This window comes from Mauremys mutica, chromosome 13, assembly GCF_020497125.1.
Source record: "Mauremys mutica isolate MM-2020 ecotype Southern chromosome 13, ASM2049712v1, whole genome shotgun sequence".
Taxonomy (NCBI): Eukaryota; Metazoa; Chordata; order Testudines; family Geoemydidae; genus Mauremys; species Mauremys mutica.
Genome location: NC_059084.1, coordinates 5,972,488 through 6,220,985, shown reverse-complemented (window position 1 = coordinate 6,220,985; position 248,498 = coordinate 5,972,488). Strand labels below are relative to the sequence as shown.

Genomic DNA, 248,498 nt, shown 5'->3' with positions numbered 1-248,498 from the left:
ATGCACCAATTAATGCAGTCTAACACAATGAAACACATTTTATTCCAGCTGAAATGAATATGCCCACAGAAAATACCAAATTACCTCGCCTGAAAAGCTCTGGATTTAAGGAGCTTTTGCTGTATTTATATTTGCAGGAAATGTTTGAAGGTTTGTTTTATTTTTTATGGATGCAGCGGGAACATTCTTTAGAACATGAATAAAGAAGTCTCATGCTGCACTTTTGGGTCAGGCACCCTGGCATCAGAATGTAAAAATGCTACTTCAAAAACAACAGGAACAAGTTGGTATTATGCTGGTTTGAGTTAAATTCTTTGCTATCAGCTAGGAACAGTGTGGAAAAGGCTGGACTGCAGCTGTGTCTGCAAGAACCTCGCCTCTGTGTAATTTATTTCAGTTTCCTACTTTCTTTGTGTCAGCTCTTGGTTTTGAAAACTCCATGGGCGCAAATATTTTCAAACAAAATTATAACACAAAGGACCCATCCTGGAGAAATGGCAAAACATAGCAGGACTGAAATAATAAATAGCTTGCCACAGAAAGGATTCTTCTCCTACAGTTTTATTTTAATAAACTGAGACAGGACAGAAAGGCAACTGAGCGTCAATCAGACCTTTTTATGCATCAGAAAATCATATTGAATCTCCAGAGGCTATTAAGAAGGGTAAAAAGAAACATGAGGGCGAGTATTTCTTGAGGGGAGATAGTTACACTTCCAGACCCTAATCCTGAAAACTCTTCCTGACTCAGGTAGTCCTCACTTTCACATAATTAGTCCAATTACCTACTACCTGAGACTTCAGTTTAGGAAGACACATAACGTTAAGCATGGGAGTATCTCACTGATGTCTCTGGGACTATTCACATGTTGAAAGTCAGACACATGCTTGCGTCTTGCTGAATTGGGTTCCGAGTATGTAGGGTATGATAAGGGTATGTAGGATTGGGCCTGGGCGACTTATTTATTCTAAGGACCAGCTCCTGCTCCCACTGTAGTCAATAGAAAAGCCCTTGTTGAGTTCAAAGGGGCCAGATCAGGTCTTTAGAAAGGCCCTTTAAAACCACCCAAGAATGAAGTATGTTTTAACTTCTCCGTGTCCAGGGTCTTCAGCTCCCAAAGATGACCCCTCTCCTGAACTCCTGCCTGGCAAAAAGTTCAGTGGGATTTCAGGAGGGGTGTCAATAGGATTTTTTTTCCTGATTGAGGAGTTAATGATGCAGCTTGAAGGATTCTTAATAGGAATATTGATTTCCTAAGGTCATGTGTCTTTTGAATTGTGAACTGGGTCATCCCTTTCCATAGTACAGCCACTTCAGGAGCCTAAGGCAGAAGAAAATCAAATAGGGAGCCCTGCGTGGAGTTCCTCCCTGATTGTTTGATCAGGGACCATGACTCTGAGCCCCTGGCTGTTGACCTCCTCAGGCTTGCTTCTCTGGCAACAGCTGTCTCAGGGACTTCCCTGCACCCTTTAAAGGGGGATCCCTTGTGCAAAGAGGGTGGCACAGACCAATTGAGAAAGCCCAGACTGTACTTCCATCCAGGGGAGCTCCATGGGTCTGGAAAGGGGATGTATGTGACCCCAACCCCACACGGAGATGCTCATTTCTCCCAAATCCCTGCACAGATCATAACCTTACGCAGAGCCCTCTGCAGGGTCCTAGGAAATGAGGGATGATCGTATAAAGGCAATTGAACTCTGTCCCCTTCCAAACAGTAGGGTTGAGATCCTCCTTTGGAGGGTCTGTCTATAAACCTAGGTTCTCCTGTGCCCTCTCACCCTTCACCATAATAATCGAGCTCCTAGGATTCCTTCCACATACAGATCTTGGAGGCACAATTGGCCCCGTGGTAGCATCTTTCTTGCCAAATAAATGTACACACATTTCTTGATAGAAAGTTGCTATCATCCCCGGCTGACAGGACCTAACCTACACAGGACCTAACCTGCTAAAATCATCACACAGAACCCATCCTAGATCAGGCCTTGTTACATCAAGCACATCTTCCTAGAAATATGTCATCATGGTTTCCCCACGCAGGGCTAACAAGACCTCCTTTGCAACAAATAATAAAGAGAAGAAGGAGCTGCCTCTCCTGTAGTGTATTTACTCCTTCTGTTATAGGAGTAAATACACTATATTTTTTGTGTATTTACTCCTATAAATACACCCTTTGTTTTCTCCCCTGATCAAGAGAGTTTTTAGTCATTATCATCCAGGACATCTCCAATCCACACCCATTTTTTGTTTTGATGCAATCTTCCCTTTTGATGTATTGTTATCCCCTGAATGCTGTATCTATTGTTTCATTGTAACTCCATTTTTCATGGCCTGATGTGTGCATGACTCTAGAAAGTGTGCTTGTTTGAGTTCATTTTCAGCAGTCGAATAAAAGGTATTGCTAATCCCTTTTTTTCCCCCTTTATTACTTATCTCAGGAAGCTGTATTTAGTGTGTCTGGAAATGATGCTATGCCCAGACTTTCCTGAAACTCTATAAATCTGACAAAGATGAGCCCAATTCAACAATCATGCCATGCCCAGATCTCTTATTGAAGCCAGTAGGAGGAATATTACCTGCTCAAGGACTTCAGGACCAGATAAAAAGGTAAGAGATATCAAGGGAGGGTGTGTCTTAGAATCCATATTTGCTGCAAAGGTCAGGAGTCCTCTTACTTCTTCATTATTTAATTGTTTTTGGTAATCTATCATTGCCATTGGAGCGGCAATTAAGGAGCAATTGTACAGGGTTGTTTCTGGATTGAATGCCATCAGAAGCCAAAAGAGACCCTGAGGCAAAGCCATCCATGGTGGGGACTCTGTTGGGAAAGTTTGCAGTGGCTCACATCTTACCACCTCCTCTGTGCCAGAGGGATCACAGGCAGCACTGGACAGCCAGAGGCGTGACACATCCCCACTGTAGCCTCAGCAGATTGGGCTCTTCTGGCAGACCTTCCATTGGAACCAAAATCTGCTCACCTTTCCTCTGCAGCCTAATGAATACATCTCAGAAAAGAGAAGCCACAGTCAGAGCAGGGCTCAATGTTTCATGCTGTTTCTTTTCATATCTAATGACTAGACCCACTTAAAACAACACAAATTACATTTGTGCTTTGACATCATCTCCTAACAACCCTGCGTAATCTGTGAAATTTGCCATAACCAGTGCATGAAATCTGTCATTTTCCCTCTGATTCCTGGGAAGCCTTGGACATTGTGGGGATGCTGCCGACAGTGCTACTTTGCATTTCCATAGCTTCTTCCATCCACAAACTGCTGAATGCTTCCCTAATATTAATCTCCGGAGCCTCACAGCATCCCTGTGAGGAAGGGAAGTGTGAGGACCCTCATTTCACACAGGAGGAAACTAGCCCAGAGAGATTTAGGGCCCACATTTTCCAACGTGGACTCAGATTTTGGACACCTGAATGTTTCGATGCCCAACTATATATACCAGAGGTCTGATGATCAGAGCTGCCGAACATCCCCAGCTTTTGTTGACTTCAGCCGGAGCCATAGCTGCACAGCGCCTCTGAAAATCATGCCCAAGGTCTGAAATCCCAGTTCCATTGACACTGATGAGCATTTTGCCATCAGCTTCATTGACACTAGGATTTCACCCTCAATATCTTTTGAAAACCCAGGCCCAAAGTCACACAAGGAGTCTGGACAGATCTGGAAATATAAATCCCAGGAAACCAGATCTTCGTTCTGTGCTGTAGCCACAAGATTATCCTTCACCATCCCTTTGATGAGCCTTCCTTCATACCGTGAAACTGGAGTTTGCTAAAATTCCTTTTATCAGAATGATACCCACTAGCGCAGCTACCACTGAGGTTCTCGTTCCAAAGCTTTCTTCCCAGGGGTCTCTATCTCAGTCAAACTGTTCCAGTCCGGGCTATCACTTGGCATGCAAGATCTCAGCTCGGAAGCAGGGCTTTCTGGATATGTGGCTTTTTGGCTGTGTCCTGGACTGACTGCCCAGAGTTCAGCCCAGCTGGAGCAAACACTGTTAGTCTCCATAACCTATTTAGGACCTGATTGTGCAAGACTGAATGACACTTTCTCTACTAGAGATGGTCCCACCAGATTGGTGTTAAGTGTGTCACAATTGGGATTAAGATGGCACAGCCACTCCCCATGCCCTCTCTCTTCTGTGAGCAAAGGACTTTTTTCTAGTGACGTTATAGGCCCCCTTCCTGCAAAGAGCTTCATGTGGGTGCACAGGTCCATCCATGCCGAACTCCTTGCAGGATCACCAGTTTTCTCTTTTATAAATGTCATTTCAATATCTTTTGGAAATAGCTGAATCTATTTATAAGTTACCGAAGGACTAAAGATACTAAAAACCGAAGCAGTGAAAATTTCCTGGTTGCATACACTTTTTTCTTTATTCTTTTTATTCTCATAAGCTAAAATGGCCCTTGTTTTGTTTTCTTCCCCCCATTTTTCATGTTCTTTGGACCTGGTGCTGCAAAGTGCTTAGTGCCCTCAACTCTTGCTGAAGTCAGTGGGAGCTGAAGATGCCCAGCACTAGGCAGGAAGCACTGAGTACTTTGCAAGATCATAACCTAACACTGGAAATCAATGAAAGGTGGTAGCCCAGCAGACTGGCATGGTGGGGCGCGTGAGCTTGCTACCTATGGAAACACAGCATTTCAGGTAATTGAGTGAAGAGAGAAGTTCAGCAGCACGTGGTGAACTTCTTTATATAATGGATTTTCTCACACCTTTTGCATCAAACATATTGCTGTGGCTACAGTGAAACCTAGGTAGGGAAATCATGGTTTTCACAGAGCTTCTCCTCACCTATGAGACAACAGAATTCTCATTCTGCTTTAATTTCTCCCTATCCCCCTTCTCGCTCCCTATACCCTTCCCAATCATCTTGCTGTACTCCCATATCTGAGCTCACTATAAGTGGGATATGCTGCCTAGCCCAGATCCTTGGTTATGGCTAGAGAGTGCACAATGCCACTCAAGAAGGGTGGTGAGGGATGGAGCACAAATGTGGCTTTAATCATCTTTGCACTCCCTCCTTCTTGAGCAGCTGTACACAGGTCCAATTTCCTTAAATAAGTTAGAGCAACCTGAAGGCTGCTCTAACTTGCTTCAAATGCAAATAGCCACAGGGGCTGATACAGGCACCAGGGATTGCCAGGATGCAAGGAGTCCCAGCCACACTGTCTTTCCATTGGCCATGCCCCCTACAATATCAGCCATGTGGGCTCTTTGCCATTGTAGGATCCTCTTACATGTCAGCCAGGCATGCCTGGATTAGGTCCAGTGTTCATGGGCAGTGCAGTGCAAATCAATTGTACCACAGGGGAGAATCTGGGCCTATATGTGTAAAGAAATATCTAATGAATGACAAGGCTTATGTCTCTATGATTCTCCTCCCCTCTTTTTCTGCGAAGAATTAAAAATAACCTGTGTGTGTGTGAGAGAGAGAGAGAGAGAGAGAGAGAGAGAGTATAAAATGACTAATTTATGTCTCTTAGAAAAACAGCCAATGCATAGCACTTTTGATAAGGTCACACTGCAATTCTATGAAGGATTTGAGCATTCAGGGTGATGGCACAGGTATGGATCTGCAGATTAAAGGCTCCATAAATCCACATTGACACTATCGATGTTAATGTCTCTCAAAGAGCTCTTGCAGCCTGTTGTGTAAAAGATTGGTATGGGGTGTAAAAGTGATAACCATGCTGGTCCAGTAGACCAAGGATTAAAAACAAAACATGCAGAATACATCGCAGAGCCATGGCCTATACAGTTTTATTGGATTAATTTAAAAATAAAAGTACTGAGCTTTCAAGAATCACCAGACATGGGTCAGCAGAGCCAGGCAGAGAAGATGTGTAGTGACAAAGTGTAGGTTCAGCCCTAAAAACTAAATTCAGGAATAGAGAGATTCTGAAGGGAAAGATGTCAAAAAATTTCAGGAAGAGGTAATGGCTGGTTTGGACTGGACTATGGTCCGGGAAGTTGTGCCATTGGCTTCCGGGGGATGAAGATTCCACTCTAATACTTAGCATTTCTCCAGCACATTTTATCTGAGGACCTAAAACTTCTTTACAAATACTAATTAGTGAAGATTCACAATCCATCTCTGGTATTGCATATGACTCCATCACCATAGTATCTGAGCACCCCAATCGTTAGTGTAGTTCTCCTCACAAAACCCTGGAAGGTAGGAAGCAGTAGTTCCCCTATTTTACAGATGAAGAACTGGAATACGGAGAGACTAAGGCCCAGATCCTCAAAGATTTTTAGGCTGCTAACTTCCATTGATTTTAATCAAAGTTAGGAGCCTAAATGCCTTTGAGAATCAGGGCCTCAATGACTTACCAAGGTTGCCAAGAAAGATTGCAGTGGAACAGGGCATGGATCCCAGTTCTCCTGAGCCCTAGACTAGCATTCTAACCACTGGATGATCCTTCCTCTCCACTCCTCATAAAACCCCCAAGTGGCAGGTGAGTTAATTATTAATTTACTGATGAGTAAATGGAGGAATGGATGAGTTAGGTGATTTGCCAAGCTCCAGAGTATATCAGGGCTATCTACTGCCCTCTATCTGCACCTCCAGCACCCAGAACTATCCAAGCATGAAACGAGGGTAGAGTGGCAGCCTGAATTCAGAATTTCCTGGATTTTGTCAGTTTAAGTGACCGCATTCATGTTAGTTTAATATTTATACCACAGATCATAATTCTATTTGAACAGTGGTATTGAAGACCTCCATTATCCAATTATTTAATTTCCTAATTCATGTAATTTATATCCTGGAGGCTGAGAACTTTAAGTGACTCACTGGAATGCTTTTGGATGTGCATCTTAACACAGGGTTTTATCGACTCACAGATTTGCATTCCAACATTCCACTAAAAACACTACAGGTGCCTTCAAAGGCATGGCCTTGGGCGGGTATAAGGGAGTGCCAAGGGAGGGATTAATTCAGGCAAGAAAGCAAGCTGTCCCAGCTGACATCTGAACATCTCAGCTCATGCAATACGAGAAGCTGGCATGACTGCAGATACATTTCCAGCTGCAATTTCACTAGACAGTGTGACCAAGTGGTAATTCAGTGCAGCTGCCAAGTTCCATGGAGTATTGATACTAAATGACTGTTCCAGGGTTCACGGAACAGTTGCATTTCTCAAATGATGTGAAAAGATCTCGGGCCAAAAGTCTGAGAGAGTTCTCTAATTCTGAGCAGTCCTCTAGGGCCACTCTTTTTTTGTGGGAGGTTCCCCTTTTTGTTTTATTTTTTTTCTACCTGCAAAATGTTATGGATTTTTCTGTTCCATTTCAACAAACCGTGTGTGATATGGTGGAGAAAAGATCAAGGAAAATTTCCTTTTACAATGTATATTGAAGGGGCATCTGAAGAAGTCAGTAAAACAGTGTATGCAATTATGTGTAGAGTGAGGAGTACGTATCTCATGGCTCATGCGCATAGTGTGAAATGTCCAGGAAATGTACAATCATGAACCACACTGTGCAAACACACACAAATATACACACAATTTTCTAGAGTGTCTTGTACTAATATTTTCCTTTTGAATACTCTCTACAGTTAAACAACAAGCCGTGACAGTCACTGCATATTATGGTAAATTAAGAAGCATCAGGCGGTGTCCTAGGCGCCAGACTGTAGGAGCAGTGTATTTTTTGACAGGCGTTTATTTCTGAGTGATTGACTGCTCCTGAAATGTGCCAGATTGACAAGCACTGGACACTGGACTCTAAATATCCCAAAGCAGGTTCACTATAGGCAGCAGCAGTGCAAACATCCCTCTCCATTTCCCACCAGAAGGGTTCAACCCAGCAGGAGCAACCACTGTTAGTCTCCATAACCCATTTAGGACCTGGTTTTGCAATGTGTTCAGTGTCTTCAAGGCTCAAGTGCTGAGCAGGATCAGCCCTTGGCCATTCTGATGACTTTGACTGGCATTGACATAAATTGTGATGTGTCTTGGTGAGTGACTTTAAGCCTTCAAGAAGTGCAAAAGTCTCATGACTTTCCTAGAGTGCCTTATTGCTATGAAATGGATAATAAAAGTTCTTAGCAGCTCTGGTTGATGTTATCATCACTTATGCACTTACTGGCTATTATAGACAAAATTATCAGAAGACTCCAACTGTGTGTAATAATAGCTACCTGTTACATAAAAGCTCATAGTTGATTTATGTGAACATGTGATTTCTAATTTTGTAATACTAGAAGTGTGACTCTATCTTGCCTAAAGCTGAGAACTTTCACACTTAACTCATGTCTGAAATTGGAAAATATGCATGGCCTAACTTTCAGACCAAGAGACTATCCAAGTGATAATCCCTCCTAAAATTTCTGCTGATACTGTAAGAAGGTGTCACTGGAGAAAGATAATGGTCTGGATGTCCTAATAACTTGAACAGTAGGATAAACGCAAGCATTAAAAGATAACAATCCTGGCTTGTGTTGTGAATGGAGACAGGAATATGACTAGCCAGGATAGTGAGCCTGAGTCATCAATGAATTTCCTGAAACTATTCAAACAGGTGTTCAAGAAGAGATTGATTATTCTTCTAGCCCCTGTATACACTAGGTAAAACAGAACATGTAATTCCCCACTGGTGGTAGCAATGTGGAATCTGTAATGTAGATAGGGTTCATGTGTTTTAAATGCCAGAGCCTTGTCTACACTACAGCTTCTGCTGTTATCACTGGTAGGCTGTACTAGTCGATAGTTACGGCTCCAGATTTTGCAAGTGTGGATACAACTCTAGGTAGTGATTTTCAACAACCTGGCAGCATCTCTAAGCAAGTATTTGAGACTAGAGGGAGTGAGAAGGCAAGCTAAATAGTACAATCAGAGAGAAGGAGTTATTCTATTAAAGGCAAGTGAGATTTCTACTGTAACTTCAGTAACAACATTCTTTGTAATTTAATTATCTTGCGATACAAAGTCTGTAAGGCACTGTGCATATATATGGCACTATATGCAAACATTAAATAATATAATAATAATTAATAGATCTACTGAGGCTTCTTCATATGGAAGATAACATTTAACATATTTTATCTCTGTTATTTTCTCTCATGTAATATAATTAACATTAAAAGCCTAAGGTCCCATTCCTGCAAAGACTTACACGCATGAGTAATCCCAGTGAAATAATTGGGATCACTGAAGTGTATAAAGTTAACCATGTTATTAAGTCTTTGTAGGATCAGGGCCAAAAGTGCTTACTATCATTAGCTGTAGCATTAAGTGCCAATAACAAACTCAGCACTGTTCAACACACAGACAAAAACACTCTAATTAATGTATTTATTTTGGGACAAGTCACCGTGTAATGCTTTCTAAGGGAAAATGGTGCCTTCTTCCCAGAAACAGGCCAGTCTGGCGTAAATGACCAGGTAGTTACCGCTCATGGTGTAGGAAAGGGACTAAGGTTTTATTTCTAAGAAATCTTATTAAGAAATCATAGGGTGCAGAGAAGAGCAAAGAGCTCCAGGTCTCATCACATTTCCTACCAGTAGCACTTGGAGGCTATTGAAGACATACAGGGTGCTTAAAAAGTGCGAAGTTTTGTTATTATGATTTTATTATTATTGCTACATAAGTTATAATTAATGACAATGCAGAACTTGAATGCCAAGGGAAATTAAAGAGAGAAAAGTCCCATCAAAACTAGTATGAAAAATCTTCCAAAGGAGTGCATTTTCCTTGTATCTCCTTCAGTCTTACAGTTTGTTCCTACATTTTACTGTATTTGAAATTAGGCGTGATGATAAAATACTATGGCTAACAGTGTTTCATATTGGTAGTCCAACTAGTAGCAAGTGAACTAAGGAAAGGGGGGAAGATATAATTTAGGACATTTTTTCGGAATCCGACGTTAATATTTTAAACGTTTTCGTACTACCACACTACAGATATCTGTCTCCATTTCAGAGATGACAATGGGGTTATGTACCTGTCCCAGATTCCAGGAACAGAGCAATTAAGACTTGCTAGAGAACTGCATTGATTCATTTGTATGCTGTGTAAGAGAGACTTTGCTGGCTTTGTCTCATTCCCACTGAATGAATGGGCCTGATCCTGTAACTCTCACTTACGCAAGTACTTACTCCTACTTCTGATTTATCTTGTTAGTGAAGACTTCTCTCATACTAGGAAGGGTTGCAATATTGTTACCATAGTGCAAATGTAAGAATACAGAGCTATTTATTGTTTAATGCAATTCATAAACCGTATCTTTGTGAAAGAGCAGGGAATGCATTAACATGATCCAGGTTATTAGTGGCAATTTTGATCCAGCCAGCCAGGGCTGCCTCTGGAAGATTCTGCAGCCCAGACAGTGCGTGAATGTTCATGTTTGGTAAATTAACCAAGAATAGAGACAGTGTTAATATCGCAGTTCTGCATCATTCATGACATATGAAAAATGTTGCACAACAGTGCTCCCTCGAGGCTGCAAGCATAAAGTATTGAATATGCAACACAAGCCCTGACAGACACACTGCAGAATCAATGCTGATACCAATCACTGGGCCCTATACCAATCACAGAAATAGTATGATGAATACTCTAATTAGATTTTCATATAGTGCCTATATAATAGGAACCTCAGTTCACATTAGTTCATGTTACCATAAAATGGTACTTATTAGAAGAGGCCACTTTGTCCTTCACTGGAAGAGCAAATTGTACAGGTGGACTTTACTTTATATTTCATTGCACACCTCCAATGTACACATATTCGGGGTCCATGATCTTCTCATTGATGTAAGGGAGGGGTTATGCATGTAGCCACTATTAATAATAATGAGAGTTATTCTTGTTAATCTCCCATATAACCATGGCAGGACAATAGACGGCTTATTAAGTAAGTATCAAGGCTGGAACAGGCATTGCACTGAAAATGACTAGCATATTGTCTCTGTGGGTTTCAAAGGTCAATGTTAAAGGGCAGCTCTGCAGGGTCTAAAGTCACCGATTAAACAGAAATTAGTGATTGTGTAAATGTGCACTCAACGTTTGGCTCCGACCATTACAAATCAATGCCAGCCGGTTTTATCGTATCCTCAGCCAGGTCATCACCTTGAGAGAGGATGTTGTGGAAATCACCTTCACAGTTCAAGTAAAATAAGTGTTGTAGCTTCGGACTATTCCCTGCTGGACCAAACTCCCCAGGGGCCTGACCCTGCTGGGCCCGTGATCCGGCACCATTCAGCCTGGATAAGAGTCTCTGCTCCAGTGAGCTCTGTCCTGTGTCTCCCTGTCCCTCTCGGGGTGTCTCTGTCCCTGTGTCGCTCTGTCTGTCTGCGTCTTTCCCCCTCCTTTGTCTGGGTGCCCCGCCCGCCTCTGCCTGTCTCCCTCTGGGCTCCGCCCACTCCCCGGCGCTCGCGGGCCGGGCCCGAGGGGGTTAAGCTTCCCCCTTTCCCAGCATGCTTTGCAAAGCTGCAACGTAGCCGGGGCCGGCGGCGGCGGCGGCTGCGCGGTGAGGAGCCGGGGAGAGCGAAAGCCGGGGCTGCCCGCTGCCGCAGGAGGTACAGAGCCGGCGCCGGGACCCCCGGCCCCGGGAGGGGCGGCCGAGCTCCAGCCGGGGGACCCCGGGCTCCCCTCAGCCGCCCCTTCCCCCCGGCCGCCCGGCCCTTCCTCTCCCCGCGCCCGGGCGCCTTGGCCCGGGCCCCCTTTCAACCCGATCCCGCCCCCCCGGGCCCTGGTCTGCCGCCCCCTCCCCCCCGGTCCCGCCCCCCCGGGCCCTGGTCTGCCGCCCCCTCCTCCCCGGTCCCGGCCCCCCTCGGTCCTGGCCTACCTCCCCCCCCGACCCCCTTAGCCGCCCCCCCCCTCGGCCTTGGCCTACCGCCCTCCCCCCATCACCCCCGTTCTCCCCCCCCGGCCCTGGCCTACCTCCCGACCCCCGTAGCTGGTCCCCCTCAGCCCCCCCCCCCATCGTTTTCAGCCCTTCTCCCCCGTCCAGGAGGGTTCTGCGGGAAGTTCTCTGTAGCGCCCCCCCCCCCCGCCCCCGGGATCCGGGGAGCCAGAGGCAAGCCCTGGGCTTGAGGTCCTGCCCCGGGTGTGTCTAGCTGCGCCTGTGACAGCGCCTTGCCAGCCAGTGTTAGTTACCGCTGCTGGGTAGTGTCCCTTGGCCGGGCCAGGCCTTGCAGATGGTAGCCCCCTTCCATCCATCCGTGCAGAGCGGGCCCCAGATCGGCCACACTCTGGGTAGAGTGCAGCCTGTCCCCAGTGGTGGTCATGGCTTGTTCTTGTGCTTTAAAGGCAGAAAGGAAAAATCGTGTTGCTTAAAAAAAAATACTGCTTTAAATGAGACTCTGTCCACTGTATCTGTTTTTAAGAGCACCACTCTTCTCTGTCTCTCTCTCTCGCCCTCCCCCCCCTCCCCCCCCCAATAAATCTTCTAGAGAGGAGAAGCCTCCATCCTCATTAGGAATCTGGCCATGTTCTGAAATAGTCTTCAAGAAATGAGCCTGGATCTGAGTATCTTGATTTACAGGCTTCACTGGGATGTGGATTAAAAATCTCTTCCACCTTCTCATCTTGACCTTAGTTTCAGGTAAGATGGTTGTGCTGGTCAGTGTGGAAAAGCATCTAACTTGAAAAAATGGCTTGAGAATGTTTGTCCAACAATTAAACCATTTTAAAAAGTTATGCCCTGCAGACTGATACCACCATCTTACCTAAGAGATCTTTAATCCCGATGAAGTCTGTAAACTAAGATATCTGGAACCTATCCCGTTTGCTTTTTATATACCGTAGTATCAGAGTTTCAGCCCTGTGACTAGGCCACCATGTCAGAGTTTCAAAGTCCTGCTGTAGCTGTTTTAAATATTGATCATCATAATTGTACTTTTAAATAAGCTACTGCTACTAGCATTTCATTTATTTGCTTTTAGGAAAACAAAAGGATGATTAATAGATGGTTTGGGTAAATAAGACAATAAGCATGATTCTTCAGTGCTGAGGCAGTCAGCATGGGTGACATCCTGGTTTGTGGAATCAATCATTGCTGTAGGAAATGCACAGAGTACATTTTTACTCTCCAGTGTGGAAGCAGATGACTTGAATATTCAAGACCAGGAAACAAAACATTCCAGGGTACTTAATATACTGATCCATTGAAAACCTGTTCTGCTGTAGAATGTTCGCTGGCACATGTAGTCTAAAATTTCATAGTTAATTTGTATGTGTGTTTGTCTGAATTATGTATTTATGGTAAACTCTCTTTCCCATTCAATATTTAATCTTCTTTTCCTCCATAATATTGGAGGGAATACTTTAGAGTTACATTCCTCAAAGAAAACTTATTTCCACAAGATAAATGTTACTTTTCTTTATAATTTGTTTTCTGCCTTTTCTGTATTTATAATTTGTAGAAAATCAGGAAAACAGTGTTTAGGGTACTGAAGAATAGAGGCAGTAGTGATTAGGTGATTGCACTGAGGTTCAGTAATTCAGTTATACTGTAATTTAAAGTGTTCTGGGTCCACAGTGCAGGTTCAAGGAGCACAACTTCCAAACAAAATTACAAATTCTAATTGTTCTTGCCAGTTCCTCAACTGAATTCCAGAAGATGACCAATATCTGTAAATGTGTGTGTAAAACTGTGAACTCTTAGTGTATTACTGTGGTTGTGGCTTAACTCAGAGACTACAGCAGAACCCTGTTTATCTAATCTAATTGGGACCCGGGGCCAGATAAGATAATCAAAAATCCGGATAAACCGGAGAATGGGAAAGTGCAATGATGCAACGCCATCTAGCAGCTACAAGAGATATTGCCCCCTTCTGGACCTCTGTGCTCTGGTTGTCCATACAAAGAGTTGGATAATGGAGGGTTGGATAAACAGGGTTCTACTGTATTTCTAGGTTGACTTTAATGACTAGGTGATGCTTGGAACAGATTAAGCCATAATTGAATCATATTCACATAGAAAATAAACATTGGGGGGACTAGATGACTTGGGATTTCGAGGATTACTAGTAAAGAATACTGGAGAGAGAGACAGTCTGAGCACAAAACTGGGAGCCAGGGACTTCTGAATTCTAATCCTGGTTCAATAAGTCTCTCGTTAGCACTGGGTAATTCACTTAACCTCTCTCTGCCTCCCTTTCCCTGCCTGTACTGCATTTTGCCAGCTAGGTGGAGCAGTGTGGGGAGGGGGAGAGCAGCTTTGCAGCCTGACTTCAGTTTTTCAACCTCCCCCATCAAGTAGTGCTGATAAGCACCATTGGTGGGGGCGGTAGGGATAGGAGAGCAGAAGCAAAGTGTGTTGAGCAGGGCAGTCAGATCTCTCCTTCCTTAACCAGTGCAAGTCTAGGCCAAAAGACTTGCTTCAGACTCTTCCTCCTCAACCAGACCCACAGTGCATCTTGGCCAGAGGAGGAGCCTAACTTCTGGAGTGGGGCACCTGTTTAGATCTCTGGCCAATAAAGCTAGAAGGTTTTCTGATTGGAGCAGACAGCCGCCATCTCTTTTCCCCACTATTCTGAATGAAAACCTGCTCTAGCATTTCTAGATGAGGGAGAAGTAATGATATGGGACATTCAAAGGAGGGCAGGCAAATAACACCAGAGAGAGACTGCATCACATATCTATGCATGATTCTGCAAATTTGGAAAAAAAAAAAAAGTAAGTTTAAAAGTGGAGGGAGAGTTGAAAGAGAATAGACGAAAATTATGTAACTAAATATATTCCCCACCCTCATTATCTATCAACAAATTACCACTGTTAATTAGATTAATATCTTAAATTCAGAAATGAAACACTTAAAACATTTTAATCTCTTCTTCAGACTAGACAGGGACTGTGTGTGTGTAATGGAAGGAGGGAGATTTCCCCCCTTCCCACCAATGAGAAAAGAGAAAATGAAGACCTGTACATCAGATCCATGGAAGCTTTGCTGCAGTTTCTGACTAGATTATGATCAAAATATATATCAGTGTATTTCCTTCTTCAATGGATGTGAGCAAGGTATATAAGGGAAGCTTTAGTTTCAGAATCCCATTGAAGAAATAGTGCAGTTAATCAGAAAAAAAGATTAGTTATCGTTCTTTTTTCATTGTACAAGACATAAAAGCTGTTTCTGTTCTGATTAATGAACCAACAACAAAAATCCAATCCATTTAAATTTGAAATAGGGCTGCTGAAATATTATACTTCATCAAGCATTAATTACAATGTAACCTAATATAACACTCTTATATTTTTAAATAGAAAAGCTTGTAGAGTTGGTAATCTTTCTTGGCTCAGTAAAGAACTAATGATGATCTGATTAATGATTAAAAAAAGGACAAATGCTAGATGAGTGTAAGTTTAAAAACAAGATTGTCCTCGAAATGGCATGAAAATAAACACTGCTGTACAAACATTACATCCTTTACTGCATTTTTTCAATGGCCATGAATTAAAAGGACTGCCTAATACAGATTGAAATCCTGCAAAGATAAAAATAATCTCTTCTTTCAACAGCAATAACGTGTAGCTGCAATTTTGTATTTATTTTTTCATGAATTACACTGAAATAGCTGGTGTTTGGATACCAGCCCTTGGCCTTGCACAGCTTCGCTGTACCACTGCATATTAGTGCTATAATTCACAGGAAAGGTGGTCCAGCTTAGTGTTTACTGTAAACCTGTATGGCAGTGATGACACACATTAAAGATTTAAGGGATTTTTTTTACAGTGGGAAAAACACAATGTAAAGCTTGGAAATCGGTGTGACTTTCTCCAGTTGTGGACATGTCTATGTTTTGGAACGGCACTTAGCACTTACATAGTTGTTGACACTTTAAAGTGTTGTGAATAGTAACTCCCTCAGTAAGTTGGTGAATTGAGTGAATAGTATTCTTCTCATTTTACAGAAGAAGAGAAAAGGCTTTAGCTATTCGCTTAAAGGCACACACTGAGTGAGAGTAAAAAACTTAATTAGAGCTGCCTCAGGCCTATGCGTAGTCCACTAAACCACACTTCTCAAAAACAGTAATATGGAAGTGTCAGAGATAGCTGAGGCAATCCCTTTTCCTTTTCAGAGACCTTCACATTTGAAAATAAGTCTTTCGATTTTTTTTTAATACGTTCAGACATTGACTCATTCTTTTCTGCTTTTTTCCTAATCCCTCTTGTATTCTGAATGTAGTGCTCTGCATTGCTCCTAGGTCAGCCTGATATTTCTATGTCTATTTCTTAGTGAATTTTGGACGTTCAAATGACATTTTTGGTAGGGAAAAGGTTTGGGTGTGGAGGACAAGGAAAAAGAGGTGGTAGTGTTTAAAGTACAGCAAAATAAATACCCTACAACCCTATTTGTTATAAGCTTTGAATAATTTCCTCTTATCTAAATTGTAATGTTATATTTCACCCTACATTCTAAGCAACTAAATTCTATATATGTTGCAATCTCATTTACGAGAATGTGTTTAATGTCTGTCAGTGCTTCAGATAAGTGCACTACATATAAATCCAAGTTCCTTGCTGAATGTATATCCTAAAATCTGTAGTTTAACTTCGCTTCATGCACTTTAGCAGCTGTTACTTTTCATGCCACTTGCAAATTGTCAAGTCTATAGTACAGTATTGCAGACCTGATCAGAGCTTAGTGTATTTCACATAAAAACTTACAATAGTCAGGATGTATTTCTTAAAAATCTAATTTTTAAAGGGAAACTGTCAACCTTTTTCAAAATTATTTGTCATAAAAAGCAAGTTTCTTATAGAGCACCCTTTAAACAGCATGTACAGAATTTTTAAATTTACATTTTATAAGAGTTTCTGCTCCTTTGCTAGGACACTGGTTAGGGTTTATAAGGGTCTTTAAGCAGGGGGAGTGGGTGGGTTTGAGAGCAACATCATCAAAAGTGTTTTGGGTTGCCTCTACTGCTGCCCACTACATTTTTATGTGTATGCCTGCATGCCTACCTATTACTGTGTACCTCTCCAGGTTTTGGATCTGCTGCTGTTAACCATGTTCTTGTAGAGCTATGGAAGAGCAGGTACCTGAGCCCCCTGCAGCTCTTCATTAGTGATATCTCATTGATGCATTAAACAGCAACTGTAACTCACTGCAAAGTGCCAAATGCACACAGTAAACTGAAAAATACTGTTTTCCTTTACTCTGTTATATTAATCATAAATGTTTCTTGTAACAAGGAACAAATACACAATTGACTGTGCCTCTTCAAAAATTTTAGATTGTAAACTCTTTGCATCTTGTACAAGTGTTGAGTATTTGATCAGCACTTAATATGTAATTTGTTTTAAAGTCTTTAAAATTTTTTCCCCCTATTATAGAAACATGGCAAGTCCAAGAACAAGGAAAGTTCTTAAAGAAATCAGAGTGCAAGATGAGAACAATGTAAGAAGGTCTATATATATTTATATATATTGTTTGAAGCATTTAACTAAGCAGCAACAAATACTTTTCAGCCCATTTCAGACAACTGAATTTGTTCTCTGGAGATATTTTATTAATGGTATTAGCATAGCCAATAAATTTTAAGGTACAGATGTGGATATGTATATACTTCCATTAAATTGTATTCCAATAAGACTGATAAACTGTCAGTTATTGGGCATAACTCCGTTGAGTGGTTCTAGAGATTCAGTAAACCACTGGTGGTTTGTCAGCCAAACCCTCAGAGAATTTTGTTTTGGGACATTGTTGTATATTTTAAGAATAGGAACTTTCTATTTAAAGCACTTTATGTTTATACTCTAATAATACAAACAAAATAATCTTGTCAGTGTGCTACCATATTTATGGTAATCTGCCTTTGAAGTCCTCCTATACACCCTAGGGATTTGTAATGATATTTGAAACTCTCAATCAGTTGCCCTCACATGACCTGATGACAAACTGTATTTAGAATCCCTGCTATAAAAGAACAGAAGCTGCCCAGTACACAAGTATGTTTATTTTTTTTAAAATGCCTACCTGGATTGGCGCTAGAACCATGCTAGTTGCAATTATGTTTGACTGGCTGTCAGATGGTCAGATCACAGAACTGAATTGATGTTCCTAACTTTTTCTCCATGACACAGAACTAATTCCACTTAAGTTATTCTTTACCTGTTGGATTGTTTTCTCCCCCTCAAAACAATCTTACAAAAGCATAAATTTTGATTGTGTACGTTTTGTTCTTTATGGACATGTGAAACAAAGTTATTTCATAATATATTTATATGGTGCCCTGAGGGTAGTGTTTAATTCAGTCTTTCTAGAGACAGAAACATCAGTTTAGCTTCTATTTCTATAGTGTGAGTCAGTTAACATGAATGGTTCTGCCTATAAAACATTAAACCCTCAAGGCTCTTTCTAAATGACTACGTAATGGAACTTATGTACACGAGGAAGAAGTCTTTAAACACTAACGACTCCTAATTCTGAATTTATTTGCTGCAAGTAGCTTTTTTATGATTTTCTGTGTCTGTACTTTGAAAGTTTTACCCAGAGCAAATGATGACGGAGAGTTATGGACGATATTTTTTTTCTTATAGGTCTGTTTTGAGTGTGGTGCGTTTAACCCTCAATGGGTGAGCGTGACCTATGGAATCTGGATCTGTCTGGAATGCTCAGGAAAACACAGAGGCTTGGGAGTTCACCTCAGGTCAGTCTTGGGAACAAACACAGACCAGATGTTTTACAATTTTTTTTTCAGGGGAAAAACATGGAAGTCATTGCAAGGAGTATTTTTTTTTTGGATATAGCTATGGAGATGCAAGTTTGCCATGCTTCAGCAGAACAGCAAATCTAGAATTTTGCAAATCAGAATATAACGTATTGCTAATCCACTGTGAAATCTAGAAACCAAAAATGAGTTAGTGGTGTAAGTACACACATGATTAAGTTAGGTTACCTCAGTATGTTACCTCGCCATGAATCAAATGTAATGTTATGGAGAAATTTAGGAGACCTCTAGTCCTATCAGTTGTTCATGTTGTGTCCTATTTTAAATTTTGTCTATTCTTGTAGGCTAAAGAACTCTAGTGGTACCAGGTATTTTTAAAATTGAACTAAGACAATTGTAATGCTATAAATGTACCCAGTGCATTATAGAACATAGAATGTATGTTGTTTATAGAGGTTCCTGTCGAGTACACAGTGTTTTATATTCTTCTAAAATGAGCCAATGAGCAAACAACCTCTCCCCCTTCCAACACATACACATGTGTATGGTCCTGGGTCTAAATCTAACAGAGAGAGGCAGAATATGGAACAATTATTCAGATAAGGGAGAGAGGAGAATTCAGGAATGCAAACGCTAATACCAGGGGGACACTTAGAAGTGGTTTTTAAAGGATGATTTGAAGGTGAGTAGGGGGTCGAGAGTGTTCAGTGAATAAGAAGTGGAAATTATTCCAATTGCTACATGAAAGAAGGAATGAAGCACGGAGACGAAAAAGAGATGTGAGGAGGGTAAGGACCAAGAGAGGATAGGAGGAAATGAGCATAGAGATGTAGATGGAGCAAAGTTTTACGGTCTTGGTGAGGAGATCTCCTTGACCTTTTCTTTGATGGAATATTTAAGCATTAACAATAGGGGCCTATTTGTTTTTCATGTGGAATAATGAGCAGCAGCACTAATTTATGTCCCAAAGCAAAGCTGAGGGACACTAATCCCAGTCATAAATGCCCTTGGATGTGGTTATTTTAGATATAGGACAGATGACTTGTTGAGTACCTGAAGTTCATTCTAAGTGCAGTCCTGAGAGATGAGTGGTACTAAAGAGTAGCAGACTGTTTGTTTGGAAAATGTAGGGAAAATATTTTCTGTTAAGTGATTTTGATAGGCAATTCAGAATTTGGGTTGGGATATCTACATTTTGTTTCATTTGCACAGACTGTCCCATTTAAGTGGAACTCGCTGTTTTTTTTTTCAACAGCGAAAACTCATAAGGCTTTTTTGCTATAGTGCTTTTCCTCCCTGCAGGGTAGGAAGCAATCTCAGTAAAAGTGCAGCTGGTAGCAGTGGCATTTCTAAAGGCTTAATTTTTGGTATAGCTGCCAATGAGGTGTGTTAATTTTGTTTTATGGTATATTATAATAACAGGATTCTAGCAATAAATAAAAAGTGAGGTGTTTCCTCTCTAATTCTGATTTCCAGCTTTGTGCGCTCTGTCACTATGGACAAGTGGAAGGACATTGAGTTGGAGAAGATGAAGGCTGGTGGTAATGGCAAATTTCGAGAATTTCTGGAATCTCAGGAGGATTATGATCCCTGCTGGTCAATGCAGGAGAAATACAACAGCAAAGCTGCAGCTCTCTTTAGAGATAAGGTAAACACAGATGAATAATAACTTGTGCATCCTTAATACTTCCCATTTGAAAATCTCAAAGCACTTGACAAACACTTATTAAATCTTGCAACCTCTTTGTAAAAACTTGTTGCAGTTCCTGAGAGAGGATAAGACTTGCTGTTCTGTAATCTACAAAAAGCTTATTCTCTAGAAATTTTCATTAATGTCCTTGTTTTTTGTTTGGCCATGGTCGCCAGATTATCAATGGTGTAATTTGTTGTAGCACAGTTGAAAGTAATGGATCTATGCCAGTTTACACCAGCTGAGAGTCAGCTTATTATTGCCTCAGACAATCTTATTCTATAGGGCCCAATTAATTGCCAGCACTTCTTTTTTGGTGGATGCAAAATGGCAGATTACTCTGCCAAGAGCAAGTGAGACCATAAAGAGCAGCGAAATCCATGCCTGCACTGGAAACGTCATTCCAAAAGGAGGCTTTGTGCAATTTCTCAAAATAAAACCCCTCAAAATTCAAATACGCACCTGGAAATTGCAGAGACTTGAACACACAGGGGTTGTGCATTTATGCTGGCCTGCACTACTAAGTTGAGAAGCTGCATTCTACATGGCTGGAGCTCTTACACAGTTTTGAAATTGGTTTGCCAAAAGAGGTGTAGTTGTGCCACTTATGAATTGCTAGTCTGGGACACTCTGCAGCTAGAAGAGGGAACATCTCAATAGCTTAACGTTGCATAGTTTCTCATACTGTAGTTCTTAGATCTTTACTATTTGGGGGAGTTGGGATGGACAGGTCTCTAGCAGGACAGGGAAGAAGAGGGTAAATTGGACCAGTTTGGAAGCTAAGGTGAAGAGAATACGAGGGAGAACTTTGGAGGAAACAGCTGACGGAAAGTCTAGGCAAAATTATAGGAAAATCTCTGAATGGACAAAGCCCTGATTTGGCTGCCTCTCCAGCTGCTCTCATTGGCTGGTTGGTTCCTCCCAGCAGTTTTTTCCCAAGACCATCTGAGGAGGAGTCACCACCTGAATGCTGCTCTTCCCCACAATGAAGGAGGTCTTCCTTGCACAGCCCTGGAGCTTGGAGGAGGAGCAGCATCAGCTAAACAACCATTTTACTCTCTGTCCCATGCAGTAATCCCTACTTTGCCTGCTTCTGCAGCTGCTCCAACTGACTGTTGACACTCTGTTGAAGGTTATTTCTACATTTTCATTTTACTTGAAAATTAGGACCTTACCATCTTCACACTTTCTCCCCCTCTTTAGGTGGCTACTTTAGCTGAGGGCAAGGAATGGTCTCTTGAAACTTCTCCTGCCAGAAACTGGACTCCACCTCAGCCCAAGACGGCCCTGTTTTCAGCTCATCGGTATGTATTCTAGTTATCCAATTCTCATACAGTTTGATCTCGCTATCAAGCATGACAGTTGAATGTCACTGTTCTTATTCTGCTGACAGACTATTTGTCTCCACTGGCAGCACTCTTTGCTAGATCCCTATTGGGGGGAGGGATAGCTCAGTGGTTTGAGCATTGGCCTGCTAAACCCAGGGTTGTGAGTTCAATCCTTGAGGGGGCCACTTAGGGATCTGGGGCAAAAATCAGTACTTGGTCCTGCTAGTGAAGGCAGGGGGCTGGACTTGATGATCTTTCAAGGTCCCTTCCGGTTCCAGGAGATAGGATATCTCCATTCAATTTTTTTTTTTTTAAAAGATAGAAATACTTTCATTTCCATAATCGGGTTAATTTTTTTTTTTTACCCTCCTATTTCTTTGGAAGCTGTGTCTGAGAAAACACATGACAAAGACATTTTGTAATTGAGGAACTATTATCTGCCTCAGATTTGTTTTCCTAGATATTTACCATTTTACTACTATTAGCATGTTTTAGCTTCAGTCTCCCAGATTAAAATGTCAATGTCCAGCCACAGCTCAGCAGCTAGTTTAATGAAGTTGCTCTTCTCTGATTTTTGGATAGGAAGTGATGGCATGTTAGTTTGACAGCAGTGTTATCTAAACTTTCTTCAGTGTGGACCACTTCTTAATACAGATTGTAATTGTACTAGCTACAGTCCCTCCCATTTGTGCTTGCATCATTTCCCAATGGGCTACTACAGTATTTCCTTATATTCAGAATAGGAAAGCCTTTAGTGTATTTAGCTGTCCAGAATACAGCAAATATTGCCTATTTTTGCTTTTTCCTTCTGTCCTGTTCTTTTGCTTTCCTTTCTTCCCTGAATATACTTTACTGTGGCTGCATGAACCATCTCCCCTCTCAGTCATGGTCAAACACCTGGTCCCCTCTTCCACCTTCACCCCAACAGCCCTCTCCCTTTCATGGCTGCCAGCTGTATTCTAGCTGGTGGTTCCAGTCCCTGAAGGTATCTGTGTTTCTCTTACTCTGATGTTTCTGGATCCCTGGTAGAAGCATAGCTTGCTTTCAGGTGCTTCTGGTTCTTCTTGGCAATAAAGAGTCAGGTTTACCTGTACAAGGAACTAGAAACAAGGAGAACCAGCAACTTGTGATTGGCAAGTTCTACAATAACCACTAAGTGCTAGCAAACTTAAAGTGGTCTAAACACCATTGTTTGTGGACTTGTTTACAGCTTTCTTTCTCCATGAGTTAAAAGAGACTCAGATGCTCTCGCCTGATGGATGTAAAATTCTGATCTGTCTTCGGCACAAGCTTCTGTGATGAGCAAAGTCATTTGTTTCTTTATGCTTCATGTAGTTTAACGTCCTAAAAATCTTTCATTTGAGTAGATCTGCTGGACCATCCCAGAATGCAGCTGGTTCTTCCGACAAAGCGTTTGAAGACTGGTTAAACGATGATTTCAGCTCCTATCAAGGGTAAAGTTATTTGACTTGCAAGTAATGTTTATTAGACTAGACACTTCTGTATCAACCATTGTGTGTCATGGCCCTTCAGAATACCCTACACTAGGGCCTTATTATTTTCCTGTCAGTTTACATATGGCTCTGTTAATCCATTGGGCCATACCAGACTCTGGTCACTTCCTCACTGGGTGTAAAATAAGTGATAATACATGACAAAGGATTGGGTATAAAAGCATTAAAAAGGGCCTTTTCTTTCCTATGTATCAAGGAAAGGTTTGATGTGCAGTGAAGCTGAGGCTTGTGAGTCAAATATAGACAGTAGCTTTATCACCATGGTGGCCTCCTGATCTATGAAGCTTTCAGGTTCAATTGCCTAGAGCAGAGCATGTGAAACTCAGGTATTTAATAACGCTACCACTAGGTTCTTCAGTTAATGCAGTGATATGCAAAAAGAGACCACAGTTCTGAAGTAACTAACTGATCTATTATACCACAGGAGAAGATTTACTGAGATGATAAAATCTGCAAGGAGGTTTTCTTGTCTACAGTGCACATTCACTTGCTTTACATAATTGTGCAGTGGTGTTCTTGCATGTTACAAACAAGCTGCAAAAGTAGAGCTGAGTGAGGGAGTCAAGCACACAGTTTACCTGCACTGCTGATGCAAATTCTACCAGTCCTTTACTTCCAGGTGTATGAGAATCTTTAAAACAAAGAAACAAAAATTTATATTTTTGGTCTGATAGTTTTAATGAAATGCATAATAATTACAATTGTTTTCTGTTGGGGTGTGATTTAGTGGCCAAGAGAATCGTTATGTGGGATTTGGGAACACAGTCAACCCTCCGAAAAAAGATGATGACTTCCTCAACAATGCCATGTCTTCGCTATACTCGGTAAGGAGATTCTTTCTCTGAGCTTTCTGTGACTGTTAGCAGTATGTTCCTGGATTTGTAGCCCAGATTATGAAAATATGAATAGAGAGAAAATTAATAGCTGTAACTGGGAAATATGCAATGCATGTGCATCTGAGGAACATTGTTTATTTCTGTGGTTGACACTTACGTGTCTTCTCAAAGCAATCGGATCAAAAGTCTGGACCCCGCCAACACATTAAGCCTAAAATGCTGGTCAAAAAGACAGGTGGAGGCAGTCCTAACAGGATTCCAAACATGAACTTCTTAACACTAAAAGAATTGACCACTCTACTATTGGCAAGGAATGTGCAACTACAAGTAGCAAACTGTTTACCAGGGCCAAGAGATGTCCTAGTGATGGGCAATGGGAGTATAAATAGACAGTTTGGTGATACCTGATGTAAGGAAAAATGTGGGGAGATTTGGATTTTCCTTTAGGGATTGCTCATATTTGTAAGAGTATATAGTATCCTTATTTCCTTTCCCTCCAACACTCTCTTGTTGTCAGTCTCCACTCAGCCACAGAAGTCAAATACCATTGCAAATGGTTATTTACAGCATTAGGAACATGCAAAAGTCAGTTTGCTCATACCTTATTTGTATTTCATGGAACTCCTAGATGGGTTATGTCTTTAAGTGAAACTAACAAACCTCCTTGCCCTGTCCCCTGTGGCTGCTTTTTTGTGCTCCTAGTTTCTTCTCTGTGACCTGATGATCCCATCAGAGATAATTCTAGCAGGTCTGGAAGGCTTCCTTGGGTCTGCAGCTCTCATATTTGACACATGCCTAGGTGTTTTGCTTCTTAGAGTTTATTGTATGGTGTATGCAAGATTTCATTACAGCACCATGACCTAGTGTAGAGGCATTCAGACTTACTTTTCCATTCATCTGTACATCATCCTTCAAATACAGTTTTGTACCTTTCAGATATGGGGAAGGAATAGGGTAGAAATTCCATATGGCACAGAACCCTAAAGAAGGATGGGGGTCATGGGAAAAGGTGTTCACAGATGGGTGAAAAAATGTTTAGTATTCATATTGCATATCAGATTCTATAAATGGCACAATTCACAAGCACCTGTCTTACGTACTTCTCAGGTTTTTTTTATGGTAAAATACTGCCGTATCATCTAAATTAGTGGTTCTCAACCAGGGGTACGCATACCCCTGGGGGTACACAGAGGACTTCCAGGGGATATATCAACGCATCTAGATATTTGCCTAGTTTTACACCAAGCTACATAAAAAGCACTAGTGAAGTCAGTACAAACTAAAATTTTATACAGACACTGACTTGTTTATACTGCTCTATATACTGAAATGTCAGTACACTATTTATATTTCAATGGATTTATAATTATGTGGTAAAAATGAGAGTCAGCAATTTTTCAGTAATAGTGAGCTGTGACACTTTTGTATTTTTATGTCTGATTTTGTAAGCAAGGCGTTTTTAAGTGAGGTGAAACTTGTGGGTGCGCAAGACAAATCAGACTCCTGAAAGAGTACAGTAGTCTGGAAAGGTTGAGAGCCACTGATCTAAATCTTTGTCAGACATTATTCAAATGTGATCTGATTGAAACTAGTGACTAAAATGCCCTCTTGCGACTAAACCCATGAATTGCAGCTTAAACATAAACACCTTTTGTAAAGTGGTTGAAGTTTTTCATTTGCATGAATTCTCATCTGATTGAGGAAAACAATATTCCTTATAATATATGAGAGGAATAAACCTAAAAAAATCAAATACACGTGTAAGGCTTCCCCCCCCTCCCCCGTTATTATTCATCAGATGGCTAATTTGCTGTATAGTTGATGCTGATTAGGCTGAGATCAGTTTAGGTTGTCTGTTGTCCTGTGAGCCTACTTTTAACATCAGAATTACAAGAAATATCATCTTGCCATTTGCACATCAGCATCATCACTGTCATTCCATTTATCAGCATGAAACAAAGCAAGATGAGACTACTAATGAAGGGATCTCACTGGAGTCTTTAAAGGGACTGTTGAGTATAGAGCCTACACCTTCTTTTATGGACTAGCTAAATTCATTGGAAAGCTTGATGAGCAAAGCACCCTGACCTTTTCTGGTGGTATTTTCAGCTTTTCTGCAGAGATGCTCACAAGTGTCTGTGCTTCAGAAGTGACATACCAACTATATGGGGCAGTTATAGGGGTGTATCTGATCCATACAGCTGCTGTTAAGCAGTACTGAAGTAGTGCAGCTCCATAGCTTAACAGATTTACTTGCAGGTGACCTGCAGAGGAAAAAAAAATCTGTCAGTGTTCTTTCCTTGTTTCTTTATAATGTGTATAAAGAAGTCCTGAAAAGTATGCTAAAGTTTTTTTTTCTGTTTGTTTTTGTTTTACGTTAGAAATTCAGATCTTGTTGTCTTGTTTTTATTGAAAGATTCCACATGACTGGGTAACTAATACTATTATATCACAACTATCAAGGAACTGCAAACTGAACAATTGAGAGAGGAAGAAAGTTTTAATGAGAATTTTTAAAACTGTTTCCTTTGTAGCTCCTTATTAAATGCCTGACAAAAAAACTGTGAGGAAAAAATCTTTATTATAGATTCCACACTCTATTACTAAGGGCTGAGAAAACTACTGATTGAGTTTCCTGAACTTGATGGAGGTCTCCAGGAAAAAAACAGGCAAAACAAGGCTTTATATTCCTGATATTTATAAGGCCAAAAAAACAACCAGAAGTTGTTTTAGGCTTTCTTATAAACAAGAAACAAATCAATAATGGATCTGCGTCTGCTGCTTATGAGCCCCTTAATCCTTTTTGTTTTGTTTTATGTTGTTTGAATCCACTGGCTCTTGGCTCCCTTTTCAGCTTCTTCCAGGCTTATACCTAAGTTTCACTCTGCCCCTTGCCCTTTCCCCCAGATCTTAACTCTCTCAAAACACAAACTAGTCTTGATGTGTCCTGTACTTATTCAGGCTCTACAACGTTTTGTCTTCTCTTGCTATCGTGAAAATATTTGCATTTAGAGAGAAACAAAAGCTTTGTGAAGTTTGTTTCTCCATTAGACTAACCCATGTTCAGGATTGTTCATGTTACAGTCATAATAATTAGAATTTGTAGTATAGGAATGCACAAGAAAACAAGGAAAATTCACCGCAGTATTTTTTTACAGTTCAATGGAACTTCGCCACAAGGAAATCTGTCTCAATTAGTGGGCATCTCTTATGGCTACAGGACAGGATGTGCCACAGAATATATTGACTGTTTCACTATTACATGTTAAATTAAGCTTCCTTCTCCTCCTTTTATTTTATTTTTTTAAAGGGATGGAGCAGTTTTACAACTGGAGCGAGCAAGTTTGCCTCAGCAGCTAAAGAGGGTGTAAGTAAACAAGAAGCTATTTCAGTCTTATTGTTGCCGTGGTATAAGGATTCTGTTAGCTTGATTTGGCATCTTGACAGGGATTTATCTTGAAATAAATAATAAATGCTCCATATTGTAAGCTGAACCTCCGACTTCTATGTATATCATTTAAAAAAATGGAAATGTTTATGTACTAAGTATAAGCAAAGCTGTGCATGGTCTTTGGTACAGGTTTTATATGCAGATTTATATGCACAGTACATAAGAAGCTACGCAGTTTTTTTAGTTCAGTTTTTAAAAACTACACTTGTTACTGCATCTACATTTACAATGAAAGGGAACATTACGGAGGCATAATCCATGTTCGCAAGTGTGCTTATGTTCCATTCCTTTCTCTTTTGAGCTCTAGCATACCTTTTCCCAGATGTTTGCATGCTGTTCTTTTGAACAGAATCTAAAAAGCTATATTCTACTGTAATTTTATTTTGCAGTGACGGGCTTGTGTTTTGTTCGTCTTTCAGAATTATGGTGATGAGCAGTATACCTTTTATTTTTATATATATATATATATATATATATATATATATATATATATATATATATATATATATATAGTATTGCAGATACTGAAATTTAAAGCAGATAGAATGAAGTAGAACAAGGAAGAGTTATTAGAGTTTGAGGACTGACAGACCAGTGGTTGAGAGCTAAAAATATCTTCAGGCATTTGATCCGTCCTTGGGCGTCTCTGCCGCCTTTGGTGTGCATAATTTTCACTAATGGTAATGATTAAATCATGAGCTGTGATCCCTTTGACCTTGCACTCAACAGCCTGAATCAAAGGGTAGGAGTCCTTGTTGTCCCACGCCATATCAAATACCAGCCATGTGACCACCACCTTATAAACATGTTCCACCCTTGTCTCCCCTTTCCCACCACTACAAGATGAAAGGGCCTAAAACCCGTCCTCACCCTCTCCCCACCATCTCATGGGATCTCCATCTTCCAGCAGAGTTTCTCAGCTTTCAGCCACATTAAGTTGGCCACTGAAGGGGAAATAGCTGCCGGAGGTAGGTGCCTGACTAAGAGCCTCTAGAATCAAGCTGCCAAAGCCTTATACATCCAAACTTTCAGACATCCCGCCACAGAATTAAATGTAATTTACTATCTAGTGCCAACTACTCTTGACAAACCACCCCACGCCACAGTTTGTGCCCTTCTCATCTGCTTTAGACCTCCCATTCCTATGGATTCATGAGAATTTCATATTTTGGACCTTGCTCCTACTTCCTGTATTTTCCACATATTTATTTTTGGATATGCATACACAGCTTTGGTGAGGCATTTCTGTAAATAATTGGAGCGCTGCACATAGATATCAAGAGAAGAATAATTAACATTTATTTACCATTCTTTGTTTTAAAGGGGTTTTGTTTTCTGGGGCAATGGTGTGGATTAGTGCTGAGTCAAGTTAGTGTTCTGCAGAAATTTCGCACTGAGCTGTACATTGTCGATTTGGTCAGTTGCTTTGTGTTTGTTTTTTAGTTCAGTAGATTTACACTGAGCTATAAAGTCAGACTGATTTACTTAGCACATTAGGGAAAGATGGCAGTGAAGTGTCTAGAATTCTGAGTTAAAAGGTAAAGGTAGTAATTGGAGATATACCAATCTCCTAGAACTGGAAGGGACCTTGAAAGGTCATCAAGTCCAGCCCCCTGCCTTCACTAGCAGGACCAATTTTTGCCCCAGATCCCTAAGTGGCCCCCTCAAGGATTGAACTCACAACCCTGGGTTTAGCAGGCCAATGCTCAAACCACTGAGCTATCCCTCCCCGCTTGTGAGAGTCGAGTCGAGTTTCTGGCAATACTAGGCTACTGTGTTTCCCGTGTCTTTATGCCCCCTTTTGGCAAATGGTTTTATATCTATGTCTTAGGGATTATATAAGTAGCTATCGACTTACAATTAGAGCTAGTCAATATTTCAACATTTTAAAATAAAAAATGAGGGGAGAAACTTTTTTGTGAAAATGATTTTAAAAAAAACAAACCAGTTTTTGTTTGCTTCTCTAGACAGTGGATACCTTCATAGAAGGATAGAAGGAGTGTACTTTCTTTAAAGTTGAACATGTTCTAACAAATAGAGTGTGAAATCCTGGACGCTATTGAAGTCAATATCAAAGTTCTCACTGGTTTCAGCTGGGACCAGGATTTTACTCACCATGTTTGTTTGTTAGGGAGAAAAAATCAATTTGATCTAAACAAACGATTTTTTTTTCCGTTTTACAGGCTACCAAATTTGGATCTCAAGCAACTCAAAAGGTGATTAAAACAAGTAGCTCTGTGTCATTTACAGTAATCGGGATTATTAGGAATCCCTACCAATTCTCTGTATATCAGTAGTACAAGATGTCTTGGATCTGGTCCTTATGAAACCATGGTGTGTATCCTCACTGCTGCATATTTGCATCTGTATAATTATACACTAGGATATTGTCTCTTAAAAACTACATATTAGGTTTTACTCCCACAGGGATTGTGACATTTTTACAGTACACATAAATAATGGGTGTAGTTATTTGCTATTGAAATTAAACAGTTTAATGAATGAATGGTTTGATGCCATACAATATTGTTATGATTGTGTTTTTGAGAAACTTAAGGATTGTTTCTCCTTAAAATATATGCTTCTAATTTTTGTGTGTGATCTGTAAGTAGGTGTTTTAATAGAATGCATGTGCTCATTCCATTGCATGAATTGAAAATAACAGCACATTGAATTAAGATGCTTGTGTTTAAACAGGCAACAATTTCAAATATACACATTTCGTTTTTATACTGGGATTAAAGCGAGGACAATCAGACCTGAGTTGCCTACAGCTCTGACATAAACATGGTCTGTTTTTGTAGAACATTTTTGAAAATCCCAAGCAGGGAAGCAAAAATCTGGCTTTACTCCTTGAATTACCCAAGGAATGTGATTTAATTAAGTGCCAAAATCTAAATGTTATGTTTTGGGTTGGAAGGGGATTATCTATAGTACATGAAAGAGTCTTGCTCTTGAACTGTGATTCATGTGTGTACAGCATTAGCCTGAGCTACATGGGACATTGTTCAAAACAGGGTTGAAAAATGCATGGGAAGGCTTGATGGTCAGCAGGGAGTTACAGGTGCTAGTATGTCACTATCTCTCATCATAGGCTAACGTTATGTGTTTTTTGAAGGATTAACAAAGAAAACGTCACTCAGAAGTACTTCAGCTTGAACCCTAGCTAAAAGCCATAAGATATTTATTGCTTGGCTTGAATGAGAAGAGTTTAGTGTTATGGAGGTCTTCCTCTACATATAATTTTCCATTTTGAAACCTATTCTTTATATACTGTTACATTTAGTGGGAGTGTACATCTTTATAATATAGAGAACTAAATGTAGAAGCTCATCAGATCTACTGACAAGCACTTTAGCAGATTGTTCTTCTTCAGCCATGTTAATGATAGCTCAAATTTGTTAATTAACAACCTGATCTTTTGCTTTATAGCACACATTTAGAATCTGGCTGACTCTGAACTGTGGCGGCCATGTATTTTGTAATTAAGTTTAGCCACTGGACATTAAACAGATTTCTGCTCATTATTTCTCTTGTCAGTAGAGCCTGGAATTGGAAAAGGATCATGCTACGTAACTTGCCTGAAAAATGCTTCAATTTTTTTGCTAAAAGCTGCTTCTTCTACCTTCCTTGCTCTCTTTCTCTTGTGCTGTCTGGGTAAAGTTTTGGGGCTACAAGCAGCAGCCAGAGCCGGTAAAGCACTCACATATATTCACGTGCATGGGCGCTTTTTGTCACTGTTTGTGCTGAATATGTGTGTTTGCTCTTGCGCTGTCTTCTTTTTATTTCCTCTTTTTAAGTCAGTCTTTTTTTTTTAATAGTGTCGTGTGCATCATTCTGTAATGTCTCTTCAAGCCTATTTAAAATAGGTTAAATTAGTAAAAAAGAGCCAGTTCTGCCCTCTGGTATGTTAGAGAACATTCTGTACTGCAAGCCATGCTACTTGCAAATGTTAATCGTGTCAGTTTTTCCTTCTTCATGTGGAATTCAGGAATAATGTATATACAGAATAGCTTTGGAGTGTCATTTGAAGCCAGACTTTTGTAAGAAAGCCCCACAGAAGGAATATAGTGTTTGTTGTACTGGATCACAGCATGGGTCTATCAAGTTTGATATCCTGTCTTTCACAGTGGCCAATACCCAATGTTTCAAAAGAAGACAAAACCATGTCACCCACTGCCCCTTTCTCTATCCAGCTGCAAAATTGTGCAGTCCTGTTACTGTACAAAAGGGTCCTCCCTGATATCTGCTGTGATCCATTGCTCCCTTAAGCATCATATTTGATATTCTTTGATCACTAACTGTAGTTAATTATACCTTTTAATGACAATAAATTGGACAATGTCTGAGTTAATAGGCATAAAATAGGCTGATTCTAATTCTGTGGGGATTTTTGTGTTTTGGGTTTTTTGCAAATACTTGTTTATAAAGAGAATAAATGGCAGCAGCTTAGCACATAAGCAGCTCTTCAAGAACTAATCAGTGTAGTGTACTTGTCACCCAATGGTTGGTTAAAGATTGTTTTATTATGGACTGTGAGAAAAGGAATAATTTTAACAGTTATGAAAAACTCCAAGTGACTCTGTCCTTTTAACATTGTCCTGCCAAACTCATTTGTGACTTCCTCACTCTTACAGTATGGATTTGTATGCTGTAAACGTCCTCTCTAAAGTACAGCAGCCTTATGCTTCTATCCTAGATATAATTACAGTTTTCCTCCTAGAATGTCTGCACATCTCAGCGGAGAGAGAAGCTTAAGCTATAAAATAGTTTAATCATCCTTTCACATGGGTATGACTTGGTGTATTGCCTAGAAACAGGGAATTGGTTATTAATAGATGACATTGCCTGCGTCACAGGAAGAGAGTATTTCATTGTGAAAGAATTAATATGAAAAGGCTTGTGTCTGCTGATTAATCCCATTAACAAGAACATGTAAAGAAGGGTACAGTTCTCAGAGTTTTTCAAAATATTTGCTAAAGCTCATGGCTTAGCAAGAGGCCTGCCTTCTGGGCTGTTGCTGGTTGAAAGGTTGTGCCAGTTCAAGGACAGACCTTTCTTGGGCTGTGGGAACTTTCAGCAGCCTTTATTGCCTTTTTATCTGTGTTTTCTTTTTCTTGTAGCACTTTCTCTATAGTGTTGCATTGTGTGTGCTTTTAGCTCACTATGTTGCTTGTATGAGGCAAAGCTTAAGGCTTTTCTGTCCTATGTTCTTTGAGTCTTCTGCAGGCTAGTTTCTTGGCAGTGAATGTTGGCTGTATTTTATGAAGGAAAATATAACTGACTTTACTTTTGTTTTGCTTTTAAATAGGCATCAGAGTTAGGTCAGAGTTTAAATGAAAATGTTCTCAAACCTGCACAGGAAAAGGTAACTTTGGAAACGAGTAAATTTACTTAGAGTATTTTTGCATTACCTAGGAAGTCATTCTGTTTTTTACTGCCACAAGTAGTTAGTTAGTTGACAGCATGCTCAGTTATTTTACATATCCTGGCCCAATAGCAGAGGGAAAATGCCAAATAATTCAATATTAATATCACCAAAGAAATGTTCAAGTGGCAAAATTGTCCTTGTTTTGATGGGCTTCATGTCCAAATCAATCCTGAGAGATCCTCATTTTCTCTTGCTGGTTCTCTGTCCCATGAGATGCCCTGTTACAGCCATCTTCCTTCATGGGATGGAAGAGTGGCTGGGACTCCATTCAGAGTCCCTCATGGCACCTCTTAATTGGCTAGAGAGGTCAGTGATAAGCAAATATTTTGATTAGTAATATTACCTTAGTGAGTGTTTAATTTCATAGTAGTCACACTTCTGACTGCTGGTACTGTTCCCTTTCAAATAAGCATCTTGAAGACATATCAGAGCATCCACAGCTACATAAGGATTCATATATTCTAATCAGTAATGTGGTTTCTAACTGATTGCAGACAGTTTTTAAAAGAAATATGATCTTTTTTTTTTTAGCTCCTTGTTTTAATCAGTTAATCTCAAGGATTATCTGTATTCATAAAACAAAATATACTCGACCTTTATCCTATTCAGTCATTTTACAAGGAAAAGAGTAACTGTTAGTGTCACTTCTGAAATTATTGCTATATTGTTTACTGGAATTTAGAATACAGTTTTAAAGGATCAAAAGCAGGAGGAAAAGCCCGTCTCCTCACATATATAGTTATTTACACTTTAGCTTTAGATACATGGATGAATGCTATGTGTGCTTTCCAGGTAATCCAGCTGGCAAAAAAAGAAAGCTAAGCAGCCATTCTGAGTGAGTGGTGCTGGCTAATTTTACCTATTTTAATCAGTCCCATAATGTGTCAAATATTGTCTTCCCTGTTAATGTGTAACAAAGTTTTTATATTTTTTCCCCAGGTGATGTGCATTTAATTTAGCCTATATGTCTACAGATTTTAGATCAGTCCCAAAATTTGTATAATTAGGCCTTCATGTATGAGAATGTGGTGATCTACTTACCTATAAATCTTTTCCTAAACATACTTATTTTTACTGTTGAGGTAAATACATTATTTTTTGTTTCATGGGGAACATAGTACCAGCACTAGATTCATGTCAGATTTGGAAAAAATAAGCCTGTCACCCAAGTAAATCAGTCCTCTTGTATCACATACTCATTACATTGTCTTTTTTTATATGGAGTTTTCCACTCTCTGTGATCCTGAATCATTTCCAGAATAGAATCTTTTTACAGAAATGAATCATCTTATCAAGATTTTCGTTTTGATAGAGATGGTAAATTCTGTATAGATGCAAATAGGGTAATTTATAATACAAAGTATATTGCAACCAGTACATTTTCTTAGGGTGCTTTTCCTGTAGCTCACTTCCATGTGTTGGAAGACTACTGTAGTGAAGGATGTTGCACGCTAGCTAAGGTAAATAATGGCAAACTGCCCTTGGGCGATGCTTTGTTAGTTTATTCTAAATAAAATTATCTTCTAGATATTCTAGATCTTCTACATAATTGACAGCAAGCAGTGACAGTCTGGCCCATGTGTAACTATATTAGGTCACTTGTACACTTTTGTATTGGGATGATTGTTTTATGCCAACTGAGAAACTAAATTCCAGTGTGCTCCAAATGACCAGGAGGCAAGGATAGCAAGGCTTTTGTAAGGTTTCCAGTAGAATTGTTGAAATAATGTATCTTCTTGTAACCCATTCTTATAGGTACCTTGTTTTCAGTCTCTCCAGAATACCATTTTATGCAGTAAAACACATTCTTTATAAATGGCCATGCAGTAAGTTTTTTATCTGTGTGGGGTGTTTTTTCCCACCGCCACTCTTCCCCCAGTTCTCAAGTTTCCTGTAATAGTGCCAATCCAAAGCCCAAATAAGTCAATGGAAAGAGTCCCACTAACTGTAAAGAGCTGAGGATCAGCCCATTAGTAGCAGCAGACTTCATATTTTATTTTCTTAACCTCATTGTCTATTGAGTCAAATATACTTTAGCTTGTTTTTAACTTTTGTCCTTAGCTGTTATCACAAGCTGTCCTGTTTTAAGCTGTAGACACCATTTTGTTTCATAACTAACTACGCACATTTTGATCCATCTAGGTGAAAGAGGGAAAAATGCTTGATGAGTTCTCCATGGGGGTATCTCATCTGGCCACCAAGGTACGAAGGGGCCTGCCTACCCATTAGGAGGCCAAATACTAAGCCAGTCTCCATATTCTTTTATGTGCACAGATTACACAAACACAAGTAATAAGTGTCTTATAAAACAAAATCCCTAAGATGTGTTAGTTTCTGCCTTTTGCTATTTATCTGTACTCAATACAAGTAATCTGAGAAAGGGATATTTTAAACACAAGATTGCTTATACCATTGACATAATAAAATAGCTTGATACACAGACAAATTGTGAGTTTAAATAGCTACAAGTACATTAACCAGATCTTAGTAGCATCTGAATGATGCTTACACTGACAGCGAAATGTAGACATGTAATAGAATCAGTGACCCAAATGTTTGACAGTAAATGTGTGCTAAAGAATATGGAGACAGCTTAAATACAATATGTACACTTATTAACCTTATTAATGTGTGTACCTTTTTCCCATTATGCTGACATTGCTTGGTAACGTGGTAAGTGCTCCCTACTACTGCTAGTTTCAGGACACTTGCAACATTTTATAACACGCAATTTCAGTAATTTGCACAGCATTGCCTAGTGCTTTTGATGTCCTAACTGTTGTGGGCAGTTCAAGTCAGTATTGGAAGTCATAGTGCCAGGAGTTTTTCCTGTTTGAAAGGATGGGAATGATGGAATACTTCAACAAAAAAGTGAATTAATGTCTTGTCCATTTTGCTCAAAGCCTGGCAATTTGCCCCATCAAACATAGAGCTCCAACTGGTGTATTTGGATCTCAGAATAGTGCTCATTATTGATGCCATTTCATGGGTTGTGCTTTATGATCTGAGCATAACAGAAGGAAAATGTGTTTTGGAATTCCTCCAACAGTAACATTCAAGAAATTAACTTTTGGCCTGTCCACGTGAGCACTAAAATTAAATTGCTTTTGGAAACCGTTGGTGAAACCACTTAAGTATATTTACACTATTGCTGTCTGAATAAAGTCAGACCCTTCAGCATATCCGGAACTTAGTTAAACATTGTTGGTTTTGGATTAACTCTGGATTTACATCAGGGTAATTGAGATCAGAATGTGGCTCCTAGTTTGTGGTAATTTGATGAATCACATTCAGAATTACTTAGCATGCAAGCACTGTTCTATAGCTATATTTGGTTTAAAACGTGCTTAGCATGGACACAAGCCTTGTTAAACAGTATTATATTTCATAATGGTTTAAAAGTTCTAGACAGGGCTTCCTAATCTAAAGATATCAAGTTAGGTCTGTTCCAGTATTTTCTCGCTTGTGAAGATCTTTATGTAGCTCTAGTCATGTACCTAGTTTCTTATACCTGTTTGTTAATGTATGTTACATTACAGTGAAACAGATTGGCGAGTGTATGGCTAGCTCCCCAACTAATGACCAGAATGGCTATAGATGCATGCAAAACTGGTGCTTCACCACTTATCTGGGGGCACACCATTTATGCACAAAAGTGGGCATACCAAGTTGGAGTCTGGGGCTAAAACCACAGGGTCTGAGTCTGTCGCCCAGTACTTTATGCTGCCATTCACACTAGTGCAAAGTGGATGGAAAATATTACCATTCTGAACTGGTGATGTTTGTCATTTTCACAATGACATCACAAAATCCAGCACAATGGAGAATCAGGTGACCCTTCCTGCTCCGAGCAATCCCAACATTTTCATCAGAAAATTTGAAGGTAAAAGTCAGAAGCTGTCACTACCAACAATCAGTGGAAAAAAATAAGCCCTGGTTGTCTGTCCAATTTTTGTTGTAAATTGCTCACTTGTTAAGCACTGTCCAGTCAATGTTTCTTTCATGGACCTTGCAAAATCATAATGAACGCTTAATAGCCTAGACATAACAATGACTTGCTATGATGATGACAAAAGAAGAGCCTATTTTAATTGCCATACTGGCCTCCCGAGTGGGTGAGTCGAACTTTGTGAGGCTGCTTTAAATAGGTCTTCATATGCACAAGGGTGTGTTCTGTGGTGGTGCATTATGGATTTTGGGTAGCAGTCTTTATTAGAACAAATGTGTGAGCTCAGTCCAAATATGCGGCAATTCATTAAGTGTGAAATAACCTTGTTCTTTTTTTCCAGGTTCAGGGGGTTGGCAGTAAGGGATGGCGGGACGTCACCACTTTCTTTTCCAGCAAATCAGATGATCTTTCTGAAAGGTACTATCTTTTTTTTGTTTTGTTTTTGTTTTTTTCTTCTCTCTAAAAGACATGGATTCATAAAGTATGTCAAGATGTACCCTGTGTTTTCCCTATAATATAAAAGTAGCAGGGAAAACTCTTCCTCAGCAATACTAGTGTCTTTAATTTTAGTAGGAAGAAACATTTTTCTTTCATCAAATCTTCACTAGTTTTCAAAAGTAATAAATACCATTTAATATAATAAACAGGTAATACGCGGCACACAAATACGATTTAATTTAGCTGGTCATCAGCCCTGGGTATTGCATTGAGACCAAAATAGCTCTGAATGTAACTTTTTTTTAATTCATACCAATTCAGATGGAATACATCATCTTTTATATTTTCAAGGTGATTACCCAAACCAGCAAAATCTGGAAATTAAAACCCAAGGCAGACTAAGTTTTAAATATATTCATTCAAGATCTTCTGCCTTACTCATCTCTGTCATCTCCAAATTGCTCTGAGCAAAGGATACTGGCACTTTTGTTTTGTTTGTTCTTGTTGGTTAATGTCTCAGCTCTAAATTTAAATGCAGAAATACCATTTTTTCCCTGCAGAAATACCTAATTTATAAGCTGATGACAGACAAGCTTAGTAGGAGCTGGGGGTGAAGGTTTACGCTTAAGCAGATTTATTAATTCAATAATGTGAGATGAGTGGTACAAAAGCTGATATTTTCCCCCACCTCTGTTCTTTTTGCTTTAAAGACCACCTGAGGGAGACAGCTATCAGAACAGTGGAGGAGAGGGCTACCAGAACAATGCTGTAGATCAAAGCTTCTGGGAAACCTTTGGCAACTCAGACCCACCCAAGGCTCATAAATCCCCAAGCAGTGACAGTTGGACCTACGTGGACAATTCCACAGAGAAGAAGAGCTCTGATAGCTGGGACGTCTGGGGTTCGGGGACGGTCTCCAACAACAAGAACAGTAACAGCGACAGCTGGGAAAACTGGGAGACCAACTGGGAAAATGCTGGAGGGGAGAGCAAGACCAAAAAATCCCCCAAGAAAATGACAAAAGTGTCTTCAGCAGCTGATGATGGGTGGGATAACCAGAACTGGTAGGCCTCTGTAACCCTGCTTCGCATGGCGAAGGAAGGAGTCCATGCTCTCTGATGAGAGAAGTTTCACACACAACTGGATTAACATGGTTGTCCTTGTCGACCTGTTACCTTGTGCTTCCCCTTCATTCTCCTTTCTTCTGTTCCAGTTTAGAAAAACAAATAGTGTCTCAGTCTCATCATGACCATATGAAGATATGGCTCTCCCATCGTAAAGGGTAGTAATAGATATATTCTCCTCACCATAGCGCTATTGGAGCTGGGTATGCTAACTTCTTAAAATGAGAACTCAGAGGAACAAATCAGTGCAAGCATGTTTTCATGGCACAATATTGCATGCGTAGTTTCTTAGGATTGCCCCTCCAGTATTCCTAACTTCTAATGAAGTTCTAGAGAACATCTGGGGTGGGGTGATGCAGGGAAAGGAGGGGATATATCTTCAACAGATAGCCAGCAATTGAGCATGTGAACTGCAGTTGAATAAGTACCAGTTTAAATGCCTCTCTCTACTGCTGGGACTGCATTAAATCTGGCAGTTAAAAATAGCCGTTAAGACACTTTTTATTGAAGCTGTATTTTTAAACTTTGCAAGGTTTGAGAACTTTTTTTAAACCTTTTTTTTTCTTATAGAGAGAATTCCTAGATGAGGGGGGGAAAAAACTACTAGAGCTAGATGATGAGTAGTATGTAATTCACCATTTTGTCAGCCTGACCATATAGGAGTGTTGAGAATGGCACCACTTCTTGCCCTTTGATTTAGGGATATACACAGTGCAGATTTTGTGCAGGTGTATCATGCAGAGTTATAGTATTTTTCCCTTTTAACTATTAAGAAGTGTCTTCCTCTCTTTAGCTTTCTTCCTTCCAGATTCCTAATTTCACCTGCTAGGTTTCATTTTAACAGAAACATTTCTTCCCTTCTGCTTGATCCTTTATCAGCATGTGTTGAGCACAACAGCAATGAAACTTTGGGAAAATCTAGCGACAGTAAAACAAAATTGGAGAAGAGAGGGGATAATAAAACATTGTTAAAGATAGAGACAAGCTAATTTTGATGAATAGAACTCTGGATTTAACAGTGAAACTTAAATTCAGCACATTGATTAATCTTCTCTTCAATTTGTCAAATAGAAACAATTCTATAATTGTTTAAACCACCTTTTCCTCCACAATTTCCCTAATACCTTTTTTAAAAAAAAAACAATTCAAAGACACTCTAGTCAGGTCTGAGCTTTGATTATTTTTTTATCTTCTTTTCATGATTTATAAACCCATAATCTTTGAATATGGAAAACTAAAATAGAGGAATTCAGATATTTCCTTTAACGAAGGTGTCTTATGTTAAGTATCTGTCTGCTGTGGATGGGGTGTAGATCTATTTTTTTATTGTTACTGTGGTGTAATGTCATAAATATACAATATAAGTGAATATTGTAGTTAGAAGTCACTTGAAAACTTCAAATCATGGTGCCATTGGATAATACTTCAGATATCAGTGTGGAATTCTGTACCGTGGATGATATTTGTGAACCTTTTGAGAGTAAGAATATCTTTGTATTGACAAGCTGACCAAATGATAGCTGATGCTGATCGTTTGATAAGTTTTCTGTCTCAGCTATTGCTCAGTTTCTGTTCTTCACCATGGAGAAGGTTCAAATTTAACCAGTGGATATTGACCATAAATTAACTGTCTTCAGCAGCCAGAAAAAAAGAAAAGAATAATGAATTACCCAAAAGTATTAACGGATTCTTGATTTATAGTCTTAGTAGTAACCTCTGTATTTATATTGTGGAGAAATTTTGATCTTGCAGGATTGTTTATTGTATTTCTATCACTATAGTCTTTCTGATTATCAGCTGAATATTTTTCTGATCTGTTTTATCCCCTCTTCCATGCTGCTTCCCCCATCCTTTATCTCAATGGCTTTCTCTTGTTTTAGTACCCTTTCAGTAACCTTTTGGTGATATGTTGAGACCCACACCTAACCAGAGTACTTCACGCAATGCTAGTAATTATCCAGAGTTTACTTGTGCCAGACTAATGCAAGGCTTTGTGTGTCACACTAAGGAATCCTAGTTGCCGAATGACCCTTTTTAAAATGACAGCAGCACTGCAAGATCTAAGACGCTGATGCTACTTGTAGCGGCACCATTTTCAAGAACATTTACAGCCAGAATCCATATGAGTGATTTTACTGGAATTTCTGCTCTTCTGTTTGAGGTCTTGTTGTCATGGCTTGACTGCATGTTAAACATGTAACAGTTCTTGTATTTTATGCATACATTTCTGTTACTTGCTCTTCCTTTCACTTGTCTACTGCCCAGTTTGAAACTAATGCATGTACTTTGAAGGCCATGCTGTGTAATTTGTATGTGAAGTGGTATTGCCCAGTCCTTGACTAGCAATTATCTTTTGTGAAGTGTTGCAGTAGTCGTGACAGCAAAATGCACCTGATTAGCTGGGTTGCCTGACTTCTGAAGTTGTTTGTCTAAAATGATGTGAAGCTGATTCAGCTTCCTGTGTTCTATTTTATTACTGTCTTTTTTCACCAGCTTCCTGAAATAGCTTTCTGTAATAGGTTGAGCGATCTATTTAAAAATAATTTGATGTGCATATACTATTGTCCCTATTCTCCCCACTTTTGTGGTTTGCATAATAGGGAATTGTTTACATCACACTTGCAGCTAAGATTGGCTCAACATAGTTTTTAGGTCTATACTTGAACATAGTGAAAATCAGAGCCCTGACTGAGTAGAACTTCGTAACAGTGGTGTTCTTCCAGTCCAGGAGTCAGTGAAGGAATAGCTTCCTCCTTTGCACTGTTGTGGGGAGTCTTAACGCACCCTTACGCTTCCAGAGTGATATTGTAGGGTGCTTAAAAAGTAGCACTGTAATGGAAGATATGGATGGAACAGTAAAACTGGGCCTGTTGCTCAATCCAAGTGCATGCATTTCCCATTCATTTTTGATTCAGCGGTGCTAAAATGAATTTTTTGCTCATCAGAATCCAGATGGTGTAGCATGTCTTTGAGTAGAGGTGAGAGGAGGGTGAAACTAGGGCATTTCCTTTGGCCAATATTTGTTCTCTTTGGTTTTAGTTTATTAGCGGCCATTTGAAAGCTGTTCAGTCAGGGGAGGGCAGTATCAAAGCCCAGTTCTCAGTGGAAATGTTTTCTTATCCTAAAAAACACCCTCACAGCTGGCACCGTTGTATTCTTGAGACGTACCAATAACTGAATGGTGGCGCCTCAGCTGCGTAGATGTGGCCCAGATCTGAGTTTGACACACATTCCCAGGGCATGCAAGCATGTAGTGCCACAGTATGCTGTGCTTGTTTTGTGGATGAGCAGGACTTCTGTTTTCAGAACTGTCTTGCACCTTTCAGTAGCATGAATTTTTTTTTTTTAAATGAAGGGGAAATGGACACTAGGGAAATGGTGATTGGGGAAGTTTTCTATTTGATAGTGCATCTCCCAGGTTAGCCTTTCCAGTGTTTCAGTCTCCATTTCATTTAAACTGATGGATCTCATCAATGGCATATTTACAGCACAGAACTTCTAGGGCGTTCAAACTCAGTGCTGTATGCAAAGGAGCAAAACATCTTAGTTCTTGAGTGTTCCCAAACCAGAAACTGGATCTTTTGCTTCTAGCATTTAGGATTTTGAAATGTTGCTTTCATTTTGTCTTGAAGCCTGTCACTGGTTACTAAATTTCAAGAAATCTTTGGCCAACTCTCCTTAATTCTTGATCTGTACGATAATGCTGCTGCTTTTTTCCCCGCTCCAAACATTGTAACATTCCACAGGTAAATAATGTATTTCAGTGTAATAATCTGTGCAATAATTTAACAAGTGTGAGTGAAACCTCCTTTGTATTCTGATCCAGGAAATAAGATTTAAAGATGCAGTGCCCCTTCTTGAGGTCAAAATAGCAATCAGCAAATGTATGTCAGTATCCCTGTTGCCTTTGTAAGTGATCTAATTTTAAAATCCCTGCCCAAGGAAGGCTTGTGCAATCTAGAACTGAAATAAAATTAAAGTGGAATCTAATGCCCATTACTAGAGTGTTGGATTGTAATGGCCTACAATGACCTCTTCTGGAGCCATTTTTGTGCCAGCAGAAGTTTGGTAAATGTGTGTGGGGGGGTACTGTATCTTTAATTTTCCTTGTGTTATGTGACGTTAACAGGAATGGCAATTTCAGTGAACAATATTCCTTGTTCTATGGAGTGGTACTGGACTTGAGCTTCAGTGTCCTCTTTTACAAGAGCATTACAATAAAGCAAAGAGAAATGGAATAGAGCGGTGTCAATCTCCTGAAGGGACTACACTTAATTTTAAAAGCCTAGGAAATAGCATCCCCTCTGTATGGGCCTCTGTTTTTGTCTTCAGTACAGTGAAACCTGATTTAAATGATCACTTAAGGGATATACAAAATAGGTTGCTTAATAGAGGTGGTCTTGCTAACAGAAGTGAAGTGGATTGTTACTCATTGGGGTAATCTAAAGATAGGATAGCACCCTAAGAAGGATGGTATCTTTTACTACAGTATCAATATGAAAATGGCTGGTGCGAAGGAACAGCATAGTGGCATACCTCATCCCTCACATGGAATCCTAGGGCAGCTAAATGGTGTCATTCATGCCCTTGTGTAGTTGGGATCACACACATTCTTGACTGGAGGTTAGTGACTGTGACATGAGCTCACTTGGGCAGTGGCTGGGTTTAAAGGTGGTGAAGAAGGGAGGAAATGAGGGGGGGGTCAAGGGGGAGGGGAGCGTTTATCATATAAAGATTCATGTTTAACCCTGAATTTGATGAAAGACCCTCCAACACTAAATCCTCTTTTTTTTTTTAAGTTTATTTGTTTTAGGAACAGTTTTGGACAACATTTCACATGTGGTCTCAGTCCTTTATTTAAAGGTGAGCTATTAAGTAGACATGAACAGTGAGTTAAGCACAGTTTTATGTGCTCAGCGATGTCACTAACCAGGCTGCAGGAGCATCTGCCATAGAAATAACATAGAACGTTCGCTTCTATGAAATCCGCTATTTGGTTAATGCAAGATTTCAGAGAACCGTGGATGTGATGAATTCCTGAACTGGGTTTGATTTTATACATTATGTGAATCTTGCCTCTTCAAGAGAGTTCATAAATGATCTGAGACTGACCCTTAAAAATTTACAGATCTTTAACTGTTACCTCTTTTTGATCGGTCAGGACTGAATCCTTCTTGCCTTGTTCACACAAGTAGTTTTATTGATCTAGGGGGGGTGTCTACACGAGAGAAGCGAACTTGGTAATTGAACTTGTGCTAGACCTAGTATCACCTGTGCACTGGGTCCATTTGACTCAGGCCATTTGATTTAAGGTTTGTCCCCCGTCGCCACTTGAGTACTGCTACACAGTTGCCTACCAAATTACATTAGTGTAGACAAGGCCTTAGCTAGGATTACTCTGAGTAAAGTGAGCGGGGAATCTATTTGACCATCAGCCTTGAAGGCCAATCACTCAGCAGCCATACAAAAGCACCATGGAAAGGCTTAACAGGCTGCACCATGTATTTGGACTGTCAAAGCAGCTTACACACACACAGCAAGAGCTGAGCAGGGAGCACCATTCACAACAGAGGTGGATTGAATAGCACCACCTAGTGGTTCACCACCCATTTGATTTTAAGGATTTCAAAAGAATCTACTGTTTGTGCATTCTGAGGCTTCCGACATTAGGCAGTTGGGCATGCTGAATAAATGGCAGATTGCCTGGGATAGTGTGACTGCAATCTGAGAGAATGCCACAAGCCATTGATTGTACATTTGGGGTTCTTTGCTCACATGCTATAACTGCATTAATGATACTTTATTAAAATGAGCCTTGGCCTCTGAGAGGTGCTTGCCAGTGATCCATGAGCTGGCTGGCCTCCATTGCTTTTCCCAAACTGCACAGGCTAAGTAGTACACAGATACCAGAGTGCTTAGGGCAGTGTAAGAACCTAGACAGGATTAAGTGGGCTTGTCTTTGAAGCAAGTCTGCTGGGATGTAGCCATAATGGGAGGACTTGTTAAAAACCCAGAGAAGCAAATAAATGGGGTTTGATCAGTTTCTGTTTGGAGGGAGTAAAATTCAAAGCTTAGCTACGATTATCATTGATGCTTTCAAACCTTTAAAAGCGGTAACTTGCAAGGAGCTCCAGAGACGCTTGCTTATCTGATGTGGTGCCACCTGTCCGGTGTCTAATGGGCCATCTCAGCATAATGGTACCGGTACCTCATCAAGACATCAGAGCCGTGGGAAAGGAAACATTCTCTTCTAAGCAGTTTGCTGATATGGAGTCTAAGAAAAATGCACCTTGTATTTTTTTGGGATCCTCCCCTCTGGGCTCTGAATTTCACTAAGACCATGCCAGAGCGGGCTGGCATATAAACTAACTGAAAAACCAGTGTGCATGAAGTGAAAATCAAAGAGCGCCTGTGCTAGACTCCACTTGGAGACTTGAAGTGTGGTGAGCTATTGGGAAGTGATGGACTGATTCTCCCAGACTGGTGATTACCGAGTGAGGTTGTGCTGTATCTTGCTGAGCTTCCTATTCCCTGCTCAGGCAGCAAACAATGCTATCAGCCTTCCACAGTTTGTAAATCTACCTTTGTCTTTCCCTTCAAGCTCTGCCGAGCAGAAGAGGTTCTGAGGCTGTTGTATCGCACAATAGATAAGTCACCTTCTGCCAAGAAATGCAGAATGGCTTAGGCTTGTCTTTGTGAAATGTATTCTGCCCACATCTGATTTCAAGTGTTAATGGCTAATGTTTGTAATTCTCCATCATATTGCTCAGGTTTTTGCTTTACTGCCCTATATCCTGAAGGCCAGATGTTTTAAAGAAATGTTCAAACCTGCAATTTATGTCCCACTGTCTGTCTATCTCAGTTGTACCCGGAACAAGGAAGTCCTGGTTAAGGTCAGGCTCAGAATCAGTTCTTCACTCTCCTAGAAACCTTCCAGCATTTGTGACTGCATATAAAAACTCCGATAGTTCTAAAGTGAGTGGCTGCTACTTAAAACTAATGTGTATCTTTACAATACACATTTTTATTGACATTAGCAATTAGTCATCACACTGATACTACAAACGTGTAATAAACTGTATTGAACTCACAGTTCTAGTCCTGGGTGGGATTTTCATAAGCACTCCTCATTAACCTAATTCTGTTCCTATTGAAGTCAATGAGTTTGACCAGTGGTTTCAGCGGGAGCAGAGTTAGGCTAGCGCCCACATGAATAATATATCTTAATACTCTAACTTGTCTGTGATATCTCATACATGCATCATTGTCCAGCTCTGCTTACGGCAGGGCTAGATAACATGGTGGTTAAAATACAGTTGGTTACATGGGGCCTTGTCTACCCTAGCACTGTAACTATCCAGTGCTACCACTGCTGGGGAAGAACTGACTATAAAGGGAGGAACTTTTTTTGGCAAAAAACCCAGCATAAATAAAGCCACAAACACCAAATTGCAATGCATGATACCAGTGACAGTGCAAACGAACATCCTCCGTGAACATGGGAGTACGAAAATGACTTGAAAGAGGACGAAGAATCTTGAAAGTAAAAACTCCCCATTGTTGTGCATTCATCTAATCTGTAGTCTCTGGCTACCTTTCCTTTCATCACACTGCAGACCCTATTGTTTGTACTGTAGTAGCACCTAGAGGTTGAAATCAAGAGGCCCTGCTGTGTTGAGCTTCTATAAACCTGTAAATAAAACTTGGGAGCTCCGACTCTAGGATAATGACGAGGTGAGGTCCTTATGCGTGATCAACGCAGTACCAATTTTCTTCATGGCCGCCAGAGGGGGTTATTTTACTACCTGTTGCAATTAAACCCAGTTTAAAGGCAGTAGAAACTAGAAATTAGAGACAATGCTAGCAGCCTTGTTCATCTCCTTGCTCCCCCATCTTCCCACCACACCCTCTGTTCCTCGCCCCTTTTCTCTGCGTCCGACTTTTACCCTAAGGTTACGCTTGGACTTTGTGATGTTGTTGCTTCTGTAGCAGACGCAGCGAGTGGCCATGCCTGTGATTTCTGGGACTTCCGTTCCTCTCGCTGAGCTGCTGCATCTTACTGGATGAAGCCACTTTAAAGTGCTGGGTTTAGTCTGATTCCATCCAGTAGAGTTAACCCTCATCTCGTCAACCTGGTCCTCAGCCTTTAGACTAACACAAACTCTTAATGCGAAGGTAGTGGGGGTCAGAAAGAGAGGAGGGTGGTGTTCCTAGGGCTTGTATTGTTTCTTAGCAACACCCAATGCCTGATCCAGTGCCGTTAATCAGAGGCTCTGTTCATGGCTGCTCCAGCAGCTGCTCACAGAGCAAATGTTTTAAAGTAGGTCTGTCTAGGATCGCACGGAACACAGCAGAAGGAGCAGTTTCTGGCAAGTTAAGTGCAATGTTAATTATAACATAATTAGTGCGTTCTCACTGCACTGTGGAAGAGTGGGGGTCGAGTACAGAAGCTGAGGGATTATTCGTTATGCATCTAAAGTTTGTGAGGCCTTCCATCCCCTGGGGTTCCAGAATCAGCTACTGCCCGTTTATGAAATATTCCAATGATTGAGAGGCAGACTAAGCTATTAGATAGAGCACAGGACTGGGAATCAGCAGCCTTGAATTGTTTTCCTGACTCTACGATTCACCTGCTATGAGACCTTGGACAAATCACTTGACCTCTCTGGGTCTCTTTCCCCTGCAACCCTTTGGCCTATTCAGCTTTTCTGAGCAACGACCGTCTGTGTGCTTGTACGGTGCCTCGCATAACAGAGCCCTGATCTTGGGCTGCCAGGCACAACTGTAATACACATAATATATAATACTCGAGGAGCCTGTGGTTTTCTCCCCATCCTTCCATTTATGCCATGATTGTCTATCTCTGCATATGCAGCATGTTTCATCATAATCATAGATGGGGCAATCTTCCTCTTCTGCAGTTAGCCCCTTTCCTGTAGAAGCCGTATAACTAATCTGCGCCATACGCGCTGCAGGGAGATTGTATATTTCCAAAGAGGGATGGGAGAAACTGCCCAGGGGTTATATGGTGCTCTGTGGGAGCAATGGGTTTTTTATCTCTCATTAGGGAAGCAGGAGTGGAGTGTGCTGCAGAGATAGCATGCTCAGGCCTGTGGGTGAGGGGGCCTTTCATCCTTCTTCGCTCAGTGATCTCTCTATCATCTGTCCCTCTTATGCCTGGGTCAAGCCAAGTCATTTTCATAAACACCAAATTCACTCTCTAGTGTTACACGCTGAAGGATGAGACTTCGCTTTCTTAGAGAACTTTATTATCCCTTGAGTTCTGACCTTTCTTAAGCAGCTTTCTACAGGCTCCGTCTTCCCTGCGCTGGACTTACAGGCAGGATTCATAAAACAAATACGTGCATTTGCTTATCAAGTACCCTGCCCCCCCCCTTTTTTTTAAAGGGGCAGTTCCCATTTCCTACTAAACAAATATTTTAAAATTGCTAGGAAATACATAAGTCTGCAATGTAAAACCATTGCTACAACAACCTTTATTCCAGGGTCCTCCGACTGGCAAATATGGACATTTTTAAAATAAAAGGTAACCTTGTTATGCTAGATTCCACACTGCTTTTCTCATCCACACCCTTTTCTGTTTTTGCTGGACTAGCAGTAGGGAATGCAATGTGTTTCCTTGGCATAGCTCACTAAGCATGACTTAAAAGGAGGTGATAAGAGCACAGAGCAAAGTGGTATTGAAATCCAGTTAGAGGTGTGACAGGTAATTCTGATAGTGACATGATAGGGGTAGGAGCACTTCCTGTCACTCTGGAGTGTCTCCATAGGGAACCAGATCCATTTAGACTGACATGACACTACAGCCTTGATTAGGACTGAGGACTGTTGGAGGGAGGGAGAAGGCTTGGAATAACCTTCCCCCACCCCCCACACACACCAAGAATGGTGAGGAAAAGGGGAACGAAGAAGACATCGCTCTTAGATGGTTTCTCTTACACAAGTTTGTTGATTTTCAGTGTTGCACAGTCTCATGATTCTTATCACAAGTCTCGTAATATTTGCTTTGTTTCAAGCTCTAGCTTCTGGAGTCTTGTGATGAGAGAATCTCAACTTTCATTTGAAAAAATAAGTAAATTTCTAGCCCTAATGTTTCTGGAGGAAAACACTTGAAAACATGTCCCCTAAAGACTCAAAACCCAGAAAGCAAATAAAAGCCCCCTCTCCCTACAAATCTATCTTTTTTGTAAATTGTTCTTATGATTTCAAGGGGCTTGATTCATTATACTTATGCTCAGAGTTGCTCATTTGGAAAAAACAGTATATAGTGAGCTAGTTTCCTCTGGTTATACTGGTGTTGCACCATTGACCTCAGTAGGGTCCCATATCTATGGTATTTTCTGGAATGAAAGGTAGAACGATCAAGGATGTGAATGTTCCAGTCTTAGATTTGTAACTGGTTAATGAGAAGTTGTTGAATAGCATGTTCATTTTCTGCCAGCACTATGCAATAACACTCCCTAGCATTGGATACATCTGCCGCTCTGTCTCTATAGGCTCCCAAGATGGAAACAAAGGGTGGACCAAATTCTCTAGAGCATTAGGGCACTTTTAGAACACTTCCCCAGTGCAAAGCTGTCCTAAATCTGGCTTAGCTGGCCACAGGAGCGTTCCCTCGGGCAAGGAGTGTTCTTAAGAGGAGTGGCTCTGGGGTTGGAACACAAAGCCACCTTTGCACCCCTCAGCTGCAGGGAGCAGTCCTCCAACCTTGCTGAGGATTTTGCCCTCTGATGCGTACTACCCTCCATCTTTTGTTTGTTGTTTTGCAGTTGCAAAGCAAAAAGCAGTGAGCTAACCTGCAACCGGCCCCAGCGGGCTCGTAGCTACGTAGCAAAGTATAAACCTGAACAGGGGCAGACTCACTCTCTTACATGCTTGTTGGAAACACAGTCCCTAAAATCAGTTTACAGCCAATATTAGCTGTAGAATTAGTAGAATCCCTAAGTTTTTGCTGATTTGAACAAATATCAGTGAAAAAATGAGAGACACATGGAGGTTAAATCCATTAATGGCTATTAGCCAGGATGGGTAAGGAATGGTGTCCCGAGCTTTTGGTCTGACCCAGTACGGCCGTTCTTATGAGGATGAGGTATCTTTTATTGGACCAACTTCTGTCTCTTTCACCAACAGACATCATCTTTTATTGGACTTATCTCACCTATCTTGTGTCTAGTAGCCTGGGACCCACCCGGCTGCAACAACAGTAATGAACAATCATTTCTGGCATCAGGCAAGTGCCATTGCATGTACTAGCTGGGAGCATGGAAATAATTGAATACCCGGGGTACGTCTACACTACCCGCCAGATTGGGGGTGAGGGGATTGATTCATCGCATGTAGTGTAGACGCGATAAATCGATCCCCGATCGCTCTCCCATCAACTGCTGAACTCCAGCAGTGTGAGAGACGGAAGCAAAGTTGATGGGGGAGCCGCGGCCGTTGATCCAGCACCGCAAGGATGCGAAGTAAATTTGGACAAATAATAATCCAAACTTTGCCGTCATTGACAAGGATGACTTTGACGGTCTGCAGCATCCTCTGCATTGTGTATGAAGCGCCGTCACACAAAATGCGTAGCAAACCTTTTTTTCCATTTTGATGACTCACACATTTATCATTTCTAAACAAGCTCATCCAATTCCCTTGTGTCCCCCTCATCCCCACTCAAAAATAGAACAGGGGGTGCTGGAAGCTTCTGCTTGATGTAACACCTTTCAGAATAGTGAGCTACAAAATAAGACATCCAGTTTTACCCATGGGCTCCTCTGTCTCTTCTGTATTTCTAATGAGTTGATTTGGTTACTAATCCTCTGAAATGGAAAATTTCAGATATGCTAAATCCTCTGGAGAGGACACTTAGATGCAATGACTCTGCGCTGGTGTATGCATATTCATCATATCCAAGGACTGCACAATGATAAGTTGTATAGTATGTTTCATCTGATAGCTAATTAAGCATCTGAGTGTGAGGGGGGGAGGTGTATACCTAGGGATCATGTTACTCATCCCTAAAATGCAGCTAGCTCTGGAGTGGAGCTTAACAGCTGCTAAGCAGTGCCTTCCACAGTATGCAACACTTCAGAGTGTGGACTAAAGATGATGGTGCAACTGCAGTGGGCTTCCTTGAGGTAAAAAGAATGCAGTTCTGTGTCTTTAGGGCACAATTGCTTATGGTGTTAACACCCTTATTTTGATGAAAAAGGTGATGGGCTCCAATGGGCTATATTTTGCAGAAGGCCAGGTGGGCACGTAACAATGTGTGTACCTCACTGGGCAGACAGTTACTGTGACTGCACATGCAGATTGGGGATTTGTTTGTGCAGATCAGGCAGGCAACTGCACCTGGGACTAAACTTCTGACTTTGTTGGTAGCTTGGTCCTTAATGGCCAAAAGTGTGAGGAACTCAGCTTTACTCCTCGTCAGAAAGCTAGCACTCCCCAAAGCAGAAGATAGTGGCTCTTACTAGGGTCATCTTGAGAGCGGGAGTGGTTAGGACACCTGCATTGGGTGTAGCAGCGCCTCCAACAGGCAGCTTAGGGTGAGCTTCCCAGGCATCAGGGCACCCTTGTGCTGAGCTGCTGTGTAATGGTGCCCCCTTTGGTCCCTGCAGGAACTGATTGGTGAGTATCAGTAATGCCGTGTTTTCTGTGGGTTAAGTGAATGTTAATGTTTGGTTTAGATGCATGTGGCACTTTACACAAGGCTATTTGGGGATGCAATAAACCTTTCCTCTTGTATAATCTTTTTTAAATCGGTTGGCAAGTGTTGCAGTACCTTAACTGGTTACCATGGCAGCAAAACATTCTCTCTCTGCCTTAAAGCTCTGCTCTAAATATTTTCCATCTTTAATTTGTTTGTTCTGGAAGAAGTTCAAAATCTAATGGGTAAAATATCAGCAATACCCCAATGGCATAAACTCTGGAGGGAAGAATAATGCACCTCCGAGGAAAAGCAAGTGGGAGCGTAGGGCTGCTCTACGCTACCACACTAGGAGGGCATGGTTACAATATGGATCATCGCTGTATTGTAAATGAGAGCAAACTGTGTCAGGGTGTAACTGGTTACAGGGTGATGGGGACTGTAACGTCTAACCGTGGGGTGAGCAGGTCCCCTGGCTTGGCTAGCATTGTGATGGTGTGCACAGGCTTAGGCCATGCTTGTGAGTGCCTGAGGTCAGAACCATAAAGCCAGCTGCCCTGTGGTTTCCACTGGCAGCAGCAGTGCTGGGTGCACTTTGGTCGCGGGGAGTCAATTAGCTGTCAGTAATTGTTTAGCGACATAAAAACCGAAGCCACTGGGTAGGGCCAATGATCTGGCACAGGATGATGGAGCCGGATCAGATGACCATAAAATGGAAGTCACTGGACAATGAGAGCTGGCCCTCCTGATGAGCTTTGTCTTTAGGCTGAGCACAAGGACAGGTGAGTTTAATGTAATGAGGCACTAGCTAGATCTGAGCTGTCCCAAGCTGTCAGCACCCAATGTTCTGTTAACCAGAGCTGCAGCTCCAGTCGTTTAACAGTAAACCCAGTCCTTCCCTGAGTCCCTCACCAGCCCTAAACACACACAGGTGACTTGAAACCTCATGCTATTGCCAGCAACAACGGAAGTGCAAAGATGCCCCTGCTAAAGGTGTGCTAAGGCACTGGTGGGGGGTTTCTGCTTTTCTCAGAACCTGCCCAAGTGTACAAGGAGAGTCGGTGTGTCCCTGGGTCTAGGATGCAGCATGGTCACTGGGACACAGGTTAGACCAGGATGGGGTGTGTGTGTGTGTAAAAATATAAATATATAAAGGGCCTTTCTGATGCAAACAAACCATCATTGCTCTTATTTGCCTGGCCAGACTGCACCCACTGTTTGACTTGGACAGGAGCAGTGTAACCACTCTAGATTTATTCAGCCAACTGGATACACTTCTACTGCTCCTGCGTGAGCATAAAGGAAATCCTCATGTCCTATTGGTCAGACAAAGAGCAGCATAGGACCCGGTTGTGTAGTAAAAGGTTTCATTTACCTTGAGGCTACTGTCCCTTCTTCCATGGCTCCCTGACTGCAGGGTAGGAGAATCCCCACCATCTCCTTGGTTGCTCCCTCTGCTCAGTGTAGCTAAGGGAAAGTAGCTTTAGGTGAACCGGCCAGGAGCAGATGAACTAAATTTAAATTCTGCCCAGCCCCTGTGTGCTGCTGGGCCAGGCTCCTGAGGCTCCAAAAGCCGTAGTCAACCAAGGGAGAACTTCTCTGGTGCAAGTGTGATGGACACCAGCCTGGCTGATGCGCCAAGCACGGAGCTAGGCATGTCTAGAGTTGGCAGCATGATTCCCTTCAGCTTGAGCTAAATCCCAAACCTCTATAATGGGTGGGTGGGTGGAGGGGGCTTTAGCAGACCCATATCCTCTGTGGCTTGGGTAGAGAAGGGGACCAATATCACACAGTGAGCGGAGAATTGCAGAGATACGGTGTAGGAAGGCCACAGGCTGCCTTGGTTCAGGCGTTGTGCTGGGCGAAGGAGAGGGATCCCATCCTGCATGTAGTCCTGGGGATTCTCAGCGGCTGTGGGCACAGAGCAGCCCAGGGCTGGTTGGTGGGTGGGGATAGAAAACCATGTAAATGAGCAGTTCTGTTTCATGCCAGGAGCCCCAGAGGGGTTAGCCCAGACTAAGGAGGGCCAAAAGGTGGAAAAAAGCCGCCTTGTAGGGTCTGCATGGGCTGTGGCTGCGTGTACAGCACCGGCTGACGCTGGATGAAAGTTGCAGTTACACAGCCACTGCAAGGCCAGCCCAGCCTAAAGGGGGGATCAGAGAAGCTGTGCGTGCTGGCCCCACCGCTCCCATTGGCTGGGAATCATGGCCAATAGGAGCTGTGGGGGCGGTGCCTGCGGGCTCAGGCAGCGCGCAGAGCCCCCTGATCCCTCCACCTACGGGCCGCTGGGACATGCTAGCTGCTGCCAGGAGCGGCGCAGAGCCGGGGCAAGCAGGGGGCCTGCCTGAGCCTCACTGTGCCGCCGACTGGGGGCCACCTAAGGTAAGTACTGCCCAGCAGGAGCCTGTACCCCAACTCCTGCCCCAGGTCAGAACCCCCTCGTGCACCCAAACTCCATCCCAGAGCTTGTGTCCTGCTCCCCAACCCCCTGCTCCAGCCCTGAGCCCCCTCCCAGAGCCCGCACCCCGTCCTGCACCCCAACCTTCTACCCCAGCTCTGAGTCCCCTCCTGCACCCAAACTCCATCCCAGGGCTTGTGTCCTGTGTCCCAACCCCCTGCTCCGGCCCTGAGCCCCCTCCCAGAGCCTGCACCCCAACCTTCTACCCCAGCCCTGAGCCCCCTCCTGCACCCAAACTCCATCCCAGGGCTTGTGGCCTGCACCCCAACCCTCTGCTCCAGCCCTGAGCCCCCTCCCAGAGCCCGCACCCCACAGCCCGTCCTGCACCTCCACCTTCTACCCCAGCTCTGAGCCCCCTCCTGCACCCAAAGTCCCTTCCAGAGCCCGACTCCTGCCCCCACCTGCACTCCAACCCCCTACCCCAGCCCTGAGCTCCCTCTTTCACTCCAAACCCCTGGCCCCAGCCCAGTGAAAGTGAGTGAGGGTGGGGGAGAGCGAGCTAGGGAGGGAGGGCGGGCAGGGGAAGGGTGTTCGGTTTTGTGAAATTAGAAAATTGGAAACTCACCTCTGCAGATCAGGGCACAAGTGCTCACCTCACTCTCAAAGGTCTGAATCCATCCCTGGGGTAGTTCCATTAGAATCAAGGACACAAAATCCCCAGTGGGTTTGCACTGTCTTCAGTCTCTCAACTGCCTCTATGGACTGGATGAAGCCATTGGTTGTTAAGCAATTGGGTATTCAAGAGAATAAAGGAGCATGGTGGTGGTATCCTCCTCACGTTCTGCTAATGTTTTAGGCTACTGGAAAAAGAAAACAACCTGTTTATTGCAATGTTAATTTTAAATAAATGAGTGGACTCTCTGGGCGATAAAGAGAGTAAGTTCTGATGGCTCTGGTGGATTCTCGTTCTCTTTGAACCTCTCAGCATGCATACAATGCATTGTGGTCATAAAACTGGATTATTGAGATACACAATTGGCTGTGTGATACGACAGCAAAACTGGGCTGCTTAGTGCGGGTAGTCAGTTGTAACAAAGGGAGAGGAGAATTATTTCAATAGAACTGTGTTGAAGCCACACTTGGAATGCTGCATTCCTGGGCACCTCAGTATCAGAAGGGAGATGTTTGGTTTAGAACCACTACCACAACTGATGGGCTAGGGGGATTAATATGCGGGGAAAGGTTAACATAAACAGGGATAATAGCATGACTTGCTAAAGCTGGTGGGGGAATGTGACAACTATCTACAGATGTCTGAAGAGTGTGAATGCCAAGCAAGAGGCAGCATTAACAGGTGGCATGAGGAGCTGAGCAGAAATTATGCAAAATAAATGAATCTAGGATAAAATATACCCCTGGGGTAACTCTACTCAAACTAGTATAGTTATACCAAGGCTTAATTTGGCCTGATATCACCCAGGAATCTCCTGAGCAGGAGATCTGGGAACAGTCTCCAAAGGAAAGTGGTGGAAACTGCAGGGCTGAGGACATCGTAAATTAGGCTCCACAGAAAACCAGAGAAGAGTTTGATGGGAACAAGCCCAAGGGGCTCAACTAGGGCCCAGATCTTCAAAGGTATTTAGGCACTCAGCTCCCATTGAAATCAATGGCAGTTAGGTGCCTAAGCACCTTGAGCATCTGGGCCTAGAGGCTCCAATAGGACTTTTCTCTTTCTAACTTCATGGGTCTTATGACCTCGTCATGTATGATCGACCATCCCTGCTGGCTATCCCACTCCTGAAGCCGCCATACTTTGCTTGCTTGGTCTGTCATCAAGAAATCAATGAAATATATAAATACATGTGTTTATTATTTATTAATAAATCAATAGCTTGTGTTTATGAATGACTGGGAAGTTCTTTTTTGGCTCATCTCAATAATTTAAGAACCCCCACAGAAAGCTATCAAAGACAGCATAAACCAATTGGCCGTGCCCAGGGGTGAATGGACTACAGCTGCTTAGCCTGGCCTCACCTGAGGAGCTTTCACTAAGCTCAGTTCTTGCAGTGAAGAACTGAATTGAAGTTAGCAGTAAGGTGACCGTCTATCTTGATAAATAGTGGGACCTAGTCTAGGATAGCAAGAATGGCTCCTTTGGTCAGATTTCCTCCCTTCCTCCTGGTGACGTTCTTCTAGAAATCGAATGTAATCATGATTTTGAGATCTGGCACATGAGGGAGATGGACCTGGCGGTGGTCTGGTCCAGAACTATCATACAAATGTGATGGGCCTAAGCCGCAAACTTCAATCTGTAGCGGAACAGCGCAAGGGGTGAGGTTGAGTTTAATGACCGAGTTCAGACAGATGGCTTTATTCTCCGTCAAAGAAGAACATTCAATCATCCACGTCACAGAGCTAGTGCTCTGGTGGGGATATTAGCTACCCAGGTCCTGTATGGTGAACTGCTGCCTAAGCTGATCTAATTAAATCTGGCATCTGGTTCATTACTACTTCAGCTTTATTAGGCTTCTAATTGAAGCAAAAAAAGTCTCCCTAGCTGATGTGTGGCTCACTCCCTGTTCTATCCTCCCCACATTTTCTTTTGCAAGATTTTTTTTTCTCTGTATCAGTCTCTTGGTTTTTGCTTGTTTCTGCCAGCCAATATTTTTCACTCCTGATTGAGATGAAGGGAATATAAAATTGCATGTATATCCAATGTCAACAACCGCTTTAATTAACTACTTCCTGGTGGTTGTTCTGCTGACCTCTGCAGAGTGAATAGCATTGCTTCTGTGTCTGTCCAAACCTTGGGAAAAGATGTTGGTAAGGATGGGAAAGGCCAGCAGCAGCTGAGGTGGTGTCCCTCCCTGGGAGCAGATGTTAAAGGGCAAAAACAGGTGTCACAGCATAGGCAAATAAAATGGCATGGGCAGTGACAGACCTTTGTGGGTTTACTTTTCATGCCAATTAGACCACAATCTAACACATGCTTAACTTTAGTAGGACTTCTCATGTGCACAATATTAAGCACGAGTGTTGTGTCTTTGCAAGATCAGTGCCTCAGTTACTAGTTACTAAGACCTGCAAAGAAGGAGATCACCCAATTTAGTATTTGAAGGGGCAAAGTTACTGCAGTTCTTTGTTATAAATGCAAGTGGTGCCTGTTTGCACTCCGGGGATTTGATTCTAGACTAGTGACCGATTTTTAGGCTACTGAGCTGCATTCCGAACTACATAGTTCTAGCTAAGATAGGAGGAGGATTGCATTTGCTAAAGTAGATATAGGACCAAGTCAAGGGGTCGCACCTGGTTATCTCAAGGCTTACTTTGGCCCCGATATGGATTTAGTAGAAGTCATTGAAAGAGAAATTACTGCAGTCTGTTAATTTTTTCATCTTTGTTACTTGTAATAGAATAATAGGAAATCAATGAGTTCCACAGCCTGAGACATCTTACCTGCCAAATTATAACTCGAAAGCTCCCTATTGATTTGAGAGCTGTGTTAGGGTTAGGAGTGAGGAACAATAATGGATTTTTGGACACAAGGTCTATGTTTAGATCTTCTATGACCATCTCTATGTAACCTGATCTTATTGACACATGGTTCTGTCATTTCTGGCTATATCCCTATACACCTTCCAGTAAAAATACAAACTGCTGAATCAACAATGAAACCACATGGTTACCATAAAATCCTGTGCTCAGTGGTCTGTGAGGTGGCTACTGCTCTGTCATTTCAGTGGTTCAGAGTTCAGGTCCTTCACTCCCAGGCTGCCTGGCACTGGAATCACTAGGGGAGACCAGATTTCCAGTGACCAGGTCAAAGAAGCACCTCAGGTTCCCTTGTAACTTACCAGAGGAATGGCACTGACAAGTTCCAGGGGGGATGTTTTGATCTAAGAACTGGAGTAGGTTGGGGTAGACATTGCTGGCTGGAGACTCTCTCTCTACTGGAGTCATGTGGCAGATCAGCCTCCCGGCTACAGACAAAACCCCTGTTATGGGAGGTGCAAGATGTACATAGAGCCAGGAGCACACAGTTACAAAGGCAGAGATGCCGTGTCAGGCTGCCTCTGACCACAGCAGTCAGTGACACCGCATGCTGACTTCTAAGCCTATCCCCAAATTACTGCAGTGCCTCAGAAATCACTGTGACAATCTAAATAGACCCAGCCCTCCTGGATGTGGGGGTTAGAGGTTAGTGAAATATAGGGCCTTTAATGATATATTTTCATGCCGAAGGATCCCCAACGTGCTTCATAAATTGTAAATACAGCACAGAAATGCAGCAACCTCTGGTGCCCAGCATGCCAGTGAGGGAGGCTCAGGTGGGGGAGAGGAAATATTGGCCAAAGACACAAGGATAAATCACGAGATCTTTCATATCCCTAGAGAACAACTGGGCCTCCCCCAGAGCAGACAGATCTCATCCTCTTTACTTCAGGAGAAAAAAAATTCAAAGACGAAAAACAAGTGGGAACTGAGCAGTTCCAAACGCTGTGTCAACAGTCCTTCACTTTCTGCAGTGCGCCTCCGGCTTGGGGCACATGTGGCTTGGCATAGTCTGAATTTGCTGGAGACCTTTGCAATACCTACAGCAGGTGTAATAGAGAATGGGCCAAGCATGTGGTCTCTGAGGGTTGTCTGGACTGAAATCCTGGAGAAATTCCAGCTCAGGTAGACTTACCTGAAGTAGTTTGAATCTAGCTAGTTCGGGTCCCAGAGCAGTGTTTCATCAGGGCCAGCTCACGCTGAAGGGCACGCTGCCACGGTTTCATTGTTCCAGGACCGGAGCTAGATTAAAGCTAGCTTGGGAACGTCTACTCGAGCTGTAGTTGCACCCCAGGGCTGCAGTATAGACAGGCCCAGAGCATCTTTGGCCTCGTCTTCAGTAGGAAAAAAGGGGGTGTTCTTGCCTCATGTTAGCTCATGTGAGGTAAAATCACAGGCTGTTGTAGGTTTAACATGAGTGAGCAGGTCGTGGTAAACTCTAGACTGCCACTGGAGTCTTGGCTTCCACCTCAGGCACCCTGCCTTGACTTCACTAGGATTGTACCTCATGTTCGTTACCAAGCGCGAGCTACCATGAGATAAGAACACACCTTGTTCCCAGGTCCAGGGGCACCCCGCAGGCAGATCTTTCCCTGTCCTGTTTGGGTGACTTGCCTGTGTGTGTTAATACACAGCTCCAGGCTTTGCCCCACTAAGCCTTTGGAAAGCAGCTTCAGTATTTCATGTGAGAGTCAACTGACTTCATCCCCCGCCGCCGGCAGAGTGCAAAGGCCCTGCTGGCATGTGGAGGTGTTAGAGTTCACATTCCTTTTTAATTCTCAGGCTGGGGCCTCTAATTGTTGTGGTGTGTATGCTGGGCACAAAGTACCCACTGCATGGTGCCAAGTCCCTGGGGCCTGAGGGCTTGTTCTGGCAGGGGAAGCCTGTGTGTGTATGTAAGGGCCTTCCACCACTCCTGTGCGGCCCCTACAGAGTGCAGGTCCCTGTGGCTTTCAGGAGATGCTTCTCTGGAGGCCTACAGGTGGGTGACTCCACCCTGAGTCTCTGCTCTAGCAGTGGTGAGGATCCCCCTGGGCACCAACCCTGGTCAAAGGAGACCCCGTCTATCCCAAGGTGTTTAGTTGCTGTTGTCGCTAACCCCAAACTGCTTAACCCCGTGAATTACCCTTGTGCAGGGCCCACCTCTGATTTTGCTCAGCTTGTTCCAGCTCCTTAATGAGCAGTTTCCCCCTGATTTCAGGGGAGAGAGACACTCCAGAGCCTATTGAAAACCACACCTTCTTCCTCAACCTGAGAGTTGTTTATTAAAGCAGCAGCAGGCCAAGGTCAGCAACAGTGCTAGGGCTCTGAGCCTCCTGGAGCAGCCAGCTGGCTTTCCCCAGGTACAGCACAAGAGTTCTTTCATCCCAAGGCAGTTTGCAGGGGGAAAGGGAGGAACCCAAAGTAAGGATCAGATTGCAGCAGGCTCCACCTTCAAATGACATGCTCCAGGAGAAAAACATTAGGTGCCTGCACCTACCTGTTACACAACCAGGATTGAGCATAGTTAAGGGGGAGAGGGGAGGAAATTATCCTTTGGAAACAGCCCCCTGAGTGCTCCTGAATTTCCTGCCTCCCATCTTCTCCCCCCGGAGAGGCTGCAAACAGCCTATACCAGGTGCCTTAGCTCTGCTGAGGAGGAGTGGAGCTGGGCAGTGCTAATCAGTTGACTCTGGCAGTCACACACACTGTAAACAGAAAGGCAGGAAAGTAACTGGGACGTCAGCTGTAGCTGTCAAAGAGCTCCCTGAATGGTCCTCTGGAGCTGGGAGGCAGCTGTTTGCACACACATGCTAAGCTCTTTCCACCTCTGATGTGTGCCTGAGCCAGGATGGAGAGTATTAGCAACAGCCTGAAGAATAAAGCAACCGAGAGACATCACAGGGCCGAGGTGATGATTGCAGGAGAGCAGCTGAGGTACGGGGAGCTCAGCTGGGGGTGGGGGGGAAGGAGGGAGCTTTTGCTGTCACTCAACTCTGACCTGCTGTGCCTATGTAAATGAGTGGTTGTAAATATTAATCAGGTGGCGAATGCAGTTTGCAGGGGGGTTGGGAGGGAGAAGAGAGAAACAAGGATGGAAAGAAGCTGCAAAAAGAGGCTACAAGAGCTATTAGTGGGCTTGTGGCTACAAACTGTCTAGCGTGTGTCCCCATCCCCCAGCTCTTGTGGGTTCACAGTTCTAGGTCTGTGCAGAGCTCTTCTTCCTTCTGGGGTTTCCAAGTGACCAAGATCTGTCTCTTCTAAGGTATTTCCTGACTTGTCTTTTATAAAAATCAGTTTCTTTTTCGTAATCATGCTGGATTTTTAGCATGGGCTGTTACTGTCCTCTCCTTCCAAACTTCCTAAGTGAAGGGAAAAACTTCCCTCATTCAATAAAACAACCAGTCCCTGGGACATGGGCACCTGGGAAGGAAACGGACTTCAGCTTCCTCTTCAGTGTTTAGTGGTTGTTTGCTTTTCAAACGTTAGCCCTTGTTTTGCTCAGTACTCCTTGGAGAGAAGGACACCTTGTCAACCTTGGAGTCTGAGTTGTGACATTGAGCCGCTGACACAAGGGCTCTGGTCTCCCGTACATGTTTCTAGCTGATCATTTTAGTTGCTGCGTCTCTGATCTGGGCTGGATCAGTTTCAGTGAGTTTTGAGAGTGGCACTTTTGAAATTTTTACCCAAAGTTCCATTTTCAAAAATGAGTTAGGTGGCAAAGTGCCCAAGTCTCTTCTGAAAACAGGGTGTAGGCGTCACCCTGCAAAGAGTAACTGGGCTGGGGAGAGCCAGGGTGAGACCTTCTGCTGGTGGGCTGGTTTCTGGTGTTCGGGATCTGAGCCACAGCTGCAGAGCACAAAGTTGCTCATGGTTACAAGGCGGGGTGGCAGAACCCCTTACTGGTCTGTGTGGTCTCCAAAACATCACCATAGGCTCCTCAGTCGCATTACCCACTGTGTTGAACTGCTCCAGTTCTGACACCACATTCAGTCACATGCAGGGTTATTTATTGTTATATCTTCTTCAGTGTATCTCAGGGGTTCTCAAACTGGGGGTCGGGACCCCTCATGGTCACGAGGTTATTACATGGGGGGGGTCATAAGCTGTCAGCCTCCACCCCAAACTCTGCTTTGCCTCCAGCATTTATAATGGTGTTAAATATATAAACAAGTGTTTTTAATTTATTGGGGGGGTCTCACTCAGAGGCTTGCTCTGTGAAAGGGGTCACCAGTACAAAAGTTTGAGAACCACTGATGTATCTGATAAAACTCTTTAGGAATGAGCCAATGCTTTCCTTCCCTGCCTGCAAATGAAGGGGATAATCACTTCACAGGCACCTGTATTGGTTTGTTTTTAAATGGAAAAATTCCTGCTCATCTCTCTCCCTCCAGGAGCACAGGCTGTTTATTAAGCTCCAAGATTTGTATTTGGGAGGAGAATAGAGAGCTTGCTCTCCTTAAGCAACGTGAAACATCCAGAACGCATGTCACTAGCTAATTTTAGGATCTGTTAGTTGGGTCAGGAGGGGAGGCACCCTACTCCAGTGGGTCCTTGGAGTGTCAGCCTTATCCTTGTTATTTATTTGTATTATGCTATAAGACCCTATAATGACCAGCATGGCATCAGGTCTCATTGTGCCAGACACTAGACCCTCAATAACAAACAAACAAAAAAGACAGTGTGTGCCCCAAAGAGCTTGCAATCAAAGTATATGAAGAAAGACAATGAGGGTCAACCACTTCTCCTGGTTATTGTACGTCTCACACACCTTGTCGCTAGATACCACCTTCTTAGCCCTGGGAGTTGCCAAGAACTCTCTGTAGCTGGAAGAATTGCTGTTTGATGGCCCCTTCCCTGCCTAAACCAAAGCTTGCTGCCTTTGAAATACTTTGAGTTCAAGCGGTGAGGGACCAAGTCATGGGAACTGAACCCAGGTCTGATGTAGTGGGAAGCGAAACAACAGGTGGACTTTTTGCTGAATTGCATCATTTAAATTGCTCACCACAGAAATGTGACCTTTAAGGAATGGCCTATCCCCTGGGCAGTGCAGGATTGTTCTCGACAGGATATTTTTCTAGCGCTTTGCCCAGCCTTGTTGTAAACATCCCAAGTAATGGGATGTTTTAAACATGCACCATGTCCTGTGCCACTTGAGAGTCAAAAACATTGGGCTCAAATATTATGGGAGGGACTAAAATCATCATTCTGGGCATCAAACTTGCAATCGTATCTGTGCAGGTAGAAGGGGGCATCTGCCTGGATCTACTTGCAAGATCAGTATCTAATTTACTCTGGGAATTCAGTTTGGTGGCATCTGGGTCCTCTACAGGGATGTTCATGATATGCGGCCATGGATTTACTGCAGCTCGTGACTAACCTCCCACAAGCAGAGCTCCTACTCTGTTATGCTGAATGGTCCGTCAGATCTTTCTAGCTCTTAGCAGCAAGGAAGAGAACTTGGGTCAAATGTGTGACAGCCCGTACCACCAAGCCACCCATCTTGTACCACTCTTTGCTCAGTAAGCTCCCTCACTGTTGCCAGCCCGAATGTGCTCAGGGAAGGAAGCCTTTAGAATAGAAAGGATGCCAAGAAATCTAGAGCTTTGCTGGTGTGAGTGGGTCCCGAGGAGCTCTTTAGGGTATGCTCATTGCAGCATCAGCTCATCCTGAACAGGGTTTGTCTGGGTTGGCTTGGTGTGCGTGAGGTGAGCGTGACTGATGGCAGCTGTTTCTGTGAGGGGAATAATGCATGAGAGGAATTGGGCTGGAGAGCATGTGGGATGGAACATGTATAGAACAAAGCCACCAGGCGCTGGTGTGAGAGTGAAAGGGAAAGAGCTATGTGGGGGAGCTGAGAGAGATTAGTTTATACTAGGTGACATTTTCAGCTGCTGTTTGGGATGCAGACATTACATCAGGATGGAGACGGTGAGCCCTGCTCCCAGCTGGGGAGCGATGGAGACCAGGCTTCGTTGCACCTTTGACCTGCTCTTTGCAACAGGCTTGAGTTTCTTGTTGCCTGGATAACAGCAAATGGATTTAATACAGTTCAGGAGCTGTGACCTGTCAAATTTACTGTACCCCAGGGGTGGCCAACCTGTGGCTCCGGAGCCACATGCGGCTCTTCAGAAGTTAATATGTGGCTCCTTGTATAGGCACCGACTCCAGGTCTGGAGCTATAGGCGCCAACTTTCCAAGGTGCCGGGGGGGGCTCACTGCTCAACCCCTGGCTCTGCCACAGGCCCTGCCCCCACTCCATCCCTTCCCACCCCCTTCCCTGAGCCTGCCGTGCCCTCGCTCCTCCCCCCCACCCAGACCCTCCTGTAGGCCACGAAACAGCTGATCAGGAGGTGCGGGGAGGGAGGGGGAGGCGCTGATCAGCGGGTTTGCCGGTAGGTGGGAGTCATTCGGAGCAGGGGTGGGGGGGAGCTGATGGGGGCTGCTGACATATTACTGTGGCTCATTGGCAATTTACATTGGTAAATTCTGGCTCTTTCTCCGGCTCAGGTTGGCCCCCCCTGCTCTACCCTATTGCGTCTATGGACAAATGGAACTGACTGCAGATAACAAGATTCCAAAGCGTGCTCAGTGCTCGTGTCGGTGGGAGGGAAGGTGCTGCGGGTGTGGGATACAATCAGGGGCTAATACTCTTTCTGCTGCAGTCTTGGTTTTGGGATGCTCTTGAAGAATCCAGAAGCTACTTCTCTTTTTTTTCTCCTTCCCTTTCATGGAGAGCCCCGGCTGGCTGCTTCCCTGCTTTGTGCAGCATGGCAGAAAAGAAGGGGACAGGAGCGGGGAGCAGGGCCGGTGCAACCCATTAGGCGACCTAGGTGGTTGCCTAGGGTGCTAACATTTGGCGGGCGCCGACCACGGCGGCTGGATGACCGGCTGCCCTGGTCGTCAGCGGTATTTCAGGGGCGGGATCTTCCACCGCCTCTGTCTGGGGCGCCATTTTGGGGGCGGGACCTTCTGCCGCCTACGGCTCCTGAGGGGGAGAGTGAGAGAGACTGTGTCTGACTGGTGAGTGAAGAGTCCTCCTTTTGGGGTGAGGAGGGAGAGAGACTCCACTGTGGATCAGCTGACTTCCCCCCCTTTTTTTCTTACTCCCCCCACCCTGCCAGCAGCTGGTCTGTAATAGTCCAGTTGAGACCAGAAGTGAGCAAAAATCAAAGCGCGCAATGCTGAGGTATGTGAATCTGGCTTAGCATTTTGTACCCAGGGGCCAACCGTGAGTTCCAAACTTGGCTTGTGTGTCGCACTCTTCATTACAAGCCACTTAGCCTTCCAACCCTCTGTTAGGCAGGTGGCTATGGATGGGGAAACTGAGGCAGAAAGACTGAGTGACTTGCCTGAGGCCATAGCAGAGGGAACTGGAGCAGAGCTCTGTATTCTGCTCTCCCACTGAACTCCAGTTACTCCTCCATAAATGGTGGAAGAGACTACTGTACTTTTAAGAATGAGCTGGGGTCTGACTGGCTGATGTTTTTTCTTCTGTGAACCTTGGTAACTAAATAAGATTCATCAGTCCTATTCTATTTTTATATACACGCCCCCTCTCTCTTGCCTCCATATGCCCCTGCCCTAGTTCTGGGTTTGGCTGTGCAAATCTTTGCTCTGCCTTCAGGATTGTTTGGCTTCTGACAAGTTCACAATTACTCTCAGTTTGGATTGGCTGTTGAGATGAGCCTGTTTGGTATCAAAACAGCTTTCCCAGCCAGAAATAGCTGCTTGAGAGAGAGAGAAACAAACTCCACCAGGACTCCGGCTTTTTTCTAGTCCTCTGTGCTCCCCTGTGCTGTGGAACAAGGTGTAAAAAGTGGAGTGGCCCTCAGACCAGCAGAAGGAGGCAGTCAGAGTGGTGTGGTCCCCTTCTAATATGTTCCTGGTACTTAGCTGGCAGTTCTTAGTGATCTCCTTCTTCTTGACTAAGTGGAGTCCTGTGTCTGATTAGTAACTCGGCTGCATGTTTTACAAGGCTGGGTTTATTTTACATCCCTTGCGTCTCTTCTCATTCTTCCTTTGTATATGTGCATGCAAATTCCATTGACTTATTGGGCATTATGTGTATATATCAGAGAGCAAAAATCAGCTTACGAGTGCTTTATAGAAGAGGCCAGTTAACCATGTCTACACTGCCACTTATGTCAGCAAAACGTATGTCGCTCAGGGTGTGAAAAAACACACCCCTGAGCGACCTAAGTTTTGGCAGCATAAGGAGTAGTGTGCATTGTGCTATGTTGGTGGGAGAAGCTTCTCCTGCCAAATAGCTACTGCCGCTGTTTTTATTTTGGTGGTTTTATTCTGTCGATGGGAGAGTTCTCTCCCGTCGGCGTAGAGCAGCTACAGGAGTGATCTTACAGTGGCACAGCTGCACTGGTTCAGCTGTGCGCTATAAGCTCGCTAGTGTAGACATGGCTTTAGTCATTACCAACTGTATGCAGCAAATAGCTTGTCTACGCATGGAGTTATCCTGGAAAATGCTTTCAATTCACACCCTACGTTAACCCAAATTAACTTTCCTGTGTAGACAAGCCCTTCTCTATTATATACTTGGGATGGACTGAGCGCTCGTGGACTAAAAAGCTGTTCATGGATTTACTTCTTGGTAAACAAAGAGGGTACGAAGTGAAGATTCACTCCCACGAAGAACAAAGCCACAATGCAAATGATTGCACAGACTGGCCAAGATTTTCAAAAGAGAATAAGGATTTATTTGGGTGCTGAACTTGACACCTTAAACAAAGTGTTGGGCACTTCCAAAAATAAGGCCCATTTAAGGTGTTTATTTGGGCATGCCAACATGGAGGTACCAAAAATCGCTAGTCCCTGTTGAAAGTTGCAGCCCTTCAAGGGGCATGGTGAATTCACCATCACTTGAAAGCTTTCAATCAAGCTTGGATGTCTTTTTCTAGAAGATACACTGTACTTCAATCACAAATTTATTGGTGGTTTTTTTTTTGCAGGAATCACTAGGTGAAATTCTCTGGTCCGTGTTATGCAGGAGGTTGGACTAGATGATCACGATGGTCCCATCTGGCCATGAAAATCAGAGTATTGGGGTTTCCTTACTACAGAAAGTGTAGGACTGGAACGCAGGCCTGATCTTGCCTGGATTTCTTCTTGAAACTCAGCCCTCACTCTCCCGTGCCTAAATTAAAAGTAGGAGGGGGTGTCACTTAAGCAGAGCTAACCTGGCTGGTCCAATTATGTAACCCTCTCCCCTCCCCTCAAGAATGTACTCATGTTCACGCACACTGGGAGTACAGCACAATTTGTTTTTGTTGCTTTATGGCTCAAAGCTGTATCTCCAGAAACCAGTTTCTATATGTGCTGCTGTGGCTGCCCTCCCCTTCTACTGAGCATGTGAGGGTATTTGACTAGAAGGACTGCAGTGGAAAGGAAATCACTTTGCACAAGAATCTTGTCCCTTTTTTTCACGGCCACTCTTCTGCATTTAATTGCTGTGGGAGTGTGAACTAGAGCTAACTACTACATGAGTGACCCGCTCTGGAGTTTTACTAAACATTTCGACCTCATCTGGAATACTGTGTGCAGTTCTGGTCTCCCATGTTTAAGAAGGATGAATTAAAACTGGAACAGGTTCAGAGACGAGCTACTAGGATGATCCGAGGAATGGAAAACCTGTCTTGTGAAAGGAGGCTCAAAGAGCTTGGCTTGTTTAGCCTAACCAAAAGAAGATTGAGGGGGGATATGATTGCTCTTTATTAATATATCAGAGGGATTAATATTGGGGAGGGAGAGGAATTATTTAAGCTTAGTACCAATGTGGACACAAGAACAAATGGATATAAACTGGACACTAGGAAGTTTAGACTTGAAATTAGATGAAGGTTTCTAACCATTAGAGGAGTGAAATTCTGGAACAGCCTTCCAAGGGGAGTAGTGGGGGCAAAAGACATATCTGGCTTTAAGACTAAGCTTGATAAGTTTTTATGGAGGGGATGGTATGATGAGAGAGCCTAATTTTGGCAATTAATTTTAGCAATTGATCTTTGATTATCAGCAGGTCAGTATGCCCAGTGGTCTGTGATGGGATGTTTGATGGGGTGGGATCTGAGTTACTACAGGGAATTCTTTCCTGGGTGCTGGCTGGTGAGTCTTGCCCACATGCTCAGGGTTTAACTGATCGCCATATTTGGGGTCGGGAAGGAATTTTTCTCCAGGGCAGATTGGCAGAGGCCCTGGAGGTTTTTTGCCTTCCTCTGCAGCATGGGGCACGGGTCACTTGCTGGAGGATTCTCTGCAGCTTGAGGTCTTCAAACCACAATTTGAGGACTTCAATAACTCTGACATAGGTTAGGGGTTTGTTATAGAAGTGGGTGGGTGAGATTCTGTGGCCTGCATTGTGCAGGAGGTCAGACTAGATGATCATAATGGTCCCTTCTGACCTTAAAGTCTATGAGTCTATTTCAAATGCCAATTTTTTGCTCTAAAATAGAGAATTTGCTTCTATGCTGGAGTCTGACTTGGGGAGGTTCACTGGTTTGTGGATCCACATTTTGTTCTCCTCTGAAAGTAATGATCAACAGGGGAGTTGCCCAGATTGATCCTCTTAGAAGAGGATTTCTCTCTAGTTCAATATAAGACATGGTTGTAAGCTGAGAATGAGAACAACAGAGCATTTATACCAGTCCTCAGTGACTGGGAACTCTGCTTTGAAAGATTGACTGCGTCATGGGAGCCTCACTCCAACAGTCAAGGGCAGAACGTGGCCTATGGTCTGTAAAGCCTTTTTGGATGGAAGACGCTACGTAAACGTAAGATATTCTAGCAGTTCAGTTTATATTAAGGCTATGTCTTACAGCAAAAACAAAGGGTATTTTTATTGAGAGAACTGACACAAGATAGTTATCTCAATGTAAAACCCTAGTGGAGACAAGACAAGTAGTCTTTATCTCCATGTAGCTAGTCAAGGTAAACACTGGGTGAGTGGTACAGGGTTAACCTTGACTAGCTACATGAAGGTAAGATTTACCAGAGCCTTGTCGCCACATAGAGTTCATACATTTCTAGGTCAGAAGGGACATGTGGATGTAAAATATGCCCTTTTTAAAAAAATAATGAAGACAAAGCCTGTGATTCAGCTGCAAGACCAGGTGAATACCATTCCCCCTGCAACCAAGCAGGTGCTCAACTCAGCATAGTCTGGCATTATTAATCTCTCACTGGGACTGGAAGTGACCCAATGCAAGAACCGCAAAAACCTTTTGGTGTAGCATGTAAACTATAGGGTTGAAGAGTACATTTGGAAGGAGAGAACCTATCATGGTTGTAACATTTTTGGAGTTATTTAGGGAATCAGTACAAATTTCAGTTTCATTAGAGATGTCCAGTAGGTTATTTTAAATGAGTTGAGAAGTATTAGTCCAGTTCCTAGTGGACAGTCTCCCCAGAAACCACAGCGATAAAGGTTATAGTTGTTTAGTAGTTATCAGCAGGTTCAGATGATGACCTACATCTTCAAAAGCAACTGGTGATATTTAGACGCCTCAATTTTTGAGGAGCCCATCTGGAAACACGGTTAGGGGCCCAACTTTCTGAAAATTAGGTCCTTTCAAGTTGGGCACCCAAATATTAAGGTTTTTCCAAATTACTAGTCAGTCTTGAAAACTTTGAGCTATATGGACATGAAGATGAAATACAACATTATACATGTTTTCTCCAGACATTCTTTGAATAGAGCTCGTTACAATTGATGGTTCAACAACTTTATTTTCCCATCAATGAATGGCCTTTCTTTAGATTGAAAACTTCTATGGAAAATGTCCTTGTTCAAACTTTTTCCAGATTTTCTATGAAAAAACTAAAAACCTTCAAATCTTTTTTTTTTAACGTGCAAGTTTCTATGCAAATCTTGAGCAAAAGAACTGAGGCTTGTTCATTTCTTTCGAAAATGTTCACAGACTATATATAGTGTTTTCTGAGCCACTCTAGCTGTGAGGCGCACTAGAAGAAGTGTGTGGAGAAGCTGGAACGGCCATTGCCCGTACTGAATCTGTCGATGGAGGACTTCTCTAGGGCTCTGATCCTGCAATCAAATGTGTAGGCATGGACTCTTGTGCATGCATGGAGTCCCAGTTACCAACCCTATTGCATTACTGGGGTATTGTTCTGTCAATCCAAAACCTTTGAGCACTAAATTCATTAAAAGGGGTGAAAAATTAAGAGTACAGAAAGAAAACCAGCATCAAAAGAAAGCTGGATTCAAGTATCGGAGCCTCTCTCATCAGGAGAGGATAATTGAGAACTGTCTGAGCCCCAAACCTATGACAATGGAATATCTGTTCTGTGTTTAAAGAATTATCATATTTTAGTGAGCTCTTGTATGTTAAACAAAACAAAAATACCCATGAATATACTTACAGAACACTTGACGTCCACCCCCGCTCTCCCTCCTTAAAGTGCTGTGGATTTGCTTTGAACAAGGTCACAGGGCATGAATAATGGTGTCCTTCTAGTGACCTTGACAAAGAAACATCATGATTGCCCAACCAACCCATCCAAAACAAACGCACAGGCAGCGACAGCCAAAAAGGAAAGTGTTTCATAACTGTTGACTTTTGTGTTCTAGCAGCCAGTTTCTCCTTGTATTATTCTGGGGGCTTTTGTTTGTGTTTTTGGCAGAACATGAATGGTTTGGGGCATGTTGAAGAAAAAGTCTAAATGTCATATTACACACCCTTATTTAGCAATCTTTATCTGGAAGCAAGATAACGATAAGTCAATCTCAGTTTCAGCTATTTTTGCTTTTCTCAAGATTAATATATTTACTCTTCATGGATGTGTCAAATGATTTCTTCAAAGGGCCTGTGGTATATCCTCAGTGTTAGCTCTTTCCATACAAAAAGAGCAAAATGTGTATAATCTCTTTTTTAGACTAAGGAAAACAACAAAAAGAACAAAAGTAATGTGTACATGAGAGCATGTGTGTGTCTTCTGTTACATGCTGCAGTAATTCTGAGAGCAGTATGGTGGACTTGATAGAAATTAATAGGTACAGCACACTGAAAACATAGGTAATCGCTGTTTCAGAGCGACATACGATACAGCATAGTTACAGCCTTAGTAATTATACATGAGAGATGGGTCTGAGGCTCAGTGTTCAAACTCAATGCTGAATTCCCCCAAAGTTTGGAGTGTTGACTTCTGGGGTTGTAGTTAGAGCTGGTCAAAATTTTTGAACCAAATTACTTAGTCAAAAATGCTTTTAAAATTGTGACACTGTTAACTCTTCAATTTGTTTGATCTAAATTGAATATCTTTTATAGATATACCATTATTCAAATGTTTTATTTACCAGAAACTGGAGGGATTGTTTTAAACAATATTTGTATCACAGTTTTTGCAGAATTCTAAAAAGTGAAAAATGAATACTGCAAAACCAGAAACAGTTTTTCCAACTAATTTCAGTTTGGAGTCATCCTTGTGTGGCTTTGTGTTCTACAGGTTTTCATACACAAGGCAACATATAAGGGTTATACAGACTTCTTCAGAGTCATGCTAACAATAGAGTATTCTTGGTTTCACTCTTATCTATAAGAAACATTCCTATAAAGTAGTAGTTCTCTTGTTGTGTTCTAAGGAGATAACATGTTGGGGGATGTCTGTCTACCTCTTTATGGAGCGGGTGGGCTGGGCAGGGGGGCTTTAAAATTGGCATCCAATGCTGATAGCATTTTGACAAGATGCTTCCCCCTGACCCCTCCAAAACCCTACAATAAAAGGCAATTCTCAATGTTGCATGGCAGATTATTCTCTTGAGAGAAAATTTGGGACTTAAAATGTTTGCTCTCTTCTTGCTTGGACAAAACTTCCAAGTGAAAATGGAATAAAAAGCTGAACAAGAACATACGGTTTTGGTCCTTGTTGGCTGGTCATCGGAAAGCAGGATAACTCAGTCCATACAATACAGGTCTGAACTCTACCTGAACTTCTTGCTTGGGAAATCCCTTGGGTTACTGGACTGCTTTCCTTGCCTCTGTGGTGCGCTAGGGGGCCCTGTGCATGCTCACAGAATTAAAAAAAAAAAAAGCAGGGTTTGTGGGCCCTCCTATAGTGGTACTAACTCTGGGGATGCTTCTAATGTAAGGCTGAGCAAACTAGTTTGGAAAAAGAACCATCACAAAGCTTTCCTTGGTCCTCAAGCAGAACACATCCTCTCAGCATGGCAAGGCTCCCTCCTTGCACTGTCTCCTTTTCTCTGGTGCCTTTGCTGATCCAGTGGTGGGTCTTAGACAGCGGTGGGCCCCAGATGCTTCTGAAGTCCAGGTTTGCCTTACACAGAGACTCCAGTTTTCATGTTGAATTTGGTGGCATCAGGTCAGAGCTTTTGGGATTCAGGCTGAGGCTTTGTTTTGTGGGGAGTATGAAGTTGGGCAAGTTATTGGTTGTGGAACTGGAAAGTACCTAACACTCAGGGCTTGTCTGTACTTATCGGGGGATCCACGAGTGGTGATCGATGCATCGGCGGTCGATTTAGCGGGTCTAGTGAAGACCCGCTAAATCGACTGGAGATTGCTCTCCCGTCAACTCCTGTACTCCACAGGATCGAGAAGAGTAGGGGCAGTCAACGGGAGAGCATCTCCCATTGACATAGCGTAGTGTGGACCCCGCGGTAAGTAGATCTAAGCTACATCGATTTGAGTTACGCTATTCATGTAACTCTTATATAGCTTAGATCGAATTTCCCCTGTAGTATAGACAAGGCCTCAAACCAGCATCCATTGCATTCACTGTGGATTGGGCCCTTTCATGAGGTGGAGAAAACTGGAGAGGCCTACAGGAAAGTCCAAAGGCAGGGAGGAGTAGCTAATGGAGGAGCAACCCTGGAAAGCTCTCGAGCCTGAGAGTTTCACTAAGTTTTCAATTTTCTGACCTTGTTGATCTTAACACCTGCTATTGCTGAGCTACATGAGCAGCTGACAGACGTGGCATAGACACAGAACTAGAGTTTTTACCAGACCTTCCCTCTGATAACTATGGGCCAAATTATTGAATGCAGCCACCTAAAGAGCATCACAACTTCTGCACGTTCACGTTGGTTACATTCACAAATCCCACTCTGGGGCCAACATATGCTGCACTGACTCTGGCAAATCAGATGATTGTGCATGCACAGCAGCATTTACAGGTGCAATTTTTGCTGGCTAGACACAAGTCCCTTAATATGCAAAATGCCAAGAGGGCAGACAGGTCTCCATTCCCATTCTTAATTGGCAGTCTTAACTGCAGTCATCAATTATTAAACCCTCCTTTGTCCAATAATTCACGATCTGCAGACTTTTGAGGTTCTATTGTTCCCTTAATCCTTTAACATAAATACTGTATGGATCTGGGAGGTTCCAGGGCATAGTATGTGGTGATGTGGGAATTGTTTGTGTGCTTCTTACAATTTGTTAGACAAAGCATTGCCTTGTATAGAACATGATCTATGGGACACCTAATAGAATTTATATAAAGTTCTGTTGTGGGCAGGGGAAAAACTCACCTGAAGGCATTAAACAAAGAAATGCTCCGTGATTTATGTCCTTGCAGAATATATTGGCCCTGGGCAAGAGTGTCGTATAATGAATGTTTTGAAACTATAAACATCTTGGTGTTAAACAAATGATATTATCAGACAGCTCCTGTTCAGGTAGGATTCATGCCCTGTGCATTTTCCAGCGTTAACATTTTGGGAACAGTAATGACTGAGGCAGAATGCTTGCCAAGTTTGATACCTTTGGTTTTGTCCTTGCCACTTGGTTTTGGCTTGAATACAAGATCTGTTTGATTGGTGACCCTGTTCAGCTGTGAAGGTCATTACAAAATTCAAAGCCTTAATCATATGAATAACCCTTAGTCACGCAAATATTTCCACTGAAGTAACAAACTCATTGTGACGTTCAGGTTTTGCAGGGATGGGGCCCCAGGAGTTGTATATGTCCCAGTTGTATCCCCCCATCTCCCTGACTATCTAAGCCAGACTAGATCGGACACTGTCTGTTCTAAAAGATATTCATTATTTTCTTTCAATTTTTTTAAACCAGACTCTTTGTTGATGGAAATATCTCACACAGAATCTAACTTTCTAATATTGGTATCCCATGCATATAAGACGTTCATTCCAGGCTGGACACGCTGGTAAAGGTGTGCTGTTTAAGTTTTTTGTGTAGGAATTTATAACTGCCTGAAGTGATTTGCCAAATACTTGTCAAATACATACAACAAAACCAAGTGTTGCTTTTTGACATTCTCATCCCAACCCACCGTGACCTGCTACTGTTTGATGCTTTAGTGCTGAATACTATAGCTGACCTCTAGGACTTGCTTTCCTGGTGCTGACGAGCAGAGCTAACGACAGACTGGGGCAAGCACGAGTGATAGTTTTCTTCTTCCTTTTCTTCACAAACCTCACTCAGCTGCCGTGTATTTTCTAAATAATGTTAAAATAACCCGCAGAATGCTGTTCAGGACTAAGACTAGTGTGGATGATGGTAAAATTTACCAATGTGTGATGGTGATGGGGAATAACCAACCTCTAAATTTTGGAGCAGTTATGGTCGGTCATCAATGAAATCGTTCCCCTGTGTTTTAAGACAGAAAAAAATAGCATCTGGTTAATGTCTCCTCTTACATTGCAAACCTACGAGCATATTTGTTTACTGTGAAGTATTCGGGAAAGATCAGCTGATTTTAGGCAAAATAAGAACTAGTTGAAACCAAATCCAGGGTGAATGGATTTTTGAGGGTCACAACTTTCACTTCACTTTTCCCTCTGTGTTCTGGTCAGGACCATCAGTGGAAGGTACCAGCAAACTCACCAGACAGAAACCTTATGAGAACTAACACAACCTTGCAATTCAAAGAGGTGCAGTTAAGCATCCTGACTCCTGCCTAAACTATCATAATCTCCAAGCCTATGGTGGCACATCCATCACTGGCATGTAATCTAAAATGTCTCTGAAATTACCCATACACTTCATAGTGTTCTCTCATCCTAGGCTTCGACTTCATGATGGAAAGCTCATTAAGGACAGGCGCCACCACCTTCGAACGTACCCCAACTGCTTTGTTGCAAAGGAGCTTACAGACTGGCTGATTGACCACAAGGAAGCACCAGACCGAGAGACGGGTATCCGCCTAATGCAGAAGCTAATGGACCATTACATCATCCATCATGGTTTGTAAACTCTAGTTACCCTTTAACTTGCCCAAGAGAGAAAATTCACAGAGTCTGGACTAGTCATTTCCCTGTCTGTGCCCCCTTATCAGACCAACTTACCTATTTAGGATCCACTTCTGCAACCCTTTCTCATGCGAGTACTTCCGCTGAAGCCAATGAGATGACCCCCCCAGAGTTTGAGATGTGCAGAACTGGGCTCCTGTTTAATAGCACCATTTCTCAGGTTGCACGATGCTCCCAGTCTCTTGCACTGCAGCCACTCCAGAAGAGAGACTGTGGCTGCACAAGAATGAAATAACCCTCGGAGGTGTGTCTCATGGGAAAAGGTGGAACAATAATGCAACTGGTTCTAGCTCAATCTCCCTGTCCTGGACACTACTCTGCTGTTCAGCAGCTGCCGAAATACTGTGGTGTAGATTTTTATGGAATTGAATCCCAGCAATATGGTTGTAATGTGCAAATTCTCAAATGGCTGAAACTTCATGGTAGAAGAAATAAAAAAAAGTAGTAACACTCATTTTTACTGCACCAGCCTAGTGTCCCTTGACTTTCCAGCTCATGTCTGGGGCGGGGACAGCGGTAGTGCAGCTTGCATGCCAGCAAGCGCTACACCGTGATCGGATCGTGGCATCCCAAGGGCCAACACAAACATGCAGGGAAGCCTCTCTTGGGAATGAAAAATGTACAGTGCCCTTTTCAAAGCCTGTCTTTGGACTCCGCTCAGAGTAAAGACTCACTTGGCAACCAGCTCCAAGTGGGTCCTGACCAATTGCTCCTCCTATTCTGGCTCTTAATTTTTTTTTTTAACTTGCAACAGCTCTACTTTATTTTTATACAAACACTGGGCTGGGCCATGATACCTGGGGAAGGCATGGTCTAGAGAACTGAGTATTGGAGCAAGAGAGAGGAATTCCTGAGGTTTAATCCTCACTCTGATGCAGACTCACTCTGCCTTCCTTGGTTAAGTCTCTGCCTCTTTATCTTCATCTGAAAAATGGGCATAATAATAATACTTTAATTCTTGGGGGCAGAGATTTGAATTAAAGCCCCAGTTTCACACGTGTATAAGTGCTTGCAGGATTAGGGTCTAATTTCTTAGGCTCCAGTTCTGGGAGTTATAGAATCTTTTTTGTATATTCTCTCCTCATGACTGGTAGCTTTTATGAGCCAGGTTTAAACATGGCTGTCGCTATCTCCGTTCTAGCACAGTTAACCTGGTTGGCCTTAATAGATTTATTTCCTTTTCTTTTCGAGAGAACTGGACTGGCCCTGCCATGCTGTCCACCACTGGGGCTGGGGACTGGTTTTCAGATGGTTCTTAGGCAAATCCTTGTCTTCCCTGGCGAAGGAAATAGTTCTAGAACTCTTCTGGTAACTGCTAGATTGTGACTGTAGTAAAAACAACTAGCTTTGATGTAGGGCTTTACATCAGTCAGTCCTGACATGCTTTACAGAGGAGGTCAGAATCACTAGCCTTATATTACATATAGGGAAACTGAGGCACAGAGGGATGCGATGTGCCCACGGTCACCCAGCATCAGAGTTGGGAATAGAACGCAGGTATCCTGAGTCCCAGGCCAGTGCACTGTTCACTCAGCCACACTACTTCCTATGCTGCAGCTAGGGTGAGGCTGTTTGTTGCTTGTGTTGACTGAGGTGCAAGAGAGAGGTTCATTTAGGGTGAAACTCAACCCTGCATAGAGAATTAGTACAAGACAGATGCACTTCATAAGACCTGTCTGAGGGTTTGTGGTGAGACTTTCATGGTGCATAAGCAAGCCCTGGGCTGGCTCTTCACATGGGGATGGATTTCACCCTGGGTGCGTGGGCATGAAAGATGTTTGTGGGTGCTTGCTGGTAGTGCGAAGAGTCGCTGTCTCACATTTAACTTTCAAGTTACTAGACATAAGCCTGGGCCAAAATCCCACATCAGCTCAACCCCACTTCCCTGAAACTTGGGGATGTTTGGAACCAGATCCCAATGTGCCGATGTTCCTGCTTTGGTGATCTGGTGGGAGACAATCCTCTGGATTAAAAACATCTAGTTCTTTAACACGCAGTTGAAAACTCCCAGGATGTTATCAAGAAACTAAAAATCCTCTTCCCGGAGATAAAATCTCATGAGGGTTAATAACAAACTGCACCCTGCTTCCCAAAACTAAAGCCTCGGCACCTCTGGCAAAGCGGCATCTGCACGTGCTCCCATTGCAGGGTTATCTACTAAGCCTGTCCCCAACGCCATCCTGCCAGTGCTAGATGAAAATCCCAGCTCCATTTAGAGAAGGGAATGCAATCAGCTTGGTTTGTGAGGGGAGGAGAGGGGACGGGGAGATGGGCAAGACAGCTCAGTTTATTTTTTAGCGGCTAATAAAAGTGAGCTTCCTCTCTCCCTCCCTGGGACAACGAAAGGCCAGAAGGGCCCATGCAGTCCTCTTGCGTAATGCCGAATTTCACCCATTGATTCATGCATCAAGCCCAATAACTGGCAGTTGAACTGGAGCGTGTTATCCAGACCCTCGGTCGTGACTGGTAGAATCCAAGTGTGGAGAATCTACCACGTCCGTTGGTCTTAAAGCCAAACCCTAGTTGTACGCACCCTTGTGACTGAGTGTGGAATATGCATCCACATTTTGCAGCTATCTGCTGGTTTTTATAATGGGCCAAGCCAAAACCCAATAGTTGAATCAGACCCAAGCTTTGGGGCATCTGAGGTCCTCATGCTTGATGCTAGAACCATCTTTACGGAGAGACTCAAACTACTCTCTCTGCGCGTATTTAAACGAGTAGTCCTCTCTCTTTAATAGCACACAGAATGTAGGTTTTGCTGCCAGATCTCTTGCCTTCATTGAAGTCTTTCTGCACTGCTGCTTAACTTTGCAGGATGTAACATCTGTCCTTAGTGTCCAGTGCACGGACCCAAGCCGTATAACCGCAGAGCACTTGAGGGAATGGAAAACGCCTCTGTGATTGACCAGCCGAGTGAACTTGGTTGAGTGATGCGCACGCTCTGCGATACACTTAGCAAAGGCGAAATCTGCAACGGAGAGCAAATGGTCGGGGGAGGAGCAAGGGCAACTTGTGCTGAATGAGCCTGAATGTTCAGCTTTTAGCCGACGGTTTGGCAGAATATACTTCAGGCCTGTTTCCCCTGCAGGAGCCGCACAAGGCTGGCTTGTGTATGTCACACAGAGCCTGATGCTGGCTGAAACCAAAATAAACACAGACTCCTAGGGTGCCGCCTTCTGGCAGTCTGGGACAGCGTGTACAAGCAAAGCCTTGGGCTGTGGTGAGGGGAGCTCCAGGGTCTGTGGGGCAGAGGGTACGTGAGGCAGTGGATTGCCTGATTCTTTCTCTGAGCATCCTCCTCTCTAGTCTGGTTGTCAGCCACAAGGAGGGAAAGGAATCTAAAAAGATGATTTTTCAAGAGCTGTGTCCAGTGTGTCCTCCAAATAATTCAGTGTTTTCTCGTCTTGCGGGGGAGGTGACGGCTAGTTTGGCCTGAACACTCTCCCGACCCCTCTTCCTCTAGTCTTCACTTCACACTCAGCCTTTTCTGAGGCTTGTAGAAGTTGTGGTGACTCACTCCAGCTTGTTTGCTCACCTTTCTTGGTTCTTGTCAGAAGCAAAAGACCCCAAATTTCTCTCTCTCTGTATGAGGTTGCTTGTGGCATATTTCTGGGTTGACTAGATATTATGTGAGACCTATTCATGGGTTGCTATTTGTTCCTTCCGCACACACCACCCAGAGGTGAGCATCCACCCTCTGAACAAGGGACACCACTCTCTCTTTCAGGCATGCAGGACTTTAACCTCTGGTTTTGGAAGGAGGGTTGTAAAATGACCATGCAGATTTCCTCTTGGCTGAAAAATTACAAAAATGTGTCTGTAAGTTGAGGGTTAGTCTGGAACATTTTTCCCCACAGAAAGTTTTAGGTGAAATGCCAAAAAAACAAAAATGTGCCCCATTTGTTTTCATCAACATTTTACATTTTCTGCTAACATTTTTCAGTGAAGAAACAAAATCTTAAAGGAAATACATTTCTTTTTGTGGAAAAACCTATTGCCAAAACCTGCAATTTCCCTCCAAACGATCAAGAAAGAACATGTTTGACTTAGCTGAGGGTGCAGTATACCGTGTGTATGCACAGGTAGAGTGGGTGTAGTTAATGTCTGTGGAAAAATGTACCTGTCCTGTGTTCTTGTCCAGCTCTGCCCCAGAAGTAGCTGCATGTTAGTGATCTTTTGACTATAGCTAACACCTTTTGGGCCCTTCAGAATGGAAGACCGTCTGGAAATGTAGATTCTTTACAGAAATGACAATCAAAGGTGAATTTAAATGGCTGTTGCTTGTAACACCTGGGCACCTAGTGCAAAGTGGCAAACCCGTTGTGCTAAATGCTGGACAGGCCAATGACTGGGGGAAGGATAGCTCAGTGGTTTGAGCATTGGCTTGCTAAACCCAGGGTTGTGAGTTCAATCCTTGAGGAGACTACTTAGGATCTGGGGCAAAAATTTGGTCCTGCTAGTGAAGGCAGGGGGCTGGACTCGATGATCTTTCAAGGTCCCTTCCAGTTCTAGGAGATTGGTATATCTCCAATTATTACTATTACTAACTTAGTCTTTCAGACTTGTTAAGAAGAGTTTCTCACCCTCTGACATCTGGAGTGACTGGGAAGATCCAAATGGGGGAGGGTATAAAATGAAGGCTGAAAATCCCGATTTTAGGGGCCAAATTTCCAAGAAGAGCCTTCGTCCATCGCTCTTGAGGTTAGCGGGGGAAGGGAGATGGGATAATATGTCATTGTTCTCCATGGGCGCTCCTGCGCTCTGGTGAAGAATCTGCCCACTTCATTTAGGTGCCTAAACAGGAGCCGAGCTCTCTTGAAAACCTGCCCCTAGATCCTTAACACCACGAGCGGTGGTAACACTGGAGTTTGCATTTACGCTCTCCTTATCGGAGCTGAGGCGGTGGAAGGCAGGTGCAGCTTTCGTTAACTTCAACCCCTCCTTGGTGATGGAGTTTAGAAACAACCCCCTTGATCACTGCAACGCAAACATTCTATCTGTTGTCATCGGCTGCCTGATGAGAGATTAATGCCTTGTACGTTAAGCTGCCATGAATAAAAATACGCTCTATTGCTGCGCTTTATCACAGCAGCATTAAGTAGCAGCAATTAGTTCAGGGTTAACCATTAACACTTAAATCTGATTATTTTCCATCTTTCCAGCTTATTTTTTTTTCACCGCCAGGTTGACAGTTTCAAAGAAACCCATTATTTGATTAAAGCCTTTGGAATGCTGGGCAGGAGCAAAGCTTTTGGTCACCAAAGACGTCATCCTTCCACGTTTCTGTTAATCACCTGGTTAATGCACGAGGCTGACTTTTTTTTATTTCCTGATTTGCAATCATTTCTTGTTCTTAGTCCTCTAGTAAGAGGGCGCTCTGGCTAGTTAAAATCCATCCCTCCTCCCCTCACCGAGTCCCAACATCCTTGAGAGAGGCAAGAGTAATACCACGAAATGCACTTCCTGGGCTATTGCTTACTTGTGAGATATGATCTAACTAGGGACTAGAACATACACTGGACCCAGGATTGGAAATTGGGTATTATCCCCCAGGCCTTCAAGCTGCAAAAGTGCGTCTTCTTTCCATGGGCTCCAGCCTGTAAGGCGCTGAGCATATGAACTTCCATTGATCCCTCTCCTTCCCATGAAACTGATCGTAACACCATGGGAACCACTAACACCGCTAGTCAAAAAATGGGCACAACACCCTTAATTTCTAAAACAGCTGTGTGCTCGGATAGTCCTCCTCCTGCCTGACACATCTTGTGTTTGTGGCGTTGCAGTTTGTCACCATGAAGGCAATTCAGGGAGCACGTTTTTTAAGTTAACCATAATACTTGGCACTCGAGCCAGTCAGCCAAAGGCAGGCAGAGTTCTACAAAACATTCCTAAGGAAATGAACATTTTGGTTTTTACTCCAAACTTTCTGTGAAATTTTGATATGAAACTTCGAAAGGCGACTTTTTATAATCTCTGATTAATTCTTCCTCCCCTGCCTCCTCACTCCCAAATTCAATAGGGAAAAAGATCTCCTTCCTCTTTGCGGGGAGAGGGGGATGTTTTTGTGTTTCTTAGGTTTTTTTATTAATAGGTTATTTCTTCACACTAAAACAAAACTTTTTTTACAACAGGGAAAAACCTTTTTGACACAAACAACCCCTCCCAAACTTTTGACCTGCTCGACTTACCACTTAGTGCAAGCTGACCATGGATCTCAAAGCACTTTCCCTAAATGGGTATATCCCTATTTTACATGTAGGGGAAACTGAGGAATAGAGGTGCTGTGACTTATTCAAGTTCAAACAGTAAGTCAGTGGGAGAGCTGAACTCCGATCTTGCAGGTCCTTGGAATGGTTGTCTATCTCTGTGACCCTATTGTCTTTCAGTGGCATCTGACATATCTGCACATTACCGTCTGCACACACCTACCAGCCGGGCATGTGCAAATGAGGAATGCACAAATACCCAAGGTGTGGTGCAAATGAGGTGTGGCCCCTTAAATTAGGTAGCTGTATTTGCATACACCTAACTTTAAAGATCTGATGTCAGACCTGATGGATTGCCAGTGAATGAATTGGGCAGAGTGGATGCAGATTGATTGTGTGGAAAAATCTCTTTTATAGTTGCATTTAGATATCAAAGCATCTGCAATAGAGGAAGAGAAATGTAAATATTCTGAGGCAATTTAATGAGTTTTTGGCTGTTACATCTCCCCCAACCCCCACCCTCTCCAAGCTTCCCTAAATGTGGCAGTGGCTTTTTAACGCACCAGACTAGGAGAGGGTTGCATTTCTTTTTTTAAGCTTATAGGTGAACTGCAACATTTAGAACTTAAAAAAAAATTTCTGCCTCTTCCATTCAGTCGTCTGAGAGCTCTAAATGTAGCTTATCAGGATCAGAACTTCCTTCACTTCCTTCAAGCAAAGTTTGGTGCATGTGGCTGGCTTCCTGCCCCAAACATGGGTGTGCAGCTATTGTGCATGGAACCCTGGTTGGTGTGTGAATGCCCATCTGCCCTGGTGCATGCAGGAATGGTTTCTATACAGCTCGTTGTAGTAATCATAAAGTTGGAGGTCTGGAAACTGGGCCCACGGTGTGCTGCCTGTAACTCCTAAATGACTGAAAGCTGGCTTTGTGCTCAGGCTGGAGTTCTGAGCTCAGCTCTAGTGTATGCATTATGGGGTAGTATTTAAACCTGCAGTCCTGATGTTGTCGGCTTTGATTTTCTCTCCAGTTTGTGATGAACACTCGGACTACAAGGATGCCAAGTTGCTCTACCGTTTCCGCAAGGACGACGGGACCTTTCCTCTCAACAAGGATGTAAAGGTGTTCCTGAGGGGGCAGAGCCTTTATGAGACGTACGTGAGTCCTTCCCTGAAAGATCTATCACCGCGCAGTCTGCTGGCTGCCTTCGCAGCTGTAGCTCCAGAGCCAGGGAGCTGAACCATTGCCAATGTTTCTCTTGCTCCATAGCATCAACTGGTAGCTCCAGCTCTGACTCCTTGCTGCCTTTCTCACTCCAGGAAAGCAGCAGGACCATCTGAACTGGAGTTCAGAGATGGTTGTGAACTGGAATGCAGGACTGGAACTCTTTGCTGCTCTGGGTGGAGTTCACATTCAGATCCAGATCTGGACTTCTCGACTTGGAGCCATTGATTGTGAATACAGGATTCTGGCTTATGGCTAAAGTGCTACCCTAGGATCTGGGAGGTCTGGGTTTGAGGTCCTGCTTTGCCACAGACTTCCTGTGTGACCTTGGGCAAATCAGTTAGACTCTCTCTGCATCACTTCCCCCCGTACAAGGGGATAACCACACTGCCCTGCCTCACAGGGGTGTTGTGAGAATAACTGCATTAAAGATTGTGAGATGCTAAGATACTGTGGTAATGTGGGTGACCAGACAGCAAGTGTGAACAATTGGGATGGGGGTGGGGGGTAATAGGAGCCTATATAAGAAAAAGACCCAAAAATCAGGACTATCCCTATAGAATCGGGACATCTGGTCACCCTAATGGTAATGTGGGTGCTCCGATAAGTAGCTTAGATTCCATGGACGGCTTCCTTACATTGAGCGGGTTGGGAGTGGGGGTGGGGGGAGACACAGAAACACACACACAAAGATGGGTTCTCTCTGTGTGTCGAGATTTCGCTAATTACTCCTCCAGGTCAAAAACCTGGTCTGACTGGGGAAATTGCCTGGCGAATCTGGATCTCTGCATTCCAGTTAGCCTCTTAATAGGACTGGAAGGCAGAACACAAGTAGCTGGTCAGCGCTGCTCCCCTCTTTGTGCGTGTGGGGAAGCAGAGCTCTGGTAAGGTGGGAATGATTAAAAGGGGATGGGTGTTTCTGGGCTGTTAGATCCCGATGGCCCAGCCAATGCACCAACAGGGGGATCACACAGGGAGTCTGTGACAAAGCTGGGAACTGATTCCAAATCTCCTGAGTCCCTATCACACGTTTTAACCACAGCGCTCCCCCTTCTCGCCGTTATTATCAATTATCCAGTATGTTCTAGTGGTCCCAGCATCGGGCCGGGACCCTGGCGTTCCAGACGCTGAGCCTGCCTACTCGTTCATGCTGACCTTACGCCAATCACTTAATCTCTGTGCTTTTATTTTTCTCCCATCTATTAAATGGGAATGGAAATGGAAAATACCGACCTTGCAGGGGCTGTCTTATATGATCAATGCTTTTACAGTGCTTCAAAAAGTATAAAAAAGCTGTATGCAGGCTAACTATTGTGCCTGAAATGAAACCCTGCACAGGCTTGGTTTGGAATCGAGGAGCTAAATTCCAGAAATTGTGTATAATCTCATCGCACTAATGATTCTCTGCTGAGCAAAACACTGGCTTTACCAGCAGGGCTCCTCACCATCCTTCCTGCATTGGACTTGGATGCTGTTGCTGGCATCTCCCATCATGTGAAGCATTCCTTGGCTTCTTGGTAGAGCAGAGTGGAAAATGTTAGTAGTTTGTCTCGGAAAACTTTGAAAAATTGTAACTTTTTTTCCAAATTTCCATGTTTGGTTTTTTTTTAATGCATTTTGCAAAACAACCATAAAGTTTTTGGATTTTGAAAACCTAACACCCCCCCCACCTTTTTGGCTTCTTGGTCCCCACCCCACCCCACCCCTTTTCTAGTGGAAAAATTTGGAGGCAGGGGCAGAGGGGAGAAATAAACAGATTTTATTTTTGTCATTAAAAAAAAATCACAACTGACACCAATTCTCATTTAGGGAGGGAAGCTATTTTCTATCTCAGTGACTGTTTGGTGTGTTTTTGCAGCATCCTATAGTTCTAAATCTCGGAAATGGTCTCTTCCTAGAATCAGATCCAGTCCTGTTTAAACTCGTTTCAGCCACAAAGGGTATGTCAGTGCTCCAGCGGTGCAGTACGGCACTGCAACTCTGCTGCTGTAGCGCCGTCATGTAGCGGTTTCCTGCGTCGACGGAAGCGGTTTTTCCATGGATGTAGTGAATCCATCTCGCCGAGGGGCTGCAGCTAGGTTGATGGAAGAATTCTCCTGTCAAACTTGCCACGTTTACACCAGGGATTAGGTGGCCCTAACTCCGGTGCGCCGGACACTTAGCAATGTAGCTAGGCTGATCTAATTTTTAAGTGTCGGCCAGGCCCAGGAGTGGCGGAAGCACCCTGAAAGTGTGTGTATGTGTGGGGGGGGGGAGCGCACAGGCACCTGAACTGTGGTCCCACCCCCCCAAAAGCCCACCCCCACGCTGTCCCTTCCTGCGAGGCACCACTACGGTACTGCCTCTTCCCCGCCCAAGATCCTGCCCCCGCTCGCTCCTCTCTGCCCCCTCCTCCCCTTGTCACTCATCTTTACAGCCGGAAAAAAGTGGAAGGGCCATGGTTCCCCTGGGGCCTCCTGTTCCGGTGCCCCCTGGCCAGGCCTACATCACTTCTGTACCTCGTTGTTTCAAGCACTCGCTCATCTTAATGCTCTACTGCGGCGAAGCACCTAGCACTCAGGTTCTCAGACTGCAGTTAAAGTGAGAGCCCACCCCTGGGCAAACTTGTGCAGAACTCAGCATGTGCTGTCTGTCCTCTGTTGGGCCCATGTTCTGATTTCAATCTGTCAGAAATTAGCAGATTAAGGCTATACTTCTGTTGGGCTTTTTGCTAAACAAAATAGCATAAGGCCTGGTCTATGCTAGAAAAATCCACACCCCTGAGTGGTGTAGTGAAGCCAATCTAACCCACTGTAGACAGCATGAGGTGGACGGAGGATTCTTCCATGGACCTAGCTACCGCCTCTCTGGGAGGTGATTTGCCTATGCTGACAGGAGAACCCCCCCTTTGGGCGTATCTACATTGAAGTGCTATAGTGGCACAGCTGTAGCATTTCAATTGTAGACAAGCCCTAAGAAATGCCTTCTGAAGGTGTCCAGCTGTTTGCATACGTGGGGTTAGGGCACCCTCTTGTGGACACATCCGTTTTAAACTTCTGGAATTCAGGAAGCCGCGGGTTTAACTGCATTTAAGCTGTGCCCTTTTAGCAGTTTAGATTTTCAGGGGGTTACAGGAACCTTTTGTTACTTTTTGGCTCTCATGCTCTGTCTTGGTTTGAGTTGACCTTGAATTGGCTGTGCTGAAACCACCCTCTTTTGCCTGGATTTGATTCAAATCCACGTGAAAGGAGCATGTTTTGCATGGGTTCACCTGAAACAAGTAAAACTCCCACGCTGCCTTTCTAACTTGGCTTTGGGCCCTGTTACAATTACCTGCACAGCTCATTACAGCTCATCTTTTCGGAATTAGCTGGTGTTTTCCATTGTGCATTAAACTATTGAGTGACTCACCTGTCTCCTCAGCTGTGTTTTGAATGAGATTTAGAATTTAGGTTCTGATCATGTGGGTTAAACATCTCATTTCAAAGTGCTTTTTCTCACCATACTTGTCTTAAGCAATGGGGCTTTTGCCATTTCCCTGGGGAGCCCAATGGCTATCTCTACATGAGAAAGCTGCACTCATTTTAAATAAAGGAGCGGTTTTAAACTGATGTGGTTAAGCCACCACAATAGGCTGTGTAGATATTTATTTCGTCTTAGCTTAAACTGATTCCTGGATTGTCTACATAAGGGTTTGAACTGGCTTAATTCAGTTTAAAATTAATTAGTTAAACCAGTGCAGATTCCTTGGGCAAAGAAAGTACTCATTGGACGCTTACCCTACTGTTCAGCCTACAATGTTCCTTTTCTTCATTTTGTCTGGCCACACTTAGCTGTTCCCCCTAAGCAGTTCTCCTTTCATGGTGTCCACACCTTCAAAATCCTTAGGTAATTATTACCCCTCCATCACTGTGTAGCCAAGCTAGGCTTTGTTCTTTGGTCCTTCCTCGTATGGCAGCACTTCCCGCCCCTGTAGCCTTATAAGCCAGATCTCAGTGAGGAGTGAGTGTTTATTTATGGTGGAATTGTAAGTAGAAGCTTGGACAGACTCCTCTGTTTACCTCTCATGTCTCCATGCTGGGTGACAGTCTTTCTTTCCTTGAGGACTTCTCTTTTTCTCACCCATTCTAGCATGCCCACCTCCTTTAAACCCCAATCAAATCCATGAAACATCCTAGACAGTCTTTGTGGTTCTTACTGGCTTTGATGTTACCATGAGATTCATCTTCTGGGTCCTCCACATACAGCATTCTGACATGGGAACAACGTCATTCCAAAAACTACCCTGAGCTAATGGCTCGAGAGGGGAAACGTCTGACACTTGGAGTTACATAATCAAGCATATTATGGCGTAGTAACATGTATTGGGTCCCCGCACTGTTTATTTTCTCTCTGCTCATGACAGGTGGGACAACCAATGCTTCAGTTCCTGCCAAGCGTCTTGTGTAGTTATAGGGCTAAAGAAAAGATCGCTCTTCTCGGTCCATCCCGCTCCTTACCCCTTGGCATGTCTCTTCTCTGTGCCAGGCTGATCAATGTAGAAGACTCCATACTGAAGGCGAGAGAGGAGAATTCTGTGAAGTACCAGAGGACATTCCTGGGCTGTGAAATGATTGACTGGCTCATCCAGGAAGGGGAGACAGCAAACAGAAAGGAAGCTGTGGAGCTGGGCCAAGCACTGTTGGAACATGGGATCGTTCAGCATGGTAAGCCGGAGTTCCTGGGGATGGGGAAGGAAGGTGAAGGAAGGGGCTAGCTATCATTGCTTTGCTTGGAACAACCCCCCATTTATAACAAGTAACAAATGCTGGTCATGTGCCGAGTGCTAGTTTCTACTCGGAGATAGCAATGGGTCCATTTAGTTCTATTTTTGGAATAGGGGACCGCTGGGGCCTGGGCAGACTGGTGTCACCCTTGAACGTTTGAGACGGAATCTGAGTCACTTTCTGGCATCTCTTCAAAGTGTTATTCCCAAGCCACAGAAGTGGGATTCACATCTGGATTTCGAGACACTTGAAGGCGGCTTGTGCACACGCTCTGCGAGATCAGAGCGGAGATTCCTCGCCGACATTAGAAATGAAGAAATAAGGCAGTAGAAGTGGAGGGGCTCGTTCAATATCTGGCCCACTTCTAAGGCCATATATTTCGGAGGGCTCCCCTACATGGCGAGTTACTGTGGAGCGGGTGGAAATGCGGCACCCCAGCTTGCAGAGACAAGCTCTGCATTTGCTTGTTCAGCGAGACAATGGCTCTGACAGTGCTGCCTCCATTCCTCTGGGAAAGGGGGTTAACTCTTTCACTGCTGATCGGTTTAGCAAAAACCTCTAGCTGCTCTGGGGCTGTAATCAGCACTGATAGAGCAGCACCACTTCTCTCCCTCCTCCTCCTCCTCCTTAAACCAACGGGGGGAAAAATCTCATTCTTGCCAATGAGGAAATGCCTCATTGGTTATCAACGTAACGTCCTGTCAGTTATTTCTGTACCACCAATAAACCCAGCACTAGCTTGTAATAACCCCAGCCTGACTGGACTGTGGGATTTTCACTGGAATGTTTTTTGCTTGACATTATCAACCTTACTTTGGTGTGCTCCTGCAATGCAAGGCATTGTGGGAGGTGTAGTCCCACACTCTGCCATGCCTGGCTGTTGGAGAGGCGGGGGGTTGGGAGGAGAAGGGATGAGGCTGCATCCCATGGCTGGGTTTGATAATGGAATAGCTTCCTCCCCCACCAGACCCTGGTGATACTGAAAAGGGGAATTAGAACACACCCTGTCTTGAAAATCCTGAGCATTAAAAAAAATCCTGAATCAGGCTCCCTAAAAGCCCGAGGCTTTAAAAATAATGATTGTTGGGCTCCTTCTATTTGCCTTCTGGTTTCTGAGCTTTAGGTTTGGTTTTTAGCTTTTATGGGGTCGTGTTTTCAAGCTTTTCTCTGCAACCTGAGGGTTAGAAGTTCACATTTTGTTTTTTAATGAAAGCTGAGAGTCTCCCCTCCTCACATGACTCCAGAAGTTGGGGATTTAAGAAAAGAAAAACACCAAATACTGTGACACTCACTAGAACTGGTAACACTGCAAATGGTGCGTTGGTAACACTGCAGCAGCTCTTCTCCTCCAGCCCTGCTGCTGAATGGCAAAGATGTAGCTCCCCTTTGCTATGAGACCCCTGACAGCCGCTCTACCCTTTCCTGTTCTCTTCCCAGTCTCCAGCAAGCACCACTTCTTTGACAGTAACCTGCTCTACCAGTTCCGGATCAACTTCCGCCGGAGGCGACGGCTCACGGAGCTGCTCAACGAGAACTCGCCCCGGGCTTTGTCGGAGAGCCCTGACAGCCCCTTCTGCCTCCGCAAGCTCAACCCGGAGCAAGGCAACTCCAGCTTCCTCTCGGGTAATCAGGGATGCTGGGGCAGGGGTGGGGTTGGAGGGGGTGCTGCTTATACTGAGATTGTGTAAGGAGCAGGTAGCATTGCTGCTGGTTTTGAATGCCCCTCCTAAGGAACTGGTGTCGGGCAATGTCCTGGGACTGGCAGCTGCCAGCTCCTTGCTCTGTTCCCCATGTTCTCCCCTCATACCCCCAGGAAAACAACTCAAGCCTCTCTGCTCCTTGGCTTTCCCCTTCCCAATAGAACAGCTAAAGGCTTCTCTGTGAATAACCACTTGTTTCCCAGATCATCAGTGCACCCTCCTGAGTAGTGCAGGCCCCGAACAGCACCTGGGGGGGGCTGCTGTTAAAGCACCTCTGATCCAGCAATCTCCTGTGCACATCCTCAGATTTAAAGGACCTGACAGGCCTCCTACCCATAGCAGAAGAGAATCTTGCACTGCTTCCAGTTCAGCTTTTAAATTAAAAAAAAAAATCTGGGCTCCTATGGCTTGGGGTTGATGTCAGCTATGCTGAGTTGCAGCAGTCAAGTGAGAAGCAGGAAACAAGGAGAGCAACATGAGAAGCAGGAAAATGGATCTAAATCCAGGGGATGACACCTGGCTGGTATCCAAGCTCCTGCTGTCACCTCTGCCAGCATCCTGCAGGGATTGGTTCTTGGCCCCATGCTATTTAACATTTTGACAAGTGACCTGAAAGGACACGGAAAATCATTGCCGATGAAGTTTGCAGATGACACATGAAGTGAGGGAGCTCTACATTATGAAGAGGACCAGTGACGGATTCAGAGAGATCTGGATTGCTTGGAAAACTGGGTTCAAGCAAACAATATGCACTTTAATATGGCTAAATGTATGTATCTAGGACCAAAAAATGTCGGCCGTACTTACAGGATGGGGACTCTATCCTGGGAAGCAGTGACTCTGAAAAAGATTTGGGGTTCATGGTAGTGGACAACCAGCTGAACACGTGCTCCCTCGTAGTGTGACACTATGGCCAAAACTGCTAATGCAATCCTGGGATGTCTATAGAGGGGAATCTCAAGTAAAAGCAGAGATTCTCTTACTCTTTACCTCTGTATCTGGCATTGGTGCGACCACTGCTGGAATATTGTGTCCAGTTCTGGTGCCCTCAACTCAAGAAGGATGTTGATAGGTTGTAGAGTGTTCTGAAAAGAGCCACGAGAATGAGTAAAGGATTAGAAAACATGCTTGTAGTGATAGACTCAAGGAGCTCAATCTATTTAGCTTAAAGAGAAGGTTAAGGGGTGACGATCACAGTCCGTAAGTGTCAACGTGGGGAACAAATATTTAATAATGGGCTCTCCAATCTAGCCGAGAAAGGTATAACACGATCCAATGGCTGGAAGTTGCATGTAGACAAATTCAGACCGGAAATAAGACGTAATGGTGGGAGTAATTAACCGCTGGAATAAATGACCAAGGGTTTGTGGTGGATTCTCCGACACTGACAATTTTAAAATGAAGATTGGATGGTTTTCTGAAATATGTATACGAGGGATTGTTGTGGGGCAGTTCTCTCGCCTGTGTTATCCAGGAGGCCAGTGTGGATGATCACAGTGGTTCCTTCTGGCTTTGGAATCTATGGGCCCTCACATCCACAGGCCTTGCTAGGTAAAGACTAGTGAAGGGAGATCCTCTGAAGGTTTACAGTTTCCTAAATCATTCAGCCCTCCTGAGTCTGCAAAAGTGGGCTGGGTATTTTGTAAGGACTGAGGGCAGGTGGACGTGTGTGCATTGAGTGGGAGGAGAACCGCTTCTCTGACTGACAAACCTGGGCTGAAAAAGCAGGCCAAACTCTAGCCAAACCAGTCTGCTCGCCCCTAGCCAAGATCTGGGAGGAGTTGTATCTGTGTCTTTCAGTCCAGCCCAACAAGGAGATCAAAATAGTGTCAGCAGTTCGGAGGAGCAGCGTCACCTCTCTTGCCGGAAGTTCCAACCCCTATTTCACTCCTACGCCCAGCCTGGGATTCCTGCCAGCAGCTGAATGCAACCCCAAATCAGGTGAGGTTTCACATTTCAGTGTCACTTACCTAACGCTCAGAAGGGCTGAAGAGATGACATTAGACTTGAGACTAGTGATAAGAAGGCTAATTTCAACAGGCCTAAAAGGAAAGGGCAGCATTGCATGAACAATGCTAAGGAAGTTCACCTTGCATGCGGTAGCTCAATTCCAGTTCTAGTGCAGGGGGCAGATGGCAGTGTGATCTTGGCTTGGCAAAGGGATTGGCACCAGAAAGGCCTTAGCTTTGCTATTCCATAATTAAGGTTGAAGCTGGCTTCTTGCCGTAAGCCACATTTTTATACACCGCCTCTCATTGCAATGAAACCATTTTTTTCTGGCAATGTTGTATGTCTCCTCTCCTCTCAGGGCAGAACTTTTCTGTTCAGAAACAAACATGATTATACCAGAAAGGTTTTAAAGTTATGGTCCCTTGAGCATATTTACTTGTACTCCACTTTGGAGAACAGTTTTCTGAGGCGGGCCGTCTTTTTGAAGGGGTTCGTTACATCTCCAAAACAGCATGCTTAGAAGCTGCAGCTTTCTGGTGCTGTTTTGGTCTTTCTAAGGAGAAGGGCCCTCTAATGCTGGGCTCTGTAAATATGTGTGTACGTTAGAGCACATTGCAACATGTTTAATTTCTACACACTTCTTTTTAAGAAAACAAATTGTTTTGTGTTGATCAAAATATTTCAGGTTCTCCTTGGAAAACAGAATCTTAATTTCCATTTTCAAAAACTTTAAACTTTTTTTTTTCTTGTTTTAAACTGCCCTCCCCCACTTTTGTGTTGTGGGAAGTAGAGGGACGTTTCAGTGGAAACTTTCCCTGCCAGTTCTGATACTTGTATAGAAGTGATACAGATAAGGAAGATGTCTTTGAATTTGTCCCAGACCTGCTCTGTTCCCGTAGAATGCTTTTTTGCACAGAAAAGCTTTCGATGGTTTGTGCATCCATTCTCCAGGCTGGTACTTCCCAGTCTTCCTTGTTATGCATTATATCGTATTTAACCTTTGCACACGTGATTATAATCGGATCTGTCACCTTTGGCTCTAGTGCTAAAGAGGCCTATCACCAATGAGGAGCTCCTGTCCCCTGGGGCTCCATACATCAAGAAAACACTAACCGTAAGTGACCAGTCAGAACGCTGTAACATTTGCAGTAACGCTAAACCCTCTCTGGCTGCTTTGTTAGCTTTCTAGGTGCTGTTGTTTTTCACTCTTGTGTGTTTTAACCGTGACTGAATCTCACGTCATCAGGACCTTTTTTCGTTGCTCAACTCACATGAGATTTGTGAGCTGGTGCCTTGGGATATTCTTATGTTTTGAATGGGCAGTGACTGTCTCCGGGTTGCTGCTGCTTGGTGATGTTTTGTATATGTGTCAGGGTGGAGAAAAGAGAAAAGTCCTTTTAAGGAGAAACCTCCATTGCATTCCATCTAAGCTTATACAACGGCAGCCTTGCTTGTCAAAGGCACTAAGACATTCATTTCCCTTTCCTGTCACAGGTTGATTGCCTTTCCATGCCACTCTGTGTGCACCTGGTTCCTGTGATCTACTTACAGATAGCTGAAGGCATCTCTAAGTTTATTAAGATACTCTGTGGGTTCAAAAGGGAATAGGAAACCATTCTGAACTCTAGGAATGTTTAGGTGTCGAGCTCCTGGTTATGCAACTTAGGAAATCATAGTTGTTGGGGTTTTTTTTAATTATTATTTGTATTACTTTGGAATCTAGTGGCTTCAACAGATCAAAGCCCCATTGTGCAAGGCACTGTATGTGCACAGAGTGAGAGACAGTCCCTGCCATGAAGATCTATCTATCTTTTTTCCCCTCTAAATGATGAATTGCATACATCTCCCACTCTTCCTTCTTCGCTCCCTTGCAGAGGAATTGAATAGAATGCATCTCCAGTCCATGAGCCAGATCCTTCAGTCCAGCTCCACTGGACACTGAGAGATTCACTTTATACCGGGGGAATCTCCAAGTAGCCAGTTCCAAATGTTTTATGGCCCACTTGCCCCACCAGAATGGCACAAGGGGGCTGGAGGAGAGCAGTGGATCTGGCCTAAAATGAGTGCAAAAAATAATGGACTTCTTGTTTGGCCTCTTTCTGAGTGCCGTGTTTAAGGACATGCCATCAGTTCTCAGTACCAGCCTTGCTCTGACTTTCAACTCTGTCAAGCCGGGCCTTTCAGCTGCTTTTGCACGGCTCACTTCCGCTCCTTAGCTGTGCTGCTGCTGTTGCTGTTTTGTAACATGTGATGCCCTTTGAGGGTTCCTTTGTATGTGTTGACCATTACAGCATGCTTCTCAGACAAGCTGGGATTGGGGGGGTGAAAGTGGGGAAAGAGGATGTTTTTGTTCAGCGTGTGACTTCCCTTGCCAGCAAAAGTGCAAGCGTCGTGCATGGTGCAGCAGTGTCTCTTGGTATATTCTTTGCATGTGACTTGCTTAAAAATCTTGCATTGTCTATGCGTGATCCTTGTACTCTTGACAGCATAGGAATACTAGTTAGAAAGTAACTTTGGAGACAATCTCAGTTAAACCTTGTGGTTTTGAGTCTCATTTGGTGTATGCCCCAGAAATATATTGTTGCTCCTCTGATGATTAACAGAAGATGTCAGGGGTCCTAGCAGGTTGGTTTCCTGTTAGAGAGGGAATCAGCAACACAGATCCTGGATATAGTCTTACTGTAACTTGTTTTATTTACACTATATACATTTGTCCTTGAACACAAGTGGTCACAAATGGCATGCAGGCTACAGTAAGCTGCATGGAACTTGGAGAGAGGAACACAGGTTGCATGAGGGAAGAGTCTGGAGGAGGCACGAGGAAGCCAGTCTGTGTGCACGTGGTTGGAATGCTAGCTGCAGCATCCCTGTAAATAGTTCTCCTAATGAAGTGCCAGAGGAGTTTTAGAACCTAGAGCACTTTCTAGCATGTCACACATTAAACACAAGAGGAGAACTCTTTCAGGGAGAATGACTCTAGCCCGGCAATTAAGGCACTCAGCTGGGAGATAGCAGATGTGGATTTAAATCCCTACTCTGAATCAGGCAGAGAGAAGATTTAAGTCCTCTCCTACCTACCAATGAGTGCCTTCATCACCAGGTTCAAGAGTTATTCTTTCTCTTTGGTTCAATGAATATTTAAGTATTTATACTCAGTGGAACAGCTTCAAGAGGAGAGACTGGAGCAACCCACCACAGAACAACCTGTGGCCTTGTGGTTAGGATGCTCACTTGGGAGGGAGAATACTGGGTTCAAGATCTGCTGCAGAATGGGGATTCAAACCTGGGTCTTCTACATCCCAGTCAAGTGCCCTAAGCAGAGACGTGTGCACATGTTTTCTGAAGCTGGCTGGCCCACTCTAGAGTTTATCTCACTGTAGAGTATGTGGGGCATTCGCTAGTGGCAGTGATAACGGGGCAAGGCTAAATGCTGACCACTTCAGTTCAGCAGAACTCCTTTGCGTGGTCATCTACATGCAGGCAAGACAATTTTTGTGAGGCCCTTACAGTCCCTCTGTTCTGCTTGTAGATTGTGGGGGATGCTGTGGGCTGGGGGTTTGTGGTCCGTGGAGGGAGACCCTGCCATATCCAGGCTGTGGACCCAGGAGGACCTGCTGCTGCAGCAGGCATGAAGGTACTGTATAATCTGTTTCTTCCTGGTGTAGCATGTGATATCACTTGTATGCTGATCAAATGTGTTGGGCCAAATTCATCCCCGGCATTAATCCACTGACTGCAGGGCGAGTGAATTCAGTCATCACTCAGTACTAGGTTTCAAAGCTGTAGGAGTCCCTGGGACGCTTGGAGTGAGGATTGCAAAGCATGCGCCTCCTTGCCAGCAATGGGACCTCTGTGTGTTAAGGTGGCCGGGGCCTGTCTCTTTTCAAGGGCTTATGAAGACCCAGCTGTGGCTGTTGCTGCTCTGATCTAAACCTCGGAGTGCGGGGAGAGCCAGTGTAGAGGGAAACATTGCATGGCCCATTACATTCCATTACCTCTACAGACCGGTGTCAACAAATACCTGTGTCACATACTACTCTGTGGGAGCTTGACACTGACTCTGGGCTTGTAGGTCGCCTGATGAGTTTATTTCGGAGAAGAATTTTGAATGCTGTGGCTATTGTGCTCTGTTCAGGAGAGACCTAGAACAACACACCAGAGATGCTGCAAGACACAATTGTGCTTTGTCACTGCCGTGTGAGGGAGGTTTGCACAGTGCCTGCCCTTGGCTGGATCTGCCTCTAGTCAATGTTGTCATCCTCGGTTTCATCAGCATCTTTTTTGTAATGATTCTCCCCATATGTGGCTTGACAACAGGGCTCAAACCCAGGACCTTCAGCACTGCAGCACAGACCTCTACTACTTCAACTAAAGGAGTAACTCATTAGCTGGTAGCATTAATAGGCTGTTATCCTCTAGCACACCAGCTGCTGAGAGAGATGTGACACACACACTGCCAGCGTGTTAGGTATTCACTAGAAAACGACCTGTTCTTTCCCTTCTGTAACTGGGATTTCAACATTGATCTTTGTCCTCAGTCAGGATGAAAAGTCAAAATATTGACACCATCCACGGGATGGGAAGTTCAGAAAAATTTCTACTTGGAAATGTTTTTGTTGTTATGGCTTGGTTTTACACAGAAACCCACCTGAGCTTCATGAGATTTGTATTCAGATGCCTCATGCCCTGGTTCTCTGCTATGAGCCAGTCTCCCCGGATGGACTACAACTCCCATGATGCATTGTGATCGTTCAACTGGGGAGGGGGGAATTGTGGTACATCATGGAGGATTGATTTAGTCCAGTCTAGAACCCAGCCCTCAGATAAGGATGGGGGCATGAGATGCCTGAACTAAAACTCGCATGAGGCATTGCAGCAACTCAGACAGACACAAGCTAATGTTGAATTGACCCAAACCAAAACATTTTGATTCAGGTTAAGAAATCAGAATGTTTAGATTTGGGTCAACCTGAAAATTGTTTCAGTTTTCTTGACGAAAATTTTTCAATTTTGTCAAAAAATATTCAGCTTTTTCCTGTGGGACTTTGATTTTGTGGAGACGTTTTCTGTCAATAAAACAAAACAAAAAACAAATATCCAAAAAAAACTTTTCAGTTGAAAATTCCCAATCAGCTCTAATTGTTAATATACTGCATATAAATTATTTAATGCAGAGAAAGAGCAGCACACTGCTTTGAAACACCCAGTGTTAAAGCTCCTGGGGTAATGTGTGTTCTGTCTTACTAAAAAGAAAGTTGTACGTGGAATTCTTTTTCTTTGCATGTGAAAGCTGCAGAATGACTCTGCAGTGATAAAGCATTCCCTTTGGGAACAGAGAGAAGAGTTTGCCTTCATTCATCTTGTAATTGCTCTGCTGATTCCAGCTTGTATGCAATGAGCTGAGCTTCTGAAAACCATTTTAGACCAGCAAACCAAGAATAAATGGGCTTTGTGCTCTGGTTGAAGATCAATTTCTAAGAGTAAAGGAAAGAGGAAATTCATAAATCCCCCAGCAGTCGAGGAGCAATTTTTGTACAGGTCTTGTTTATCCTTCAAGTCACTTGCTGGGATATTTGAAGTAATAAGATTCTTCAGAGACAGAAACAGTTAGACTTGCTCATATGCTTCAGGCAGGATTGGAAGGGAACAGGTGCAAGTGAATTTGTTCCATTTGCTCAAGAGCTCATTTCATCTGACCCTTTCCTCTATTCTCATTATTTTAAAAAAATAGCAAATATTAAGTCTCACTGTCAGCTTTTTACATGTACGTCACCTGCTCATAAAGGGGGCTTTGCATTCACCATTTGCTCCCAATATAAATCCCTTGGGTTACCATTAAGAATCCAGTGACTATTAGTGCAATTTATAAAGTGTATAAAATGCTTTCTGGTTGTAGGATTTGGTAAGCGATAGCGTCATCACAAAGTCTCACTCTTGTGATTGCACTGTAACTGCACCTGCTCAGATCACTGTAAAACATTCCTCTCTCTCCACTGCAGGTGTGTCAGTTTGTTTTCTCTGTGAACGGAATGTACGTTCTGCATTTGGACTATCCGACCATCAGCAGCCTCATAATGACGGGACCACGAACGCTTGTTCTGGAGGTCATGGAAGCCGTTGAATAAGTGAAGAATCCTCTCCTCATCACTGTTCCAAGAGGCGGGATGCTTCAGCTACTAAAGGATGGAGTGATCAGTTACATGAGTCTGCTAAAATTAGGGGACGGACCAAACCTGGTCTCTCATTCTAAGAGACTAGGCCTGAAATGTAGCCTGACATTTTGACTTGTCTTAAGTAATTGGAATCTCATGGGGCAGGTCTCTTGGGCTCAGACAGGACTGAGGTATTTGTGGCTCAGTGCCTAATCCTGAGAGATGATGAGCACCCACAGCTCCTTTTAGAGTCAATGGAAGTGCTTGGCCACGCTCAGGATTGGGTCCTTAGCGCACATGGTCCTTTCACCTACAAGGACCTGAGGTCAAGTCGCAAGTTAAGTAAGAATTTAACTGAGTTTGTTTGATCTCCAGGAACCGGTAAGTGATGAGAAGCTTGTTGGTTTTGTTTAAAAAACCTACCATTCCGTGTGATGACCCTGAGCAGAATATCTGAGCTCAGGAGACTGCCCAGCACGCAGAGTCAGCTAAAAACGCCTTATCTGAAAGCTGTACACACTCCAGATGATGCAGTACATGGCGCTGGTGACCACATCAAGAAATAAAGGAAAGAATGCCCCAGTGAGTTACGTTTCCTTATAAACAGGAAAGAGACCCCTTTTCCAGATGGAAGTTGACATACTCAAGGGAAATAACTTTTATTTTTGAAGCATCTAAGAGGTTTCCAACATTTAATTTTTTGAAAATGTCTTTTTAAACTATATTTTTAAAACTACTGTAGCTGAAAGTGTCTTTTTTAAATAAAATCTGTTTAGATGCTGATTTGTCAGTGTTTTCATATTTGATTAGATAGTTCCTCTTCCATCACTTTCTTCAGTGCACAACATGCCTCCCTCTAATGGTGTAATGTCTCATAAAACTGATATCTGATGAAGCCCACGAAAGCTTATGCTCAAATAAATTTTAGTCCCTAAGGTGCCACAAATACTCCTGTTCCTTTCTTTTAAGGGTGATGCAAATCCTAGTGGAGATTATATATGCACAGCCCACTATGGAGTGAATTAGATGCAGCATATTATTAATCATAACGAGAAACTGGTCTTCAGTTGACTGTGCATCGTGCTGACAATTTGTCCCTAGGATTGCTTGAAGTGAAGAGAAATTAGTGATGTGTTAAAACTCTGTTCCAGGTTCCAGGGTCAATCAGTGGCAGGGCATTTGTGCCAGAGAAATCTGATTCTAAGCATTAGGGATGGAAACCTGGCTTTATAGAAGTCAATGGAATTTTTGCAATTTATTTCGTTGAGGACAAGATTTCACCCTGTTGGATTGAGAGTCACTTACTCAGCAGCTAGGTCCAACGAATATTTATTAAGGCAAAACACTCAGAGTGGTGATCAGTTACTCACAAGTGGGAAGCTTATCAGGATGATCTCTTCACAGTCAATGATACAATATAGCTTCAACCTCCCTTTGTTACACAAACTTCTTTATAACTTTTTTGTTATCTTATACATATGTATTAGTCTCTCATTTCCACATTAAATCTCTTCCTCTGTCAGTAGAGGTTTAGTGGGAGTTCAAACCGGTCTTTTCTAGCTTATTAGTTACTTTATCTTTTCTTGTCCTCTCATACATGATTGCTTAGCAATTTCTTACATGTGCACAACACTCAACAGGATTACTCTGCAGTTTCTTACACATACACTCTTCTACTTATGCTTACGCTGTTAAATGTTATCAGGACCGACTTGTCAAATCTACAACAGGCTTCTGTCAGTCCTAAATATGCCTTCGCTCGCAACACTTGTGAGTTAATTCATCACTGGAGCTGGCTGGGAAATGGAATTTCTGTCCTGGGGGGGTTGGGGGGAGGGAAAATTTCTTGGACTCTTTTCATCCTGGAATGGTACAAAAAAGCCAAAAACTCAGTTTTGTTTTTTTCCAGACCTGAAATTCTGCAATATTTTATTTTGGGAACACTGAAAGATTCCTGCTGCATCTCTGACATGAAATATGCCCAGTCAGCTAGCCAGGCAACTAGAGAGTCCAAAAAGCTTGTCTATCAGTCAGGTGGGCAGCCCAGTAACTCATGTCATTTGGGGCCTAAATTGGAGCTGACCTTCTGAAAATCTGAGCCTGGTTGTAGATGCTGAGGACTTGTAAAAATCTGTTCCCAAGTGTGCATCATAAATGGACATGGCTGTAGAAATGGCTGCTCTGTGGTTTTACTGCGGCCCCTTGCAGTGCCTCTGCTGTTGATGAAAGACAACTATTCATTCCCCTATCACTGGTGCAGCTAGCATAGGGATTTGTTGTGATACTGCTCAGCAAATCACTGTAATATCGGACAGCAAGATACTGTAGTGGAGGATACACAGAGGTCCTCGCAGGCACTACTGGGAAACTGGGCAGTCTTTCAATCCATTTATCAAGATGCTGGCAGTTCCCATTTCCAGCTAGGTGAAATAAACCGCATGCAAAGAGAGCTGATTGGTACCCAGAGCATCTTAACAGATACACTCGTTTAAACTCCAGTTTGACTTGGATGCATAAGTAGTGTGTCAACTCTAGGATCTACTCCAAATTGTAGGGTTCTCTCTAAGTGTAGGAAAGGCCAGTAAAGGTCCATGTTGTCAGGTTCCCATGCAGTGATCTCAAGGCAGGTAGAGAGGGATACCATACCAGCCTTTCTTTGGATCCAGAACTGAGCTCAGAGGCCCAAAACCTAGGAATGAAGTTTTGATCTGGATCAAGATTTTTTCCCAATGTTCAGATGAGGGTGGGGCACAGTGTTCCATTTCATGCATACTTTTAATTTTAGGATAAACAGTAGCAACTATAGGTAGCTCTTAAAATCCATGGGAGTTCCGAGAAAAGTAAATTGCTTTAGTTAAAGGGAGAAGTGAGTGGATTAGAGTGAAGGAATTATGAAACACACTTTGTTTTCTTTTGTTAAGTTTGAAGCTGTTTGTTTCAGTTTTTGCATGAACTGTATTATATTATAATAATTTGTGTAATAGTAAAAGTATGAAATAAAGCACTTTTATGTATTTTTTCATATTTCTGAAATGAAACTTTTCAGAAATTTCATTGTGTGGAAAACTTTTGCCTTTTCATTCTGATTCAGGATGAAAGAAAATTCCAAAATGTTGGAATTTCCCATGCAATGGAAATTCCAGCTTTTTCACCAGCTCTAATTGTGCCACACTAGGATAATCTAATTGTGCCACTGTTAATCACTGGAGATCTCTTCTACAATCTAGTCTAAAATTATGCCGCAGTAAGGATGTCACTGTCATCTGATGTATTCTGGGCAGTGGGTCCAAACTCTAGACCTTTCATTGAACCTTGACAGTGCTGCTGGTGGGAGAAGAGGATTCTTTCAGAATAATCTCCAGTTGCGAACCTGACTCTCTAACTTTGGCGATAGGTCAGCTACAAAAGCTGACAGTATTTCACTAACACTACTGTTTTCACGGGATTTTGGCTGAGAACAGTGTAAATCTTGCACGCGCTGCTAATGTTGTGAAACTTCCACAATTTGTGGCCAGAATTTGACCCAGCAGTTAATAAGTAGCCTCAAACTCTGCTCCCACGATTTGGGTCCCAGGCTTGCAAAACTTACAGGTGTGCTTAACTTCGCTCAAGGACATGCAGGATTAGGGCCTCTGAAACGTTCAGGCAACTTAATCAGATGTGGAAATGTCCAGCTTGAAGCAATCTCTAATTCTGAGTTAGTAAAATGCAAGGGAATTCCATTTTGCCTTCCTTGCTGCACTCCAAAGAAATTCATAGATCTCCTCCTTGCTGGATGGTCAGTATTTGAGCCCTCCCAATATGCTTAACAAACTCAAGCATGGTTTGCAGAAAAATAAAATAATCTATTTTACAAACCAGGTTTGATCAGCCATATGTAGCAGTCCAAATCTGAAGTGTTGTTCTGTGCTTGGTGCGTAAAGAGGGTGGGGAGAAATCAATAGTGCGTCCTCTCTCTCTTTTCCTCTCTCTCTGTCAGCAGTCGAGAAATCTTTCAACTATTCTGAGAGGCGGGCGAAGTGCTGGCTTCCTTTGTCAGGGATCAAGAATGTAGTCGGATTCTTTGCACCTCCCCAGCCAACTTCAGGGAAAACAAATTGAAAAGCAAAGGTTTGTGACAGATCCTTGTTGGTTTTGAAGCTGTTTCGATTTCTCTGTGCTAGGCTACAGGGGGCTGTATGGTTTTGTAGAGTGTGCTTTTTTGCCTATAATCTTTCCTTTCTCTTGACAGAATAAAGAACTCTTATAGACTTGAAAACTTTGTGAAAGTCCCAGCTAGTGCACTGACCTAGCCAAAGTTTGATGGTTTTGTACAGCTCTCAATTCCATAGCGACAGCAGGTCCTGAAAGCTTAGAACTTTGGTCTCTTTAAGGTGAAGTAACTTTTAGACTCATGTTATCCTGTGATGAAGTCTAAATTCCCCCAGAACTGACAGGAATGTCTTTCTTATAATCATTTGATGCTCTGTAGATAGTGAATGATTCCATTAGAGAGTTTTGATCTTGAGTGAATTTTTTGTGGCACACAACCTGAGGGAATTTCTTATGAGTGAAGTAGTTAGAAGGGTTTCTTAGCTCACAGCTGAAGGTTTGATGATAATCCTGGTTGTCTGGATTGTGTTTCCCTAGCTGTTTCTGTGTTTATACGCTTGTACCAAACTGGTACTAAGCTTATCTATGGTTTGGGGAATTTTCATGCTGTAAGAGAACCTAGTACCTTAGTATTCCTTTGAGGTTTTTCTCTCCTAATCTTTCTGCAGCTTCCAAGTCCCTTTGGAATCCTATTAACAGCATCTTTAAATTCTCTTCAATTTACCTGTTGAACATGGTGAAGGTAAATACAGGAGCGAAATCAAAGGTGCTATGTGCCTTGCAGGGGGCGTGAGAAAATATTGGTTTAGAGGAGTCCTGTCCCTTTGCTCGTTTTATACAGCACAACATGCAGCCCCGACTACATAATCAAAAGTGTGGCAGGTGCTGGAAAAGCATCCCACACAGTGTTTTGGTGTCCGTAACAAGGCATTTTTCACCCCAAACCCCACACTTTTTTGAAAAATTCCCAACCAGCTGTCGCACCTTTTCATGGGTGTTTTTTTTTCAAGTCTGATTTTTAGAAATGTTCAAGTCCTGAGATAGCAAGTCACCCCATGATGCTAAGCAGGTATCTCTTCCTGGGATTTGGAGCAGGTGACTGACTCTGGAAGGTGTTTGGGAAGCTTAGAACTAACTGAGTTTACCAGCTCCAGGTGTGTCAATTTCTGAAGGGAAATTCCACTCGGTCAAGGATGCTGGCTTCACCTGTTATCTTCTCCCATCAGTATCTTTGTGGTTTTTCTCATGCAGCCTCCTGTGAATGGAAAATCCTCTCTGAGCTAGGCCGTAACACTGCACCTCAGCAGACCTGCTTGAAAAAAATGCCAATTTTGTAGAAAACCTAATTTTCTTTGGTTGAAAATAAAATTTTTGAAAAACTTCTATTGCAAACTTGGAAAATGTCATCCGGTGCTAACTTTCAAATCCCACTTCAAATTGCACTTGATACTGATGGGAAATTGCAAATTGACAATGGCTAGGGGAGAAGGTTGCTAATATAAATGAATTCAGTGTTTTTAATGATCAGGAACCAGCTAAGCCAGACAATGTAAATGCATGCTCTTCTTGCTGGCTCTTTTTGCTGCTAGCTTCATCCCTTCCTACTGTTGATGTTAGCTTGTTGCATCGTTTTAAATTAGACCATCTATGATTATGTGGCAGGGACAATTTCCTGATGCATTTGTGCAGTACCCAGAACTCTGAGCCTGATTGGAGCTTTTGAGTGCTACTCCTATATTATAATAATGACAATGTTATTATTATTAGACCCACTTTGAAAGGTGGCAAATTCCACCTCCTCAGGAAATCCTAGTGACTGGGAAATAGGTATCATGTGCTCTATGTAATGTCCATGAATTTCTTCCCTGAGAAAAATAATGGGAGAAAGGAATCCACAGGCCTGAGGCTCTGTGCTGTCAGAAGGGATGATGTCATATTGGTCCTGTCAGTATCTTGCACCTCACCTCTGCATGGCTGAATGCTTGCACCATTAATGGCAGAAATAAACAGGTGGAACAACATGGGAGGCGGTTTTCTGTTCAGCAGTTAACCCTTAGGGTCTGAAATCTCACTCACCTGCTGTTGGGGGAGGGATAACACTGCCTGACTTTCATCCACACTTTCCAGCTGTGGATCTCAAAACATTTTACCCAGAAGCTCAGTATTGTTGTGTTCACTTTACAGGTGGGGAAACTGAGGCACAGAGGTGACGTGACCTACCCAAGGTAACCCAGCAGGCCTGTAGCAGAACCCAGGTCTCCTGAGTCCTAGTCTAGTGCTCTATGCACTAAGCCATAAGGATGCAGGTGTAGTTCTTACCCTTGGGTAATTTTCTGAGTCAACACTTGATAAACACGATAAATATACACCTCTACCCTGACATAACCCTGTCCTCGAGAGACAAAAAATCTTACTGCGTTATAGGTGAAACCGCGTTATATCGAACTTGCTTTGATCCACCGGAGCACACAGCCCCGCCCGCACAGAGCGCTGCTTCACAGCATTATATCAGGTCGTGTTATATCAGGGTAGAGGTGTATTACTCTCCCCACTGAAGCTTAAAGGTGCAATCTTCTGTCTGAATCAGAATATTGTAATGGGTTTGATCTAACACCCATTAATGTAAATGGGATTTTTTATATTGAAAGGCATTATATAAGAGCCCGGTGTTATTAATCACTTTGCTTTCTTTCTTTAATGGACTTTGGATCCAGCTTAATCTTTGCTGAAGTGGAGAAACCCATGTACAATTCAATATTATTCCTCCAGATGGCATCCTCTTTGCCTCTGATCTTCCTAGCAGAGCTATGGGAAAGATTGCTGGCATAATAAATAAAGAACAGTTAAAAAAATTAATATTCCTAATTTTAATTCAGGGCCTTTTTGGCAAGTCCCGAATTGTTGGCTTTGCATCAGGCATTCATAAAAAGGTGGGCTTTGCATTTTTTTGATATGAAGGTTGATCCTTACCTCAACATAATTTCAAAATGTGGATATTTTTCCATGAAAATATCTATATAAAATGGAAATGAGAAGCAAGATGCTGAAGCTTTCAGATTTTCAACGGCAAATTGCAATTGTTTCACACAGCCACGTGCCTTGCAATGAACACAGTCACTGCAGGGGTGTAAGTTAACTACCATATGTTGCGACTTGCATGTTTTTCCATTGCAGCATTTTACAGTTCCTGGAGTAAAAGTGTAGGAAATTCTGGCTGACCTACCATTTTTTCCTTTTAACTAATGAGGAGCTGACACAATTGGTGGGAAACAGAAACACCCATTGCTTCATGTTCTCTGTGTGTATATATATATCTTCCTACTGTATTTTCCACAACATGCATCCGATGAAGTGGGCTGTAGCCCGTAAAAGCTTATGCTCAAATAAATTTGTTAGTCTCTAAGGTGCCACAAGTACTCCTGTTCTTTTTGCAGAAATTTTCCAGAAGACACTTTATAACTGTCCATCATCTTGTACTAAATCAAAATTTTGCTGTAGAGTGAATGATAGAACTAGTGTATACAACCTGTCTAAGTCAAAAGTAATAAGACTGAACAGTGTGGCTGTAGAAGTGGCAGGGGCTGATTATATGTTGGACTATGTGAAATGAGGCCAATAGAATAAAGTTCAAACATAGGGACCATGAGACATTGGGCCTGGAGTTCCATCACTTGAATTGGTTTTGCCCTGTTGGACCTGATTCCCAGCCTGTTGAAGTTGATGGGAGTGCTTCCATCGACCTCAGGGAGCTTTGGAGTGGGGTCCTCTGTCCTGATTCACACCAGAGTCAGAGAGGAGAATCAGACTCTTGGTTCATAAACAATACGCTCACTTACACTGCTGTAGATTCAGAGCCGCTCTTTAGAACACCACATCGAATTTCCCCCCTTGGTGTATAGTTGGAACAGTTTGTCCAGGGATACCTCAGGTTCTTGCAAATCTCTTTATGTTGTGTGAACGAGCAACGAGCCAAGGCCATTATGTCTCATGACTGTGGCAATGGAAGAGGGGCTTGTCACTACCTGATGAGAGCAGTGGAAATGGACTGGGTAAATAACCCACCGAATGTTTCCATAAGAGAAAAATCCCTCTTTTCTGCATGAAGATGAATTCCTCTGATGTTAGAGAAGGGCCAGAAGTAGGAACCCCAGATCCATAGTTTGAACCCCTATCCCAAATTCCAGGGCTGTCTAGCTTCAGGGCATTATAAGGAAGGGACCAGTCAGAAAATCCAGGTTTGGATTCATCAGGTTTGGATCTAGGGGTTTGGCTCAGACCTTTCACTTCAGATGTCCAGTTTAGAGTTCAGATTGACAACTGTTTGCCCAACACGTCAGACCATTATCAAGGTGAATTAAGGACTCGCTCTCAAGATTGGCAGGCCCAAAGTTGGCATCTCCCCAGCTCTTTTAAATAAAACAAACAAACCACACACCCCTTGCCCTGTATTTTAGCCAGATGAATGTAATACCTTCAGAGAGAAATTGACTGGTGGTGTGGAGGGCCAGTGTTCGGATCTCCCTTGCTGTTACACCTGGTGGTAAAAAAGTGTTTTGTTTTTCATGAAAAGCTGAGAGGGAAACTGGAAAAAAAAATCATTTTCACTTAAATATCTTGTGGATTTTCTCAGGTTTTCATTGAAAAACTGAAAACAATAATTGTTCATTGCCTGAAGCTCTGCAAAACATTGAGGAAAATTGGAAATTTTGTCAAAAAGCCTTTGTGTGTTGGTGGTTTTAATTTTCTTTTTCAAAACAAGTTTCGATGCAAAGTTTAACAGGTTCTACCGGCTGAATAGGAACTGTGTGGGGTACTGCAAGGCACCCTGCACCAGCCCTACGGGATATGGCTGCACTGCAGCTGGGAGCTGGCTCAGAAGCCAGCACCAAAGGCTTAGTGGAGGCCACTGCGGGACCATGGATCTGGGTTTATGCAGGTCTAGTGGCCTCCACTCTTGTGCAGCTGGCCTAGAGGAGCTGCAGTGGCTATTCCAGCTTAGCCAGTAGCAGTGTCATTGAGACAGCCCAAGAATCAAAAAGTTTGTTTTTCTATAGGACCTACGTAAATGACAATTGGTTTTACTTTAATATTTCTTAGGAATAAAACGGGGGGTTTAAAATGTTTAAAAATGGTTAACTGGTAATGAGATCTGGATTTTATCCCCCAGAGGCCTGTAACATTTTGAAGGCCCTATCCTGCAAGGTACTGAGTGCCCTTAACTCCCATTGAACAAGGAAAGCAAAGGATCAGGGTCTTAGACAGTGCAAATATATGGCCTAAAGCACGGTTATAATTGTCCTTTGATTGCACTTCACCTTTCCTTTGTGTTGCCCAGAGAACCTGACAAGCTCATGATCTCCTGCTGCCTTCCCTGGGCAGCCATGCCTCACGCTGTTGCCTTTCTAGCTAATGAGAGCTTTGGCGCGAGAGAGAGGAAACGAATTGCTTTAAAAACCCACAAAACACCTTCTGGGGGGTGGGGTGGGAGAAGAGCGGAATCAAAGGAAAGTCCTCGCTGGCACCGGGGCAGAAAGTGATACGTAAAGAGACGCTTGCTGTCAGGCACTGATTCTTCGGAAAGCTGCAGGAGCCGGGATGAGATTGCCTGGCAGTGCAGGAAGGCAGATGGAGGCAGGCAAACTGCCCACCGAGTTAGTCCTGCAGTGACATGACTGAAACTGATGGCCTCCTGCGGGAGGAGCTGCTTTGCTCTACCTTTGTCATCCAGCTTGTGAAGCAGGAGGCGTTGCGGAGAAAGGGCTGATTGCACTGTGTAGGAATTGGGTACCAAGCGCTATACATTTCGCTCTGCAGCCAGCCTCTCCCATACTGCTGGTGTTTTGATGCAGGCGAAACGGGCTGAGTGAAGTTTCCCAACGCAGCCCTGGCGAGTGGGAGCGAATAGTCTGTGTGTATCAGTGTTAGCAGGTGTGCAGGTTCCCCATGATGTTCTGAGGCTGGAGCAGCAGAGGGATTCAGCATTTGTGAAACTATACGCTGCTTTTATAGCAACTTCTGGCTTTTTGCATTGCTGGTTTCCTAAGCCCCCAAAGCACGATAATTGCTCATTCAGCAGCGGCAGAGGCAGGCAGCACCCAGAGCCGATCCCAGGTCTTGAGTTTGTGGAGCAGGCATCTCTGAACTACGAACCGTAAAGCACTCAAGGATCTGCCAACAGTAGGGAAAGACTCCCACTGACTGGGTTTTGGCTCCTAAGCCACCGTACGGGCGCAGGAGTTTGCACTGCAGGTCTGTCTGCATGACGAATGGTGTAGGATTGAAGCCCTGGGTCCATGCAGACCTGGATGTGGATCTGAATTTTGTCGCTGTCAATGTTTTAGTTGTACAAGGTTCTCAATCCCATTCCCAGAGTTTTGCTTTGAGTTTAGGGTTTGAACATGCCTTGAACCAGGCAACACCTTCAACTTTGAATCCAAATATTCCTCCTCTTTTCAACCCTGCTCAGGAGACAAGTCAAAACAAAAAACTATCCATATGTGTCCCTGGTGTAACATCAGTGAAGTTAGGCCAAGAATTAACTTGGCCTTCATCTCTGGACTGCTGGCGCTACAAGCGCAATCAGGTGTGTGATTATAAAGCTGCGTCCCTTCTGCTCCATCCTCACAACAATCGCAATGTCAAACAGTCTGTGCTTTGAAGAGTGTTCATTGAATAATGCTTCTCTTGTGGGCATTAAGTGTGGACTTTCCCTCCCCTTATATGTATTCCAGAAACCCGAGAGAGGTGCTGGGTTATTCTGATGTAGCTGTGTTTTGACTTTTGCTGTGATGATTGGGAAAAAATATATATTTTTTTATTTTCAAAAACCCAGGCAATTCTGAATTCAAAATTGCCAATTTTGCTGATGATACTTACACTGCAGCAGACTAGAACTGCTTTTCCACACCTGTGTGGGCTTCACAGTGCTGAGCAAAGATAAAAAAAATGTTGTTTAAATCAAGAAGATGTAAAGAAACACAGGGCCAGCGTCTGCTCTGTTAGCTGTGTTGAAAATAGTGATGGTCCTGGAGGCTGAATGGCTCATCGTAGATGGCATCAGTGTAAACGTCATTACATTGCCCGTCAGTGAACCCCTCAGTCCAGTCTTAGGGTGACCACTGCTAGGCGTGAGAGGGGAGCATTCACTCTTCTGCCTGTTTATCAACAAGGGAGCCAAATTAGTCCATGCAGTAAGTGCGGTTTTGTTTGTTATGTGGTTAGACATAAAGTGCCTTTTCCTCTCCATATAGGACCAGGACGTCATGCTGAGTCACAGGTCCTTCTTGTTTGCCTGCATCACCTTGGCAAGTCATGTCATAGGACACGCGAATGGTCAAGGTAAGCGGGGCTCTCTGATCACTTTTAAAATAGGCATTGGATACAATAATTACGGGAGTGGCTGTCACCTGAGCTAAGCTAACAGATCTAGTTGGTCAGCTTCATCACATTTCTTGGTTTGTTTGTAACCCGATAACTTTGGAACACTGCACCTGATCTGTGTGTGTGTGTGTGTTGGGAAGGGTTTCAATCTGGTGTTCAGTTTTGATCCTTTATACAGAGAGACCCAAATGATGGAATTTGGAACCGGGGTCAAATCCAATTCAAGCCATTTCTGTTTTGGATACCTGGAAGTACCGACCCAGAATCTGAAAATGTAGCCCCAGAAAGACATCATTTGATATGAGAGGCCCCACATCTGAAAGGCAGACACAGTGATGGGCAGGGTTGAAAGGGAATGTTCTTTGTCTGTTCACACTGGAGAAGGTAACCCTGTCCTAACCCCCTGCAGGACTTTGGTTTTGTTTTCAGAATAGGACTAAAACTGGTATAAGCTGTCAGCAGCCAAAACGCTGACTGCGTCCAAATTACACTGGCAGTTTGCAAGGTTTCCTCGTCAGTGCAGAATCCTGTCATTTCCATGCCAGCTAAATTGCTCTTTATCCATAAGTGAGTGTCTGATTCCCAGAGCTCCCCCTGGTTTCCTGCAAACTAAGGTCAGCATTACAAACAATGTCAAGGAGGTGTCTTGCTTTGTGGCATCTCACATCTCTCCGTGCCAGGGAGAGAGGGAGAGATGCTTCAGTTCCTAAATATAGTCCAGTAAGTCCCTTATATAAGCACTTAACAAAGGCTCCCACACAGAGACTTATTATGATTTTGCATCTTCGACCTTGCACCGCCTCTGGCTATGCAATCCCAGCATCTCCTGCCTTCCGGGGACAGGCACTAAATGGCTAAGGGTCTGCATTGTCTGAAGGCACCTGAGTGCCAGATGGATTCAAGTGATGTACCCAGGTGTCCCACTTCAGAGTCAGGCTGGTTCCCAAGATGCAGCCATTAATAAAGGACCCTTCATCTTTTCAACGCTATTGGGTTGTTAAGGCCTGAGCTGTCGCAGCATCACAAGAAAGGTTAGCGGAACAAGTCTGAACACAACTGGGATAACTACGCACAGAGCACACGTGCTCCTAACGTGGATCTCCATGCCACCTGGTTGGCTGGCGGTAGTGCTTCCTTAATTCTCTGGGCTGACATTGCTGTAGTGCTGGGTAGATGATCAGGCGGGTAACTGGAGGAAGGTGATTCATGTGGTGACGGGGGAGTTTTAAAGTGCAGTTATGGCCAGAAAAGTGGTTTTAAAAAATTACGGATCCACTTCCTTTGCTGATGAAAATAATCGCTTCTGCTGGTAGCACTGGAGAGCCAATCCAGCTCCCGGAGAGAGAGAATTCTATTCTGTAGAATGGCTCATGAAGTTCCTGTAGCATAATTATTACTTGGGATTGAGGAATGAGCAGGGAAAAGCTTACGTTGACTTTTAGCAGCTGAGGCTGGGTTTGCAGGCCTGGTGGTTATGCAAATCCTCTTCTTTATTTTTATTTGTAAATTGAACAGTTTTGAAGAAGAAAACACAGAGAGAGAAAGATGAAACCAATTTTCCACCAAATAGGAGTCCAGGGCAAACTAAGAGTAAATATACCTCAGAGAAAACAGGCAATGTTATCCAACATAACAGAAGATTTAAGTTGAGGACTGGGATCATAGCTGTATAGCGGATCAAATGGAAGCATGCTGGACAGACCTATCTAAAGAGTCAGAAGAGAGGTCATGAGTTAGCTTGATTGCCTTCATCTTTATTTTGGTCAAACGTCCCTGTCGTCTCTGACTGACTCTATTAATATTTATGCTCCTGGACATAAGCAATAAAGGTTTAGGGAGGCTGATGTTCAAGGCAATGAGTGTGATATTCTAGTAGCTCTTATCAGTGACTGGGAGACATAAACCCAACTCCTAGAAAGACCTGCTAAGCCTATGGAATCCTGCATCGATATTCAGTGCCCCAGTTCAGTTCTGGTTTTCCTTCTTTCTTTGTGTCAGATCAATACAGGGCAGCCTTAGACAGATCACACCTAACATAGCATTGGTCAGGTCACCTCTGCCCTCATTTATAGTGAAACTTACATAACAGCTGGTGGATTACACTGGTGTTACCTACAGTCCAAGTTCTGGTCCCTGCATAATTGCCAGAGTAAACAAGTTGCATGTAGGAAAATGACACAGGCTAGGTCTACCTTGCAGCTGGGGGCAAGCCTCCCAGCCCATGTGGATAGATCTGTGTTACAGGGCTCATGCTAAAAATAGCTGTGTTAGACCAGTGGTGCCATGTTAAAAAGGAGTGAGTACATTAACTCTTTTGGTGTTCCACGCAGGGCAGCGGCAGGGTGGACACTCAGGTGGAGAGGTGCCCTTAGTTTGAATTGGGTTTCAGCTAGAATGGCATCGGGGGTGAAAAGCAGAAGTGGCGTGAAAATGCGTTTGTGGTGCTTGTTTTCACACGCCGAGTGATCACACGCCGCCAGCATTTGCTTATCACGGGAGAGCAGGGGTGAGTAAACGCTGTATTCCCCAAGTGAGACGTGACGGGCGTTTACCTGTAACTACACTATTGGGGTGGATGTTGTGGCTTGGGCCGCAGCCTTGGCTCTCAAGCCCAGGGGGTCAGGTGGGCTTGAGATCCTGAGCTGCAGCTCACATCGTGATGTCCCCTGTGCTGTTTGTAGCAAGCTAGGTCGAGCCCTGTGAGCATGAGTCTGGTTACCTGGGCGGGGAGGCTCACTTCCAGCTGTAGAATAGACACACCCACCAGGGCCAATGCTAGTCCATTGCCGGGTCTAAGCAGAAATATTTTGAGGGGTCCCCACACAACACATACTCATAATTAATAGGTTGCCCCCTTGAGCTGCTCGGAGCCCTAAGCAATTGCTTAGTCTGCTTGTGCCTAGAGCCAGCTCTGATACCCACAATGCTCTGTTATGAAGTCACCTTCTAGGGATTTAGGTGACAGTGGGATTAGACCACTGGATCTAAGTAGTGGCATCCCACTCTTGAACCTGTCCTCCTGTCCCCTCTCCACAAGGCTGTGGGAGACTGCCGTGAACTGTGCTCTGTGACATGCAGGGAGCATGAAGGTCTCCTGGGTAGCCTCTTTGCACCTGGCCCCTTTCAGCAGCAGGTCCATGTGTTCAGAACCTTCTGGGTACGTGGTTAGTTCTTGGGTGTCTTGGAAGGCGGCAGTCTGTCTGGATTTGAAAGAACATATATCCATGCTGTGTACCTGACAATCCTCCAAGGCTTCCATTTAGAGCCTGGCTATAACTCCACGTCATTTGGAGAGCAGGGTTACAATATCAAAGAGTGCATGTAGAACCCAAGGCAGACAGACAGTGGGGCTTTCAGGGAGCTGGAACTCATTTGCATCCAGGATATAACAGCTCTATAGAGAGTCTTGTCCTTCTCATATTCATCTGCGGGCATTCTGGCCTTTTAAACTTTTGGGATCCTAGAGTTAGGGCTGAAAAGCTGGATGGCACATGTCCATCAGAAGACAGCTCCCTGTTTCATCGCACTATGAATCCATCATTGTTCCATTCTCTTTCCCCATTTCTGTTTAGATTTGACTCTGGGTCTGGTCCTTCCAACACTCTCTGCCCCTGCTCTTTAAAAGACAGGGTGCGGGGGAAGGAACAAAGACTTTTTTAATTTCCTCTATTTTGTTTTTGCCTGGGTGGTATGTGAATCTGAGCCTTGTTTTCCCAAAATAGTTGTCTGCTAGTTGAGATGTTTTCGGGAAATGCCTGGATCAAAAGGTTAAGGTGCAGATGTTGGGCTGAAACAAGTAGGCCCTCATTGCCTAAACCATTGCTAGCTGCTGCTTTGTGTTTTGGGTTGTGACTACCCAGTAAAAGATGACAGAAGGCATTTGAGTGGAAGACGTTTTCGATCCGAGTGGGCACTCAGGATAGTGCCATTCAATGGGAGGTTTTTCCCTACAAGCACAGTTGGTCAGTTCTGAACATTGAACCTCTGTGTGTTTATAAGTTTGCTGTCATTAAACACAAAGTAGGGGAGGGAAAAGGGTTCCTAATGGTTTCCAAGGAATAGTCAAACTCCTCGACTTTGATGATTTGTCCAGGCTGTGTTTTGCTCCTCAATAATGTTGTTCATTGTTGACTTTTATCTTTTAGGGCCTACATTTTTTTAGGGGGTCTCTCTGTCTTTGCACATTTCACAAACGCAGATGTGTATATGTATTTGCAAAACAGTGAATGGTCACTGCAACTGCTAATTCTATGCACAATTCAGTATTTGTGCATTCGCTTACCAGTTTTCCATGTGCAAATGCTGCCTTTTAAACTGTGCACCTGCAACTGCATTCCTAATTTTTGCATTACGTTACAACAATTGCATGTGCAACTCTGGTAATCGTGTATGCAAATAACCATAATTGGCCATTTGCATTCTTAGTTACCACTTTGCCTTTGCAATCATGGTGATTACAAATGAAATGAGCAATTGTTTCCACATTTTTGCTGCACGTTTTTGAAAATGCAGTCAGAGGACACACTCCCTTGTTGAATTTCATGAGTGCAACGAGGGAAACTTACTGAAAAGGTTGCTTTTACTTTGTTTGTGATATTCAGGTGGAGGGACAATCCTGGTTTACACCCTGCATCCAATCAAGTAGAGATATTTTGTAGCTATATTTCAGCTAAGAGTCATCATCATTTAAAAGAGTAACGCGAGTTTAAGGATCTAGTTGGAAGATAGGGAATCTCTCTGAAATGGAGATTTAAAGGGAATGGGTGTCAGGAATCAGGGCCTGCATCAGAGTCAGGCTGTGGCAACTTAACGAGCATGGCTGCCGTGTAATAGGCTGCCTGATTGGCTATGCTAGTGGGAAGAGTCAGCAGACCAGCACTTAAGCTCAGTAGCAGCAAGCAGCAGTTTAGTGGCTGCTCAAAGCATTTGTCTGTGGCTGAAATAGCTCCCGCACCTCCTTGTTCCCATCTGGAACCCAGCCCCACCCCTGCCTGGCCTCACTCCGGGTAACCTAGTTCTAATTCTCGGCCCTGATTCTTGGCCTCTGACTTTGGCTGTGACCAGTGGCTCTGGCTCTGGGCTCCGCTCCTGTTAACCAGTAGGCCTGACTCCTGCTCCAACCACTAGGCATGACTGCCCACATCCCAATCATGAGACTGTTAGCATGTGCCCAACATATTATAAGTCTTGCTTCTTTCTCCCTGCCTGCAGTTAATTTTCCTCTGCATCTGCTGATTGTTTGCTGCCTCCCTGCCGCAGCAGGAGGTTTTGGGGCTGGTACAAGCTGGAGCCTGCTGCCTTCAGAATTATAGTCCTGTCAAGGGTTGTTACTTACCCTTGATCAGGTTGTGTATTTTTTAACATCTGGCCTCGGAACTGCCTGGGAAACTCTCTCTGCAGAATTGCGAAACATAGAATCTCTGGGATTGTTGTACTCCTTGGCAGCTCACGTCTTACGGGCGCGTCATTTGATACCTTTCGCCTTGTTGATATCATCCTGTTTGATGCAGTCCTAATTCCGGGATGTTTGGTGGTATGCTACAGAGAAGCCTGCACCTTGAGCCGGGGTGTAAGTCGCAGCTTGAGGAGACACACCCACGCTAGCTCTGATCGCGCTATCTGCCTTGAGTAGAATCTCACCCGAGACGCTAGGTGCACGCTCAGGGCCATTAACCAGGGTGGTGGGCGGGGCTATGCTCCTTGCTCAAAGTGTAGATGTTACACTATGGTGTTGCAGGCCAGCTGGCGCAAAAGCCCTGGATCCACTTTGGTCTCCATTGCCTTTATGATCTAGCAGGTACTCAGATGCCCATGCGACTGTCCTTGCCCTCCTTGTCTCTTGTGCTGCTCTGCTTATCAGTAACCAAGAATGGAAGGTGTCTTGCTCAGTAAATTGCTGGTTATGGTAAACTCCTTAAAGCCATGGCTGGTCTGAGCCATGACAACAGACGGATTCTCCGTTAGATGAGAGGAAGGAAAACCTTCTCCTCCAAAATCGTGGGGACTGACGGATCCATCTGAAAAGCAGACAGATGGCGAGTATGTGTGGACTGTGGACTGCTTGCCATAGGTGCCTCTGGACCTAACACAAGTGATGTTTCTGCTTTTCCTCCAGGGCCAAACCGGTTGAAACTAACCGTCCTCTCGGAAGACAGGCTACAGATGAAATGGAAAGAAACAGAAGGGAACACCAATGGGTATAAGGTTCAAGTGAAGCCCATGGCAGGTACGTCCTGCTGGGATCTGGATTTGACTCTGCAAGGGATACAGGTTGCAGGAGCCGCCTGAGCCCAACTTTCAGCTAGCACACATCTAGGGGCAGGAGGATGTGGGTTTGACTGTCAATAATCTCACTGTTAGCGCTGCCGTCCTGCGCTGCCGAATGGGGTGAGGCCGCTGCTGCTTTCTGTGATGGTCTGAATACACTTCATCCATTAGTGATACTAGAACCTCCTTGTGCCCTTCACAACCTCCTCCCAGGGCTGCTGAAGCAGCAGCATCTCTGGCTGGGATTTTCAAAGCAACCTAAAGAAGACAGGCACCAACTTCCACTCAAAGCTCAGGAAAGTTAAGCTCCTAACTCCCTTAGGCACCACTGGGAATCTCGTACTTTAAGGGTACTGCTTTCTCAGCAGGGTCTTCAAAGCTCCATGGGGTATCTGTGTTTTATCTTGTGCTTGCAGGTGGGGGAACTTCTGACCTACTTTCTGTCCACATTTACAGTCTGTGCATTTCACCAGGGGATGGTTTAGAGCAGGCGTAGGCAGCCTATGGCATGGGTGCCAAAGGCGGCACACGAGCTGCTTTTCAGTGGCACTCACACTGCCCGGGTCCTGGCCACCCATCCGGGGGGCTCTGCATTTTAATTTAATTTTAAATGAAGCTTCTTAAACATTTTAAAAACCTTATTTACTTTACATACAACACTAGTTTAGTTATATATTATAGACTTATAGAAAGAGACCTTCTAAAAACGTTAAAATGTATGACTGGCACGCGAAACCTTAAATTAGAGTGAATAAATGAAGACTCGGCGCAGCACTTCTGACAGGTTGCCGACCCCTGGTTTAGAGCATCGTTTGCACACAGTCCCTTGGCTTGTCCACGCAGGCTGATTTCCTGGAATGCTTTGTGTTTCTAGATAGTCATGTCAAAGCAACGGGGGAGCAGCTCTTTACCAGTGTCCTACATACTAATTCCAGTTCCTGAGGCCTTGAATCAGCTTCTGCATATAAATACAGTCCCTGAGTGACTGGCAAGATTTAGTGTCCTGCGCCAGAAGATCCCCAGAACCCCTTGAAATGACAGCACAAACATACATTACGTACTGATTTTGTCCTCCCTGGAAAGGGGAGGTGCCCACTTTCACACCACCTTGTCTGCTGACAAGGCCATGCCTGGTGCCTTACATTTTTGTATTATTTTGATTTGCAGGGCACTTCTCTCTGCAGCCCTGAAGGTTTTACAGGAATTAGATCCACTAAAATAATAGTGAAATCCCACACAAGGCCACACACAGCTCAAATTCAGACTCTAAACTCCCTCCTCCAATAGAAAAAAAAATCCATCTAATTCTGCTGCCCCTTTTGGTAGGGGTTTTGCAGAGGGAGTTTGTAGAATTCCCAGGCTCCAGAAGACTAAGCTGGGGAGCAGATTTCAAAGTTAAGGACCCTTCCTGGGCAATATCCATCCATCTACTGCTCTCTTACGCCAAGGGATTTTTGTCAAGCACCCCTGCTGATCACAGTGGTGCGGTGCTGTCCCTGGCTGTGTCACTGAAAGGCCTTGCAGCGAAGCAGAGGAGGGTAGCTATCAGCAAGCTATCAGCAAGGAATGCATGCATGCACACCGGCTGTTGGATGGGCTTTCGCCAATGCTGCTTCTAGCTCTGCAGGGACCTGTTTGCTCAGCTGGACTTGAATGTTTCTCACTTCCCCATCCCCAGTTACAACCAGGGCTGCAGTGTGCACGGGAGATTGTCAGAATTCCAGTGATCCAGGCAATTCCCTTCTCACAGACATTCACTGCTACCTGCCTAAGGCTTTCCCTAGTGCTCAGATTTAAAGAGTAATTTCTGGACCTTAAAGAAGGCATCAGTTCAGAAGCTTAGGGGTCAGAAACCTGTCAGTCATAGTAGTTTCAGACGCATGGACCTGTCAACTCAGTCACAGACTAGCAGTCCAGGGAGCAGTTGTCTCTTTCTCTCAATGTCTCCCTTCCTCTTGGTTTTGTGACCACAAACTCCACTCAATCAGCCTCACCAGAGATGTCTCATTATAGCTGAAGCGAGCATGGGTTAGTGTCAGAGCGAGGATACTCTTTCCTTTCCCCTAGGCTTATCTGAATTGCCATTGTAACTCTAGCGCCCTCGTAGCCGAGATGGAGTCTTCTCTGCAGGCAGCTCTGGCCAAGAGAGAGCGCGCGCAGGAACGCAGCAGGAAAAAATCCCTTCCACCCCAGGGGCACCTGTTCCAAACCCCCCAGAGGAAAAGTACAATGGATATAACAAAGGGAGATATTTATTTATTTACAGAGGGATGAGAGGAGAAAAACAACAAGGGGAAATATAGGGGGAGCAGTAAAACAGGGCTGCATCCAAGACAAGGCCCAGTGGGAGCACAGTCTGGAAGGGCAGACACCGAGCAATGCGTCTGCACACAGAGTTCAGGAGTCCTGAGCAGAGTTCAGGAGTCCTGAGCAAAGTTCCAGTCCAGTGGTGAGTCTTGGGGGCTCTTGGTCGTCTTCGGCGCCAGTGAACTTTCCCCAGCAAACCCCTCCGGTGCCCTCTTCTGCCGCTCTCTGCCAAGCCACAGAGCGACCCCCTCCCCACTGAACTAGCTACAGCCTCCCTCCTTATTCCCAATGCAGAGTCACTAACCCCAGTACTCACAGCCCCACCCAGCTCTGGGCAGGCGTGATCCTGGGTCCATCTCCGGCCTGTCCTTCTGGGGCGATTCCCCCCCGGCACAGGGCTCCTCCTGGCTCCTGTCCTGGGCTGTCCCCGATCAGCCGCCCTGCCCTTCCCAGGCTTCAGGCAGGTTCTCTGCTGCTTCACTTCGTGAGGGCCTGCGGGCTGCAGTCCTTCTTTCTCTCTGCAACTCCAGAGCCACCCCTCTCACTGCTCCCTCTCCCTCCTTGGGGGTCATGCTCTCTAAACCCCAAGGGGTTACACCATAGGAGATCGTTCCAGGAGCTTCAGACCTTTCATTCCCCATCGGGCAGGGGTGAGGTACGGCCGTGATCATGGTTGGGAGATGAAACCTTGCGCCAGGGCCACAATGGGAGAATGATGGGCACAGGCAGCACCGTCACCCTGTCAGATAATCAGTGGCGCCAATCAGACTTTCTGCCCACAGCAAACGTTACCACTCCCCTCCCACCCCTCATCTCCTCTCTCCCCCTTACATGCATTTGGCTGCGGCTTTGGAGAGCTAATCCATAGATGCTGTCCCCTCTGTTCTGCTGCTTCTTGCCGTGTTGGTTCAGTAGGGGCATGTCCACAGAAAGGTGGCAGCTGCCCAGAGGCAAAGGTCCAGCTGAAATATCCTGCATCACTAGCTGGCAGATTCCTCCAGCGGTTCTAACCGAGCGATATTACACTGATGGGATGCAGTTCGACAGCGTTGCAAGTTGTATGGCTCTAAGTCAAGAGGAAGAATGACTGGGTCTGCAAACTAACCCCAGGGGAAATGCCGCCTCGGAGACGAAGCCCTTAGCAATGTCACTGCTCCGCTCCCCACAGCAGCTCCTGTCTTAAACTGACAGGTGGTGGCGGCCTCAGCCTTCGGTCACCTGTGAAGCTGCCCTGTGCAACCAGCGTTTCTAAGTGCCGCCACCAAACAACTGACAGCTCCAGTAGCAACAGCGCTGCTGGCAGCTACTGCCAGACATATGACAGTAATAGAGCTGCCGTGGACTGTTTGATCTGTCAGTGCCCTGTGGCCTCCCCTTTCTATTCAACTTCTCTGTTTCTCCATCCATCCATCCATCGCTGGACAGCAGCGTCACAAGCTAGCACAGCAGTGAGCCAGCGAGATTTTACCACTGGCTCTTTTCCAGTATGTTCGATGGTTTGAAATTAAGCAAAACATTTCCCCCCATCCCTACCAATGGCATCTGTGCTTGTGTAGCTGCTAAGCATATGTCGGGAGTTTTGTGAGATCTGGTCACAGGATCTATGAAACCTAGGCCAGCCCTGCTGATAGAAGGCGTCACTTCCAGAAATGGCCTCTGTCTGGATAGAGCAACTGAATCAGCCAGAGAGAAATGGGGTTTGCTCAGATAGCTGGGGTGAAAGTGACAGAGAGAGAGGAGAGATGACCCACTGGCTAGGGTACCACCAATTGGTTCAGACGATCAAGGTTCAGTTCCCTGCTTTGCCACAGACTCCTTGTGAGACCATGGCCAAGTCACTTAGGCATAAACTTTCAAAAGTGGCACCTAGTTTTGAGTGTCCAAATTTTAGACCTAATGGTTCTGATTTCCAGAGGTGCCAGATACCAACGGCTCCCAAGGACACCAAGGACAGGGGTGGGTGCTCAGGAGAGATGGTCAGGAAATGGTTTTCTTGTACCGGGAAAATGTTTGTTTTTTTTCTTTTCCCAAAATATTTTCCGATCGTGAATCAGGAAGAACAATCGAAATCTCAAATTTTCATGAACCAAAATAAAATAAATCAGTTTGGATCAATTGATACATTTTGCTTACACAATTCTGAAACATTTTGTTTCAATTTGAACTATTTTTTATTTTATTTCATGATTTTTACTCTAATTAATTCCGATTTCAAAACGAAAAGTGACTTCCAACAGGGACACCGGAATACTTTGTTTAGAAAATATCAGACCATGACATTCTAACAATTTTTGAAACTTTTTGGGCAGAGAAATGGATCAAAACCAACTCTTTCCCACAAACAGTTTTGTTTTCAACAAACTAGTATTTTTTTGGATGGGAAATCAGCTAACTGAAAAATTCCTTCTCTGCTGTGGTGCTCGGCACCTCTGAGGAGGCCCTCCCCCAAAGTGTACAAAACTGGACACTCAAAATTAGAAGTCAGTTTAGCACATTTGGGCCTAATCTCTCTGGGCCTCATTCCCCGAGCTATAAAATGGAGATAATAGCACTGCTCGACTGGGAGCATTGCAGGGACGTGTGTATACACTAACTTTACTCAGACACTCCAGTAAAGGGGGCTGTGTAAGTACCTTGGATTGGCAGATGGGCGCTGCCTGGCCTACATTCCATTAGACGGAAGGAATTTGCAAGAGCTCAGCTGGCCAGTGTCCTGCAGTTGAGACCCCTGTCACGGCTCGGAAGGCTCCCACATTCTGCATCGAGCCTGTTTTCAAAGGTGTCTGTCTTGTATCTCTCCCCTCGCAAACCCCCATTCCAGGTGACCCGGAACAGGAAGTCATGCTGAAAACCAAAACGCCTAAGGCAACAGTTGGGGGACTGAGCCCCACGAAGGAATACACCCTGCAAATCTACGTGCTCAATGGCTCCCAAGAAGCCCTGTTTGCTAAAAGGAAATTTGTGAGTAAGTATGATGCACGGTATGTGCTGTCCCCGTTGGCGTGGCCTACAGTGCCTGGACAAGCAGGTTTCTTTCGAGTTAGTCCTCTAAGGGTATGTCTGTGCTGTGGATGCACCCGAGCTAGCTTTAATGGAGCAAGGAAATTGCAGCCACCCGTATTTCAGCGGGGGTTGTACAAGCCCTCCTGGAGCACTGGGTAATTACACGCAGGATTAGCCCATATTGAAGCATGTGGTGCTGCAGCGTCCCAGTCCCTGACCAGAGCTAGCTTGGGTATGTCTCCTCCAGTTGCAGTCACACCCTGTGGGGGCAGTGTCAACATCCCGTGAGTGGCGTTGGACATCGACATGGCGTGACGAGCTGTCTTTTTGTGGTGATTGTGGTTGGAGTGGTGGTAGAGGGCACAGGGAGAGCCTGAGAGCTGCAGTTCGTGGGGCCGATCTCAGTGGCACCAGGTTTACGCCGACTTCCTTTGCTTCTCCACTTTCTCCTTTGCTGCTGCTCTTGCAGTTCAGGAGCTGAAAAACGTCTCGCAGGCTAGAAATACCCGAAGGAACAGAGAGACCTCTCCAGGAAAGAGCATCACCCCTTTGAGAAATACGGCAACTGAACACATTCCAGCGGCTAAGACAATGTCACTGGCTCCGAGTGAAGCCTCAACAAAGACAGGTATGTGCAGGGTCGGTGCACAGGCCAACAGCCACAGAAAGCCAGGAGGAGGCAGGGTAGCAGATGGGGGAAGGAAGGGGAATGGGGCAGGGACTATCTTACTGTTCGGTGTTTGTACAGCTCCTAGCACAATGGAGCCCTGGTCTGTGGCTGGAGGTCCTAGATGCTACCACAGTCCAAATAATAAATGGTAATCTGGCCATCAGAAGGGAATATTTCCAAGCAACATTCCTAGCGGATGCCTTTCAGTTCTGGGTCAGGGACAGGGCTCCTCGTCTGAGAATCACAGCCCTAGTTCATAACACTTGGCACGGCCATATAGGAGTCCATGATCTAGCCCCTGTGAGCCCGCCACTGGGGGTCTGACACAGTCAAACACGCTTGTGCCCGTCTGCCATTCCATCTGGTAGAACTCAGTGGTGAGATATACACGCACTTAGCCAGTGTGTTCCACTACGTTCCGCTTGTTCCTCTGAATGGGAGGTGCATGACGTGCTAAGGAGAATGGGCGGTTTCTCTTTTGTGCTGCTGTGGAGTGCAGCAAAAGACAGACCTGAAAAGAGAAGACAGAAGGCAGCAGTATCCAAGGACTCAAGTGAAACCCTCGGAAGGAAACCAAACACCAAGTTCAGTGTGACAGAAACACCGACAATGCTGAAAACAACTCTGCGCAGCCCCACAACATCTGAGCGAGGAGATCTAGGCCAAGAAAAACACACAAAGGAAACTTTAAAGAGAGGTGAGTCTTGTTTCTAACACAACTTCTCCCCCTCCAGAATGCACCCAGGAAAGTGATTCAGCTTAAAAATATTCACCATCCTACCCAAACAGGGGCAGTTGCCTCTGAACAATCCAAGCAAAGGGAGAAGGGTATTCCCAGTAGACTTAGGTATTTTTATGGCATTTCCACATTCATGAATCTTGTCAAGAATCCGGGTGTTTGTTCAGTTTGCTATTATGTGTGGGGTCACGATTTGGAGAACTGCCAAGTATTGATGGAAATGCTCACAGCTCTGCAAAGTGTCACAGACCTTAATGCAAAAATTCCTACTGGGAAGTCCATTGACTCATTAACTGCTCTTCTCCATTCATTATTCTCTAGTGTGGAAGTTTCAGGCATCCACTCAAGAAGTAAAAACAACACCGTGTGACTTAGCTGACTTGTCATGCACTGCAAATAATGAATAGTTAATAGTCAAACTGAAAAGCCCCGCAAGCTGAAAGATTTTCATCCAAATTATTCAGCAGATCTGACTTTCCTTCTTATAATGGAGAGGAAGGATGCTCCAGTGGTTAGACAAGAACTTGGAGGACCTGGATTGAAGTCTCTGCTCTTCCACAAACTTCCTGTGTGGTCTTGGACAAGTTTAGTTTCTCTATGAAATGGAGATAATACCCCTGTGAGGTGGGACAGTGCTGTTGTGAGGATTAATGCACTAAAGGTTGTGAGGCACTCAGATACCATAGCAATAGGTGTCATGTAAGTACCTTACAGATAGATAACAGTTCCTATGATTGCAGCTCGATAGCAGAGACTTGGGAATAACTAATACATTCACAGCTATCTGGATCATACGCAAAGGATTTTCAAATGGGGGGTGGGAGGGAATGGCTTGTTTTACAAGCAGTAGCACCAATAGTGCACAGTGTGTGCATCAGCAAACTCTAGTTTCCTCCAGTCCTTTTGTCCTGTCTCCTGGGGCCTTCTCTTCCTTAGGACAAAAGGTGTATTCTTTACTTGAGGTAAAATTCTAGTGAACGCAGGCTGCTTGTTTTCACAGGAGTTACTAGGTCAAGTTAAAGGCTCCTTTTAGTCTGTGATTTGATCTGCTAAGTCGTGTGAAAAGTACCAAGCCTTGTCTTCACAAGGGTTTCACCTTGTGTTGGTTAGCTCAGATTAAGAACACACCTTTTGTCCTAATGGAGAGACAGCCTAAGTGACACTGGATTTGCTCCCTCACTCTTATCAGTGGGGAATGGCAATTGAGTGGCCAGGTCTGGGCACACATGGGGAGGAATCAATCCAGGGGATCACCAATGGAAAGCAGATTGCCCTGCGTGCCTGAGTCTGGTCCGTCCAAGGAGCCCATTGGAATCCCTGGCTGTCACATGGTAATTCTGTGCGATGCGGCAGGAATGCGTTCTGCAGCTGTGGAGCCTGTTCTCTCTTGCCCGGTACCCTCTGGTGTTCACTCAAAAAAAGTAAAACCTCCATCTGAAAAAAATCAGGGGAAAGGTGCAGCTTATCAGTGTCGTGCCTTATCTTATCCCCGCTAGCTGCAGGCATGGGCTAGGGAGGGAGGTGTACGGATATATGGTGCCAACAGTTAAGGAAGAGATTAGATTTAATATGGAGAAAGCAGCTGAATAATTGTAGCCCGTAGGGGATCTCCTGCTGGAATGGAACTAAATAATCACCTGAGATTCCATAAGATTTAGTGTGATATAAAGGAAAGAGCTGGATTAGAGCTGAATGTAATGGAGCTGACAGTTTACATACAGCGATGCTTAGGCGAGGCATATTTCCTAAAAGGTTTAACTTCTTTACCCCAAGAACATACCCCTTCACTCCTGTACACCTGTGTGCTGATGCTATAAGCAAGCTTGTTCTCAGCCAAGTGGCCAGGCAAAGGTGATGCCTTGTTGTTGATCTCTCTCTCCTTGGAAGCAAGAAAATTGGTTGTGATTCTGGCCTTGGCACATCGTTTTATCTCTTTCTGTCTCGGTTTGCCAATCTGCAAAATGGAAATAATACTTGTAAAGCTCTTTGAGATCAAAGCATTACAGAGGCACAAATGATTGTGTCTTAGACGTGTACCTGCTTGGTTGATTATTTAATGGAAAAATTCAGTTAAGGAGGAGAGAGTGGGATTCTATTCTTTCTTGCTGATCAATCATCTACATTATAATGGCACATTACTGTACATTATCTGCAGTCTTGTACAGAAAGCATAAGCTTGATTGTCCAGATGTAGGCTGAGTTTGCAGCACTGATAGGTAGTACTATCACGGACTAATGCTCTAAACTAATCACTGCAGTTTATGGGGATCACAGACTATTGGTCCATCTAACCACAAAATGTGGTCTATTGGCTCCTGGTTCTAATGAAGTTATGAAAGTTTCAGCTTTGACATTTCACAAACTTGATTCTTGCCCTTAAAGCCAAGGGGGTGTGTTTTGATTCGTGGTGCTGGGGATCTCTTGTCACAGCTCCTGCATCCTCCAACTGATCTCAATCACTTTGTCTCCTAGGTCCTCAGTTTCAATGTGACACATCGGCCACAACTGATATCGTCCTGCTGGTGGATGGGTCTTGGAGTATTGGACGCGGCAACTTCAAGCTTGTCAGGGAGTTCCTGAGCACCTTGGTTTCACCATTTAATATTGCCCGGGATAAGATAAGGATAGGTAAGAGAGCTTCTTGTCTTCAGGCCTCCAGATACAGAATCAGGATAAAAACCAGCACATCTCCTCTCCTGGGAATAAGAACAAGGAGGACTTGTGGCACCTTAGAGACTGACAAATTTATTTGGGCATAAGCTTTCGTGGGTTAGAGCCCACTTCATCGGATGTATGGAATGGAAAATACAGTAGGAAGATAAATAGATAGATAGATATGCAGAGAACATGAAAAGATGGGGGTTGCCATACCAACTCTAACGAGCAGGGGCGGCTCTATGATTTTTGCTGTCCCAAGCACGGCAGTCATGCTTCGGTGGCACGCCTGCAGGAGGTCCGCTGGTCATGCGGATTTGGCGGCATTTCTGTGGGTGATGTGCCAATCTCACGCCTTCGGCGTACCTGCCTCCGAATTGCCGCCGAAGCTGCGGGACCGGCGGACCTCCTGCAGGCACGCTGCCAAAGGCTGTCTGACTGCCACCCTCACAGTGACCGGCAGGCAGCCCTTGTGTGCCGCTTGCTGTGCTGGTGCCTGGAGCCGCCCTTGCTAATGAGACAAATCAATTAAGGTGGGCTATTATCAGCAGGAGGAAAAAAAACTTTTGTAGTGATAATCAGGATGGCCCATTTCAAACAGTTGACAAGAAGGTGTGAGTAACAGTAGGGGGGGAAATTAGCATGGGGAAATAGTTTAAAACTATAATAGCCCACCTTAATTGATTTGTCTCGTTAGTTGATATGGCAACCCCCATCTTTTCCGTGTGTGTGTGTGTGTGTGTGTGTGTGTGTTCCTACTGTATTTTCCACTCCATGCATCTGATGAAGTGGGTTTTAGGCCATGAAACCTTTTGCCCAAATAAATGTGTTAGTCTCTAAGGTGCCACAAGTTCTCCTTGTTGTTTTTGCTGATACAGACTAACACGACTACCCCTCTGAAACCTGTCTCCTGGGAATGTCTCCTACACTTGGAGAGGATGTGCTTGCTGGCCATTCTACGAGCCTGAATGATCTGCTAATGGCTCTGTTTTTCATAAAGCTGAACAAATGCATTTTTAAGCAGCGAAGCTAGACGGATAAGTGCCCTGTCATACGTGCAGTCCTTGGAAGGATACGGAGGGCATTAGGTCCCATCCAACTCTATCCTGTGTAAGTGCCCCTCCAGGTAGCTGTAGGATTTGCATTTTTGCACTTTGTTCTTGGCCAACCTCTTTCATGGGCTGCACATTGGATCCTATGCTTGTGTATTGACAGTGATTCTTGTCTGACCTCTAGTGGTTGTAACAGACAACTACAGTGTGTGCAGTGGCCCACATTTTGAGAAACACTTCAGAGGTTCAGTGCCTTGCTCAGTGGCAATACCGTGAATAAACAGTAACAACAGGCTGGGGAGGAGAAGCTGAAAGGCCACTTTAGAAAAGTTGGGCCAGTGTAACTAAAGGGAGAAAGGTGACGCAGGTACGGAGTGGGAGGTGAAAGGGAAGAGCAGAAGGGAACTGTGCAATGGAATAGGAACCTGGCGACTGCCCTAATTTTAGCTAGGATTGTGCCGGAATTTTCACACTGGGAAATAATTACAATAATCCCTAGCTCTTACATAGCGCTTCAGATCTCAAAGCACATTGCAGGGCAGTTAAGAACCATTATCCCCCTTTCAGAGGTGGAGACATAGTCGTGGAGAGGTGACTTTGCCCACAGAAGGCCAGCGGTGGAACTGGAAGTAGATCCCAGATCTGTTGCCACCGCTTTGGCGCACAATCCGGTAGCCAACGCCGCCTGTCTGTGGCAATCCTGGGATAAAGCAGCTTCCATCTTGCTGCTTAACCCCTTGGTTGCCCTCTGTTGTCTGCTGTTGCCTTCCCCAGGTTTGTCCCAGTACAGCAGTGATCCACGGACAGAGTGGAACCTGAACACCTACGTCACAAGGGAGGAGGTGTTAGAGGCGGTGAGGAACCTGCGATATAAAGGCGGCAACACTTTCACAGGTAACACAAGCTTTATCTTCAACTCTCTCGCTCTATGTCTCTGGCTGGGCTGCGCGTAGAATCCCGCTATGATCATTAGCCAATAGCTTAGCATCCTCCACATTAAGGGAGAAATATTCTGGCTGGATGTGTCTGAATTGGATACAGGACTAAAGCAGCGTTAGTTACGAGAGTACAGCGCAGTCGCTGTCCATGGGGCAGATATCTCTGACCTAAGCTATTGGTAATGAAGGAGAAGGGGCCTTTGTGTCTCTCGCATGTGCAAGTGCACCTCCCCCCCACACACGCTATGATAGCACCAATGCTCCAGCAAAAGGAAAGGCACGACTGTTACTTCTTTGACTGCATCACTACAGGAAATAATAACTGAATATGGACGTTCTAAGGCCGGGTGACACCACCCCCAGAGCAGCAGCCGCCACTGAACTAGGAACACCTGGGAACTATCTGAGCATCTGCAGTTGGGGAGGAAGGAGCAGCTCCCCCCTTCAGTCTCCCCAGATCCAACATGTGGCCTCAGCAGTACTCCCTTGGGAGACTGGTGCAGTCATGTGTAGCACTCTCAGCCTCTGTGGGTCCAGGGAGATGAAGTCCAGAGATAATCTGGGAAACTTGGACTCCTGTACAGGATCTGGTAGGATTTAAGAGCAGGATGAAGAATGAACTTCACAAAGGGAAAATCATCCTCTTACTGTAAAGATTAAAAGAAACGGTCTGGTTGATTATGGTTACTTTTGGGGGAAATCTATATATTCTACCCAAATTCATCGTGTGATTGAAACATTATGTCACCATCTTGACCACTTGGCTTATATTTTATCCCTTTTCCCTGTGTTTTGTCTGTCTGTCTGTCTGTCAGGCCCTGATTCAGCAGAGCACTGCCGCACTTGAAACAGTGGGAGCTAAGTGCATGCTTACGTGCTTTTGCTGAATTGGGGCTGCATATTGTATGATCTTCAAGGCAGGAAATTTGCCTTCATTTATGTTTGGAAAACACCTAGTGCATTGTTGGCTTTGCTTAAGATATTAGTGTCATTCTATTCATGATCAGGTAAGAGGTCCGTAAGTAACTTGGTAGAGTTCATTGTGTTTTGGTTTTGGATTGTTTACGCTGCTGACACATCGGAGGCATGATTTTTATTAAATCTCTGTGTGGAATGTCAAGCCTCGTTTCCATGCACAAGTACTTTGATTACGAGCAAAAATGGAACAAACATGCATGCAAATCAGGCACACAGTTTTGCACATGCATTTTTTTTAAAAGGGACACTGTTAAGGTTTATCTGCCCACCGTTTGCCTCACCTTTGTTCTTATTTGTTTGCAAAATCTCCACCATTCTTTACATGTGTGTGGAGTTCTGCTTGAAACTGAAACTTCTGAGATCCCTTGAAACAGAGCAACTAACATCGCCCGCCTGTGAGCAACCCCAGAGTCGCAGAGCAGCATGGAGGTCTGCAATGAAGTGAGGAAAAACTTTGGAATGACAGAAATGTCAGTTCTAACCCTTTACCCACCAAAGGTTTATTTATAAAGCAAGCCACTGTAGCCGTGTTTAAAAGACCCTTTTACAACAGTCTCTTTCAGATTGCAATGCAGGAGATCATTCCCACAGCACAGGAGCTGTGTTTGTATCCTTCATGCAGAATTGGTATACCCAGTTTTGACTAAGGAGCTGAGAAAAGTGTTTGTACTTCCCAAGGCACGTGCATCTCTGCAATCTTGTTTTCAGGGATCTAATTCCATTCTTCTTTCTTCCCAAGGCCTCGCTTTGACCCATGTCCTAGAACAAAATCTGAAACCTGAAGCTGGTGCCAGGTCAGATGCAGTCAAGCTGGTGATCCTCTTGACTGATGGAAAATCACAGGATGATGCCAGCCAGTCTGCCCAGACCTTGAAAAATATGGGCATAGACATATTCGCTATTGGTAAGATTGCAGCTATTAATAACACAAGGTGGGGTTGGCCTAACTCTGTTCCCTTTTAAATCAATGGGAAACGCTACTGGACTTTAATTGGAGCAATTTTAGGCCAACACTGAGTGCTTTGGAAAATCTTACCCATAAAGTTTGGCCTGTTAGTTGGCTATCACTTTACCATGAGCAGGTGGGCCATTAATGCAACATTCAGACATGACAGATTGATAGAATCTTCAAGGAGTGGCCAATGGTGGGATGTTGTGTTTTTGTTTTTAAAAGCTAGTTTAGTTTTAATTAAAAGTTTTCTCACCAACTACACATCAAAATCTCTAACAGCCTCGGATTTGTATAATGGGAGACCAGTGATTACTAAACTGTTTACCTCAAAATGGAATTAAACCTATTAGAGCTGGACATGAAATGGTTTTCCTGTCCTGCAAAAAATTTTGAGATGTCAAAAAATGTTCCCACTCAGAATTGGGACAAAAAAGTCAATCTCAAATTTTCATGAATTTTGGTTTCAGGTTGATAGAAACATTTTAATTTATTAAAATTAGCTTACATTTTGAAACAAAATTGCTTCAAAGTGGAAAATTAGAATTTTTCTTTTTGAGGATATCCAAACAAAATGTTTCAACAGTTTCAAAACTTTTTTTTTCCAAAAAAAAAAATATTGAGTTGAAAATTTGCTGAACTGATCCTGTCCTGCGAACAGTTTTGGTTTAGATGAATTGGCCATTTCCAAAGAGACCCATTTGGTTAAATTCCCAACCTATTGTATCTGGCAATCTGCTTCCAATTACGTCCATTTGATTAACATTCTGTATTTCTAATAGTCTTATCTGCTGTTTGCCATTTGGCAGCAATAAGGAGGCATAACATGACTGGGAGAGTAGCTGTCAATTATAACTAATTTTATTTCTCTTGCATTAACCTTTACTAGATAAATTCAAACAGTAAAAAATCTCCCCACCCCCGCCACACTAGAAGTGGTCTATGGTGAGTACACCATAGAGAATTCATTGAATACCACTGTATGGCTATATCTTTTGCAACGTCCTTTACTTAATATACTGAATGAAGACATTGAATCTGATAGAGTCTACAGCATAATACTTTAAAACCTGAGCACTGAATGTATTGCCTGCTTTGACACGTGCCCTTGTTGTTTTGCTTAGACATTTTTCAGTGTTTGTGTATTTTGACTCTAGACGGTCAGAACTTGAGTTACAGCTTCTAAAGAGGAAAGCGATTTAAACCGCCTGCCCAGATCATTATTGCCGCAGTGCCTAGGAGCTGTAGTCATGGAGCAGGATCCCGCCATGCTAGGAGCTTTACAAACGCAGAACAAAAACACAGTCCTGGGTTAGACAAGGAAACACTACCCAGCCCAAGAATAATATGGCAAGACATTATGGAGGTGGATCCCAACTAGAGACGGGCCCAAGCCAGGACAGCCAAACCTGGATCTTTCCCAAAGTATGGGGATGCTTTAATCCAAGGTTTCGGTTTGGATCCATTTCTAACCCCACCTCAAGCTGGGAAAGATGAGTATATTTGTTAAATACAAGATACCTTTTGGTGCTAGTTACTTTTTGCCGGTTACACAAAGAAAATCTCAAGAGAAACATCTTCCCAGAGGATTGCATGTTAGTGGCCAGATCCCCATATGATGGAGATGGGGTAGCTTCATTGACTTCACTGGCATTTCACTGATTTACACCAGGATCTCTAATGCGCAAGGGTATGGCATGGCATTCTACAGGCATAAGGCACTGGGCCTGATTCGCCGCTGTTCTGCACCTCGTATAGGCATTTATGTCTGTGAAAAGAAGTAAAACACGATCCAAATTGGGACCTGCTTTACATGAGGGACTGCACAAGATGCAGAGCAATGGAGCTTCAGGCCCTTCGTGCACAGATGATATGCAGGGCTGGATTTGTGGAAAGAATAACAAGGATTTGTGATGGAGCTTTATGTTCTAGTGAACAGCAGATTCTCTGTGGGGGAAGCTGGCACCTCGTAAATATCAAAGTGTTACTCATTCATTCATTGATTTCTACATATGCTCTGATTTGTCTTTTAGTGGAATATTATCAGCCTCTGTGGTAGCCAGGCCTGCAGTAACAGGATGGAGGGGAACTATTAGGAGGATTTGCAAATGTCGCTCTGGACCACAGAAGACCCCCTGCCTCCACTATTTAAACACAATCCAGACATGCTCCTTAAAGGCCAGATTGTGTTTCTAGCTACAGGCGAGACTCCAGGGCACTAGGGCAGCCTAGGAGGCATTTTTAGCCAAGAGACTGCAGTTGTGCTTGGCTCCTGCACAGGGGCATTAAATAGGGGAAGACCTTTTTCTGGCCCTGAGTCTTGTTCATCTCCTGGGAGTTTTCTTAGCTGACTGGCTCTTTGCTCTCTCTCTTTTTAGGGGTGAAAAATGCAGACGAGGCAGAGCTGAGACAGGTGGCGTCAGAGCCCCTGGAGCTCACTGTGTATAACGTGCTGGATTTCCCCCTGCTCAGCTCACTGGTCAGCAGGCTCACCCGGGTCTTGTGCACCAGGATCAAAGAGAAGCACAAGAGTGAAAACACAGGTGAGTTAAAGCCTGCAATCCCCGTTCAGTCCTCCCAGCGAGCCTGACTTCCTCATCCCCCCCTGCAGTCCATGCCAAACGCACCCGCTACACTCTCCTTCCTCCCCGTCCATTTGATCCCCTCTTCAAATCCTTCCACTTGCTCCCCACCTGCTGTCAGCTTTATTGTCACCACCTCCAGAGCTCTGTCTGCCTCTACCCTTCCCTGCGTATCCTCTCTTGCAGCTGTCTCCACTGCTCTGCCAGTGCCCCTCGCCTTGCCCACCTGTTTGCCAACCTCTCACACGGTCTCCATCTTCCACATGATCCCCTATGCATGGTACAGCCTCCCTTGGTTCGCCTGCAAGGCCCCTACCCTCTCCATGCTGACGTACCTCTCAAAGACCCACTTCTGCCAGGCTGCCTGCAATGAGATGAGCTGATGTATGTATAAATGTGTGTGGTTCCCCTTCCTCTACCCTCCGTCCTGAGATTGTGAGCAGCTTGGGCAGAGACTTTGGGGGGTGGGGAAGGCGGTTGGAAAGTATGTAGTGGGTGGTACTGTACATAAATAACAATAGGTGAATACACCTGTGTAGGGGTCTCTCCCAAACTTACCCTGTGCAGCTGCATCGCTGCCTGTTGGGTTCATCATTGAGATGTCCAAAGCAAAGGATTAATTTGTGAGCGCTGTGAGCTTTTGTTGGGTGGGGAGTGATTGCAAAATTGAGTATAAGCCTTTTTCCACCTGTAGTTCAAGCCATATGTCCCCAAGGGATAGCTAAATACAAAGAAGTGTGGTTTTTCTAGCTAAACAGATGCTAGAACTAGACTGAAGGACTCCCCCCTCCGCACCCCCAACCCGATGTTAGGCTGAGTGCCCAGTACCAATATCTGTGTGTAGGTTCCCCCGCTCCAATTTTTAATCTCTCCTTATTTTTTCACAGATTTTTCTAAAATAGAATGGGAGAGTTCAACTTTCAAATGCACCTTTGGTCAAGTGGGTTTGGAATTTGGCAAAATAAATGGACTCTTTCCTATTAGTCTGTATCTGGTCTGATGTAATTAGACCAGTTTTTCTCAGGCATGCGATAGCCCAGAGAAAATGGGCTGTTTTTAAAAAAAACAACAACAACAGACTTTTCTGGTTCAATTTGACTGTCTTTGGAACTGGCAAATGCTGGGCCATCTGTTGAATCAATAGCAGTGACTCAAATTTCAAATGTAAAATATAGTCTCAGCCTCCAACAAAATACACAGTTTGTTCTCAATGGGATTTTTATATTTCCCCTGGGACCAACTTTTAAATGTTCATGGTAGGCTGGAACGCTTCCTTAGTGTTTAGGGAAGAAGGCTGTAACTGGATTAGGACATGTCACTTGATAAAAAGAAGTAGAAAGTGCATTTGGCATCTTAAGATAATATAAGAAGGTAACCTAGTTTTTTGAACTCATAGGCAGTCCTGTGAAAGCTGTCTCAGCCAACACTGGTCCCCATCTGAGTCCCACCAACCTTATGATATCAGAGGTGACCTCCAGAAGCATGCACCTTTCCTGGACTCCTCCGCTGAGACCACCAAAGAAATATAGGATTGTATATTACCCATCCAGGGGAGGAATCCCCAAAGAGGTAGGAGATCCTGTATTTGGATGTGTGTGGTGCCTGGAAACTAGAGCAGACTTGGACTAGATCTGAGTAGACAGCTGTAGCTGGTGTTGGTTTGTTTGGTTGCTTCCTCTGCTACACAACTCCTGATGCCACAACTTCTTACAGCCTTTCTTTGTGTTTTTCAGGTAGTTTTAGATGGATCTGCCTCCTCCACCCAGCTTGTCAATTTGACCTCGCACACGGAATACCTGGTTTCGGTGTTTCCTATTTATGAAAATGCCGTTGGAGATGGGCTGAGGGGCATCACTTCGACATGTGGGTCATGAGTGGAGAGCACTAGTCTGTCCTTCCCTGCATCCCTCTCTGCTTCGTACAGCTTCTCTCTTCCCATGTCCCAAGCATCTTTCACTCTCTTCCTTAGGCCCCGGTTCTCTCTGTGCTGATTTCCTCATCACCTCAGCACTTCCCCACCTCCCGAGTGGTTGCCCCATGTATATGTCTGAGCTCTTTAAGCAGGCTGTGGATATAGATGATGCCCTATATTTAAAAAAAGTGTGTGTGGGAATCTTGATGCTTCAGGCAAAATCCCCTTTGACTTCAGTGTTTTTGCATGACTGAGGTAAATCAGGATTTCTGGAGATAATGTTTGACCGTAAACAAAATGAATGTTCTTCAGGGGAGAAAATTAGCTATGTAGTATTTTGGCAGGAAGAAACCATGTTACCCGGATATACTAGACTCAGCATCAAGCTTTCTGTTGTGGTTGTATTGTTTTTATAATTAAGCTCTCTACATTTACTCAGCCATTCCTGGATCACATTCTCAGAATTGAATTATAAAATGCTAATGGAATGACATCCCATCCCAGGAGTTTTGTGCCTGGAAGCCTGGTTCACATGCTCATATACCCACTTACACACGCTTCCCTTATGAATTTTTTTATTTTTTTGGCTTGTTCACCCACTGCTGCTCTTCTTTTAAAATGTTGGAGATCCTTGCTGTTCCCTTGTGATGCAGTAATTGAAAGAGGGAGATTTTTGTACTACGATTTTCCCCAGAACGTCCCCCGAAGGGTCAAAAAAGAGCCAATTTAAAAATAGATATTGAAAACTCTGGGACTGACTGGGGCTGATTGGTGTGAGCCAGGGGAAGAACTCTGTGTCGGCTGCTGAAACTTGCAAAGGCAGAGACAAGCCTCATGAGGTAGATGTTTTACAGGTACTGCTATTAGGGAGCAAGCTCTGCCTTTAGATTGCCGTGCGGTGACTATATACATTTCTAGAAAGGCTTTTGATCTTGTTGCTTCTGATTTTTTCCCCCTCTGTTCCAAATGGTAATTAATTTGTTTTGTGGAAGTGTCTAAGAGACCCCATTGTGCTAGGTGGTGTGTTCACACACTTCCTTGGCCCAAATGATCTTACAAACTAAGTGTAAGGCAAGGTACAGATAGGGGAGCACAAGGAAAAATGAGACAAGATTGGTTGGCATGATAGGCAGTCGTCTCAGCTGCCTAACCGCTGTCAAGTTTGTCCAAAGGTTCCCAAGTCTTAGTACCTTCTCTGCATGTTGTTTCTTTTTTATTGCGAATATCTGCCAAACAATATCTATTTTGAAGGAAAGTTTGGAGTTAAATGACCATGTGACAAAGAGAGATTGTGATGGGAGTGATACATTTCTTTGTTCCACATGTCAAAGATATTCCCTGCCAACAGGAACAGCCAATAAGGCCTTCTGACCAGATTCTGATGATTCTCTGTTATAGAAGCATCATATACACATCTCCTAAAATAGCTTTAACCTAACTGTTTTGCTCTGATGTACAGTTTAGATATCCTTGAATCTGTATGTGTGTGTGCGCGGGGGGGTGGGAGGGGTTAAGGACAGAAATGATCAACTGCCTTGTGAATCTTTTTGTTCCGTTTTCCTTCATCTGAGTAGCTTTGTCACCACCCCTTTCCCTGAGAGCGTCCGAAGTGAGCCATAACCATCTGAGACTGAGCTGGCAGCCGGCGAGTGGAGCTACTCAGTACCTGGTGCTCTGTTCGTCAGCCCCCAGTGGAGCGGAGGATGATACCAAAGAGGTATAGCTGAAGATAGTTATAATTATTCCTTTTGCCGCACTGGATATAATCAGACATATGGGGCCCAAACTTAAATCCCAGGTCTGCATGAGAATTACTGAACTGACTTTCATTTAAATCTCTTGTAAGTCAAAGTGGATCTGAATCAATGCAGGCTTTGGGAAGGTTCAGATCTGCAAATGTCCTGGCTACCTGCTATTACTATAAAGGTCTGAGTGGAAGCCCCAGGTCTAAACATGGAATTCAAGAAAGTTTGGATCTGGATCCAGACTTTTGTGGAGTGAGCCCATATTTAGACATAACAATCCATGGCTCTTATACAGCACTTTTCATCAGTAGATCTCAAAGTGGCTTACAAAGGAGGTCAGGATTATTATCTCCATTTTACAGATGGGGAAAACTGAGGGAAAAAGACTTGCCCAAAGTCACCCAGCAGGCCAGTGGTAGACTGAGGTGTTGAGCCCAGGTCTCCTAAGTCCCAGTCCAGTGCCCTATCCACTTGTTATACAAAAATGAAACAAATGTTTTGGGTTTCAAAATGTAGATTTGGCAGGTTAGTTTTTATTTACTTAAATATGACTTACTCTTATGGCGTTGGATAAACCTTAAATAATACCATACAGGAGAAAAGGAGCTCTCCGCCCATCTAATCCAACATGCATTTTTAATGAACTATCTCAAACTGTGCAAAATGATGCACTTGGAGCCTGATATCTTGTCAAAAAAATCTATGGCTTCCTTGCTCGGTGTTGAGAAGAAGCGTGGTCTAGTTGGTGGAGCTTGAGGCTGGAAGCCAGGCCTTCCAAGACTCTGCCACTTATTCTCTGGGTGGCCTTGACATTGGGATGGGTGAACAGGGGTAGCTTTTTTTATATATATGTTCCTGGTCAGTCCCACAATTCCTCCTGCCTCACACAGAAACTAAAGCACTAAAGCTATGGGCCACCCACAAAGGAGTTAACTTGGTGTGTCCAGCAAATGCTTCCCACCCCATCAAATTCTAGTCTTTCTATTAAAACCTCCTAGAATGTTTCTCAGATTACAAGGCAGGTATTGAGTTTTTGCAGTGAGCAGCATTGCAAAACAAGCTATCCCGTGCATGTTAAGTGAGTGCAGTTCTGCTCTGGAAGCAGTAGGTGGTGACAATCCTGCAGTAATAAACAAGTATAAAAATGGGAAAGTCGAGGAAAAGGTTTGTTTTGTGGGGCGGGGGTTGGTTTGTTTTGTGGGCTTTTTTTCTTCTTCTAAAAGCGTAGCTCTTCAAGTCTCTCTCGGGAAATGGGATATCATGTTCTTTGCATAGATGCAAATTCATAACCCCTCTGCACATCCCTGCCATCTCTAGTGTAAAGCATTTTACATCACAAATGTAGAATGGTGAAACTGTGAGAACTCTCTTCTCCGCAGTCGTTTGTTCGTGTCCCGTCTTCAGTCATTCTTCCCCAGGGGTATCCTGTTTGGGCCTTCCTTGCCAGGCTGAGAACTTTGCATTCTCCCATGGAATCTTAGAGACAATTCATTTAAACAGCTGGATCCTGTGAGAATCCATCTCTGTCCCTAATCCTTGTGCTGTGATGCTTTTCTGTGCTGAATATCTGTGAATGAAAGAGATGGTGATCTGTCTGTTATGATACCTTCTCCATGCTCACAAAGGATCAGATTTTTATTTTTAATTTGTATTTTTTTACTGCAATGTGTATTGTCCCTGCATGCGATCTGAGCTACTAGGTTCTATTTAGAGCTGACCGAAAAATGTTCATCTATTTATTTTTTCAATGGAAAATATCCTTTTTGTTTTTGTTTTTTTTAAATCATTAAAAATTGAAATTTTTGCCTAAAATATTTTAGGTTTTTGTCAAAAAACCCCAAACCCATTTTCAGTAAACTGATTTTTTTTGGCCTTTGGAGGAAAACCTGAATAGCTTTAATGAAAATGAAAACTAATTTTTATTTTCAATTAAGTATTTCTCAGGAAAAATAATCATTGCTTTCCCCACTGTAGTTCTACCACCCCTAACCTAAGCAAGCTGGATTGGCATTCATTTCTGTTTAGCAGAATTGTACACCCAGAAGTAAGGGCAGAGTGTGGTGAGTGGTGGGGTGGGAGTGGGGGGTGGGCGTGATGTACAGTAGGGCTGGGCAGAAAATGGTTTTACCATTCCACAAGTACTTTTGAGATTTCAAAAATGTTTCCCATCCCAAATTGGGAGAAAAAGTCAACATCTCAAATTTTTGCAACCTGACAGACTGAAAAAATAAAATCCAGTTTGTCTCAATCATAGGGGTTAGAAGGGACCAAAAGGGTCCCCTAGTCTAACTCCCTGCCAGGATGCAGGGTTTGTTGCGCCTAAACCATCCGAGACCAGCTAGCCAGCCTCTTATTGAGAACATTTTTTGAAAATCAGTCAAAACATTTTTATTTGATTTTTGACCCTTTTCTCCTTGTTAACCATTTTTAAGTATAAATTAAGTTAAATTTGAAATGAGTCACTTTGAACAAAGAAACTGACTTTTTTTATTTAGAATAGGATATTTCAACCTTTTTTTGTGAACTGTTTTGGTTTTAACAAATTGGTATTTTTTGGGTGGAAAAAATATTCTGGTGAAAAATTCCCAGCCAGCTGTAGAGTTTGTATGCACACTGTGCATGATGTCTGTTGGGTTGGGCGGTGGAGAAGCATTGACCACAACACAGCTACGTGGCGGGTGAAGAGTGTTACAAGTACTATTTAATGATATGTCTTACAGCTGGAGCTGGGTGCATCCTCCGAGCTGGAGAAGACCTACTCACTCCAGCTTCCAGTGAGCTACCATGCTAGAAATAGTGTAGCCATGGTAACGCGGGCAGAGGAAAGCAGTGGCATGTTAGCCATCTTGAGTACAAATCTGCCCTACCCCTGTGAATATGTACTTAAAGCAGCTAGCCAGGCTGCATTCTATTCATAATAGCTAGATCAAGGACAGCCAGTGCAAATTTGACTTCTCAAGCTGGGAATATCACACCCCCAGCTTGAAGTGTAGACGTACCCAAAGAGACAGCCAAGCTGTGGCCTTAGACTCCTGTCTCTGCAGCCCTGCTTTGCTCTTGGTTTGTTAGAGGCTGCTATGGGGAGCCAACCATGCAGAGCCTCACCCCAGAATACCTCTCTGAGCGTCACTCTTTATCCTGTGGTAGGTGAAAGTGGAACAGCCTGAGGTTCTGCTGGACGGGCTGTCTCCCAGCACTGAGTACTCCGTAGCGGTGTACGCCATGTACGGGGAAGAGGCGAGTGATCCAGCCAGCCTCCAGGAAACCACCCGTAAGTTTTACTTCCTTCTCTGACTCAGCTGACCCTTAGGCAGGAGCATAAGTGGTTTGATGAATGGTGCACAATTTGCAAGAGAGACTTATTAACTGAGATGCTTCGCGTATTTTTCACATAGCTCGTAAACAGGCTCCCTCTTCCCTGGCTAATGCTAAATGTAGGTGGTTCTCCGAGGCTACCTCTAGATGTATGATAAGCTTACTCATGAACAACTCCAGTCTGGCATACAGGGCTGTGAAAGTGAGTGGTTCTGTCCAGGCAAACTGTGACTGAATCTCCTTGAAATTCAGAATGGGGAAGTCAGGTCTGGATCCAAACTGCTCCCAATTTGGGGGTGTTCAGAACTGAAGTTACCTATTTGCGTCTATATCTTTATCCACCTGGGTTCTCATACCGCACCCACCGCCATGGCATCTGAGCACCTATCCCAGCGGGTTGGACCCACTGTAAGATGGGACCAGGGACAAAATTAGGATCAGGATCTAGACTTGAAGTTCCTGAGAGTTTTGAGCTCTTTGGATCTTGGGGAGTAGGTGGGTTGATTTGACCCTTTCTCTACCCATAAACCAGTCATTCTCCCAGGTCATCATATAGACCTGTGGAACAATGAAATCAGAAACTCTTTCATCCCACAGTGGGAAAAGTCCGGTAGTTAAGATGGAGGTAGCAGCAGGAGGCAACCAGTGGCTTTACAAGTATAGCCTTAAAAATCTTCACCACATCCTTTTGCTAATTATTGTTGCAGTGGCATTGAGCCCTCCTAGACATCTGAGTTTCTCTGAGGTCAGCCATGGGTCTGTCAAGGTCAGCTGGGCCGCGGCTTCGCGTGCTGTGAGAGCTCACCGTGTGACCTACATCTCAAGCAGAGGGAGCAATGCTGGAGAGGCAAGTCCTTGCTTAGGGGACACAGGAATGTGCTAAAACCGGGAGAACGGCGATGGAGTGCGAATGTGCTGTTAACACCAATGGCTTGGCTGCGGAGTTACTTCAGATGTACATTTGTGTAACCGAGAACAGAATGTAGCCCCATCGGACTTAATTCATCAGTTGGTTTATACCTGTGCAAGGGTGTGACCCCTGCATTGCCAGAAGACAGGGTTATAGGGAAACAGCCCTGCCCTAGCTGTAGTGCTAGCCTATCTATCCTTTTAGCGCAGCGGGAACATATGGGCAGGCGCTTCCATGGGCCCTTCTGAATTTCCTCAAATGCTCCAAACCCTTCATATGGAGTCATGCATCCTAGGTGTGGCTCTACTAAAACCCTCCCCATCTTTCCTTTCGCATAAGAGGCACCATCGCTGTGTGCTGTCAAGAGCTCTGCTGTCTCCTGACAGAGGCTCCTCACATGCCTGCAGCGTTTTAATAATGATGGTGCCTCGAAACGGGAGAGTTTGGGGGCAGCTATCCCAAATCCCTAGTCCCTCTTTGCCCTTGCTCCATGCTACAATCCTGACCTGGTGTTTCTGTTTCACTGTAGGTCGAAGTTCCCAGCAGTGCATCATCCACTGTGCTGAGACCTCTGTCCTCTCTCACCCAGTACTTCATTAATGTCAGCTCCATTTATAACGAAGGCGAATCCTTTCCGCTTACAGGCAATGTTACCACATGTAAGTAGGGCAGAGGCAGAGTATGAGGGTCAATAGGTGTTTGGTTCAAGGTCCATTATAAAGTTTGGTGCCTAGCTGCCAGCCAGCCAAAAGTTTAGATCTGGACCCAGACGCCAAAGTTCCGGGATGTTCACCGCTAGGGTTTTCTGGCTCAAACAAATCTTAGACCTCAGAGCAAATCGAGGCTGAAATTTGTTGAGTTCTGCCAGGTTTCTACCTGAAGACTTAAATCCCTCCTCAGTATCTCTCTCTGCCCATGTCAGGGCAGGTTTTTTCCTCCCAAACTTGGCCAAATTTCAGCTCAGTGTGGCCAAAAGTCTCATTGGCACCGAACCTGGTTCTTACTGGGGTTCAAACCCCTCATTGAATAGATGCTTGGTAGCCTTGAAATGAACTTTTGTAGCCATTGGATGTTGGGCAGTAACCATCTGAATGCTACATAGATTTGAGAAAATGATACTTAACTGCGATCCTCCATTGGGAGCATTTGCCTTCAGTAAAGTCTGTTGGTCAAATCCTGCTTTTATTTATAGATGCAATGACTTGGAGACAGAAGGGACCATTCTGACCAGCTCTTCTGGCCTTCTGCATAGCAGAGGACACAGAATTTCACCCCGTAATTAATTCCTGCACCAAGTCCACTGGTTTGGATTTGACCTAGGCCAGCTCATTTAGAAAGATAGCCTTTAAGTTAGCTCTGCTTGAATAACAGAAAGTTAGGGGAGGAAAAAATCATTTTGGGTCAAGCAAAAATGTTCCGTTCAACCCCAAACAAAATATTTCATTTACATTTCAAACTTTTTAACATTTTTTATTTTTTTTTCCAAATAAAAGTGAAGGAAATTTCTAAACAAAAAGCTGTTTTGAACTGAAAAATTGGAACATTTAGAAAATATTGCAACATGTTTCAGCTTTTTCAGAATATTTTCTGAGAGGTGGGGTTGACATGAACCACTTGGAGAGGGGAGGGGTTGACATGAACAAGCTGGTGAACGTGACAGGGATTTGTTAAATGTTTTTGGTGTCCCCCAATTTGCATCTTTTGTTGAAAAAAGGTTCAGACACAAAATTTCATCCAACTGTATTTTGAAGCCTGTTGAATTCAGTGGAGTTACTCTAGGGTTTATGTGGGTGCAGTTGGGACCAGAATATGTCCCTGTGTCTGAGGGTACGTTTGCTGTGGAGGTGTAATTTCTGACTGGGGGAGATGTACAGGTGCTAGTTTTGATTGAGCCAGCATGTTAAAAATAGATGTGTAGCCCCGGGTGGTGGGAGTAGGTAGCCACCCGTGTGAATACTTAGGGCCCTGGGCAGGATTGTACTCAGGGCAGCTAGCCCATTCCTCTCCTTGTGCTGCCGCAGGTACGTGTCTATTTTTAGTATTGGTAGGTGCACGCGAGCACTTGTATGTCTGCTCAAGCTGGAAATGACACCTCCAGTGTCGACGTACCTCTCAGTGATCCGGGACGGGACTGTAAAGGGTGGTAGCGGCGTTGGTGAGCTGAACTCCTCTGGGATGGCCCCTCAAGGAGAACTGGTTAGAGGTGCTGGCTGGCCGCTCTTGAAGAAGCCTGGAGAATGATGGTGTTTGTGTCTGTCAGTCTCTCCTGAGGATTATGTAATCAGCAGAAACTATTAATTTTCCATTAGCAGAGGCGAGCCTGTACTTGATGCTGGTTTGTTATGATGGGCAAGCCCTTGGAAGTCTCCCGTTTGCAATAGCAGAGTCCTCATCCATTTACGTACGCCACCAACTCCCGGCCATTCGTTACCCGGCTGGGCCTTGCCAGCACTTCAGGAACTGTGTGCAGCGGGCAGGCAATACTCTGCTGTCTCTCGAGCTCTGTTAAGTGTAGTCAGGGCAGTCAGGGGACTGCTAATGGGATGGGGCCTTTGACTTCCAGGTCACTGCAGAGCTTTGTAACGGCTCCAGAAAGATTTGGCACAGGCTCCCAGCAGAACTTTTCCCTCCTCCCTCTTCCCTGGTGGTGGGAGGGGGACCAGGGGGCACCCCCAGTTTGCAACATTGAGAGCTGCATTAAGTTCCATAGAGGGCGGCGCCTTATTTGTATAGGAAAACTCTGCAAGTGAAGCAGATAAATACAGTCGTCCCTTTTCTGCTGGGGAAGTAATAACACCGGAATTAATAAATAACTCTGTCATTCAAAGGGTGCGTGTCTTCTCCCCCCTTTGGTGCCCACCTCTTCCGTCCCAAACAGTCCTTTCTCATGTTATCCCTCTGCCTTTCAATCGTTTTCTATCTCCTTTAGTTGATTACTCTTGTCTTTCCCTTTCTCTGACCCTTTTTTCCTCTGTATGCTCTGTTCCCTTTCCCTCCATCCCATTCTCCTGTTTTTTTGCGGCTTATATGAGAGCCTGGAAGCTTTTAGCTGGTCGTCTACTCCTTCCCTCAAGTGGACCAACTCCCTGTTTCCCAATCACCAAAGTGGGACAGCAAATTGAAAAAGGCCATCAAAAATATTCGTAAAGGAAAGTTGAAATGCAGATTAAGTCTCACCATTTTAGGGGGAAAACAGACACACAGAAGCCTGCCTTAATTCTTATTATACAGTACCCAATGGATCACAGCTAGGTCTGGGTAAATAATTTGCAAGAATTAAGCTATTCAGATAATTCCTCCTGCTTTCCCATTTGTGAATCATCCGCAAACAGACTGTGACATTCTGACATTCCAGCAGTCAGCCCCTATGCCCCTTTCCTGGGTTCTTGCAGGCTTTGCTACCCACAGCTTTGGGACTGGGAAGGAACATTTTCCCATATCACAGGTGTGGCTGAGACTGGTGGGTTTTTTCACCTTCCTCGCTGTGAAGCAACTGGAGGGCTGGAATTCCCCCCTTCCCAGAGGGCACAGATGGGAGTTATGGCAGAGTCGTTTAGTTATTGCAACTTCTGGCAGAGGCCCAGTGCTGGAACTTGCTGATTTAGGCTCCAGATCCAAAGAGGTAACACAGTGGGCATCCCAAGAGCATCATCTTATGAGATGGGGGCATCACGTCTAACCCCCTGGGGACAAACGTGACACAGGACACTAGACTGGGGGGACCACCCTACCAATGCACTTTACGGCAGTGCTGGCTGGGAGGGCAAAGTCCTCTCTCGCTTCAACCCCTGAAAGGGGGAGGGATGCGGGTGGAGGCGCACAGGGAATCACCTAGTGTGATGACTGGCTACTCCCACGGTGGGAGCACCCCAAGAATTGGCAAAGGATCAAGGGATTGTCAAGTGACTGCACTGGGCTGTCCCTCGACAGGAACTTTGGATGTAATTTGACTAATAAACTTGCAGCCTGGTTAAAACCCTCCCCACGTGTCCTCGCTGCCTCTCCTGCAGTGAGCACACCAAACTGGGTGGGTACCTGTGCAGTCAGCCTTAAAATGTGCATATGCTAGAATATTTGCAGAGAGCGAACCCAGTGGAGGGGGTGTAAAAGCCAGCAGGGCAAAACTCAAACCTTTGCAGGATTTGTGTGTGTGTCCAGCTGTATTATTTATATGCCGAGATGGGTCTGCTGCATTGTACGCTTCTCTATGCTGTGCCTGGCCCAAGCTGCCGCTGGGAGTCCTGTGAACTCTTAGGAGCGCCAGAGTTTAAACAAATTCATCCAAAATGATAAAAGTAAGGAAGACCCCCGAAAAGACTCTCTTGCCTCTCCGGGAGTTTAGCACATGGCATGATACTAACCTCTTTGTCCTTGAAAAGCCATTCCTGGCATCTTCCCGCTCCCAGCACCAGCACTGCACATGTCCTCTCGCAAATACAATAATCATCTGTAATTAGTGTTTACAAATATTTTATCCATGTCCCTCATGATGAGCTGTTGTCATTTGGGGTCTGAATGGCAGGCTGGTGAGCGACAGCTGCCAGTGAATACTTTTCTCCCTGACCATCTGCTCTGTACCTTGGCTCCTGATGCTTGTTTTCTTGGTGTCTTTCAGTAAAGGTTCCACCACCAAGTGGCCTGAAGGTAACTGAGCTCTCAGGAAACAATGTCCAGTTGCAATGGGAAGCAGCCGCTGCCTCTGATGTCCTGGTTTATCAGATTAAATGGAATGCACGTGGAGAAGAGAGCTCCCAGGAGGTAGGGTGCAGTATAGGCCTGGGGAGAATGAGGTGGTGTCCTGGATTTACAGGATCTATGCTATGCCCTGGCCTTTAAGCAGTCCTGTGGGAAGATCCCTTCACTGTAGTCCTCCAAGGGGTCACAGTCTGCTACAAGGGTAGACCACGGGACCTCAATGCTCCTGGGCTGCGCCTTGGGCTCCAGCGCTCCTGTTTCTCATTGTGAGCTCTGCCCATTGCGGCAGACTCCTGCTCAGACTTTTACTCCCTTCGGGGGTCAGTGCAGTTCAGCAAGTATCTGCAGTGACTCCATGCACCTTTTCAAAACAGAGAAGTGTTTATTAGTCAGCTGGAATATAGCATCGGGAAAGTGCTTAGGTTAGCGTAAATAAGGCAAGGTTAAGACATAGTCCATACTGGGGAAAGCCAGGGCTCCCACGAGTCGTGCTGCTGTAGGGACCATCTTCATTTCCTTTCCCTGTCACCTCCGCCCATTGTCCACCTGCTGCAAAGTCATGCTGTGTTCACATGTTCAGCCCGCTGGGAGCTCCTGTTGATAAGTGTCAGTAGTTAGCTCTTTGGGGTTCCCATTGTCTCTGTAGGGTCTTCCATTGATATAGGTTGGTTCCAGCCAGTCCTTAATGACCCATTCGTAGCCTCCCAGAAGCTACGTGATGTCATGTCTCTTGCTTTGCTCCGGTGCAGCATTTTAAACTTTCTACGCCCAGTGGGTGATAGGTACAGAGTCATACACGTAGTTCATAAAAATATTGCAGACATTTCCCACGTCCATCACAGATGGTGTGTTGCCTGTTTAAGGGCTGCTGGGCATGTATATATCACATGCCCTGCCAACGGCTACATGGATACTAACGTGTGGTCTATAAAGTGTAGTGCTGAGTGGGGAAGTGACTGCAGACATGTGCAAGGTAATTGGAGCTTCTTGAATGAGTATCCTAAGACTTGGTATTAAAGTAACTATTAACTGTCATCAGCATGTCCAGACTGCCTGGGCATCTACAGAACACTAACTAGGGCCAAATTTGGCCCTAGTTCATCTACACTTATGAAAGCTACGAGGGTAGGCTTTGGCCCCAAAGTCCTGTGCCAGCATGTAGGTACCCCCTATCTTCTCCACTCGCAAAATGATGGGTCAGATCCTCAGCTGGTGTGAATTACCATTGCTCCGTTGACTTCAGTGAAATTACATCAGTGTGCAGTACCTCACGAAGTGTGTGTGTGTGTGTGTATGTATGAGAGAGAGATCCATAAACAAAACTACTTCCTCTTCTCTCCTCACCATCGGCTTAAACCTCAGGAGATTTTGAGCTTCTATTGTGCAAAGTTCATTTAAAGTAAAAATAGGGGCTGGAGGAGAGATGGGGTAGAGTTTTGATGACCTCTAATTCCTCAGGCGTGGCCACTCAGCTTTTCACAAAGCATCCTGCAGGTTACAGAAGCAGCATCACAAAGCTGGTAACTGGAGTCAGGGCAAAGTTGGGAGAGCTTCTACTTAACCCCCCCTTCTGTTTACTGGTCAACAACTTAACTGTGGCTGGGCTTTTGCAAGAACATCAGAAACAAGGCTCCTGATGATAGTCACCCTGGTTGGACCATCATTTCTTTATAACTCTGCAAACACTGGGTGTCCTTATGCGAAGAGCATTCAGGACATTCTATCTGAGATGATCAGTCCTTTTGTAGGAAGAGACTTGTTAGAGAACAGTGACTCTTGTTATGAAAGGATTTGATACTTTAAGATGCCATACTCAACCAGGTAGTTGCAGCTGCCTGGGAAATCTACTTACATTCATTTCTCCTCCACGCCACAGCTGTCTGTTGCCGGGAACCTGGCTGTTGCCAGCTTACCAGGATTGAAAAAGAACACAGAATACCAGATATCCATCTGGGCATATTACAAGGATGGAGCTCGAAGCGACACTGTCTCTATTCTGCACAGAACCAGTAAGTGACCAACGTGAAATCTCTAGGTCTTCAGGGAAAGGAAGTCTCTGAACTAGTCACAGACCAATAACTCAGCTTTGAACAACAGGACTGCCCAGGCCTAAATGTCTAAAAGTGACTTGAGAGGCAAGGTGTGTGAGTTGGACCAACTAAGTGATTGGTGATTTTGGGTGACCAACCTGAGAGACCTTATAGGGTCTTGAGCACCTCCCCTCTGAAAGCCAGTCCTCTATGAAGATGTTTCAGGTGGATTAGCCAGAAATGGAAGCAGCCAATATCACTAGTTGCCCTGGGGAATTTAGGTCCCAGTGCATGTATCTTTGTGTAGATATTTTTAGGGGGAACAGGCAGGGTGCATGTGAAGACTAATAATATCAGTTACAGGCGTGTGCTCCCCTTTCCCCCCTGAAAAGCTGTGAGATGGCACCTTGGTCCTGCCCTGGTGTGATTTTTGCTTTGGTGCTCTAGGGGTGAAACCCTGGCTCCATAGAAGTCAGTAACAAAACTCCCTTTGCTGTCAATGGAGGCAGGATTGTACCTAGAACTTCTTTTGGCGACTGCTGGTCTCTGCATCCCTGATGCCTCTTGGTGAATTGATGGAAGGCTAAAATGATCCACTGTTAGGAAGTATTTTGAGCAGTGAAGAAATGTATTAAAACAACATGTAAAATGGCCTTATTAGACACAGATGTAGATGAACCCATTGAGTGACTGTTCCTTGGTGATCAGGGCTCTGTCTTTTAAAAGCCTCATGGAAAAATCATTATAACCTGGGACATCTGTCTCAACATAGTCTTCCCTGTACATCTGTAGGAGTGCCCTTTAGCTGGGTGCGCTCTGTACCACACGAGGCTTTGTATGTTCCAGGAAAGTACCACTGCATATGAAGTCGACATGTGTTTCTTAACTTCAAGTGACATGTACTGGGCGAGTCCCTAGTGCTGCAGGCAGTGTGCTGGATGGCTGATGCATTATAGATTTGCGGTCTGCTCAAGAAAGCAGGCTGGTGTTATAAGCCAATAGTTTTTGGTACCCTTGAAATGTAGTTTCCTTTTTCCCCATAAGAGGATATAGAATATATTGGAGCGGGTTGCACGGACTTTCTGTAGGCTGTTTAATTCACTGTCTAGATGTTGCCTGATTAATGTTACTTGTTTATAACGTGCTGTCTATTAAGGAAGGTGAGGAATCATTTGAGGTCCTAATTGCTGAGTCATTCTTCATTGGGGGCACTTCCAAAAATGAGAGTGAGCCTTGCGACCAGACTCCACTCTAAGGGGAAGTCTGAATCTTGCTTGGTGCCGACAGAATGCAGTTAAAAAGTGGCCTTCCCAAAGGTCCTCTTAATGAAGACCCCCTGTCTAATGGCTTTACGGCCAGTGAATGGAACACGAGTCATTTAATATCTGTGATCTGCTCCTTCTCCTCTTAGTTCCCAACAGTCTTTGCAGAATAAACTCGTTCTGTCTGGTTTTGTGTTTTGTGAGTTGGTGAAGCTCACAGTAAATGGCTGTCTTGGAATCCAAAGCCCTGCTTTTATTAATAATGAATAATAATAATGTATCTTGCGTAAAGCTACCTCAGGCGAGCTTCCAAGTGCTGTGCAGCACAAAGGTGAATTGATGCAACAGACTCACTGTGCATCATACTATTGTACGGGCCAGAGGGAGAACTGCAGCTATTTAAACACTTCAGTAAACAAACAGGGAGGTTTCAAGGTGTGAATTCCACAATGTCAAACCTGAGCGGTGAGCTCAGACCAGATCCACATCACACAACCCACTGCAAATCCTGTTTGTGTCGTGCTTGGCATACTCAGGAGACAGGCCAAGGACAGAACTGACCCTCAGGTGTATATTTCCCATTCTTTGCTAGTGCTGGAATAAGTCTGAGAGACACTGGTGGGACAATGAAGGGGGTGCAGCTTGCACTCCTGCTGCCCATGACATATCTTTCCAATGAGTGAATAGGGGATTTCGTGTGTCATGGATAGCAATCTTTCACCGCCACTTAATTCAGTCAAAGGGCCGATGCTCAACAAATTAGGCCAGCAGTTACACAGCCAGAGTGCATGCTTAATTTACATGTGCAATTACCCAGTTTGCACGTGCAATCAAAATAAGTGCGTAGATAAACTGGGACTGGATTTTGCGTGCACAACTCTGATGCCTAACGTGTTTGAAAATCTGTCTCTCCATTTAAAAGAGAAAATGCCAGTGAGGAAAAGTGAAGTAAGAGGAGGAGGTTGTTTCAAAGAGAGAGAGCAGCTCCTGGGGAGCCCCGAGAAGGCTTGTGGTCCCAATAGCTTGAAAAAGGCTAAGTCGGCCAGTGTCCTGGTAGAGAGGGGAGGGACTGGGCAAGGTTATGGGAAAGACTCTCACTCTATTTTGTGGCCAAGTTCAACTGAGCATCCTTGAGAAAATCATTCCGCTTAATTGTATGACTCCTCCTCAGTCCCCACTCTGACATGCTTCTTAAAACCAAGGTTTGCGGGATGAAATACCAACGATGTGTCAAAAATCTTCCGAGCCCGCCTCCGAGTGGAAGGCTTCTGTTGCATCGTAGCCAGCAGGTGCACGCATGCTGTGACAAGAGAGAGCCTGGGTGCAGAGCGGGGTGTATATGTGGGATGAAAAGTGACTCATGCTCTTTTTGTTGTTTTTTTTCTCACCCCTCCATATAAGAAGAGGCTAAACCATTAAGTTCTTTTTTTTTTTAATTGTGTCCAGCATCTTGCAAGAAATACAGTAACCTCAGGGCAGCCAGTGAAGTGAGGCTATTGCTCTAGAAGCCTGAGGCTATGCAGGAAGCGTGAGGAACACGAGCGCCTCTCTTTCTCTGTTCTCCCCAGGAGAATATGGCCTCCTTGAAGGTTAAGAGAAAAATGACTTGCCTTTGTGTACTGGCTTTGCAGTGTGGAACTAAATACCTGCCTTGGTGCTGAGGTGAGCACAGCGAGTTCATTTTAATCAGGACTACTTCCCTGCTCAATCCACATACAAAACTCTGTGCAGGTAGATTGTGCTCAGTGGACGTTACAGGGCATCTCTCTCTTGCAGACAACAGGCCCTGTCACAAAAATCCGTCACTTGGCAGGGCAGTGTGCTCCCTTACAGAGAGCACGGTTTAGAATCAACATAGACGTTGTAACCACCTGTTCTCTTTCGTGTTACACTTAGACTGTAGGGTCTTTGCAGCAGGGGACCGTCTTTTTGTTATCATTACCTAGCTCAGTGGGCCCTGATGCTTGATTGGGACCTCTCCGTGCTACCACAATGCAAGTAATTATTATTAATAACAACACAAAAGCACATACACGCAACCCTTTGTGCACAGTAATGGGATATCATGTAACAGTGCGTATCTTTTTGGGACCTATCGGAGTCTTTAGTATCTGTGCCATAAACCTAACGATCTTCCTGTTTGCTCCCTTTCAAGGATTGTAAGGCAGCTGCCATCCTTGTGCATGAGAAGGGAGGATGGGACTCCCTTTCAAACCCACCAAGACTGTTCTTTCAAAAGCTTGGATGAGCGAAGTGAGGCATCCCATCCCCTTTCTCCTCCTCCACCTGAGGTTGCCACCAATCTGCATTTGTCCTGAAGGACAAAATTATCAAAGTTGGATGAACCCCCCCCCCACACATTTCAATGCTTGTGTTCGAAACTACAGCAATGTGCGGTGATGCTGGGTGAGCATGAAATGATACTTCATCAGCACATTGCGACCTGGCATTATTGTCCAGCACGGTGATTCAAAGCCCCAACCTCTTAGGAATAGGGTGTGATGTGTCATTTAAAGGAATGCCTGGGAACAAACATAGGACTCTAACTGTATAGCGAGCTGGGTTTTTCCACTCTCAGGAGTTAAATACCTGGCCTGGGAGTAGAACACAGGTTGGTCTGTCACCCTCTGGAGCTAACATCCACAGTGGCAAAGTCCTGAATAGACAGGTCCTTAAACCTGGGCAAGCTGATGCTTAGTTTAGTAAATAAGTTTAATGAAATTAATGGCGAGGAGCGGAAATGCTGGGAAGAATCCAGAATACTGAGCAATGAGGGCAAGAGAAACTCAGCTGCATCGTGCGTGTAATGATGATGGATAAGGCTCCGAAGGGACATTTGAAATGGGCAGCAGTGCTGCTGGGCAGAGAGCTCTGGAGCTTTACCCTGATTTGAGGACACGTACGTTATACCAGTTAGACTGAGGAGTCAGAAGGCTGTCAAGGAAGCGTGGAAAAGGTTTAAGGGGCAGCACATGAGGCTGGCACAGATGGCACTCGCCATGTCAGAGAAACTCACTTCCTCCTGGGCAGCCCAGAAATGTGACCTTTCCCCTGTCTGTCAGATCCGTGCTGTCAGATTCTGCAGGGCCCTGGGAGCTTTCCAAGTGATTCCGACTGTGAAGTTTTCCGCTAACTTACTCTATCTTGTTAGCTTGGGTTATCTTAAAATAACGACAGGGAAACAGGGAATGGGTGGCACATCCTAGCTGACTGAAATGGCCAGTACAGGCAGCAAACCTGTGAGAGGCGCTGGGTGCTATGGAGCAGGCTGGGGGTGGACTTGCATAATGGTTAGGGTGGGAGGCTGGCCTTGTGGTCGGTGTGGAGGTGACAGGGCCTAGTGGCCAGAGGCCAAATCAGGAGCCAAGTTGCCAAAAGAGCGAGCTGGAGCTAAGCACTGGGAATCAGAAGCAAAGGGTCAGACCCGGAGAATCAGCCAGAGCAGGGGCTGGCACCAGGGCAGGAACCAGGAACCGTGAGTCAGTGGGAAAAAGCCAGGAACAAGGAGTTAGGAGCAGAACCAGAAACCCAGCAGCGGGCGTGGAATGCTATTGAGCAGCCAGGGACCCGGCGCTGATACAGGGCTTCAGGATTGCCTGCTGAAGTCTTCAGCCAGTCAGGACGTCTGGTTCATCAGCTAAACTCACCTGAAGGCAGTGAGCTGGGTCTGGGTTTGGTGGTGGGTCCCGGACCTAGGGAGCACCCACAGAGCATGGGATAGTGCAGGATTGTTAAGTGAGGGTGCTACTGGAGGGATATTCCCTCCCGCACTGGCCTTGCATACAGCGAGTATTTTCAGAAAGTCTCCTACCATTGATTAAGCACCAGCACCGTTGGTGGAAGTACTAGTGTAGACAAGGCACTGGCATTTTTTGACTACTGTGTTATCTAATCCCACTCTGAGCAGGCCTAGATGATCTCGTGATGGGGAGTCTGGTGGGAACAGGTGTTATCTGGGCTCCGCTGAAACACGCTTTCAACCTTAACTTTTTTCTGAACATAGTGGGTTTTTTTGTTTGTGACTCAAGAACCTGACCTGGGCCCAGGGAGACTGCTCCCCTCCTTCACCCCAGAACAAACACACTTCAGCCTGTCCTTGTTTACCTCACCGTGGGCTGCCATGCAGCAGCACCCTCAAGGCTCAGTCAATAGTTTTTGATTTGGTTTCAATAAAACAAGCTTATTTGATCCAGGAAAAAAGGAGAGAAAATCAATGAGAATGCAAAGCGAGCCACAAAGCTTCATTCAAAGCACATTCTGAGGTGACCACAGTCCTCTGGGTGGGCAGAAGGTCATATTTGTGTTATAGGTAAAGCTTGAGAAGAGAGAGCTCATATCCTGGATTCAGCCATGTCCTTACTTGTCCTTTGGGTTCATCTGCTACATTTTTGCCTCTCTCAGTTTACCTTGCTTCCTTCTTTCCTCCTTAGACTTTCCCTTCTTAGTGCCAGCCTTGTCCCCTCTTGGTTTTCAAGACCAGACTCTGACCGTTGGGCAAGAGACCATTTAGCAACAAACTCCTTTTTTGGGTGACTCCATATTTCTCTCTCAAGCCCTGTGATATCTTTGAACCATACGTCAAGCGGAGGTTGCCTATCCCTTTCTTGCAGTTGGCTTCCTCAGCCATTGTCTTAGGGTGTGTCTACATTGCGCTAAAACACCTGCAGCACCAAGTCTCAGAGCCTAGGTCTATTGAGTTGGGCTCGCAGGCCTTGGGCTTTGGGGCTAAAAATTGCAGCATAGACAATTGGGGCTGGTCTGGAGCCTAGGCTCTGAGACCCTTACCGCTGTAGGAGTCACATTCAGCTCAGGATATGCAATGGGAATCGCACCCAAACTTCACATGAAACATCTTCAGAAGTCTGTGGGTGTCACACTCTGCAAGGCTGCTAATATTTTAGTAAGAAATTGAATTTAAAAACAAGAAGGGACAGATGGACGTTGCATTTACTGGACAATATTAACTTAGCGATGACATCAGAGTAAATTGGAATGTTCGATCCACTCCTGACCATCTCTAAAGCCAATTCACAATGTGCCTTCTTTATATCTTGGGTGAGAGATACATGCCACCTTGGGTATCTGTGGGGTACACTTATATTTCTTTATGCTTCTAGGTCTCCCGTCTCCTCTCCAAAGCTTTTCTTCCAGCTCCCAGGCCTCTCTTGTCTCAGTGTTGAGACCTCTCTCTATACCCTTAGGCAACCCACTCCCCTCCAAGAACCCGGTCTCTCTCATTCCCTGGCCCCAAGGTGACGCCCCTCTGTCTCCGTTCTGAGCGCTCACTATTATGGTAGCAGAGCAGTGAAACACTTACTAATGTGCTAGACAGGGAGTGTTTTTGGCCTAGTTTGTATCCATTGCTATCTGCCCATCATCTAGTTCATCTTTGTTCCCTGCTGCAGCTTCCCAGAGCCCACCCACCAACCTCCTTATAGACTCGGAGACCCCCAATAGCCTGCAGGTCCACTGGAGACCCCCTGGCAGCCACATACAATACTACAGAGTAACCTACGCTCCTGAATCTGATGACAGCGCTCAGCAAACAGTAAGTTCTCAGTTGCTTTTGGACATGCCAGGCACCTGACTAAAGAGACACGGGGCCAGTGTCATCCCTGATATGTCTCTATTGAACTCAGTGGGGTTACCCCAAGGATAAATTTGGTCAAGAGTACAAGAGCAACTCACTTCCTCCGTCTGATTAATGGCAGCGCATTGGAGACAGGAAGGGCGTGTTCAGTTGTGAATTCAAGCCAAGGCCTTCTAGGCTCTTGCATGGATTTCTGTATAAAACATCAGGAGAATTCATTGCAATCAAAGCCCCTCAGACTACAGCCGCCTCTTTTATCCTCTCCCTCGCCATAAACCAGAGTGCTGCCTTTCCAATAGGTGAAGGATTATGGACAAATCCCCCACTCTGACCTAAAGTGATTAAGCGTTAACCTTTATCACTCAAATTTTCCGTTTAGACCCAGTTAGACTGCAGTACCATAAGGAAGTTTGAAATTCATCTGGATGGAGAATGTCCCCATGTTCATACAGAGCTGCCCAGCACCTAGATAAGCCTGGGCTGATGACTTTCTTCCTCCAGGCTATAGCTTCAATAGGAAACCAAAGCAAGAAACCAAAGCTGATGAAACTCCCTCGGTGTTTCCATTTAGTTGAGGCAACATTGGCCTGAGACCGGTAGGCTTGTCCAGTTTAGATATCCATTAGGAAAATGCTAACAGGGGACATTTTCCAGAATAAATAAGAAAACTTTCAATGGCAGCTGGATGCCTAACTCCCCACTGTACCTTTGAAAATCTTCCCTGGTGAGCCGAGGGGCAGTCTCGGCACCTAGCGGGAATCTAAGGGCTGGCGGTGGGGGCGCGGGGGTCTGCAGGAAAAGTGCTGGGAGAAGAGAGGATTTTTTGTTTTGCTCGTAATTCCAAAAAATTTTTTTTAAGTATTTTCAGGTTGAATTAAAAATGAATTTTTTTCAAAATTTTCATGGCAACCAAAAAATCATTTGAGGTCAAATGAAACATTTTGTCGAGACAAAATTGTTTCATTTTGCGTCATTCATTTTTAAATTTTTTAAAATGTTTGTAAAAATAAAATGAAAGGAAATGTTGAAATTGAAAGCGATTTCAACCCGAAAAATTGAAATGTTTCATTTACAAAATGTGGAAAGGAAACATTTTGATTTTGGGGAGATTTCCTCCTCTCCCTCCCCTCCCCACCAACTGAAACAGTTTGGAGGAACCAACATGAACCTGAGGAACGTTTCAATGGCGCTGAAGCTGCTGCGTAGGCAGAAACAAGTTTGGGGTGAAAAACCTTTCCCAGTTCTAGCCGGGAAGGGGAGTGGGGTCATCAGCCCTTAAACTGCTTTGCTGTTGCCCTGTATTGCCCACTTGTCTCCGCAAATGAATAAAAGCTGGAAGAGTCTTTCCCATCTCTGCCGTAGATAATGGTTTCTGGTAAAAGCAGCGGAGTGACCCTGCAGTCACTGCTTCCCAATACAGAATACAAGGTGATGGTTTCTGCTGTCCGTGACACAGGAGAGAGTGACGCTGTATCCACCACTGGCCAAACTGGTAGGCAAATCAGTAAGCATTTACCTTTGATGCGTTGCCTTTTATCCAGAGATCTCCAATAATTTACAGAAGTGTGGGGCTGTCATTACCCCTATTAAGCTGGGGCTTGGAAAGAGTAACAGGGAAAAGCAACGTTAGAAGTTAAAGGGCCAGAGACCGATTTAGCCAAATTAATCTCAGTGTAACTCTGTGGAAGTCAACAGAGATACTCCTCAGATTAGTTTCACCCTGGAAGTATATGAAGATTTACTTGCTTGTGTAGGATAAGCAGTTTACATGTAGGGCCTGCCTTTCAGAAGGGTTGGTCACCCTTTTGCAGATGTAATTTGCACAGAAAGTTGAACTGTGGGTATAAATCTGAGTAATACAAATGAAAATATAGATGTAGCTACCAGTCTGTGTTTGCAAATCAGATAGTTAGAGATGCATGTACTTGGATATACAACCACGGTCCATTCTGCAGGCACAAAAATGAGGGTGCAACATTTTCAGGGTACAACTTGTGCCCTGGAAAGGGAGCTAAGTCCTCAGCCCTTTTGCAAATTCCAGTAGGAAAGTGAATGTCTACCCTCTTTAAAAAGGGGAATGAGGTTGGAGATAATAGGTCCCCACTTGGAACAATGTGCCCAAGACATGGCTCAAACAATGTGCCCATTTCCTATCATGTTCCCAAGCTATTGTTTCCAGTCAGAAGGGAGCACAGGGAAGGTCTAATAACCATGAACAATAGCGAGCCAAACATCACAGTCCCAGAATCAGGACTCACAAATGCATTTATTCTTACAGCTTCTGCCTTGGCTAAACTGCCCTCAGCACAAGGCTCCGTTCCCTTCAAAACAGAGGGTAAGTCACGTGGGAGAAAGCTGAAATTCACAAGCGTCCTCTTGCAGTAGCAACTCAAGCTGTTGGGGCTTAGCACTTCAAGTAGGACTGGGTGTAAGTCATTTCTCACACCATGGAAGATGATGCAGGGGACATGTATCTTTCCAGCATGAGTCTAATGTAAACCCAGCAGGTGTAGGTGTAACCTATGCCTGATTGGTGTGGTGCTCTATCCCCCTCTGGAGATTGAGGTGCCTGGGCTAAGACACGTGGCTTTTAGCTCATGCATTAGAGACTCATACACTAAGCTTCAGAGGACCCAGTTTCCATCTCGCCTATGAATGACCGGGCTCTGTCGGCGTTACAAGTGAGGGCTCATCTGGAATTTTAACTGGGAAGACTCTGAAGCTTAAGATGCACTTCCTCAGCTAGGGGAAGAGTGTGCAGGCTGTTCTGCCGTTTTTTGAGATCTGGGTTCTCTGAAATGCTTTTGTTCTGAACAAATGACACTTTGCTTTAAGGAGGCTGTTTGGTCGCTGATTGGCACTGTTATTGCCCAGGGAGAACAGAACTGCAGGGGCTGGAGGTCAGTCCGACCTGCTGAGGTGGTCACACTTGATACACAGGGGACTGCAACCCAGGGCCGGGTCTGAGAGTGGGAGAATTGTGTGATTCCACCCCAAGACAGAGTGATGTCTCAACACCTAAAAGGAGCGCTCTTAGAGAGAGCAGGAGGGTCAGAGGTAGAACTCACCAGGAACTGATCATTTCAATAGAACCCTATTCCATTTCTTTATCGCACAGTACTGGTTCTAATCCCAGGTCTACAGAACTCTTCCAGAAAGAAAAACTTGCTTTATGTGCATGCAAACCAATGTACCTCAAAATAATGGAGGCCAGTGGAAAATGTCAATTTGGTTTAGTACCTGATGTCCATAGTCCCAGAGCCATCAGACTCACAGCCTTCAGGTCACCCCGGAGTGCTATGGTACCAACCGCCTGTGGCTCATACTTGGTGGGTGAGAGGGGTCACAAATTAACACAGTGAGCTGGGCTATTTGCCATGGGGAATGGGGAGGGAATGACCAGCTCCTCCTACCTTTTACAGTAGTCAAGAACTGAAAACTGGAACCCTGCTTGTCTGGTGAGCTATGAAATGCCATATGATGTAGTAATAGCAACAGAACGTTTATAATGCAACCTTAATGTAATGAGCTGCTAAGCTGCATTAAACTAGTGACCTAAAAAGCCATTTAGGAAATAGCCAACCTCTCAAGTGTGCTTGATTTTCAGGGACATCTCTGACTTTCAAATATTTTCCTTGTCCCAGTTTCATCTGGCATCCATGGCCCTGGGATTTAACCAGCAGCAAATAATTGAAAGTAACATTCATGCTCTGTTTTCTAAAACACTGCCATACGCAAACCACTTAAATGGGGAGAGCACTTTATAACTTGTCACCAAAGAGCTTTTGATTCTAGTCCTTTGTCCCTAATTTATATGAGTAGCATCCATATATTTCGCTCTCGCTGCCTCAGGGATGTTATAAGATTGAGCAGAGAATTTCCTGAAAAGGTGAACGGCAAAGGATTGCCATTTTTTTTTAAAGATTAAGTTCCAAAATTTAATAACAAATGAATAAAAATGAAAGAATGCACTTAAGTCCAGATCTTCAGAATTACCTGGACATGCATAGTCTTTGTGTGCAATTCTGCATATGCAGCCATGGCAATTGCATATGCACATTTTGAGTGTAAATGCCTGCACAGATTTTGTGCATGTGGTTGTTTATACTAGCTTCTGAGAATCTTGTCTATGCCACTTAAACATGATGTGGAGAGGCAAATTTTGCAAAGATGAAATCTCAGCTCCATGCTCAAAAATGGTTGGGCAATTGTGTTCCTTTGTTTTGCAATGCAGTTAGAACAATCATTTATGCAAACTGGGCAATTACATATGCATTACATGTTTAGGTATCCAGACTACAACTAACCAGAAATATCAAAGAAAAAGCCCATTATAATGACGTTTAAGCCCACAATGGGCGAGCAGTAGTAGAAGATTGAGTCAAAGTTATGATGAAGAGGCCTGCCGATAGAGGACAATCATTTCAAAGGCTTGAGTGATGAGTGAGCCATGCAAAACCTTGCAAACTTCCATATTTGCATGTGCGGATTGGCTAGGTGCATATGCAGCTTCTTGTCATAGACCCAAGTTTGCATGGAGTACAAGTTTTCAACCAGTGTGTCTTCAAGCTGTTGAAAATATGGCCCAAATGTATGCTGTTGGATTGCTCATAAGTGTAATGATTATTGCTACCATCAGGCTGGGCCCTGGCCTCAAGGAATAGACCATATTGTAAGATACTCCAGTATATGTGCGGTATATGTGCCAAGATGTCTACACAGACTCACTCACTAGGTCTTTATGTGCTTTCCATTCTGCTGCAGACCACAGCCATGGCTGCTCTATTCCTGTAATAAATTGCCAGTTTGGTTTCCATTGGGTCTCACGATTTTTCCCATTTTTTTTCCCTCCTGCAGCTTGCCCCACTATCAGTTCCACTGAAGGCTCCCTGCAAGGTACCTTACTAGTTCTCAGTCCCAGGTGGGCTCTGTCATGAATGTGAAAACACTGTCTGATCCTGACTAATCTTTAATCTTCATCGCTGTTACGAAAGCTTGCCCGGCACACGTTCATGGCATCTTCCCCACACCCAGAGTGCTGTTGCCGAGCCGGAAAGTCTGATGCAGGAAACCTGGGAGAGCTCAACAAATGTCTCTACTGAATGCCTTCATTTCCTTTCCCTTTCCCCACCACATTGGGCAACAGAAATACATTTCCCTGTTGTCCTGAGTATCTTATTTCATCCATCCAAGCTAGGGAGGTAGATTTATGCACCTCAGCTCTCCCATCACCCACCTGTGTCAACCTTTTTGGGGGAACAGCTAGTGGTTAAGGTTGGGAATTGCAAAGCCTCATAGGAAGTTAGGCATCCAACTTCCTTTGCACCGCAAGGCGATGTGTGTGCCTAATGCACTTAGGCTCCTTCAGTAACCCCAGCCTAAAGGTTTTCCCCCTTTCCCTCCCACGAGGTAATCTCTGCAGGTTGTAAAGGATGTAGACATGCCCAGGGCTAGTGTCAGGACTCAAATGGTATATATTTAACTAGGGGAACTCTACTCCCCGTTTATCCTCTCTATACACTCTAGGACGCATTATATATAGTTGGCAACCTAGGAAGTGACTTGTACTGCCTATATGGAAGCCCCAACCCCACACCTTCCTAGAGAGATCTAGTGGTCAGGGCTCCAGCCTGAGATTCAGAAGACCTGGGTTCAATCCCTAGCCCTGCCAGGGACTTAGAATCATAGACTATCAGGGTTGGAAGGGACCTACTCCAACCCTCTGCTCAAAGGAGGACCAATCCCCAGAGATATTTTTGCCCCAGATCCCTAAATGGCCCCCTCAAGGATTGAATTTACAGCCCTGGGTTTAGCAGGCCAATGCTCAAACCACAACTTCTTTGAGTCGCTTAAGGGACGAGATTTGAGCTGGGAGATGTGATTCCCAGCTCATGTAGACATACCCATGCTAGCTCTGGTTGAGCTAGCACCTAAAAATAGCAGTGTATCTGTGGCTGCATGGGCCACGGCTCAGGGTAGCTGTCTGAGTACATACCCAGGGGTCAGGCAGTGCTCGGGGGAACCATCCATGGTGCTGCTGGCACAGTGCTATTTTTAAGTGATCGCTAGGCCGGAGCTAGCATGGTCAGCTGGAAATCACTCCTCCCAGCTCAAACGTAGCCATACCCTTAGTCTCTCTCTGCCAGAGTTCCCCAACCATGAAAAGAGAATAATGATAATAGGACTTCTCTGCCTCACAGGCGTGCTGTGAGGATATATAGGTCAGAGACTGTGAGGTGCTCAGAACCTCTGGTAAAGGGGGACAGATAAGTATCTAAGATCCATAGACTGCCCTGTTTGACCTCTCTCCCCACGTTCCTGCAAGACTACTCAATCTGTGTACATCCAGGCCAGACTAATCAAGCCATAATACCCAAGCAAACATTTCTTTGCCTGTATGTCTCTGTAACTGTCTTGCATGATACAGGTGATTCATCAAAAGAAATAGCCCAGTGCCATTGCTGTTTCACTGGTGGATTAATAATATGGTTATAACTATAATTTAAATTTTGCTTTTAAACATTGTTATTATATTTGATATACATTTTAATGGAGGTGATAATATGCCAAATCCCAGGGTTCTTAAATCAGAGAGAAATGGGTCTGAAACCGGTCAGAATAATCTGATGAACACTTCAAATGCTGCATAATGACAATGTGCATTAGAGCATCCCAAATGCAAAATACCCACCAGAACGAAGATCCAATCAGTAGCCCGTGGTGCTGAGGTGGGAGAGTACAGATTGCAAGGGAAATGATATGATGAATTTGTCCTCCCTTCTCTTTAAAACAAACTGGCTATTTCCCCTCACCCTTCCCAGCCTGCTGTAAAAAAACACCCGAGTGCAAGGTCTGCTTGTATTCAAATCTGAAATAAGAAAGTGACTCACGGAGTTTTAATGATGAGCTGGGAAAGAGAGATGAAGCTACATGAAGCTGGAGATGAGATGTCAAAGATGTCAGGGGAAAAATCTTTGTAGACCGCATAAGGCAGGGTCACCTCTGGGCAGTTGTTGAAAAATGATGAGAGAAATGGAAATACTTTACTTTACCAACTTCCATGGCTCTCGCACATGAGAGGATACATTTTACAGCAGAGAATAATTCTCTCTTTTTTCCCTTCCCTAAGCAATTACTGGAGAGAATCCACTTCTTTTATGATAATATTTGGCATCAGGTTGAAAAGGCAGAACTCATTATAGCTTGCGTTTTTTTCAGAGCAAATTTTTTTAGTTTTTTTTTAATTTTGTAGATTTTTTTTTAAAGTGCCACTCTTATTTATTAGGCCTTGCTACAGTGGCTGAGGCCTTTGCGAACAGTAATTAATTCATTCCAGGAACAAATAACCCAAATATATTTTGAAGGTTCCTAGGTAAATACAGTCTGTCACCTATCATTTATAAAACTCAAGGATGTTAAAGCAAGGAAACAAATAGTGGATCTTACACTGCTCACATAGTGAACAAACATATCATTTTTCTCAAATGTAAAAAAAAATCATATTTTATCATAAAACAACCTTAACTCTGCTCCATAATAAATATTATTCATTCATCATTTATCTCAAAATTAATCTTTTGGTTGCATGGCCAATTCCTAATCAACTAGGCCAGTGGTTCTCAAAGCCGGTCTGCCGTTTGTTCAGGGCAGTTTGCCGCTCCAGGCCAATGGGAGCTGCAGGAAGGGCGGCTAGCACATCCCTCGGCCCACGCCACTTCCTGCAGCCCCCATTGGCCTGGAGCAGCGAATCGCAGCCAGTGGGAGCCGCAATCAGCCAAACCTGTGGACGCAGCAGGTAAACAAACCAGCCCGGCCCGCCAGGGGCTTTCCCTGAACAAGCAGCGGACCGGCTTTGAGAACCACTGAACTAGGCAACACTACCTTCCAGCTAGCTCACTCAACCTCTCTGGGCTTTTAATTATCTCTGCTGAAAAACGTGTCTAATAATAATTCTTTGCACCTGCCTAGTTACTTTTCATCTGTGGAAGTCAAAGAACATCACAGGGGTAAGCACTGCTATCTCCATTTGGCAGGTGGCCTAACCAACACAGATCTGAAGCATTTTGTATGGTCTAATGAGTACACAAAGGTTGACCACTTCAGGGATTGGGTTCTGTTCCCACCAACACTGCCACAAACTTTCCCTGTAACTTTTAGCAAGTCGCTTAGGGCCAGAGTTTCAAAAGTGCTCAGCCCATTATTCCAGATGGGTAGAATTTGCAGTTGTTCCCAGAGGCGGGAGCTGGGTTCTGGGCACTTTGGAAAATCTAGCCTGAAAATTTTCTGTTCCTCTGTTACCTGCATCTGGAAGATGGATCTGTGAATATTTCTCCTAAGCCAAAGTGGCACTTTGATGAGAAACACAGAGGATCCAAGTCAGAACACTGGCACAGTATGGAGTGTGTTTTGATCAGTCTGAGATTAGTTATACCTGCTAGCCTTCCTTCTTATTGGAATGCACTTGCCCTTGTTGAAAACAAAGCTCAACCATTGCTCAGGCAGATCCTTTAAAAAACATTGTTTTCCCTACTGTCTCTAAGTGTTTCTTTCTCTGCCCTTCTCTGGCTGCTCCAGGATTTGACATGATGGAGGCTTTTGGACTGGTGGAAAAAGAATATGCCTCCATTAAAGGAGTGGCCATGGAACCATATGTGTTCAGCGGGACCCGTACTTACACTCTCTTCAGAGATATTCAGCTAACCCAGAGAACAAGGTAGTTTGGGAAGGTAGCTGAGAACCGCATTGATTCCAACAAGAGTTTATTCTCTGTCTATTGCATAAACATTGGCTCTGGTCCACACAGTGAAAGGTATTGACTGGTGGGGGTGGATATAGACACTGGCCTAGTGAACACTCAACTGGCAATTTCCTAGTAAAAATACCATGAATGCTAACCCCACCCTAGTGAAACCAAAAAGAATGCAAAGATTTCCCCCCCCTTAGAAGACATGTATTGTGTGCTGATCCATAAATCAACCCCTGAATTGCCTCAAGATGGATCACATGATGGGACATGTCACATAGGAACTTCACTGAATACAGTGGGGTGATTGGGGTGTTGAGTTTTTGCAAGGTCAAGCTCAGATTTTTAGGTGCCTACGGGGACCTTCCCTGTCTTAGCTGTGTGCCTTCAATATCACTGCTGTCCAGAATTAAGTGCTCAAAGACAGCATGTGCTGACCAGAGAGTTCTGTTTAATTGCCCTCTGTTGGGGATACATTTAATTCTTTCCATGACTACTCCTCTCCTCATCCACATGCACTTAAAAGATCAAACTTCGAGGCAAAGCCTCAGCTAGAAACATGTTTGGGGCAGGACCTTTTTAACCTCTTTCACCCTTTCTCCTAATGTTCCTGGTTTGCAGTCCAGCAATTACTGTTGTAAAATACAGGCTTATAGCTGCACTGGGCAGCTTGATTTTGATTGACAGGAAGGATTAAGCAGTGACTTTGGAATGTGACTTCACTGTGCACCTCGTTAATTGGGCTCCTTCTCACAGTCCTATGCATCGTCCTGGGTCAACTTTCCTTCCAGGCAGCGCCAATGACCCCAGTAGCATTATGAAGTATAAATCAGGGGAGACTGGACTCTTAATAGTCAGTTTTATTTTATTTTGAATCCTAATTACTACAGCACTGGGATCATTTTAATCTTATTTAAAGAAGCAAAGCTTCTTACAGTAAACAGAGTAGGGGAATTCAGAGGGCTCTAAGTATTTAAAAAAGCATAGATAAATCCATTTGCTCAACCAGTAGGAGTATCAGATACACAAATATGCCCTTCCAAGGACATTATATCATTTAAAACAAAACAAAACTTGATGTTATGTTTGAAGCAGTCCTGAAAAGATGGTTGAAGAGTTGTGTATCTACTCATGCAAATGTGGCCCATGCAGATTATGAATGTATCTGCAACATGGCTAATTTTGCTTTCTTCATTCAGTTTTGACCTATGCCTTTTGAGTGATATTTGCATGCAGTAAGTGCTTTGTAACAAGTTTGGAACAGAAGTCTGGAAGAGAAAGCCAGACTTTCTCAGGACTCCATGGCTGGACTTGTTACAAGTCCTCTCACAGGTTTCATTTTTGAGTCCGAATTTTCACAAGTGATCTTAGTATGGCTCATGTGTCTTTTTTTCAAGGGACTTCTAAGTACCTCTATCAAGGCCTGAAGATCTTCCCCTAGTTTTCTACCCCATCCATCACAGCCATCATTCATTCCTCTTGACAAGGAGTTTTGGATAGGACTCTTTCAGAGCCTATCAAAGTAGCTCATAAGCTACCAGAAATTTCTCTTTTGAATGATGCAAGGCTGCATTCACTGTCTCTTCAGCATTCCCTGACCCAACACAGGGAGTGACAGATTGACCATGATGACTGGACCTGGACCTCCCTTGTCATGCTATGATAAGGCCACAGGGAAGCCCTGCACATGCAAAATTCTGCATGTGCTTTTAAAACCTGAGAGGAATGTACAAAATATGGAGCAGATTCTCTACTGGGGTAAGTCCTTCAATTTCAACCGAGTTACAGCAGCAGAGGATCTGGCCTACAAATGAGCCTCACTCAGGCTATCATGCCTCGGTAACATCACTCTGTCTGTAGCTCAGAACTGTTCTGGTTGTCAGGAAGGTAGAACATAAGCCCCTGGCATTCATTATCATTAGTCACTGAGTGACTTCTGCTTATCTCATTCCAGTGAAGTGCTTCTCTCTGGGATTCCGTCTGCGCACACCATCAGCATCCTCCTCCGGCTCCTTCCAGAGGCTCCCAAAGAGCCCTTTGCCGTGTGGCAGCTAACAGATGAGGACTTCCAGCCACTCCTCGGGGTTATACTTGACTGTAAGGTTTCATGTAGTATAGATCAGATTCCGGTATTTGAAAGAGTAACAGAACCAACTTCTATACTCAGTTGGACAATTTTATTATTGAAACTTGCCAGTGTCCAGCATGAACATTACAGAAGCTATTGAAATAACATATGCAAATGTTTATCTGTATAGTTAAAAACCCACTAAAAACTAATTTTATTTACTCCATTTTGCAATATATTCTTTACTTTGACCATTATTTTCCTTTTTTGTGCTTTTATAGCTTGACAAGTATTAAATATTTCAGTATGTTTAAGCTTATATATTTCTTCAACATGCTGTAGGTGAAATCAAATTCTATTTTAATTCTAAGTTCTTATTTGTCCTATTTTCCCCTGTAGCCAGTAAGAAATCCTTGACCTATTTCAATCATGACTACAAGGCTGATTTACAGGAAGTCACCTTTGACCAACAGGAAGTGAAGAAGATATTCTATGGGAGCTTTCATAAGGTCCTTATCAAGGGAGGGAGTAACTTAGATCATTATCTCACAAGGGCAGGCTGAGAAAAAATGCACTCAATATATATTATTTGTACTGAAGAGTGGTTATAAGAATGTTCTTTTAAAAGTAATTAGCAAATTGGCCAACCTCTTTGTGTTGATTTGCAATTGTAAGGAATTTTGAGTCCTCCCATATGAAAAATACATATTTTCCAAGTATTGAATATTTCTTAAAATGCATTACATACTTAAAATACACGTGAGCATACGAAATATATCCACACATTAAAAACTTGGCTAATTGTCATATTTAAAATGTAATATTTGGTGGAAACATGAAATGCTACATATATATATAGCATTTCATACGTATGTTGAATCATGTGCTTCCTTTTTAAATATGAAATTTTTGCCAGTTTTGTACGGTATAAATATTTGATATATTTTCATAAAAACGCTTTAGCAAAGATATAACCACCCTGTGAAAAGTATGTCTTTTTCTCCATAAGAGATGCATTATAAGAGCTAACATAGTAGCTGATTCAGTTCACTCACTTTGATTTTAATGTTGCCCTGATATGTGTCTCTCAACGTATCTGTTTATTGGAGTGTATGCATGTCCATTTATGATGCAGCGTGGTAGTCCCAGTGGTGCATAGCATCGTACTCATGTAATTGCACTATCCTTTTTTCTCTGGCTGTATAGTTGAAATGTCAACTCTGGTCCCAGCCATGAGAAGATTTAAGCTTTTAAATAGTTCCTTTGAAGTCAATGAGACTACTTATGGCCTATTGGCCTTAAAGTTAAATGTATGTTTATGTCTATGCAGAATCGCAGTCTAAGTGCAAAAGAATTTGCGAGTCTTTGCCTAGTCCTGGTGCACACTGTAAAATCACCTCTCGGTTCAGCAGAGGGAATCACCTACTCACGAGAGGCAAAGGACTGGGAATGGCTGGCTGTAGTATGAACTGGGGTTGAGGTGGATATGCCTAATAGTAGGTGTTTGTGGGGGACATGGAATAAGCTGTGAAAGGGCTGGACAAGTTAGGCTAGTAGGGGGTTACAGGTCAGGGTGTCAGTACCCTGGCCATACCTGTCCAAGGGGAGCGTGCCCAGTGGCTGACTGCTCTATTCCTGGCTTTAACTGGAGTCGCCGGTTTCTCTTCCATACCCGTCACTTTCTTCCTCATATGAGAGTAAGAATTAAAAAGGGAAATGTAGGAAACAGGAAGGTACTGAAATAAAGCAATTGGGTATGTGATAGACCTACAGTTTGTCATGTGGGCACAGCTATTCACTCTGCTAACCCATAAAAAGGTGAGTTACCACGGAGCCCATTCTAAGGCAATATAGCCAGTGGATATGCACAGGTCTGGGACTCAGGAGGCCTCGGTCCAATTCCCAGCTCTGCCACTGACTTGCTGGGTGACCTTGGGCATGTCTCATCCCTTCCTGTGCCTCAATTTCCCCATCTGTAAAAATGGGGATCATGATACTGACCTCCATTCTAAAGTGCTTTGATCTCTAAAGATGAACAGCGCTAGATAAGAACTAGGTGGTGGTATTATTCCCAGCTGAAGTGCCAGAAGCAATCATTTTTTAAGCTCAAAGTTGAGGGCACCTGGCAGATTTGTCAGAGGTTGTTAGAAATGAGGCTGTTTTTTGCCTTTTGATTTTGGGACAACAACTTTACAAAGCAGTGGAAAACAATGGCTTTTTGTGGCGCATCCTTCATACATGATCCATAAAACACTTTTGCAGAGATCAGTCCTAACCTGAATAGAAGGGGGTGGTTGTAACAAGATTTCATGAAGGAGAAGTAACTCTGTGTTCTGGAGGCTGGAGAGGAGGATGGTTAAAGATAGATGGGGGATTTGGAGACAGGGAGAAATGAGGGGGAAATGGTAGAGAGCTTGGGCACTGTAATTTCTCACCGTGTAAAGACAGAATGTTCTTTTTTCTATTGAACTCCCCACAGCCTGTATCTAGGCAGCAGGCACTCCTTAGGGGATTGCCTCAGCCAGAGTAGGTAGTGTTTTATTCCTGAATGCTTCTTGCAAGAGGTCGGAAGAGTGTCTTCCCTCCCAGGACCTTCCACGGTGACTTTACCTTGACACAATGCAAGCCTTGAACGCGCTCGTTAAAAGCCCAATGTATTCAAGAGGGAGTAAAGGGAAGCGTGGGCCCTGCCTGGCAAGATCTCAGCTAGGTAGGCGCAGTTCAGATCATTATGGAAAAGAAGCCGTGTCACATTCACAAAGAACTCATCATCTCAGGTCTGCTGTCTCTTTCTCCTTGGCCCCTCACCTTGGGTAGTTTGTCAGCGAGATCGCCGCTGCCCCACAGCTGACTGCCATCCAACCTGGCTTCTTGCACGGCTATACAGGTTTCTGTTAAATATGCAAGAGAAAAACACATTCTTTTTTTCCCATCTGTACCAAACATCATCTTTGTATTTGCTGTTAATAACCCCTTTCCAAACAGAATAATAACTGTGAGACTGAGAACAGCATTAGAAGATTATAAAAGAAAAGCCCTGCATTTTCACGTGGGGTAGAAGGAGAGATCTTTGTATTAAAGCAGAGGCCTTTCATAGCGTAGCTCAGGGACTGCTAATGGGGTATTCTTTCACCACCAGTTAACCACTTCAAATCTGGACCAGGTAACTGGCTGGGAGGGGAAAAAATAATAATTCCCTGCGCCCCTCTAATTAATTAATTAATTAATTGAACTTCAAAAACTTAGAAAATGTTCACTTGTTTGACTGAAAATAAAGGAACATTTTTTTTTAAATTTTCGTCAAAATTGTCCCCAACTTTTTTTTTCTAATTTAGAAATTAAAACTCTCCACCCAAATTAGCACCTTACAACTAGACTTGAGCAAAGAATGGACTTTTTGGTTTGGGAGTCAAACTGAAAACTTTGCTGGGAGAGGGGGAAATGTGGTTTGGTTCCAGCTGAAACTGACTCTTTTTGTTTGATTTGAGTCAGACAAAACAATTTTTCATTTTGTTTCAGGTCATTTTGGGGGTGTTGTCTCACTTTTTTTTGGTTGTAAATTAGCTATATTTCAAAACAAAACACTATTTCATTTCAAAATGTCAAAACATTTTGTTTCAGAAACATCAAAACACAATGGTTAACTTTCCTTTTTATTTTTTTCCAAGCTAAAACTATTTGCTGAATTCTACCCAAATTCATGAATAGTTGAGGAGTTTTGAAAAAATGCATTTTTCAGCAAACCTCTATTTGCCAAAAAAAAATTGCCCTGCTCTACTTACCAACTGTCCCAGTAGACAACCCACGGACTAAACTAATTATGAAGGCTGATCTGCTCCACATCAGAGCTCCAGGAATGGCTCCTCCAGAAGAGGGTTGACATCCAACAGTGGGCTCCTATGGCTCTTTAGGTGCAGGCAAAGTCTGATTAACTGTATCTCTGCTAACTCAAGCTGTTGGTTACCCTGAACTCATGTATGTCTTTCAGGGTTTGACTGTACAGGAACTGTGCTCCGGCTCTCAGCTCTATCCTGCGTCCCTTTTTTCCATCCCAAGAGTTGGCCTAGAGGAAGCCAAAAGTCCTGTGCTCCAAAGCCTTCAGTGCATAAAGTGGGCTGTTGGTTGTTTTTTTGACAGAAACTTTTCACCATCTTTACTGACACTGTTATGGGCTGAAGGCTTCCGCGCACAAGGATTCCTGGCTTGCTCAGGGAAGAGGCCTGGGAATCTGAAGAAGAGCTTTTCTCTTGCATAGCTCCTAAACTCTGCAGGAGTACTGGGGAGCTGAGGAGCTGACTGTCCCTGGGAAAACTGGCCCCCTGTTCATAGTCAGGGGAGCTAAAAATAGGAGATCCTGAGTGCAGACTTCAGTGCTGGTTGGACTAGCTCCCTCCGCCCCCCAGTCATCTGAAACTTTGATTCTCCAATGGTTTTGATGTCCCTTAGGACAAGGTATTATTGTCCGTAGAGGAGTTCACTCTCTAGGGCTTTCACCCAATATCATTTGTGATCATTACAGGCACAAAAAAAGATGCCTTTGCTTGCTGAAGTGGATATGAACTCTGCCAGATACATGATTAAAAAGAATCCTCCGTCCAACAGGTGAGGACTATCACATCTATTTTTAATTGTTGTCCAGGTGCACATAGCTGTGAGCCATTTCAGGATCAAACTCTACTTGGACTGTAAGAAAATAGCAGAGAAACCGATCAATGCTATGGGAAGCGTCTCCACAGCTGGCTTCATCATGCTAGGAAAACTGACAGGAACCAGAGGACCCAGGAGTGGGTCAGCAGCGGTAAGTTCAGTGTTTATCCGTTTTAATGAGGAGTCTTGTGTCTAAATTCAGGGTTGGCTGGGATATAAATCAGAATAGAATTACTGTCCCCTCTCCCCATTGCTCTCATGTTGAGTTCCCCCTGTGAAGTAGGGAAGTGTTATACACCTCTGCAGCTTTTGAAATTTGATGAGCATTTTTAATGCAGTGTTTTGCACTCACTCCTCCTACTTTTGGGAGTTTGTGATGAGATGTAGCACAGCATGTGTGTGCCATGTAGTCACATCAGCTTGCACCCTGATCTGTAGGTGAGGAGCTTACACGGAGCTTTAATAGTACATAATCTTGGACCTGAGGACATACAGATCCTGTTGCACTTGGCTGAAAAAGGCAGGAGGCTGAAAAAGCAATCTAGATTGCTTCGAAGAGAGAAGGCTTTATACATCAGCTCCCAGGGAGTGGCAGCAGCCACATACTAGTCATCACGGGGGCAACGTGTTCAGATGGGTTTCATTTGGTCTAAAATTCTCAGAAGTGCACTGTTCCTGAATGACTGTCCTTGAATGACTGTAAAACAATACTCAGAGTAGTCACCAAAAAAACCCTATCAACACCAGACTCAGTTGCAAACAAAAGCCCACTTTTGCCCCATAGGTAAAGGAAAAAAATAAACATCTTGGCTTTGTGCCGTGCCCTGAAGATCAGTGGTCTTGGGCTGATTGACCCATGAGAAAAACAAGCACCAGAGACAAAAAACACACTGAATCTGATTCTTCATTGCCTTATACCTCATGTTGCCATTTACACCGCTGCAAAATAAGTGCAGAAACACTCCAGCGGCTGATCTGGTAGTGTTTTCTGCCCCTTGGGTCCAGATCCTCAAAGGTATTTTGGCACCTGACTCCCACTGATTTCATGGGAATTATTTGCATTGGTTTGAATGATTACACAGGTGCAGGGCAAGGATGAATTAGGCGCCTGCTCCACAGCACTCTGACCATAGATCTAGGAGGTGCAAATAAGAACAGATCAGCTGACTGCAGCCTTCCACACGTGAAGGCAGCATTGCACAAGCAGTCTGGCCCGTCTGTATTGCATGCAGCCTCAGCTAACACCAGGAAGTGGAGTCATGCAGCGTACCGTGAGAAATGCCATCAAAGGAATGAGCAGTACGATATGGGAACAGATTCATAACAAAGCAGGATTCAAGCAGCTCTAATTTTATTTGCCAAAGAAATACTGTGGTGGTTTAGACTGACAGCAGCCCTGTCAGATCTCTGCCTTGGAGGAAAATATCCTCTATTCCCTCCCTGGTTTTTCCTTTTAGCAGCTTAGCTAGCTGGATCCACTCATTGAAGAGCTATTAATGAACAGCCCAGACCTTCTCTACTCCCGTCATGCTTCAAGCCTAACAAAGTTTCATGTCTTCTGCAGCTCTGCTGCCCTTGAGGAGACAGAGTGCCTCATTACTGGTTATCATCAAACCTTTTTTAAGACATCTCTAAGTGTCATTTGATGTATGGGGCTCATTTTATAGCCATATGCTGCAAATCCCACTCCTCCAGTCGCACCACTCACTCATCATTAAATTCCTGGGGGGAAGATTTGATTTGGTAAAAATGGCATTTTTAAAAAACTGTGGGTTTTAAATATATCTCCCCTCCCTTTTTCTTTTTTTGGTCTCATGCTGCATTTGCCCTTTTGCTAATCAAAACGGAAAGATCTGGCAGTCTAGGGAGAGGCTGAGAAGGAGGGCAGATTTATTTGGAGGGGGAGGATGCATCTCCCAGGAATATCTGCTGGTTTTGTTCTTCTACCACTTTCTTGAGTGGCAGCAGAGCAAAGTTGTCTTTTTACATTTTGGTTTGTGTTGAAGCCAATTGCCTGGGGCCTTGGGAGCGGCTGCTGCTGAAATGTGAATAAATCAGAAACTGAGGTTTTGTTAGCATGGATGAGCTTATGGAGTTCACGTCGCAAGGCTCTGGCGACTTGCAATGCAGTCCAATGACCTGCCGCCCCTTCTAAATTCTGTGTCCATTGCCTTGTGTCTGCAGTTTGTACAATTGCCTTTGAAAGAATGTGTCTGTATGGGTGGTGGGTAGGGGGAAGGGGAGAACGCTCATGATAGTCTCTTACATAAGGTTATTTTTACATTCTACTGCAGCCAGAAGTGGCCAAGAACTTATACAACTTCTTGACAGACCACCCTGCGGCTTGCAGTAGGATGAGCTATTATTCTCATTGGCATCTTAACAAGGCTTGGCGTGAGCTATTGTTGGGAACATACAATAACTGGGGCATTAGCCTGCATAATTGCTGTTCATCAGGACACCTGGAGGCACTATATTTAAAAAAAAAAAAAACTGCAGTTCTATCCTTTTTTCTACACCTAAATCCTTGTTAGGGGGCCTCTCTTCTCCAGCAGCGGGTAGAATAATTATGTATGGCCACGGAAATGGCAGGTTGCACAGCCAACCCACCTGTCACATTTGTAACTCTTCTCATGACTCGTCTAATTCTCTTTGCTCCACAGTTCCAGCTGCAGACTTTACAGCTTGTTTGCAGTGACTCCTGGGCAGAGGAAGATAGATGTTGTGATCTCCCGGCACTGGTAAGATGTGACTGACCTATGTGCTCATTGGGATGAGACTGGGGAGTGTGTCACAAGGAAATGACACTTTAAATAGAATTTTGGTAGGGCCAGAAGATGAACTTTTATTTTTTCCCAAGAAATTGATAAAACTAGCTAGAGCTAAGGCCACGTGCTTCTGCATCTGCTCCCAGTGAAATTAATAATAAAATGCCTGTTGGCTTCAGCAGGTAAGAGAGCTTCTCAAACACATCTCCACCAGGGCACGTAATTCCTGACTTGAATCAGATCTACTAAGCCAGTGCTGTCAGCCACACAGCTCTGCTATTGGCCTTCATTTCTGAGTTATAACTACAGCCGGTTGGACATTTTCCTGATGAAACAAAGCATCAGAAAATGCCAATTCATCAAACCTAAAATGATTGATGAAAATAGCTTTGGGGACCAGCTGGCCCATGAGTCTGAAAGCCCCAGGGTCTCTGGCCTGGGATAGCCTGCCTGGGACCGCCAGCAACTACTGCCTGAAATTGACATTCAGTGGACAAGAATGTCAGTTTTACGAAGCAGATGCCAGGGTTCTGGCAAGTATATTTGGTTTTGGAAGTGCCGTGTGTCAGGTTTCTGAAAGATTTTTTTTCTTGGGATTTCCAGTTTGTGGGAATTTTTGATATTTCAAATTCTCCCGTGAACCGGAAATCCCGAATTTGTCAGTTGAAGTTATAACATTCCCCTGCTATTCCTTTCCGCTCCTGGGCTTCTACTGCACACAAAAAACGTATTCCTCCTGAACTGAGAGGTGGTTTGTTTTGTGGGCAAATATTTAGAAAGGAGTAGATTGAATGATTGTTTTCCTCAGGATATATTGATTGTAAATTTCAGTGACTATAAAATGTAGGGCTGGTTGGAAAATTTCCCTTTATAAATTGTTTTTTGATTTTCACTGAAAAAATGAATGCTCAAAATCCAAAAATGTTTTGGTTTTGAGCTTAAAATTGAAATACTTCAGATGAAAACCAAAATATTTCAATTTGAATATTGTGTCTCAGCTGGACTTTATCTCCCATAATGCACCATGGCCCTTGGACTCCCATGAAGCACTGCCTCATATCACCAAGAGGGGAGACCATGGTGCATCATGGGAAATGTAATCCAGCTAAGTACTGGAATGATAAAGAAAATTTTCAGCGGTGCCTAAGTCCCGTGTTCAAAAGGGACTTAGGAGGCTAAGTACCATTTAATTTCAGTTAGGGCTGTCAAAAGATTAAAAAAATTAATCGCGCAATTTATTGCGCAATTAATAATAGGATATTATTTATTTAAATAATTTTGCTGTTTTCTACATTTTCAAATATAGTGTACGGTGCTCACTTTATATTTATTTTTATTACAAATATTTACACAGTAAAAACCAAAAGAAATAGTATTTTTCAATTTACCTAATACAAGTACTGTAGTGGAATCTCTTTATCATGAAAGCTGAAATTACAAATATGGAATTATATACCAAAAAAACTGCATTTAAAAATAAAACAATGGAAAACTTTAAAGCCTACGAGTCCACTCAGTCCTATTTCTTGTTCAGCCAATTGCTTAGACAAACCAGTTTGTTTACATTTGCAGGAGATAATGCCGCCTGCTTCTTGTTTACAATGTCACCTGAAAGTGAGAACTAGCATTCATGTGGCACTGTTGCAGTTGGTGTCACAAGATATTTATGTGCCAGATGTACTAGAGATCCATATGTTCCTTCATGCTTCAGCCACCATTCCAGGGAACATGTGTCCATGCTGATTACGGGTTTTGCTCGATAACAATCCAAAGCAGTGTGGACTGATGCGTATTTATTTTCATCATCTGAGTCAGATGCCATCACCAGAAAGTTGGTTTTCTTTTTTGGTGGTTCGGGTTCTGTAGTTTCCACATCAGAGTGTTGCTCTTTTAAGACTTCTGAAAGCATGTTCCACACCTAATCCCTCTCAGATTTTGGCAGGCCCTTCAGATTCTTAAACCTTGGGTCGAGTGCTGTAGCTCTCTTTAGAAAGCTCACACTGGTACCTTCTTTGCGTTTTGTCAAATCTGTGGTAAAGATGTTCTTAAAATGAACAACATGTGCTGGGTGATCATCCGAGACTGCCATAACATGAAATGTATGGCCGAATGTGGGTAAAACAGAGCAGGAGACATACAATTCTCCCCCAAGGAGTTCAGCCTGCAGCTGCCCCACTCCTGGAGAACGGGTTAAAAACAGCCAGGCTAGGCTGCTTGGGGAGGCAGCCACAGCTGTGACCAGCCCAATCAGGGCTCAGCTGGCCCTGATAAGAGGGCCGTGGGCCAGAAGCTGGAGGAGTCTCACTCTAGCCCTGGAGGGAGCAGGGCTGGGGAATAGGGCAAGGGAGCTGGGGAGCTCCAGCCTGGTAAAACCCCCAGGCTGCAGGCCTTGCTTTAAGGCCAAAAAGTACTGGGGCTGCAGAGGGGATCGGTAAAGGCAGCAGGTCCTAACCCCTTGCCAATGATGAGTGGCCATTACAGACTGCAGTCGGCCCCAGTGAGCGGGGGCTAGCTGATGACTGGCAGTAGCCACCGAGGCAAAGCGGGTTTAGAGGGTTGGGGGTTCCCCAGGGAGGGGAGACCAAGACCATGGGGTACTGCTGGGGCAGAACCCCAAGGTAAATGCCACCGGGGTCTGGGAGGAACACGGGGCCAGCGGTAGGCGAGACATTGGCCTGCAGAGGGCGCTCCAAACTCTGGAAAAGAGCTAATTCCCAGATGACCAGCAGGAGGTGCTGTGCCGGTGAGTTTTCACTTTGCTACACACAAATTTAATTAACGCATTCTTTTCTTAACAAGTGTCATCAGCATGGAAGCATGTCCTGGAATGGTGGCTGAAGCATGAAGAGGCATATGAATGTTTAGCATATCTGGCACGTAAATATCTTCAAATGCCAGCTACAAAAGTGCCATGCAAAAGAAAGTGTGTTCTCACTTTCAGGTGATGTAAATAAGAAGCGAGCAGCATTATCTCCTGTAACTGTAAACAAACTTGTTTGCCTTAGCAATTGGCTGAATAAGAAGTAGGAGTGAGTGGACTTGCAGGCTGAAAAGTTTTACATTGTTTTGTTATGGAGTGCAGTAATGTAACAAAAAAAAATCCGTATTTGTAAATTGCACCTTCACAATAAAGAGATTTCCCTACAGTACTTGTATGAGGTGAACTGAAAAATACAATTTCTTTTGTTTATCATTTGTACAGTGCAAATATTTATATTATTTTTATTACAAAGTGAGCACTGTACATTTTGTATTCTGTGTTATAATTGAAATCAATATATTTGAAAATGTAGAAAAACATCCAAACATATTTAATAAATTTCAATTGGTATTCTATTGTTTAATAGTGCAATTAAAACTGCAATTAATCACAATTAATTGTTTTGAATTAATCATGTGAGTTAACTGCAATTAATTGACAGCTCTACTTTCAATGAGACTTAGTTGCCTGAGTCATGAAAATGGCACTGAATTTTTGAGAATGTTACCCATATTTTCTTTCTTTCTTTCTTTCTTTCTTTCTTTCTTTCTTTCTTTCTTTCTTTCTTTCTTTCTTTCTTTCTTTCTTTCTTTCTTTCAGAGAAATGAAGAGACCTGCCCTACCTTGACTCCTTCCTGCACCTGCACTTCAGGTATCCCAGGCCTGCCAGGTCCTCCAGGGCCCCCTGTAAGTTTGCCTTCTCACATTTGTTCCTAGAAATGTTCATATTGTCTGGCATCCATGTGGCATTTCACAGCCATGTGCAAAGGACAAGGTCCCTGCCATGAACTCACAATCTTGGCAGACACTGGACAGAGGGAGAGAAGGGAAACAGGAAGTTAAGCAATGAACTACGCTGCATGGCATGTGACTCCATGTTTATCATCTCTTATGAGATCATATAACTGATTAAAGGAGGTGGAGACCTTCTCTGCTCAACTTGGGCCCAGTGACTGTGACTTGCAGAGCTGGGTTTCTCTTCCCTTGGTTCTGAACACCAAGTAAATGCTGGCAGATTTCCATATCCTGAACTCTGAACTTCCCAACTTTGGGGGGAGGTTTAAGACCCCTTAATATCAGAGGTGCAATGAAGCCAGAATATATCGATCCAAATATCAAATGCCAACAAAGCAAAGGGCGCATGGAGCTGGCATCGTGGTCCAAGCCCATCTCTGCATAGGTATTTGTATTTTTAAAATGCTGAATAATACAACAACTGCCGATGTTTGTGTCTCTCAAGGCAGCCATCTCAACCTGGGCAGGCCTTTCCTTTCATTTCCCTCTCCTACTGCCAAAGCGAAATAAGTTATCTTGCAAGGCGACAGTGACAGCTGGGGGCAGAGAGAGAATTACTGTACTAATCCTCTTACAGGAGAAAGGCTGGCTCCCCTTTTTGTCTGTCTGTAAAGATCTGTTGGATAGGAAGCTCCAAAACCCTGTATGAACGCTTGAAATGCAAAAGGCATGGCATGGCAACCTTGAATCCAGCTGGATTCAGGGCTGGATTCAATAAAAATTTAATGTAGGAGGAGTGTGTATTGACTCTGGCTCTCAGAAGTTCTGGTTGTTCCTATCTGTTTTTCAGTCACTGCAGAAAAATTGTATAATTACCACAAATTCTGTGTTTCATAATGCACGTTACACAGAGAGAGGAGAACGTTTACAACCAAGGCTGTACCTACTGTCCCTCCGTGTACATGTAATGCATGCACCCACTTGCCGCAATGGGTTTTTTGGGTGCAAATGTTAACATTTCCCCACAGGACTGTTTAAACAACAAGAGCAGGCATGGGAATACCTAGCAGGTATTTGCACCTGCAGAGTGCAATTGGAATTTTTGCATGAAGAAGCTGAGGGCTGAAAATTCAAGCCCAGAGAATCTTCCACAATGTAGAAAAAATCTTTCTCTGTGTCAAATAATTATGGTTTAATAATATCCTGTTACGGGGTGGCCGGCTCTTTAAGGGGAGTTGGGCCCAGCCTCATCTGCGAAGGATCAGCTCCCTCCCAGCTGAGAGAGAGCAGCTAGTGATCAAGTGCTTACAAAAGCCAGCTGGTGGCCCAGTGGAGGAGAAAGCTGCCAGGAGCAGGGAGGTGCTGATAGGAAACCACTGGGGTTGGGGAACAGGAAGCTGGTTGGCTCCTGTGGGCAGCTCCGGAGCACGGTTGGACTCTCAGACAGGTGGCCTCCAGTATGGAACCCAGTAGGGAGTAGATAGGCCCCTGAGGAAGACCCTGATTAGAGGGGGAGGGACAATTGTGCTGTGCTAATTTTAAAGTTGAAGGCCTGAGAAAAGGGCCTGCGCGACTGGGTGTGGAGTCACTTCTTCCTGGAGCGAGGGGACAGGGCAGAAGCCGATGTGCCCTTTTGATGCCAATAAACAGGACTGGCACTTTTTAACCTTTTAAAATATTTAACCTTTAAATATTCATCTGTGAGGTCAATTTCATAATTAACAAGGAACAACGGATTGTTACATAATAACTAGTGGTTAATTCCAATGGAAATTTTAATTACACAGCTCATTGCTTCATCACAGTATGTCATTTGTCAAAAACAAATTGTGTCAAACCAACCCGATAGCTTTCTTTGACAGGGTAACAAGCCTTGTGGATGGGGGGAAGCGGTAGACATGGTATGTCTTGACTGTAGTAAGGCTTTTGATACTGTCTCGCACAACCTTCTCATAAATAAACTAGGGAAATGCAACCTAGATGGAGCTACTATAAGGTGGGTGCAAAACTGGTTGGAAAACCGTTCCCAGAGAGTAGTTATCAGTGGTTTCACAGTCATGCTGGAAGGGCATAACGAGTGGGGTCCCGCAGGGATCAGATCTGGGTCTGGTTCTGTTCAATATCTTCATCAATGATTTAGATAATGGCATAGAGAGAACACTTATAAAGTTTGCGGATGATACCAACCTGGGAGGGGTTGCAAGTGTTTTGGAGGATAGGATTAAAATTCAAAATGATCTTGACAAACTGGAGAAATGGTCTGAAGTGAATAGGATGAAATTCAATAAGGACAAATGCAAAGTACTCCAGTTAGGAAGGAACAATCAGTTGCACACATACAAAATGGGGAAATGACTGCCTAGGAAGTACTGCAGAAAGGGATCTGGGGGTCATAGTGGACCACAAGCTAAATATGAGTCCACAGTGTAACACTCTTGCAAAAAAAGCAAACATCATTCTGGGATGTATTAGCAGGAGTGTTGTAATCAAGACACGAAAAGTAATTCTTCCGCTCTACTCCATGCTGATTAGGCCCCAACTGGAGTTTTGTGTCCAGTTCTGGGCGCCACATTTCAGGAAAGATGTGGACAAATTGGAGAAAGTCCAGAGAAGAGCAATGAAGACGATTAAAGGTCTAGAAAACATGACCTAAGAGAGAAGATTGGAAAAAATTGTGTTTGTTTAGTCTGGAGAAGAGAAGACTGAGAAGACATGAGAACAGTTTTCAAGTATATAAAAGGTTATTACAGGGAGGAGGGAGAAAAATTGTTCTTAACAGCTGAGGATAAGACAAGAGGCAATGGGCTTAAATTGCAGTATGGGAGGTGTAGGTTGGACATTAGGAAAAACTTCCTAACTGTCAGGGTGGTTAAGCACTGGAATAAATTGCCTAGGGAGGTTGTGGAATCTCCAGCATTGAAGATTTTTAAGAGCGGGTTAGACAAACACCTGTCAGGGATGGTCTAGATAATTAGTCCTGCCACAAGTCTAGGGGACTGGACTAGAAGACCTGTCGAGGTTCCTTCCAGTCCCATGATTCTATGATAACCTGCTACCTGCATAGTTATGAACCCATGCGGCCTTCTAATTTAAATATCTCTTCAGTGCACTGTAGGGGAGTAAGGGGTTTTCTTTCAGCATGGTTGGGAATATAGTTATGACACACATGCTTCATGCATCATGAAACTCTGATCGATTTGCACTTAACATGTCTAAAGTTATTCCATAGTGAGCAAGGATGTCTCATGCATATCCACTCTTCCTTAATGAGCTCCTTCTGCACAGGGATAGGCCCCTTTGGGGCACCCCATAAACAACCTCTAGCAAAGCTCTTAGTCAGACTTGCTTAATCCAAATCCACTGCTATTTAGATTCACGAACAGAAGCCATCAGATTAAAACGTCAATAGTTCATACAGCACCTGTACATGCTAGAAGATTAGATTCCTCTTAGATCCAGTGGTTATGCAGATGCGCAGATAAACCAGGTCTCCCTGGATATACTACCCTTCCCTGCTGTGAGAGTGCTCATCTGGAGCTTATGTAAAGTAGAATGTGTGCTCTAGAGTCTGTACAAGTATGAGCTGCTGTTCCATCCCCAGCTTGCTGCAAGTGGCTGGAATAGAGATTAATCAGCATCACTTCGGGAGAAGCACTTTGAGAAACGAGTGTGTAATCTCAGTGCCATCACGAAATGCTTCCGTTGCATTTCCATGGTCCCACTGAATACCTTTCCTTTTTATGGAATATACTAAACTACGGAGGATCTGATTCTAATCTCTCTTACACCATTGACCTGAGAGGAGCTTGCCACAGGAGAGGCAACCATTTCCTGCTTGTTACTGTTCAGCCCTCTCAAAATGCATTTGTGGCAGACTTACCTAGGGCCATATGGCGGCAAGGCCATCATATGCATGTGCTGGGAGCATGAGAGGAGCTTTACGCATCCACTCACGACCACAGTGAGAGTTTTCACGATTACAATTCCCATGTGGGCTGAGCTGAGTGTGAGCTAGAGATGGGGCTTCACTAGAACGCCGCATCTGAGTCCTTAAAAAATTGGGTGAACCCCTAATTTGGATCTGCTTTTGGAGCCTCTTGGGGGCCACCTCTCACCTGACCTCTTTGATTTGTGTCAACGTCACCATTTGCAGAGCCACCCACGCTGCTCTGGAATGAAGCAGATGGAGCAGAAAAGTTGCTTCCGTCCTAGATTTTCTGTAGAGGTGCAAAACCACAAGTCAACTCTCACTGCTACTGATGTCGCCTTCGGCAGCCATTTCTTACAGTTACAAAACCAAGCAACTTCAGGCTTTCTCCTGTGCTGCTCCTCATGCCTGGAAGAAATAAGCATCCACAAAGCCACCTCATTGTCCTCCCTTCAAATCTCTGCTGCGACGGATGGTCCAGCAGCAGATGTGCAGTGACCGCTGCTTTTCACACTCACTAGTATCTCGCTGTTACCTTCTGCTTCCTGCTCTGTTTGCCACATCCCCCTCTAGCAAGCTCTTCGAGGGCAAGGAGCATCTTCTGACATGTGTGTGCAGTATAAGCGCTACCGCAGTACAGACACTACTTAATATTAATAACAAGAGAGTCTTGTGCTTTGTCCCACTTTGGCAGGGCAGTCCTGGGAGAAGAGGACCGCAAGGGGAACAAGGGGAACCAGGGCCGAAGGTGAGCAATGACAGCACTCCGCCTCCGATTTTCTTTCAGGCAGCTACAGGTCATACGCAGACCTGGGGTGAGAAAGTGCAACTTCCTTAACTTCAATTGATTTACATTTACTCACCCCAGGTCTGAATTCATCCCTACATTAATGATTGAGCCTTTTTGCTACTTAGCGCAGGGATCCAGAGATTTTGAGAAACAGAACAATGAAAATCGAATAGAAAATGACATGGTTATTTAAGCCCCAAGTGGGTGCTCAGAGCTGTGCGATATAGACGTGATCTCTGCTCCAAAATTCTCCAGACACCTGGTTGTGTTGATTTAACTACATGGATCCGATAAGCTTCTTTCTAAGAAAACAACCTGACTTTCGGAAAACGTTCACCCCAGTTTTGTGGTGCTCTTATTCTCCCTGCCGTGCGGGGCTGATTTTACCCTGAGCCTCGGCGTGCGCCACGGAAACTGGGTATCTCTCTGTGGAAAAGGAGCAGAGACAAGTATGAAACAAAAGGCTGGATCTGAACGTCCTGGAATTTGGGGGGTGGGGAAGGCACTGAAATCCACACCCAGAGTGTTTGCTATGTGTTACCCAACAAAGCATGATTGAGAGAATCCAGTAAAAAAGCAAGGGAAATCCCCCCCCCTTCCCCTGCTGTCCTTTTTCTGCACAGAAGCCAGCATCATTGATAGAGCTGGTCAGAAAAAGACATTGAAAAATGGACACCGTTTTTGGAAGTCTTTGTGGGACCTTCTCTCCTTCCCATCCCCCATTTTTTGACCAGCTCCAATCACTAGAATAATTTGCTATAGGGCAGGGCTGCTCCTGCTTCCCTGGAAACCAGTGCGAGTTTTACCATTGACTTCCCTGGACTCAAAACCTTGGACTGCAAAGACAAAGGGCTGTACAGCCGAGGGTACTGGACACTTCCAGGCCTTGCCTCTTCCTTTTGCATCCAGTAGCTGCTTCGTGTTGACACCGGTCGTATGGTGCAGTCAATGCGTGTGGAAGTCGCTGGTGTCCCTCCCCACATTTGGTTCATTTCTTTGACTGGCTTTAGGGTGAGCCAGGTCCTCCAGGACAAGCCGGACCAGAGGGTCCTGGTGGACAACAAGGGTCACCAGGCTCCCAAGGAATCACCGTGCAGGGTCCAGTGGTACGTGATCTCTCCCATTTCTGTTATCCCACCTTTTGCTCTGTGTGAAAGATACGTCTGTATGGGGGGTCTGGTTTTGTTACAGGGATGTGGTGATAAAAACACCTGAGCCCTAGCTACACCACTGCTTACAATGCTGCTGCTACTACCAGCTTTGCTGTTGCTATTACGGGGATATCTAGTTTTCCTAATGTTGACAAGACCCTAAATTCTGGTTTAAAAACTGGCCATGGGGGATAGCTGATCCCTAGTCTAGCCCTTGAAGTGTCCAACGGAGTATTAAAATTTCAGTAGCACAGTCATCATGGTTAGAGAAGCAATATACACTTGCATGTATGTGGATAGACACACAAACCTGCATGCAAATGTCAGGCAAAAGGGTCAGATATGGAGGTGTGCAAGAATCCCTTCAAAGGGCATGTGGAGGTAGTTGGGTTCCTGGCCATGCTGAACTGACCATTAGTGGTGAGTAGCCATGGACAGATAGACGTCTGCCCAACTTAAGGGATGGTGCAGAATACATGCAACTCTATTGTTACATTTTGGTTCCAGGGGCCACCAGGAATTAAAGGGGAGAAAGGAGACACTGGAATTCCAGGCATGCAGGTAACATAATCGACATCACTCCTTTGACTCAAAGAGCTACCTAGTTTACTGCTGAACATCTGAAATCCAAGGAATTATGTGTCATTATTGCCATCCCCACTTTGAAACCGTATCTCCATCATGCAGGAAATCTGCAGGAACACCTTGCACTGCTGTTGTGCGCTCGCATCTGAGCTCGCACAGGAGCTTGGCAAACGTGAATCAGTTCAGCCTCTGACCAACCTTGCAAGTATTATTGGGCCCATTTCCCCGAAGAATAAACTGGGCGGTGGACAAACAGTAAAGCCATGGCAGAGCCAGCAGGCCGGCTTCCACCCCACTTCTCTACCACTTCCTAAGTATCCCCAGTGCAGAAGAGGCAGGAAATCCAGTTGGGCCTGTAAAATTCTTTTGGGACTTCCTGTTATGGAAGGTGCTATTAAAATGTAAGGCATAGGGGAGGAGAGAGAAGAGGAGTCTGACCTTATGATGGTGAATGAGGCAGGGTTCAGTTTCATATACCGGGAAACAGAGCCAATTGAAAATGGAATTTCATTGACATTTTAGTGCTGTTTCTCTTTTGTTCTGCTGTGCTTGATTGTCCTCTTTGGTGGTTGCCTCTATTTCCACCATTAAAAATATGAAGTGGGATGTAATTGCTGGATGCCAGACTTAACCAGCAATTCTGTTTTCCAGGGTATCCCTGGTGCCCAGGGAGCTCCAGGCAGAGATGGCATTCAGGGTGCAAAGGTAAAACACACAGACCCAGATTTTCAAATCTGGGCACCTAACACTCCATATGTGGCCTGATTTGCAGAGATGCTGAGCACCCACAGGTCCTAACGTGTGTGGGGGAAACTGAGGTTGCGTCGCACCTCTGAAAACTGGCCTGCTTTTAGGTGCGCAAATATGGACTTGGGTGCCTAACTTTACTCAGGTTAGAAAACTTTGGCCAGACTATATCTGCACCACTTCCTGTAAAAAGTGTATGGGGGGAGGGGAGGAATTGGCTTGAGATGGTGGATTAGAGAGTTACTCTCTGGGTACTTCCCCCATGGCACCTTACCTAGCACAGAGTTCTGGGGTCCTATTCTTCTCACAGCATCATGGACGTTCTGCTGTCGAGAGGCAGCATTCGCAGTTTTCTCTACTCTCCCCCGACAGTTGATATTGCTAGCACAGGGCAAGCCCGTGGCAGCAGGGATGGGTGAACTGATGATCCAGACATCTCAAATTTGGCCCAAAAATTCTTCAGCTAGATTTATGTGGCTGAGCAGTTGCCAACATCCTTGGGTGTTTGGCAGTTATGATGTTCCATTGATAAGCCTGGCTAAACAGCATTTGGAGTCGGGCATCACATCACTGCACCCTCAGCTCTCACCAATGCTGTGAGGACCCTCTCGTTAACACACTGTTGGGTTTGCAGGGGGTGAGAGGACTGGAAGGCACAGCGGGGCCTCCGGGGCCACCAGGACCCAGGGTAAGAGCTTGCACAAACTGTCAGTACAAAGCTTGTCATCAGCAATAACTTTCACTTCCTGCTGACTTGCTGCATTTTCCACTGGAGCCAATGTCATCGCCCCCTGGCATGGGTCATCACAGGGCTAGAACCTGGGACTTTCAGCACAGACCTCTATCGCTTCAGCTTCAGGAGTGACTCTGTGAGCTGGTAGCAGTAGACGACTTAGCTAGTAGACATGCCTCTAGAGGGACATGTGCTTTGCCAGAGGGTTAGGTGGTCCAGCTGGCTACTGTTCCTCTTCCTTAGATGGTGGACGAGTTTAAGGCATACAGGATGCTAGACTGAAGTCACTAGCTGGAGCTGGGCATGATGCCAGGCAAGACGTCCTCACTCAGTTCTGCCCATGCCAGTGGGACCTGAGCTGCTCCCAAGCACAAATTCTTAGCTTCGGTTTCGACAAGGACAGCCTTAGAGTTCATCTACCTATTTATAAGGCTCCAATCACATTAGTGTCGAGTGTCTCTCAGTACCGTGGGAGGTGGTGAAGTATTATGTCCCCACCTTACAGATAAGGAGCTGAGGGATTGAGAGGCTCAGTGACCTACTACTGAACTTCAGGCAGTACATGGCAGACACAGGACGTGAACCCAGATTCACTGAGTCTCCCCGCATGAACCACCAGACCAACCTTTCAATAGCGAAGATGCCACCTGTGCACTAGGAAATGCATTGAAACCTCCATCTCATTTCCCCATGGCCACTAAATAGCTGTCAATCGCTATTGACTGGAATCCAGTGGGTGAAAAATTACAAATATATAGAAAATAACTGGCCCTTTTCCTATACAATTCTGGCAACTGCAGAAAAACAACTGGGGAGCAGACAGAGATGTCTAGAGCATGCAGGGGGTTTTTTTTCCTTTAAACAATTCTTCATTATTGATGCAATTACACATTGGAGGGAAGCTCAGCTGTAAACGAGAGGCGTTAACTGTCCAAAAATAGATGTGCTCTGGGCTAAGACTAAAATAATCTCAATATAGAATGAAAGAACTAAAAACTGAAGAGTAAAAACCACCTTGCAGGTCGTGGGCACAACTCACATCTGCTCTCCTGGCCATAATTGAGACAGTAATCGTAAATGATGTGAACATGACTCATACATGATATACTCTTAACATTGTCTTCATGGTTGGATGATGCACTGACATAAACCTTAAGGGCACAATGCCTTTAACTGAGCCCTCTAAACTGATTCTGCTGGTGCTCTTGGAGCCATAGGGAGATGGCAGCCTCAAGTAGCAGAAGAAGAAAGCATGCAGCTGACTGGGTCTTCTCTGTAGCTGCATCTCACAATTTAATCTCTGCAGGGTTTCCAAGGAATAACAGGCTCCCGAGGCAGTAGTGGAGAGCGAGGACCTCCAGGTGATGTTGGACCCACTGTAAGTGGTGTGTGTGTGTGTGTTATGGTACTCGAGGAGTGCCTGATGAGAGCATGGAAACTGACAGAGTCCTAAATGGAAATGAGCTGCAGCTGCAAAGTTCAGCTCTGCATCTGAACTTCCTCAAAGTTTGAATGTGTGTAGCTCTGAGGGTGTTAGGTCAGATCCATCTCTTCTGGTGGAAGGGACTTTAGCTATTCATCAAAGACCTGGCTGACAAATGTCTTGGAGTAAACTCAGGGCTAGTTGTTCATGGCAGGCATTGCCCTCTGCAGGATTCTGAGCTAAATAAAATCCAGTGGTCAAAAATTTCCTATGTAAGATCCTGGACTGGAGAAAGAAATCACTAGAGATGGGCGTGAACCAAACTTTTTGGGCAAGCCTTTAGCCCACATCTGAACTTTGCAGTTGTCCCTTTAGCTCAGATGAAGAACTCTTTGCACGTGAGGGGAACTTAACTTTGGATCAAAGGCAGATCTGTAGTGTTTTGACAGCTCTGATGCTGCCTTTTTGTTGGCATCAGTCTTTTCCTGTTCCTCCTTATTTGTTGTTATCCTTAATAAATCCCTCCATTATTCGTATGAATTTGGTCTTCTGTTGTTGGGGTGAGGGGAGTGTATATATCCTTAACTACAGTATTTACTGGTTCACATGTTTGCGGCTAAACAAAATGACATTTGTACATGCATTTTGCATAATTCTGCGATATTCAACCATAAGATATCAAAGAATGGGGCTGTCAGATCAGCTTCCCCTGTGCACCTCCATTCACATTTGTGGGGTTTTGTGCATGCAAATGGCTGAGACTACAGTTTTGGAAGGAGCACCTAAAAAGATCCACTGCAGATGTGGTCCTTACTTTGGAGTTAGCCTGTAAACATACCACTAGCTGTTCTCTTGAGAATCACAACAGCAAAGTACTGTACTAATACCGGCGTTTATTAAATTGGCCTTTTACTTTCCATTTTTCACCTCCTCCCAATTTAAAAAGTGTTTATTTTTGCTCTGTTTTTTCAACAGGGTCTGCCTGGTCCAAAGGGGGAAAGGGGAGAGAAAGTGAGTTTTTTCTCCTTGGAGTTCTTTATATTGTGCAGTGCAGTTCCTGAGTGCAGCACTGACCGGGCAGCGCACACTGAGCAGCTGTACAAGTGACAGTGACGTGATTAAGCCATTTCAGTGCTGAACTCTCTCATTTACCTGTTGCTTCTTGGCTTTCCATTCACCTGAATGACTGTCCTAGGGGAACCTGACAGAATATTGCAACAGGCCTAGTCTCAGTAATGGTGGGAGAGGGCGGGGGGAAGCCCACCAACTACTTAACTCCCATTAAGGATTTTTCTATAAAAATGTATTACATGCTAATTGACTAACTCAGAACAAAATTTGGTGGGTCAGATCCTCAGTTACCATAAATAGCTGCAGCTCCACTGGAATCAGGGGATTTACACAACCTGAAACTCTGGCTTTAGATATTGAGGGGGAATTTTCCCCTGGCAACGCTGCCTAAAATTTTCTCAAGTGCCTGAGTCCTATTTTCAAAGGTGACTTGAGCACGTAGGCACCTGCCTTCCCTTGGTTTCAATGGGAGTTAGGCCTTAGGAGTGTAAGTTCCATTGACTTTCAATTAGATTTACACTCCTAAATGGCCTGTCTACTGCTAGGTAGCACTGGGTGCCGGAGAATGCACACAGCTCTTGTACCAGCATGCAATCAGCCAGCCTGTAAATTACACATGAGAACTGGGAAAACTCAAGCCTTGTCTGTAGGTGATGCAAATATAGAATTTGCCACAATGTTTCTTCTCAGGCAGGACCTGATTGACAGACATCGAAGCCAACGGAAGTCATTCCATTACCTTCAATGGGCTTTGGCTCATGCCCTGAGAAACCTCTTTGCTGGACCTCTTTCTCACTGGGTTCCCATTGCACCTGTCTTTGGGTACATCTGCGCTGCAAATTAAAACACACGGCACAAGTCCCAGAGCCCAGGTCAATTGACTCAGGCTCCGACTATGGGGCTAAAAATAGCAGTGTAGACATTGCTGCTCAGACTGGAGCCCGGGTTTTGAGACCCTCCCCCGTCACAGGGGTCCAGAGCCTGCGCTCCAGCCTGAGCGGGAACATCTACACCGCTATTGTCAGCACTACAAGTCCCGTGAGCCTAAGTCAGCTGACACAGGCCCTGAGGCCTGACACCGTGGGATTTTCTTTGCTGTGTAGATGTACCCTTAGAAAGTGGTGCTGGAGGAGTTTTTTAAAGTGTGGGTGTTGAAGGTCGAAACCATGTATTTGGGTTGCTATTACTACTTCTAGCCAGGAAGTGCAGCAGCACCCCTACTTCCAGCACCTATGGCCTTCGAGACTCGGTGCAAGACTTTTCTATTTGAAGCTGATACTGATTGTTCATTTCATCACCTCCCTTTTTCACCAGCTCTTCCTTTTGTGAACTTTTTTTATGTTGTGATTGCTGGTTTCCTGGGCGGGCCTTGTGCCCGGTTTCTGTTTCATTCTGTGTCAGATTGCACAGCGATGGCACAGCCACAGATGGACTTTTTCTAAAGAGACTTGGAAGGGTTCAATTTTTATAGTTATGAATTTTTATGGCTAGTATCAATGTTTATTTCCAAGTAGTTTATATCCTGCTGTGCAAAAACTTTAAGAAAAGACTCAGAAAGCAATTGTTGTTTATTCAGCAGGTAATGACCATAGGAGTCAAGATTCATTCATTAAAGATGCAGAAACAAAGGCATAAAATTGTTATATTTAATCATATTAATTTTAAGCATCAGTGAGTACTGACTTATATGCTAAACACACTTATCAGCCTTCAAGCCATATAAATATATATGCAAATATACTCTCCAGTTGTGGTTAATTTTCATTTAATAATGACTGAAAATGTATTTGGTCAACTTGTGGGTGCAGGGAAAAACAAAATTATTGATATTTACCAGTTAAGATTTTATTGTTTCAAAGCCTATTGATGAATAAATAGCGATATCTCAGGGTGATGAATATCTTGATAGCTCAAACTGATGGTAAGAATGTGCCATCAGAAAACTTACCTTCTATCCACTTTATTTCAAAAGTATTTAATTATTTTTAATTTTACTTCAGGGTGAACCACAATCCCTGGCCACAATTTACCAGCTGGTTAGCCAGGCGTGTGAGCAGATGATTCAGAGTGAGTATAACATGTCTCCTTGGGCAGTAGTGCGTCTACAGTACTTGATGTTTTACCACATAATGAAGAACCTGATCCAAAATCCATTGGCAGGAGGCCTTGGCCTTCCATTGGGGGAGGGATAGCTCAGTGGTTTGAGCATTGGCCTGTGAGTTCAATCCTTGAAGGGGCCATTTAGGGATCTGGGGCCAAAATTGGGGCGTGGTCCTGCTTTAAGCAGGGGGTTGGACTAGATGATCTCCTGAGGTCCCTTCCAACCCTGATATTCTATTCTATGACTTCAGTGGGCTTTGGATCAGACCCTAAGAGTCAGATCCTGTGAAGTGATGAGCATTAAAAGTGAGTAGGAATCTCTCAGGCCGGCCCTCAAAACTGAACATTTCTCTTCCCCCCACACCAAGTTGTATTAGAACAAAGACCTAGGAAATATTACTTAGCAGTCCAGCCTGGCATCTTGTACTGGATTTTTCTTTCAAGTGTAGGAAAAGGCTTGGATTGACTGTTGACTCTTTTAGGAAAAATCACTCCAGTGTTCTATTAATTGATCCCTCAGTTTCTACAGCAGAGAAAACAGGAGGCTTGATTTTGGGTGGGTGGGTGGAACTTGGTCCTGGCATCATCTGAGCTAAGCTTTCCAAGCGCAACACCCACTGAATGCACCAGGGATTTGTGTTTGCTTTTCCTGGGATGAAGAGTTGTCAGCAAGATTTGCTTGGGGTCGACCATGTACAGGGAGATCAAGTTAGTGCTTTGCCCAAGGTCAGATAGCAAGACCATGATTCAGCAGAGTCTTCCTCTTCAGTTCATGACCTCTGCAGTTTGGACTGACAACTTCATAGTACCTGGTGATTTTTATTTATATAAAGTTTTTTTTAGAGATGGGGCAACATCAGAATACACATCAGAATAAAATCAGACCACATCATTCATCCTGATATGAGTTTTGCAAACAAAACCAGAACCAGGGAATGGTTTTGTAATATCAAGTTTCCATAGTTTGACTCCCATCTATGTAAAATAGGTATGAGCCAAAACTGGAACCACTTTCACTTATCTACCACCCTATTTCACCTCTCCCTCCATGAACTTCGGGGTGCAGACGAAACAGAAGTGGATCTGAACCACCCCTAATTGTGGTTTTGCAAACTCAATGAAGTTTCCAGCTAGTACTTTTTTCAAACCCAAACCGCCCTTTGCCTGGTCTGATGATAGGTACATTGCACTTTTAAGACGGGCTGCAGTATTGCCTTCTCTCTGCTGTGTAACCAATGTATAACCATATGGCATCAGAACTGTATATGGGAAACTAAAAATGGGCCAAAACGAGGACCTGACTTCTAAACGGCTTCAGCTTTCAAGGGCTTGGGCATGGGTTCTGCTCTGAGTCCTTGGAACTAAACGTAGTGACAATTTCGGATCCAGAAACAGAAAGGGCTTGGGGCAGGAGGGGTGATGTCTTGTATAGATGCAGCCAATATTTTGAGAGATTCGTTGGCACTATTCGATCTCAACCCACATGGTGGCCCTGACTTGGCTCCAAACCTAAGCCAAGTCCACTGTAGCTCCACATTTGATGGACTCCAACTATTTCTTTGGTTGGAAGAACTTACAGAACCTTTCCTGAGTCTGGTAAAAGGTTAGGGCTTGGCCCGAAGGTGGGCAAAAGGCTTTTGGACCCTTTATTTTATCCACACAGGTTACATTTGTGCCAGCAGAGGTTCTGACCTGAGGCCTTTTGCTCATCTCAGCATCTCCTCTGGAGTGGAGATGAGGCAGTTTATTTTCTGACTTGTCTTCTCAGCTCATGTGTTGAAATTCGACTCATTCATCCACGAACATACGAGGAAGCCAGTTCCTGTGTGGGATGACACATTGAAGCCAGGAGGACCTGGACCACCAGGTCTTCCAGGTATTGCTGGTACTAAAGGAGAAAGAGGAGAAGACGGTATCCCAGGACAGCCAGGCAAAGATGGGTATCCTGGGGAAAGAGGTACTGACTGAAGTGTTCTTAAGTAGGGCTTCGCCGTGGCCTTCATACTTTCAGACATAGTGGCTAATGAAGGGTAGCTTCTTCACCTAAACTTCCGGATAGATATGAGCACTAAGCTCACATCCATTTCACATTGATTCATCATGGTATAGAGATAGGCACCAACAACAAAGATTCCCTCACGATCCAGATGTCCACAAAGTTTGGAGATTACTGGATCCGAGGGGTTTGTTCAGCTCTAGCTCTTGCAATGAGCAGGATCTGCAGCCTAGTACCTTCTCACCCTGTTTTCAGGAGTGACATCAAAATTATGGTTCCAAGACATTTTGAGTCACACTCACCCCATTAATATTACAAACAAGTGGAGTGTCTGCCCAGGATTACCAGCATGAGTGTCTATCTGGTCTGCCTGAATATCTGTACTTCGTTCCCCTCCACTTCTGAGCCAGTAATTGCATACTGGCATTAGGTCTGTTTAGCAAAGTGGATCCTGCAGCACCCATTCTCTAACTGGATCTCCCAAGTAGCTGTGAGCTGCTCATCACTTGTCACACTCCCCTCCTCAGCTTTGCCAGTGACTCTTCTCCACATCCCTTCACACTGCCTCTTACTTGTGGAATACCCTTCCTGAGCTGATCTCTCCTCATTCAGCTCCCACCGCTGTTGGGTCTAAGAAATCAGCCGTTTAACGATGGCTACAGGGAAAAAAGATGGAAATATCTGGACATGTGTTAAGGCCAAAGTCAGAGCATCTGCCGTGGCCAGTGTGCCATTGGCTAGCTGGAGAAATACATAAAAGGGGCCAGCTAAAATAATCCCTCCCACTATCAAACAGTACTAAGGGAGAAATTTATGGGACTTGGGACATGCAATGTCATGTACTCCTGTACCAGATATAGACTGGCTATGGAGCTTGCTTACACACACCAGGCGTGTTTATTGTCAGATCCTTTAACGCTCTGCCAGGGATGGCTGAGGTTTATATTACAATTACCTTTCCATTAGATGCAAAAGGTAGCCCAGGACAGATGGGAGTGGTGAAACCTTGTTTGTGCCATGAAGCAGTTTGATGGGGCAGGAAGGATTCCAGTATTGGACTGTACTTCTTTCTCCCATCCATTGTATTGTTACCCACCTCAGATTGCAAGCTCTTCAGGGTAGGGACCTTGTGTGTTGGTGTGCATGTGTGTATGCGTGTATTCACATCACCCAGCCCAATGGAGTGCAGTCCTGGTGGATGCCTCCAGACATTCACGTGCCCATAAGTATTAATCAACAAAAAACAGGACCACCTTCTACCCAGCAGCATCACCCACCATCCAAGGTGGGCTCTCATTGTCTCTGGGCACAATGCTGGACCAAATCTGAAAGTTTTACTTGATCAGAACTCCCCTTGAAGTCAATGTAAGGACTAAGTAAAGCTGCCAGCATATGGCCAACAGTTTTTTCCAGTGTAGGAATGAGAGCAATGTGCAATGCTTCTTATCTCTCCTCCCCGCCACCCCTCAGTGAGCAGAGCACTCGCTGGCACCTTTTTGGAGTAGAACTCATGAGCTTTGGAGAGAATATTCTCTGATCTCTGGCCTCTTGGCCTCAAACTTAAAGCTCCTGCACTTGCAAGGGGAAAGTGTTGCTGGAACTTTTGTTTAATTACAGGCCAAATGTTGACTGCACCGTCATCCTGGCAGCCACCCGTGCTTTAATAAAACAGTGTATTAAGGATAGGCTGTTAGAAGAACCTTTTGGCTGCAGCTCCAAAGCGGCACATACAGCATTATTAAAGATGAAAACGTTGGGAGAGAAAGAAAAGGAAATCACTGTGTGCACATGCAAGAAGAGCCTCTCCCTCCTTTTTCATGTAGAATTTCCTTCCATTTTTAGTCTAAGTTTGGGGTTTAATTGGCACATTTCACATGGCTGCTCACCCAGCAACCTGAATCTGTCAAGAGCGCTCAAGGAAGATTCTGCACCGTTGTTTCCTGTTTTCCCCTCACCTTCTTTTTACTTTTCTGTAGAAAAGCCATCTTGAAATGTGTGTTGGGGGAAGTATCTCCTTACTAGAGCTTTTGGGGATAGCAAGTTTGCTTCTGAAGCAGCCCTTCTCCCCCTCCCCAGTCTTTATTCATTGCATCCCAGTGAGAACAGGATGGGAGCCAGCCCTAGGGGTATATACCAACCATACTGACTTTTTTTTAAACCGTCCCTCATGTAAAAACAAAGTTGTTGTTTTTTCTTCTTCCCATTTCAAGAAAATCTCCCCCCTTCACAAGCTCAATAACAAACTCTGTTTCTGTCCAGCTGACAAGACACGTAGGGCAAGCAGCTATTTTTGCTACTAACACACAGGACCGCTCCATGCACTGGAAGTTCTTCTGCAGTTTGAGTCCTAGGCCTGTCAGGCGATTCCTGCTGCTCTCTCTCACAAGCATATATACCCACGAAAGGGTCCCACTTCAGGAGCAGGCCTCACATATTGATACAAATTTTTGATAGCAGGAGAGGCAAAGCCAGGTGTTAATGGGAGGAAATAATGTCCGAGTAGATATTTTTATAAAAATATTTGCTGGAGAGTCTTGGGCAACAACATTAATTGAAACTGCTCTGGCTTCAGTAGCTGCTTAATCCTTCTGAAAAGCCAACCCCTAGCTCGAGCTGGTTAGTCATTTAGTTCTGGCCTGAAAACATAAAGCTTACCAAAATGACAATTAAGTGGAGCAGGGACAAAGCAACCTGCAACTATTTCCAGATGGTCACGTGAGGAGACGGATCCCCTAGATGAAGAACAGGTAGAACTTACGTGTAGAACTGGTCAAAATCTCTTTGCCAAAACTTCTGTCAAAAAAAGCCATTTCCTCAAGAGACGTGAGGTGGGGGAGTTAATATCTTTTATTGGACCAACTTCTGTTTGGTGAGAGAGACGCACTTTTGAGCTACACAGAGCTCTTCTTCAGGTCCCAGTATAGAAGCATATCAGTGTTGACCATTTCATCAGGAAGGTGAGACTAACTCATTAGCCTACGGGTCAGGATATTGACCTGGAACATGAGAGACCAGATTAGAGTCAGAGAAGGGACTTGAACCTGAGGCTAGCACATCCCAGGCCAGTGTCATAATCACCAGGCTGGTGACACTGGGGGAACTTTTGTAAGGTCTCAGTTTCATTCCTCATCAGAATGGAAACCGATTCCCAAACCTCCAAAACATTGCACACAATGGAATTGCTGTTTTCCAGCCAGCCCTCCCTGAGCAGCAAGAGCCTGGCATATGCAGTTGCACCGGTTGCCCTGAGAAAGCTGCAGTTGGGTGCTGGCCTCTAGAGGTGGTAAGGGGAGAAAATGCTCAGGAAGACTGGCTCTGATGCACAGAGAGCTGCAGGCACAGCAGAGCAATGCACATCGATGAGGAAGTCATTTCTACTGCACCACTAAAATGGCATTCAACAGTGAAGGGTTAACAGGCTCCCTAACACTGTATGATGCACTACACTGTACTTAAAGACCAGGTATAAATATTAAAAGATGACTTGATTTATATTTACAGTTTCATAAATAGCCACAAACTTAAATTCAGTGTGTAGGGGGATGATCCTATTTGAGGGACAATTCCAAGGGCTGCCCAAGGATACATATACAGGGTCACACAGGAGGGGTTAAAGGAGGGGATCCTGTTTTGCTGTGTGGGGCACTAAAGACCACAACCTTCTCAAAGACCATACCACTTAAGAGCCACCTTATAGGGAGGCTGGAGTAGAGGGTGTTAATTCATGGGAAGCTGTTAAGCTCTGGTAAATGACACCTCTCGCTCATCCTCAAACAGGAGGACCAGGAGCCAAGGGTGAGAAAGGGATGGCTGGAGCCAGGGAGGAAGGAGGCCAGGGACCAAGAGGACGCGCAGGTACAGTGAATACAGTCTTTTGGTTGCTAGCGTAATGTTGACTCTTCATCTGTGCTCCCAAGGGGTTTGAGCAAACAGCTTGGGCATAGCTTGCAACAGCCACATCCCAATTTCAAAGCAACACTCACTCATGAGGGGCAGATAAGCCTAAATCTGCCTCTAGCGGGGTTTCTGGCACCTTCATCTGAAGCATCTGGTGCTAGCCATTATCAGAGACAGGAAACAAGAGTATATGGCCCATGGGTCTGCTCCAGTATGGCAGCTCCTCTGTTTCTAAGATCCCATGGGGACATACTTTCCAAAGAGCCTCCCTTTGGTAAACATCTGCCAGTGCAGAGGCAGAAATCCCCAATGTCTGAACATACCAACTAGGTAATTGCATGTTTTAATCACACAATTTACATACAGACTTTTCACATTGCCTACACTATTGCAGAGTTTTGTGCACACAGGGTCAGATGTTCAGATGGCATAAGCCAGTGGCTCACAAAGTGGAAGGCCCTTTGAAAATTGGCCCCAATATGACTTTTCACGTCGCCTACAAAACACCAACAGACCCCGGTTGTCAGCAGGCAGGATCGAACCTGGGACCTCTGGAGCTAAATGCATGAGCCAAAAGTCATATGGCTCTTGGCTACTGCTATAGAGCAGACTCACTCTCTCTCTAAGTGGTCTCGGTGCCACTAGATAGGACAGAACACCACTCCCAGGAGGTGTGGGGGTTAATCTACACTATTGCGGAGTTTTGTGCACTCAGGGCCAGATGTTCAGATGGCATAAGCCAGTTAAGGATGTGGCTCACAAAGTGGAAGGCCCTTTGAAAATTGGCCCCCTACTTTGTTGGAGCCTAAAATCGCTCAAAATTCTCCCCCTCAAGAGCCTGATCTGCTTTAGCTGACGTCAGGGGGCCTATTGCTGAGTTCAGTGCCAGCAGGAGAGCATGCAGAAAGTATTTTATCATTTTTATATATATGATTGTTACTATTGACATATAAAGACATAAAATCAGTGAATCCCACCAGGATCTTGGGATTAGTGTCTGATAATTCTCCACATGGGAGACAGTGGTGAGATTCCCTAATCCTGCTCCCTGCTCACCACGGGCTGGAATCACTCCTTGAGGGTGAGGATAGGTCATTATACTCCTGAGCAATTCTTCCTGATGTTTAGGAGACAGCACTGATGAAGGCAGACAAGCGTTCTTTCTAGCCTTCTTCAGACAGAGTGATGCTGGCCACATCACACAGCTTCTAGGGCACTGGTGAACAGCAGGAAAGGGTTAAATTGTGGGAAATGGGAAAGCGGTCCATAGATCTTCAGCAGGATGCAGTAGGGACTCTAACCTCATCTTCCTTCAAAAGAGAGCAGGGAAAGTCCCCAGATAACCGTCAGTAGTTGTGTGCCATCAGACTATAGATATTGCATTGGACCAGCAGAGTTATACTCTACTGTTTGAGATGCCATTCATTTTTCAGGCCTTCCAGGAGAACAAGTCATAGGGGACCCAGGTCTGAAGGGTTTCCCCGGGAGCACCGGTCCTCCAGGTTTTCCTGGTGCCAGAGGCCATCCTGGAGCACCTGGCTACCCAGGTGGTTGTGATATCTCTGGATGCTACAGGGCAAGCACAAGAGGTAAGTCCTGATTCTAGAAGCTGCCCCATTGATGCATCTTTGGCTACCTGGCTAACCTGTATTAGACCGATTATTATTTTTGCTTAATTTATTTTTCCCATGCTTCAAGGACAGTCTATCCTGGAGAACATTCTTTACTAAATACTTAACACAAACCATGTGGAAAAAGTTTTTCTGACTGGCTGCTGAACATTTAACAATGGTTGGATTAACCTGTAATAATTGCACACCTCTGCTCTTTACCCATCTGTCCGCCTCTCTCACAAATTTTTCCCCTTCTCACAATGAAAGACATTGTGGCAGACTAAAGCCGGTTCTGGAGGCTTCGGGTTGCATGAGATGATCTAACACACCAGGAGTAGCATTTACTTGGATATGACCTCTGCTCCGTACCTCATGAAAGGACTAGGGATTCTTCTTGAGAAGCACTTATGCATGGTTTCTACAAGAAACTTCTACTGCAAAAAGGCATTCTCATGTGACTGACCATTTGTCTGTAATATTGACCTCCCCCTCAAACTAGCCATTTTTTCAGAGCAGTCATGTCTGTAAACTGGCCTACTATGCAAGCATGTACTGGAAGGGGAACTGGTTCAAGACTTCTCCTGAATGATATTTTCACCCTCCCTGTCAGATGAAGCTGCGCGTCTTTATTTAACTGTATCTGTATTTCCTTTTTTCCTCCCTTTATGTCAGTGGTTGTCAAACTTTTGTACTGGTGACCCCTTTTGCACAGCAAGCCTCTGAGTGCGACCCCCCCCTTATAAAAACACATTTATATTTAACACCATTCTAAATGCTGGATGCAAAGTGGGATTTGGGGTGTAGACTGACAGCTCATGGCCCCCCAGGTAATAACCTCATGAACCCCTGAGGGGTCCTGACCCCCAGCTTGAGAACCCCTGATTTATGTGCACCATATCTGAAGAAGGCAAAGTAGATTTTTAAAGATGCTCCTGCTCCATACAGATGGCCCTATTTTCTCTTATGTGAAAGGCTTTTTCTCCTAATACTGAGCTACCCAATTTAGTTATTGATGTATCTTGTCAATTAACTTGGGGTATTTTCATGGTACCAATGACAGGACATATTAATGCCTCGCTATACCTCCCCATCTCATAGAATAAGAGATTCCCAACTACATTAAGTCCTATAAAGTACAGACACTAGTTGGTGCCTGAGAGAAAATTGTTAAGGAGGGAGGACTAATTATGCACCCTCCATCCTCAGTACTTTGTGTTGTATATATTCTTCTGTTCAGTAGTATCTCCTGTTTTTGTCTCCAAATGCAGATTTCATCCCATGATGACTGAGGCATGGGCTACTGTGGATAGGTCTCTGTCCTTTGGAAACTTCTGCACTAAGGTTCTATCTACCCAGAGCGTAACTGCAACTTGAACACCCAACAAACTTCCCCCCTGGCTGCACTGGATTTTTGTACGGAAGCATAGAACTCCAAGCATAAAACACTACCCACAGAACCAGACCGTATGCAGCTAGTACCTAGTCATCCCCTCTCACCTGTATTTCTATGTTATCTGAACCATTTTGCATTGGACAGTTGGTGTGTCTGAACTGATGGCAGGTGTCCCACAACAGGGTAAAGAAATACAGTTTGAGGTTCAAGCTGTTAAAATTACACGAGAGCTGAGCCAAAAGTAGCACTAATGGTATATGAAATGTTCAAAAAGAGTCTGGAGCAATGGCTCATGTTTGTCCACTTATGCTTTATTTTTTCAGCCATTATTGTGGGTCGCCAGTAGCTGAGCAAAACAGTACAAGGTCCCGAAAGATGCAAATCCGTACAATGGGGGACACTGCCATGTTAGCTGTGGGGTGCCAATGGAATAAAGTCTAATACTATTGCTACAGCTTCTGCCTTTGGCACAATATTGAAGTCTTCCTCCCAGTTTTATTTATATACCTGACTATCATTGGACTATGGAATCACCTTTGCAGAGGAACGGTGGAAGCCCAGGGGCCTAGTCTAGTTTTATACATATCAAGCAAAGTACTAGAAAATAGAGCATTTGTGCATTAATAAGGGATGGCCTAGATAACCCCTTGGCCTTCTCCATATCTGCCTTCTAGGCGCATAGTAACAGTTTTCCATCAAATACTGCATAGCCATAGGCCTCACTTTTATCAATAGGATACTAGAGGTATTTGTTATTGTCTAACATTCTAACTGTACAGGCCATAATTGTTCACATTCATACCAAATTTATATTGATACTAGTAATGCAACGCCTTAATGGTAATTGTTTATTTTATTTTGTACCAGCTTGTACTGGTCCCAGACCCGAGCTACATTGTAACTGCTTTCAAATAATTGCTCCTGAACCTGGGTTATTGACACAAAGACAAGCAAGTTCTGTGAATAAATTGTCACTGGCGTTAGAAAATCTGGACCGACTCTTCTTGAATCGCTTCTACGAAAAAGCTTAGATACAAAAAAAGGAGCAAAACCCACATTACCGTGCACCTAATGTGTGTGCACATTTCCTCTAATTATTGGCACACTGGATAGCTGTACACAAATGGCTAGTGATGGTACTGCGCATATGCAATCATGCATTTTCATTTGCAATACCGGTAGCTGTACACAGCTAACCCACTTGAAATTTCAGTCCTGTAATTATTCAACAGTTAGAAACCATGTTGCTAGGTCCCTTAGAAATACCCAGGATAGATACAGAAGTCCTCCCTGCAAAAATATGGCTCAGATGCAGTAACTGCCATATATACTCATTCATTACCCTGTTCGTTTATAAGCTGACCCCCCCCACCCCGCCCCAGATGGATAGCTCAAAATGGCAAAAACTGTATGACCCTTTCATAAACTGACCCTATATTTCAGGGGTTGGCAAACTTTGACTCCCGGCCTGTCAGGGTAAGCCAGTCGTGGGTCAGGACGTTTTGTTTACCTGGAGCATCTGCAGGCATGGAGCCCCTCAGCTCCCAGTGGCCACAGTTTGCCATTCCCAGCCAATGGGAGCTGCGGGAAGTGGCGTGGGCCGCAGTTGATTGACTTTTCTAAGTTTTCTAGGTTCAGGGTCAGTCCAAAAGCTCCCACTAGGGCTTCCCCTCCCCAGCGGGACGTGTTCGCTAAGGAAGCATGTGCTGATCGCACCAGGAAAGCATCTGGGCCCAGATCCACAAAGATGCTTAGGCTGGATCAGTGGAAGTTAGGCACCTAAATACCTTTGTGGCGTTGACAGCATTCCCCAGAGACAGTCGCACTTGAGTCCTTGCTTTTTCTGGAGCCCATTGGTCAGTGTGAGCGGCTCAGAACTACTAGCCAAGCCATGATCTGTTTGTAAGCAGCTTGAGAGAGGTGTAGGGGTGGGAGGAAATTCCTTCCACAGGAGGAAACACTGGGACTTTCTAAAGCAAGAGCGAGGAATGAGGAAGGAACAAGGTCCTACAGCTTTCAGCCCCCCAGGCTGAGTGGTTTCCTCTTGGGCATGCCATGTTCACGGTTACAATGGAGGAGAGTGACAGATTGGTAAGGTATAGGTGATGCCAGCGCCTGCTGGTTAAGACCATGGTACTAAAACAGCTGTTAGTAGCAGTAACTAACTACAGAAAGGGGACTCATACAGAGATGTAATTACTGCGCCTGGGGACATCCATCAGCAACAGAATTTCAGTCATCCGTAGATGATGGCTGCTGAACAAATCACAAACTTAACCTTCCACATGACAGCGGTGGCAGGGGAGTGGGGAAGGGAGGGGAGCTCAGTTAGTGGTTATTTCCCCAGTATGCTGTAGCTGTATTCATATAAACCATTCTTCAAAAATACTTATCCTGCTTTTAGCAGAAACTCACTGCACCGCAACTGAAAGCCTCACAGAAGGAAACTTTTCCATACTCTGTGCCAGTAGCACAAGTCAGATTCCCACCCCCAAGGGAGATCTTTTTTGGCTCAGCAGGAAGCAGGTCCAGGACGGGCTCCAGAGTTCTACAATAATACAAATCAATAATCATGGCAACACATGGATTTCTGTTAATTAGGAGCCAGATTATAACACACTTACAAGTGAACAGTCCCTTATACCTCAAGCAGTCGCAGTGAAGTCAGTGGGGCTATTGGAGGAGTAAGACATTACACTCTGAGTACAGGAGGGTGGGAAACTTGAGATTTTGGAATTTTTTTGCTCTGAAATGGGACAAAATTGAGACCTTCAAAGTTTTTCAAGAAATCCTCCCCTAGAATAACCAGTAGCCTGGTGATGACGGCACTCACCCTGGGATGTGGGAAACCCAGCTTCAAGTCCCTACTCTGCTTGAACTGCAGCAGTAAGGTGGTATACTTTGTAAGAGCAGGAGGGTAGGAAATAGTTCTTGTATCGTATTGGCTATGCTGTGGTCGGGGTGCAGGGGGTGCCTCCCTGGTTTTGACTAGAAATTCCATCCTGGACTAGAGAAACCTTCCTAATGCAGGTTTCATCAAAACAGATTCTTTCCTGCAAAATGTTTATTTTCCAATGAAAAATCACATTTACTCAAAAAAATTCCTGACCAGCTCTGTGTGTGTCTCAATTCAGTTCTAATTTGTAAAAGTTATTAACTGGCCAATGACTACATTTCTCTAGCTATGTACACGCAGCATTTCTTTATGACTGACCTGTGTTACTACATGCTGAATCTCTACATGTCCTGATTTCCTACACAATAAAACAACTTTATCTGGTATATTTTCCATGGAAGGGGGATCACACAGTTACACAACTAATAACTGCAGGTCAAGAGAGAAGAAGAGGGATGGGCAAGGGAGACAAAGGTATTCCAGTGAGATTAGAAAATTTGATGAGATAGTTAAAGCTGTTCCAAATGGTAGGAGCTGCAGAGGAGAAGGCTCTCAAACCAACAGTGGCAAAATGATATGGAGAGAGAGAGGAGTTCAAAGGAGCAGAGGGGGGCAGTGATGTAGACAAGGGAAAGCGTTAAAAACAGAAACCCATCCATGATTTTGCTTAGTTACTATTAGCTGTTAATGAAAATAGATGCCACTCACTCATGAATATTAGCTATTCCTTCTCTCTTTGGGGAGCACAACCAATCACGTCCCCTGCTGGACTTTCCTTTAGTAACCCTTGTACTTTTCTGGCCTAGTTTTTCATTTTTAAAGTAAACAGCTGTTAAAAATAATCCCATGTTTTACAAGTGCAATGCTGAAAACTTCCCTAGCAAGCTTTTCCAGTAGGGACCTCGTCCAGCAAAGCTTTAATCAGAACTAATCCTGTCTCAGGCAAGCAGCTCCACTGAAAGAGATCAAACAGTGAATTTGACAGGCGATTTTATTGTATAGCTCACTCAAAGCCTAGGTTTCACAGCAGAGTGGGACTATAGCCTGATCTCATTTGGAGAATGCTGAAAGGTGTCTTGTGGGGACAATCTCTTGCTCTTGTGTATGGGAAAGTTTTAATTACCACTTCACTCAAACAGAAGAAGGAGAAAAAAAAGAGACTTGCTAGGGCCTCATGGTCTTCCCATGCACAGAGCCATTTTTTGCTAAACCCCATCTTTCTAGCTGTATGATATATGCTAAAGAAACTCTGGTTCCCTGTGATCAGCAGTTTGAGATCACATCTTTACATTCACTCTTCCCCCAAGCTAATGGGGCATTTGGGTTGTGATGTTTCATTTGTGTTTTTAGGCACAGTTTGATGCTGCATAGTGCAGTTGGGCACTGGCTAGAACCAAGATGCTTTAAAAAAATATTTAGTCAGCTTAATTTTTTTCACTGCTCCTCCCCCCAAGTGTTGGAAAAACTAACTCTGCTGTTCTCATTAATTCCATCTCTGAACCAGCCCCCCACTACTCCATACTGTTGTTAGTGCCACATGCTGCCTTTAATAAACGCTTTTCCCCCCTGGCATCTCAGTGAGAGTAAATGAGACTGCATTAAAAAAGGGATTTCAAGGAACTAGAGGCGAACAGCACTTTGGCAATTGCCACAACCCCACTTAACTGGGCAAAAATAACCCACTTTTGCTTCAAACTCCACACTCATAGGTTACAGCAAAAAACTCCTGGCACGTGTGAGGGTTTGCCATCTGTTTAGAACAGAAAAGAGGAATATTTAAATGGGGGTAGAGGAGATGAAATGAAAGGAACACAAAGCACTCACCAGCTGGAAGGGAGATATTGCAAGCAGCCATTAGTTATAAAAATGGCTACCTTAAGGTCTGTGTTGGCCGGCTCTGCCCAATTTAAAGGAGCAGAAGCAGAAAGGCATGCTGGGAGAATGGGGGAGTTCCTATAAGAGAGCAGCACTGAAGTAGGGGTGGAGTCAAAAGGAGCTAGGTAATTAGAGAGGAAGGTCTGTTAACTGGGTCTCTGCTCAGAGTGGTCCTTTATCATTATATATTGTCTATGTACTTTCTACCAGAGGCATGTCTGTCTATGTAGTACTCTCTTAATGCAGTTCCAAGGTGTTTTATCTAATGCCCTTTAGAGAAAGAGTATGGGAAGGGAGTTGATGGAAGCTACATTGATTGGGATACTGGACACTGTGGGGGGGGGCTGGGGAGGATGATGTGGCAAATAATTGCCAGATGGTATGCAAATTACAGTAGTAATTCAGGAGGTCACAAGCGGACTAGATTTCCAGGACCTGATTCGTTGTTACCTTTTTTGTAAATTAGGAGTAAGTCCGCTGGAGTCAATGCAGCTGTACTAATTTAAAAGTGAGTGAGAGGCAAAACCCTAGATATCTGTTTGACTGACTACAAACTCCTTAACAGTGGTAGTGACCTGCTCTCTTTTATGAGGCTATAGCACAAAACATTGAGACCTATTTTGGAGACGGAGGAGGTACTGCGTGTGACATATCAGTGTTTCTTTTGAGTACAATAGGTATAGCCACACCCTACACACTGGTCATTTTGCCTTGAGAGAGACTCAAAGTAGTGTGTAGTGCTACCACTAAGTTACCATCCTGGATTCCTATTTTTTTCCCTTAAATTAATTTGCCCAGCCAATATGAATCAGTTCTGAGCAGGGCCATTAAAAATATTAATAGGATGGCTGGATTCATCTCCTGAGGTTTTTCATATGTTAAAAAATTTCTCTCTATATTTCATCTCATACATTACTAGGCAGAGGGGTTAGAATAACTCATTATTCTATAGTTATATTCTGGCTGATGTCCCAGATTTATTCCAGTCAAACTCTTTAGGAAAGTTCTGAATGTCTCACATTACTGCTCTGGATAAAGCAAGCAAACCATAGCAACCTGTGCAGTGTGATGAGGTACATAGGAAATCCAGTGGTTGGAGTTAAATCCTACTAGCTACATCTTTGGTTTTACCTGGACACATGTCAGCACAAGTCAATGATTTTTTGAACTTAAGGATTTCTGGGGCAGGATGTACAGACTCAGGATTTTCCCCTTTCCCTGCACTAAAAACTTTGATATAAAGTATCCTACATTTTCAATAAATTGCCTGAAGCAGATAATGTCAATTACAAAGCTGAGAGGTGGGATGGAGAAAGGCATCTGCGTGAAATGCATTCCTCATGGGCACTCTGCAGGGCTTGATAAAATCATGTTATTCTAAGTCCCAGCAAAGCTATGACCGCAATCCTAAGGAATTTATGCCCTGTGTAAAGAAATGGAGTTACCACTACCTGAAAGATGAGTCTTATGATACCAGCAAAATGGGGAGAGACAGTGACCTGCATTACAAAACCCCTGAGGTGTCTTCAAAGGCACCTGAATTTCTCCCAGAATATAAGCAACATGTTAGTAACAAGTTTAAGCTGTTTCATTTTCCACTTTTTTTTATTTTTTATCTTTTTGACACCTTCTTGAGCCCGAAGTGCTGATCCCTAAGGGGTACTCAGATGTCCTAGTGGCACTGGCTGAAGTGTTGATGTGAGTCAAAATGTTTGTTTTATTCTGCACTGCAGGACATTTCTGTGACTGAGGTTAATTGAAGTTTTGTGTTCCTGCCAGTCACTCCCAATTCAATTTGCTGTAATAGCGGCATGATCCCCGTGAGACACCAGGATTTCAGCCACGTGCACTAGTGAAAGTCACACTATCCGCCACTTTCGAAGTGCACTTAACCAAATGATAGTCTAGGAGAGCTGAGAGAGTTTGGGAATTCCCACCTGGTGAGCAAAGGGACCCCAAAGCTCAGAGGGGTTAGTTCCTGAATCCCTGCAGTGATCCTCTTGTCTGTAATTGGACTATTGTTCCCTTAGGGAGGCTTCATGGTCTGGTATGGTACCCTGGCCTCCTAGGCTGAATGGCCAGGATTGAAGCTCATGCATGCCAGCAAAGCCCCATGATCCTCCCTGTTGAAATTCAAAAGGTCGCCCCTTTATCCTTTTTAAAATCTCTCCTTTAAAGCCACATCCAATGTGATCCCTACAACTCACTCCCGCCTGGCTTCGGTTGAAAAAGTGCTTTCTCTTTTTCTGCTGCACTCCTTTTGTTACCTGCCAACCCCATTTGTCCGGCTTGTCCACCCGTCTGACACCTCGTCTGTATGCTGTCTGGGGCAGGGGACATCATCTTTGTTGCCAAGGAGAACAGGGCCTTGATTGGAATCCCCAGTTACTGCTGCAACACAAATACATCATCATTCCTACCAGTAGGCCTGCAGGCCACTACTCCTAGGAGAAATGTGAAAGCCCCTTGGAATGGCTGTGAATTTTGGAGTTAGTTAATATTCCTTGGAGGAAATACTCATAGAGGAATGACGATGTAAGCTGACAAATCTGCTCCCAGACCATGCTACCTCTGCTGCCTAGAATAAGCCTGAAGTCTGGCACTCCATGGGCAAAGCCAGACTTGTGATTGACTGTCAGGCGTTTCCTTCCTCTGCCCTCTGGGAAGCTAGAGGAATGTAGATTTCTGGGGAGAGAGGGAAATGTACACAGATGTACTAAGACCAACCAGTGCTGTTCTTAAACATTTCCATTATGCTACATTGCCTTGAATGGAGGTGCACCCATTTGAATGGTCTCGTGGGTAGCTTTTCTATGCAGAGTCTACCTGAAGCAAACTGTCTGATGGCTAATTAGATATGGGGAAATTATTAGCAGAGATAGCAACTTATTGCATCAGTTTTCCTGCAAGGGTTTATGGAAGCAGAGTGGGTGGGTGCAGTGGTCTATTACAAGTTCATGAAGTGAAACATATGACTTTAAAATCACCACAGATCGTAGGATTAAAATTCATTTAACTCAGAGAGGAAAGAGATCGAAGGATTTAAATTTTCAACCACCTTCAGTGTGACCTCTGATTTTGTGCATCCAGTTTTGAACATGAAACTGATAGTGCCTCTAAAAAAAGTGTGTCTTGCCCCAGGTTGCTCAGTAAAATTTGTGTGCAACAATCAGGGTGCTGCATTACGTGCCTTTTACTGAAGCTGTAGCCTGTGAATTGTGCAAAACTGGGTGTGCAAAACAGATGGTGGAGGAGCAACCGTGAGGGAAAACACATTCCAAATGACAGCTCTTTGGTCTCATTGAATTACTATTTTGTAATTGTATTAGTTATGCATGGTGCAAAGCTGAAATCTGTAGCTGTAGATGTTGGGAAATCCTTGTCTAAGTTTCAATATATTCCACTTCTGGGTGAAATTCATCCCTTTTGAGATTGACAGCATGAGTCTTGTGCACTGCTTAAGTCTCACTCAAACCCTATTGCAGTGTTTCTCAAACTGGGGTCGCCGCTCGTGTAGGGCAAGCCCCTGGCCCGATTTGTTTAGCTGCCCCGTCCACAGGTCCGGCCGATCGCGACTCCCACTGGCCAATGGGAGCTGCAGGAAGCGGCGCGGGCCAAGGGACATACTGGCCGCCGCTTCCAGACGCTCCCATTGGCCTGCAGAGGCAAACCATGGCCAGTGGGAGCTGCGATCAGCCGGTCCTGCGGACAGGGCAGGTAAACAAACTGGCCCAGCCCAACAGGGGCTTTCCCTACACAAGCAGTGACCCCAGGTTGAGAAACACTGCGCTATTGAGTCTGTGGGATTTGGGTTTGTGGACTTGGTGTTTCCAAGCCCACGCTTGAGTGTCCACACTGCATTGTAAATCTGGGTTTACAATGGCTGGACCTGGGTCTCCCAGCCGTGCTAATGCGTCCACGCTGCACTGCGCAGACCTTCTGACTCAAGTCTGTGGCTTGACCTGCGTCCACACTGCAAAATGCCAGGACTTGGAGCCAAGTCACAGCAGCACTCTGGCACTGAACCACATCCCTCGCAGCATCCTAGAACCCAGGTCCTGAGTTCTTGCTGGCCCAAGTCAGACTGATTTATGTGCGATGGAAGCAGAGCTTGGGATCAGACCTGAGTCACAGCCTGAGCTTAGTATGCAGTGTAAACATACCCTAAGCTAAGAATAGGACATGCATTGTGGCTCTGCCCATTAGTGAATTTCACCCTCTTGGTAGCATTAACTAGGGAATTGCAGACGCAAGGTCTGATTCTTGGTGAGTTAATTTGTATCGCACAATCCTGGATAATTTTTCAGCTCACAGATCTGAGAACACACTGAATGACTTGCATCTGAGTTGTGAGTTGCTGGTGGAAAAAATATGAAAGGCTGTGTCTGCATTCAGCCTCTGTATCTTTCTTTGAGTACAGTTTTCTCTGAGGTACAAACTGCAAAAAAATAAAGTCCATCCTTTTATTGAATTGAAAGTATTTAAGGGCTTAGGTTCTAACACTGTCAATGGGACCTTATGAGGCTTATCCATGGGGCGCCTTTTTTCCCACCACCTTACATAGTGTGAGAAACCCAAGGGAAAGGAGAGTGAGACCTTCTCAGAGCAAAATGTGCTCCTCATCCCATTACTCAATCCCTCATTGAGCAATGGTCTCAAGTTGCAGTGGGGGAGGTTTAGGTTGGATATTAGGGAAAACTTTTTCACTAGGAGGGTGGTGAAGCACTGGAATGGGTTACCTAGGGAGGTGGTGGAATCTCCTTCCTCAGAGGTTTTTAAGGTCAGGCTTGACAAAGCCCTGGCTGGGATGATTTAGTTGGGGCTTGGTCCTGCTTTGAGCAGGGGGTTGGACTAGATGACCTCCTGAGGTCCCTTCCAACCTGATATTCTATGATTCCCTGTAGTAATGAATATTCTGAAAACTCCCTAGCAATTAACTAGGTGACCAGTTTTATCTCGGATGTGAATACGTTTTCACCTTTCCAATTCCATCTCTCTCTGGCCGGTCACAGATTTTATTAAGGGACAGAAAGAAAGCAAAGAGAACTTGGAAATATTTTATTTCAGGCCTTTTAGGAAGCTTCATCATTTGCTTTTTCTGAAGGAATATTGGCTAAGAGTCCTAGGGAATATTGGGAACCCTGTGGAGAAGTCACTATTGGAGTGTAGCCTCTATATGCACCCTCCACTTCATCCTTCCATCCCCCTCTTTCATACATAAAGTATTGGGGTACATTGAAATCAAGGGGATTATAGATCTGTCTTGGACCAGGTGAGGTTCAGGCAGATACTGAGTGGCACCAATCTCTGCCAATGGATACCCAGCCTGAATTATAACATCCCCATCTTGCCACTGACGAAGTGGGGCTCCCAACAGCGGTGATTTGATCATGTGAACAAATGGGGACTTGTGTTAGACCACAACTTTCATTTCAATTGTGACATAAGCCCCAGGTCTTCAGGGGTAAAAAGGTAACCACTGTGGCAACTCAGCCACCTCAGTAACTGGCTTCGCTGTCAAATTACTGAGCCATCCAGCCTTCGCTGATCCTCCTATGCATTCAAAATGTAGAAACCATCAGGTCAAAATAAGGCTATTGGCTCTGTTTACACCAATGAAAATCAACATGACTCCTCAATAATGTTGCCTTTGAAGATTGACTTGGGCCTTTTGACAGTTTGATCATAGCACTGACCAGTCTCTGTGCCTGACACTTCTGTAAATCGATCCATCTTCAGAAGATGCTGTTGTTGAACTTGACATTCCAAAATGGTGGGTTTTGAGCCTTATCATATGTTGATGTTTCTGCCAGATATAATAAAGCGCATGCTCCCTCCCTACGTCTATTGCAGCTATTCAAATAAATGCTGTATTTAAGTGCTGATAACCCACTAGGACTTGAAACTGCAGATATTGCCAGTATGCACTATAAAGGTATATTTTTTAAACTACCTTCAACTTGAAACTTTGCAGGCATCGTGGTGACACCCTGAACCATCCAAGACACCGTCTTGTCAGATTTTCTCAAGTCTTGGAGGTTGTTAAAGTGAAGTGCATGTAGAAAGAGAACCTTAATACACAGAGGAAACAGTCACCCTCCTGTATAACACAGGCCTTCAATAACATTGACTCCATCTAGATGGACATTTACTTCTGTACATAGGTCAAACTTGTCAGAGGTAACCAATGTTTATGGGTAACCAATGTCTCAATTGGGGCATCCCGAATGGCATTTGAGAATTTAGTCCATAATGCCTTCTTTAGCTGGCTCCAAGCCTCCATATGTGGGATCTAGGTATCCTGTTCAAGTGTCCGCATTTAACAACTGGCCACTATGTATGACTGCCTCCCTTTCTCTCATTTAATACTAAAAGCATTACTGTACAAGTGCCAAGCATTTCACGCTTTGCTGACAGACACAGAGACAGAGTCCAGCTTATAGGCCTTATGCAGCAGCCAAAGTCTGTGATCAAGCAGATTTCCATTAAGAAAAGCAAACCAAGCCAAAGGCTAATGTGGATGCATCGAAACACACATTGAGCCAAATCATGAGGTCCTTGCTTAGGTTTTATGCAGTCCTTGCTCAAGCCAAAAATCTTACTCCTACAGTTTTGCATGAGTAAAGACGTCAACGCTTGGCCCGTACACTTTGATAAGGATGCTGCTGCTGCTGCTGGGACTTTGGTCAGGGTAAACTGTACCAGAGGCTCAGAAGGGACAGGGTGATGCAGAACCTTTGTGGTCTGTACAGCTGAACCCCCCACCCCCCAGACGCACAGACAGTCTCTTGCCCAGGAATCCAAATTTGAAACTTTATTTATTAAACGGCTCTTACAGGGACACACAGTCCTGGACCGTTCCATCCTGATGGCGCGACCCTACTACGTAGGACACACTGAAACCTCTCAAGACTAATAGGCCTAATTTGCCAGGGACAGGTCTGTAAATAATGCTTTAGGGACCACGCCTGCATTCTTACATTGTAGCGGATATGTCAACGAATGCCACCATGCTAGGTGTAAATTTTAATAACAATTTCCCCCTTAAAATAGATATAGACGATGAGGATGGCTTGGCAAATAATGTAAACTTGGAAGGTGTCCCCAGCGCGCTCTGAACAATTCATGCGCAGAAACATAGTAAATTATTCATTGAGACTGTCTCCAGCTGTCTCCTCTTGTCTCCTTCCAGGTGGACTAAAATCCATAGAATGGGATGCACTTTGTTCTTTCCACAGCTATTCTTAGATCATTCCTGCCAGCCAAGGGGGAAGGAAGAGACCAACGGTGCCCAGTAAGCAGACTATGATGAACATCCAAAGGAAGATTCTGTCGATCACCATTGCAACGTACTTCCAGTCTTCCTTCACCTGGGAACACAGAGAGGCAAGAGATGTTACTACGGCTCTTATGGTGAAAGGACAATGTCTCTCCTTTACCTAGACAGAGCGAGCATCTGTTTTCCATTCAAGCACCTTGTACAATGGCAGGAATTAATTCTATTAAATATGACCAAGGGATGGATTTTCAGACCGTTCTGATATGCCTAGTTTGCACATGCAATTACAACTGTGCACACACTGCATATGCAAATAGCTCATTAGGCTTATTTGCACATGCAATAACCCATTTTCCATGGGCCACAACTGTAGGCTCAAATTAGGCAGAGGTTCAAATTGGGGGGAAAGGTTTATTTCTCCCCCCCCTGCTTAAACATCTTCACTGAGGCGTTAACACACCCTAACCCACCCCAGGAAGCCTTTGCTGAGTCATAAGTGAAAAGAGCCAGCAGGTAAGAGAAATGATCATGCCTGTTCTCTTTTGGCCCACTCTCATGTTGCTGTGCAAGGATTTACCCAACATCTTCTCTCTGGGGAGACCAAATAGATTTCTGTATGGCAGAGAAGGAGTTAATGTTCCAAGATGAACATTTCTTGGAATAAAGACCCGCATGCACATCACAACTTTGTCTACTATACTGCAGCCGTGATTTCCCCCCCACCCCCCAAAAGAGGTCTGAACAGACCGTAAAGTCTTGATTTATATGGATGTGCCCATTAACATTGCCTATAATATTCTGCTTGCTGTTTGATACTCTCACCATATCGCAGGACTCAGGGCTGAAATTTGGCAGTTTGGCTTGATGTTTGCTGTCAATTGTAGTGCTGGTGACAGGCTCAACCCTACAACCCTAACCCGTGAATAAGACATTAACGCTGCGCTGCTTCTCATCCATCAATCTCAATGCACTTTTCAAAAGTGGGTAAGTGTAGTTATGCCCCTTTCATGGATACAGAAACTGAGGCCTATTGAGGTTAAGCGATCTGCTGAAGGGAATGCAGCAAGTCATTGGCAGAGGTAGGAATAAAACCCAAGTGTCCTAAGTCCCAGCACTCACCCATCTCCACTGCCCTAAATCTTTGAAGAGTTAAAATGATACTGCAGCATTATTTAAAAAGGGGAACAGAGTTAAGACAGAGCTGAGTGCTTTGGAAAATTGCTCCCTTGGATTACCAGCGCTTTTTCCAGCTAGTCAGGGTCTCATGTCAGGCAAGAGGTGTGCTAGATACCTTCATGATCTGGTGAAGGGGACATCTGAGATCTTGCTTTGATTCACTTCAGTATTTACTACTTCATGGAACTAAACTATGGTGAAAATAGCTGTGGTTTTAACCCAAGGTTAATCAGTAACAACCCTATGTACATGACACTGTTTTAAAATAAATGCTTTTGCAAGCTCATGTGAACAATTATTAGTACAATTGAAACAAAAAGTGATTGGTAGGAGACCTTAAACGAGGTTACTCAATGTTAAGGGATTCCTAAATTTGCTGGAAATGCTCTTAAGCAGGTTGAAGGTAAAGGAAGCTATTCAAGTGCCAACGAATCCATCATTTCAGCTGAGCAAGGATCATGGTTTCACTGTTTTAGTGACATCATAAATATCATTCTAGTTATCATCTAACACAATGTTATGATCTGACATACTGTCAAACAAAACAGCTCCCATGAATGCAATGGAGTCACTATGTTAAAACATCTCTCTCACCTTTTCTTTCTACATTAGTCATGGTTTCACAAGGAGTTTTAGCTTGTCATGAGCCAGGAAGTTTGCAGAGAAATCATTACATGTCATAGACTGAATGAAAGTTTAAGTTTGGTGTGGAATACATTGCGATGTTTGTAGAGCTGGTAGGATTATTCATTTTAAATAAGTTACCTGCATTTAGCTCTTGTTTTGGCTCACAAATCCTTTGCAAACTAATCGTGAATCTTTACGTGTGTTTGTAATTAATAAATGTTCACTGAATGGCTTATGCAAACAAATTTCAGCCTATGGCACACTCGTAAACTGTTCACATCTTTGATTATTTGCTATTCCTATTACTTGCTTTTGTTGCCCAAATCATCCAGTATTACTTCTGCAATCTGAATAGACAACCAGCTTTTTACATAGGAGAATGATAAGAAGCGAATAAGAAATAACACACGTTTCTTACATTGTTCTTTGTACTAAGATTCATGAAACTTCAGGGATTCATAAATGTTCTCACAAATGGTCACTGGAATATTTCCAAACAATAGTTAATTTCATCCCATTGTTAACAGCAGATAGAACTCATCACATTTATTCACAAACATGTTCATAAATCCCTTTGTGTCCTCTTTGCCCAGTTCCAATATTTTGCGACATCAGATGGTACAACTCTGCAATGAGATCATGGAATGTAATTCTCCAACTTGAGTCATTTGAGAGGAGCTCTTTTGTTTCCTTCTGATGGATCATCTCCCTCAAACAACTTTGAGTGGCCCTCTAAAATTAGTCAAAATACAGGTCAAAATCTGAGTGCTAGAGGTGCACAGTTGAGTGCATGTTACTGATGCTCCAGCAACTACAACAAAATACACAAAAATAACTTGGATCACCACTGCCTACACTTTCATAGATCTCAGATCCCTTAAAAGGAATAAAAAACTGTGCATGGAATCTAACATTTATTTCGGTAACTATATATATTAATTCCCCAGGAGTCCGATTAAACCGATATCAAGCAGCCTGAGAATAAATTCCATTGGGCAATTAAAATCCTTGCTCGTACTCACTACTGAAATCAGTTCAAAGGGGAGGAAACAAAATATTTACATTTCATGAGGCGGAGTGATCTGAACCCAATCCAGACGTTATATAGGCCGGTTTTAACCCCAGCCCAGACTAATGAGCCTGACTCAGTGGCTAGGAGAGGAAATTTGGGTGGGCTCCAATTTTCGGGTGGATGGGTAATGACAGACTGTTAGTTCAGCTTCTCCCATGACACCACACTGTCTTCCTTGCCCTGGTTCCCCCAGCCACAGGGCTTCACCTGCCGAGCTGTGCACGGGTATGAGCGGCTCAGAAAATGGCAGGGCAGAGCTGCTGGAGCGTAATTTTCTGAAGGGCAGGCGCATAGCTCCGTCCTGGATTTCAGGTGCCTGAGTGATGCTCCGGGCCAACGTAGCAGCACTAAACCCCTCTCAGATTTGGGTGGGCCTGGAGGCTAGGTGGCTGGGTCATGGCCCACCCAGGCCCACCCATTGCTACGCTCCTAACCTGACTAGAGGCAGATTACAGAATGTAACCTCATGAAGCAATGATTACTGAGCGGAGATGGGGCCTCTAAAGCTATATAACTCTCCTACTGTGCATGTGCCCAGTCCATCCACCAGACAAGTACCTCGTACACTATGCTGACAAATGAACATGACTGGCTGGTATGCTTGACCCACTGCTGTGGGAGGTCTGTTTAAAATGACATGCCGGTGATATGTAAGAGAGAAGGATGCAGAAGTAAAAGGGCGAAGCACCACAACTGAATTTGGTACAGATTGTTGATCAGAGGAATGGTTTCAACTAATTATATCCTTCCTACTCGTCAGTGGGTGAGTGGGTGTCAATATAGCAGTAGCTACTCCTCACCGGCCTCGTCCCTGCCATTAAACAGGCCCATTTGGGGCTCAGTCCTGCCAGGTATTGAGCGCACTGGCTCTGATTCAGCAAAACCTCTTAAGTATGGGAGCTGTCCCATCCACTCCAATGGCAGGAGTCATATGATTTAAGCTAAATGTGCTTAAATGCTTTGTTGGACTGGGGCCAAACTGCTCAGCACCTTGCATTGAGCTCTTAATGGTGGTATGATGGCTGTTTAATGCTCAGAATCACTTTCAAATACAAAATTGAGTGAGTAAGTCTTGATCCTGCAACTATTGGAAGCCAGGGCAAAATTCCCACTGAGTTTGGGAGCAGGATGATAATTTAGACTATGAATTTCATTTCCCTCCCCCACCGTTCATCAGTTGTCCACAAGCAACTCATGAGATTCTCTGATTTATTCATTATTTGATGACAGCCAATGTTGGACTCTGAATTGAATTGTGATGCTCATAGTTTGATATTCAACATTTGTCCTATGTGGGAGAGCTAGAGAAGTTCTGGGGGATTGTTTTTGTTTCATAATTTGATTTTAGATTTTAAAATCACAATTTTAGGTTGGATATTAAGAAAAACTTTTTCACTAGGAGGGTGGTGAAGCACTGGAATGGGTTACCTAGGGAGGTGGTGGAATCTCCTTCCTTAGAGGTTTTTAAGGTCAGGCTTGACAAAGCCCTGGCTGGGATGATGTAGTTGGGGCTTGGTCCTGCTTTGAGCAGGGGGTTGGACTAGATACCTCCTGAGGTCCCTTCCAACCCTGAGATTCTATGAGTCCATGATTCTATGTCTTAGGTATGTAACCAGCAAAGCACAGATTTTGAACTTCACCATCCAATGCACAATTGGAAAATTACTTTTAGCAAATATTTCAGCATCCAAGGTAAAAATGAGCTTTATGTAGTTGTGCTAGTAAAGCGTTAGGTGCGTGATTTGTTCCAGGAAAGGAAACATGAGGGAGTTGTAAGCAGCCTAATTGAAATTTGCTTCTAAATTTGATTGTATCTTCACTGAATACTCGGCTCTTCTGGAAAATGGATTTGCATCAAATATGGTCAATTGGCATTCAGCACCACAGACAGAAAGGATGAGAGGAGACAAAAAAAGAACAGGAAGAAAGGGAAATTAGATGTTTTTAACTGTGCTATAGTCTTTCCCTCTGACTGAAATTCCCCTTCAGCCTGCCCTCTATACAGCAATTCCCATGCAGTGCAATCTATAGAGACATCACCAGCAACTTGCATACAGATGTCACTTGATCTGGATTTTACCTAGATTTAAGAGGCTCTCCCAAGGTTGAGGGACAGGATTGGGGGATATAAAGTAGCTAGATCTCCCCATCTGAGACTCCCTCCAGGTAAGAGGGAGTTCACAGGTGAACCTATCTAGCCAGTTACTAGGCCAGCTCCATTCAACCCCTGGCATATGGGATTGGTGTGAGGAAGAGGGATGGCTGGAATGTTGATGTGCTCCAGGGATCTCTACCTGGCAGATGGGCCATTGACTGCAGACACTCTTGGATTCAGGAACACAAACAATACCATGGGACGTACAAGTCACTCAGAACAGCTCAAATTTAGTGTATTGAATCCTTACAATTAAGAGCTGTGAGGAACCTGTAGGGCAAGAACTACTGGAGACTTTAATGGACAAGTGATTCTACATTCTGAATACATTTTGAGAAAAAGAAGGGTTTCTGCAGACAATGTAGCCCTGACTCAGCTAGGTACCTGATTATAAGCATCTGAGTGTTCCCATTGACTTCAGTGGGAATACTCGTGGGTAGAGTTATTCATGATGAGTTTAATTACCTTGGTGGATCATGGCCTTTATGGACAGAAGAAGGTGCGAAATGTGTTGAATACACTTTTGGTTACAAATTATTCACTCATTTCCAACTGAAAATTCACCTCCCTAGCCTTTATGTTCTTTAAAGCAATCGTATACATTTATTGGGGTTGGGGGGGAAGGTTCTGAATATTTAAATGGACTGGACCATTAACTATTCCATGTTGCACAAACCAACCTATCATTTCCAAAGAATAGGAACAGTATTAGAATCTTCAGCCAATGGAAAGATCTGGTGGTTTGAACATGAAGGCTCTTCGCCTAACCGTTTTTATTTTACTATAATGCAGAGGATGGTTTTCCTGTCACAATATAATGCTACCTTCCAAGACACTTCAAATGTTTGTTCCTGAAACAAGTATCCTAAATAGTAGGCAAAGAGCAAGTAATGCAGGCTACCAGCAGCGCACCATTTTGGGATACTAATTACTGGTAAAACCTTCATTTGTTCAGAGGAAATAGTGTATTTCTCAAGCAGAAATGGGTATCACTGTGATAACATGAGTGTCTGTGTTTCCAGACCATGCTGTTAATGCATAGGTGGTAATGAAAAGGCAATCTGGTTATTCTAGCTCAGGTTTGACATACAGCTTCTCTTCCTCATCACAGTTTGTAAGAAATCTGATGGCATTTCTATTATATACTGGAGGTATTCAATTTTCAGTCATTTCCCTAAGTGTGACTCTGTGCCTGGATTTGCATGCAGACACGTTTTGTAACAGACTGCTGCTTCCTGCTTTCCCATTTTTCTTTTGATTCGAACACTTAATTAAATGAACGATTTACTTTTAATTTAGAAATATGTCCCTTGTGGCAATGATACTAAACAAATAACAGTCGAGAGTTTAAAGAGAAACTCTTTCTCCATTGCAATGCTGTGCAGGTCTCTAAAAATACTCAAGCATAGGTGCAGTGTCTCTGAAGTAGATAGGCTTGGGGCAGCTGGTGCAATGTTTTGGAAAGTTAATTTCATGACAAATTTCAGTGCTTTTGATTTTTTCATCCCAAGTCAGGATGAAAGTAAACACTGAAATATTGGACGGTCCTATAGAATCCTCATGTTTCCATCAGCTGTACTCCCAAGAATGAATCTTCAGTTCACATTTGTAATATCTCTTTCTGCTATTTCCTGTCTGGATTCAGAACAAGAGCAAACCACAAAATCTATTGGGGAAGTGCAGAAAGTCAGTGGCGATGGCTCAGCTACTCAACCTTACAAAAACACAGGGGTACAGGTCTTCTCCACTAGTCCCTTCTCTTCTATTTTCTGAGGGAATTGCAAGAGTCACTATGGTGCTAAACTCTAGTGAAACACGCTTATTTATGTAGCAGGGAATAGAGGAAAAAAATAAAGCAACTTAACATAGTAGATTTGGCATCTATTCCCAGGGAAAGCTAAAGGATCAGTGGTCCCTAGGGTCATAGTTTTCCGATTTGTTTGAGTTCTCATGCTGGATATTTTTTAACCGCTAACCCATTAGACTGATGTGGTGGAATGTTCATTTACAGAAGACAAAGCTGTTCTTTTCTCTTGTACATTGACAGTCATGATGAGGGCAGCTCTCCCCTGAAGATATCGGACCATTTCACAAGGGGAAAGTGTCACATGGCATCAGAGGAGAAGGCACGCACTAGTGGTTTTCATCACACACTGTCTATAATGCAAATGAAAAGGATGGATTACGAGGGATCCAATATAATCACTTATTCAATACTATACTTATACTGACAAGCTTATAAAGAGATTTACATGAAATGGAAGGTACCGTTGTTTTGGTAAAAAGTGGGGAATTATGTCTCTTTTATTAAATCATTGGAACTATATGGGCCAAATTCTATTGATGTCAGTGGAAATACTTCTGATTCATATTGGAATACATAAAAACAGGATTTGACTCATGTAGTTTTAACTCACTGTGGCACAGCTGTGGCCCAGAAGAGAAGAGGGATGGTCCAGTGATTAGGGCACTAGCCAAGGACTTGGGAGCCCTGGGTTGGTGTCCCTGCTTCACCAGGGACTTCCTAGGTGACCTTTGGCAAGTCACTTAGAGCTACACGATGCCTTAGTCTGCAATAGTTGGGGTGTGAATTCCAGTGTGATGACACCACAGTGTCATGCATTAACTGGCCCGTGCGGAACCTGCTGGTACACACTAAAAGTTCTAAGTGCATGGATGTTAGTGTGGTCCTGTTTCAACGATATCCTGTTAATACGCACTAGGGAACTTTTAGTGTGTTCCAGCAGAGCCCACATGGACCACTTAGTGTGCAACACGGTGGTGCGCATTAGAATTTACACCCCAGCTGAGGTGGACTAAGGCACCATATAGGCAGCTCTGAGTCTTTCTGGCTCAGATCCTCAGGAGTATTTAGGTTCTTCCTTCCCATTTAACTCAATGGGATTTAGGCACCTAAATATCTCTGAGGACCTTAAAGACTGTGAGGCGCCAGATACTATGGTAATGTGGGCAAGGGGTAAGAGGACATGTAAATACCAGAGGTAGCAACATTTATTTATTATTAGGATTCTGGTTCTGTCATTTATGTAACTCTGTGCTCAGCACTGTACAGGAGACAAATATAAAGCCAATCATTACCCCAGGGAGCTTACAATCCAAAAGGGTTAATGGAGATTAATGTACAAAAGCACCGCATGTTGCATTGAATATAAACCTTTAGACATTAACATCAAAAGTGTAGCCTTAAATGTATGTTTGCTACAGCTGATCAACTCCAGTAGCTTTTTTCTACCAATGGATGAATTTTCTGCTTCTAGTTATAGCAAGTGATTTTTTCAGGTGATCTTACCCATCATATTCCATTGCCATCAACCCGGTGAAAGAACTACAATAGATGGGAGTGAATGTAGTATTCATGCACACGAGAGGTTGCTACAAATAATGGCTTGACACAACCATAGGTTGTGCAGGCTCTGGCTAAGCTTCCCACCTCAGACCTGGCCTGGCCTAACCATGCTATTCCAGTTCTGATCTTACCGGGGGCGGTAGTTGGTGGTCTTCCCTGCGGAATTGTTCCCAAATTCTATTATGTGAATAAGGAAATTATGGGACACATCATATTTCTCTTGTGGCTTTAGCTAGGATTTGAACCCACATCTCCACCAGTGAAAGAGTAGGGTTTGCATTCCCTACTCCCTTGCCATTTGCCATGTACGGAGAGTAGATGTAAAATGCTACCAATGCTGGTCTTTACAATTGCTTTGCACTAAGTTTACATGGATGTAAATAATTACCCCAGGTTCAGGACAGTGGAGAATCAGAGAAACTCCTAACCTCACAGTATTACCTGGCTGCCATATCAATGAACTACTGTGGTGCTTCACTTTTCCAGATTATCCAGAGTCAACACTTACTAGATGACAGAGGGTGATAACTCCCTGTCTAACAGAGGCTTAGCTGCAAAGTAAAATGTGGTCAAGTTCCCAACAAATGAGCAGCAGAGACTGCCTTTGAGTTCTCCTTTTTGCTTTTTATCTGATGCTTGCAGTGGTACACGCTTTCCCTTCCCAGATCATGGGTTATTATGTTCTGCAACAGCTGGGACCTGTTCCTTTGAGGTGCTGAGCACCTTCAGCTCCCACTGAAGTCAATGGGATTTACACAGCCATAGAGGGTCAGAACAATGGTCCATCTAACCCAGTTGTTTGCCTTCTGACAGTGGCCGGTGCCTGATATTTCACAGGGCATGAACAGAACAGGTCAGTTTCAAGTGATCCATCCCCTGTGGTCCAGTCCCAGTTTCTGGCAGTCCAAGGTTTAGGGACACCAGAACATGAGGTTGTGTCCCTGACCATCTTGGCTAATAGTCATTGATGGACCTATTCTCCATGAACTTATCCAATTCTCTTCTCAATCCAGTTATACTTTTGACCCTTACAACATCCTCTGGCAATGAATTCCATAAGTGACTGTGTTTTGTATGAAGAAGTACTATCTTATGTATGTTCTGAACCTACCACCTATTTATTTCATCAGGCGACCTCCTAGATCTTGTGTTATGTGAAGGAGTAAATAACACTTCCCTATTCACTTTCTCCACACTAGTCATGATTTTATAATTCTCCTATCAAACCTCCACTTACAGCGCTCATCCTCTCATGGGAGGTGTTTAACAACTTGCAGGACCATAGGTCAGGTGTGTAGAGCTCAGCTGAGTTCCGTCCAGTATGATTTGCTTTCACTCAGTGTTCTGGTTCTTTGCTGTATCATTATAAAATGGTGTCCAGATCTCTTATTTATAGGCAAGTGAAGCTACAACTCTGAGCTGCAGTATGCTAAGCTTAGAAACAATGGTTATTTTAACAAGACCCAGTGCCAGAGGAATAGCACAGTGCATTCCTAAACAAAGCCAATCTGTTGAAAGCTACGTGGTGGCTGCCAAGGTTAAAAGAGGAATGACAGACGTGGTTCTCAACAATAAGCTACAATCGTCTCCTGTACGGGTCAATCATGAAATAGGCAGCAGCAACAGGGAAGCACTACTAACCCGAGCCCCAACCCTGCAAGACACGGCAGGCCCTCAATGCTCATTGGCTGGATCCCAAGGGTATAACTAAAGCTGGTTGATATGTTTCAAAATTTGAAAAAGTTTTCCATAAAAATGTGGACATTACAAAGGGGTGGAAGGGATTGTTTGACCTGCTTTTCAGCCAGTTCTAGTTACATGAGTTGTTTTGTCTGACAATCACAACGGGTGGCAGGCAGCCAATTGTACTTACTGAGAAATCCGCATCCTCGGCTCTCAAGTGGTCTGCGATGTAATGGACCCCCTCCACTGCCAGCTTCAAGGCAGGGGACATCAGCAAAACGTGTTGCTCTTTGGTGCTGAGAGTTTTGGTTCCTTGCTCCGAAGAGCTGGTTGCCACATTCTTTTTACACTTGCATTTACACTGGGAGGGTTTGCTTTGGGGCTGCTTTTCATTCAGATGGTACCGCTGAGATGCTGGAGAGACATTGGTCTGGCCGTTGGTCTGAGAGGACTCCTCTTGCAGATAGCAGTACTGGATGCTCCTGGATCTGCAGCGGATGCTCCCATCCTCTACTTTATTTGGGCTGTACATCTGCTGGACGCTTAATGATCTGCTCTTGGAGATGGACGTGGACTGGGTGTCACTCAGCGGATGGCAGGGGGGCTGCAGGGAGGAGCAGCTAGCCTGTGCTGGCTCTTGGTGTAGCACAGAGTATTGGAGAGAAGGTGACTTGCCGACAGTCTGGGGTTTGACTTGCTCCTCAAGATGGGCACAGAAGGAAGAGGCGGGTGACGGTTCTTTGCTCTGAGGGCTGTCTGAAGAGGAGGTTGTAAACTTAGGCTCCACTTCGGTCTCGGACCAAAGCTGCGGAGAGGAGGCTATTTTGTGCATGGACTCAATCAGCTTCTTGCAAGAGTCCTTCACCACCGAGGGCCGTTGCATGAAGAGGAGGCGTGGGACAACATCGAGAAAGATTCGCTTCACCCAGTCGGGCATGGTGTGGGTGCGGGGGGAGCGGTGGTGCACGTTGAGCACAAAGACAGTGATGATGATGGACAAGGTGACAAATATCATGGTGAAAAGCAGATACTCTCCAATCAAGGGGATGACCAAGGAGGTGGAAGGGATGATCTCCGTAATGAGCAGCAGGAACACGGTCAGTGACAGCAGCACTGAGATACAAAGGGTGATCTTCTCACCACACTCCGAAGGCAGGTAGAAGACTAAGACAGTCAGGAAGGAGATAAGGAGGCAGGGGATGATCAGATTAATTGTGTAGAACAAAGGCAGCCTCCTGATAATAAAGAAGTAGGTGATATCAGGGTAGATCTCTGCACAGCACTCGTATTTCTTGATATTGTAATTGCCCACAGCATCGATGATGACCCATTCTCCACTCTCCCAGTAGTCCAATTGGTCCACATGGCTGTGCATGCTCACTAAGTCTATCTTGGCTTTGTCATAGGTCCAGGAGCCAAACTTCATGGTGCAGTTTTGCTGGTCAAAGGGGAAGAAGGTGACATCGATGCTACAGGAGCTTTTGTAGATAGCAGGGGGCATCCACTTGATTCTTCCATCATAAAAAAGGTGGGCTTTGGTCAGGTGGGTGACTGCAAAGTCCCCATCTGCACTAAGGGGAAAATAAGATAAAAAGGAAATTTAAAATTAGTTCACAGACCTTGCAAAATATGGCTCACGCTTTCAAAATTTCTGGGATGCCGTTAACTCCCTAACTCTTGCCAAATGTGCAAGGGGATATTTAGTGAATTCCAAGACACTTTTTTTTTTTGCATTGGCACATACGAGAGCTATAATGGTGCATGAAAATTGGGTATGTGTAGTAAAGCAAGTGGGTTATGAAACCTATTTGCATACAAAAATGTTTGATTTGCAGGTGCCAGCTTAGGCAGGCAAACGTCAGGCCTCACCTTATACAAATCAAGCACTTAAATTCAGAACTGACCAGGGTTTAAGCTTTACAGCTCATCCAAGAAAGAATCCTTCCAGCAGCCAAGTGCCCACTAGCACAGCTGTGGCATTGGTTCATACCAGACACAGAGAACAGTACCCACTTTTTAGTCAGTAACAACACCTCCTGCTGTACCTAGATTTTCCTTGATGCTCTTCCATCTACCTCCTGACCAGGCTTGAGCTTTGTAGGTTGCTTGTAAATCCTACAGTGCTAGTAGCATCATGCCATCCGTTGGCATGGCTGCACACTACGCAGAATGGGATTAATTGTGACGGTTGCTATATGGAAACCTAGGGAGAATATCCTATTAGTAATAGAAACCAAACTCTTGATTCCCCAGTCACTGAGTTCTACACATAGGCTACAGCTTCCTTTGCTCAGCTAACACTGACACCTGTAGGCTTCAACTTCAGATAGCTGCAATAAAGAACCATTGTTCAATATGCTATTGTTATGTGGCAATTGTTGGGTTTTTGCAGGATTCCAATTTCCTTATACACCAAGCTTAAAAGCAACCAGGGAGTGTCTCCAGGCGACAATGGGAAATCCATAATTACTATGGAATGAAGTTAACATATTAAGTTGCTATAAAATATAAATGCTTGTCACGTCAAGGTAACTGGGGCAATGTCCCCATTTAGACTTTGCATAATTTGCAATATTGTTGTATTTCTGGTTTAGTGTGTTTTGGTCAGTCTTGAATTTTCTTTGGATCACAGTTGACCCTACAAAATAACTACTGGAAACAGGCCAGAGCTGAGCAATTCAGAACAGGCTCCAGATCCAAAATTCCACCATGTCTGTGGTTGTTTGGACCTGAGAAGTTGGTCTGGGACCATCTCTACTAACAACACAACAAAGTTTGTGATGAACTAATCCAGTGGTTCCCAAACTTGTTCGGTCACTTGTGCAGGGAAAGCCCCTGGCGGGCTGGGACAGTTTGTTTACCTGCCGCGTCCGCAGATTTGACCGATTGCGGATCCCAGTGGCAATGGTTATTTAAAAAGTTACCTTTTCACCAACATTTTCTTTCCTCCTGTGGCAGAATGTAGTGTGCTGCAGACAGGCACTGCAGCATGGGTTGTCGCTGCTCATCTCAATGCCGTGACTCCTGCAGAGTTTAGTTTGAGAGCCCTGTTTCCTTGGCGGGGATGGGCTTACAAAGATGTGGGTCAAACCATTTCTTAAATTGTCCAAGCATTTCAGATTCACCATCCCTGTCACACTAATAATTCCAGCTGCACCCAGGCAGTCAGAAATGAGCCCCAAAGAGTCTTCCCTGGGTCACTTCTCTCTCTCTCTCTCTCTCTCCTAAAGATAAACAAAAGATCTAATCCCTGCACACTAGCCTATTGTGCCACTGCTGTCACATCTCATCTGAGCACTGAAGCAATAGAGCAGGACTGAGGGATCCCTATCCTGGATCAGCTCCAGCTGGGGACATGTTGGCTGGAGAAAAACTGGTTTCGCTCTATACCAGATTTAATAATGTAGTTCCAGTTTTTAGCAGAAGATTTCTCCTCTCGGTTTTTTTGTTTGTTTTATTAGCTCCGTTGCTTGCCACTGGTTTGCATCACATGAAGATATACCAGTGCCCAAGCCTGATCGCAATAAACCCCAAAAATTTAATCACCATTTAAAAATTAATCCCAATTAATTGCAGTTTTAAACAATAGAATCGCACTGTTAAACAATAGAATACCAATTGAAATTTATTAAATATTTTGGATGTTTTTCTACATTTTCATATATATTCTATTCTATGTTGTAACTGAAATCAAACTATTTTTCAATTCACTTCATACAAGTAGTGTAGTGCAATCTCTTTGTCACGAAAGTGCAATTTACAAATATAGATTTTTTTTGTTACATAACTGCACTCAAAACCAAAACAATGTAAAACTTCATAGCCTACACGGCCACTGAGTCCTACTTCTTGTTCAGCCAATTGCTAAGACAAACAAGGTTGTTTACATTTATGGGACATAATGCTCCCCGCTTCTTACTTACAATGTCACCAGAAAGTGAGAACAGGCATTTGCATGGCACTTTTGTAGCTGGCATAACAACGTATTTATGTGCCAGATATGCTAAACATTCATATGCCCCTTCATGCTTTGGCCACCATTCTAGAGGACATGCTTCCATGCTGACGATGCTCGTTAAAAAAAATAATGCGTTAATTAAATTTGTGACTGAACTCCTTGGGGAGGCATTGTATGTCCCCTGCTCTGTTTTACCTGCATTCTGCCATGTATTTCATGTTATAGCAGTCTCTGGTGATGACCCAGCACATGTTGTTCATTTTAAGAACACTTTCACCGCAGATTTGACAAAACTCAAAGAAGGTACCAATGTGAGATTTTTAAAGATAACTACAGCACTCGACCCAAGATTTAAGAATCTGAATCGAGGTGTGGAGCATGCTTTTAGAAGTCTTAAAAGACAAACACTCCAATGCAGAAACTACAGAACCCGAACCATCAAAAAAGAAAACCAACCTTCTGCTGGTGTCAGCTGACTCAGATAATGAAAATGAACGTGTCTGTCCATACAGCTTTGGATTGTTATCAAGCAGAACCCGTCATCAACATGGAATGGTCGTTGAAGCATGAAGGGACATATAAATCTTTAGCGCAACTGTCACGTAAATAATTTGGGACGCCTGCTACAACAGTGCCATGCGAATGCCTGTTCTCACTTTCAGGTGACATTGCAAACAAAAAGCGGGCAGCATTATCTCCTGTAAATGCAAACATATTTGTTTGTCTGAACAACTGCCTGAACAAGAAGCAGGGTCTAAAATTTTACATTTTTATTGTTGAATGCAGTTTTTTTGTACATAATTCTACATTTGTAAGTTCAACTTTCATGATAAAGATATTGCACTACAGTACTTGTACTAAGTGAATTAAAAATACTATTTCTTTTACTTTTTACAGTGCAAAACTTGCAATTAAAAATAAATATCAAGTGAGCACTGTACACTTTGTATCCTGTGTTGTAATTGAAATCAAGATATTTGAAAATGTAGAAAACATCCCAAAATATTGAAATAAATGGTGTTCTAACAGTGCGATTAATCGTGTGGTTAATTTTTTTCATTGCTTGACAACCCTATTGAAAATATAAATCCCCGACCACTAAATTTTTTGGCCATAACCCTAAATGTTCAGTATTTGGCCCAAAACTAAGTTTTTTGGGTTTTGTTTAAAAATTTTCAAGTTTTTTTTTTGTTTGTTTTTGACAAAAAAGATTTTTTTCCATGCCATTCTACCTTCAGTTCAATACCTCCCAAAAGATTAATGAAATCAGGCAATGGCACTATTGCATTTTAGTCTATTCTGATTGAAAAATGCAATCTTGATATTCAATGACTTGAATGCTGCTCTTTGCCTGGGCATTTTCCTTCCAGTTTCCTGACTAGAACAAATCTTTCTGTCTGATTTTACCTTCCTGTAAAAGCAGACTGAGCAATGAAACATTCACTGTGTGTGACACTTCAATTCACACTACTGTTGTTGTTGTTGTCCTTTAAACTTTGATAAGAAACTGGAATCTCATTCAGCATTTAATGAGATCTCTGAGGAATGAGTAAATCATTCATTAATAGAACAGTACATTTATAATTGGACTCACATCACAGCCGAGTGATTATGCTAATAATGGTCCCTCCCATGTACAGCATCATTCAATTGGCTAGGTACATTATTGCAGTATCTGGTTTAGTTAATACCAGAGCCAGGTTACCAGGCTAGATGGCCTGACATGGAAAGGCAAACCTTATGGTCCATTAGGATCCAACGCCTCGGGCAGCTCACAGTTGAGTTTGTGCAATGAAGAATGTTATGCCTCACTGCGTTTTAGGGAGGACTGGGTGGAAATTTAGACCCTGAAACATTGGAGAGAAGAGCATGCAAATGCTTTCACCCTAATGAAGATTATGGGTCCCAGGGGAAGGAGGGAGGCATCCTGAATATCTCTGCTGCTTGCACACCGGGGTGCCGTTCAAGAGGAAGCCCAAGAGCAGCATCACGTTTAAGAGGCAGTCGCGATGGAGCAGAGTAGGTGGCTAGAGCCCTAACGCCAAGACGGCTACCTCTACCAGGAGGTTCTCCAGCCTACCTCTCTTGCCTCTGAGGAGGAGGAGCAGCATAGCCCACAGGGGAGGAGAAAGCAGCTTGGAGTCCTCTGGACACCTCACTGCTACCAAAGAAGTTATAGCAAGTCCCAAGACTCTAACATGCTTCTCCTAACTGATCCTAGGCTGACCAGATATTCCGATTTTATAGGGAAAGTCTCGATTTTGGGGTCTTTTTCTTATATAGGCTCCTATTACTCCCCACCCCCGGTCTCGATTTTTCACATTTGCTGTCTGGTCACCCTAACTGACCCAAGCCTCCAAACCTTCCAGAAGCTGGGGAGGAAGGACAGAGAGGGGAAGAGACAAGAGGACATTGCTTTATTTCTCTGTTCCTCTGATCCCTGCCTTAATTTCTTCATAACAGAGTAAAAGCACCAAATTCTCTCACTGGATACTGGGCTGAGCATTATGTTGGTGAATGCAGAGGGGAGGACACCGAACAGAAAAAAATTGGCCAGATACTCGGCCAGGGGAAATCAACTTCAATGGAGCAACGCTAATTTACCCCAGCTGAAGTTCTGGCCCATAGTCTTTATTAAAAATACATCTGAGAATAATAATATTTGCTCATCTACAATTCCCTCCTCAGAGTTACGTAAAGCCATGGGGTTTCTTTCAGACACCATCTCTTAGGAGCAGTTTACCAGTCTACATATTATAGACTAATTATTTTCAGACCTTTTTGTTACTAGAGTTTGATTCCATCTTGAGAAGTGACTTCGGAGAAGTAGTTTGCAATGTTGTGGCCGCCATGTTGGTCCCAGGATATCAAAGAGACAAGATGGGCGAGATATCTTTTAGTGGACCAATTTCTGTTGACAAGGGAGACAAGCTTTTGAACTTGGACAGGGATCTTCTTCAGGTCTTGAAGAAGAGCTCTATGGAAGTTCGATAGTCCCCCACCTTGTCTCTGTAAGAGTAGCACTGTTTGGTTCTATAGATATCATCTCTCAATTATTTCTACACTGTTTCTGTTTTTTTCGACACAGAGAAAGAAAGATCATTTTTAACTGCCTACCTTGCAAACTCAGCCTTGGAGCCAAAAGTCAAGCAGGTTCTGTTCTGGTTCACTCATTATCACCAGCAACAAAAGGGCTGCAAGACCTAATTCTGCTCTCAGTGGGATTTCATGTGTGCAAGGAAGAGCAGAGTTTGTTCCTGCAGTTGGAATTTAGTTAACAATTCAGCTGAGGAGTCGCTAACTGGAACTGAACCCAGCTCCTTTTCCCTACAGCTGTCTTGACTGTGTAAGGCTAATTGGGGTCTGATGCTATTGCATTGGCTTCAGTGGATTTTAGCTTAGACTCATAATCAAGTTAGCAGATCTGACTCTGACTACACATTCGGAGACAAACATGTTCAGTAAGAAGGTGCCATTTGTATATAGTCATGTCTCAGATTACAACCATATTATTGTTTCGTTCAGTGAAGACAATTAAGCTGCAATATAGTTTTATAACCAGACAGGTAAAAATCCTCCAGAAATACTGACTAGTATCAAAACAAGAGTATTTTCAAGACAAATAATGTAGTCAAGATCTCTTAATTGTTCAGGCCAGAAAGGCCTAAATATCTGTCAGTAATAACACCCCGAAGTCTTACTTTCTTCTATCAAATCCTATATCAATATTGGCAGAAGAGACTTGTGGCTTGTTACAGCAGTTGTCCTCTGTAAACACCTCCTCATTGTTCTATACTCCTTCAAGATTTAATTTCTAGATTTAACTTCACTTCAGAGTGTCCTCTAAACTTTTCATTTCATCTTTATCATAAAGTGAGTTGAATTGAAATTCAAGAACTGTGTTGTTCTGCTGACAAATATCAACCGTGCTTCATTAAAAAGCTCTGCTGATGAAGATCCTTTTGCCAGCTTCTCTTTTCCTTGTAGTTCAGATATACATCAGCTCATCAGACTAAATGTTTTCAGAATGCATATAAATGAAGCACAAATTTATTTTAATTTGATATACTATTTTAATTTAAACAGCGCTATAGAAGCCTGAAAATTAGTTCCTTACGTATATAGATAGATCGCGGCTCCCAGTGGCTGCGGTTCGCTGCTCCGGGCCAATGGGAGCTGCTGGAAATGGCAGCCAGTATGGCCCTTGGCCTGCGCCGCTTCCAGCAGCTCCCATTGGCCTGCAGCGGCGATCCGCGGCCAGTGGGAGCTGCAATCGGCTGGACCTGCGGACGGGGCAGGTAAACAAACCAGTCCAGCCCGCCAGGGGCTTTCCCTACACAAGCAGCGACCCCAGTTTGAGAAACACTGTGTTATCATGTCCCCTCTCAGTCTTCTCTTTTCCAAACTAAACAAACACAATTTTTTCAGTCTTCCCTCATAGGTCATGTTTTCTAGACCTTTAATCATTTTTTGTTGCTCTTCTCTGGACTTCCTCCAATTTCCCCCCATCTTTCCTGAAATGTGGTGCCCAGAACTGGACACAAAACTCCAGTTGAGGCCTAATCAGCATGGAGTAGAGCTGAAGAATTACTTCTTGTGTCTTGCTTACAACACTCCTGCTAATGCATCTCAGAATGATGTTCGCTTTTTTTGCAACTGTGTTAAACTGTTGACTCATCTTCAGCTTGTGGTCCACTATGACCCCCAGATCCCTTTCCGCAGTGCTCCTTCCTAGGCAGTCATTTCCCATTTTGTATGTGTGCTACTGATTGTTCCTTCCTAACTGGAGTACTTTGCATTTGTCCCTATTGAATTTCATCCTATTTACTTCAGACCATTTCTCCAGTTTGTCCAGATCATTTTGAATTTTAATCCTATTCTCCAAAGCACTTGCGACCCTTTCCAGCTTGGTATCACCCACAAACTTTATGTGTATTCTCTATGCCATTATCTAAATCACCGATGATACATATATATGCATGTATTTTCATGTCTAATTTGTGTGAAGATTTAGTCTTTTTTATTCTTTGTTCTACCTGTTATCTCAATTTCAGCAATTTGAGGACCAATAAATAATGAACTGGCTGCATCTTCTACCTGCTTCTTTGACAGACTGGTAGACACAGACTATGTCATTCGGAGATATTCTTCAACTGCCAATGATATGGGGAAATAGGGTGACCAGATATCCCGATTTTTATAGGGACAGTCCCGATTTTTGGGTCTTTTTTTTATATAGGCTCCTATTACCCTCCACCCCCGTCCCGATTTTTCACATTTGCTGTCTGGTCACCCTATGGGGAAAAATACCATATTGCCCCAGTAGTCAGAGTGTTTCCAATCATTTTAGGGAAGATAATTTCTGTTCCAAATGTCCTTCAGGTCAGTCAGGAACTCTGTCTTATTGCATGGGCCTCATCAGTTAAAAAAAACCCCCACAAAGTTTTCAAAAGAAACTATCTACTTTCTATTGATTTATATTAAGCCATCTACCAGATCATCTTATAACTATGTACAGAAGTCCTTTGTATCTATATTACAACTGGATGAATTCTTCAAAACATTTCCTGATAATATTCATTGTAATAAATATTTGAACTCATTTCACATGTCATCATGTCCCTTGTGTTAATTTTCTCTGACTATTTTACCAAGTGCTTTTAACTGACAGGAATTTTTTATAGAAACAACTAACTTTAGGTGAATATTAGTATTCAGAGAGTGAATTTTGAACTCCTAAGTGCAAATATTAATACCAGAAACTTCCTTTCCAAGTGTTAAACTCATCTAATTAGAGAATAGAAATGCTATCATGTGTCCAATTAAACCCATCTGGAAAAGCTTGAATTTCAAATATCAAATATTCTCAATGAACTGCTCAATCTGCAGATCCAAGGGCATAGTCCTCCATTGATTTGACAGATCTACGTAAGGCTAGTGTTCAGAGTTCTCCATTCATAGTCACTGATGATAGGTCAAATTGCTACACATGGTGGCAAAGCAGTGGAAAATTAGAACCCATGAATTATTCTCTGAAACTGTTTGAGAAATAATTTGAATAGCAAATACATGTAGGGAAATTGCAAAATGTTCATGGACAATAAACATGTCAAATAAATGTATTCACTACAAATGATTTGCTCATCTTTATCGAGCCTTGGGTAAGCTACCTTCACAACCATTAAAACCTCAGTTATGGAACATCTAGCCTTCTTGAGAAAGAAAATAAAGGAAAGGCGGTTTTGTCTTTTCACTATGAAATCATGTTCCTCTGTTTTACATATGCTTTGTCAGATTCAGTAGAGAGAATTTAGAGTCTTAGAGCTTATCTCATCAAGCCTGCAAAATCCAACCGCATATTAATTTCCTCCGAGGATATTAGTTTGGTTTTAGATTCCTTATGAATGTTGACAACTACATATACTCTGCAGGCCAAACTGGCCAAATTTACCGACTTAATTTGGGCCCCCAGAGTGCATAAATTGAAGCTTTTGACAATAATGAGCTCAGATAAGAGAATCACTGACAACAAGGGGTATGACTTCCTTGAAGATGAAAATCTCAAATCAATTGCCATCGTATCGTTTCTATCTATTCCCAGAGGTTAAAAACAAGGAAGGCTTCTGTGTGGACTCATAGCCAGAAGCGTCCCCCTCCCCACCCCCTACCCCAAGCATCTCATCCAAAAGAAGAATATCAGAGCTCTTTTTGTAAGCACAGTGGGGCCTTCCAAAATGATTCACATTAAAATGGTGAAACACTGAAATAGGACTATTGGGCCTTTTCCGCTAAAAGTTCCGCTAAACCCCCTTTATACCACTCTGGCAGTATAAAGGGACCTTATACTAGCCATAAAGTATTGACACCTACTTTAAGGTCCCTTTAGACTGTCAGAAAGAGATAAAGCATGGGAAAAAATCCCTATAATCATCCTCCATGCCTGCTCACGGTCCTGCAAATCCCTTCTTGAAACTTCTCAGCCTTAAAAACCCCACATGGTCAGGCAGCTGATGTGCAGTGCTCTCTTTGTATTCCTCCTGTTCATTCGTTGTGTCCTCCTGTAGTCTCTTGCCTTACGCTTCGATTGTGAACTCTTTGGGGCAGAGTCTGTCTACTTGCTCTGTGTCGGTACAGTGCCTACCACAGTGGGGTCCATGACTGGTGTGACTGCAATTCCAATGATTCATTCTTATTAATCATAAATTGGTCTTTAACGTAATGGAGAAGCAGGCTCATTATTTCTTATTCCATTGCTAACATTTTCAGGCTCTAATCCCATTCCATTGTAGCTGGGTTTGCTGCTTTTTCAGGGGCTACCTGAAAAAGATTTGAACGTGGATATTGTATTTTTCTGTGTCTGATTGGTGTAGAAACAGGGACTCCCATGTGCATGTGGAAGTTGCAGGAAATTATGCGCACCTTTCCTGGGCTGCAGTCTAAGCCACTGATCATATATTAGTGTTTAGCTTGTGCCTGCTTTTAGGATAAGAAGGTCTAAGTGCCCATGAATTAATAATTACATAGGGCTAATCTTCAGAGGTGCTGAGCACACACCACCCCCAATGATTTCAGCCAGAGCTGCAAGCTCAGCACTGTTCAGGATCAGGCTCGTGGAGAATGGAAAAGATTGTTTCAATAGTCTGCAAAGCGGCACACCCTATATTTACCTCAGCCATTTCTTAGAGAACATACCAAACTGGAACCATGCAACTGTTAATTGAAAATGAAGACAGTTCCATTGTCAAAACTCAGTCACAAAGTGTTCCCTGTTTAAAAAGCCATTTCTATTTGCCGTTCCAAGGGCACATTCGGCCAGGATTGCCACGCAAGGCTATGTGTCCTCCAACAACCAGAGCTTGGATATTGCAAGTACAATAAGTGAAGACGTTCGGAGACCTTGCTAAGCCTTTAAGACCTCAGCCAATGACAAGTGACTTCATTACAATGAAAGCAGTCAAGACAAAAATGGAAGAACCCAGGGAGAAGCAGTCCAGTTGTAGGGATATTAAAGAAGGTTTATATTAGACATGGTTTATATGAAAAATGACTTATTGTTAATTGATGCCTCATAACTAAAGGTTTATGTTAAAAGTAAATTTGTGATTCTAACCTGCAAGCCACCAGCTGTGTCTGTGTGAAGCCTGCTCAAAGAAATACTTTGTATAAAACTTGTTAAACATTAATTAACTCTAAGTAAGCCAAAACAGTAGCTGTTATAGTGTATAAATAGAGACCCCCACCCTCTGTAAGTTTTCATCTCACTTTATCTTTGATTGTTAAAAGACAGGGAGTCTCACATAAATTGGTAACACCCCAAAAAGTAAAGAAACAGTGAAATAGATGTGATTAAGATAGAGAATGTATGTGACTGAATGGTTAGGGAGTTACCAGTCTGAAGAATTCAGTGTTGGCTGAAGAAGGTGTCAAGTGGGATCAACCAGATGACCCACCACACCTCAAAGGAAGGAAAAACAAGCATCTGACAGAATGGAGCCAGCCATCTGCTGATTGATTTAGCAACAGCAGAATGAGGCAACTCCTATGAACTAACATAGGGAAAAATCCCTATAAAACTGGACTCTAAAGACTGAGGACTTTGAGTCTATGGTTCTGATACCAACCTCCAGGAGCATCAGATGCATCTGACACAGACTCGGCTCCATCCTCATGACCAAGGTACCTGGCCAGTAACTTGGCATGAACAACATCTAGGCTGGTAACTATAACATCTATACAGAACCTGAATGAATGATTGTGTGGATGAATATGTGTGTGTGTGTGTGTATAAGGAATAAGTAGTAATGGAAACAAGTAGGAAAACATTGTCTTTTGTTTTGTTATGGTATTTACAATAAATGTGGCATCTTTGCCTTATCCCTCTTAATAAGATCCTGCTGGGTTTTTTTTTATTATATTGGTACAACACAGTTTAAACCAGCTTCGGAAGAACAGAAGATTCTGTGCTTCACATAAAGCATTTTTTGCAGGTTGTAACACAGCTGCTTCTTCTGTGCTTTTGTACATGTACAGGTTGTCTAAGAAGTTAATGTGTGATTACATGCCTAATCTGTGTACCCAATCAGTGCTATTAGCCCATAGGGACTGCTCCACCAACAAAGAACTGGAGAGAGCACTGCATCGGTCACCCTGTCTCATTCCACCCCTGATGTGCCCCTGCCTCAGATATATAGGGAGCACGCAGAGGATGTGAGGAGCTAGGTCCATGTGCTCCAGCTGGTATAATTTACCACATCCTTTATGCCCTACGTTATGCCAAGTCACACGGCATTGTTTCTAATCCCTGATTGGGCCACTGAAACTTTTAGAAGAGGAGAATGATTAATAGTGACTATCCAACCCTGGATGACACACTTTCCTGTGTGATTTTTTTGGAGAAATAATAAGTCATGTTAAAACTTGTGATGCTTTTAGGAATCATGAGGATTGTCATCAGTACCAGACAGCCATTTGAATCGGCACCAACAATGCATAACAGGATCTCACAGTTCACAGCCAAACAAACTCAATGTTTTTAGTCACAAAAATATTTGTAAATTATTTTGGTAGAGTTGACCAACATTCCCTTGCAATCGGGAATGTGTGAAAGTCAAACTCCGATGTTCCCATCACCCATGTAAGATACTTTTGAACTGTGCTGATATCTCTTCTCTCAACTAAAATGCCCTCGCTACTCCTCCTTTGGATTCTAGCCCTGGAAAGCCTGACACTGAGCTTGCATAGGGCTCGCTGAGAAACAAATTTGGCGACTACTGTCCAAAGGTGTCAAGTAAAGAAAGCAACCACCCTCTCCTGCCGTATGTGTCCATATGACACCCTGATTTCACACACGCAGATCCAGCTGCAACAGTTTATTTACAAACAACACTAGAGGTTCCTTGGAACAATCCCAGAACCTGCATAATGATTCCTAAACAGTACCCAGCCCAAGAAGCTGTAGGTAAGTTTGCAAATAATTTCTCAGGAAACACTCGTCCCTTCCTCTAGCACTTTCTACAGAGAACCTCTTGGGTATAAGTTAGAGGACATGGCACTGTTGCTCAGGAAGGAGAGGTTCTCAAGTGAAACCAAGACCATAACCCATTAGCAGTTAGAACCGAGAGTGTTAGGGTCCTTTTTCAGCCAATTTTGGACAGAGGGTACATATGACATTCTCCCAGAATATTATCCGAGTATATTTAAAGGATGTGCCTTTAAAACAAAAACAAAACCTTCCCAAACAAAACTGCATGCACAGTTCTCCCCCTAGGGAGAGGAAAGGAGAGAAAGGGAGGGAGAACAAACCAAATGTGACAGATGTCAATGATGTTGCTCAGCGTATGACTTGAAGGTGCTCAGATACTACAGCAATTATGGTAGCATAAGAACCTGGATAGACCAGAATAGTATCAAATAGAATAGAGAGAGAAAATTACAACAATCTCCCCAGAGCAGAGAGTGGAGCAGATTTTTAAAGGAACACAGTCGCCTTCCTGGAGCTCAGACTCACTTATTGTAGAGAACGATATCCGGCCTCCAAATGAGTTCTGAAGGGATGCGGATGGATGTAACGTTCTCATATTCCAGAGGATCCCAGCGCAACTTGTAGTCATACCACTCCTGGGGGAAAACAGATCCATTACCAGGGACTGGGAGGAGTTAGAATTGAAATATACATGGAAAACAATACAAGAAAACACCTTTTGGGCTCACCCACCTGCTTCACCCACATGTTCGTGGTCATCATTTGATTCTTCTCATCCTGAAAAGAAAAAGCCACACGTTCAGAAAGCAGAGGCATGTTTACTGTAGTCTGTTTTTGTAATCAGAAATAATCTCAGCAAAAAACATATTTTTCAGCTAAAAAAAGCAGATGTTCCTGGAGTTTAGCATGGGACAGAATGCACCTGTCTGATACCACCCAACAGCTGAGGCTAAGACTAGGCAGTCTTGGCAGATGACCAACTTGGATTTGTTTAACAGATTTTCCTAGAAATGTGTGTACTAAGGAGACTTTTGTTTCGAAGGACATTATAAGGCCCAGCCAAGATGAGATCAGCACCGGGGTGGGGGGAGGGCAGGAGAAGAATCCACAGCCCCCACCACAATGAGGGTAGGATTGTTACATTAGTCCATCACTCCTCCCCCAGTGGCCTGCTGAGCACAGCTTCACATGGACTTCCAGGGAAGCTGTCCTATTGAGAACCAATCGCTTACCCCTTGCAACTTCTCCCTTGGCAGGGCAGTACCAATATGGCTGCAGACGTGGGCTGGGTGGGGGTATCTGGATATGTCCCCTGCACGATTTACCTTCGAACATGTCCATAGGCAGTTCCCTGGCACTTCCTTTCCTGCATTGTTCTGACTGCTTGGAAGTGATGCTTGGTGCCAGATCTGCACTTGCCCTTCTTGAGTTTAAGGCCATTATCGATGGCGCTCTGCCTTTAGCTCTAACATGCAACTCTCCTCTCCAAAGCGTGTTCTAGAGAGAACACACTAGAGTACTGTGCTGGGAAGGAAGCTCCGGTGGTTAAGATTAGAATCAAGGCCCCGCTGGTCCCTAGCCCTTGCCTCATTCCTCCAGAGCACACAGTTTTTCACACATACCTATCACAGACCATAAAGAAATTCCTATAGCAAATTGGTAGCTTTCAGATAGTCTTGTAGTGAGAACTGGTGGGTTGGTTTACCTGTATTCAGAGCTTGACACTTTGCCCTGAAAGTGTAGACTCTTAAGTTTTTCTTCTAGCTGTTTGTTCACTTCTAAACTATATGCGTTTCCTGAGTTAGGGGATCTCTCTCAGCTGCAATGATTGCCCACACAATCATTGCCATTTAATTTAAAATGTTCTTCTTTGGAAAACAATTCATATTTTCCTAACCCCTGCTTGTCTCTTTCTCTCATTTATAAAAAATGAATTTAGCACTGATAAAAAGTGACAGCTAAATTGGCAGCTGTTGGAGACTGAAACCCTCTTTATATCCACAAGAGATGCAATGCCAGTGAAATCTTCCCCTCAGTGTCCTGCCAGATCTAACCTGCAGGGACCGTCTAAAGAGATGGTGGCTCAGTCTCCATTGCTTGTTCAATCCTTGGCTTTTCTTATGGAACTGCCAATAAAGGTGCCAACTGGTGCCACCAGTGAGAATAGCATTTGCAGATGGGACATCTGTCCATAGGGATCTTTCATAGAGGTCAATGAAAAGCCATCAGGAGGTGACAACTTTTGATTGTTACCAATTTGGGCTGGATTTGAACTGGTCAAGAAGAAATTAAAGGCTTTATATCCTCTAATCTCTTGAGTAATTCGCTCCTCCCAAGACCTGTTTCTGAGTGCAACACAGCTTCATTCTTTTTTTTAAAAGAATCTGTCTTGCATTTTTTTATATCTAGAGAGAATTAAGGCTCCAATTCTCAGAAATTAACGTGCATTTTGTGCATCTACTTTGGGCACGTAAGTACTAGGTTGGTTGTTGCTTCGATTCCAGTATAATAAGGACCACAGGTAAAAATGTCAAAAGTGCCTGAGGGACTCAGGAGCAGAACTGGCCAAAACTTTTCAACCAAAACATTTTTTTTTTGGCAGAAAAAGTAGATTCAGTGATGCCAAAATGTTTCACAAATTCATGTCCATTTCGCTGAATTGTTCATTCTGAAAAAACAAACCCCAAATTCTGAAAATATCTACGTTTCATTTTGACTTTTTAATGAAATGTTTTGATTTTTCAATTCAAAATGGATTTGCATTTAGATATTTTCTTTTGTTTTATTTTTTAAGGGTAAATGTTTTAAAGTGCTCTAAACCACAATGAAACATTTCATTTGACCCAAAACAATTTTTTTCAACTTTTCAATTTGCCAAAAATGTATAAACATTTAATTTTTGGTTTGACCTGAAATTATTATTTTAATTTTTCAGAACTGCCAGTGAACTGAAAAATCCATTATTCACCCAGCTCTACTTAAGAGCCTAAGTCCCACTGAAAGGTACTTATGCTCATAAGTCACTGGAGTCGAGATTTTCAAAAGTGCCTCAGAGATGTCAAGGAGAGTTAGGCGCTTAACTGTCATTTTTGCCTTTGAGAATCGCCACCTTAGGCACTTTGGGAAATATTTCCTTGTATAAACACAACAGATATTCAGTTGCAGTAAACGCATTAAGCACTTAGCTGGTTAGATGTATATTTGATCATTTCTGTGTGCATTTACCACATTTGCACACACAAACACAGTAAGCATGTGTACATGGCCAGCTGCATGTGCAATTAGTCCTTTGTCTGCACATTTAGCATGTCTTAGTGTGCAATCAAGCAGCGTTCATGTGCATTTTGTATGTGCAGTTCTGAAAACTTGGGCATCTGCAATATTTACATTTCCACAAATATGTTAACTTAAAACACTACAAATTCACTTTAGGGACCAAAACTATGTGAGTCATTCTGCAAACACACAACCTGATGATATCTCTGATGATCTATACAGCTCTGTGTGCGTGCTAAACGTGAATGGAGTGTTAAGTTACAAAATATAACTATGTATAAATAAGTGAAATCCAATGCAAGGCATGCAGATTGCTCAGCTATCACTAATACAATTTAATTGAACTGCTTAATGTTTGCTAGTTTGCTTGCATGCTAATTACAGCTTCTGTGTAAATACCCAAAGAAAAGTGCTTTGGACTCCGTTCGGTTCTCACAGTTTAAGGTGCTACAGCAAAACTAATGATTTTTGTTTGTTTGTTTGGTCTCCTCATTGGCCTGGCTTCAAAAGAGCTCAGATGTCAGGACTTTTTTGAGCGAAAGTAGCTCACTATTAACAGAGGGGTTGTGGTAGCAACACAGTTGAGGGTGGAGTTTAACTGCACAGTCTCTTTTCCCAAGGTGAATATGCTGCAGCAAAGAGGGGCGTAAGAGGTAAATGGGTTCTATCTAGTCTGTTCTGAAACCCATGTCTCAGTCTCATAGTCACTTAGTCCAGTACCCAGGGCCAGCTCTAGGCACCAGCATCCCAAGCATGTGCTTGGGGCGGCACTTTTCAAGGGGCGGCACTCCAGCTTTTTTTTTTTTTTGGCTTGGAGCGGCAAAAAACCTGGAGCCGGCCCTGCCAGTATCAAATTGACCTCAGCACAACAGGGTGAAGTAAGGATACAGCAGGACAGTGGATTTGATTTGAGTTTTCTGGCTTTTGTCAGACCGAGTCAGGATTTGAATATTGATCCTGTTTTGCTTTCTTTGACTTTCTGCCATTGAGATGTGTCTAGAGGAGAAGCGAACTCCATTGAAAAGGGAAGACTGCGCTTTTAACTCCATGTCTGACAATCATGCTAAGTTTTCTTAAGAAATGCTCCTGTGGTAAGAAGGGGGATTGTTAAACGTCTGTTAAACTCAGCTGGACTGGGAAGATGATACAGGAATCCTATCAGGGAAAGAGTTATACAGGAACCAGAGAACCTTACTGAAGGAGACGGGGAATAATTAACTAAATCTCAGCTGCTTTACAGCCCTGCATGTCGACTGCAGTTTTAAACGCCAGAATATGACTTTTACAGGGTATATTCTTCCTAGGTAAGACAAGAAAAGCACAAGTATTGATCTCACCATCCATGATTGGGCAGTTGCATAATAGAAAGTATCTCTTATGCCACCACAATCGTTGATGTACCATCTTTAATCTTATCAATTATTCAGATGCAATGCATACAACCTAATACCACCAATGACAGATTTGGGCTCCTCAGCCTTTTTGTTCTGTGTGTGTACAGCACTTTGCACAATGCGGTCCTGGTCCATGACTAGGGCTCCTAGCTGCTATCACAATAATAATATAATAATCAATGCCAAGCTCTGTTTTTTGAAGTTGTTTGAGCAAAGGCTTATATATAAAAAGATACACAACCCCTCAGGCACATATGCCATTCATTTCTCAAATACCTATATTAAATTGTATACTGCACAGATATCTTTGCCACATATAAATGTGATAAATGGTGGAACCATGTGCATCTATCACTAATCTATAATCCTCTCTCCTGTACTCCAACCACTAATCTAGTCTACCTGCGACTACCTCTAACATCCCAAACATGAATGCAGCTTCAAAGAACTACCCTTCTTTGAAACCACCCACCCCAGAACCATTTTCTAATTTCCACCCAAAAGTAGAATTTCCCCTTCTAAATTACAATGGCATGAGGCCCAATATGGACAATATTCAACCAGGGAGAAGTTTAAGGCCTGAGATCTCATGACTCACGAAGGCTAGAAATTGGACCTTCTTACTACTGGAAAAGGGACCGTCTATTCTTCTCAATAGAACTCGGCAATCTGAGTGGAAGAACCATAGGGGTCATGATAACATTATGGGTGGAAAAACTATTACAGGTGTTTTAAGAGGTCTGTAAATTGTATTAGCTGGAATATTTATCTGAGTCACATATGGCTGAACCCAGGATACAGGCAGCCTAGCTTCTCAGAGGGAGGAATATGAAAGTTAGCATCAATATTTCTTTCTCATCCATTTCAAAAATAGTGATTCTGTTACATAGGTGGCATAGAGAGAGTACATGATGGTGTGGTATGGAATAAAGGGTTAATAAGCACTCATCTGGAATGATCTGTAAAATTTATTTATAGCTTTACTGTTTGCGTATAAGCACAAACTCATGCCAATCATTCTTGTGTACTATACTACACCATCCTGTATTATCTTTCTTCTCTCTCTGTTACATACATAAGAACATACTGTACATATAGTTTTCTATTTAAGAAATAATTCAGAAAGCTTCCAAAAATGTAATGTTCAAAACAGGTATGCATGCACACAGACACACACACTGGCATGCAAAATTAGTTATCTGAGTTCCATGTGCAAACTGGTACTTGTGCATACAATCATGCTAGAACTGTAAAATGCAGATTTGTGTGGGTGTGGAATCATGCACCTGTTTTCTTCTTTGAAAATTGAGCTCCAAGTGCCATAAAATCATGTCCTTTAAATACCACGCCAATGCATATGCCTGACTCATAATAAAAATCAATCCATTTTGTATGTCATCTATATTTTGTATACATGTCGATTCCCTTTGAGAAAACATGCAGGAACATTTTCTCTCAGGCACTATGCCTCAAAGCAGTAGATGGACTTTCCATGTGAAGAAAGAACTTTGGGATCCTTGAATAAGATAAATAATAGATGTGTAAATTATTTGTGAGGATTATGTATTATGAATTCTAATTATAGATCAAATTCTAAACACCTTACTTGTTTCTTACTCAGCCAAAATTCATTCCCTCAAAACTCCCCTTGAGCTTAATAGATCTATGGATTTTATACACCTCTACCCCGATATAACGCTGTCCTCGGGAGCCAAAGAATCTTACCGTGTTATAGGTGAAACCGCGTTACATCAAACTTCCTTTGATCCACTGGAGTGCGCAGCCCCGCCCTCCCGGATCACTGCTTTACCGCGTTCTATCTAAATTCGTGTTATCTCGGGTCATGTTATATTGGGATAGAGGCGTACCATGGACTTTCCCTTGGTTTCAGAAAGGGCATCACGATTTTTACTATAAATAATACAAGACCACCAGACTGCACACCTTGATGAGCAGTTATCCGCATGAGTTCTCCCATTAGTTTCAATAGAACTTGTTCATATGGATAACTGTTCTTCAGTGTCAGTAAAATATTCATATTCATGAAATAAGTCTGCAAAAACTGCACACGCTGGCTTGCATCTGGAATCACCCCTCACCCATGACCCCTAAAATCTCCACTGCTTGTAGGTACAGTCAAGTTCACTTACCACGTCAATGAGCTGCGCAATGGACAATCCGAAATGGACCAGGACCACGTCTGAAATGTTGGCTACAGGTCGGGACCACTTGTTATAGCCAGAGAAGAGTTTCTTCAGGAGTCTCTCCTCTGCGTGGGCTCGGGTTTCCACATGGCTGCACACTGCAGGGAAAGTGCGAGACATGAAAGTGTGAAACGTTTGTAAGTTAGGAAGACGGGAGCAGAGACATTTGGTGTGCGGGAGAGGAGGGGAGTGCTTCATCTTCCTCTCTCCCTGAATAGGCCCCAGCCCTTCTGTCCTTTGGCAGAGACACTATGATGCAAGTCTTACTTATATATGTACAGCACCTAGATACCACGGTGATGGGCACATTAGAAATGCAGACAGGTAGAGGAGGAAAGAATATAGATGGGCATGACATGGCAGTGACAGGACACCCCAGTGGGAGTGGCCTGCGCCTTTCAGCATCTACCATGGTTAGTTCACAATGTGGCATGGAACAGCATCTAGGAACTGTCTTGGGGGTGGTGAGATTGTTAAAAAGCACTTGAAATACACTGCGTGGACTGTTCTCCTGTTAAATTGTTTCGGCCTCTTTGTGGCAGTCCCGTGCTTGAACAGCTGGGAGAATATCAGCAAGTGTCAGGCTTTGAAGCATGGAGTGGGGCATATGAAAGGACCACTTGCTCTGGCCAGGGCAAGAAGAGGTGTTCGGGGGGAGGAGGGGAAATAGGACCAGGACATCAGTTCAGGGATATGTGTGTGTGTGTGTGTGTGTGTGCACGTGTGCGAGAGAGAGTCTGTGATTATGGAGATCAAACACATCAAAAACCGACCACCATCAGACCAAATTTCAACCCCCTGAGCAAAGCAGGAATGTCCTGGACCAGTAACTCAGGTCACTCCTGGCGACAACATCTGGGCAGCTGTCGTAGAGACAAAGGCGAAGCGGGGCTGGTGCGGGAGTTGGCTCAGGAGCACGCAGGCCCCCTCACTGATGACTTGGAAAGTTGGAGGCTGCAGAGCCTGGCTCCCCCTTCACTCCGCTGATTAAAAATTAAAGCATCGCGGAGGCAGCTGCCAGGAAAGGTCCCTGGCCGGTGCTGAACGTGCACAAAGGCCAGGGAGGCAGTGGGAGGATCTGGGGCGAGTGGGGGACTCAGCCCAGGGCTCTCCCGCCCCTCTCCAGCCCCCAGGCACCGTGGTCCTTAGTTATGGGTTAGTCTGCCCCGGGTTACAGAAAAACGTGAGCGCCCAGCGCACATCCCCGTCCGCCTGAGCTGCAGCTGGGAGACCCAGTAACCCGCTGCCTTTCGCCGGGGGGACCAGCCACCAGCGAGGGAGCGCAGGACTCGTGCGTTTAAATCCCATGTGGGGGGGGGGGTTAACCCTTTCCCACCCAAGAAGCAGAGAATAAACACAAAGCAAGACAGTCAGGCAAGGGGGCGGGGGGGATCCCCGAGGGATCTGATGGAAAGGAGCAGGTGGTTCTTTTAATGGGGGGGGGGGGGATTCCTTGCTGCAATGGGACAATCTCCAGCTGGGGAGCAGTGAGGGGGAATTGGCCAAGGTCGTAGGGAAACTTACCAGGGAGGACGTTGGCGCAGAGGAAGAGGAGCAGGTTTTCTTTAGAAACCAGAAAGCCCATCGCGGAGCAGAGCTCAGTTTCTAGACTGCAGAGTCCCCCTTCGCAGCAACTTTTCTTCTCGGAGTCTCGGGATCTTCCAGCTTCATTCCCCCAAACTCCTTTCTCCCTCACACGGACACACCAGGTTCTTGGAGGGGGTGGGAGATTGAGTTGCCTCCTCCTGCTCACAGCAATTTCCAGCTCTTCCTCCTGGGGAGGCTTTCTCTTCCCTAGGACACAAATCCACGCAGTTACTTTAAGGGGTTCACAGGTGCCCCTGCAAGTTCTTTTTTTAACCACACACCCGCCTTTGATAGTCTCCTCCCCGCTTTCTCTTGCTTAGTTTGTTTGCTGCCTGATTTTCATAGCAGAGCTACTGCAGGTTCCCCCCTTTGGTTTTTCTTTGCTCAGATTGGTCGCTGCTGATGGTCCATGCAAGCCAGTGAAAGCCCTTGGCAGAACAGAGGGAGATAGTACAGTGTGTTTGCATATTTAATCCACTTGGACCTGCCCACCTCCTGTCTAAAGAAGGGGGAGGAGAGAATCCGTGTACTTCAGCAAACAGGCTGCAAGAAAGGGAGACTTTTAGAACGGGGGTGATTCTCAAAGGCCAGGGCTCCAGACTGGAAGGGAATTTGGTTCAGCTGCAGTCTTTATGGTGCCTGAACCCCAATACAGATCTGAATGGAGCAGGCCCAGATCTCCAGTTAATTATTATTTCTTACCCCATAAAATTAACTTTTGATCAGCAGTTCTTTACACTATATTTTGAAAGCAATAGGGAAAGGAAAGTGTCTGTGACCTGACCTTTTTTTATTCCTTGCATATTATTATTGTGCAAGAGACCCATAGTGCTAGATGCTGTTCAAACATTTCATTAAAAAAGACAGTCCCTATCCCAGACAACATCCTAATCAAGACTGTGAGTAAGGGGCCCACTTGAATACAACTTTATGCTGAAAACTGTCCTGCTGAAGTCAATGTTGCTACCTATGGAGTAATGGATTATTTGCTGTGAGTAAAGGAGTTGCAATCTGGCCCTAAACCAACTCACTGCTTCTAATGATTTCAGTGGTCACCAGAATGCAGAACTGAGCCCTTTCTGTTTCACTTTAAGCTTGCCCCTGCTATGATGTTATGATTACTTCCACAAGGATAGGAAATTGATTGTATTTACAGATCTAGCTAATTACTTCCACACTGTAAAGTTAATCAAAGTCTGTTCTAATAATAAATCCATAGTTTTTATATATATATATATATATAGTTTCCTTTCTCCCAAAGCATATCAGGTGCCTTTTAATGAAACACAGAACAAAAATAATACCTAGGTCTTTTATAACATTGGATTATGTGACTGACAATAGGTAGGTTTAAAGCAACCCAAGACATTGAATCTATTCTAAAAACATGAGTAAAATCAATGTGCACTGCCAAACTTCATAGAATCATAGAATATCAGGGTTGGAAGGGACCTCAGGAGGTCATCTAGTCCAACTTCTCTTCTCTTTTATATTACACCCATCAGTGTGGCATCCGAACATTATGTGCTTCTTCAGAAGGGGGCTAATTCCATGGGCTTCCTCTGGCAATAATATATACAAAGAAAGAAGTGAGAGAAAATTACAGAACAGAATGTTCCAACACTGCATCGTACATTACGTATTATTCCTTCTCCAGGATCAGGGTTAATATTCAAAGAACCTGGCCAAAGATTCTGGCTTGCTACTCATGATACCTCCTGAATGTCCAGTGCTTCGAAGCACTAAGCACCAGGCTTCCCCATTGGCAGCAATGGAAATGAATGACAGCTCCCCCACAGGATCAGGCCCTGATAGGGCCAAGAACTCTCTGTGACATGTCCCCTTAGCCAGCTGGTGCCCTTCTTCGTGGAAATGCAATCATTAGTCTATGAAGCAGCAATAATTTCCCACTGTCTCCTTCTGGATTAAGTTGCCCGCAGAAGAAAAAGTCAACAAGTGTCTATAACATTGACACCTGCAGGTACTCAGGATTCTGATTACTCCACTGTTTCCTTGTAAATTCCTCCAGACAATCAGACACAGTCATTTATCCCTTTGGAGAAATTCAAAACTCCTTTATTTTACCTGGAAATTGCATCATATTTTCCTCTAGTGTCTAGGGGAAAGGGTTGGAAGATCTCAACCCTATACCTAGGTAAAAATTTATTTTCTATCTATCACCTAGATACCTATCTGGCCCCTATCCCCATATTATTTGAGCAGCGTAGAAACATTGAATTTATCCCCACAACACATTTGTGAGACAAGGAAATATTATCTCCATTTTATAGATAGGGAGTGGAGGCACAAAGAAATGTCAGTGATTTGTCCGGGGTCATGTAGAAGTCTGTGGCAGAGGCAGTCACTGACCTCAGGTCTCCTGAGTCCCAGCTCCATGCATTAACCAGGACACCAGCCTTCCTTGTATCATGTGTCTTTTGATTCTGAAGAGATCTGTGAAGGTTTCTGCAATTTCCTTGCACATGTGGCTTTAAATTGAAATTCTTGTGGTGTCTGGCTGTGCGAGGTGCATACATGCAGGTAAACAAGGAAGTCATTGATTTCAATAGGTTTAGCGTTTCAACCAATAGATACCAAATATGACAGGTCTCTTCAAATTCCCATTTGAGGAAAAAATGGGACACTAGGCCAAGATTTTTAAAAGAGGCCAGATTTTTAGAAGTTGGGTACTTACCACTATTGGAAAATCACGCTGTTTAAGTTGTGGTTGGCGTTATTAATATGAATATTTATTATGTATTTATTTGTATTACTGCAGTGCAGGGGAGCCCTAGTCATTGACCAAGTCCCCATTGCACTAGCTGCTATACAGGAGCAGAACAAAAAGATGGTCCCTGCCCCAAGGAGCTTACAATCTAAGTATAAGATGAGACAACAGATGAAGACAGACAAGGGGTACAAGGAAGCAATGAGACTATATTGGTGAGAGGCAGTAGTTGAACACTCAGAACTTGAGGCATCCAAAATCACCAGTCACTTTTGAAAATCTTGTCCATGAGTGATACAGTCTCCTTAGCTACAGGAGTTTGAAGCTGATTCAAACTACTGTAGAAATACTCCATCCATCTTCAACATGTCACAGTCCATGCTGCTTAGCTATGGAGCAGGCTGGCAAGTACGGCCTTTGGGTTAACCCTATAAATAATTTTGATTAAAAATGGATTTCATTCTTGCAGAGATCAATCACACCTCATCATTCCCTATAAGTGAAGAGTTTATTCCCCTTCCCTCCCGCCCTGTTTTTATATGATGTGGGGAAGGGAGTACATTTTACAAATATTTCTGCACCTTGAAGTGACCTTGTTCAATCTCACCGCCAATTCCTTTCTGCATCATTGGTCCATAACAAAATTTCCATACGCTCCTGTATGTATTCGGAAGACAAAGTTTTCTGCTGGAATATGTACAAGAAACTCAGCATGCCTGGGACAAACTATGCACCTTTAAATAATAGTTTTAAATTAATTTCAGTTGAAAAATGGGAAAGATCCCACCTAAAGCCTGATTCTAGTCTAATCCAAGGATGAGAGACTGAGACTGACGTTATTAATATCTTTATTTATTTGCAAAGAATTTAGACCATCATACAGATCATCTGGGCATTACAAATGTATGGCCAGCTGGACTGACACCGAAGCTATTTGGGGTTAAGAGCTTTGCCAAATGTAATTGAAACAGCATTTTCCCCCTAGATTTTAATAGTCTCAGACTTGAGCTGTGAGCTGGATGGCATAAGTGATATACAAGCAGCCAAACCATAATGTCTTCTGTTGATTTACTGGAATGTATTGAATAACAAGGATGTTTTTAATCTTTAGGACTCAATAATTTCAGAACTGGAATGTATCTACTCTGAACATGCTTGTTCTTCGCCTGGGCAGATCCTATGATAAGAACATGGGATTTGTCAGATTTCATTAGACCACTGAGCTGGTCGAAATTAGTGTGGTACCCTGCCCCACTCAATAGTGGCCAAACATTAGCACGTAGCAAATTGTACAATGGTACATGGGGAGAAAAACATATGTCCTGCTGCTTGCAGCTGATCATTTCACACTCTGAAGCATGAGATTGGATTTACTCTCATCACTTGGCCTTCAAAAACGTATCTATGATGGTGGGGGTGGGGGGAGAAATTTTAGCAAGTACAAGCATCCTGGCTACCTGAATTTCTCAGGGAGATTGAAGAACATTGACATTTGGCCTTGTGACATTGACGTTGAAGCTAAAGCATATGGGTAATTACCTACTGCCGCTGGATTCCTGGCTGTGAGTGATTGCTCATTCATCTTCAACTTCTCCCTCCCTCTCTCTCCTTCTCTTTCCATGTCCAGGGTCTCATCTTGCCATGTTTTCCCTATACAATGTTTCTGAAATGTGTTCCTGCCACAATACTAGCTGTTACCCTAGTTATCTCCTACCTCTTACTCTACTGCAGTAAACGTTTGACAATCAGAAGTTCCTGGCTGTTTAGCCAAGCAAAATACTGCCGGTCACATTTTGAGCCATGGCCTCTAATTCTTTGTTAGTTGATGTTTGCACAGAGTGCACTGATTGCACCCTCTAAAGTCGATGTGAAAGGGAGGTGTTGAGGGTATGTCTACATAGCCCACAGCAGCAAGCCTCCCAGCTCTGGTCAATAGACTCAGGCTTGCAGGGCTCACATTAGTGCTCTCAAAGTGCAGGCCAATGGGAGCAGCTGGAAGCGGCAGCCAGTATGTCCCTCGGCCTGCGCTGCTTCCAGCGGCCCCCATTGGCCTGGAGCAGTGAACCATGGCCAATGGGAACCGCGGTCGGCTGGACCTGTGGATGGGGCAGGTAAACAAACCGGCCCAGCCCGCCAGGGACTTTCCCTACACAAACGGCGACCCCTGTTTGAAAAACCCTGGACTAGAGGATCATAATTGACCTGGCCTTGGGATCTATGGATCTCTGCCCTCCATCTCCACTAAACACCTTCTCACTGAGAGAGTCCCTGTGTCTCCCTTGCTCTCTCCTGCCTTTGTGCCATGCTCCATGCCCTTCATACCTGGAGTAATGTTAGCATAGGCAAGGCTCCGCCACGCATCTCCTTCAGAAAGCCCCTTTCAGCCCACCCTGTTCTATGACAAAGATGAAGTCTAGTTATGAAGACCACTTGTCACTCCATTTCTGCACTGTGTTGCCCTGCAATCACTGTTGTTCTCCTTTAGCACAGCTTTCCTTTCGGGACGCGCCATGTGAGCATTCTACAAAGAGCACCTACGAGAACAATGAGCACCGTAGCTGCGGTTACTTAGGGAGAGATCCTACAGGCCTGGAGGGGCAGAAGACACCAAACGAAAAGGAAGAGCTGCAATTCTGTTTCATAGAGTTGGCAGGAGAATTCACGCAGGCCAAGCTGTTAGCTGCTCCCCGTTTCTCTCAGAGGCATGTTCCCATGCCCCAGAGCCACCAGCGCTTAGAACCCTGAATACTCCTGCTCAGGTTCCTTCTTTTAAGCCTTTCTCAAAAGCTCCTTCTTGAAGGCAGTTTCTCAACTATGGGGTGGATTTTCAAAGTCACCAAGGACAGAGGCTCCCCACTCCCACTGAAAGTCTAGGAAAGTCGGGTGCTTAACCCCCTGCCCCAGTAATCTCATGTAGTAACAAAACACATGCACACAGGCTCCCGATGTAACCCTCAAGACACATGCACGCTCCCCTCAAGGGACTGCACAATTTGATTGTCTTTGCTTTTGCGCTCCCTGCTTTGCTGTCATTTCCCGCTCTCATCTCAGCCTGCATTGTGAGCTCTCCAGGGCAAGGCCTCCATCTGTATCTGTTTAGTAAAGCACTGTGCATATCTTTCATGTTACATAAGTAATAATATTCCCTCCATGCAAAGTCTGTTTACTTGGGCTTCACACAAGGGAAGTTTGGAAAACATTCTCCTGGAGTTCAAAGCCTTGTTCCCTAAAGAGCCGGTTTTCTTTCTTTTCCTCCCTTCATTCTTTCCTCACAAAGAAGATTTATCTTCTGCAGCAGTCGATTGCTTTGTCACCAGCAAAGAATTCTGACTTCAGGTGAGGAATAAGCAGCAGGAAACAAAGCCAACACTTCAGGGAAGGAGATCCTTTTTCAATGCAAATGTGCTGAAACATAAGCGATGAGGGGAGCGGACTGCAGTGGGCTGTGGGTACAGAAAGGTTTCTAAGCAGAATGGGTGCCGTTCCTCATCTGGTGTCAATCAGAAGAGTATTGTTGACCTCACTGGAACGCCGTTGATTTACACCAGCTGAGAATCTGGCCCGGTATTTCTCTCAGCGTGGCCACAAGGCATGAGTGGATCTTGAAGGATATTCCCGAGAGAATCAAACATCGTCCCAGGCAGAAGAGGCTTTTGTATAGAAATAAAAATAGCTGTGCTGAAATGACTCGGCGTTATTTCTGTTATTCCAGAACAACTGGGTATTTGTCCCCGGTGGAAGGGGAAGCACCAGTGTGGAGCCCAGAGCCTATTTGTCTTATTCAGTTTTCACTCAGCCCTTACCCAGAAGAACTGCCATTGACTTCAGAGAGGGCTCCCTCATCTGGAACTGAGAACAATCAAAGAGCCAGATCACCTTAGAAATACCCAGGGGAGGGGATCTGGGAGGAGCAGAAGACCTCTGGGAGGATTCCCTTGTGGAGCATCCCCCCCACATCATTCTGTAAGGGGTTGAGGAGTGGGGCGGCCCTGCTCCCACCAATGAACTGGGGGTCAGCCCCAAACCCTGTGAATCCCAGGAGGTAGGAACCCTAGTGCTCCCTGACAGTACAGTGCCAATGGAGTCACACTATCAATGCCTCCCCTGACTGTGCCTGTCCATAGATGGGAGTGTTTTCCTGCAGCAAAGGTCACGGAGCATGTTCATGTGCAGGGGTGGGTGGGGAAGAAAGGGATCCACCCCCAGCCTACCCTGACCTGACTCAGCCTGAGGCCCATGACTACCCATGTAGCACCCTGAAGAGAGTTGGTCCACAGGTTTCCAGGAAGGAGGCAGATGTACCTAACCCCCAGTGGGAACTGACCTCATGTGGGAGGGGTGAGGAGAGTATGGATGTGTCCTAAGCAAATAGTAATAATTGGAGAAGGATGATGTGGGCTTGAGCAAGGATCTCCTTATCCTGTAGCCTTACATCAGTAATCTGTTGTAGTATAACTGGCTTAGAACACAGGTTTTCAACCTTTGGTTCACAGACTACGTCTAAGATTTCCAAGGGGTCTGCACCTCCGTTCAAACTTGTTAGGGGTCTGCAAATGAAAAAAGTTTGAGAACCACTGGCGTAGAAAACTCACATGACGTGATTAAGCCAATCAGAATCCATAATATTCACAAGTATTGTTCTTTTTAAGGAATGGTGATTTTTTTTTCTGGGTGGCTGGAATTTCATCCATTTCATTTATCAGAGGGGTAGCCGTGTTAGTCTGGATCTGTAAAAGCAGCAAAGAGTCTTGTGGCACCTTATAGACTAACAGACATTTTGGAGCATGAGCTTTCGTGGGTGAATACCCACTTCGTCGGATGGATGTAGTGCATCTGTTTCATTTTTATTCCTTATTATATACTGAAACATTTTCATCACAATGCTCAGTGTCTAAGGACAAAGACGGTAACGCAGCTGTAAAACAACAGATTTCAGTGTCCGCTTTGAGAAACCAAGTTTTCATTGGTGAATAATAGCCAGTTATCCAGCAATATGACTGCCTGGCACCAATTCCATCTGATATCATTGATAGAATGCCACTGTACATGCACTAAAGCTTTTTATATATATCATCATCATATTCTCATCATGCCCATAGAGCTCCAGCGTATTATTTCCCTTTAATAATTGCTGTAATTATGCCCATCTCATTCTTGGCTTCCAGAAGAAGCTGCCAGTACCCTTCGAGATCACAAAGAGTGTGAACTGAATTTCTTCCAAAGCTGCGTTCATTCCAGCATCATGCCAGCTATGAAAGATGCAGAGAGAATTTCCAGCTGATGCAGCAGCAGCAGAGTCAAGATAAAGATCATTTACCCTCCGGATAAAGGGCTGGTTTTCACTACCCTTTCCTGCTTGTTAAAGTACAATTGAAATATTTTGTACCTTGCTCTCTTTTTAGGGACAAACATCAGGAAGGATGTTTGCAGCTAACTGACGGGGGTAGCGGGACAGCACTCAGCCGCCAAGCAAGAGATTGGCACCTGTTGCAGAAAGAAAGGGAATGGCTAATAGTTACGGATTGACACGGGTCTTAAAATGTAGAGGGCTTAATCTCTGTGCTCGTGTTTGTGTGAGTGCTTGTGACAAGCCTGTAACCAGACTAAATTGTTTGCCCCTCTCTTTATTTCTTCCCAGTACAGCTTGCATCGCAATGAAGGTGTTATTAACGCAGTGCTTTCAGTGCTTGTGACGCTGACAGCCTCTTAGTGAAGGTTCTCAGCCATGCCCAGTGCAAGAGGGTGTCCTCGCCGGCTTCTTCCAGGCAGCTCTGCCAATGCGCCACGATCCTGACCTACAGCAGCCCCCGCCGTTCCAGTCCTGGGAGCATGTGAACGATTATGAAATATGTGACAGATGTGTGGAGAGAATAAATATACAGGCCACTCTAGGGCAAGATCACTAACTCTCCCGTCTGTCCACAAGCTGATTAGGAGTCGACTCAGTGCAGGGGCCCTAGTGCATTCGCCTATTGTGCTGCCTTACAAGCCGGTAAATTATTACGGGTGCTCAGCACCTTGCAGGATTAGGCCCTGTAATAAAGTTCTGAGATTGGCACATTGTATTTACAGCTCTCCAGGGGTCAAGTGCCACCAGGAAGGGGGAGGAGACGGAAAGCCTCCCTGCACTGCAGCCACTTTACGCAACATGGCACAAACCATCTTTAAGGCTATGAGCAGCTTAATATAACAAATGAGACAAACCTCAAAGTCTTATTTGTAAATGCCAGATATTATAAATGGTGGGGGGAGGAGGGGAAGAACAAGGGAGGCAGCTTTAGCCTCCCTTGGGATCTAAGCTGACGGATTTTAAATTAGAGAACAGAAGCATGGCTCTCTAGACAAGTTTGTTCTCCAAGGATATCTTTGGTTTCATTGCTCGGCTTTGTGGATCTAAATTAGGCGCGTGTCCTTGCCAACCGAAGGGCAAATGCGGCCCAATTTATTCACTGATGAAATCTGGAGTTGATTGATTGACACAGTCCATCTTCTTCACTCCCTGGTAATCACTTAGCCACAGGCCCCGCCTACCCTACAAATACAACCTTGTCAGGGAGCCTGACTGCAGACTGTAGTGTAGG

At 44.1% G+C, this 248,498-nt stretch overlaps 4 protein-coding genes across 20 annotated transcripts; 3 read left to right on the top strand and 1 right to left on the bottom strand.

The window, feature by feature from the left end:
• Positions 1-11,413: 11,413 nt before the first annotated feature.
• On the top strand, positions 11,414-42,431 carry ARFGAP1 (ADP ribosylation factor GTPase activating protein 1). Of its 7 annotated transcripts, none has more exons than XM_044985763.1 (13): positions 11,414-11,541; positions 17,303-17,366; positions 18,509-18,618; positions 20,116-20,287; positions 21,533-21,633; positions 23,025-23,111; positions 23,899-23,995; positions 27,318-27,374; positions 29,642-29,674; positions 32,770-32,826; positions 35,032-35,091; positions 37,179-37,255; positions 37,987-42,431. In XM_044985763.1, the coding sequence occupies exons 2-13, from the start codon at positions 17,307-17,309 to the stop codon at positions 38,342-38,344; spliced, it is 1,269 nt and encodes a 422-aa protein (XP_044841698.1). In that variant the 5' UTR covers positions 11,414-11,541; positions 17,303-17,306; the 3' UTR covers positions 38,345-42,431. The 7 variants fall into 7 exon arrangements, with proteins under 7 accessions (XP_044841698.1, XP_044841703.1, XP_044841700.1 ...); XM_044985768.1 differs by having other exon boundaries at positions 11,470-11,492; XM_044985765.1 differs by lacking the exon at positions 11,414-11,541 and adding an exon at positions 12,418-12,569.
• Positions 42,432-59,802: 17,371 nt separating this feature from the next.
• Positions 59,803-99,100, top strand: LOC123348247 (DEP domain-containing mTOR-interacting protein-like). Of its 4 annotated transcripts, none has more exons than XM_044985737.1 (9): positions 59,803-59,927; positions 73,997-74,175; positions 81,479-81,602; positions 86,179-86,357; positions 87,855-88,040; positions 89,918-90,058; positions 91,111-91,181; positions 93,597-93,701; positions 96,067-98,036. In XM_044985737.1, exons 1-9 carry the CDS (start codon positions 59,842-59,844, stop codon positions 96,190-96,192), a joined length of 1,197 nt encoding a protein of 398 aa, XP_044841672.1. In that variant the 5' UTR covers positions 59,803-59,841; the 3' UTR covers positions 96,193-98,036. The 4 variants fall into 4 exon arrangements, with proteins under 4 accessions (XP_044841672.1, XP_044841674.1, XP_044841673.1 ...); XM_044985739.1 differs by lacking the exon at positions 59,803-59,927 and adding an exon at positions 60,129-60,255 and having other exon boundaries at positions 96,067-99,100; XM_044985738.1 differs by lacking the exon at positions 59,803-59,927 and adding an exon at positions 64,157-64,179 and having other exon boundaries at positions 96,067-99,100.
• Positions 99,101-100,177: 1,077 nt separating this feature from the next.
• Positions 100,178-196,025, top strand: COL20A1 (collagen type XX alpha 1 chain). Of its 7 annotated transcripts, XM_044985617.1 has the most exons (41): positions 100,207-100,329; positions 102,496-102,536; positions 107,562-107,649; positions 113,807-113,917; positions 119,087-119,230; positions 119,738-119,896; positions 120,438-120,635; positions 123,150-123,305; positions 125,159-125,278; positions 127,040-127,204; positions 129,628-129,792; positions 131,228-131,400; positions 131,565-131,694; positions 133,318-133,460; positions 136,636-136,759; positions 137,511-137,650; positions 138,243-138,372; positions 142,329-142,471; positions 144,285-144,417; positions 151,106-151,248; positions 152,653-152,794; positions 153,569-153,625; positions 156,148-156,186; positions 159,865-160,003; positions 161,988-162,130; positions 162,501-162,610; positions 166,741-166,899; positions 169,412-169,489; positions 173,097-173,183; positions 177,854-177,907; positions 178,960-179,055; positions 179,608-179,661; positions 180,337-180,390; positions 181,067-181,120; positions 182,472-182,543; positions 183,564-183,599; positions 185,660-185,726; positions 187,528-187,716; positions 191,533-191,610; positions 193,086-193,241; positions 194,534-196,025. In XM_044985617.1, exons 3-41 carry the CDS (start codon positions 107,574-107,576, stop codon positions 194,545-194,547), a joined length of 4,431 nt encoding a protein of 1,476 aa, XP_044841552.1. In that variant the 5' UTR covers positions 100,207-100,329; positions 102,496-102,536; positions 107,562-107,573; the 3' UTR covers positions 194,548-196,025. The 7 variants fall into 7 exon arrangements, with proteins under 7 accessions (XP_044841558.1, XP_044841554.1, XP_044841551.1 ...); XM_044985619.1 differs by lacking the exon at positions 102,496-102,536 and having other exon boundaries at positions 100,179-100,329; positions 152,653-152,782; XM_044985616.1 differs by lacking the exon at positions 102,496-102,536 and having other exon boundaries at positions 100,179-100,329.
• A 10,203-nt stretch (positions 196,026-206,228) lies between these two features.
• On the bottom strand, positions 206,229-239,637 carry CHRNA4 (cholinergic receptor nicotinic alpha 4 subunit). Of its 2 annotated transcripts, none has more exons than XM_044985980.1 (6): positions 239,127-239,637; positions 237,549-237,700; positions 231,461-231,505; positions 231,254-231,363; positions 216,979-218,359; positions 206,229-206,799 (listed from the first exon to the last, which is right to left on the bottom strand). In XM_044985980.1, the coding sequence occupies exons 1-6, from the start codon at positions 239,185-239,187 to the stop codon at positions 206,674-206,676; spliced, it is 1,875 nt and encodes a 624-aa protein (XP_044841915.1). In that variant the 5' UTR covers positions 239,188-239,637; the 3' UTR covers positions 206,229-206,673. The 2 variants fall into 2 exon arrangements, with proteins under 2 accessions (XP_044841915.1, XP_044841916.1); XM_044985981.1 differs by lacking the exon at positions 206,229-206,799 and adding an exon at positions 211,919-213,895.
• Between the last annotated feature and the right edge of the window lie 8,861 nt (positions 239,638-248,498).

What these genes read in the sequence shown, in the direction of transcription:
- ARFGAP1 (XM_044985763.1), top strand. Translation starts at nt 17,307, where the DNA reads ATGGCAAGTCCAAGAACAAGGAAAGTTCTTAAAGAAATCAGAGTGCAA. An exon ending in GAGTGCAAGATGAGAACAAT is followed by an intron (nt 17,367 to 18,508) that starts GTAAGAAGGTCT and finishes TTTTTCTTATAG; the next exon opens with GTCTGTTTTGAGTGTGGTGC. An exon ending in GATCTCAAGCAACTCAAAAG is followed by an intron (nt 29,675 to 32,769) that starts GTGATTAAAACA and finishes GCTTTTAAATAG; the next exon opens with GCATCAGAGTTAGGTCAGAG.
- LOC123348247 (XM_044985737.1), top strand. Translation starts at nt 59,842, where the DNA reads ATGGAGAGTATTAGCAACAGCCTGAAGAATAAAGCAACCGAGAGACAT. An exon ending in ATTGCAGGAGAGCAGCTGAG is followed by an intron (nt 59,928 to 73,996) that starts GTACGGGGAGCT and finishes CTCTCATCCTAG; the next exon opens with GCTTCGACTTCATGATGGAA. An exon ending in ACATGGGATCGTTCAGCATG is followed by an intron (nt 86,358 to 87,854) that starts GTAAGCCGGAGT and finishes TTCTCTTCCCAG; the next exon opens with TCTCCAGCAAGCACCACTTC.
- COL20A1 (XM_044985616.1), top strand. Translation starts at nt 107,574, where the DNA reads ATGCTGAGTCACAGGTCCTTCTTGTTTGCCTGCATCACCTTGGCAAGT. An exon ending in TACAGGCAATGTTACCACAT is followed by an intron (nt 138,373 to 142,328) that starts GTAAGTAGGGCA and finishes GGTGTCTTTCAG; the next exon opens with TAAAGGTTCCACCACCAAGT. An exon ending in TCTATGGGAGCTTTCATAAG is followed by an intron (nt 162,611 to 166,740) that starts GTCCTTATCAAG and finishes ATTGTTGTCCAG; the next exon opens with GTGCACATAGCTGTGAGCCA.
- CHRNA4 (XM_044985980.1), bottom strand. Translation starts at nt 239,187, where the DNA reads ATGGGCTTTCTGGTTTCTAAAGAAAACCTGCTCCTCTTCCTCTGCGCC. An exon ending in TTGCGCAGCTCATTGACGTG is followed by an intron (nt 231,506 to 237,548) that starts GTAAGTGAACTT and finishes TTTTCTTTTCAG; the next exon opens with GATGAGAAGAATCAAATGAT. An exon ending in CGAACATGTGGGTGAAGCAG is followed by an intron (nt 231,364 to 231,460) that starts GTGGGTGAGCCC and finishes GTTTTCCCCCAG; the next exon opens with GAGTGGTATGACTACAAGTT.